Raw genomic sequence first — 267,321 nt, forward strand, 5'->3', positions numbered from 1 at the left:
AAGCGTAACGCACATCAATTTCTGTACCATTCATCACAAAACTTCCTTTTATGCCGTCACAATTTGGGACACAATTATTGTACAAAATAACACTTAGAACATCACATTACATACAAAAATCTTGAGAAATTGCTCAAAATTATCCGATATGGTAGCTGACAGCGGTGCCATCCCCATGTTTATTTCTGCGTATGTTTTCTTTTTAGAGTGATTCACCTCTCTTGTTTCTCTCAGATGTAGGGTGAGCTGGAAGTGTGTTTGTCTCTCTGTAAGTGGTTGAGATACTTTGGAGTGCAAAAAGAAGCAGTGTTGTGTGTGCTACACGCACATACTGAAAAGGAAGTGCGCGGTGAATTTTTCCTACGCACTGACGAGAATGACAAGCATGCTTAGGTCTTTAAATTGTAGGAAATACAAAAAAAAAGTGGTTTTGACAAAAAAATGCGTTATCTTGCAACAAAGAGGGGGTCCCACAGAATGAGGATTATTTCAATCGACACCAAAATTGGGTGTGTATCTCTTCGATGCGCAAGTGTCAATTGGTCGTGTCCCGTCGGGATGCGGTATATTTTTCCAAATCAGTATCATATTTCCAGTTCGCTTATTTTTCGCTCTCTTTACTTCACATACTGTCTGCTTAATGAACTTTCCTTTCACTTCGCTTCGTTAGTGTGCGTCGCAGTAGGCTCTCGTTCGTAAATGTCGCACACGCACAAAGAACACCGTCGCTCTTCGCACAAAGAACAGACGGTCAATTGGTCGGCGTGCGACCAGACCGAACCAAGCGCCAAAAACATTATTTCGAGTAATCGGCGATAAAAGTTTAACCACCCCGTATGTTTCCTGCAAGCTGCTGTAGAGAAATTATGTTATAATACCATTATAAACTGTTCAAATCATTCTTTTTTTTCATGAAAGATAGATTATCAATTTTAACAGCCACTGATGTTAAAAACTCATTTTTTGAGAAAATGGCGCTTGGCTCGGTCTGGTCGCACGCCGACCAATTGACCGTCTGTTCTTTGTGCGAGGAGCGACGGTCGTTCTACATTTACGAACGAGAGCCTACTGCGACGCACACTAACGAAGCGAAGTGAAAGGAAAGTTCATTAAGCATACAGTATGTGAAGTAAAGAGAGCGAAAAATAAGCGAACTGGAAATATGATACTGATTTGGAAAAATATACCGCATCCCGACGGGACATGAACCAGCAATCTCCCTGTCTCCGGCATGGTGTGTGACCAATTAAACTACGGGGGGCGGTGGTACTGTTTCACAATCTATTTCGTATCACATTCCACTGCCGACTTATTCTATTGCTCATCCCTAACTACACACACTGCTGTGCAAGCGTTATTTATAGACTGAACTGTCTCATCACACACAGAAGAGTCAGCTGATGCTGATAACTTTTATAGACCTGTGTGATCGAGACCAAAGTCAGTCTGCGTCTTGCTTGCAAGTGCGACACAACTACGGAAGGTGCTCCGTAAGGTTAAATTTTTCGAACTAAATTTCTATTTTTAACAACGGCTTTTTCCCGTTAACACGCAGGTTCATTAAGCAAATTCCCGTCGGGATGCGGTATATTTTTCCAAATCTGTATCATATTTCCAGTTCGCTTATTTTTCGCTCTCTTTACTTCACATACTGTCTGCTTAATGAACTTGCGTGTCAACGGGAAAAAGCCGTTGTTAAAAATAAAAATTTAGTTTGAAAGGAAAGTGTTGACGGGACTCAGCTTTGCTTGCAGACATAATATAGACCCAGCACCTCCTATCCATACCTTCTTGTAATACCAGCCGGGACACGAGTTACCAAGCGAAAATCATGGCAACCTACCTATGGCGAGCCTTTCGGTCGAATGCTGACAAGGAAGAGGAGAGGAGCTGAACTCCTTAGATGAAAGCCCAACCTTTCTGGGCGTCTGCTCCCCAGGTTAGGGGCGGCTCACAACTGCGTCTAATCCGGAGCAGGCTCCTTCCTTTCCTCAAGGCTCATGATGCTCCGACATTCTTCTGGCCGGATTTGGCATCCTGCCACTACTCGTAGGAGTTGGTAGAGTTGTACTAGGCGAACGGAATCGGTTTTATGCAGAAAGAGCTGAACCCCCCAAACACTCAGAAACAGTGCTCGATTGAGAAGTACTGGCACACCTCCCAAATGAAGAAATTTCTCCAGTTATTTCTCCGTTATTCTTTCAAAAAAATGTCTGCAGATCTTAGTAACGTAACATAACATCATACAACAATTAAAATCACTACGCAAATACGAAAAATCATCCAACAATGCAAGTGTTTTTATTTTTTTCTCTATGACTGTATATGCCCCATCTAAAAAGGTGATTGATTAAAATGCAGCAACTACCGTGGCATAACGTTGATCAACGTCGCCTACAAAGTCCTCTACCAGATTCTGCTCCGCTGTAGGGTAGTATCGAGCGGGCCTAATACAAGCACGCGACAGATCCTTCAGAAATGCTGGGAGTTCAACGTACGTACCCACTCATCACATCTACGTCGACTTCAAGGCAGCGTATGATACAGTTTATTGTGACCACACCTCCCAAATGACCTAAAGTTGTGAAGAATGTCGAAGAAACGAAGAGGGCATGGGTTAATGCACTGAAAACGGTAGGGTTAAGGCTAAGGTTTGAGCATATGGAGCATACAGGTGAAATGAAATAAATGAATGATGCCAAAACAAGCTCCCATTGTTTCTTTATACTCCCTGAAGGTTAGGTGGCAATCGGATGAAATCTCGAATATTGAGATTGAATTTTGTCTGTGCAGATTTGAAGTGAAACACCCTTTACAATACTACACACGCGACAAAACCGTCATTCCCGCAGGGTGCCGATCGCTCAGCGCGCTTACTTGACGAGGCATTACCTTCCACGGAGGAACTATGTGCCTCGACTCTCGACGATGGATGGTGAGGTAACATCGAACCGACAAAATGACTGGTTTGACGGAGATTACCAATAAGATATGGAGAAGGTTTCTAAGTATCGCCACAAGAGAGAACGCGGCCAAATATCGACGAGCTTGAAACCAGTTGCTCACGATTCTGAGGAGAAAGAAACGCCAACATTTCGGGTCAATGACACGCGCAAGTTTTACGAGATGGTAAACCAATCCCGATTTTCGATGAGCACAACAATAGCGGAGCAACGGAAAGAGGCGAAAGGGAAGTCAAGGGAGTGCCTACAACTGATAACAGTGTCCTTGTTTCCAATGTTCTGGAGATTAACTGGGAAATTGGGTCACTAAAGAACAATCGAGCCGCAGGCAAGGACAGACTACCAGCAGAGCTCTATAAAACGGTATTCCACTATGTAATTTCAAAGATCTGTAAGGAAGAGAGACTACCGGAGGAATGGATGGAGGGAGTTACAGTCATGGAGAAAATAATAAATACACTTGTTGTGTTGGATAATTTTTCGTATTTGCGCACTGAAATTAATTGTTGTATGATGTTATGTTATGTCATTATGATCCGCAGACACTCTTTTCAAAAGAGGCACGGAGAAATGAGTGGAGAAGTTTCTTCGTAGGTGATTCCGAAAAAATTTTGCGTGAGTTAGTGTTTTTAAAGTGGCGACAAAAATAAATACACTATTGAAATCATTTTTAGCTTTATTTCTCTACATATTGTTAGCAAAGTGATTTTTTACGTTACAAAACTCACTTTAAAAATGTTGTGGCCCGTTTTTTGTTTCGTAAAGCCATATTCAATCTTCGTGGAATGTTTACCCCCAGGTTTTCACGAGTAGAAGCTGAACTAGTATTTCACGCTGCCTGTCCGACGTTTTTATAAGTCTGTTTTATTCTTTGGATGATGCTTTGCAACCCATACTTTTCCAATCTTCCATAGAATTTCTAAAGGATTTAAATTTAAAGTCGCTGCGCTGGTCAAACTAATAATTTTATATTTTCGTTTAAAAATCATCTTCGTGTTTCCAATGCTGTATGATTGGGATTGTTACTCTCCAACGAAGAAGCATGTTTTCTTTGGTATACGGAAGCATTGCGCTACGTAAAATAACTACACAGTCGTTAGTATTCATAGTCTATGTTTAAAATCAATGGGTTCCATACCAGCATCAGAAAACAGTTTTACACCGTTTTGTGGTAACTTCCAAATTTTACTACTTTCGTGGTTAATTGTGCGTTGAAGGCAGTATTCACCGGTCTTTTCACCAGCTGCTGACCGTTTGAAACAAAAAGGTTAAATTTCGACTCATCCGACCAAAACACGATGTGCCATTTAGTTGAATCCTAGTCTTAAAACTTTTTAGAAAATTCAGTTCTTGCCAAAATGTGTCGCTTTTGAAGTAAAATAAAGTTTCCCGTGTACCTAGGTGGTCGATTTTGCTTCCATATGCCGAAGAAAACATGCCACTTTGTTGGATCTCTATGCAGTATATCGATCCTAAACATATAGAATTATTAGTTTGACCAGCACAGACTCCTAGTTTAAATCCTTTAGAAATTCTATGGAAGATTGGAAAAGTATGGGTTGCAAAGCATCATCCAAACAATAAAACAGACTTATAAAAACGTCGGACAGGCAGCGTGAAATGCTAGTTCAGCTTCTACTCGTGAAAACCTGGGGGTAAACATTCCACGAAGATTGAATATGGCTTTACGAAACAAAAAACGGGCCACAAAATTTTTAAAGTGAGTTTTGTAACGTAAAAAATCACTTTGCTAACAATATGTAGAGAAATAAAGTTGATTTGGATTGTTTTGAATATATATTTCAATGGTGTATTTATTTTTGTCGCCACTTTAAAAACATTAACTCACGCAAATAATTTTCGGCATCACCGACAAAGAAATTTCTCCAGTTATTTCTCCGTTATTCTTTCAAAAAAATGTCTGCAGATCTTAGTAACGTAACATAACATTATACAACAATTAAAATCACTACGCAAATACGAAAAATCATCCAACAATGCAAGTGTTTTTATTTTTTTCTCTATGACTGTATATGCCCCATCTAAAAAGGTGATTGATTAAAATGCAGCAACTACCGTGGCATAACGTTGATCAACGTCGCCTACAAAGTCCTCTACCAGATTCTGCTCCGCTGTAGGGTAGTATCGAGCGGGCCTAATACAAGCACGCGACAGATCCTTCAGAAATGCTGGGAGTTCAACGTACGTACCCACTCATCACATCTACGTCGACTTCAAGGCAGCGTATGATACAGTTTATTGTGACCACCTATGACCAATAATGCACGACTACGGTTTTTCGAATAAACTGACACAACTTATCAAAGCTACCTTGGAACTTGTGCGTATCGGGAACACTCTCGAATCCCTTCGCAGTACGCAGAAGGTTGCGACAAAGAGCTGGAGTACTCTGCCCGTTGTTCAACATTGCTCTTGAGGGTGTGATTCTCATAGGTTTTATAGACGGCCTCGACGTTATAACGAGAAGTTTTGCGACGACGAGGACAACCTGTGTCAGATTAAAAATTGAGGCTTGGGAAGTTGGACTAGAAATAAATGCATCAAAAACCAAATATATGAGAGGAAAAGGCTCGAGAGAAACCAACATTTACCACCCACAGACGGTGATCATGGATGGCGATGAACTCGAAGTGGTAGATGAATTTGTATACTTGGGATCTCTGGCATCCACCGACAATAACACAAGTAAGGAGATTCAACCACGTATTCAAGCTGTAAATTGGGGCGAGCATGAAACTGATGATGTACAAAATCCTAATTAGACCAGGAGTTCTCTACCCAAGTAACAAAATTGGTTTTATCAAAGTTTGTTTCTAGGGTACGGACTTGAAATCAATGGCATCAGAAACAGAGGGGGGCAACGTGCTAGGAGACGCCTAGGAAATTAACGACGAGTAGCCCAGGACCGAGGAGAGTGAAGGAAAATTATTGACACAACACGAGCTTCCACGACTCTAGACTGCTTAAGTAAGTAAGCAAGTAAAGTTACTAAATTAGAAATGGTTCGCTAACCCGTATTCAGCCCTCCAAAGAATTTTTGAATTTATGCTTTACGCTTCACGCTTTACGTATACCCCGCCTAAAAAAACTTCGGTGTACCTTGATTTAATCACATTTCGCTGCCGAAACTTGGCCTCTCCGTTTGTTGGACACAGATTTTCGAGTCGAACCGAGTTTTAATGAAATTTCAAACATGTTCCAGTCCAAGTTACATTCCACTATAAATTTAATTTTGAGTTCCTGTCTAGTTTTAATTTAGTTCCAGTAATTTGATAGAACTCTGTGGATAGGCATTGTATACTATCAATGTGCTGTTTGAAAATTGGTTTTTATCGTAAACTAGTTCCAGGTACTAAACCCTGTTACATCACGTTAGAATAACCCCATTCATCTTGATAACGTTATAGTTTGGCTTGAGTAAAGAAGCTCTAGGCTAATGAGGAAAAATTATCACTTAAGTTTTAGAAGGATTAAAAGAAATTTCCCACTTTTGTAAAAAGGAAGAGAAAATATCTAATCTTTTCTGCAATCGACTGCAAATGACACGATTTTTTTTCTTTTACATATAAATCAATGGCTTTAAATCATGTATAACATTCCGCATTCTAACCCCTTTTGTTCGCGTTGTAATACACTAATTTCAATTCCTCTCCTATTTTCTCCCTTGGCTACATGCCTGTTGATGGCAAACAAATGTGAAATTGTCAACAAGTGTTTCTGCTGGCCTTCACTGGTGGCAAATTTACAGCAGAAAACGCGTTGACAGCAAAGTGCGAAAAGATTAATTCAACTAGTGAGATACCAAATCAACCTATAATTCGGAACCATCTTTATAACAACTGATTACTCTGCAATCGACCAGAGTTACACGAACTTTGAGACCAATATCACTAAAATCTGATGGTGATTAAAGCGGGCTTGAGCTTTTAAACATAACATTCTCGTTACTTGAGAAAACCTCTTCGGTTGATCGATTTCTCTCAAAATTAATTTCTTTCTTATCGAACCGACAGGTTCGATTTAACCAAGCAGAAAAACGGAAGCGATCACTCCAAGCAATCATCGTTTGGTACACCGCCCTACATCGGGGAAGGTGCCCGTTGCCTTGTGCACGAATAAAAACGGAAGCCACCACAGACAACTGGACCTTTACGTATTACAGATGGCTTTCGCGCTCATTCAGCTAACGCGTTTGAAGCGAGAAAGAAAGATAGACGATCATTGTTACATAATTTCCATACCGGCTGTGATGTGGGTGCTGAAAACTGAAAGTAGGAAGGATTGTCCTCTCGTTCGACTTCGGTTTCTTGCGGCGGAGTGCAACCTAAACTGGATTTAAGATCGACGGATGCTGATTTAACGGGAGAGTTGTTGAACAATCATATAATAACAGGGTTGTGAGTATTCGGCTTCTTATTTTTTCTCCAGTTACTAACGTAATCACTGCGCAACGATGGTGAATGATGTGCGGCTGTTCACAATACAGCACCAATTGAGTTAGTAGTACCGAATCGACCCGACCACCCGACCGACGACGACGGATGCATCGGTAGGTGGAAGTGTGTGTAAGTGGGAGGATCGCCACTTCCATTAAGTCCCCGCAGGCTATAGGCTATTGGAAGCCTATTGACGGGCACTTCGACATCGAATGGTAGGGCATTGTGGATCGCGGTGAGTCGGGTAACTTTTTTCCAATTATTTTTTTCATTTGTTGACTCTGCTGTTCAAAGAGATAAAGTGAAATAATGTTCCGATGTGGGTTCGTATAAGTTGACGCTGCCGCGGTTGCAGCAGTGAGCTCAAGTGAGTCAACACGAGGAAGTCGATGGTCCGTTCCGTTCCGCGTCGGGTTCCGTCCGAAAACTTCTGAAGAAAGAAATTTGTTTACAGTGCGCCCAAGAGTCGGCGGCAGTGGTGAATCCGGTAGTGAGTTGCGACCTCAGCGGATCGCATCTGATCGGATGCACATCCGAGCTGAAGGCTGTGTGTGACTGAAAGAACCGAACGAAATGAGGATATTCGTGTTTGTTGTGTGCAGCCTGCCAGTCCTGATGTGCTGCAGGGCAGAACATGTGAATGAACGACGATTGGAGAGATTGAAAAACTTGAACCGAATTTACGGATTGCAGAGTGACCGGGATGAGTACAACAAGATCAACTATGAAGTTTACGTAACACCAGTGATGTCACAGTACGCGAAGTTGCGGGCCCGAAACCCGCTGCTGTCCTGGCTGGCAAACGTGCTGACGTTCGGCGGCCAAGCGGAGACGCAGGACACAACGAAACCGAGCGCCAATTGTCCAAAGTGCAGTAAATATACGAATCTTTAGGCTAGTGATGTTCGGTCGGACATTATGACTAACAAATGCCAGTGAGAGTGCTTGCTTTAACAAAGTTTCAAGCTGCCTTCTGTAAATACCGGAGTGGAAAAGTGTAACTGGTAGATTAGAAGTTCTGCTTTTGACAGTGGGGCAGGTTTCTTGGTCTGAGGTCCGGGTCATTTATCTTTCTGTTGTGATAATTCAAAATGCAGAGGAAACAACTGCTGAAACAATAGGCATAAACTGCCCAACGAATATAAGGATGAGCGTTAATAATAAAACAAAGAGAGGAGAAAACTACAGTTGAAGGAACTAAAGAAAGTTTAACTAGATATGTGAATGCACAGTATGCAAATTTAGATTATCAGAGCAATTATTTCATACAGCCAAAAAATGCCTTATTTTTCTAAAAAAATTTTGACTTCCTGATTAGTTTAGCATTTCCTTACAGTTCCAGATTCTGTAGGTTTTTCAAGCCATAGACACACAATATTGTTCACGATTAAATCGTATATCGAAGGAAGTTGGATATTTTTATTCCATTTTTTTATTCTGTATTCTCAACCGGCTTAACAGAACCTGAATTTTATTTTCTTTCCTGTAACGTTAAAGTTTTACCGTTCCCGTGGATGGAATGAATATTACAAGTTATTAATTTCAATTTTTTCGGAGAATGTGGTACTTAATGCCTGAGAATTCCGCTTGCACTTCGAATGATAGCGTAATGTTTCCTAGAACTTTTCACAGATGAATTTGAATCCCCGCTTGACTTTTTGTAGCTTTCTTTACTAACGCTAAAAAAGGGAGCAAGAGTCCTGAAAATCAATTCGGCGAGATGCCGCTGTTAAGTAAAATGAATTAGAGGCGTACTAACTAAAAATCTGAAACCCGCTTCATTATGGCTTAAAACACTTTTGTCAGTGCTATGGTGAGGTGAAAACTATTTTGCTTTCTATTGTGGTGAATTTGAATTCTGGAGAGAGCACAGAAAGCACAACTCAGATAGAAAGGCAAATAAAGCAAAAGTGTAAGCGAGATAAGATAAATGACTCTTATCAAAAAAAAAGCTAGAAATAGATTAATTAGGAATAAATTTTCCATTTACCTACATGGTAAAAAGAAATTAGAAAGTGTGAAAGCAGATACTTACGAACAATTTTTGCATTGAAACAACAACAATCTTATCTGGTAACAATACCTAGAACCCATCATTTTGTCAGGGCAACAACACTTTTTTCATTCGCTGATTTTCACCCGGTGATAAGATCCCGAAAAATTTTAAACATCCGTTAAAGTTTTATCTGATATGTCCGCATGCAATGGTAATGATAGGTGATCGACATTTTATTCTTTTCAATCAATTTCAATTTTTTTTTCGTTTATTTCGTTTCGTCTCGTGAACCATTCATTATTATGCTGCTTACCTATGGCAATGGTAAAACATCAAACAACAAACCATTGCTTTTAATGAAAAACATTCTAGATTGAGGTTCAAAATTAACATTGAGAAAAAAAGGAATATCTTTAATGAAAATTTGTATGCAAGTTACGATGTTCGTAGCTTGCATTCAAATGAATGTTTAAAAATAACACTTTATCATTGTTTATAATAGTTTGGCTTGACTTTTGACGACACTCTCACTGTTTCTAAACTTATTTGTTCCTAAATTGAGCATATAAGATGTCGAAAAATATTAAAAAAAACGGTTTGAACTTTTTTTTCCCCTTCCAACTTTCCACCTTTTTGAAGAGGTCATAAAATGAAAATAGTATTTATAGTGGCCTTATTACCTTTAATCATTTAATTACTCTTCTCTTGAACCTCTTCGGACATCCTTTCCATAAATTGATGTTGCTGACCTGAAACATCGATTTGGTCTAACCTGATTTTTTTCTTGGTGGCTTCATACTGTGTTTTGAACCCAGATTTTCGCCAGCGCTTGAAACCCAATCGATAAGAATTATAAATCGTGCACTTAAAACAAATAATTCAAATTATCTTCATTTACGTTTAATGTCCGCATCTTTTCAATGTTGTTAAACTCTGATTTTGTAGTTTCACAAGCATAACAGTGTTGAGCAGAAGTTAGATTTGTTAAGAAATTGACGCATTTCCCTCAACCATTGTAAGAAATAATAAGAATGAAACAATGAAACAATGACAACACGTATTACTTTTCAATGCTAAATTTTGTCATTTTTGCCCATATTTACATTTTGTCCTTTAACAGATTAATGCCGACATCGCAAATCAATGGAGTATTATGGTTTTGATTAAATCAAATCCTAGATAGAAATTCAAGTTTAGAAAAATATATATAGACTGTTCCGGAAATTATAAATACATCTTCTTTCTTGAATAAAACAAAAAATACAGGATTTTTCGGGAATATTGGGAAATATAGATAATAAGTGTTTTCTTTCCAGTTTCAATTCAAGTTTGGAATTTTTTTTTCGTAGGATACGCGAGTTCTCTAACTTTTCTCTTAACACTACTCATAAGCTTTTGCACAGTGTGTTCTCCGACCATTTTTACCACTTTAAGTCAATTTTTTTTGAATTTTTCAACATTGTCCGCTGGTTTGACATATTTCCACAGCTTTGCCTTGGTCAAAGCCCAAAAAGTTTCAATAGGGCGAATTTCAGGGCAGTTTGGAGGATTCATCTCCTTTGGGACACATGTGACATTATTTGTTTTATACCACCCTAGTGCATCCTTAGAGTAATGGATCGGGCCAAAAGATTGGAGGATTGTTACGCTGCTTAACCATGGGTAACAACCTTTTCTGCAAACACTCTTTCACGTAAATTTTACCATTCATTGTGTCATTCGTAATGAATGGACGAGATATTTTCCCACATTCACAAATGGCCTGCCAAACCATTACCTTCTTGCCGAATTTTTCGGTGTAAATGGCTTTCACTGGGCAAATTGCGGTCCTGGCAGAGTCTTATAGTCAAGTTTTATGTAGGTTTCGGTAACACACCCCACTTTTTGGTCAGAAGTTTGTCATAAAGCTTCCGAGCTCTCGGTTTCACAGATTCAGTTTGTTTTGGATTTCGTTTTGGCTGCTTCTGCTTCCGACGGGTCTGCAGACCCATTCTTCCCTTGGCACGCATAACGTTACTCGCCGAGGTTCCAAGCTCTCTCGCCACATCTCGTACTGATACTGAAAGATGCCGCTTGTAATATTCCTTAACCTTTTGTTCCATTGTGGGATCAACAGGCCCGGGTTTTCTACCACGTCTTGGGGCATCAGTAAATGTGCACTTTTCACAATACTTCCGCAATGCGGTTTGAACTGCTCCGACACTTATTCCTTCTTCTCTGGCTAATTTTCTTATAGAAAGACCACTCACGGTGCCCCATTTGTGCACAATTCGCTTTCTTTGCTCGGGAGAAAGGCCACGCATTTTCAAAATTTCGCACTAAATGTTAGATAAAATGACAGCATCTGTTTCTTTTGGATGTAAACAACAGGACGCAGCCAACGTTTGGTTGAATACTGCACGTTATTTGAAATGACGGTTGATCGTAAGTGTATTTATAATTATCGGAACGGTCTATAATAAAAAAATCTGTTATTGCATTTCTCTCTGAAGCGACAATTTTACAATTTTTAGTTTTACGCTACAGCGGACAGTATGCAATTGAAAGCTTTTGTTTTTGCCTATATTTTGGATGTAGTCACAACCGTGGCAAACTGCGACAACAAGACTTTTAAGCTGCTTTTTTATTAATTTTTCTAGTGCCAGGCCTACTATGACCAAATTTCACAATATCTAACGAAAGAGACTTATTTTGCATGGCATTTGGACAACTTTGCCTCTGACGCCAAAAAAATCCCAAGCAACCATTAAAGCTGCAGAACGTTTCGAAGTACCGTGGAATGGGGTGAAACTGATCAGTGGGGTGAAATTGATCACCTGAAAACTCGTGATAAAAGATACTGATCTTACAACACTAGGCAATGTTTACGTGTCCTAAAATGCAACTTTTGAATGATTCACATGCCTGTCAAAGGTAACCCTTGCATGTCCGGTGCATTTTTACATATTTTCCAAAAATTCTTCTAACTCAGTCACAACTCAATCAAATTTGATCCAACAAGTTTCTAAGTAACAAAAAAAAAAGTATTGAATTTACTTAAAGTAATCTTAATTGAGGGTTTATTATGTCAAATTTGAAGAAATGAGTAAAGTTTGATAAAAGTTCAACAATGATTATTCCATACCATCAAAGTAATACTGATGAATTCGCATGAAACCACAAGGATTTTAATCGCAGAGCTAGTTTTTGAGCTTTTGCAACAAACCGAATTAAAATCGATCTAACGATGATCAAATGAGAGCAAGTTTAGCAAAGTGCAGCTCGCGAACCAAAATGAATAAATTTTAACCTGAAATATTGTTATTTTTGTTACCAAACTAGCTGTGAATGATATTTTTCAGTTCAGAATTCATCATTCATTATGAACATATCGAGAAAAAACACATTTCCAATAGAATGTATGGATTTTAAGCGTGATCAATTTCACCCCGATTCATCTCATAGTACCTTATAGAATTCTCAATTTTATTTCATGAAGTAGACGATAGAAATTTTGCCAACAGCCATAGAGGTTTTCTAGAGCATATACCAGTATGTACTTGTTTAGTATATACTTTTCCGGGACAAATGTACATGAAGCTAGTTAATTGGAATATATTATTAAAATCGATCAATTTCACCCCGTTCCATGGTAATGTACTTTTTTCAAAAATTTTTCAAAAAACTTCAGCTTTGTAAAGTTATAAAAAAATCAGATTCCATGATATTGCAACAAAATTTTGGATTTAAGCACTAGAAAATTGTAGGAAAAATATTCTGAAACAGCTGACGCCAAAAATTGGGCTAATGGCTTGCGATTTCCAACTGTGCGATCCAGCGTTAGAGTTCCACTGATCGATTTGGGGAATGTGAGGCACTTTGTAATTTTTGCATCGGACCATGTTGGATTTTCAACGTGAGTGTGCAAAATTTTCTCACGTTTTTCATGGTACATCGTCAAAAACTTTTGATCTACTGACTAGAGGTTGATGAAACTTTTATCATCATGTAAATAAACCTTTTTCATCACTGCGCTGTCATCGTTTCCTTGTAGCCGGCACTAGATGCGCAACAGTAAATAGAAAGCTGCGACAAAATATTAAGTGGATCAAGCTTTATTTTCACAGTTTGTGAAGAAAAACCATCATAAGTGCTTATGGGGACTGCTGAAGAGCATACCTGAGCAACCCCCATTTATATGTATGTAGGTAGACCATCCTGACACCCTTGGAAGGGTTTTCGTTTTACCTTCCTGACATCCTTGTTTTTGTTCTACGTCTCAGTATTTCCACCAAATCCCGTATCAACATCGGTCGGTGCCATTTGATGACCTTGACTACTTTCAGGTCCAGATTGCGGCCAGGTCTTGGTTCTCTGCCTCTTTCTGGCAAATTATCGATCGTATAATGTTCCCCGAACTTGTGGATGATGGATTTCACGCTCGCCGGATGAATACCGAAACGTTTCGCCACTTTATTCTTTGAGAACATTTTCTTTGTTAAAGTCATTTTAATTTTGACATTTTTCAATTGAGAATTATTAAGTTCTTTTTTTGCTCAAAATATTCAATTATGTGCAACTGCAACTGTTCTTGACATCATCTTGATCAGATCTGTGGTTTTCAAGTCTTAAAAAGGCAAAGCCTTGGTGGTACATTCCGATTCGGAACTCGACCTTCTGCTTATTATACACAGACTTCGCAGCCAACTGTTAGTGTAACGATTGCGGTAAAAATGGGCTTTTTTCAGATGGTGATTAAAAAGGGATAAATTTCCCGTTAATGGTAATTACTTACTTTACTTTATTTTTACGTCAATGTCCCTCGGTCTTGGGCTGCTATCCTCCAATCTCCCCTGACACCTATTTCGCGGTCATTCTCGTCGACGGCAAACAGCCAACGAGTGGGGGGCCTACCTCGAAGTCGACGTCCTGTATCGGGATTTCTGTTGAACATAGTCTTCACTGGTCGTTCTTCCGGCATTCTAGCTACATGCCCAGCCCACTGCAACCTGCCGTGTTTTATTCGCTTAACTATATCTAGCCGATTTGTAGACCTGGTATTCTTCATGGTTCATGCGTCTACGCCAAATATCATTTTCTAGTTTGCCGCCAATGATTGAACGCAAAACCCTGCGCTCAAAAACAACAAGAGCTCGCCGATCGGCCTCTTTCAACTTTGCTTTGCCTTACTAGGGCTGCGATACCTAGTCTCGCGACGGGGCTGCCGTCTTTGATATAGCTGGCGAGACACCGCGTTTCATGATTCAGCCGCCCGCTCCGGATCATACGCTGTTGTACACCGCCCCTAACATGGGGATACAGCCGCGTACGATCCCCCTTCCAGGTCAGCATACGAGCATAGTTTCCACCGGGGGTTGGTTACCCATTCTCCACTAAGGTTACTCGTATCCCGGTCGGCACCATTAATGGTAATTATATTATCTTATTTGCAAAAATGCGAGCGGCCTTCCGGCAGTTCAACGGAATATTCGCCATGGCGGACGAAAACATGCGTGTAGGCATGTTTTTAAGCTCTTTCTTTGTTTTTTTTATTGATTCCTCCTCCGTTTTCACAACAAAATTGTTGGAATAGATCTTGCGCTTCAAGTTTGCCCAGAAATTCTCGATGGGACGCAGCTGGGGGACGTTGTGCGGATTCGGCCACTCCATCTCCTCCAACGATCGCTTCGAGTAGTGGGCCGACGCCAAATCTGGCCAGAACACCGTGTCTTCGCCCTCATGGTATTTCTTAAAGAACGACGCAACTTCTGGCAGCATCCTTTGAAGTTTCTTGTCGCTCAGGGTCGTTGGCCGTCGGGAACCGGGCTTCCTTTCAATGCTCTGCTCGTTGTCCAATAGTGTCAAGATGTTGTAGATGCCGGAACGGGCATACCCGGGGTCCACAAAGTGCCGCACGATGTCCGCTTTTGACGCGCCGAGGTACCGTTCTTTGATCGCGCACACTTCTGAACGGAGTAGTTTCACTTTTTTCGCCATCACTGTTAGTGTTTGACTCATAGAGCTGTCTAATTTTTATTTGCTCACTCATGGGTTACTATGATTTATGACGCATGATTGGTTTCGTCAGTGCGATTTAAGGTAAATCCATAAAAAATCGGCAATTTGTCCATTTTGTCCATTTTTTCATTGCAAACGTTACAGGACAACTGAGACCAACAGTCTCTCCCGAGCCGAGACTTGAACCTACGACAACTGACTTGTTAGGCCAGCATCGTACCAGCTGGGAGGATTGGTTTTCAAGTCATATATTTTTCAATTATCAATTACTCAAACAATGAACAAAAGGTTAAAGGCTATATGAGACAAGAAAAACAATCACATTTTCAGTTCAGATGTAGTGTACATCCTAACAGTGATTTTTTTTATTGAAATTTTTAGTATTACATTTTGTTTTCATTCTTTGTTATGGGGTGATAAATTCCAGAAAGTACAAATATACACTTTCTCGTTCTTTCCCAACCGAAGTTTGAGTCATTTTTATCTGCAGCTGAAAATAACCTTTTTGCGCTTTTATCGGTAAAAACGAAATTTGAAATTGCTAGGGATATCACCTCGACCAATGCCCTCATAGAACATTTGTCAGGGAAGTTACCCATATTCCGCCTTCACTTACGTTTCATTAACCAGATATCTCTATATTTGTTCAAGAAGTTGTAGAAAAAATTTTTTTCTTTTAGTTTACTTGTTAACTTCACCCCCCCATTATTGTTATTGTATTATGTAAGTCTAAGATTGGTGGAAATCATTCCAAACTTACTGCAGTGATGGCATACTTACATATACACGTTCACTTTTATATCTAGATAGTATTGAGAAAATTTGTTTCTAACACATTTCATGACTAAACAAAAACCCATCATTTCTCATTTGCAGCATGCGGTGTCTCGCTGGTGACGTCCCGCATAGTCGGTGGTATCAAGGCAGACATCAACGAGTTTCCCTGGATGGCCATGCTGCTGTACCGGGGTACCTTCTACTGTGGAGGATCGCTGATCAGCGATCGGTACGTGCTGACTGCGGCCCACTGTGTGCTGAATTTCAAAGCAAACCAAATCACCGTCAAACTGTACGACCCGAAGAACTCGTTGATGGTCCCGAAGGCGGTGGAAAAGCTGTACGGAAATGATCGCTTCAGCATCGATACGTTCAACAACGATATCGCACTGGTGAAGCTCCAGAGCAGCCTGAACGTTCAGGATCATTTTATAACGGTTTGTTTACCGACTCCGGGTAAAAGCTTCGCCGGTATGGAAGGCACAGTGACCGGATGGGGGAAACTATCCAACGGAAGCTTGTCGCAAGCACTGCAGCGGGTTAATGTTCCTATTATGACAAACCAACAATGCAAGAAGAGTGCATACCGACCGTCGAGAATTACCGACAACATGATGTGCGCTGGTTATTCCGAAGGTGGACGTGACGCTTGTCAGGTAAGAAGCGGACCGACTGGAAGTAAACATCATTGATTGACAATTCAAATTTTTTTAGGGTGACAGCGGAGGACCTTTGCAGATTGGTGACGCAACCGACCGGCAAATCGTCGGAATCGTATCCTGGGGAGAGGGATGCGCTAAACCAAACTATCCGGGAGTGTACACTCGGGTGAACCGGTACCTGCAGTGGATTAAGAACAACGCGAAAGACGGCTGCCTGTGCGAACCGCCGGCGTAGTGCGCAACGGGGGGTGATTGCGAATTTTATTGCCATCTAGAAAGTTCCATTGTTGAGCAATGTTACATTATTCAGAACGAACAATACGCTGGAATGTTAATAAAAAACTACGATTGTAGAGACCCGGGCGTTTGTCTGGCACGTGCTGGGAATTGTACTGTCATTTGTCCGAACAAGGTCACACTAATAATTGCTGAATGTATCTAATTATTTTTATCGACCACACAAGTTTAGTATGTGCTAATATACTGCATCCAATGAGAGGAGTTCGCATGAGAAAGTTATTTCTATATAGTTAGTTATTTCTATATTAATTAATTCTATATAGCTATTAGTTATTTCTATATAGAATTATAGAATAATTCAAAAGTGTTCGAAAAAAATTATTTTAAGTAGGATTATATTGGAATTTTCGGTGAATGAACTAATACATATGGATTAAGTTTCAACATTATTACTCTATTCAATTACCTTTCCATCGTTGGAAGCCCGCACGTTTCCCTTGAGACATCTTATTAAAATTTGGGAAATGGTGGAGCCGACCGTTTTGGTCTCTTTCATCCATTCTTTCTTCTATTCCAATTCGTGCTTAAACACCTTGGTCGATTTACGAACTTTGGCCTCCATTATGGCCCAAAATCTTTTTACATTCCCGGTCTTCATAGGATCTTCGATTTTCTTCCACTTCCACTCCGCCGCTCAGGAAAAGATAAAATTGAAAATGATCCTAAATTAAGCTCAGAATCACCGAAAATTGTTTCCCAAGGCAAGAAAAGGCCTAAATAGAACACGATCCAAAATTGAGCTCACAATAGACGAAAAGTGCTTCCTAAAATGATTTCAAATTAAGCTAAGAATCGCCGAAAAGTGCCTCTTGAGGCAAAAAAAAAATGCTCAAATAGAAAAAGACCCCAAATTGAGCTCAGAATCGCCGAAAAGAGATTTTTAAGATTCATTGATTCATACACGAGCTGTTGGCAGAACCTACACACTTTTACACTACACTTTTATTTCACTTCACTTTTTAATTCTATCACTTTTTACTTTTCACTTATCACTTGCAAATGCGCATTTTAACGCTTACATAGCGCCTTCTCCAGTGCTAAGATTGGCTGCAAATAGGCCAGAATAGAAAATGATCCCAAATTGAGCTCAGAATCGCCAAATAGCGCTTCTTAAGGCCAGAAAAAGCCGAAAAACAAAATGATCCCAAATTGAGCTCGGAATCACCGCCAGAAAAGGCCAAAATAGAAAATGATACCAAATTTAGCTAAGAGTGCCTTTTAAGGCCAGAAAATAATTCCATTTGGAGCTCAGAATCGCCAAAAAGTGCTTCCTAAGTAGGGTTTGCAATCCCGGGAACGATTTTCCGGGAAATAGCTTTTCCAGGGATTCCCGGATCCCGGGAACAGAAATATTGATTCCCGGGATTCCAGAGTTTCACGAAAAATTTTGTATGATTCACTATAGTTTTATTGGCATTATTGCAATAAAATTAAAGACGTCCAACTGGGGCTACTTGAAATAAATCATTTAATAAAACTCAAAGTCAGTATAGTTTTTCAACGTAAACATCATCTTTGCATGTTAATCAGTGAGCCTTCAAATGCTTTGAGACTGACTTATTCTGAGTCGTATTGAACTGATTATTGAGTATTTTATCGTTTCCTTCCGGTTTGTCTCGGTCACAGAAAACCACCGAACAGCGAAATAACGAAATAACGTAGTTAATTGACCAAAAATCTTCCTTGGAATCTTACGTACTAATCAATAATGATATAAACTCCAAAAGGGTTTGAAATGTTGTTTTGTCAATGAAAACTTGATTTGAGACGCAGTTTATTTAAAATAAGTCACCGCTCAAGTAAATTTTTAAGCTTAACGGAAAATTGTCAGCGGATCTGAAGCGATTGTTTAACGACATGAATACCCTTAATTCTCCTCTTCTGCAAATATATGCTACAAAAATCTATCACGAATTTTTTATGTTAACGTGAAAATGTTTTGTATTTCATTGTTTTTTTTATTTGTTTTTCATTGGGAATGAAATTTTAAACAATTTTTTGTTACATTTTACTGATGGACTTCTTTTAAAATATCACTTTGCTAAAGAATTTGTCAGTTCCCGGTTCCCGGAAATCCCGGGAATTGCGATTTTTCATTCCCGTTTCCCGGGAAATCGATTCCCGGGAAATCGATTCCCGGGAATATTGCAAACCCTATTCCGAAGGCCAGAAAAGGCCCAAATTGAGCTCAGAATCGCCTAAAAGTCCTTCTAAAGACCAGAGAAGGCCAGAATAGAAAATGATCCCAAACTGAGCATAAAATCGACAAAAAGGCTTTTCTAAGGCCAGAAAAAAACCAAAATATTAAATGATTCTAAATTGAGCTCAAAGTCGTCGAAAAGTCCTTTCTATGGCCAGAAAAGGCCATAATAGAAAATGATCCAAAATTGAGTTCAAAACCGCCGAAAAGTGCTTCCTAAGGCCAAAAAGGCCAAAATAGAAAATGATCCCAAACTGAGCTCAGAATCGCTGAAAAGTGCTTCCTAAGGCCAAAAAAGGCCGCAATAGAGAATGATCCCAAATTGAGCTCAGAATATAAAAATAAAAAAAAATAGAAAATGATCCCAAATTGAGCTCAGGATCGTCGGAAAGTTCTTTTTAAGGCCAGAAGAGGCCAAAAACAGAAAATAATCCAAAATTGAGCTCAGAACCGCCGAAAAGTGCTTCCTAAAACCGGAAAAGGCCAAAATAGAAACTGATCCCAAATTGAGCACAGAATCACCGAAAAGTGCCTCCTAAGGCCAGAAAAGGCCAAAAAACAAAATGATCCCAAATTGAGCTCAGAATCGTCGAAAAGTCCTTTCTAAAGCTGGAAAAAGCCAGAATAGAAAATGATCCCAAACTGAACTCAAAATCGTCGAAAAGGCTTTTATAAGGCCAGATAAGGCCAAAATAGAAAATGATCTTAAATGAAGCTCAGAATCGACGGAAAGTTCTTTTTAAGGCCAGAAAAGACCAAAAAAAGAAAATAATTCCAGATTGAGCTCAGAACCGCTGCAAGGTGCTTCCTAAAGCCAAAAAGGTAAAAAAAGAAGATCCCAAATCAAACTCAGAATCACCGAAAAGTGCTTTCTAAAGCCAGAAGAGGCCGAAATAGAAAATGATCCCAAATTGAGCTCAGAACGCCGAAAAGTGCTTTCTAAGGCCAGAAAAGGCCAAAATAGAAAATGATCCCAAATTGAGCTCAGAATCACCGAAAAGTACTTCCTAAGGCCAAAAAAGAAAATGATTCCAAATTGAGCTCAAAGTCACCGAAAAGTGCTTTTCCTAAGGCCAAAATTGAAAATGATCCAAATTGAGCTCAGAGTCACCGAAAAGTGCTTTCTCGGGTCAAAAAAGGACAAAATAGGAAATAATTCCAAATTGGATTGCACCCTCGGACAAAAATATTACACACGGATAAAAATAGTGCATTTTTTCGAGTACAGGCCTTAATGGCGTCAATGCCTAACCTTTCAAAGTCGAAATTGCTCAGTACACTATTTATAGGGTAGGGAACATATTCTAAGCAGCTTTAGGAGCCGCCTGTGTATTCAGACGAAATACTCGAAATGTGTTGGGTGAAACTCAAACAGTAGTATATCAATCTGTTCTCTATCTTTTGCTCTGTCAGAGCTCGTTTTCAAAATGTAAAACTAAGTTAGCAAACTATAACAATCATCAATCAAAGTTACCAATCGAGGGACACTATTCCAATCACCCCGAACCTATTTTAAGCAGTTTCCATCTGTTTTGCAGGCGTTTTTTAGCACCCGAAGTGGCTCCTCAATGGCTGCAATATAGGTCGATTTGTTTCAATTGCAATTGTTCACAGATTTCTTTGTAATTAACGGTATTTCTTATATTCGTAATACAGCTAGGCAATCAAAGTTTTCGTTTTCATCATTGAAATTGTCGATATTGATCAAAATGCAGTAGTTTGAGGCCTGTTTTCTTCGACTGATTAAAATAGGCGCTACTGCTCAAGCCGTTCCCTACCCTACCATTCGTTCACGAAAGCTAACAAACAACGATTGCAAATCGTAGACATTTATAATTAAAATTGGTGCTCTGAGGAAAATTTACGTTATGGCTATTTTATGATCGTTTAAACGGATCTTGTACGATTATTATAACACGTGTGATCTCCAAAACAGAAAATGGAACAAAATTGAGCTCAGACCCGCCGAAAGTGTTTCTAAAAGCTCGAGAAGCTACAATGGAAAACGATCTAAAATTAGCTTAGAAACGCATAAAACTGCTTCTAATGTTAAAAGATAAAAAAATACAAAAAAAAAAAACATCGTCGATTCTAATGAAGATTTGGTATACATCACACAGATATCTTACTCAACTTTTCTTACGAAAACTCCTGAAAAGCACCTTTGAGAAATAGAATAAGGAATACATTTGTGATAATTCCTGGATCGTTTTGCAAAATACTTGCACGCAAAAGTTCAAGTTTCGATCATTGATTGTAAATATGTGTATTATAATATTGCTGTTACAGTTACAGCGTTTTTTTTTTTCACGAGTTTTTGGGTAGAATTTTGAATAAACGCACGGTGTCAAAATTTCGATTATTATCGAATTTTCATGTACCTCTGATTTTTTTTCGCAAAAATGTTGCCAACTGGATAAGAATCAAGGATCGGGAAGTTAAAAAATATTTCATCGGCGATTTTTTGAAAAATTTGGATTTTAATTTTTTTTTGCGCAAATCTACAAAAAAAATCCCTCTAACTTCACTAATGTCAGTCATATTAACATAGTCAGCAACCAGTGCATTTGAGGGTAGTGCAGTGTCATTTAGTTTCAAAAATTTAACAACTAAGCCAGTCATTTTACCACAGACAAACAGACGTACCACTCCATACAAAATTCTAAAAAAATTTGCTTCCGATTATTTTGTTCGACACGTACTGGACATATTCTGCGAATGATAATCTTTCAGCCTTTCTGCTGTTTCTGGCAGCACAGCACGCGACTGTCTATTGAGTTCAAAGGTAAAAGGGCTGATGTGCACCACCGCTGCGGTGGGAATATATTTGTATTGACCGTTATTTTGATGAAAATAAATTTCGATTGTTAACGAATTTTCATACCTTACCTTATCAATCAGCTCCAGGCCGAAGTGTCCCTTGCTGTTCGAAGAAGTCGTCTCCATTCAACTCGGTCCATGGCTGCAGCTCGCCAGCCATGTCGTCTGCGGAGGCCCCGCAGGTCGTCTTCCACTTGATCGAGCCACCTTGCTCGTTGCGCGCCCCGTCGCCTTGTTCCAGTCGGGTTGTTATCAAGAACCATTTTCACCGGGTTGTCGTCCGACATCCTAACGACATGCCCAGCCCACCGTAGTCTCCCGATTTTCGCCGTTTGAACGATGAGTGGTTCTCCCAGCAGCTGATGCAACTCGTGGTTCATCCGCCTCCGCCATGATCCATCTTCCATCTGCACTCCACCACAGATGGTACGCAACACCTTTCGTTCGAAAACCCCAAGTTGGTCCTCCACGAGCATAGTCCAGGTTTCATGGCCGTAGAGGACTACCGGTCTGATCAGTGTTTTGTAGATGGTTAACTTCGTGCGGCGGCGGATTTTATTCGAGCGGAGCGTCCTCCGGAGTCCAAAGTAGGCACGATTTCCTGCCACAAGGCGTCGACGAATTTCTCTGCTGGTGTCGTTGTCAGCAGTCACCAGTGAGCCCAGGTACATGAACTCGTCTACCACCTCGATTTCATCACCGCTAATATGAATTCGTGGCGGGAGGTTAACACTGTCTTCTCTGGAACCTCTTCCTCTCATGCACTTGGTCTTCGAAGCGTTTATGGCCAGTCCAATTCGTCCAGCTTCAGCCTTCAGTCTGATGTACGTCTCCGTCATCTTTGCAAGGGTTCGTGCTACAATATCAATGTCATCGGCGAAGCCAAAGAGCTGAACAGACCTTCTAAAAATCGTGCCACTCGTGTCGATACCAGCCCCACGTATCACACCTTCCAAAGCGATGTTGAATAGCAGTTAGGTTTTCGTAGAGAAAATATCCTTAATGTTCTATCTTTGTCGGATTAGGTAAATAAATTCATTGAAAAACAATTTTCCTTTGAAAAATTCAAAGTTATTTATATTTAAGTATCTTTATTGGAATCGTGGACGTGCATATCTCGATGTTCAGACCTTGTTCGAAAAGGTGCGTCAGCAATAAGTAATTTGACAATAATTAGATCACATTCGACTTAACTTTGGACTTTCAGTACACCCCCAGATAACAACTTCCGCACAAAACTCTAGGATACTTTTTATCATTTTCGTTATACATAGGCAGAAAGTGAGAAAAGAGCATTTTCTTCCACTGCTCGTCTATTCTCTTCGTAGATTTAGTTTTTTTGAAGCACAAGGCGCAAACCCAATTTCTACACTTCTCGTGGTCTAGCTTCATGGTTTATTTGCAAAATTTTCGAAATAAAGTGACATTGCACTATCCTCAAATGCATTGGTTGCTGTGATTTCCTATGCTTAAATCACAGACAAACAGAGGTACCTTGAAATTTATATTCATGGATCAAAATAACGGTCAATTCAAATGAGTTTCAATTACGCGGAATATTACCGCCGCAGCGGTGGTGCACATCAGCCCTTTTACCTTTGAACTCAGTAGACAGTCGCGTGCTGTGCTGCCAGAAACAGCAGAAAGGCTGAAAGTTTATCATTTGCGGAATATGCCCAGTACGTGTCGCACAAAATAATCGGAACCACAGTTTTTTAGAATTTTGTATGGAGTGGTACGTCTGTTTGTCTGTGGTAAAATGACTGGCTTAGTTGTTAAATTTTTGAAATTAAATGACACTGCATTACCCTCAAATGCACTGGTTGCTGACTATGTTAATATGACTGACATTAGTGAAGTTAGAGGGAATTTTTTTTTGTAGATTTGCGCTAAAAAAATTAAAATCCATGTTTTTCAAAAAATCGCCGATGAAATATTTTTTAACTTCCCGATCCTTGATTCTTATCCAGTTGGCAACATTTTTGCGAAAAAAAATCAGAGGTACATGAAAATTCGATAATAATCGAAATTTTCACACCGTGAAACGTATTTTGTTTTCGCGGAATTTCGAATCAACGTGATTTTTTACGCGATATCGCGTTAATTTAACAAAGTTCACGCATATTTTCAAACTAACTCGGGTTGGGAACCAAAACCGTCTAATAGAAATTAATTGATACTAAAAATTTGAATATTGAGAATAGGTTATGTTTCCATTTAATTCTACTACAAAAAATCGAATACCCTTTTAATCGAATACCGTCCGCAGATACGTATTTCGGTTGCTACATACAACCATCATCAGTGTTTATGTGGACTGTGGACAGTCCACATTCTACCATTCTACTAAGACGCTCAAAAAGAAATTTCTTTGAATAAAAATTCAATGAGTCAAAAAAAAAACTTTCGCTCTTCGAAGGATCCGGAATGACCGTAAAAGAGGATAATTTTAAATACGGGTGTAAAAGCGTTTCGAGCGTTTTTTCTTAAATTCATTTTTGGTGGCTTATTTTACTTACTTTATGTGAATTTTTCATTACCGCGGTTTTTCTTCGCGAATATCTGTGTTAACGCGGTTTCTCTACGTGGGTTTTCAAATGAACGCGGTTCTTTAAAAAGGTACGTTTCCCCCGCGTAAAAAATCTAATATTGCTATAGCTATGGTTATATATTTAAAATTTGCTTAAGCATAACGTAATTGAGCAACAGCTTATTACGCCTTAGTGTAGTCGAAATATTACCGCAATAGGCTGTAAATTTTTGGGATGTTTGACAGTTTAACGAAAAACAAAAGAAGTTATTTCTATTACAATTCACATTGATACTGTTTCGGGAAATAATGCACATGAATATGACTTCTCATGACACGCAAAACCGCTTTTTGTCCAGCATCACTGATGATTACCGTAAACTGGGGTGACTTTGATCACTTTTTTTATTGAATCTCAAATATTTTCAGAATATACTGAAAACAATATTATTCGATATTTTAATAATAAGTACTGACATGCATTGAAAAAGATTCAGTCACTATTTCAAATGTTTAGCAACATTTTTGCTGTTTTTGAATATGCTCTAAAAATTTTACACCAATCATCATTCCGGGGTGACTTCGATCACTTCATTATTTTGATGGATTTGGTGTAATACTTTGCTACTTTCACTAAATTGAGCAGCCTAAAACGGCTTAAACGAGTTTATAAATATGGAAAGCAATTTGGGGGCCATTCACATTCTACGTGAACAGTTTATAATGGCGAATGTACAAGATTCATACAAAATTTTTTAGAATATATATGAATTGTTATCCACTGAGAGAGAAGGTGGTCTAAAATCATCAAAAACTAGTCCACGAGGAATATGACTTATGAAATTGGCCAAATTTGCATGTTACTTGACGTCTTGGGTTTTTGTTAAGAAGAAATATGTAATACGCTGTGGAGAATATTGGGACTCAACATTGCCTTTGAGGAAAAACTTGCAAAAATAACAATAAAATGTATTGTTAAAATATTTGTTCATCTTAAGAACAAATCTGGGAACAAAATAAAAAAAACATTACGTATTGCAACTTGTTGTTTTGAATCTGCTTGAACCGATTGTTTGTATGCAACAAAAATCGCCAAAAATGCACTTTATTTTTAATTAATATTTTAGCATGAAAAACACTCTTTAAATAGCAAAAAATGCATGAGTAGTAGCAATGCGAACATATATCCACGCATTCAGTGAAGATTACGACAAGTCCCAAGCACTACGAGCGCTTTTTTACCACATTTTCAAAAAAGAGGTACAGTGATCAAAGTCACCCCGGTGATCAAAGTCACCCCAGTTTACGGTACCGGTATTGATAACTACCATTTATAGCTTGAAATGCAAAAACAAAACATCTTTCTTATCTTGATTTAACGATTTAAAAACTCATAATTACAAATCTATTAAAATTACTTCAAAGAGAATGTTGTTGAAAATAAAAAGTGTGTATTTAAAATAAACTCAACCAAATAAAAATTCATAAAAAGGTTTTTATCTCAGGCAAAAGCACCTATACAGCTTATTTTTTTTTTGTTTTGCGAAAGCTTTATTATGGTATGTCATAAAAGGGAAAGGATTTTTGGCAACTTTTAGGCCAAAAAAAAATTACCTTGAAGATACTGTGTGATTTTGTTAAAAGCTCTATAAGTATACGCCAATCTCAAGTTCAAGAAATAAATTTAAAATGCGGATGTGGTAACGTTTAATACAAAAAAGCACCCCGTTTTTCTTTGCAGACTTGAAACTTGTAACTTGTAACTTTGTACACAAAAAGAGTGAACACTTTTTCTCGATTAGCTTCCCTTTATTATTTCATTCGTTCTCTTTGCGCATGTTGGACTCGCAACCCAAGCCCATGAGGCATGATATGTGCATATTTTGGGGGAAATTAACTGAATGCACCCTTTTATAGCGGATCATGTATGATTATCGACAATGACAACAGCATCAGCTGGGCTCTGATACGAAGAGCGTCAACCAAACCAGAGCTTCGAGCTTCACGGGTCCAGTCCGAAACGATCAGTCCAAGCTCACCAGTTGTGTGCTTCGAATGGCGTCCGTTGGTTGTCGTGACTTGCTGCTACTTTCGCTCCTGCTAACGAGTAGTGGCGTTATCTGCTGGCAAGCGTTATTTCCGGTTGTCTCGGGCCAGGTCGGTCAATTTGGAGCACGAGAAAACGTAACTATATTTGAGAAGTTTTTTTTTGCACTCGCCGCTTAGGTGCTAACTGACTAACAAACGGTCGCCGATAAATAACGGTTTTTCATTATGTTTGATTTTGTCATTCCAGAATGGTACACTGGAACAGGTTGGTAACGCTCTGGTGGTACCCTCGGATGAACCAATTGTTTGGAAGGCACCATCTTCGAATCGCGGATTGTGGACTTGGATAACCGCCGTTTTTGGTTTACCGATCGTGAGCGTGTTCGCCTATCGGGCAGAAGCCCGCAACTGTGAAGCTTGCAGTTTGTTGACCAATCAAACATCAACAGCTGTTTGTATTGCCTAATCAAAACTATATTTTTAGCATGCGGTATAAGTTCGAATTCATCCCGGGTCATCGGGGGACAGGAAACGGAAGAATACGAGTTCCCGTGGATGGTTGCCCTGTACTATAGGAATAAATTCATTTGCGGTGGATCGCTCATCAATGAACTTTACGTGCTGACGGCAGCCCACTGTGTCTTTAACACCGATCGGAGTTTGTTTTCGGTGAAATTTCTCCTTCACGATCGTCGGCATCCGGGTCCGGAATCATTCGAGCGACGTGTTTCATATATTATGACCAACTGGTTTGTGAACGCTTTGGTTTTTATCACGAATGACGTTGCCTTGCTGAAGCTGAACGCAACGGTGCCGTTTGGCGATCTGCTCTATCCAGTTTGTTTGCCTCCGGAGGGTCCAACCTATGCGGGTTACGATGTGAGTACTTTTTGAGGGTTTTAAAACGATGAAATTGGAATGAAACGTTTCTTCTCTTGTAGGGCATCGTAACTGGTTGGGGTAAATTGGCCGATGGGACGTTTCCGAGTCAGTTGCAGAAACTGAGCGTACCGATTCTGTCGTACGAGGACTGTAAGAACCAAAGTGGCTACTACGGCTTTCAGATAAACGATCATATGCTATGCGCCGGAGTTCCCGAGGGAGGAAAAGATTCCTGTCAGGGTGATAGTGGAGGTCCTCTACATGTGAGAGATCCAAAGACTAACAAATTTATCGTGGCCGGTGTGGTGTCATATGGGTACGGCTGTGCAAGACCACGGTATCCGGGTATCTATGCTCGTGTTAATAGGTTTCTTGCTTGGATCAAATTCAATACGCGTGATGCCTGTCCGTGTAGCTGACAATCGGTTGCGGAACAATAAATTTAAATAAAAATTTTACCCAACCAAAGATGGGTCAAACTGAGTTCAAGCTCGGTGCAGCGCAGCAATTGTGCAAAAGGGTGAAAACTTTTGCACTGTACATACACAAATGGAAATAAAATCAATGCCTTGACGGGGTACATGTTCTTGTCAATGCTTAACTGTTATTCGTGTGATGTGCTGTAGATAAAATCCAACACTGGAATTCAGTGTTTAGTTGTGATCATTGTATATTAATAGTAAATTTTGAGACCCGTCGTACCATTTCGTGAAATAATGGAAATAAATTTGATTTAAATATAAATAAATTTATGTAATTTTGTATTTACGTATACGCATATTGACTCTGATCTCATCCAGACACCGAAGAAGGGAACTCTAAAAATTCACCAGCTTGTGAAAACATAAACAAAATTTTTCAATTGTATTTCTGAATCTGAGCCCGATCTCCATAAATACGCCGTAGTGTCTGTCTGGAAAATTTTCTGATTTTGACTCTGGGCTTTTTCTTGATTTTGACTTGAGATATGCCAATAATGAAACTGATTAGTAGGAATTAAGGGTGTAGAGCAAATTGTGTCCAAATATTTTTAATTGGATTGAAGTGTTTATGCAAATCTATCGCAAGAAATAAAAAAGTTCGGTGGATTAACTTTATTGTTTATTACGTCTATCATGTGTGGACCGGTTACATTTTAATTTTAAACTATACATAAATTTTGAACAAATTAATTTTGTGTCCTCAGCTTCAGGGACTTGAAATACTGTTTCAGTTAATACCGGGCCATCGCAAAGTCAATGGCTTCGCAGTGTTGATTTTAACAATTCTTAAATCTATTTGTAAGTTCATTTTCTGCATATTCCGAATTGGTACATGAAAATTTAATTTGAAAAGTAGTACTGCTGAGTCAACGTGCTGCGGAACGATATCGTTTACAAATCAAGCCATCGCGTACTCTCGCCGTTCTTTTAATGTTTGAATGTCAATCAACATGCAGCGAGCTTTATATGACGGAAGACGATGTGAGTTCCAGCCTAGCTTACGGAGAGCATACAGTAGAAATTACTTTTGTACTGGGTCTACTCTTTCTTCATGTACGCCAGGACGACGAAACCACAAAATGTTACAATATTCTAGTATTGACCTAACATAAGCATTATACAAAGTTTTAATAGTGTAGCAGAAGCGTTATTTGCCTTGTGTATGATAGTGTTGGAGTGGTCCAAAACCCTAACTCCCTAACTTCTTCACATTTCCCTACATTCTGATTTCCTAATGCAATTACAATCAAATTGGGTATTGTCAGTGGTGGGCACCATTCCGCTAATTCGCTAATTCGCTAATTAGCGACGATAAAGTTCAGTTAGCGATTCAGCGATTTCGCTAATTTTTGAGCTGGTTAGCGAAACTGTTAGCGTCGCTAAAATTTTGGCCTTCAAAACGCTAATCGCTAATTCGCAAAATTTTGTAGAGAAGCGACAATAGAAATATTTAGAAAAACTGTGAATTGGCTTCTTCTTCTTCTTAGGGTGGGTTGTCTAGCTGGTCGCCGTAAGCGAAGTACTTCTACACTAGGCCCAGGTTATAATGTCAAAACCTCCAGGAGCAATTCATGACGCAACGGTCACTGGCGACCAATAGAGCACATGTGAGCGAGTTTACTCTGAACTGAAGGGTTCAACGGCAATTATGTGTTGTAAATGGGGTACGTACCTGTTGTTACCGGTTCATATCATCTTACTCACCACAGAGTTGACTATACCTTTGTTGTTCCAAGGCCGCATTGCATCGATATAAATGCCGGCAGTCTTACTTGTGGTCGTTGCGTCTGTTGCTCTCGTTCATGCCGTGTTCTCATCCTCGGTCGCACCTTTCGACATATCCCATGCAAGTCCGTCCGCGTTACTGCTATGCTTGCCATGGTTCTTTCGGTTGTTCTGGTGATCTATTAAACATTTTGTCTCGCAACCGCAAAAAAAAGAAAAAAAAAGAATGGGAGTGGTTAATGGCAAAGCCGAAAAGTACTGTCACATACATCCACATTCAGACCATCAACATATACCACCACCTAATGAAATTCATTCTACTAAAAACGTATGACTGATAGCGAATTCATCCACTCCACTGGGTCAGTGCCAACACCTAGAATTATAAAACGATACTGCGACTCACGACGTAATCTAAAGAGATGCTTGGCAGTTGTCTACATTCAAAGCTCATGTATTGGTGCGCCAAAACTAGCTCAACATTCGCTGCGCAACTATCCATTCCAGGGTGCCAACTGCACAATAATGGGTCGAATCAAATCGAATTAGAATCGTTCTGACAGCAGTTAAAGCGAATTTTTATTCCACAGGGTCAGTGCAAGTCTACCCAAGAATAAAGAAATGGTATCACGATTTAGAACGCAAGTAAGAAAGAGATGCCAGATAATTGTTTATGAACTAAGCACGTGCGACGGTGAATTGAAACTGACAAATTGGCGGTGCGCTTAGGGCAACACGCCGGGTCGATACTGGGTCCAAATCAAGCGAAAGTGGGTGAGCTGGGGTGGAATAATGAAATTGCCATTAGATCGCAACTGGGATTGACACTGGTAACAAATAAATTCGCGCAGTTAAAACAGCTGAATGAGAGAAAAAAATAATAATTATAATAAAACATACGGGTGAAAAGTCATACATATGCATACACACATGTGTATAAATATAGAAAAATAATAATAATGAGAGTAATAGTAGTAGTAGTTGTCAGAGAAGTGGGAAGGGTTAGTGATGCTACATTATATGAGTGCAATGGGTGGTCGTTAGTCACGAGGTTATGTTAGTGGTTTTAGGGTTAGTATAAACCTTGATTAAGCCCTACAGACCCCGCCAGTATTTAGTTTTGTTAGGTCATGCGAAACTAAAACCGGCGGTGTGATAAGTCAAGCGTAATCAAAATGAAAAGCGAATTGCAATTATTGTGTTGATCTCAATAAATTGTTACTATCATGTTATTATTATAATGCTATTTATATTGTAATTTTCAATTGAGCTTTGTGTTTGGAAATACGCTTGACGAATCACCGTCAAGTCCTCCACCCATGTGTAGGGTGAAAAACTGTGGATTGCTGATGGCGTACGTAAATTGCTTCGAAAAATAAACATACTTTAATGCGAAAGTTACTTTTGTCAGTTTTTTACCCTAGAATGGAGTTCCAGTTATCGTAAAAGCCACAGAAGCATTTTGAAAAGCAGGCACAAGGTCTAGATTGAATTTTCAGCACATTAAGAACTTTGGTAAATGCAATGCGCTTGAAATTATGACAACTTTGGCCCTACTTTTTCGATTCAGATAATAATTGAATTTTTATGAAAACATTCCTAAGAGTATCTATTTTCAAGGCAAGCTAAATAACTTTTGTTGTTCTTGTTTTTGCAAAATCAAATATGAATACCGTTTCGTGAACCTCTTATTGTAAATAGCTTTAAAAAGTAATTGTTTTCGTTTGTTTAACCAAAAAAGATCAAAGTGGTCCAAAACACGAGCAATAAATATAGCGATATGACTATTTACATATTAAAAAGTTAGCGATTAGCGAAAGTTCCGCTCAAGTGGGTTTAGCGCTTAGCGTTTAGCGATTATCGAGCTCAATTTTCCGGTTAGCGACTTTGCGATTAGCTGGGTATTGTTCATTTTCTGCTAAGAGATATAACATTCTTTTTATTTACATTTAATATACTTTCCTTACACCAGTTGTAAAATGTATGGATTTCATCCTGAAATATACTGAAGATATTGAAGTTATTTCCTATTTTTTCCTTTTCTGGCTCTTTTCGGTGATTGTGAGCTCAATTTGGGATTTTTTTTTTAATTCTGGTTTTTTTGTGGCCTTAAAAATCACTATTCGGTGATTCTGAATTCAAATTGGGATAATTTTTTATTTTGGCATTTTCCGGCCTTTTCAGCGATTCTAAGCTCAATTTGGAATCATTTTCTATGTTGGCCTTTTCTGGCTCTTGGAAGCCCTTTTAGACGATTTTGAGCCATTTTCGGGTCATTTTCTATTTTGGCCTAAGGAAGCACCTTCCGACGATTCTGAGCTCAATTTGGGATCATTTTCTATTTTGGCCTTTTCTGGCCTTAGAAAGCACTTTTCGACGATTCTGAGCTCAATTTAGGATCATTTTCTATTTTTGGCCTTTTCTGGCCTTAGAAAGCACTTTTCGGCGATTCGTAGCTCAATTTGGAATCATTTTCTATTTTGGCCTTTTCTGGCCTTAGAGAGCACTTTTCGACGATTCGTAGCTCAATTTGGAATCATTTTCTATTTTGGCCTTTTCTGGCCTTAGAAAGCACTTTTCGACGATTCTGAGCTCAATTTGGGATCATTCTCTATTTTTGGCCTTTTCTGGCCTTAGAAAGCACTTTTCGGCGATTCGTAGCTCAATTTGGAATCATTTTCTATTATGGCCTTTTCTGGCCTTAGAAAGAACTTTTCGACGATTCTGAGCTCAATTTGGGATCATTTTATATTTTTGGCCTTAGAAAGCACTTTTCGGCGGTTCGTAGCTCAATTTGGAATCATTTTCTATTTTGGCCTTTTCTGGCCTTAGAAAGCACTTTTCGACGATTCTGAGCTCAATTTGGGATCATTTTCTATTTTTGGCCTTTTCTGGCCTTAGAAAGCACTTTTCGGCGATTCTGAGCTCAATTTGGGATCATTTTCTATTTTGGCCTTTTCTGGCCTTAGAAAGAACTTTTCGACGATTCTGAGCTCAATTTGGGATCATTTTCTATTTTGGCCTTTTCTGGCCTTAGGAAGCACTTTTCGGCAATTCTGAGCTCAATTTGGGATCATTTTCTATTTTTGGCCTTTTCTGGCCTTAGAAAGCACTTTTCGGCGATTCGTAGCTCAATTTGGAATCATTTTCTATTTTGGCCTTTTCTGGCCTTAGGAAGAACTTTTCGACGATTCTGAGCTCAATTTGGAATCATTTTCTATTTTTGGCCTTTTCTGGCCTTAGAAAGCACTTTTCGGCGATTCGTAGCTCAATTTGGAATCATTCTCTATTTTGGCCTTTTCTGGCCTTAGAAAGCACTTTTCGACGATTCTGAGCTCAATTTGGGATCATTTTCTATTTAAGCCTTTTCTGGCCTTAGGAAGCACTTTTCGACAATTCTGAGCTCGATTTGGGATCATTTTCTATTTTGGCCTTTTCTGGCCTTAGAAAGCACTTTTCGACGATTCTGAGCTCAATTTGGGATCATTTTCTATTTTTGGCCTTTTCTGGCCTCAGAAAGCACTTTTCGGCGATTCGTAGCTCAATTTGGAATCATTTTCTATTTTGGCCTTTTCTGGCCTTAGAAAGCACTTTTCGACGATTCTGAGCTCAATTTGGGATCATTTTCTATTTTGGCCTTTTCTGGCCTTAGGAAGCACTTTTCGACAATTCTGAGCTCAATTTGGGATCATTTTCTATTTTGGCCTTTTCTGGCCTTAGGAAGCACTTTTCGGCGATTCTGAGCTCAATTTGGGATCATTTTCTATTTTAACCTTTTCTTGCCTTAGGAGGCACTTTTCGGCGATTCGTAGCTCAATTTGGAATCATTTTCTATTTTGACCTTTTCTGGCCTTAGAAAGCACTTTTCGTCGATTCTGAGCTCAATTTGGGATCATTTTCTACTTTGGCCTTTTCTGGCCTTAGAAAGCACTTTTCGACGATTCTGAGCTCAATTTGGGATCATTTTCTATTTTGGCCTTTTCTGGCCTTAGGAAGCACTTTTCGGCGATTCTGAGCTCAATTTGGGATCATTTTCTATTTTAACCTTTTCTGGCCTTAGGAGGCACTTTTCGGCGATTCGTAGCTCAATTTGGGATCGTTTTCTATTTTGGCCTTTTCTGGCCTTAGAAAGCACTTTTCGGCGATTCGTAGCTCAATTTGGAATCATTTTCTATTTTGGCCTTTTCTGGCCTTAGAAAGCACTTTTCGACGATTCTGAGCTCAATTTGGGATCGTTTTCTATTTTGGCCTTTTCTGGCCTTAGAAAGCACTTTTCGACGATTCTGAGCTCAATTTGGGATCATTTTCAATTTTGGCCTTTTCTGGCCTTAGAAAGCACTATTCGACGATTCTGAGCTCAATTTGGGATCATTTTCTATTTTAGCCTTTTCTGGCCTTAGGAAGCACTTTTCGGCGATTCTGAGCTCAATTTGGGATCATTTTCTATTTTAACCTTTTCTTGCCTTAGGAGGCACTTTTCGGCGATTCGTAGCTCAATTTGGAATCATTTTCTATTTTGGCCTTTTCTGGCCTTAGAAAGCATTTTTCGACGATTCTGAGCTCAATTTGGGATCGTTTTCTATTTTGGCCTTTTCTGGCCATAGAAAGCATTTTTCGACGATTCTGAGCCCAATTTGGGATCGTTTTCTATTTTGGCCTTTTCTGGCCTTAGAAAGCACTTTTCGGCGATTCTGAGCTCAATTTGGAATCATTTTCTATTTTGGCCTTTTCTGGCCTTAGAAAGCACTTTTCGGCGATTCTGAGCTCAATTTGGGATCGTTTTCTATTTTGGCCTTTTCTGGCCTTAGAAAGCACTTTTCGACGATTCTGAGCTCAGTTTGGGATCATTTTCTATTTTGGCCTTTTCTGGCCTTAGAAAGCACTTTTCGACGATTCTGAGCTCAATTTGGGATCATTTTCTATTTTTGGCCTTTTCTGGCCTTAGGAAGCACTTTTCGGCGATTCTGAGCTCAATTTGGGATCATTTTCTATTTTAACCTTTTCTTGCCTTAGGAGGCACTTTTCGGCGATTCGTAGCTCAATTTGGAATCATTTTCTATTTTGACCTTTTCTGGCCTTAGAAAGCACTTTTCGTCGATTCTGAGCTCAATTTGGGATCATTTTCTACTTTGGCCTTTTCTGGCCTTAGAAAGCACTTTTCGACGATTCTGAGCTCAATTTGGGATCATTTTCTATTTTGGCCTTTTTTGGCCTTAGGAAGCACTTTTCGGCGATTCTGAGCTCAATTTGGGATCATTTTCTATTTTAACCTTTTCTGGCCTTAGGAGGCACTTTTCGGCGATTCGTAGCTCAATTTGGAATCATTTTCTATTTTGGCCTTTTCTGGCCTTAGAAAGCATTTTTCGACGATTCTGAGCTCAATTTGGGATCGTTTTCAATTTTGGCCTTTTCTGGCCTTAGGAGGCACTTTTCGGCGATTCGTAGCTCAATTTGGGATTATTTTCTATTATGGCCTTTTCTGGCCTTAGAAAGCACTTTTCGGCGATTCGTAGCTCAATTTGGGATCATTTTCTATTTTGGCCTTTTCTGGCCTTAGGAAGCACTTTTCGGCGATTCTGAGCTCAATTTGGGATCATTTTCTATTTTAACCTTTTCTGGCCTTAGGAGGCACTTTTCGGCGATTCGTAGCTCAATTTGGAATCATTTTCTATTTTGACCTTTTCTGGCCTTAGAAAGCACTTTTCGTCGATTCTGAGCTCAATTTGGGATCATTTTCTATTTTGGCCTTTTCTGGCCTTAGAAAGCACTTTTCGACGATTCTGAGCTCAATTTGGGATCGTTTTCTATTTTGGCCTTTTCTGGCCTTAGAAAGCACTTTTCGACGATTCTGAGCATAATTTGGAATCATTTTCTACTATGGCCTTTCCCAGCCTTGGAAAGCACTTCTGAGCTCATTTTGGGATCATTTTTTATTCTGGCCTTTAGAAGCACAGAGACTTAAAATTAAAACCAAAAGAAACTGAGATGACCGATTTTACTTTTTGTTTTTAAAATGAATCAGTGTAAGATCTCCAATACAATTTTGTCATAATTTTTCCATAAAATTTCAGGCGCATTTCAAGTCATTCCTTGCCACCTTTTTTCCTTTACTTGTCAATATCAATTCATGGAAAACAATATTAATTTTTTTTTAAATGTTGTTATGTATTAGCACACCCACAATGTTACGTTGATATTTTGAGAGGAGCCCTTCAGCTAAGTTGGTGCGAAATCTTTCTTTTTGAGATGCCTGAGTGGTTTTGGTGTAAATGTTCAAATATGTTGATTTCAAGCCTAATGAAAACAGAGGTTTGTAAGCGAAAAAATGCAGTATTTTTCTATATGGAAACTGTTTAAATTTGATCAAACCTGTATTTCGTTCCCGCGAAGTGAAACAACCTGTTGCAGCAGTCAACTGGGCCTTCTACGGACTACGTTAGGACGCTGGTTGCCCTTTACGGGCATTAAACGTGGACACTGAAAGAAGCTGATCGACGAGTGCTCGGGGTTTCTAAGCGTAAAGTTTTGCTATCAAAATTTGGTGGAAAATTAAAAGATGGAGTGTGACTTAGACGCATGAATCACGACTTATACCAGGCATACAGACGTGCTGATATAGTGTTCTGAGGGCCGGATATGTAGCCAGAATGCCTGACGAGAGAGCCGCCAAAACTATATTCAGCAGAGAACCAGGAAGTGGATAACTGCTCCAATATTTAACTTTTTTCCACAGAAGTTTAGTGTTATGGAATAAATTCTCAATCAATCTGGTTTTTCAAATTGTTAATACAAAATCTCATAAAATCCAAAGTTGGAACTATCTTGCAGAATAGTTAATAACCATTGAAGGTTTGTTAGCTAAAAAACGGGAATAAAATAAGTTTGATTCTTAGTCCAATCTATTATGTCTTCACTTTGATTGTATCAAATTTGCGTACGCTGGCCACCATATTTTTTAAGACAATCGTGATCTTTACGAATTTAGAACAAATCTTGCTTGGATGACCAACTGAGTCAGGAGTTTCGTCCTGCTTGGCCCTTTCTTTACTCACGATTTGTATACTCCACATGACCTAAATCCCTACTTTTGAAACAGCAGAACCTAGACTCTGATCCCCTGCATACTCATTCACTTGTTTACCTCTTCTGGTCAACTTATCTATTCCCTTTCTTGCTATGTGATAAATGGATGCGAGGGAGGACAAAAGCTTCTGCTATTGATAATCACCCAACAGACAGTTGTCTCTGCTGTTGTACGTTTATTACCGATAATAGAATAGATACAAAAAAATTAACTCAATTTTAATCAGATATGTTTTTTTTTTCCAACAAAATGAAAAAAAAAATATATTGACAAATTTCATATTTATTTGTTTGTTTTATGAACCTACTTTTCATCACTGTGTGGTACGTCGTAATTGGCTTTCTGACCTTGCTGTTTAGTTGTTTTTTTTTTCTTTTCGCAGATTATGAAGCAATATCGGGGAAGTTTTTGCTACCTTTCTCTGACTTGTAACTTTTGCTTTCACTTCAATCACTTTAATATTCTCGAACAAAAACGACTGGTAGATCTTTTGGACAACTATTTAAGGGATTGACTGCATAAGAACTTCACAGTTTGGCACTGATTCGAGTCTGATGGCGTCGTACAAGGAAAAGGCCCTTATGGGATCGCTTTTGTTGGCATTCTTCTTTTGGACGGTGACTTACGCATCAATCGCTAGCCGTTCGGATGACTTAATCAACAATGTGAGTATGAAATTGTATTTTTTTCACACCAATCAATACCTTGAAACATGTTAAAAATTACAAGCAAGCGAAAGTGGATGGTATTGCTAAGAGCCCCGTAGGTGGACCGTTTACCTGGTTATCGACCATTTCGGGACTTCCGATCGTCAGCCTGTTTGCCTTCCGGACTGAGCCAAAAAACTGTCCAGCTTGCAGTAAGTAAACTAACCTGGTGTTTTACAACACTCTCTAATAGAATTACTCCTAACACAGCCTGTGGCACTAATAGTTCGACAGCGTCGAATGATGATCTGAGTGACGTAAGCGACTTACGAATCTACGGAGGTACAAACGCCACCGAAGGGATGTACCCTTGGATGGTGGCATTGTACTACGACAACAGGTTTATTTGCGGAGGTTCGCTCATCAACAATTTGTACATTCTGACGGCTGCTAGTTGCGTTTTCAATACTGATCGCAGCTTGTTCTCGGTGAAATTTCTGATGTATGATCGAGGAAATCCCGATTCGAACGTTTTTGAACGACGCGTAACATATATCATGACCAACTGGTATTGGGACACGGGCGCAATTTCAATGAACGATTTGGCCCTACTAAAACTGAACGAGACCGTTCCCTTGGGGAGCGAGTTGTCCCCAGTTTGCCTACCTCCAGAGGGTCCCACTTATGCTGGATATAATGTAAGTTTTTCGAGTTTTCTTTTTTTTTCGTTTTAATACCTTTTTCTTCTAGGCAACCGTTACAGGATGGGGTGAAACGGAGAACTATACCTACTCGAGGGTGTTGCAGCAAGCGACCGTACCTATCTTGACATACGACGACTGCATGAAACAGAGCAACTACCATTTCTACCAAATTGATGACAGCAAGATATGCGCCGGAGCCGCTGACGGTGGAATCGATGCCTGCCAGGGAGACAGCGGGGATCCGCTGCATATCACCGATCTGCAGACAGGCAGATACGTGATAGCCGGAGTGGTCCCCGTTAGGAAGGAATGTGCCGAGCCGAAGTATCCGGGAATCTATACCCGAGTGAGCAAGTTTAGACAGTGGATCAAGTTTAATACGCGAGATGCTTGCTACTGTAGTTAATAGGCTTGAACACTTCTAACTTTTTTAAATCACCGAAATAAGTAAAAAAACAAGCTGTGCAACGTTAAGTAGTTGCATGAGAAGGTGACGCGTTTGCATGCAAAGTATTGTCAAATAATTAGAAAGATATTGCAATCATAAAATCATGACATCTTGATTTTTTAAATTTCATTCATAGTTCTGTCTTCTCCAAAAAAATATCCCCATGCAAACTTTGGGCGATATTGGGCGTCGGTAACCTGTTGAATCGCAGGGTGGTCAGAGTTTCATTTTTTGTCTAAAATATCGTTTTCAAAAAAAAAAATCCAAAAATGTTGACTTGTACAGTGCTTTTTCAATTTCATCACGATCAAAAGAACATCTTCCCGTGAATCGAACAGAACTGTGGACTTGGTGAAATGATAAAAATCAGTATTTTTTGTTAGATTTCAATGCCATTCAACAAAAACTACAGACCTCTATCATTTCCTCGAAACCACAGTTTCGCTAGATTCACCAAAAAGTGTTATTTTGATCGTGATGAAATCGAAAAAGCACTCGATATTTATGAGCTGGAAGAGAGAATTGAATTTGAAATTAAGAAATTGGTTCCTATATCAGTTTTATATATCATTTGAAAAAGATGTGTTTTCTGTGCAAAACGTGATTCTAACAAAAATGTTTATCGTTATCCTTCGATTTTTAAACGGACGGCGTGCGACCAGACTGAACTGAGCGCCATTTTTTATGGCGTTGAGTTTTTAACTCCAGTGGATTTCATTTGAATCATTTGAAGAGTTCATAATGGTTATATAACGAATATTTTTTGTAGCAGCTTGCAGAAAACTTACGGGGTGATTTAACTTTGAACGACGATTACTCGAAATAATGTTGTGAGTGCCTGGGTCGGTCTGGTCGCGAGCCGACCAAATGAGAAATGAATAAAAAAGCTGCTCGAAATGTGTTAAATGACAGTTCACTCATGTACTGTCAATAAACACGATTCGAGTAGTTTAAAAAGCAAGTTTTGCTCTGAGAACTAAAAATCTGAAAACTGTGTAAAACTTTAGAACCCAATAGAATGCAATGGCGAAGATATTTGTGATAATAGTATCGAAACATATCCATAATCAGAGACAGTACATTTTTCAGTTAGTTAAAAACACTAAACACTGTAAAAGTCTTGAAAATTAGATCAGACTTTATTTAACAAGAAAAAATTAATACTTATAGAGCAATAAGATTCACCTCCAGTCAAAGCACAACACACACAATCGTCTCCAGCTACTCTGATCGCAATGTACTACGATTTCAATTCCAATCGGTATACAGAGGGACGAACTAAGGAACAAAACTCCGGTATTTTTAATTGGACATTGGCTGGGACGCTACGAAAGAGACTCTACATAGGTAATTAGTAATGTGAACTGAGATTAACGTAAACGTTGCATTAATACTAATTCAGTAACACACTAACACATACATTGTTTAGTTAGTGACTTTTATCTAATGCGCAGTCATAGGACCCAGAAGGTAATAAAATGTTGCTTAATAGCAATGAAATCTTCTACATTTGTTTTAAGGGCTCAAATAAAATATATTAAAAGGGGAAGTTTAGTTGTGTCGTATTAGTCTGGATGGATGTTTACCAACGCACAGTGACGGGTCTCCGAACAAAAGTCGGACAAAACCCAAAATGTTCATTTAAAAAGCAGAAAAATCCATAATAGGTTGATTCTTTTATGAAAAATTCAATTTTGGTATCAAAAATTCAAAAATCCTACTGAAGTTGTTATGCTATGTTTACCTACAATTGAAAGCTTATCATATAAGCTTCATAAAACTGAAAGAGTAATTGATTTTAACCCTTCAGAGTCTACCGCAGGCCACGTAGAAAATATGCGAAATCTTCATAATTTTGACCTTCGAAAACATTAAATGTAAGCACGTGTAAGCACAGTTCTGAAAGCCCTGCTTGTGCTCTTCTAAAATCAATGTTAAAAGTTTGCGGAAAAGTTTTTCACTTTTTATGAAAATTTTGAATTTAAGGGTGATTTATCGAATAAATACATCGTTTATCGTACCATTTTGGTCTAAAACACATCGAGAAAACGTAAAATTAGTAAAATTATTCGTTTGTATACACTGACGATATTTATTATTATTTCGAAAAAAAAAAAGATTTGCCTCAAATCACGTGCTTTAAGGACTACTTCTTGTCAATACAACATTTTTCTCAAATGACGTAATCATCTACAGTAGAAAACTAACAATTTGACACCAAAAAATTAATTTTAACCAAAAATCTCGATTTTTCGACCATTGTGCTTTGGCAGGAAAAGCTTATTATTCATCATAACAGGCACAATCAACAAGGAAATTGACCCGAAGGAGTGTCGAAAAAAACTATTGCTGCCATTCTTGAAGAGCCATGATGTTAATCCTTTTTTTTTTCAACTTGATTTGGCATCATGTCACTATGCCGTTATGGAGTGGTACAAAGCCAGTAATGTCAATATTGTACTAAACTGAGCTCCGGTGAAGTGGACGCAGGATGTCGAAGATGACAAACTTTTTCATCAAATCTGGACTAGAGCTGCCAGCAAGATAACCGAGAAACAATGCTTAGTGAGTGTTTCATTAACTTTTTTTTGTGTCCGGATTATTGCGAATATATGCCTCATTTGGATGTTTTCAGCACGGAGAGTTGCATTTTTGGTTTTTAAAACAGCGTTGAATGTTGGATTTTGGCCTGTGAGCAGCACCCAGATTTGAAAATAGTTACATTGGACGGCATTTGGTCATTTAAAGTTGCTTTTCAGAAAGTGCAAGTCACCATTTTGTTGAATTCGGCGAGTGTAGTTAATTACCGGTTTCTGACCAACATCTCATTTCTGGAAACACGGATTTCGGGAATACTAAAAATATTATATGACATTCTTAGAGAGTTTCCCAGAAACCGGAAGTCATCATTTTGCAACTTCAAATAGCATCTAGTGTCGATTGCTGGCCAATTTCCAAATATATGGCACATGAACATTCTACGATCGAATACACCTCAGAAACGAAACGAACAATATGCAATTCCATACAACATAGGGTAACTTTTTCTAATCGACCATTTTGGCCAATCTGGCTGCCACTGTGAATAAAAATCTTCTAAAAGCGTACTACCAAAATTTGCGAGGCTTACAAACCAAGGCGAAAAATTTTAAGCTGATACTCTCTAGTTATGAGCACAATATTTTGGTGTTCACTGAAACCTGGCTCTGACCTGACATAAGGGATTCAGAGCTGACGTCTGGATATCAGAGTAGGCAGTGTGACTTTGCACTCGTATCCAAGTGAGTTTCCAAACTTGCTTGCACATTTATTTTCGGTTTGCACGTAAACCCTACTAACAGTGCATTACACTTGAGCTAGATTTGAGTTTGGATCCTGCATAACAACAATTGCATAAAAATCGAATTGCGATGAAATTTGCGCCGCGTCTGCTGCAACAGTTGTTGCATTGTCCTTTGAAAGCATAAATTCGATCTAAAAACAAAACTCATCGCGTCACATCATCGCCTGCATCGTTGGATACATCGTGCACTGCATGCATTGCACGCATTTAAACTCAATCAATCAGAGTGTGCGGTGCAAAAAAACTCAAACTATCGAGAGGAAGCAGATTCAAGTTGGATTCAAATCTGGAAAAGTGTTACTCAATTCAACTTTGCACGAGTTCATGCCATCACTGCTGGATATTGTCTGTTTCGATGTGATCACAGTAAGCTAGTGAGCAGTGAGTCTCGATACCAGATAGCGATCATCTTGAGCAAATGGTTGTTTGGTTCGATTTTCGTACACGCTCACTATATCTGTGCTCCGTTTACTTGGCTCCATATTTTGCCATTGATCTGTACAAGGCTCACTGTGCGGCAATCCTTGACTGAACGTCTCAAAGGCGCTGATGTTCTATAACTCCCTCCCCGCAAAAGGGGGAGGATCATGTAAACACAAATTGTTATTGTATCTTTGAGTATCGCTTACACTCTTAATATAACATTAAACAGATTTCAAATAAGCTATCGTCGATATAAACCTATTTTAGTATTGTAGGGGAATTGGGGCAAAATTGACATGTTGCTGTTATTTTACGAGGATCAGACACCTACCAATCGATTCCTGAGACTTTTTTACTCAATATAAGACATAACTGACCACCACTCTTAGATATTCTCGCATTACCATTAATGCTCAGACATACTCGATATTATTTCGCTTTGTGAAATATACTGAAACCATGCCAAAACCGTTTTCGTAGAATCACCGTTTTGAGCTCAGTTTTTGTTCGATTTAAGATCTGTTTTTTTTTAAGATGCGTAAGAAGATGCTAGTATGTAGACAAACTCTTAGAATTTTGATATTTGGCTTCAAAACAAAATGGCGTCGAAAAAACATCGAAAATTTCCGATTTCTCAAAAATTTAAAATGGCGCCATTGTTGCCCCTTAAGTTGAAATATTGTCAAACCCGGGGAGATTAGGTTTAGGGAGGGGAGATTAGGGAGAGGATCAAAATACACAAAACAATTATATATAGAAACCAAGGCAGAAAAAAAGTCAATTTTTGTTGGACTGTGTTATCAATACCTTCTTTACCCAAGCTTTTATCAAAAATAAGTCGTGATTAAAAAAAAATGCTAATAACGTAAAACGATATCATCAGAAGCACGTATGAAATATTTCAACCAAATCAAAAAATGATAATTTGAGGAAAATTTTAAATTTGGCAGATTTTTCATGGAATTGCTCAATATAAATAATGTCAACGGCGTTCTAGAGTGTGACCTTTGTATTTAAGCCTTTATCGAAATATATTTCCTTTATACTAAATGTTTACATAAGTTTCGTTTGTTAAAGGTGAATAGAAAACAACAAAAACAAATGCAATATAGCTATTTTGAATATGACAATCCCTGCAATTTAACGTGAACCATGGTAAAATGCTTAAATCGGTGAAAATTTGGCATCTAAAACCAAGTACAAAAACTAGATTTTGACTCATGGCTTTAACTTTGCCTTTGAACGATTATAATTGTCATAATCTAGAAACAAGAATCTAGTTCCTCCTGCTTGACGTCAGCAGCAAAACAGTGAGAAATGTTGTTTATGGTGTATTTTTGTACCACATGTTTTCAACACATTAGATTAATAATCCTTTTACTCATTTCGAGATTTTATTATTATCTTCAAGCACATGAACCCTGACCCTGATTGAATAATTTGTTATCGTGATGACAAATACTTAGTATGGAATCATAAAGCAACAAAAAATATACAAAAACAGGTAGAATACTTTTCATCATACTTCGAGTTTTGGCTTTCTAAAAGGATTTTCAGAAGATGCTCCCCTATAATTACTATAATTAGAGAATTTTTCAATGACCCGTGTTACCTTAACCTTAAACCTTAAACGGTATTCCATAACCGGGAAACGGTTCACGGTACGATCGAACAGTGATCTTCCCCAGTAATGCTATCACCTATTGATTGCAAACATCTCTGCGCGAACTGCTGCACTTACTTATCCCTTCCGCGGAGGTAAAATGGAATGCCGCATAAACAAAGCCGGCAAAGTTCTCCCCCAAGGTGTCACTCGAAAAGCGGCGTCAATGGGTTTGCTCAAGTACGTACGCATCACGACGAACCGGCATCTAACGAGGAACAGCCGCGGGATGTTTGAACCGTTTCAAGTTCAACCTGTGTGTGCGACAATGTCTGTGCTCTCATGAACTTGGCATTCAAACTGATTATACAGATGAAAAGCACCAAAAAATGTTGTCCTACAGGGTGCGTTAACGCCGCCGCACTGAGTGAACGTGAATGACTTCGTCTTATCAACAAGGCGTGATATCTCGTGTTCGGGCTATGCAAGGTCGCGTATTGCAACATCAGATCAAGTGAACTTGGCTAGTATCGCGGAGAGTGGATTAATATATTTCAGTTAATGTTGACATTGTTGACATAGTTAGTACTGACATTTATGGAACTTTTCCTGCGGGCCGAGGATGTGACTGCTAGGAAGTATTGCTACTGCACTCTGACATACAGCTGAAAGCTATTTTTGTGCTAGACTTCCAGTATGTAAACAACAATACGTAAAAAAACTATCTTCTTATCTAGCTGTGGAAAGGTTACTGCAATCATCCGGATGTATACCCTCTAGCGGGTGTGTGCGTAGAACGGTTGTGCTGTCTCATATAGCGGGTGTTATTGTTTATTTTTGACGACCCGCAGGAAATGTGTACTGTCTGCCATTCATCAAACAAGAAAAAATAACTGCATGATGAGGCTTTTCAGGGCCTAGGGCATGTAAACAAACCCTTGGGTGCATCTGGCGACAGATAAAATCGACGCTGCAGTACGGAATTATGAATCGCTTCCAAAATAAACTAATAGTTGTTGCCTTGTCACACTTTTTCACAATAAAGGTCTCTGGAAAGGTAACGTCAATCTGTATTACTCGCAGCTAATTCAACCTCTGAATGATTAGCGAGTTCTTGTTCTCAGTTTAGAAAGATTCTGTCGGGACAGAGATGGAATGAGCTGGTACGTAAACGCCTAAACCGGCAAAGATGATTCCTTGAAACGTTGACACAAATACATTACTAATTAGTACAACTGGTAAAGGTGAGTATAGAATGTCATAAAGCAGTTGCAATCAGTTGATTGCTTGTACTAGATAACAAAGCGCACATTGAGAAAAGGCCCTCTAGATATGCTACTTCCGACAAAGCTTAGCAAACTAGAACTAGCTCAAACTGCTTTGCAAACAACGAGAAACAAACATCCCCGACGTAGCCCCTATCTTCTATTTTCTCTCCGCTTGTAGCTTCTTTTTTAGTGTTTCGAAATAGAGAGCAGTCCGTGAAGAGTGAATCATGTTATGGATGCCATTAACCCCAAATGGCCACCACTTGGGGTGAAATAATAAAAAATAAATAACTCGTTTTCGTAGACGAATGCAACCAACCGTATGCTAGTTTATGATACCCCTCGGTGGGTAACCATGGTTGGTTGGGATGTGTGTTAGCAGAGCCAAGGACATCACCCATACCGCGCCCGTCATCAGTGATCCTCTCCAGTACTACTAGGTGCAACACAACACCCGGCATTATTGTCACTCTTTCTCCCATTCTCTGAGTCCCTGCAAAGCTCACGGATCCTCTCTTCGTCGATCGTCGCGTACGTGGACGCAGAAGGCGGAAGCCGTTACCGTTGTCTTTCGAATGAAAGCTATGCGATTGGAAGCAATGCAAAAACGTACTGGATTTTCATTTACCTTGTGATAAATTCTACTGTTGAAAGAGAAGTATTTTGGTGATTGTGATCTCAATTTAGGATAAATTCTTTCTGCATTTCTTGGTCTTTACAACGTTCCTCGACAACTCCAATTTCAACTTGGGATCATTCTTTTCGTTCACATTTTTTAGTCTCAAAAGTGTGTTTCGGGAGATCAATTTTTGCCATTTCTTCTCACTTTTATTTCTGGTTGATTTGACGTAGAATTACGTTTGACGCTAACATTATAGTAGTGAAAATTCAAACCGAATTGAAACCCGAAAATATCGATCAGAGCTGAAAACAAGGGTAAGTTTCAGTCGAAACTAAACTAAACAATAAATCACTGCCTTTTACCACTATTTTCATTCCTTAGACGGTATTATACGGACGGTTACGTTTGGTCGCCGCGAAAAAGGGATAGGTAAAATCGCATTCATCTCAGGCTTGGGATCCAATGCCCCCGGTAGGCCGAATTGATCGCCTGCAGCGCAAAGGAAATTGCGTTGGTGCTGGAGCACCCGTTTATCTCTTGTCTATATTGCTCTGGAATATTTAGCAGGTGCAAAAGTCCTGAAAATTCTGCCATGATAACAAGAGAACAAGAATGGTCTTTCGTCATATACAAATGGCAATCTGCAGTGACGAGAAATTGAACAAACTTGCAGGATGTCACTATTGTGACACACCAATGGCACTTTTCAGCGCCTCAAAATGATTAAACAAAAGTAGTTTTTTTCTGCCACTCGTCAAAACGTTGCTAAAAGTGATACAAACTACGCAAAAAGTGTACCGTCTGCCGGGTGAAATTGTGACAAAAAAAGATCCTGTTTTGTTCCTTAACTTGTAACGCATACATTTAAGCAATGAATTTAATCCAAAAGTAGTGTTTCTACGAATAATTCCCATGAATAACATTAAAAAATAGTAAATTTAGGTTCGACCATAAACAATGTGGACTATTAGGGGCTTGAGGGGATTGACCAGAAACTACGTTTCATACTAATTATGAAAAAATGTATGACCGGATCAATTCGATACCTGAAATAACCAGTAATTATAACGTGGTTTTTAGACTGCCACTATACACATAGTTGCGTCTCCAGGTTGCTTAGAAAGGAACAACGTTAGGACATAAAGCTTCAGCAGACTTTTCTTTTCAATTATTATTTGTCGTTGCCTACTGTATATTCCATTGGAAATCTCAAAGCCGCTGGACACGTACCCACAACCCTACTTCCTCGCTTTGAAAGTGATCAGCTTATATAGAGTAGGTATACAAAATTTTGTAACATTCAATAAGTAATATTAATCATTGTAATTTTCCATCTAACAGTTGTTAGCGTACAGTTCTCAAGTTTTTAGTCATTTTTTAAAATAAACCCATAGCTACAAAACATACCTTATGTAAACAATGCAAGTGATAAGGTGTATACTGATATAATTTTGTCGTGAATGTGAACTCCACACACTGCACCGTTCATTATAGCTTGGCACAAAGTCACCCCAGAGTAGCTCGAAAAGTGTACAGTTTGGATAAACATTTTTTTACCGGGTTGTTGTCCGGCATCCATGCGACGTGTCTGGCCAATCGAAATCTGTTCTGAAATCTAACCAGATGTGCAACGAGGGTCTCTCTTAGCAGCGCGTGCAACTCATGGTTCATGCGTCTACGCCATTCTCCGTCTTCAGTCTGCTCTCCACCGTAGATGGGTCACAGCACCTTCCGCTCGAAAACCTCAAGGGCGCTTTGAGCGCAGTGTTGTTGTCTCTAACCCACAAATAGATTTTTGTACAGTTTCAGCTTTGTACGGCGGTGCACTGGATTATGAAGTGCAAAGTAGGCGCGATTTCCCGTTGTTGTCAGCGGTCACCAGCGATCCTAAGTACTCGAATTCGTCTACTACCTCAAGCTCACCACCGACTACGATGATCCGGGGTGGGAGACTAACATTGTTCTCCTTGAAGGCTTTTCCCTTCATTGGTATGCATTGATCAGCAGTCCAATACGCTTAGGTTCCGCTTTTAGTTTGGTGTAAGTTTCCTCCACCGCACCGTCGCAAAGTTTCGTGCTATGATGTCGAAGTCATCAGCGCAGCTTTCAAGCTGAACTCACTTCGTGAAAATCGTCCCACTCGTGTCGATGCCCGCCCTTCACCATTGAGGGCGACGCTAAAAAGCAAACAGAAAAGTTCATCACCTTGTCTCAATCCTCGGCATGACTAAAAAGGACCCAAGAGTATCTACGAAACACGCACGTAACCCTTAACACGATTCATGGTAGTCTTGATAAGTCGCGTCAGTTTATCCGGGAAAATGTGCTCGTTCTCGTGCATGATCTGCCATTGGTGGGTGACACCCGTAAAGATAATTTTCATACGTGCCACCTTCAAAAAGGTGACATCCGTAAGATTAGTTATCAATTAGGCTGAGGTCTTTGTGAAACTCTCGAAAATTATATAAATTTGCTTCTAAGAGTATAATCTCAACCAATTTTTAAAAAATGGGTAGATTTAGTGCAATTGAAAACGAACGTTCTAACTCTCACAGTTATCTATAACAAAATATTTTCACTGCAACCTGGAAGGGGTGACACCCAGGGGGAAAGGGGTGTCACCCGGCACGCTACGTCACTGGGCAGACGACTCCCTCTATACACTCTTCCGGCAGTCCTCTCCCCAGATTTTGGAAATGATCCAATGCAGTTCTCTAGCAAGCGTTGTTTCATCATGCTTGTAGAGCTCACCCGGTAAGCCGTCTTTGTCGATGGTTTTGTTGTTCTTCAGCCTCCTAATCTCCCGCTGAATTTCGTGGAGGTCGGGGGCTGATAAGTTGGCCATCTACTGCAACCAGTCCCAGGTCCGCTCCAATTCCGCTTTTTTTGTAGCATCGCCAGTCAAATGTTTATCGAAGTGCTCCCACCTAGCTATCGTTCGTAATGAGATTACCTTCCACATCCTTGCATAAGTCAGCTCAGCGCCACACAGCCTTTACGGGATAGGTTAATCTTTTCGTAGTACTTTCGCATATCATTAGTAGTGAATAGTTTTTCTAGCTCCTCATGATCACGATCCTCCTGCTGGCGCTTTTTACGTCTCAGGATCGTGATCATGTCGTTCCTTGCCCGTCTGTACTAGGGGTGGGCGAAACGGCTCTTTTGCACTGAATCGCTTTTTTTCTGAACCGCTCACTCACCGTTCCGATCCGACTCATATGAACGGCTCATGGTTCACAATATTTCGCGAGCATTGACAGTTCGTGTTTTCTCGGTAAATTTCGGGTTCGCGCGAACCCATCAGTTCTGGTGCGCTCAAAGAACCGTGACTCTTTTTCGTGAGCCGTTCGTTCTTTCGCTCTTTTCTAAGAACCGGTTCATATGAACGGCTCGTGAGCCGTTCGCCCATCCCTAGTCTGTACTTGACCTAGGTCCGGCTTTTCTCTGTCACCGCTACCTCGCATTCCTCATCATACCAGTCGTTTCTGCCACTCGGCGTCTCTGTTTCTAGTGTCGTCGTCACGGATTCGCTGATGGCCGTGCGGATCATCCAGTCATGCTCGAGAGAAGCTGCGCCGAACTCCTCTACCGTGGAGGGTGCCGCTTCAAGCTTTTGCGCGTAGCTTTCGGCCACTAAGTAGTGGTCCGAGTCAATGTCCGCACCTCGGTAGGTGCGTACATATGTTGGTGATGTCCGAGAAAAACTGTCTTTCGATGAGCACATGGTCAATTTAATTTGTTATTCGTTGTTTAGGTGATTTCCAAGTGGATATGTGGATGTCATTGCGGAGGAAGAATGTACTTCGATCTACCAATCCTCGGGAAGCTGCAATGTTTATGCATCTTTGGCCGTTTGTGTCCGTCTCGGTGTGCAGACTTTCGTATCCGATCACCGGTTCATACAGGTCTTTTCTTCCGATTTGAGCGTTAATATTTCCGATGACGATCTTGATGCCCCGCTGCGAGCAGCCATCGTAGACGTCCTCCAGCTGTGCGTAGAAGGCTTCCTTTTCAACATCGGGTTTTCTTTCATGCGGGCAGTGCACATTGATGATGGAGTAATTATAGAACCGGCCTGTAATTTTCAATACACACATCCTGTCGCTGATCGCCTGCTACTTGATCACACGACTTTATATCCTGCTCAATAGCTTGATATGCTGCTGGTACCCGCTCATTCGTTGTGCTGCCGCTCTACGCATCTCACGGCCCTAATTAACTCCTCTGCTTGTTCTGCTTGTTCATCAGATTCGCACCTAACCTCTATACCTGGAGGTTGCTATCCATAACCTGGGACCCATCCGATTCCTTGCAACTAGGCTGTGCGTGTTAGTGCTCACATTCAAGATGTGAGAAGCGTGTTGAGCCCTGTGAGGATCACTAGGACACTCGGAACAGATGATTTTTACGACCATTGGATGACCAATGGCAGAGGACCATTGTGCAGCACAGTTCAGAATCCCAGGCTGGCACCAGGACGTTGATCTGCCGACCCTAACATGGAGAACAGACGCTGTTTTGAACTGCACATCTTGGTGAATAGACGCTCGGGTTGGCGAAGCATTTCCTCTATCGCCGAAATACGGTTAACGAGCCAATGGTCGCGTCGCATCCCCTCACTTAGCTGCTGCCGTGTTGAAAACATTGCCCAATGCCCAGGCTGCGCCATCCAGTTGTATCCATGTTTCAGCTGGCGGTCTTTGTAATCATATGCGTGAGCATGAAGGAACTTGTGAGGGCAGGAACTAAGTTTGACGTGCCTTCCAGGTTTTCAACTCATCTCTTGGAACCAATAGCTAATAATTTTATTCATTTACTAGCTGACCCGGCAAACTTGTCCCCGTACATTTTTGTCTTTATTTAAGTAGTTTTGAACATTCTAAGTTGATTGATTCCTTGCGACTTGTTTATAGTCTTCAAATGCGCGACGAATGCGCGACGTTGGATACGATCACAGTCAAAAGGCAAATTGTATGAAATGATTGGTTTTATGGGAATGACAACATCCCCGCCATTTGGCTTCTGTATATCAACTTGATTCTGGAAATATCCATCTTGGGTGGTATTCGGTCATTTTCAGCTGTTTTTCTGGCATCTGAGTTTCAATTTGTAATGACGCGCTCGTTGCAAAAGATGAAAAAAATTATGGTTTTGAAATTGAAGTTGTCAACTTTATTTATTTGCGTAAAATCATACACTATTACTACTTTGTTTACTTACTTTAGCAATTACTAAACTAGCCTGGAACTCGAAGATTTTCACAATTTCAGCAAAATATTTCGATGGAATTTAGTAGAAGATTAAGATTCGTTAACTCGACAACCTTAAAATCCTCGTTGATATTCTCAGAATAATTGCCGAAAACTTCAATAATAAATTTAAATCAGATGCATAGGACTTGAAATCAAATTGTCCAAATTTGTGGCAGTTTTTTTTTACGCGTGGGATATATACCTCATAAAAAACCGCGTTAATGGAAAAATGCGCGTTAAATAAACCACCATGAGAGCTTTTGAAAAAACATGAGACGCTCTACGGCCAGTATTTCAAATTGTCCTCTTTGACGGTTATTCCGGATTCTTCGGAGGGCGAAGGTTTTTTTTTTTAATCAATGGACAACTCGACGTTTTTAGTTCCAAACCTGCGTTTATTAGAAATTTTTTGAATTAACGTGATATCGCGTAAAAAACCGCGTTAGTTAAAAAATTCGCGTAAAAAACTGCGTAAGAACCTGACTGTATGTCGTTCTCAAAGCGAGTTGAAAATAATTTCGCTGGTTGACACTTCTATTTGGACACCCGGAAACTACGGTCTGGGACGTAGAGGAAATTCGCGTTCCCCCGGAGTCCCGAAAATCACCTCCCAGACACGGAAACTTGGCAACCCTAGCTATCCTACAATTCAAAATGGTGTTTGAGGTCGATTTTTAGCTTCTGTGCAACATTCTGGTTCCGGAGATGCTCATATTGAGTTGTATTTGGTCACTTTTTTCCAGAAACCGAAAGTTGTCATTTTGGATTTGAAAATGGCATGTGAAATCAATTTCTGGTCTCTGGGCGTCATTCTGGTTCCGGAAACACCAATAGTGGGTGTAATATGCTCATGTGTGGATGTTTCCCACAAACCGGAAGTTTCCATCATAAATTTAAAAATGGCGCCTGGAGTCATTTTAGGCTGTTTTCCGAAAAAAACATATTTGCTTAACCCTTAAATGCTCACGACGTTAAAAAATCATCTAAAACATAAAATCTTTGTTTAACAGGTTTACTGCTCTAAAACTTACCAATATGCGTAAAAAAATTAAAAGATTTACTTTACAATGTGAAAATATTACCATATTGTTTTAAAACAACAGTGCGACTTTATCGCAGAATAAAGTCGAAACAATTACTTTTGTTAACAGTAACTTTGAAATTGATCTTTTTTCAGTATAATTTCTGATAATTCAGACATTTTCACTTACCACTAACCTTATTTTAAAATTTATTTTTAGAGACAGTCAGCACCAGTCGGAAATCTCACAATGTTTTTTTTCGTTTCCGAGATTTTGACAGCGGAAATAAAAACAAAACTTTCAAATACAGTACTTCCAGCTATTAAGTTCTCTTCGTTAGAGCCTAGAGAGCTGTTCTAATGAATTATATTTCTAAAAAAAACTAAAATACATATATTTTAAAACGTTTTTAAATATGTTGTTTTAAAACAACATTGCGCATTTAAGGGTTAATTTGTATGGAAGCCCTCCCCCCTTTCAGAGTACGATGGAGTGTCAAACCACCATAGAAATTTGTGTTTGATATGTATAAGAGCCCTCCTATTCAGAAGAGGGAAGGGAGTCGAATCACCATGAAAATATTCTTTGCTCCCGAAAAATTCAACATGCCAAATTTGGTTCCATTTTCTTTTAATAGTTTTCAAGTTGTGAAGAAATTTGAGTCTCTCCATTCACTTGATTTTTTCTTGAGTTGTACGAAAATTGGGATTCATTTGTATAGGATTCCTCCCTTTCAGAAGAGGGAGGGGTGTCGAACCATTATGGACATAATTGTTACCCCTAGAAACGTTCATATGTCAAATTTGGTTCCATTTACTTGATTAGTTTTCGAGATGTGCGAATATAGGGTTTCATTTGTATAGGCCTCTTCCCCTCCAGAAGAAGGAGGAGTGTCGAACCATTATGAACTTTTTTGTATCCCTAAAAACATTCATATGCCGTATTTGGTTCAATTTGCTTGGTTAGTTCTCGAGATATGCAGAAATTTTTGTTTCATTTGTGCGGGACCCCTCCCACGCAGGAGTCATGAACTATCTTAGTCACCTTTCACGACCCTTAAAACCCTTAAATGGAAAATTTCACGCCGATCAGTTCAGTAATTTCCATGTCTATATTGATCAGAAAGACAGACAGACAGAGCTGCTTTTTCATATGTTTAGATTCAATAAACATTTTTGTAACTTGCGCTTCGATATTGTAGAGAAAACAAATAGCTACAACTTCGTCTGAGGGCGGGCTTAGATGGTAACATCTCCGCCAACCACGCTGGAGACCTGGGTTCGAATCCCAACGCCGACATAGGTGTCGATGGTTGTGGGGTGGCGTGATCCACTCACAACCAACCCAACTGGTCCAGATTTAGTCCTAGCCGACACCGGGAGATTTTCTGTGACGAAAAATATCTGGGATCACGCCTAACATCGCATGAGAAAGTGGAGCCGTTGGCGCCGGTCCGTTAATCAACGGGTCGTAAGTTAAGGTTCTGGGTGGAGCCAACTCCCCGGGCGTCGGTGATTGGTACAACAATAGTGGGGGAACTAGACCGACGGAAAATAAACGAGAATAAAAAAAAAACTTGGTCTGATATTTTTCCTGATAAAATATAAGACTATCGTAGTTTTTCGTTAACCATACGTTCGTACCTTGGATACCACCATCCTACTATTAACGTTGAATAAATTGCAATGGTTTAACATTCATTTCAATTTTCGTCTACTTTCCTGCGTTTCCTGATTTTTTTTTAATATATTCGTGATGTTGTACTTTCGATGTGATTTTCTTTTTGCACATTTTCTAGCCTGTCGTAGCGTATTCCAGCGATTCTGGACTTGGTTTCAGATCTTTTTCTTTATTCGTGTAGTTAGACCTTTCTGGAACGTTTTTTGGTGATTCCGGGTTTCGTTTGAGATCTTCCCCGTATGCGTGTGTTTTAACCTTCAAAGCATTGTGGTCTGTTCATTGTTAACTCAACCAACCATTCGAACAGGAATAAAAGCGGAAATCATGGGTAGTTTCTTTGATATCTAAAAAGGTTATGTTTTCAAGCAGTTTTACCTGTCCCTGCAATACCCACAGTATTGAAATATTGAAAAAAAAAACATAAGTACAAAAAATGAGTCTTAAGCAGGTATTACACGAAGCAAATATTTGCTATTTTTGGTACAGATTTTACTTTGTGCAAAGAAAATTCGTACCAAAACTAACAAATATTCGCTTCGTTTAATACCAGCTTTACTCGACATCAACAATGTTTCAGTTAGGGCTTACTACCCGTGAAAAAGAATCAGTTTTTAACTCGACAAATGACAAATGACAACTCTAATTGCTCATCAACTATAGACTGTTCCGAAAATTATAAATACATCTTCTTTCTTGAATAAAACAAAAAATAGAGGATTTTTCGGGTCATTTTATTCTGAAATATAGATAATAAGTGCCTTCATTCCAGTTCTGATTCAAGTTAGGATTATTTTTCGTAGGATACGCGAGTTCTCTAACTTTTCTCTTAACACTACTCATAAGCTTTCGCACAGTGTGTTCTCCGACCATTTTTACCACTTTAAGCCGATCTTTTTAAATTTTTCAACATTGTCCGCTGGTTTGACATATTTCCTCAGCTTTGCCTTGGTCAAAGCCCAAAAAGTTTCAATAGGGCGAATTTCAGGGCAGTTTGGAGGATTCATCTCCTTTGGGACACATGTGACATCATTTGTTTTATACCACCCTAGTGCATCCTTAGAGTAATGGCAGGAAGCAAGATCGGGCCAAAAGATTGGAGGACTGTTATGCTGCTTAACCATGGGTAACAACCTTTTCTGCAAACACTCTTTCACGTAAATTTTACCATTCATTGTGTCATTCGTAATGAATGGACGAGATATTTTCCCACATTCACAAATGGCCTGCCAAACCATTACCTTCTTGCCGAATTTTTCGGTGTAAATGGCTTTCACTGGTCCAGGGACATCCTTTCCCTTCGGTGATGTATAAAATTGCGGTCCTAGCAGAGTCTTATAGTCCAGTTTTATGTAGGTTTCGTCATCGATGATAACACACCCCATTTTTTTGGTCAGAAGTTTGTCATAAAGCTTCCGAGCTCTCGGTTTCACAGATTCAGTTTGTTTTGGCCCTTGGCACGCATAACGTTACTCGCCGAGGTTCCAAGCTTTCTCGCCACATCTCGTACTGATACTGAAGGATGCCGCTTGTAGTATTCCTTAATCTTTTTGTCCATTGTGGGATCAACAGGCCCGGGTTTTCTACCATGTCTTGGGGCATCAGTAAATGTGCACTTTTCACAATACTTCCGCAATGCGGTTTGAACTGCTACGACACTTATACCTTCTTCTCTGGCTAATTTTCTTATAGAAAGACCACTCACGGTGCCCCATTTGTGCACAATTCGCTTTCTTTGCTCGGGAGAAAGGCCACGCATTTTCAAAATTTCGCACTAAATGTTAGAAAAAATGACAGCATCTGTTTCTTTTGAATGTAAACAACAGGCCCAGCCAACGTTTGGTTGAATACTGCACGTCGTTTGAAATGACGGTTGATCGTAAGTGTATTCATAATTATCGGAACGGTCTATATAATATACGGTAGTCAAAGATTATTCAGTATAAAAAATCATGGCTTTTTGTCTTTCTTTAATTTTCCAAGAAAATAATCTTAGTTTCAAAAATACTCAAATGTACTAGGGTTATATACACAGGGTAAACGAAACCCTTTTTTCGAAGGCAGAAAGTAAAAAACCACTATGAAGGAAGTGACGATGAATATGCACGCAACTTTGAAAAGACAACCCGCGCCGCTAAGTGGATGCGCGCTGCTCGCTTCGAGAGTGAGAGTGCCAGTTGGTCCTACACTCGCGACCTTTACGATGGCAACCACCCGACTTCCGCCCCCTTGGCAACGATCGACGGGGTGTGCGTTGCACTCCATGTGTGTACATAGTTTCCCACCCTCTTCGGTGGGCAGAGGGGTTGCGACGACGGCGGGGAGGGTGATTCTCTCGTTTCGTTCAGTTTGGGCAACAGGACAAGGGAAAACCGTGTGGCGGTTGGCGATATGTCCTCGAAGGTGTCGTACCCTAAGCCCACGAGCGAACAATGTGCATCGGCGCGACACGCTCCTCGTACTCACGCGTATGGCGACAAATTAACTTATCCATATGTATAAAAGACGATCGGTTTAAATTCCACAGCCACAGAACAATACCGACACACTCAAGTTGTCTCGTCTGCCCCGGGCGGGACCAAAATTTTGGTTGATCGTTTGTTGTTCGTTTTAGGCAGTGTGTGCTTTCGCTGCAAAGAGGCAGTATTCTAGCGATCAGAGCTCGAGCTTCGTACATTTCGGTGCAACACACAGTGTTCTACACACGCGACAGGATGCAATTACCGTTGGCGATTAGTTTAGTGTGGTTAGCCAGGATGTCACTAGCAGTGCCGATCAACGGCAGCAGTACGTGCAATTGCGGTAGGTGATAGTGTTGGTGCTTCGAGTCGCATTCGTCCTTTGCCTATCAGTGTATGGAAATAGAAACTATACAATCTCGTGTGACGGTGGGTGTCAATGTGGAATGCACTCCACGGCAGCTGCTTTGTGCAAGAAGGATTGAAAGTGAAAGGTTACCAGTGTAAACAATCGGAACGGCTCCGCGTCTGTAACAAATGACAACACTGGCAACCGCGGTAATAACAACCAATAATGTGTGTCGTATAGCAAGCAATTATGTAATAAACGCAAGCAATGACAAAGTAGTGCCACACAATGGCGCACACCATCGCAACTCAGACTCCCAATCCCGGCCAAGAGCAGTGCGACCGTCACCGGAATGGGGGCGGGGGTGTCAGCAAATCACACTGACAATCAACAAGCACGTGCTAGTTTTTACTATGATTGGGTCCGATGATGGTCAGAGAAAAACGAGAGACAGGGAGAGAGAAGAAGAAAGAGAGCGACAGTGTATGGGACCATAAACAAAACCTGCCGTTTGTTTTGGTTACACTTCACGCGGGCTTTGCGAGTTCCTGAGGCAATGCGTTGGTGGCGCCATGCGGGTAACAGGTGGTTACAAGTTTCGTCGTTTCTGTTGCGGTGTTGCAAATTTATTGTGGCCTCAGGCTTAAACACCCAACAACCAGCAGCTGCTGGAACTATCACTGCTTGGTACGACTTGAATTTGGTTAATGCCCCCCAGGGCTGCAGTTTTTAAAGTGGTTGTTTATTTACGCTGGTATTTTTGGAGCATTCCGATCGCTTTTGTCGAGACTAAATTAACTTTTTTGGTACCCTGGTGCCTGCATTACATCCGTATTGATACTCTGCCAGTCGAACGGTGCTTCGAAAGTGTGGCTTTGAAGGTTATCGTATTCGACAACTTCACGTCGTCTGTGGTTGACACTTGCGGTATCCCCCGTGCTTGTCAGTTTGGTGGCATATTATAATTTCAATAAATCGTTCGAAATTGGAAAGTTCGTTTGCCAGCTGAACGTAATTTTTATTCTCAATTCTAGTGTGTGGAGTGAACGGTCGCGCGAACCGCATTGTCGGAGGTGTCGAAGCTGAAGCGCACGAGTTTCCTTGGCTCGCAGGTCTATTCCGGCAGGGGAAGTTGTACTGTGGAGCATCTGTACTAACCAAAAACTACCTGATTACTGCGGCCCACTGCGTCAACTCGTTTGAACCCAATGAAATTAGAGTGTATCTCGGTGGTCATAACATTGCCAGAGACTACACCGAACTACGAAGGGTGAAACGTATTATTGACCATCAAAACTTCGATATCTTCACCTTCAACAACGACATCGCCTTACTGGAGCTGGACAAACCACTGCGATTTGGGCCAACCATACAACCCGCCTGTCTACCGGATGGAAGTAGGATTGATAGCCACATTTTTCGCACAAATGAGTTATTCCACTTTTTTCCTCATTTCAGCCGAACAAGACCTAAGCGGAAAACTGGGAATCGTTGCCGGCTGGGGACGAATCGGGGAAAAACTTCCTCCTTCGAAAACCCTACGGTCGGTGGTGGTGCCTATCTGGACACAGCAGCAGTGCTTGGAGGCCGGATATGGCAGTAAAAAGATTTCCGATAACATGATGTGCGCTGGCTATCACGACGGCAAAAAGGATGCTTGTCAGGTGAGTTGCAGTTTTATGTGTTATAAATAGTCTTGTTACGTAAATAGATCAAGTGAATAACACGAACGCTGAAAGTAAATATTTTTCGGTCACGGGCAAAGCAAACCCCCGGTACTACATTTCGTTTCGGAATTTGACCTTCTGTTTTTGTTCGATACAGGCTTCGCAGCCAGCCGTTATTTTGTAAAAAAAAGAATTTTGAGTTTCTTTAAAAAGAAGATATCTCAGCATCACTCACCGATTTTTAGGATCTAATGTAAATGAAATGAAATTTTAAACATTGCAACTTTGAATTGCTTTCAATAATTATACTGGAATCAGTGCAGTATTGTTAGGGCCCCTAAATCCATTTTCGGACCGCAAGAATATGGTGATAAGTGATTTATTTTGACGCATGAATGCGTTTTTCTTAAGTAGGGTGAAAGGCTGCAAAAGTGCAACGAAAATAGGAGTTTTTCAATATCCATCCTTGCCATTTCGGTGTTTCCTTCCTTGCTCTGAACGGATTCCAAACACAAAAGTGTTCGTCAACCTTGTAACCTGATAAATGACATGTTTTTTCAAAGGGAAACTAACAAATTTGTGTTAATTACACCTGCTCATTATACAAACTGCCCATAAATGCATAGGAGTCACACTACCAAAAACATAGGGAAATTGTTCCATTATTCATCTCAGCCCATAAATTTATCTCATACATCATCGAAACTCAATTGGAAACTAAAAAAACGCGTATTCTCTAACAAAATCAATCTTCTCATCTTTGAAATGAATTCTTCTAAGTCTACTTTAGATTTCTCATAAAGTAGAATTCTCAAAAACTTTCTTAAAATCTCTAAATTTGATATTATAGTCGGGCATCTACACTCAAAAATTCATTTATTTTAAACACCTACCTCACAAAACAAACTCCACGCATTGCTCTATACGGCTACAACGGGATCCGGCAGCCACCCAAAGTTTTTTATGATCATTAGACCACCTTTCATATTATTCACACAACAATATCACTCACTGCACTAAGAATACTTTGATCTTTAAAATGTTCACCTCAAATTTCCGAAAAGAAGCTTCAAATAGCAGAAATATATGAGATAAATTTTCTCAAGTCTTAAATTTGAATAGTATGTATTTCAATCTGTTTTCGCTGCGTTGAAGATAATCAAAAGTTGCCAAATTAGTTTCTGTTAATATGAAAAAGTGGTTACCTAGTTTACCAATTTCGCGCCTAAACAACTACAGCGGATACCTAGGTAACCTACTACGACGGTATGCGGCTACGCTGATTCATGAAAGTTAATCATAGTGTGATGAATACGGGGACGTCGTTAGATGAATAATTTAGTTTTGAGATGAATATGAAAGCTTTGTTAAAAATAGTTTGTTTTACAAAAATCAGGATTTATCTAGCTAAGTTTACTCAATATTATTCACTGGGCGATTCCATATTTTGTTTACCACTTAATGATTTCGTGAAAATTTGATGTTTAATCCGTGCATTCTTCGTGAACGTCGGCCTAATGAGATGAATAATGGAACAAATAGGCTAGTTTTTTTAACTGAGTAAAACGCAGTAGACGATGGTAAATCACTGTTTTTTCCTTCCTACTGATTCGATCAAAACACAAAAATTTAAAACATGCAATCGTTTAACGTAAATGGCATAGCAAAATACTTTATATGCAATGAAGTTATTGTTGTTTAATTGATTTTTTTTTAATTTATCTCTGAGCCTGTTTTGCGTATATTTGTAACTTAGGACTGACCAAAATTAATATATTGCTCATCATTTTAGCAACAAACATAGCTTTTTCTTGTGATTTTTTGAGAGCGCACGAAATGTAAAAAATTTCTGCAGTTTCAAAGTCATAAGTGATAAACATTCACATGGGACTATTATGCCTGTTCTGATGAACTTCTACAATTTTTTACAATGAGCACACTATTATGAAACGTTGCGTTCTCAGAATGATCCTATGTCATGACATCGTTTTTCAGGAACAACTCTTCTGTTGTAGTTGTTTTCACCCCAAATGCTGTTGCTTGTTATTGATTCATTGACTATTGCAAAATTTAATATACTTTTGGGATTATGTACTGATGAGCTTAAATTGATCATCACTTCAAATAAATAGGGCTTATGATTATCTCACTCAATGCATTCTCATTGCAAGCAAGTCGATCTGTGCGGTTTGCATACAAGGTTGAGGATACAAGTTAGTATCTTACTCTTCGGGCTTGTACGCAATCAGCTACGGAGTGTTTTCATCAAGCGTCACCTTTTGAGTCTTCATATGTGCACCAATGTGCGTAACGTAGCTTTTTCTCGAATCCACATACTCAAAATTTTGCTTGCATACTGCCTTATTTCTGTATAAGAATAGAGTAACAATGGACACAGCGCTGAGAAAAGTGAGCAAATTATTATTTTCAATAATCAACCACTGTGCCATTGTTGAACGGACTATCTACTTTCAAAGCTAGTAAACAGACATTGGTAAAAAAAATTGATAAAAACACACTTATGCTTTCAAACATACAAAACAGGCGGTCAATTGAATCGTACGCTGTCTTGGAGTTCCAAAATGAACAAACCAACTATGGATGCACTAGGTAGTCGGGCAGTCGAACGATTTTCCTTCGGCTGGCTGAGAACTAGTTGGAGTTTTGTATCGAGCATATTTGTGTAATTTTCCTAGCGACGCACAGTGAGAAAAACTGAAACTGTGTCTGTCAGTTTTTGTACGAAAACTAAAACTATACAATGATCAAAAAGTATTTGTCATAATGCTTATCCAGGCCCGTAGCTACCATATGGGCTAGGGGGGGCTTAGCCCCCCACGCGTTTGCATTGCCCCTAGCGAATTTTTTCTAATTCGTATAAATAAAGCGAATACTTTACCTGTTCACATATTCTAGATTAGCTTTTGTATATTTGAGCTAAATGTATTGCTTTTGAATTACTTCTTTAACAAAAAAAAACGTCAGTGAAATTTCTGTGCCCCACCACGCAAAACGGAGTAGCTACGGCTCTGTGCTTATCGTACCTTGAATATTTCTATCTACGCTTTTACTGAATTTCTTCTTATTCCCCTGAAATTTAATTTTAGTCATTATCGACCAAATAACAATCCTAAAGATACCAAAGTGTTTGCCTTTGCATTGGCTCCAGTCGATCTAAATCATTTAAAATTTTTTCTGTTACCCAAAAAATATACACTAGCGCCACGAAATGATAGAGTTCCTTAACAGACATATCATCATCCTATAGTACTCAATCACTTGGACAACTCTGCTGAAGAAATGAATGTTCTATGTCCTGAGATTAGCGAACTATAACGCATCCTTCATGCTCAGACTGGACATGTACCGTCTTTTGAAACCTCTCCAGCAATGATTTAGTGCAGTTATGTTGGAAAAAAAATGGTGAAAATAATTTACTGTTCAGGTGTTTTCGTTTATCGCGTCTCCCGAAAAATGTACTTAATGGCACATGTATCACGTTTGCTCTCAACGGCCCAAATATAAAACTAACATATTTTTAAATAATTCTCCATAGATAGAGTCACAAGTGCCCCAAGTGATATTTTTTGTGTTTGCCCCAAAAGACATGACAACAGATGAAAAACGCATATTTCTTAATGAAAAACATTAATAACTTTGAGTATAACTAAGATATTCATGATGTCAGCATTGCATTTTTTTCTCTTAAAATGCCCTGAAAGTCGTTAAAAAGTAATTTTAAGGTGAAAATTTGAATGAAAAAGTTAGAGCGCAAAATGTGTTTTTTCAATCCAAATTTTATATTTTATATACTTGATTTTATCGAAGATTTGTGTCACTCTCTGGTAGGAAAAGCATCTGACGCCCCTCCGCATCGTATTCTTCCACGAGGAAACTCAAGTTGTCTCTATTGTATTATCTCAACAGTGCTCAGCAGTGATTCACTTCCATGGGCTGTAGTAGTGTAGAAGCAATTTATTTCTATGAGCGGCAGAAGCACAGCACAAAGCAATCAGGGAATGTCAGGAAATTTTTTTTCGATCAGGAAAATCAGGGAATATCAGGGAAAACTAAAAAATATTCAGGGAAAAAATTTACCCAACAGGTGATTCTTTTTTAAACGGCACTCTAGCGAAAAAACTGGTTTTTGTAGCATAAAAGGCTAATCCGGGTTCACTAAGGTTCGGTTTCACACCCAATCGAATACTTTTTTCACCTGGATTTCAGAGTTGCGTTAATTTACCTTGCCCTTTTTTGTGCCGGATGTTTAAAAATATCAGGGTAATTAATGTTATATTTCAGGGAATATCAGGGAAAATCAAAGAACTTGATTTAGAAAACTTTTTCGCCACCCTGGTTACGGTCTTCAGCAAATTTGTTCAGAATGTCTAGGGCTTCTGATTGATGAACAGGATTGCAGAATGCAGAATTCTGTCGCTACGACATTAATGTGAACGCAATTCTTCATATTTTGACCTTAACTCATCCCGTGGTTGCTTAAAATGTCAAGTGCTTTTGGGTGATTGAAAGTTAAGTATGGAGTTCCACCACTATGTGGTGCTAGTGTGCACGCAAATCTTCGTATTTTGATTCCGTCCTCCTAGAAAGCTGTGGTCTTCAGCAAAGTTTCCCACATGACCTGCTGAACAAGTTTCCCAAAGACCGCAACAGATAAGTGATGTTCAAAATTTTCGAAGCTCCATGTATACTAGCGCCGCGTTGCGGTCAAATTCAAAAGCAAACTGTGTATCAAATAAAAATTTTTGAGCCTCTGAACAACTTTGCTGAAGACGATAACTTTCTTAATGGTCGGATTCACAAGGTGAATAAGGTTCAAAATACCTAAATCTTCATGCACAATCAAATTTCGAACAAACTGTGCACCAAATAAAAACCTCCACAAATTCCTGAGCAACTTTTCTGAGGACCACAGCTCTGTGGGTTGTCAGTATCCGAGATAGAGTTAAATAAATTGGTCCATTTTAGGTGATGATAAACCTTTAAGGGTGCTGTTATATTCAAACTGGGTGTTGCAATACTCAGTGAAGCGATTCCAAACTTGTGACCGGTAGTGTATATATTACACTGTACTACAAATGAAAAAAAAAAAATGCAAGAACTTTTGAAGTGACCTAGTGTAGGTTGTAGATCTTGTTCAGTGTAACATTCGCTCATATTAGAAATTTTCCGAACAACCCCAAAATTTGAAGCAATGGTAAAAATACGGTTTTGTGCACACCAGCGCATACAATTTTTTTAACTCAGTCATTTCTCAACCGACTTTCAATATTTTAGCAGTTTTGGAAAGGAGAAAAATAGAGCTAGCAAAATATAATCAGTTTTGTACTGAAATCACTAAACCATATTGAGCTTTTGGTGTTTGAATCTAGTTTTTTTATACTTTTTCACGCAATTTTCAACTTAGCTTGTAATTTGCCACCTTTTTTGTAAGAAAAGTACTACAAGTAGAATTTTGAAAGTATTTTTTAAAGACGAATCAAATAGAAGTGGTTTTGTGAAAATCGGTTGATATTTGGCTGAGTTATATATATTTTTTTAAAGAAAAACAGAATTCTTGGTTTCTATGGCACAATTGTTTCACGGTGTGGCACCAACTTTGAAAGCCTGTCTTTTGAACTAAAAATAACACCAACTGGAAATTTACAGGAAAGTTCCGAAATTTAGTCAAAAATACATTTGATTTTTTTTTTTAATTTTTCTGTGCTCAGAACATAATTTTTCAACATTTTGTATCAAATAGCTACTATTGAAGGAAAAATTCTCCAAAAAAATATTTCAAGAAACTACAACTGCAAAATGTGAAAATCATCAAATTCGATGTAATATTTTGAAAGATGTCTATTTAAAAAGAAGATTGACCTAAAAAATCAACTTACCGAAGCAAACTCTTGAAGTTTTTGATACTCATTTGAAAAAATTAGACATCGCGATTCTTAGTGAGCCGTTTCACGAATTCTGACTCAAGTGTGAATCGTTTTCCCTTGAGCCACGCGAGCTACCTTGTATTGATCTCAATACATATAATCCTAATTATGACTCGATTAGTTAGAATTATAGATATTTACTAACTCAATAGCTTTAACATCACTAGTTTTTCCTAAAAAAACCCTGGAAGCATATCAATTACTAAAAAATATTCAAAACTACTGACTTAACCGTCTCCCGCTCACAAGGTTTATCATTGAAATTTATAGCTTCACGAGAAAATTCAAGCTGGACACTTTGTAGATTAACTAAAATTACTGTCAACTGTAGTATTTTGAAGAAAATGCCCAACGATGCTCTGAGGCAGCATATAAAAGTTTATGGAACAATCGTAAGCACAACAAACTATTTTATGTCAAGATATGATGATTATAATTCTTGGTGCTTTAGAGTCACCATGAGCGGGAAAGGGTTAACTACTACCTAACTATTACGTAACAATGCTTTAATTCACTACCTTAACGCGTTGTGTAAAGAATCCTGCATTTTCAACGATGAAATCTTGGATAGAATAGAATTATGTAAGAAAGAATACTTAGCCTTATTTATGAACCAGATTTGCGCCGTTCCGGGTTCTATTACGAACATCAATTCGAAATAGTTCTTTACCACAATCATGTGGTTTCCATTCACTCACTTACACGTTTAACAGTTCACTGGCTTATTTCCACAACACATTTTGACACTTGAAAGTAGTGGTAGGTATATATAGATGAATAAATTTATGTTTATACATTTGTTAATTAGTCGGTCTGAAAGGTACACAGAGTTTATAATTTTCCTGTAGAAAAGTGGACGCGAATAATAGAAGACGGCTACTCGTGTTGCACGCCTGCTTCGATCTTTTCTTGATATTTTCGCGTTTTGCGCTAGAATTAAAAGTTAAGTGTTATTTTATGCTGCATGCATTCTGACGGTTGTCACTTGTTTGCACTGTATAATGTTTGTTTTATTTCTGTTTAGTGATGTCGTATTTATATGTGCAAATTGCTGTGATTTTTCTCCACGGTGTATATTATTATACAAGGCATTAATATTTCCCTACAACTCATTCTCAGACAGTTTTCCATACAACGATTTCTGAGATAAAATACTTCGAATTAAACTTATGTCAAAAATTTCTCCATCTACAAAAAATACTCAGTTGGCTAAACCAAATACATGCTAAAGCCTAAAGATTGACAATAAAATTCATTTCATCACAGCTTGAGTGTTCGTAATTTGATGGATACGAAAATTGATGGAATTTATAAATATATATAAGATGCACTCATGTTATATTTTTAACAATGCTACTCTTAATCTCTTGGGATCCTCTTAAACTCTTAGGATGCTAAAAATAATTCATAGGTGACATTTCCTGTTCGTCTGTCCAAAGTAGAATAACTTTTTTTCGATATTTTTTGATATTCGACGTTTCTTCGTGAAGTTTACCATATGGTCTGATAAGAGTAAAATCCACCGCCAGATGCTTGTTTTGTAACTAATGAAAATGGATTGAAGTATTGACATAAGCAAACATCAATCTAAACCTAAACTGCACGCCATGATCAACTTCCGATAATCTGAATACGCTCCAATTATGTCTTTTCACAGGGTGACAGCGGTGGTCCAATGCACAAGATGGGCAATGCCGGTAGCATGGAAGTTGTCGGCGTCGTGTCCTGGGGCCGGGGCTGTGCCCGACCGAATCTGCCCGGAATCTACACCCGCATCGTCCACTACCTGCCGTGGATTCACGAAAGGCTGTCAGGCGAGTGCCTGTGCGTGCCGAAGGACACCGCTGCCGGGGCCAGTTAACCGACGGAAACTAGAGTTAGCTAAAATGACACATGCCACGAGGAAGTTATTTATTTATTTATTCTAGTCAGCCAATTTAAAGGCAAAGGTTCACGGTGAGCTGAAGCTAGTGTTATTGCCAAATTTATCCATTACATACAAGCATACAGAACAGGGACGTGAGAATAGAAGATGCTAAATGCCATCATCAAGAGTCACTTCTTCTGCATCCGAACTGTTGAAGCCGATATGTTAATTGATTGAACTTTCCCTACCCCATGACTCGATTTGAATGCGTACTAATGAATATGTAAATCAGTTTGCTTAGGATGGCTCGAAATACCGACCGACGGTTTTCCTTTGTAGGCTGGAGCCAGTGCTGCAACGAAAACCGATCAAGGGCATTCATCGAAGGTAACATGATCGGTTTGACCGGTCGAGATGAATTTCGTTTAACGGATGCTTCATGCGCTTTTCGTTTTCGGAGTAGGGTGGCACGAAGTGCCACACAACGAGACAGCTACTCTGAGTGTATGGTCAAAAAATACTCGAACACACGAACACCAGAGTTCATCTGACCGGCTTGTCTAGCCGCTCGCGGTCTGGCGTCCGTCAAATCGGTTGCCAGCCGAAGATGGCCGAATGAAAGCGAAAGTGCCGCCCACCGGCACCGGACGGACCCCGATGACGACACTCATGGGGTTCATGATTATTGTGGCGAAAAATGAAAGTGTTGCCGCTAACGGATGAACGAAGCCAGGCACTGTCGGATCGGAAGAAAGTGTCCGATCCAAGGGCTGTGCCACGATCAGTTAAACCATCGTACTCACATTGTCAAGGTCTAGTCCAACGGCGGCGGTCACAGAGTGGCTCGCGTGTGTCCGTAGTTCCGAGAGTAGGGAAGAGATTACCCAATATCCGAAGATAGTGCATTTTATAATTAATGAGCTTTTTTAGTGATCTGCCAAAATAATACAACATTTCAATGAAGTAGGCAAACTCTTAATATGGTTAGTCACGCAATAACAGTGCAAATGGTGAACTCGTGACCACCGAAGGTGGTTATGCTACTTACGGTTGGTATCGCTGCGACCGCTTGCGGTGTGTCGCGAGTGTTGCGTTTTTTTTTTGTTTTCGATTTGCATAATTATTGGGCGCGTCGAGTTTTCGCAACCAAACCAAAAGCGTCGGGTGGATAAAAATTTCACCCTTAAATCAAGTGAAGCGAGAAGAAATGAAACGAATGGCGCGAGTGTCGGAGACCATTTCAAACCACGATCAGCGGACTTAATCGCGGAATTTTGGTGTAGTTTGATGGAAATTTCACGCAGTGTCACCCACAGATGAATTGGTAAACCGTTGACGCGGCCTGCGGTGTTGGACTCCCACCTTCCCTGCAGGGACGGACAAGAACCGGTGTGGCTTGCGTTGCGTTCGACATCTGGCAGTAACAGTCGGGCCGCGGTTTGCAACGGAAGCTGCCGTAGAAGGCGTAAATGCGTATAGACAACACTGACGCGATAACAAACAGTCTGGGAAGTTATAAACACAGAATGTGGTGAAGACAGTGACCGTTTGGAGGGTACGCATTTTGTTGCATCGGTGAAATGGCTTTGTTTCGGTTCGGATACTCTCACTGGCAGTTTAAACTGGTTTAGAGTGGATTTGAGTGAAGTGAAATGGAAGAATGTAAATAGTGTTCCGATGCGTGAAAGTGAAAACATTATGTTTTACCCCTTTGTGAAGGTTGATGCAAGATACATTATTTTACAAAAATTTTACGTGGAAAAATCTTTTCTTTACGCTTCTGGAAATAGTGTAATGTAACGCAAAACTTCAATACTGGTTTTTGGGAATCCTCACCCTGAAATAGTGAGAAGAGTGTAAAATGTTTATCACTACTGCACAACCGAGCGAAAAATGTCCAACTAAGAGTGATTTTTGCCAAATTTACTTTTTCGAACATATGAATTTAAATATCACCGATACTCCGCCAGTTGACTAGTTAAATTTCACATTTCACACTATAATAAGAGCAATCGCAGTCACATTTTATGGTATTTCGATTTTATATTTTGATGCTAAATAGTAAAATAGTTAAACACGACTCATCTCATAGGTCATTTTCCGATGAAATTTCATCGATATAATAATTACCGAGTTTATTGAATTTTTTGGGCATTTTTATATCTGATAGTAACAAACCGGATTTTCACAACATTCAACAATATTTATCAATGAGATAATGAACGACCGAATCCAATGAAAAGGTATACATACTAGCCATACTTGGATGAGGACATGGAAAATGCCTAATATACAATACTGAGTCAGTATTTGACCATTCTGTGTTATTTATTTGTCAGTATTACTGACAAATAAATAACACAGAATGGTCAAATAAGCAACACATCAAAGTGAAATAAAATAATTTTAGAACTTCTAATCAACAACACTACTACCGTCAGCCGGGGTGAGATTGTGTCAGTGGGGTGAGATTGGGACATCCAACCTGTGACTTGTCAGCCATTCATTCTGGATCAGAAGACTAGTCTTCCTTGGTTAAGTAATTTAAAAAATTCAAAATTTCCTTGAAGAAATCTCAGTGCCTATCGAACGAAATGTAATTGAACTGCTTCAATCCTTGGTGTCCAGACGTCAGTATGTGCTGCTACACCACAGATTTGCTCCTACACCACAGTAGCATACTCCAATACAGATCTGCCAAGCGAGTAGTAGTGCGCACGAAGACAATAAGGGTCCTAAATTCTTTGCTATTACAGCGTAAAAGAGCTCCCTAAAGGAAAGTACCACAAGGCGCATTCTAAGATCTTTGATCACAGACACTCTCTAAATGTTCGCTTGCAATTTTGTAGTTCCGTGAATGAGTTTACAGAACGTTTGTTCTCACTGATAACCAACTAGTTGATTTCACACCATTCAGTGAAAATGACAAAAAAATTTGGAAGTTCTCGTTAGTCGTCGAGCGATTTAAGCGATGTGATGAATTTTCAAATCACCTGCATACAGAAATCTCTAACCTCGTATAAAAACTGTTCACACGTCATCGAGAAATAAGGAGAAAAGCAGTGGGCCAAGGTTGTTGCCCTGTGGAACACCAGAATGATTGGTAAAATAGCTAGACTCAGCAACTCTAATCTTCAAAGACGATTGGCGATCTAACAAGTATCATTTGCCGCAGCTAACGAAATTAGGTGATCAACGGGATCGAACGCTGCTCTCAAACCTGTGTGTATGATGGCTATTTGAGCCGCGTTCTCCGTATTTCTTCAGAATGATGTAAATTCACTGAGGTTCTTCCAGCGAAGAATCCATGTCGGTCGCACGTAATGTAACTTTTAGCTTCATAAAATAAAACTTTGTAGAGAAGAGTTTCTAGCAACTTAGAACTTGAGTGTTTGCAAAGTGCAGTTGCACACCTCTTGAGTACCGTACTGCATCAAATTTCGAACACTTAAGTTATGATTAAGGACAGTGGTAAATCGCGATTTCGCGGAAGCCGCGAATTCCGCGAAATCTAGTTTCGATAAAATAAAATATTAAAAAACAGCAACATTCTATGACAATCATGAAACATTTCGATTTGCAACCTACGATATTCATGAATACCAGCAACAAGGACAGAGCTAAAGATTAATGGGCACCTAGATGGCAATGGAAGATCGTTTTCTACGCAATCAATAACATGAAACAGTACTACAACCGCTCTCTTACAACGCGATTTTGACAGTCCTAATTGAATTTCGCGATTGGTGACGTGCATGATAGAATTCCTGAGTGTGCAGCCATGAAATCCAAGTTGTAAGATGAATGAGGGAGGCCTACAAGCCAGCATCTTTTTTTAAAATGATCGACAGTGAGATTGGTATTAAAATTTAGGCAGGTATTCGAATCGCGGACGTTTTCCCGGTTGGCAATTGAATATTTATCGATTTCCGGAAACTCGGTAGATACGGAACGCAGCGTGAGCCAGTTAAACATGAATAATACGTGTCTAACGACACCACAATGTAAAACAACACCACACCACAATATAAAAATCACGTTATTCAGTATTTTCTGAAGATAAAGGGTGCCGCGAAATTAGATTATTTTATATTATGCCACCCGCAACTTTTTTGCCGCGAATTACCACTGTCTATAGCTATGATGTAACTTCTTGCACTAAAAAATCAACGAAAAATGAATTTTCTCATCGATCTGAAAGGTTTAGCATGTTGGTTATTTTGTTTTGATCGCAAAGAGATAGATAAGCAAACCATCTGAATATTGACGGTCACGATTTTCAAAGCCTGCCGATTTTGCGTAAATGGTACTACAGTAAAGAGTTATACATCACTGGGTGCAGGACATTCCAAGGAACAAAATGGTATATGATCATTCTTTTTATTACACTGAATCGCGCTAATCACAGCAACCGCAGAAGTGGAACGTTTTTATACATTTCATTTAAAAAAAAAGAAAAAAAGAGTTAAAATGCGCAAATTTAATAACGAATAAAATAGTGTCGTAACAGTAGAAAAAATCACTTCAATCGGGATTGAATCTTCAAAAATGTATTGAATATCTTGACCACAGCGTCAACGCTCAACGCTCTTTCAACAACACTAAATCGATATTGAGGAGAGCTAGGTTTGGTAATCGGTGAACCGGGGGGAACATGGTTGTATGCTGACAGGGAAGGAGTAGTTGTTCTTCTTGGAGAGCAGCTAGTTTGAGCGTCTGTTCCCCAGGATACGAGCGGCTTTAACAGCAACTAATCCGCAGCGGACTGTGGAACTATTAGCGAATTTCTTTATTCCACCAGCTCACCTCGTTTTGACCTGGAAGCAACCTAACTGCTGTCAAAACTCTTCTTTATTCGCTCGATATTGACCCAGTATTCACCTGGCGTGCTGCCCGAAGCGCACTGTAAAATTTGTCAGCTTCAACCCGCCACCGCACGTGCTCAATTCGTAAACAATTATCTGGCATCTCTTTCTCATATGTGTCGTAAATTGCGATGTCGTTTCTTTATTACTCGGCAGATTTTCCCGAACACAATGGAATAAACAAATTCGCTATTCGCTGAGAAATGAAGAAATTTGCTAGGAAATGTGGTGTCTAGCCAGCTACACCAATACGGCAGCCTTGTCAAGAGACTAGGCATCGCAGCCCTAGTAAAGCAGCATGCTAAAATTGAGTCTAGTGCGACGAAGCAAAATGTTGACGATGTACCTGATACGACCGGTAGTTTTCTACGGAATCAATATAACGACGCTTCTGGTAGAGAGCCTTATCTAGTTTCTTTCTGCGCCCATAGTTTTTCTTCCAAAACAAATTGGATTTTGAATGTCATCATTGATTTTTATTCGTTATTGCCAGATTTATTGCCAGCATGAACGTGTGTGATTGGTTCATTGTTCGTGTAAATTTTAAGGTAACTTTTTATCAATTTTCACCGTTGAGCAGTGAAATAATAATGATGACTAGCGTATTGTAAAATTGTTACACGTTTTATCTATCCAACAATATATTGGTTATTGATATCCACCATGTGGTTATGCTGTTATTATCGTTTGAAATCTGACGTAACGTTTGCAAGTTTCGTTCCCAATTTTACAGAATGCATCCCAGTATAGAAAACGAATACGTAGTCCCACGTCAAAAAACAAGAAAAAAAAACCAAAAGTATTATCATAAATTAAATATGTCAATCCACTTTCTGATTTTTTTCTACAAAAATTACTACGGCTGAATTAATTTGATTTATGTGTCAACCCAAAGTTCTTTGTGCTGGTGAGTATCTCAATTTGAGAGCATTTCCTTAGCCGAGTGCCTATGAATGTTCGATCGGTATAGTGTCTTCGGCACAGTTGTAAATAATCATTTTGTCTATCAGAACAAAAAAAGTACACTGTACAAAACTTGAAAAACTATTTTTCTCGAAAATTATACCTCTTAAATTTTTTTCCAAAGTTTGAAAAGTGAATTTTTCGATATGTATACTTAATTTTAGTGATATTTTTGTGTTTTCTTTAAAATATTGGAAAGAAAAAATACTGTCTATAACTTTACCATAGCATACACAGGAACGCAATAAAGTGGACTCAAGCTATGTTAGTACCTAAATGCTAAGCTCGGAGGCACGTCCCTAACAAGAAAGTGGGATACTATCACCCCAAAAAGGCTTCGAAGTGATTGGTTTTGCAGACGACGTAGTGATTTTAGTTGGGGAGAAGCACAACTGCGTTATTTCTAATAGAATGCAAACTGCATTAAATCTTACAACTCAATGGTGTAGGCGAAAGAGGTTGAGTGTCAATCCCTCCAAAACAACCATTGTTCCTTTTACTCGAAAAAGGAAATATACTATTCCTAAACTGCGACTGGAAGGCACCTTTATAAAGCTTTTACCTGTAGCCAAATATTTGGGGAACTACTTGACATTGGATATATATAAAACATTAATCATACCAAGAATAACCTACGCCTCATTAGTTTGGTGCCCGAAACCACTGAAACTCAAGCTAAACTAGGAAATATCCATAGATTGGCCTGTGTATCCATTTGAGAAGCAATGAGAAGCACTCCATCAGAAGCCTTAGATGCAATACTTCATTTTCTTCGACTTCATCAGGTGGTTCAACAAAAAACGGAAAAAGTGCTCTAAGGTTAAATCGACAGTCTAATCTAAAAGAAAGCGATCTAACAGGACATCTGAGAATACTGAAAGGTTTCCAAATAAATATTCTAATAAAAAGTAATGAGGATTGGGTGGAAATTAAAAACCAAACTTCGAAATTTCCTACAGAATAATAGAGATAGAACGAAATAGTTTGCAACAAGGTGGACCCACAATTCAGGATGGCTTCCTTTGCTTCTACACAGATGGTTCTAAAATGAATGGTTCCACCGGTGCGGGATTCATAAGGCCAGGAATTATTAAATTTTTTCCCATGGGACATTGGTCAACAGTATTCCAGGCGCAAATATACGCGATAACGGAGTGCGAGAATATGTGTCTGAAAAAAAATTACCGACACGCAAATATTTGCATTTTCTGTGAGACTCAGGCAGCACCTTAAGTCCTGAATTCTCCTTTTTGCCACTCTAAACTAGTGTGGAAATGCATTCTAACGCTCCGACAGTTGGCTATGAAAAACCATGTAAACTTATACTGGATTCCTGGTAACTTTGGAATCGAAGAAAATGAGCTGACCTACTGAAAGCTGAACTCGGTGAATGGGAGAAAGCGACCATCAAAGCAAACTGGGATGCCATAAGCGGATTACTACAATACTACAATGATTCATACAGCTAAATCGCGAGAAGAGCCTCGTGTTTCGCTAGCTAAATAAAAGAGACCTGAGGACATTTACACGTCTGATTACAGGGCACTGTCCGAGTAAGTATCACCTCAAGAAGCTAGGCAAACTTGATAATGATAAATGTCGCCTTTGTGGCATTTTAATACAACGTAGATTGCGTATCTTCGGTAAGGGACACATAGAACCTACCGATATTTGGAGGGAAAGTGTATCACTGTTTAGCTAAGTTTCAGTAACTATCATAAAAAAAAGATTTGAAAAAAATGCGTTTTTTGAGTTGATTAATTATTTGCTTCTTGAAAACATATTTTTTTCGAGGTGTATTTTTTGGAAAAACAAAATTACCATCTACGACTTTTCCGAAAAAGTCACATTGATTGAACAAACTGTTCTGGTTCTAAATCATTTGTAATTATTGAAAACATTTCTACATAAACTGTTCTCAAGATTTTTTTTTGTTTAGACCTCACTGTGACCAGTAATTTATAATTGCCCGAACATCTTTCAGTATCACTATTGAGAAGTTACCTTCTACGTATTATAGTGCTTGTATTCTACCCAGACTTATCATCGCCTCGAGCATTTTACCAAAGCGTATAACAGGCTATGGGTGGTAGAAGTTTCCGAAAGTTCAGATACAAGCTTTTCCGTCTAAACAGAAGTTTTTGTGTGGAGGAGCCTGAGAATGAACCCATGCTTGAAACATCGAAAAGCCTGATTCTACTAGGATTCGAACCAATAGCCACCCGCTTGTCAAAATGGACTTTGTAACCTTGCTACTACGAAGCCTCTATCAAAAATTACACGTCACTAATAAAATACTAATAGCACAACATGACATCTTAGCCCATAGGAACATCTTAGAAAAATATTAAAATTGGGTCCTTATTATGGAATTGCTCACAAATCTCTGTTTCTTTCTCTTTTTGGTTAACTGTTATGTTCTCGGTAAGGTACCCGGATACCTTTCTAAGCTTTATTACTATAAAAAAAACAAGGTTAACCTCAACTCAGTTTGCTAAAACTCAACGAATGCTCCCAACTAGTGGGAATGAACTATTTTCTATCATCAGACTGTTTATATTAGCAAGGAGGGAGGCTGGAGGAAAGAGCTTTGATTTTTAGCCCATAACTGCTCGACTTGGTACCCGGATACCTGTCCAAGTAAAATGCTGCTAACTTTTTCAATTATTGACCGATTTTGAATCTTGGCCCGTCAAAAGATTGGAAAATTCGTATATTTGTAGCATCCGGGACTGACAGGAACCTCTGGTTCTTCGGGACAATGGTCTGGCGAGACAAATTAGTACAATTGTCAATATAACCGAACAACATCGGTATCAAATATCATGAAATCACTCCAGGAGCTAATTTTCATTTTCTTTCGGCCTACATTGTTGAAATTTATAATGAAACCACTACAAACTGTAGCACATCATTTATAGCCCTTTAAGCAAACAAAATGTTGGCTGCTGGCTTGATTTGGGTCATCATTTTGATTCTATCATAAAACTACGTTTTCGACTATGTTCACACGATTTCAGCGTTTGAAGGCTGAAAAATAAACTCATATTAGCAGTATACAATTGCTTATACGTATAGTTGCTACGGATCTATTAAATCACAATCAATTGAGTCGTAATAAGTAATGAATTATGGAAGTAGGTACGTAACGTTGTAGAAAAAAATCGGTTTTATAATTTCAACATTTGGCTAAAACCTATTTTTGTATCAAAATTCGAAAAGAAAACTCAAGGGACAGAAACTATTTCGTACCCCATATTTTTTCGAGGAAGAGTCACTAATAATATTGTTCTCAAGATCCACAATTGTACCAATATGTTGTTTGTTGTGAATTCTTCGTTTAGTCTGGATATGACAGCATTTAGTGCAAAAACTGAGCAAACCAAACTAAATGCAAACCTTGGAACGATCTTCAGACCATCCGATGTTGACCACCTTGACTCGAATATGCACCAAAATCCGCCCACCGATCCAACAGGTGAGGAACGTGTGATATCATCACTGGCTCCAGCAACGCTTCAGCCGTTGTCAATAAAACTACATTCACTTTACGGCAGCTTACTTCTTGAAGGCTCAAATGGTAAATTAAAAAAGTTATGGAAAACCTCCCCAGGCGTCAATCTCCACCGATTGTTAGATTTAGACGTGTTACGTAACCCACGAGCAATTCCACTTCAGTCATAAACCAAACCTAGAGGAAACGAGTTTTCCTGGTACGAATTCCCAATTTAAATATTTCCGCTCGACGCGCGGGGGGGGGGGGGTGTGATCAATCGTTTCCTAGGAAGCAGTGGCTCTCTATTCACTGTCAATCAAATCGCAATCGGTTCGGTGTTCGTGCCTCGGCACGATGGCGACAGTGTTGTTCCCCTGCGGTCACGCCAATGTAAGAAAGCCATTTTTCATCTGTCATGTCAAAGCAGAAAGCCCTTCGGATTGCTTTCTTTGTGCACTCAACCGTATTGTCAAATTCAGATTTATGTTATGCGAGTGATTTCATTTCTAGTGAAATGTTCCTTTCAGGGAAAGGAAACTAAATTAGTTTGCTAATGTTCTTACGTTCGTTATGAGTGTGGGCAGAGGAATCTAGAGGAATGTTTGCAATTGTCTATATTACCGTTCTACCCTTGCCTAAGCAAACTTCATAGAAACTGGGAGGAATGTAAGAAAAAGACTAAAAAGCTTAGAGATATGCAGGATCTCAATTCGCTTAATCTAAATACTATTTTCGGTGATTGGTAGTTTTCAAACTAGTTCAGTATTTATTTATGACTGCGAAATATTTCTGTGTCATGTTTGCTCCTAATATTTTTTTCATTCATTTTTGTTTCTGTGTATCTTCCTTTTTTATTGTCGTTGCCTTCTTGTGTATCTATGCGTTGTTTAATTGTTCTCATTATCATTACGGCTATTATCCAATATCCGCTTCATTTCATTTCAACCCGTTTGGAAATTATAAATCAGCTTTTATACAATTTAATGCTATAATGATATTTCACGATTCAATTCCTCCACGGGATTGAAACCGAATGATCAACTTCAATAGCTTGTACCTAAATTAATTTCATGTCATCTATTGGTTTACTGCCGAAAGCATCAAAGTCGGAAATGCTCGCTTCCGTCCATTAAACATACTGACAGCAGTCGACGACATTATATCACTCCCATCCCAACAAGACGCAACCGTATAAGTAAGACAACTCCGGCGATGCTACTGGAATTTTTCTAGTCTTTTGCTATGTGTCAGACAACGACGGAGCATTTCTCGTGAGACACATATCAATGAAAGGAAGAAATGCTATACAACAAGCCTTGTTGCTGATGGGTATGTCGAATCAAAACACCGCTCCATTCCATCATTTCACCTCGCGAAACCTTGGCAGTTGTGGCGGCGGCGGATAAACCGCTGAAAACGAAAGTGAAAGAGTTTCCGAACAAGTAAACAAAACACGATGAGCCGCGCAATCGTTGCGTTACGTTATGCGTTTGTGCACTGTCGTGAAGATGTTGGGAAGGGGAAGGTAGAGGTGCAAAGCCGCTAACGTGACTAACGACGTTGACGACGGCGGTGGCGACCTGAGGCGACTAACGTTAAATAATGTCGACTTAGGCTCCGATCCGAACCGAAGGCCGGCAGCTAGGGAGAAAAAAGTGAAATGAAGAGATTATGAGTAATAGAGCAATAGAAACATCATACACGAAGAAAAAGAAGAGGAGAAAAAAACCGTGAAACACAAAACAGGCAATAAACCGCAAACAACTTTGCGCCATTAGGTGGGAAGCTTGTTGCACTTGGAATTGAAGTTCAACGCAATCTCATTACAGGAACGTGGAAGTGAAGAGACGCGACTGCAAAACGCATAGTAATAATTGAAACAAACAAGAAAGACTAGACGACGGAGAGTGCGAACACGAAAAAAGAAGAAACATAAATTAAGCAAGAGAAAAAAATGCAGTTCAAATCAACTGTGATAGTGACCGCACTGGCGGTTATGCTGTCCGGAGCGGTAAGAAGGTGCAGCGGAGCAGCAGCAGCGAATAATCAGAGTGATCTGGATTACCGAAGCGGGCGATTCCTGTTCGATGCACTGTTCGGCCTGGAAGGAGCGGCATTTTCACTGGATGACGATGGACCCGATTTGACCGGCAACCAGGTCAAAAGTTGCGATTGCGGTAAGTTGTTTATGTTTTGGCAAATGGGATAACGGGGTAATTGGATTGATTGTTTCTAGCGAGCGGATTGATCTGAAAGAAGTTTCACATCGTTCGTTTTTGAGAGAGATCGATCACAGCAAAATGCTCTACTTTAATTAATTTTTTTATACAGAAATTTTATATAGAATAAATTGCAGTGATATTGCTGCAAAGTTTTTAGTAGAATTTCTGACACAGGTTTATTTAGAGAGGTTTCACATAAGTTAGAGGACTCCATTAACTGCGCTAAGACCCAACGAATGCTCAATTTTAACTACATCAATTTTTTTTTCTCTGTACCTCTCTGTTTCTCTCTGTTATTTCTCTCTCTCTCTCTTTCACTCCTTCTGTCGCGTTCTTTCCTACAGTATCTTCGTTTTTCTTTCCATTTCTCTTTCTCTTTAAAAACTACTTTAAAAACTACAAGAATATTTTGGTGTCACTAGCCACTAACTTTTTTAAGAGACTCAAATGAGTTTTCTCGTAAACATAACGTTGAAGTGATGAACCCGGCGAGCAATAGCTATGCGAACTCTCACGTAAGTTGACGCGTTTTGGTAATGGCTAGGGGCACCAAAATTCATAGGAATGATTGAAAAGCTACAATCTTTCATTTCTTTCTGTTTTAAGCATCTGGAGTGCACTTTTTTGCAATTTGTCGACCAATGTTATTTACCCAGCAAACCAGAAGTCGTATAGGGATCTTAATTCTAGGTCGCGCAAATGTGCATATCAGGTTGAAATTACATAAGATGCAACATTAACTTTGTTTATATCGTATACTGTTTAAATTCTATAAAACGCAATATTAGGGTATTTATGAAGCAATTTAACGTGTCATATCAAATAGAAAAAATGCGTAATTCTTCTAAGTCGCATAGAAAGCAATTTAAAGTTTCAAATAAGGCCATCTAAGATAGCCTGCGAAGTTATACAGAATTGTAACAATTTTTTTAACCATGTACGTATATGGCTTCCAGATTTGTACACATAGGCGCATTTCATGCATCTTATATGGTCATTTTGTACCAAATAAAGGTTTGCTTAACAGAGTTAAGCGCGAGTTATATGAACCCATTTGTTTGCCGGGTAGTGCTAGATTGTACGGAAACATAATTTGATTATCCGGAGTAATTTATTTTCATTTCGCTTTTCCTCGGGGGATGCGTTCCAAATTTGTTTGGAAACTTTTTTCAACCTAATGATTCTGTATCTGATCCTGTGGAGAATGATCTTGGAGTTGCACAGGGAAGTGTATTAGGGCCCCTTTTATTTATTATGTATACATATGACATGCGACGATTTTTACGTTTCTGTGATATGAATCTTTTTGCCGATGACACCGTATTATTCATTGCAGGTAAAAATGTAAAAGAAGCCGTTTCACACTTGAATGAAGATTTACGTTCTCTAAGCAGATGGTTGAAGTAAAAGCAATTGAAATTGAATAGTGATAAAACTAAATATATGATTTTCTCGCGCACCGTTGTGAATGACGATATCTCTGTTATTATAAATGATGAGGCAATCAGATTAAATATTATGGCGTGATTATTGATGACAACCTAAAGTTCAACGCTCACATTGACAATGTCATCAAGAAAATTGCCATGAAGTATGGAATTTTATGCCGTTTGGAAAACGACTTAACAATTAGTAGTAAAATACAGCTCAATCATCTCACCCCATTTGGACTTTGGCCCTTCATTTTTGTATTTGGCCAATAACACACAATTTTTGAGGTCACAGTGTTTGCGGAAGAGAATAATACGTTTGATCATAATTGTGATAAATTTACTTCCCCTGCTGTTATGTTGGACGCTTTGCAATGATTATCTGAGAAGCTTTTTTTTATTTATTTGTAATTGTTGTTATTTGTAATTGTTTATTTGTCTATGGTTTTAATTTTTAAAATAATGAATGGTTTGCTACCTCAGTATTTGTGTGATTGAATTGAAAGAGGATAAGATTTTCATAGATATATCACTAGAAACGCGAATGAAATAAGAACACCTTTCTTTCTAACCAGAGCTTCACAGAATTCATTATTTTATAAAGGTATAATATTTTTTAACTCGATACCAACAAATGTTAAACGTGCATCAACACTTGCGGAGCAGGGATGCCATAGATACAGATTTTTATGTATTATACAGATTTTTCGACTGAAAAGCAATGCGCCAGATTCTGTATAACAGAATTACAGAATGTTGCCAAAATTACAAATTATGCAATTTTTGCCTTTCTCCTAGAAAGGTATAGCAATCACTTGCACAACCGAAGATATAAAAGTGCTCCAAAGGGCCGAATGGCATATATCACTCAACTCTGCTCGACGAGCTGAGCATTTTCTGTATGTGTGTGTGTGTGTATGTGTGTGTATGTGTGTGTGTATGTGCAGATTGTTATTCTCACTAATTTTTCTCAGAAATGGCTGGACCGATTTTCATGAAATTAATTGCAAATGGAAGGTCTTATTGTCCCATAAGACCCTATTAAATTTTATTGTAATCGGATTTTTAGTTAAGAGGTTATGTATCAAAATGTAAAAATCATGGAACATCATTATCTCTAAAACCACACAACCGATTTGAACAAAATTGATTTCAAATGAACGGGCTACGTGTAAAACCCTTAACTTTTGAATTTTATAAAGATTGGACTTGTGGTTCAAAAGTTATGAACAGAAACGTGTTCTGGAGACTGTTTAATCTCACTCATGTTTCTCAGAGATGGCTGTACCGATTTTCATAAAATCAGTGTCAAATGGAAGGGCTAGTTGCCCCATAAGACCCTATTAATTTGTTTTGCAATCAGATGTACTTTGCCTATTATGTTTAAAAGTGTGAAATCCAGCTATGAAAAGGAACATATTCCGAAGACTACTTGGACTCACTCACTTTTCTCAGAGATGGCTGACCCGACTTCTACAAAATTAGTGTCAAATAATAAGTCTAGCTGCCTCATAACACCCTATTGAATTTTACTGTAATCGGACTGTAATTTCGTCTGTAATGTACCGAAATGTGAAAATCACGAAACTTCATTATCTCTGAAACTACACAACCGATTTTATAAATATTATTATCAGATGAGCGTACTAGTTAAGAGTTAACTGATGAATTATGACTGAACAAGTGGTTTCAAAAAATTTTGGCTGCCCTGTACATTTCTATTTCATTTGAATATAATCGAAATTAAGCAACCGTTATGTATTAAATTATTTATAAAACAACGAAAGTCTATTATCTCCAAGATTACATGACTTATTTGAACATAACTAGTGTCATACGAACGAGTCATCTCTCAAACTTACAAATAACAAACTTCATGACAATTTGTTATGTGGCTCAAAAGTTATGGAAAGAAAATAAATTCCAAGACTATTGAAAACTACACCTGCTTTGATCGATATAAAGGCCTCAACATAATTTAAATGTGGCATCATACTATTTGAACGTTCCAAATTTATTGATTCTTTGCGTGTTTAAAATCTGCAAATGCACGACGAATCGACCATAGGATATGATCAAAGACAAATAACAAATCTATTAAAATGATTGGTTTTATCGAAATGACAACATCCTCGACTTTCGGCTCCTGTACATCGTTTTAATTCTGAATATATTCATATTGGGTGGTATTCGGTCATTTTCTGCAGATTTGCTGGCATCAATCTAACACCGGAAATACCCATATTGGGAGGTATTGAGTTATTTTGGTTGTTTTCCAGAAACTAAAAGTGGTCGTCTTTACACTAGTAAGTAAGAGCAATAAGTGTTGTTGCCTGGTCCCGTTTACGTGTCCGTTCTATCAGTGTTGTATGGTCGTCTTTAAGTTCAAAATGGTGTCCAGGGTCAATGTTTGGTTTCTATGCATCATCTCGATTACGTAAATATCCATATTGAGTATTATTCGGTTATTTTAAACTGTTTCCTAAAAGTTTCCATTTAGCAATTTAAAATGGCGCCTGAAGTCAATTGTTAGCTCCTTGCATCATTCTGGTTCCAGAGATACTTATATTGGATAGTATTTGTTTATTTTAGGCTGTTTTGACGTTGACTAACGTCTATATCGAAGTTAGGCCCCTGAATTTGAAAATCTAGTAATCCAACCAGGGAAAACCAGGGAAAAGTGGTCAGGTTTTGAGCGCTTATTTTGCAGTCATCTATAATCAGGTTTTCGAGGTTTTGGCATCAATCGATCAGAAATTCTTTTACGGTTAAATTTATTTAATTAATTTAATTAATTAATAAATAATTTAATTAATTTAACAAAAACAAACTATTTTTTGAGATACACTATTGAAAAATTGGTAATCAATATCGATTGTCTAAATCATACAGCGCAGCCAATCACTACCTCTCTTCCCAAGCACAGTCGACACTAACGGATACAATCGATCTGACTTTGTTGTTATTGTTGTTGTCACTTTCTGTTTCCGATGTTTATGCTGCTGCTAGCGGAAAAAACCTTGCAAATATGCATCTTTTTGTTGGTGTTAATTTTACGACAGCGGCCGGCGCCTCACCATCTTAATTCCAAAACCGCACCAGTGACATGCGGACGCTAGGTGATAGCAGCTGAAAGGAGGAAAGACAAAAGAGTACCGGTCATCTCGTGCCGGTTTCACCCGTAATGCTGGTGGCTTTTAGTAGTAAATGGCTACTGCAAAACACTTAAATGGCTGGAATTCTGGACGGATTAACCAGAAAACAACAATGTAATCGGCAACTGGCACCTTTTGGTGCCTCGAAATTTAGTTACAGAAGCGGCTAATTGAATTTTCTGTTTTACCAAATGCTGCTGCTAGCGAAAAAAACTTTGCAAATATGCATGTTTGTGTTGGTGTTAATATTACGACAGCGGCCGGCGCAGCTTGCAAGAAACATTTGTATCTACCATTCCATCATGTATGTAGCCCATCCTTTTTTCTAATTATCTAACGAAGCCTTGGTATAAAACGTATCGTTCGAACATTTCACCCCATCAGTTTCATTACTAAACCGTACCGGTTACATACGGACGCTATCTTGAGAGAATGCTGGACGGACTAACCAAAAACAAGGATATAATCGGCAACTGGCACCTTTTGGTGCCTCGAAATTGTGTAATAGAAGCGGCTAATTGAATTTTCTGTTTTACAAAATGCTGTTGCTGGCGGATAAAACCTTGCAAAAATGCATGTTTGTGTTGGTGTTAATATTACGACAGCGGCCGGCGCAGCTTTCAAGAAACATTTGTCTCTACCATTCTATCATCTATGTAGCCCCTCCTTCTTTCTAATTATCTAACGAAGCCTTGGTATAAAACGTATCGTTCGAACATTTCACCCCATCAGTTTCATTACTAAACCGTACCAGTGACATACGGAGATACGGATTTTTGTAATAAAGGTTTACAGCTATAGTTAGGGACGTTGCGATACCATTAAACATCGATACTTAGGATCGATACCTGTATCGAGAGCTAGTACTGATATTCCGATAGTATCGAGGCTAACGTATCGATAACGTAAGTCATAATTCTTTTTTATTATTTGTTCCTCAAGATAAAACTTTTAATTCAATTAAACCATTTATATAGACCATTTTAAGAGACGTTTCTGAACTCAATCTATGAATGAAATTTGGACAGAAAGCTCGGAACCGCTGATATAACGCACGTAAAAGCAACATCATCAACAGCAGAATACGTGACACCTGTCAGTTCGTAAAATGGTCTGCAAAGCAAAAACTTAGTCGAAAGTCGAAGACGCTTTTCCTTAATAATTGATCCCGTTTTCGAAAATAGCCGCTTGCATGGCTATGTAGATTTTACTTTCGGATCTGCATGACCGTAGAAAAGGATCGTTCCCGTAGGGTAATCTACAGAAATTTCTGTTAAATTGGCATTGCCAATGAGATGGCATGTATGCATACGATGCATCAAAATGGCACAGGAAACAGCAAATTTTCTGCTTCGTTCGTTCTTCTTTACAGGGTTGTTTTGAGTCTTCTCGATACTGAGAGGTGTGTATCGATATTGATGAAGTATCGCTGGTAAAACATCGATACCAAATATCCGAGTATCGGAAGTAGAAGGATCGATTCTGTATTAGTATCGGTGGTATCGCAACGTCCCTAGCTATAGTAATTTGCTAGCAGTTTCGTCTAGTGCTAAAACGAATATATTGAGAATCTTCGCAATATCTCGACACATGAACATGATCTATAAGCGCAATTCTCGGAATACAGCGAATTTTTTTTTTTTTTTTTTTTTTTTTAAGGGGGGATTTGTTAGTAGCTTAAGTATTTATGATAAATATTAGTAAATAATGAGTATGTGTGTCCAATCACAAATGGTGACCTCTCAACACTGTTAGAAATTTGTAATTTTAATTGTTAGGATTTGTTTGCTTTCGCAATTAGGACTTGTCATTCGTAGGGATTTAAACCTACTTGTCAGAAAAGGGGAAGTAAACTTACAACTAACTTAATTGCTAACTTATTGGCTATAAAGAGAGCTTATCGTAGCAATTGAGGATTGCAACGATTTTTGTCGAAAATTGTTAATAATTTTATTTGACATAGCTTCTAATGGTTCAACACCAGTAAGTCTACGTAATTCGAGTGTACCAAACCAAGGAGGACGCTTCAAAATCATTTTCAGAATTTTATTCTGAATCCTTTGGAGCGTTTTCTTCCTTGTTGAACAGCAACTTGACCAGATCGGTACAGCATAAAGCATTGCTGGTCTAAAAATTTGTTTGTAAATCAAAAGTTTGTTCTTTAAACAAAGTTTAGAGTTCCTGTTAATAAGAGGATATAAACATCTCGTATGTTTGATGCACTAGGCTTGTATACTTTAAATGTGCTCTTTGAAAATAAGTTTTTTATCATAAATTAGTCCCAAGTACTTAACCTTGTCGGACCAACTTAAAATAACCCCATTCATCTTGACAACGTGATTATTGTTTGGCTTGAGGAAAGAAGCCCTAGGCTTATGAGGAAAAATTATTATTTGAGTTTTAGAAGCATTGGGAGAGATTTTCCACTTTTGCAAGTAGGAAGAAAAAATATCTAAACTTTTCTGCAATCGACTGCATAAGACACGAAGACTTTTTCCTTTTACGGAAATGCTTGTGTCATCGCAGAACAATGACTTTGTGCATCCTGGAGGCAAATCAGGAAGATCTGAAGTGAATATGTTGTACAGGACTGGACCCAAGACTGAACCTTGAGGTACACCTGCTCTGACAGGAAATCTATCAGATTTTGAATTCTGATAGACAACCTGCAGAGTTCGATCAGTAAGATAATTTTTTAAAATTTTGTTTAGGAAAATTGGAAAATTAAAAGTTTGCAATTTCGCAATCAAACCTTTATGCCAAACACTGTCGAATGCTTTTTCTATGCCTAAAAAAGCAGCTCCAGTGGAATAACCTTCAGATTTGTTAGCTCGTATCATATTAGTAACTCTGAGCAATTGATGAGTTGTGGAATGCCCATGGCGAAATCCAAACTGTTCATTTGCAAAAATTGAATTTTCGTTGATGTGTGACATCATTCTGTTAAGAATAACTCTCTCAAACAGTTTACTTATTGAAGAAAGCAAACTGATTGGTCGATAACTTGAAACTTCAGCTGGGTTCTTATCCGGTTTTAAAATGGGAGTAATTTTTGCATTTCTCCATAATTTGGGAAAATATGCAGTTTTGAAGCAGCAATTGAAAATTTTCACTAAAAATTCCATTGTGCTCTCAGGGAGATGTTTGATTAGTATATTAAAGATTCCATCGTCACCAGGTGCTTTCATATTTTTAAAATTTTTAATAATTGATTTAATCTCATTCAAGTTAGTTTCAATTATTTCTGCAGGTAAAAAAATCTGGGAAGAAATTAAATCAAATTGACGTGTGACTTCATTTTCAATTGGACTCACAAAATTCAAATTTGAGTTATGAACACTCTCAAACTGCTGAGCAAGTCTTTGAGCCTTTTGTTCATTGGATACAAGAAAACGTTCACCATCTTTTAAAACTGGAATAGGCTTTGAAGGTTTCTTAAGAATCTTCGACAGCTTCCAAAATGGTTTTGAATATGGTTTCAATTTTTCAACTTTAGTCTCGAAATTTTGATTTCTCAGAAGAGTAAATCTATGTTTAATCTCTTTCTGTAAATCTTTATAAATAGTTTTAAAAACAGGGTCACGAGAACGTTGATATTGACGTCTGCGGACATTTTTCAAACGAATTAGAAGTTGAAGATTTTCGTCAATTATTGATGAATCAAATTTCACTTGAGCCTTTGGAACAGAATAATTCCTGGCATCAACAATTGCACATTTTAATGCTTCCAAAGCGGAATCAATATTCACTTCGTTTTGCAAATCAAGCTCATTATTGAAATTTCTCTCAATATGAGTTTTGTATCTTTCCCAATTAGCCTTGTTATAATTAAAAACAGAGCTCATAGGGTTTAAAACTGATTCATGTGATAAAGAAAAAGTTATTGGAAGATGGTCAGAATCAAAGTCAGCATGTGTGATCAAATCACTACATACATGACTTTGATCTGTCAGCACCAAATCAATTGTTGAAGGGTTTCTTACAGAAGAAAAGCATGTAGGACTATTCGGAGACAAAATAGAATAGTATCCTGAAGAACAATCGTTGAATAAAATTTTGCCATTGGAATTACTTTGAGAATTATTCCATGAACGATGTTTAGCGTTAAAATCGCCGATTATGAAAAATTTCGAACGATTTCTGGTGAGTTTTTGTAAATCACCTTTAAAATAATTTTTGAGCTCGCGTGTGCATTGAAATGGTAAATATGCTGCGGCAATAAATAAAATCCCAAGTTCAGTTTGAACTTCAATTCCCAAAGTTTCAATAACTTTCGTTTCAAGATGGGGAAGAGCACGATGTTTGATTCGGCGATGAATAACAATTGCAACTCCACCGCCGGAACCCCGAATCCTATCATATCTATGAACCACGTAATTGGGATCATATTTTAATTTTATGATAGGTTTCAAAAATGTTTCAGTAATAATTGCAATATGCACATTATTTACTGTTAAAAAATTAAAAAGCTCATTCTCATTGGCCTTCAATGAGCGAGCATTCCAATTTAATATTTTAATTGTCTTATTTAAAATCATTGCTAAATTTTAAATTAGAAACAATTTTAATAGTAAAATTTGTGCCTATTTGAATGGCTTCAAACATTGATTTTGCCTGCAACATGGCGTTCATAAGATCGAACATTGCCTGTTGCAAAAAAGAAAGTTTACCTGCCGTAATAGGCCCCAGGCAGTTGACATTAGAAAAAATATTTTCGGTAGCAATATTAGCTGGAGTGATAGGTGTACAATTATTTTCTAGCGTGTTTTGCTTACCCATATTAACGGTCATTTTCGAACTACCAACACTAGGCGGTATAATGTTCGAACTACCTGTAACCTGTGCATAAGTTAAACGGGTATGCAAAGGAGTAGGTAAACTATGCGTCACTGGTACGCTTGGAGAATTTTGTTTTGAAGTTGGTTTTAATTGAGAAATTGTATTTTGTTTACCTTGCCTTGCCTTAACAATTGCTAAACGGACTGGGCATTGATAAAAATTTGACCTATGGTTGCCGTTACAATTCGCACAGCGAAAATTTTTACTCTCTTTCACAGGACATGTGTCCTTTTTGTGAGAAGAGTCTCCACAATTAAGACATTTTTGGTCCATGTTACAGAATTTGGAACCATGGCCATAACGTTGGCAAGTACGGCATTGGGTGATATGCTTTTCACCTCCGCCATACTTCCTATAAATTTCCCACTTTACACGCACATTATACAATGCCTGTGCTTTTTCAAAAAATTTTAAGTTGTTAACCTCATTGCGGTTAAAATGAATTAAATAATTAACAAGGGAAATTCCAGTTCTCTGACTGTTTTCGCCTCGTGATTTTTGTTTCATTAGGATTACTTGGGTAGGGGCTATGCCAAGTAATTCTGTTAAAGTAAGTTTAATCTCATCAACGGTTTGATCGTTGGTGAGACCTTTCAAGACAACCTTGAACGGCTTGGCGTTCTTGGTGTCATATGTAAAAAATTTGTACATCTTGTCAGTTAAATACTGAACAAGACGATCACGACCCTTTACTGAGTCGGCTAATAAGCGGCATTCACCTCTACGGCTAATTTGATAGGTAACTTTAACGTCAGAAACAAACGTTGAAAGTTCCTTTTTGAATATATTAAATTCAGAAGAAATAGTTACCACAATAGGTGGAACTTTCTCCTTTTTTAAAGATTTTATATTTTGTATAGTTTCATTATTGGTAACTTCCATTTCACCAGCTTCTTGCTCAGGCAAAATATCAAAAGGATTGTCACTACAGACACTCGATGTGTCAGAAAGAGATGCCTCTCTTTTCCTCCCCGCAGCGATGCGAGGTTTCTTTTCCGTCCAGCCATTTCAGGTGATACGAAAAAAGTTAAAACAAATGTTAAATTTAAAGTAGGTAGTCTTGAGAAAGACTGATGGGAAATAACTTTCAGGTAGTCTTTAAAAGACACACTGACAAAACACAAACTTTGAAGCTATAGGCAGTCAAAGACCAGTCCACAAGCAACCGAAAAAACGTCTGATCTGTAGGACAGTTCAAGACGCACTGACAGCGAATTTGTTAATTCTAATGTTTGTCTTGTCATTTCAAGCTACGAACAAATGCTTTTCTAATTCGAATAACTGGGAAGCGGGGATGCCAATATAAATAAGGTTTCATCCATATATGTCATTTATATTATTAATTATTTATTGTTCAAAGCGCTCTAATGTCCGCAAATAAGAAAGCACTGTTAGATGAAAAATATAAAGTCCTACGTCCGTTAATGGAATATAAGAATACGGTAGTCAACGTCATGCGGTCGTGTCTTGAATATCACCCTCCTACTATTTTTTCACAAACCGGTAGTCGCCATCTTGGATTTCAAAATGGTTTTTAAGATAATTTCTGGCCTCTGAGCGTCATTCGGGTTGAAGAAACACCCATATTGGGTGTAATTCGATTATTTTCGGCTGTTTCCCAGAAACCTGAAGTCGCCGACCTAGAATCCAAAATGGGGTCTGTGGTCGATTTCAGCTGCTGTGTATCATTCTAGATCCGGAGGGAGATACTCATGTTAGACGGAAATCGGCCATTTTTGGCTGTTTTCCAGAAACCAGAAGTTGCCATCCTGCAATTCATAATGGTGTCTGAGGTCAATTTTTAGCTTCTTGCAACATTCTGGCTCCGGAGATACTCATATTGGGTGGTATTTGGTCACTTTGGGCTGTTTTTCAGAAACCGAAAGTTGTCATTTTGGACTTTAAAATTGCCTGTGAAATCAATTTCTGTCATCTGGGCGTAATTCTGGTTCCGAAAACATTCATATTGAATGGTATTTGGTCATTTCCGGCTGTTTGCCAGACACCGGAGGTCAAAAAATTCAAGATTGTGTCTGTGATCAAATTTTAGCTTCTGTCCATCTTTAATGGGAATCGTCCATTTCAGGCCGTTTTCCAGAAACCGGAAGTTGCCATCTTACAATTAAAAATGTTATCTTAAGTCGATTTGTGGCTCCAGTGCATCATTACGGTTCCGGAAATACCCATATTGGGTGGTATCTGGTCGTTTGCCGCTGTTTTTCGGAAACCGGAAGTTTGGATTTCATGATTTTGACTCCATTTTGGATTTCATGATGGCATTTGAAGACAATTTCGATCGATTTTAGCTCCTGTGTATAATTTTAGATCCGGATATTATTATATTGGGTGGAAATGGGCCATTTTTGGCTGTTTCCCTAAAACCGGAAGTCGCCATCTTACAATCCAAAATGTTGCCTGAGGTCGATTATGGAACAAATTTATTACCACTTAAAACATTCACCTGCCAAATATGGTTCCATTTAGTTGGTTAGCTCTCGAGATGTGCAGAAATTTGTGTTTCATTTCCTCTTCCAGAAAAAGGAGGGGCGTCCAACTATTATGGACATATTTGTTACCCCTTAAAACATCCACATGCCAAATTCGGTTTCATTTTCTTAGTTTGTTCTTGAGTTGTGCTGAAATTTATGTATGGGCTGCCTTCCAGGAGTGGGAGGGGTCTCAAACTATCATTGGAACCTTTATCGGCATTAAAAACCCCTACATACAAATTTTCACGTCGATCGGTTCGGTAGTTTTTGAGCCTATATGGATCAGACAGACAGACAGACCGGACTGCATTTTTATATGTATAGATTACAACATCCATTTTTTAGAACCTAAAGAGTGAATATACATTTATTGGATGGAAGCGTTCATGTAAATCTATTTTCACAAATAATAAGATTGAATGAGAAAGGCTGGGTCTGAATTCTATTAACCGTTATGTACTCGGCAATTTTAACACACGTAAGTACTCGGCAGGGTACCCGGGTACCCACCAAAATGAAATGCTTCTTACTTCTTTAATTCTTGACCGATTTTCAATCTTGACCCGTCAAAAGATTGGAAAATTTGTCTATTTTTAGTATACGGGACCTAAAGAGCCATTGGTCCCCATATGGTTCCTGCAAATCTGGATCTCCGGGGCCAGGTTCAAGATGCGAGACAAATTTGTACAATTGGCAATAAAACCAAACAATATTGGTATCGGAATCCATGAAATCACTCCAGAAGTTGACTTTTATAAATTCTGAGTCCATTTTCCGAGTTATCCTCGAAATGACCACTCTTGAGCAGATTTCCATGGGGCCCTAAATGGCCACCAACATGAGTGAATAGAAACCCTAGCAATATGTATATCAAAATCCCTGAAATCACTCCAGGAATCTTTTTTGAGTTTATCTGTCAATTTGTCTCCAGAAGGCTATTTCAAAAACTTATTCGAAGCTTTTTCAGTTCAGAATGTAATGATAAAGGCTTTATATTTTTATTTAGAGTTTTACTGGCCCATTGCAAATCGTTTATTATTTCAAGTTTTTGCACGAATAACAAGTCGTTTTAAGTCTGAAACATAACAAATATAAAAACAACTTAGTAATATGAATAAAAAAAAATAACAAATAACAAAATTAGCAATCGTTTTTTTTTTATTCTCGCTTATTTTCCGTCGGTCTAGTTCCACCACTGTTGTGGCCAATCACCGACGCCCAGGGAGGCGACTCCACACCTAGGACCCTAACTCACGACCCGTTTATTAACGGACCGGCGCCAACGGCTTTACTTCCTCATGCGATGGAAAATTAGCAATCGTTGCAAATGTCCTTGCTGTGCTCGTTGCATATTGGACTCTCCCAGTTGAGTCTCGTTTGACCGAGGTAGATGTATCAGCTGCAGTTGTTGATCCGAGTTCTTTGCCAATAACTTGCTCATATGCATATTGCTAGGGTTTCTATCCAATCATGTTGGTGGCCATATAGGGCCTCACGGGAATCAGCTCCGGTAAGACCATTTCGAGGACAACTCACCAGTTGGACTCGAAATGGATGTAGATTGATTCCTGAAGTGATTTCAAGAATTTTGATAACAATGTTGTTCGGTTTTATTGACAATTGTACTAATTTGTCTCACCGTAACATGCTCCCGTAGATCCGGATTTACAGGAACCAGATATGGTTACAGGTTCATGTCGATCATGACCAGATTCTGAAAATAGACAGATTTTCCTATCTTTTGATAGGCCAAGGTCGAAAATCGGTCAAGAAATGAATAAGCAAGAAGCATTTCATTTTGTGGGTACCCGGGTACCCTGCCGAGTACTTACGTGGTAAAAAATTTCGATGCCCCCCCCCCCTTCGACCCCCCTTGTTTGTAGAAACAGACTTATGATGGAAAATGGTTTATTTCCACTAGTTAGGAGCATTCCATAAGTTTCAGCTGTCTAAGTTGACGTTATCCTTGGTTTTTAAAGCAATAAAGTCTGAAAAGGTACCCGGGTACCCTGCCGAGTACATAACGGTTGAAAAAATTTCAAACCTTCGGCAACCATCGACAGCAAAGAGGAAATTAGGAATAAATCGCGATAAGTGTTCTAGTTCTAGCGAAGACCCGAAAGTCCGTAGAGGTACCTGGCCGCCCTGTAAGGATTTCGCAGGGCAAATTTTTCGTGTATACAGGGTGACCCCCTGAAAGCTATGTTGCAGAGCAAGGAAGCGCTACTAATATTAAATTAACGATAACTAAGATAAATTTAAAATTTTGATTACCGTAAACTTGGGTGACTTTGATCACTTTTTTGAATATATCTTAAATGTTTTGAGAATGTACTGAAACCAAATTGTTTGACATTTTTAAAATGAGTACTGGCACGCATTGAGCAAGATTCAGTCACTACCTCAAAAGTTTAGCAACAGATCTGCTGTTTTTAAAGCTGCTCTAAAATTTTTACATCGATCATCATTCCGGGGTGACTTTGATCACTTCATTGTTTTGATGAATCCGAAGTGAAACTTTACTGCTTTTCCAAATTTGAACAATTCAAAACGACTTGAATGAGTTTATTAATATGAAAAAGCAATTCAGGGGATATTCACATTCCACGTCAACAGTCTATCAGGCGAATGTCCAAGAATTATACAAAATTTTAGGATATACATGAACGACTGTCCACGGAGAGAAAAGGGGGTCAAAAATCTGCAAAAACTAGTCCACGTGGAATATGGCTTACCCAATAGTCCAAAAATTCATGTTACGTGACGTCTTGGGTTGTCATGAGAAAAACTATTGAGATTATTAGGACTCAACATTACCTTTGAGGAAAAAAATAGAAAAACAATGATGAAAATCGTAGTATTAATATATTTTTGGCTTAAGAACTAGTCTGGGCACAAAATAAACAAACTTCACGTATCGCAGCTTATTGTTTTGTATCTGCTTGAACCGATTGTTTGTATGCAATAAAAATCACTCAAAATCCACTTTATTTCAAAATTTATATTCTAGCATGAAAAACACTCTTTTAATAACTGGAAATGCATGGATAATAGCAATGTAGACATATCTAAAACATAATTAGTGAAGATTACGACAACTATCAAGCTCCTCGAAAGCTTTTTATCAAAAATTCATTAAAGGGGTAGAGTGATCAAAGTCACCCCAGTTTAAGGTATCGCTTAAAACGAAGAAAAGGTATCGTTTAAAACAAAGAAAATTAAAGCTAGAGCAAAAAACGATGATTTCTTTCAATATATTTTGCCACGAACAGTTTTTCCATCCAATATTCTTAGGTTGCTCGATACAGATATTTTGGCCCGTGATACAGTCATACCAGTATTATGGGCCAGCTAAGTATTATTGAGTTTTTAAATAACGATGAAGAATCAAAAAAATAAGATTAAACCTTCGCTTTTTTATTAACTTGTGCTAAATACATTGAAGTTTGATGTTGAAAATATATCTTACACAACTTATTTAATCAAAATTTCACAAAATGTTATGCTCTTCCAATTCCCACTATTATGGGTCACTTTCTGACTCTTCCAGTATTATGGGCCAATGCTCCCAGTATTAACAGCCAGACGAATGTATTTTTGTTTTGAATCTAGAAGCAGGTTAGACTATCAGGAAGACATTGAATCAATTTCAATAACTTATTATTGTAATATTTTGCTCAGCCTTTTTCAAAGTTTGTTTTTTTATTTTAAGTAGAATACTTCTCTCAGGAAGTTCGGCTACATAGGGATGTGAAATGAAAATCTAAAACCGAAAAAAGTGAAAAATATGTCCAATTTCAAATGCTTTGGTTAGTATTCGATGGATTTCCTTCGTTGTTGCAGCAATAGCTTGGAAAATCTTCTAAGATTCTTCCCAAATGCAGTTAATTGTAAATTTATTTTTCAAACTATTGTACTATTGAAAATAGTCAAGCCTTGTCAAAACGAAAACTTCGGCCTCTGATTGGTCGTTATATGATTGCTTCCTAAGCACGGTCGACAGAATCATAGACCTTGCCATTTGAAATGTGTTATTTGGCTTATATAAGAGCCTGTTTCACCCGAAGCCGCTCTTTATAATTCTAGACTGCAACAACAGCAGTCCTCCCTTAGCAGCAGTAGTGGCAATCCAGCGGATAACGGCCACAGCTGTGGTATGGCAACGGATAGCGGAGCGCGTCTCAGCACCGATAGCAGGACCAGGTGATGCAGGGCAGCGGATACCAATGACAACGGAAGCATCCACTACTGTGGCAACGGGTATAGCGCAGCATCAATATAAGCAGGGCCAGCTGATGCAGTGCAGCATTTTAGTGAAATGCTGTCTCTGAACGATAGAACACATAGGCACACTAGCAAATGCATCCAATGAAAAGAACGTTCTGGAAAGCTTCTCAGTGTTTATTTTCCCCCAAGGAATACCTTATTCGCACTGCCAGTGATAACGCAAAGAAGTGATCGGCATCTTATCAGACATTGAATTAAACAACAAATTGTCCTTTTCAGGATGAAATAAAAACCTAATTGAAGAGTTAATATTTTCTCCTAAATCAATTTACACTTTCAAGAAATTTGGAACAGATATATATTTGGCTTCATCTTCGTGTCTCAGAACGTACTGAATTATCTTTTCCTTCAGTCATGAGCACAACATCCAAAAAGCTTTCATTATCAGCATAAAAAATAATTTTTCGCATAATTGAAATTCAAAAATTATCAAGTCCAAATCATGACAAGCAACTAAATTATTGAGAATGGTCAATCCTTGTTGAAGCGCAAAATTCGACTGATCTGATTAGTCGTTAATATGATTGCTTCCTAAGCACGGTCGACAGATTCATAGACCATGCCATTTTAAATTTGCTATTTGTCTGTATAAGAGTAAGGATGGGAATTATCGACTGAAATGGCTATCGATAGTTATCGATGATTTCCTACTACTATCGATAGGTTTTTTATCCTTATATAAGGGCCTGTTTCAGTCGAAGCCGCTCATAATGATTCTAGACAGCGACAACAGCAGTCTTCCCTTAGCAGCAGCAGTAGCAGTGCAGTGGATACCAGGCGGATAGCGGCCACAGCTGTGGCATAGCAATGGATAGTGCACTAGTTTCAGCGGATCTCAGCTTCGATAGCAGCTGGGCCAGCTGATGCAGGGACAGCGGATACCAATAGCAGCGTATAGCGGCTAAAACATTGGCATGGCTACGGATGGCGCAGCAGTTGCAGCGGGTTGAGCATCGATAGCAGCTGATGCAGTGAGGTACTTTAGTGAAATGCAGTCTCTGTGCGATAGCGGGCACTAGTAAATGCATTCAATTGAAAATGTTGACTCATTTTGACAACACATAAGCCGTCTAATTTTGAGAGTTAAATCAGATTTTCACTGTTTATTTTATCACAAGGAATACTTTATTCGCACTGTCAGTAATAACGCTAAGATGCGATCGGTATCTTATCCAATATTGAATTGAACAAATTAAAAAATGACTGACACGCAAGCAGCTGGGTTTTCTTTCTTGTAAAAGTATTCTACTTCATCCTTGCGGTCGTGGCTTTGCACACAACCCTCCTGTGATTTTTTCAGTTTTGACAATATCTCTCAGACAGTCTCGAGGTACGACGCTGGCCTAAGAAGCCAGTCGTCGTGAGTTCGAGTCTCGGCTGGGGAAAGACTGTAAGTGTCAGTAGGATCGTAGCGCACTATCCTCGCAATTGTTCTGTTCACTAAAACAGTTAGCTGCGAAGTTTGTGTATAAATAAATCAGATCGAGTTCCGAAGCACCAAGGTTTTGCTTGGCTTTTCTATGTTTTGACAATAGGGGTCTTATAACTCCGTCGGAAAGAGCACAGCAATCTAAACTGGAAGGCAGGAGTTCGATTACCGATACAGTCACCTGTCACATGAAATTCGCACGGCTGCCTTAAAGCATAAGCATAATTGATAACTGTGAAAATGTGGGCTGAACGATCAGTGAGTGCTTATGAAACCAATAAGAAGCCTAAATTTCCAAACTGAGTACAATAACCAAAGTTAAGAAATCACTGTTTTGCAGGGTTGATATTGACTTTAAAACAGGATCATGAAAATTCAGGATAAACGAACGTTAGTACCAGTTTCTTCACTAATTAAAATGCCGATAAATATATTTTAAAGTTATGCTCAGTAGTGCACTAAACTTCAATTTGACTACCAAAAGTCATTAATATGCGTTAAAAATTAATACAAAATATAGCTTAGCCGTACTGGGTGGCTCATAATACTGGGAAAACCAAATTTTGTGACCAGTATTATGGGCCAATATTGAGCAGCGTATAAAAATAGTGAAAATGCGAAATCCAGATTCATAATTCGATAAATACATAGTAATTATTTATAGTTCCTTTCATTTTGATGAAAATAACGATGTTTTACACGAACTCTAGCCTTATTTCCACGACTGACTTTTTGCGACTGTGGTGAAAACAACAACAATATATCAGCTGATGAGAGTCTACCGACATTTATTTGAAAACTTAAGAGTTTAGCTCCTTAGTGCAGGGGTTTCGCTTAAAACGCGTGTAGATAAATGTTGTTCACGTCCATCAAACTTCAATTTGACTATTAAAAGTTATTGACATACGTTCAAAAGCAACACAAACGGCAGACTGGCCTATAACACTGGTTGACCCATAATACTGGGATGACTGTACAAATATACAGATATTTGCGGAAAACATACAGAAATAAATGTGGCAACACTGTACAGAACGAAATATAAATGTTTTTCAGAAATTGCGAGAGTTTATCTGACGAAGTGGTTAAACAACGGATTCATTTTGGATGAACTATTTATTTTGTAACTGACGAAGTTTTCTACGAACGGATCTGATTGTGTTGTAAAATATTACTCATATTTTATATTATTGGGTTGAGTCATAAGTAACTTCTGTTTTGAACAAAAGATTCTTACCCTTGTATTTTCAACCAATTGTCTTCACTCCAACCAAAGCAAAGCCTTGGTGCTACATTCCGATTCGGAACTCGACCTTCTGTTTATTATACACAGACTTCGCAGCCAACTGTTAAGTGTACAGGACTATTGCGAGGCTAGCGCTACGATCCTATTGACACAAACAGTCTCTCGCGAGCCGAGACTCGAATCTATGACGACTGGCTTGTTAGACCAGCATCGTACCTCGAGACCAGCTGGGAGGGTCTAACCATCTAACCTAAATACCATTCGATAGTAGACACTTCAATTGTCACAAAATACAAATAACTGAATCGGTTCAGTTGTGATCATACAACAGTGGCTGAAAGATGGAACAGAAAAGTGAGGAATATCGGTATGTTCTATTGTTCTATTACCGGAAAGGGAACAACGCAGTACAGGTACATAAAAAATTGTACGATGTGTACGGTGCAGACTGCTTAACTGAACGCCAATGTCAGAATTGGTTTGCCAAATTTCGTTCCGGTAATTTTAATGTCAAACATGTGCCACTTTCAGGAAGACCGGTTGTAGCTGAGGACGACAAAATAAAGGCAATAATCGAGGCAAACCGCCATTAGACGACGCGAGAGATGGCAAAAGGTCATCTACAAGAATGGACAACACATAACTGAATAAAATTATTTCCGTGAATATCATAGAAAAACCGAAATGACTTATGAGTCAACTCAATAGGTTTTTTTCTTAACGTGTAATAACAAAAACTACTGTGTTTGTCGCTGTGGTTGTAGCTTGAAAAAATTATAGAAAGTGACTACATGAGTTTGAACCTCATCAGCGCTCGAGCACAAGCTGCGCTTTTTAAATGGGAACCTATCAATGAAAGGATAATCGCGTGCAGATTTAAGACACGGGTACGAAACCTAACCATAATCCAAAGTAATGTGCTGACCAATGCTATCGAGCTGCAAGACGAGGAAAACGCCTTTAGTCAACTAAATGCCATCGTGAATAGTGTTTCAAAAGGTAACATCAAGTTCTGGCGATACTGGCGAGTTCGAAGATCGGCTCCGATAACCAGATAGGTGTCCTCCAAACACGCACTACGCTGAGTGATATATTTGAAACACGACACAGCGTGCACTGCAACTACCAATTGTGCAGAGATCGTTCGTAGGTGAACTGGAGACCAGATTAGAGGATATTCGGGCGGTGTTAAGCAGCAATGGACGGCCTTCAAGAACGCCTTCATCGAGACTAGCGAGAATAATCTGGATCATTTGCGCACCCGGAGGAAAGATAGGATACAGGAAAAGATTGACGTGTATTTCCGACGGCAGCAGGTAGGATTTCGTACCGGACGATCCTGTGTGGGCCATATTCTTACGCTTCGCATTATCCTGGAGCAGGTCAACGAACTCCAAGAGTCCCGAAAAAGCTCTTGGCCGACTCAACCACGAAAATCTGTGGGTTGTCTTGAGACGCAAAGAAGTTCCAGATATGATCGTCAACCACATCAAAGCGCAGTATAAGGCTTTCACATGCAGAGTCTTGCATAATGGATCTTTGTTCGATGCTATTCGGGTAATCGACGGTGTGATGCAAGGACGTATATTACCAGCAATGCTGTTCGTCATCGTCATCGAAGAGATCATGGCAAGTGCAATTGGCTGTGTTCCGAACCGTGGGTTGCTCTGGCAGCCCATCATCATGGAGCACCTCAACGACTTCGATCAGGCCGATAACGTTGCATTACTAGCACAACGGCGCTCCGATATGCTCAACGACCTAGCCATACGCTCCTCAACAACAAATCCGGAAACGAAATTTGCAAGCAAGCGCTGGACTGGAACCCACAGGCGCAGACCCAGGGACTCGTGCCGACGAAATATCTAATGAGTTACTTATGCCAAACGGTAGAAAGCCAAACTCTCGCTTGTAGATTTTCACTTTGAAAGTAAGAAATTCTCAATGATGAGCACCGCTAACGTTTCACTAAAAACCTGTACCGAAACAAAATGGACATAAATTGTAGATTTTTCATGGGTTTTTTATGGGTTCACACGCATTGACGTAACTACCCATGCAGCATCAATCATAGTAAGTCTAATAGTCGAGCTCTAATCGTGATGGCGAAAAAAGTTAAGCTACTCTGATCAGCAGTGTGTGCGTTCAAAGAATAGTACTCCGCCGCTTCGAAAACGGGTATCGTGTGGCATTTTGTGAACGCCGGTTACACCCGTTCCGGCATCTCTTGGCGCTATAGCGACTGAATAGGATGGTCAAGCCAATTTGCCAGTGGCGTCTCGTCCTATTGTGCACTACGTGCACTACACCAGGTGTTGTGGGTGGGGGCCGATTTCAAGAATATCAAACAAAAGTCAAAAGCTAAAAAAATCCATCAAACAGTATCAATGATCAACTAGTATTGCTCGCTGTGTACCATTTCTAGTGCACAAAATGAAAAAATACATGTGACCATGCTTTACTCACTCTACCTTAAGTTAACTCTGGAAATCAATGAGTGATGAGAACGTGAGACATAAAACAGACCCAAAATCTCTCTGCGCAGTGCACTTTTCAATGTACACAATATTGTTATGTATCTACATACCGAGCGTTTACGCGTGTGGCAAGTGGTTTTGGTTTCAAGACCGGTGTGTTAGTGTTGATTCCGTGCACTCCCGTCAGTGAACTTGAAGAGATGAGAGCAAACACGGAGAGCGTTGAAATTTGACAACGTTGTACACTCTCCGCAAGTATTGAATGCTGCTTCATCAGAGAAGGGATAGGTAGGAAACTGAGGCCTCTGTCATGCCGAGTGCGGCGCGGCGCGAACTACGGCAAAACAGTTCGGGATCTGCTCTGACGCGCGTGAGTCTTCATTGCTGATATTATTCCTCACCGTGAGAAGAGACGCAGCTCGCGCCGCGCCGCACTCGGCATGACAGAGGCCTGAGGGAGGCTCTCGCCATGCAGTATGCGGCAATACGCGACAAGTGTCTTTTCTCACGGTGAGGAATATTGTTGATTGCGACAAATTTCCTCGCGAAAAATTCTTGTAGAAATGCGCGGGTACGTCCAATCGCAGTAATATCTTCTACAAAAAGTGCGGAAATTGGATTTGCGCACTTTTTGTAGAAGACACCACATGATTGGTTATACCCGCACACTTCTACGGCGTTTTGCATGCATCTTGCGAGATAAATTCTCCTGCAATCGACAATAATATTAACAATGAAAATCCCGAACTGTTTCGACGCTATTCGCGTCTCGCCGCATTCTGCATGACAAGGGCCTAAGGCCGGTGTTAGTATTGGCTACTGAAAATACGCTCGGTGGCATTGTATATATGTAACACACACGCGATGTTGTATTGCCTGGGTGGTAGAATGAAATGATTTTCATTCAGTACTTTTTAAGAGGCAAGTGCAGTACGTTAAAATAAATATGGAGCTAGATCTTGTTGAAGACCTTCTAGTCAAGCCATTCGTAAGGCGATCTGTTGAAGAAAAGCTCTTGATCACAAAAATGCAAGTTCCTCGACCAAAGCTAGAAAATCTCAAGTCAACGTTTGTCAGAGGTGGAAAGACAATTACACGAAAATTTAACGTGAACGCTTATGATGCAACGTGGCTGTGCGGCTCACAGACACGTGGTAAACTATTTTGCTGGCCGTGTCTCTTGTTTCAAAATCCTAGTGATAAATGCGTGTGGATAAAGGATGGATATGGAGATTTGAACCATCTTTCCTCGGCCATGAAGGGGCATGCAGCGACTAAAGAGCATATTAACAACGCTATGGCACACCGCACGTTTGGAAGAACGAGGATTGATGAGGCGCTGGATCATGCACACGAAATTGCAAGGAAAAACCATAACGCTCAAGTGAAAAGAAATAGGGAAGGAATGACAACATTGATTGATTTAACATGTTTCCTTGGCTCGCATGGTCTAAGCTTTCGAGGTCATAACGAACAACACGATTCCGTCAATAAAGGCAACTATAAGGATCTCTGTGAATTCATAGCATCCAGAGACGTGGCCTTCGCTGATTTCGTCAACAACAATTCAGTGTTTTCGGAACATCCGCTTCCATTCAGAACGAGCTTATAGAAGTCATTGGATCTTTTATGATTGAAGAAATCTTCCGGGAAGTGCAAAATGCTGAATTTATTTCTGTGATGGTCGATGAAACCACTGATGTTGCGAGAAAATCTCAGTTGGCTACGACTTTTCGATATTGTTTGAAAGATGGTAAGTAAAATTAATAGTATTTTTTGTGTAATGAAAAGGATTGAGTTGAAATGCATTGTTATCTTTGTGAAACCCGTCTGTAGGTACGCCCGTTGAAAGATTCGTGGATTTGTGTTATGTAAGCAACGACAAAACCGCTGTAGCCCTTGCCAGAGAAGTAGTTTCGTTGTTGGAAAAATTCAGCGTGACCCCTGAAAAATTGGTAGCACAGACATACGATGGAGCTCATGTTATGTCGGGTGTTGCTGGCGGAACGCAAGCGATCGTCAAAAAATTATACCGTGATGCCGACTACATACATTGTAAGGCCCATGTTTTAAATCTTGTTTTGCTGCACGCTTGCAACTACCAAGATACAAGAAAGTTTCTCACTACACTGTCTACACTGGCTTCGTCTTTACTCAAAGTCCTAAAAGAGATTCAGAATTGAAAAACTACATCCAGCGTAAAATTCCAAACGTTTGTAAAGTGAAGTGGGCATATACATCCAGAATGGTTAATATTGTAGAAGCTCACTATTCTGAACTAACCACGTGTTTGGGCGAAATGTATCTCGGAAACGTTAAATGGGACGGCGAAAATTGTTCCCTAGCAAGGGGGTTACACAGTTTCATGCTTGAATTTGACACCATCTTTTATTTGAAAGTATTTTCGGCAGTATTTTCGTTCACTGATATTTTGTATCAAACTCTTCAAACGAAGGAACTTGACTACATTGAATGCGGCAAAAGCGTGAGAAAAAACATTAGTAATTTACAGACGGACAAGAAGTACAAAGCGATCTGGCAGGAATGCTTGGAAATTACTGGTGAAACATACGACGGAAATCGATACGACCAATACTTCAAGAAATATAACGCAGTGATCACACGTATAATTTCTGAATTTGACCAACGTTTTGCTGACTTAAACAAGCGGAGCTATTTGAGTTTGCTGGACTGTTCTAAGTTTAGCGGATATTGCGAGCAGTTCCCTAAGGATTTGGTTGATGCTATCTGTTCTCGGTACACTGGTTTTGACAAAGTGAAACTGGGAAACGAACTTAAAGTTTTCTACTCAAAAGAGGAATTTTCGGGAAAAAAGTACCGGAAATCATGCAGATCCTAATGGAAAAAAACCTTGAAGACATCTTCTCGGAGATTTCACGCCTTGTCCGATTGGTCTTGACGCTCCCTTCCACAACAGCATCAGTCGAAAGAAGCTTCTCAATCCTGAGAAGACTCAAATCATATCTACGATCAACGATGGGAGACAATAGGCTAAAATGGCTTATGCTGATGGCTGTTGAAAGTTCTTTGCTACACAAATTACAACATCAGAGTGGTTTCAGTGATGAAATAATTGATAGATTCGCCCGTAGAGCGGATCGTAGAATTCCGCTGCTGTACAAATGAATGCTTAATTAAGAATTTCTAAGAATAAATCTGGTGTTTGAAGACGATATTTTTATAAATAAATTTGATTCTTTTTATGACAGCTAATGATAGATTTTCAGAAAATATGAATACTAAATCAGATAAATGCAATGCATGTGTTTTATTATGTACATTTCTGGCGATGGCCACTGGGGAAGGAGGAGGGGAGGGGGTAGGTGTTTGTATGGGACAACCTTGAGTGCACAGTCAATATCCAAATCCACGAGACGCCACTGCAATTTGCCCGGTGAATTCCGACGTGGCGATGGTGATGGACGACGAGAATTTTCTCACCCTGGATGGCAACGACTGGCAGGGCACTTCGTTTTTAACTTCCCTCGCGAAAGAAGTGGAAAAGTTCATTTCAAACACCAAGTTCCCCAAGAAGGTGCTGCTGTGGCTGATAATCAGCGAGGAGGGGATGTCAAAGTCGCTCTTCTTTCGCTCAGGATTGGTCGTGAATGTGGAAATTTATGGTACAAAGTGCCTGCCGGAAGTTGCGTCGACGCTTTGTTCTGATCGGCCCATTATTCAAAGCGATCGTTGGAGTAGGTGGAGCGTCTAAATATGCGGTACCCAAGTCGGTGAACCCACCCGACGTCCCCCAGCTGCGTCCCATCGCGAAGCGTAAGATTTACTTCAACAATTTTTTCGCGAAAACTGAGGAGATGGACATGAAAAAGCTAAAATTGAAAATGCTTTTTTCGATTTGTTCAGGAGAGTTTTAGACGACTAAATTATTAATCTATGTATCGCATTTTAAAAAAATCTGTGAAGGTCGATTATTAAAATAACTTTTGGTTTTTAAACATGTTTTAGCGCAGGATCTTGAATTGATATTTGCCACTGCTTTTGAATTAAAGTTCAGGTAATTTTCCGAAGGTTGGTTGGAGATTTAGATTTTTAGCGCAACGTAATTCGTGAACGACTCCTAAAGCCCACACACCAACAATGTTTCATTGTATTCGGAGAGGGTGTTACGAGCCCCTCAGTCGAATTGGTGCGAAATGCGTCGAAGTTTCTTGTAAACTTTTTTAACTTCTTCCGTTTTTGTGTTGGTTTGCTCAACGTGTTCATTTTTTGAATAATTAACGATTTGTTACATCAATTACTGTGTGTTTGTATTGAAAAAGGAAGAAACTTTCGAAGTAGGTACTAGAAACGCGGTTGGAATAAAACATTTCCTTCTAAGTAGAGCTTCAGAAAACTCAATGTTTTATAAAGGTATAAATTTATTCAATTCGATGCCAAGACATGTTAAACGAACACTTATATGTACATTTCCTACGCACTTTCTTGGAAAAAGAAGTATGTTCTGTCAAAGTTAACAAAGGGAAGTTTCCAAAAAATGAATCCAATTTGCTTTACTTAGACTAACAGTCTGGTATTTTAATTACTCAGATGTACTTAGTTATGCGACACTGGTTTGATAAAGAATTATTGGCATGATAAAACTATTTGCATGACGATAATCGCTGGAGAGCGATTGCTCCATCCCGCCATTATAAGTTACACTATAAATTGCATACCCTTCAGGCGGACACTTATTTTTTTATAGCTAACCTGTTGCTTTCGTCTTTCTTTCACACAGAATGCGGCACCGCAAACCAAGAGACTCGCATCGTCGGTGGGCGGCCAACCGGTGTCAATCAATATCCGTGGCTGGCTCGGCTGGTATACGACGGGCAGTTCCACTGTGGAGCCTCCCTGATCACCCGGGATTATGTTCTTACGGCAGCGCATTGCGTGCGCAGGTAAGCTTAACAACTTTAAAAAATTAATAAAACTGACATCTCTCCTGGCTTACAGACTAAAGCGCAACAAAATACGAGTGATCCTCGGTGATCACGATCAGTTCTTGACAACGGAAACGCAGGCAATACAGCGAGCTGTAACGGCCATCATCCGGCACCGAAGCTTCGACCAAAACTCCTACAATCACGACATAGCGCTACTCAAGCTGCGAAAACCGGTCGATTTTACGAAAACCATTAAACCGGTGTGTCTGCCGAAAGATCGCAGCGAATTTGCCGGTAAAACTGGAACCGTGGTCGGTTGGGGCAGAACGTCCGAGGGCGGAGCCCTGCCGGGTATCGTTCAACACGTGGATGTTCCAATTCTAACGCTAGAGCAGTGCCGCAGTATGAAGTACCGGGCATCACGAATCACATCCAATATGGTGAGCATTTTTTTTCATCCTATCTCTAACGTAACTAAAATCTTTTTAACCCGTAGTTATGCGCTGGCAAAGGCAAACAGGACTCGTGTCAGGGTGATTCGGGTGGTCCGCTTCTGGTTCGGCACGGGGACAAGCACGAGATCGCTGGAATTGTTTCCTGGGGCGTCGGCTGCGGTCGGGCAGGCTATCCAGGAGTTTACACAAGAATTGTGCGGTATTTGCCCTGGATACGAGCCAACATGGAGGAGACCTGTTTGTGTACAAAGTAGGTTGACCGAAGAGCGGGCTGCAACCGCGAAAAACGAGATACGCGCGAAGATGAAGGAGCAAATTAGGCAAAATTTACGATTGAATTGTGTAAATAAAATAATAAAGTAGCGACGAAAGTTTAAGGAGGCAAAAGAAATCCAATGCAAGCAATGTTCTATGGAGGAATTTGAGCGTTTATCGACGTTTGATTTCAATATTACATTACGTTACGGTTAGCAAAAAAGGCCACTGAAACGGACTTAAAACCTGTGTAAACCTGTGTTGAAGCTTGAATCGGTAGAATGCTTTCAACTGATTTGAATGAACAATAACACCGCAAAAAAATTGATGAAGATAATATCACATGCTACATGTTCTCGTTCGAACCCAGCAAAAAAATATACCGACAGTTGGCCTGCTTACAGCAAATTAAAATGATTCATTTCTGCTCTACCGATTTGTAACCGAACAGATGATCGTTATCTTGTTGCTGATGGGTTCAGTATAAAGAGTAAAGATGAAACAAAGAACGGTAACCCTTAAAGTACGAGCAAGAAGCGAATACATTTAGCAACGGTATATTTGTTTGCTGATGCAGTGCATTCCCGTACCAGTAATTAACCAAACTGGAACTGTCGTGTAAGCGCGCTAATGCGAAAATTGGCTGATTATTAGGTGCTGTGCCACTTAACGGGGTTTGATTATAAGGACTGAAGCGAAAGTTTGTCATCAATTGAATTAATAACTTTATCCCCGACAGGTGGTGCCATCAATTGACAATCAGAAAAAAAATCCCGTGTTGCAAGAAAACAGCGTTTACTTCCGTTTTCAGTGAACATCTTACACAATAAGCGAAGTATTTTTTTTATTCGCAAAAAACAATAAGTGACTTGAATTGTCTTAAAAGTGACGAACCTCTATCATGCAGTTTGGCCCATTTAGGCCAATCTCCTCTTCTATAACCACGTGGTTTATCACTATGCTAAAAATGGATTTCCATAACAGGTACATAAAATCCCCTTGTAATTGGTATTCATTAGTTGCCCATATTCTACAAAAAGTGGAAGCCACAGTTTTGACTAACGAACTGGCGCTAACGTCTTTACACTCTCATGCGATGGAAGGTGTGATCGCAGGGATTTTTTGGTCCCGAAACAAACCCAATCGGAGTCGGCTAGGATTCAACCAAGACCGGTTGGATTGGTTATGAGGGGATTTCTCTTCGGGTGTATACTCTTGAATTAATAATTTTAACTTAATTTTTTACTATCTCGAAAACGGTTACATACAACGGATTTATCGTTGTGTACTTTAACATCTAGAACAGTCGTTAAAATCACATTTAATTATTATTGAATTAAGCATTAAACTTGATTCTTTTGAAGGTTTTCACATTTTAGGCCGATTTTTTGGGGTGTTATGAAAATTCCAACCACAAATGTAAAATTAAGAAAAACTTTTCCTTAATGAAATATGAGTAAACACAAAACCAATCAACAAATGCAAGATTTTCGAAGAGTATTGAAATTGTACTTACGGTTTTAATTACGTCTTATGGCAACTTAGTGATACAAATTTAACAACAGAAAGAATCGAATTTACACGTTTGGTTTTACCGCGAAATCATTGAAACTTGAACTGCTTGCTATTTTTCCAATCACTCATTTTATCTCCCGATGTTGTTTATATTTTCGCGCCGGTATCTACTAGAATATTTTCCACGAATACCGGTACGTAAGAGTCGCGTAACCACTCCAACTAAGTATACTTTTCTCTTTACACTAAGAAACATCGCGATCGTAACTAATTTCCGCTAGAAATTCGTCTCGATGGGCTGAAACTTGCCTCTAAAGAGTCCCGGACGAACACATACGATTCGCATAGATTCCCTAGGATTCCTCGCATTGGAATCATGAGCGTCCGTGAAAAGGAATCCTGAAAAAAGAGACTAGGACTCTTGAATACGAATCCTGTAGTGAGAATTCATCGGATTCTACAGGATTCCAGATTGGAATCCGAAGATTTATCATGACAGGATTCTCATTCAAGAACTGTAGTCCCATATACAAGACATTCCTGAGGATTCTTTTTCCAGGATACCTTAAAGAGGACGCCCACGATTCTGATGTGAGGAATCCTAGGTAATCTATGCGAATCGTATGTGTTCGACCGGATGTATTTGAATTAATTCTATCCTGGACGTCAACCGGACGAACACACAGGTTTCGCATAGATTCCTTAGGATTCCTCACATTGGAATCGTGGGCGTCCGTGAAAAGGAATCCTGAAATAAGAATCATCAGGAATGCCCTGTCTATAGGACTAGGATTCTTGAATGAGTATCGTGTTATGATAATTCTTCGGCTACAAAATCTTCACTTTAACCATTATGTGCTCGACGGGGAAGCAGGGTACTCACAAATTAAAATTCTTGCATCTTTTGCAATTTATATCCGATTTCGATAGTTTGAACGCCAAAAAATTGAGTAAAATCGGTTTTCCGGGGATATGTTCCAAAACTGAGGAATTTTATGAAAATTTAAAAAGAATTTCACAATAGTTGGTTCAAATTTTCTAAAATAACTTTCACAGGTCATTTCTATTGTTTTGGGTGTTTTAATGATATGCCCTCGAGAAGGTCATTTCTGAACAAATGCTATACGCAAAAGTTGGATGGTGCGAAACCAGTATAAAATTGTGCGTTTTCAGCGCAATTGTTGATGTAATTTGGAACCAGTACAATGATTGCGTGTTGGGCATAACACAATTAATGCTCTAGCGTTTTCCAATGTATTTGGCAGCTCCAAACTACTACACCTAAACAGTTTCAACTGGTATCAAGCAGCATTGCAAAGCGAGCGAGAAGCAAAACCATTCTCCTCCTTTCTGCTTGAGGACGAGACATATGCTACGCTTTTCAAGTCTTTTGCACACACGCTTTCGAGATACTTTTTCTTCTTCATGCATTCCTCTGAATAACAGCAAGCACGCACCGACAGTATGAGTGAGACTAACAACACTGGTATCAAGTATGTACAGCAGGGTGTCTCGCTCATTTCGTTAAGCGACGAGACATCGTCTAGCGCGTCGCAACCCGAACCGAAAAAGAAGCGAAAGAGCAACCTGCAAATTATATGTGACGTATCTAGTCTCGTCGCACGTGCATGGAAAATCTACGAGCTAGAGAGAAAGAGCAGTCACTAATACACTCGATGTGAGGAATAAAGTGTCGGTTTATGATACATATTCTGATTTCAATCTATGTCAATGGGTTCACAGTACAACTGTTGCGTTATGCGTTTCACACATTTATTGTGCGATTTCTGTGCAACATTTGGGCGAATCGGGAAGACACAATGATTGTACAAGACTTCAACTTTTGCGTGTATTGGCGCTTCTGGTGAAAACAATTAAATTTAACGAGATCAAATACCACATAATATAGGTATTTTCGGAACCGGGATAACGTTCAAAGATCGAAAAACGATCCCTGACGTCAATTTGAGTTCCAAGATGGCGGCTTCCGGTTTGCATAAACAACCTAAAATGGCCGAATACCACGCAATGTAGAAATTTTCTCTTTTTGTTTTTGAAAAGGTTTTTTAGATATGTTGAAAACCTTTCAAAAATTTCGAACGAAATAAGATATAATCATTTGATTCTTGTTGACAGAGGTACTGTTAAGTTTTTAGGGTTTTAACTCTTCGAAGCATCTCCAACTAAGCTGTGAGCTAAAATTGAAATCAGTTTCGTTTTTAGTCTGGAATTACTTTTAGTTAAATTTGAAATTACTTTCCTGCTCTACCTTTTTCTATCATTTAGAAGCGTTTTTTCAACAATTGCGCTAAATTTTATCATTTTCGTTTTGGCCTTTTCTTCTGGTTTCAATTACTTTATTGATTTGAACTAAATTTAAAATAGTTTTCTTTGTTTTATTTTTTCTGAATTCCAGGAATGTTTTCAGATTTTAGTTAATTCTGAATGCAGACTTCGTTCACTCTGGGCTTCACGCCCGAATTTTTTTTTTTCATAAATTGTTTTCACTTTTCAAGTAACTTATGCAACCTAGGCACTAGATAATGCCACCAATGGACTACCTTTTGGATTAATTGTCGCAAAAGGTGTGGCTTGATTGGCGGCTGTTGAGCATTAGTTAGTTAGCGGAAAGACGAGGAAACTACGAAATATTATTAAACATAACCGTTCGTTCGCACATGTGCTAAAATCGAATAGTGTCGAAATCGAACTGGGTCTGTAGTTTGTTTCAGAGGATTTTTTACATGTATTTTTATGTTCTTCTGTTTTTTTTTTTGTACTTAAGAAGCATTTTTGTGCCCGGTTTGGCCGCATTATGATCATATTTTATTTTGACCTTTTCTTAGCGTTTTAAACTACCATTTCCATTGTTGGCTTTTTACAGCCTTCGTGCACGGTTTTCGATTATTTTGAGCTGAATTTGGAATTGATTTTGTTTTGTTATTTCAAGGCTTTCAAAGTGTTTCCAGAGTCGTTTTCTAATCTCTAAGCATCATTTTTCAGTCTCTGGATGTCATCCCGGTTCCGAAAATATACATATTGGATGGTGTTTGACCTTGTTTTATTTGATTGTTTTTATGTAATTGGAATCAATTCCGGAAGGTACATTTTGAGGGCATAGCATCAAAATATCCAAAATCATAAAAATAGCCTGTGGAAGTTATTGTACTTTGATCCAATAGTTATTAAATTTTGTTCAAATATTCATGAAATTCCTCATTTTTAGGAAAACCGGATTCCCGGGAATGTAAGACTGACGCTGATTTTAGAGTAGATAAATCACTGAATCTTCTGGTGCTAACTATCGAAATCTCATGGAAATTTCAAAAGATACAGAAATTCCAATTTTTGGGTCTCGGGTACCCCATCGTGCTCAAAACGGTTAAAGTGAGAGTTTTCGTTTCCGAAGAATTTTCATTACACGATTCTCATTCAAGAATCCAAGTCCCATAGACAGGGCTGGCTGTCTGGAGGATACCTTCTCGCGGACGCCCACGATTCCAATGTGAGGATTTCTAGGGATTCTATGCGAAACCTATCGGTGCTACGAACATATATATGAGTGTATTATAACCGGGACGTCAGTCAGGTCAATTAGTCTGTCCGTGCTAGCGTCAGTTGTTGAAATTTGTAATTCTGTTCAGAACACTCTGAGAAAAAGATATTCTAAATAAATTTGAAGTATTTATTTCCTCAATCAGATCCACCGTCTCCTCAGGAGCACAATTTGATCTTAAAATGGAAGCAATTTTACCATTCTATCTCTCGCGTAAAAAACTCGGTAATACAAAAATCCGTGTAAAAAAACGCCGTAATTCAAAATGCGCGTAAAAACATACTGCGTAATTCAAAAATCCGCGTTAAAAAACCGCGGTAATTCAAAATTATGCGTGAGCAACATGATTTATTCGAAAATCTGCGTAGAAAAATACGCGTTCAGTCAAAACACCGCGTAAAAAAACCCTGGCAAGCAAACCGCGTAAAAATATTCCGTCCTTATCGCAAAAACGAATCATCTCACGATTCTGTCTAAAAGAAACCTAAGGATTCCTACATTTAGATACTTAAAAATTCCTGCATTTAGATTTCATATGCGATTCGCACAGGTGCTGTTCGTATCGCAGAAATGATTTCTCGCACGATTCCGTCACCGAGTTATAGGTATCCTGGAAATTCCTACTCAGGATTCTCTGCGTATTAGTTAGGGTAGTGCTTCGAAAATACCGATTTTTGCTTTTTCTAGTTTCAAGTCAGCGGCATGTGTCAAATTGGGCGTCCGTGTTGTATGCGCTCTCAAATATATATTTCACGTTATTGTGACGTAAAAGTAAAATAACAAAAAATAAAACCAAAATATTGTTCCTCCAAGGCTACATGACTAACAAACCTTGATATTTCAATAACAAACCAATAATTTGCATTAAAAATCACGAAAATGATCAACTCAGATATTTTCGACTTATTGAACCTTGAATGCAAAACTGAATATATTATAAATGATAAATAACGAACAATTTTCACTTAAAAACTTACAATTTAATGAGATATTTTGAAATCAACTCAAATATCTTATTGAAGGCATAGCGAGATATCAAAATTTTATGACATTTTCATATGCATGTTTGAAACGTGAATATCTTTCAAATAACACGATAAGTCCTCATGGCTAAATATGTTATTGATGAGTTATTATTTTGTTATGCTCTCCTGCCCGGGTGTAATAGTTCATTTTCTGTAATTTTGCATGATTTATGTGACAAACATAACATCTACGTGAAAATCACATGCATACAATGTATTATCACGTACTATCTACGTGAACTTGATAACGTCAAACAAAATGTTCTAGAATAAGTATCGAGTGAATTTCCTGTGCGAAAATATCCAGAAATCAAAATGGCGAAGTCTGATTCAAGTTCAGAACATAAAACAGATGATATGTCAATAAATGAGTTTTTGGAGAACCATAATAATTTGATATCGTGTTTTGAGCTTACAGGTTTAACAGAGATTCAGTTCATAGGATAAGAAGTTACCTAGCCGATTTGTTATGCTCCATATTTTGATAATTTCTGAACACTATCTCCTGTATCCTAGAAATTAGAAAAATTATACGTTGTATAAAACATAAACTCATAAAATAAAATGCATGTGTCTATTAAATAAAATGCCCAGGATAATTATTCTAACCCGGTCATGATGAACTCATATGAAAATCAAGCAGAATTCGCGTAAAATCGACAGTGAAAATATTCATATAACTTTTCCGGTAACTAAAACGTGAAAAATATCATGAATGCATTGTTGCTCGATCAGTCTTGACGTAGTTCAACGAAACTACGTGCCAAGTACATTAAACACCCGACACCCTCTTGGTATGGAAGTTGGTATGAAAGTTTGGCTTTCCAAACTCTGCTGAATTGTTTGAGTTCATAGAATGCCTTGTTGAAGCGACATACAAGCGGGCATTCTTCGAGTTCCACAAAACAGGGTGATTGCTCTATAAAATTTCTCTCGTCCAGATCTCCCTGGAGAAACGCAGTAATCGCACCCATCTGATCCGCTGGCAAGTTGTATTTGACTGTTGAAAACCAACTTGCTTTTGATGGCAGCCCTACCCTTCGACAGTTCCGTCAACGTCCAGGTCGTATTCCTCTTGCATGGCCGTCTTCCAGCGTTCGGAGTCGTTTCGCGACAATGCTTCCTGATGCGTCACCGGATCATCCTCGCTCCTCCTGGCCACGGCTTGACTAGTGGATTCCGCAATACCTATGAATTGACCCCAGTTGTCAGTACTCGTGGTTGGTTCGCCATTATCTGGGTGGTCTCCATCGAATGGATTCTGTGGGGGATTGATATGCGGCAGGCCTTTGTTCGGTACATGGAAATGGATATACTTGCCAAGTAGTTTGTGCTCCCGACCGCTGCGCCTCAACACCCGTGAACCAGATCGAAATGAAAATTGTCGCGGTGGGAACACAGGAGTTATTTTACAGAATCATCGCAGGTATCTTTATTTGCATCAGTGGTCGCATAGTCCGTGGAAAATTCGTCTTCTTGTTTCAGAGATTCCAACTTGGGGTGGCTGGTGTTCTACTTCGGGTGACAGTGAAACGACGTTCTCGAAATTAAACTGGATCAGCGTACGACTTTGTTGGATTTCTTGCACTGCTTGAACCGGACTTGGACTCGATTCGTTGATAAAATTCACCTCCCGACTCTTGACAATGTACCTTGACTTTGGATCGTGCAGCCGGTAATGCCGCATCCATAGACGGTCCCTGCATTTCCTGTAGTAACTTTGTTTTGATGGCATCTCCAGTGGTTGGTGTATCTGAATTCTCCTGCACTATAATCATTACACGATGACAGCTTCGTCTTAATTCGTTTGTTGTGTCCGACTCGCCTTGTTGAGCCCTAGTCCTCAAATGCCTTTTCCAGCTTCGACCATACTTCTTGGGCTGTTTTCGCTTCCCGGACGTGGACGTAATTATTGGTATCAAGAAGTAGTATGATCTTCGCCCTTGCCTCTCGATCTTTGTCGGCATTCACGGTTTCGTTTGTTCCATCTTCCTTCAACTTCGACGACGCACCAGAGGTCCTCGAACTCCAGGAATTATTCAACGGCAAACTTCCAGGTGGCCCAATTTTCTCGTCCTGTGAGCCACTCAATTTCAGGAAGGCTTGATGTGGACACGCTTCTACCAGCAACACATAAATATCCGGCAGGACCTGTGGTCATCTTCTTGATCAAACTTTTTTTTTCTTCGAGTGAGAAAATTTTCAAAAAACTTCAAGAATCTCCTATTAGAACGTTTTCGCGGGGGTCGAATAACCTATTGAGAGTGTGGAATGAGAATGTCTAGTTCGGATGACAGTTGGAAGTATAATAAAAATTTATTTATTGCTTTTTTAATAATAGATTGCTATGATAGACACAGCTTACTGATTTCCAATATAAATCCAAACCGCAACCGTTGTACAATGAATACATTGACAGAAATTGAAATCAAAATATGTATCATTAGGGTCCCTTACTAACACACAGAGAATCCTGAGTAAGAATCCCCAGGATACCGATTAACACGGTGACGGAATCGTGAAAGGAATCGCAAACACGATCTGGAGGATTCCCACTCACGATTCTTATTCAAGAATCCTAGAGCTATATACAGGGCATCCCTGAGGATTCTTTTTTCAGGAATCCTTTTCAAGGACGCTCACGAATCCAATGTGAGGAATCCTAGAGAATCTATGCGAATCGTATGTGTTCGTCCGAGGTGGGAAATCGTTATATGGAAAAAAACGAAACTTGATAGCAGAAAGCCAGGACCAAGTTTTTTGTTCTTTTTGGGGCCCCAAACAATTCTAAATTTATCGGAAGTCGATTGGTTTGTCTCCGCTTGGCGCATTGCATTTCAAATTTGTATTGAAATTTGTATGGTAAAACCCATTTTTTGCATTTCCATTCTAAAAAGTTCAAAATAGTTCAAACCATAGGTTTCATGACTTAAAATTGTAGGTTTTTTGATGCCTAACAACTTGGTCGAAGACACTAAAGAGATAGGGTGTCCCAAAAAATACTGGAGGTGTTCAAAGTTGAGTATGTCGAAACTTATGTTGCAAATCATTTTTTCTGCCAACACTGCCAGTGTACCGGCGTCGGTCAGATTTCCATCAGAAGTAACTTCTGAAACACGTTGTAGATTCTACCTACGCCTAGAATATTGACCTTAATTTGTTTGCTTGGTCCAGCTGAGTGTATAAACTCGTTACGACAGGTTACTTCTGATGGGAATCCTACTGACGCCGGTACATTGGTAATGTTGACAGTAAACAAGACTTTTAAATTTAAAGTTGAAATCGACAAATTTAAATCGAAATACTCTTTTTTGAACAGCTAGAGCTCTTCTAAGGGACATTCTAGCTCTTCAGTGTCTAATGCAAAGTTTTTGGACATCTAAAATACTATACTTTAACATAATGTAGTGCATTATTAGAGCATTATTGAGCTCTCTAGAAAGGTAAATGCAAAAAAGTAGGTTTTCCCATATAAATTTTCATACAAATTTGAAATGCAAGCGCCAAGCGGAGACAAAACCAATCGACTTCAGGTAAGTTAAGGGTTGTTTGGGACCCCAAAAGGAACCAAAAAAACTTGGTTTTGGAAAATCGCCCTAATATATCATACACACAATAATCGTGATGTTTCGGTAGACTTCAGTTTCAGGCTAACAATCAGTTCTGGGACGCTCAGAAAACCGCTAGTTACTTTCGCGAGTCCGTGCGTATCAAAGGCTCGTGCATCCCTAATCACGGCGAAATTTCAATGACTCACGACACAAAAAAAATTGTATCACTTTAAAAAATAACTTAAATTTACACAAAACTGACACAATCCGTCTGTAAACTTTTTTTATTTGTATGGATTTTTGTACAGCATGTTCCTTTATTGAAATTTTGATAACTAGAAAGGGCCCCCACATGTTACTTGGCACCCGGCCCCCCACAAGTCCTAATCCGGCCCTTCGTGTAAACTGGGGTCGCTTTTTACGCGGTTGGTTGTGCTGCATTTTAAAGGTTAGACTAGATATACTTATACAGTCAGGTGTTTTTTACGCGGGGGATACTTACCTCGTAAAAAAAACCGCGTTAATTCGAAAATCCGCGTAAAAAAAACCGCGTTAATTCAAAAATCCGCGTAAAAAAACCGCGTTAATTCAAAAAACCGCGTAAAAAACCTCGTAAAAACTGCGTATAAAAAAACCGCGTAAAAAAACCTGACTGTACTAATTTTTTGATACCACGTACAAATAATCTTCCGAATCGAGTAAAAATAATCCGCGTTATTGTAGAAATACCCCGTTTGAAAAAACGCATAAAAACAACCCGCGTAAAACGCGACCTCAGTGAAGTACTATTCAAAAATGTAGAGCCTTGCTTAGTGCAAATTCCGACCAATCAGAGCCGAAGGCAAGTCCAAATATCAAGCGAAACACCGAGTTTCAGTCTGAATCAAAATAAAACAACAAATCACTACCTTTTTACCTCAGCACAGTCGACACTCAAGTATACAAACGATTCGTTGTTGTTGTTGTGCTCGCTCGAGTGCCCACCGGAAGTATAACTCTCAGTAATCACGTATGGAAGCAGGCATGCGGAAATTTAGTCTTCGTTGTATAATCGATTATTGCATCAAGAGACTCTTACTGAAAACTTACTCGATCCGTCCTGCAGCAAGCGACGGATTTCAAACCACATTGCACAGCATCGCTGAATATATCCGGACATGTTATTAATTCTGTCCAGATCTCTTGTGTTTACTTGCCCGTTTGCTTGCTTACAGTGTATGCGAAGAATTAACGAAAGAACTAGAATCGTCCCGTGTCATCGGCAAATGGCAATCCAAAATAACGATAAATTAAACAAACTTGTCAAGGCACTTTTTAGCGCCTCAAAAGTATTAAATTTAAGTAGTTAATATTTTTCTGCCGCTGCTAATAATTATTAAAAGAGTTTTGTGTTTAAACTTGTTATTCCTCTCTTAAGCATTTCTTTTAAGTTTGAAAATATTTTTTTAGTAGAGTTTAAAGGAGACTTATAATTCTTTTTTCTGATTCCTCATTTCCTTTAATTTAGTTATTAAATGTTGCGTTCAAAAATACTTTCTCAGAAAGCTTTCAATTTAAAGACTTCCTATTCTCATTATTATTAAATTTTAGGCCCATTGAACATTTTTGGGTCTACTTTGCCCATATTATGAGCATATGTACAAGTTGTAATCTTATTTTAATTTTTTTATGAAAAAATTCCAATTTGAGATGCGAAGGTACTTATATAATTTTGGATTTTTGTGAACTTCTAAACGGGTTTCATGGGACTTTGAACTTTACAGTATTTAGCATGGTTGCTTGATAAAAAAATGAGTTGTGTCAGTGTTGCATCTTTTTTCGGTACAAAGTTATAAAGTACGTTAATTAGAACTTACTTAAAAGTTAGTTTTTTGTACTTAACTTTTGTTAGTGGCATTTTACACGAAAGTGTTGTTCGGCGGAATTGTTTGGGCACACAAAACACATATGTTTCCACAGACCATATATCACCATGACTTTTCCTTACAAAATTATATCATATTTTAGCTTATTTTTTCGATAACTTCAAGAACGTTAAAAAGAGGCAAATGGAATCATGATGTCAATAGTTTTCTTTAAAGTTAAGTTGAAGTACTATAAACTCCTTTAGGTTTCATTAGTCCCAATCCACCCATATGAGAGTACGGCGAGCATGTTACAGTAGGTTTTCATATATCAATAATACTAACGTTTTTGTGTTAGAGAAACGGCTTATTAGGCAAAGTTTTAGAACGTGCAAAAATATTAAACTTTGTTGAAAAAACAAAATTCCTATCTTCATTGAGTGTTGAGAGTAGGCAGTGTGACTGTGCACTCGCATCGAAGTGAGTTTTAAAACTTACTTGCACATGTATTTTCGGTTTGCGCGTAAACCCTACCAACAGTGCACACTTGAGTTAGATTTGAGTTTGAATCCTGCATAACAACAATTGCATAAAAATCGAATTGCGATGAAATTCGCACCGCGTCTGCTACAACAGTTTGTTGCATTGTCCTTTGAAAGCATAAATTCGATCTTAAAACAAAACTCTTCGCGTCACATCATCGCCTGCATCGTGCACTGCATGCATTGCACGCATTTAAACTCAATCGATCAGAGTGTGCGGTGCAAAAAAACTCAAACTATCGAGAGGAAGCAGATTCAAGCTGGATTCAAATCTGGAAAAGTGTTACACAGTTCAATTTTGCACGAGTTCATGCCATCACTGGTATTGAGTTACAGAGCATTTTCTATAAAAGTTACTTAAAAGTTAATTTTTTGTACTTAACTTTTGTTAGTTACATTTTACAAGAAAACATTGTTCTAAAGAAGCATTTGGCCATACAAAATACATGTTTTTGTTGAAGGCCACACATTTCCAGCACTTTTGCTCAGAAAGTTATAGCACATTTCAGCTCATTTTTTCGATAATTTAACAACTTATAGAATAAAGATTATGTGGATCGGGACAGATGAGACTTGCCCCTTTATACGTTCTTAAAATTCCCAGTTGGTTGAATTGATCGTATGTTGCTTAATGGTCACATTTGGTAGCCTAATTCGAAGGCATAACTTGATTATTTCCCAGCTTTGTTGAAACTAAAACCAACAGTAATTTTATGAACGACTATCTTCGATTGAAGCAGAAAAAATGAGTTTTTTTTCTTTAATTAAAATAAATGCATTATTTTTTTTGTGATGAGGAATAAACTTTCTGAGTCACAGTTTGTTACTCAAAACTGTCTCTTGTCTTACTCTACTAAACATTTCAAAAGCACAATCACGAACTAACACAGAAAAACGAACATGTACATTGGTCAGTCAGTATAAAGCTATTACCAATACTAGAGGTAATGTCAATGATCCTGGTTGGTTTGTTTCTTAAGATTCTCGTCATTGATGTTCTCGCCCTCTATTCAGAAGCTTTCGTTGAAATGCCCCATTAGAAGAGTCGAAATTGTAGAGGTGGTAGACTTCATTAAAGCTGGCGACCGTATTCCGTACGACGGGCATCGAGAGATAGAAAATCCCACTGCCGTAGGGTCCTTTAAGGTGCGTGAAAATTAAGTTGTGTCAGAATTTTCTCAGAATCAGCGTCTCCTTTTAGTATTTTCCGACGGAAGCAGCCAGAGCAACGAGTCTCCTGTGTTCTAGTGTGTCTAGACCCAGTAGGTTGCACCGGTATTCGTATGGTGGCAAACGTATGGATGGCAAACGTCGAAGAGCGTATTGGCACAGTACAATGATCGCATACAATGTGAAAAATTCGTTGCATATTTTAAACATAAATCCGAGACGCTGTTGGCTTTAGTGATTATGTTGTCATAGTGAAGGTGAAATGAGTTTTGTTATGTATAATTTGACATCATCCGCATAGAAGAGCCCCGACGGCAGTAGAATCGACAGCTCATTGATAAATATTGAGAACAGAGGTGGACCGAGGTTGCTTCCTTGTGGTTCGTCTGACATGTTGAAGAAGCTTTTAAATGATACGGATCCGATCTTGATATAAAGCCGTTTGTACCTGAACCAACTAATAAGATCATCGGGGATACCAAGTTTACTTAATTTTGGAAGCAATATAGCGTATGTATCAACTCTATCGATAGCAGCCTTGACTAAATACATTGAATTAATACATTGCGTCAACCTGAGAACCGGCATCAATATTACGCAGGCAGTATGAATTAGACTGAACCAGATTCGTGAAAACGGATCGTTTTGAGGTAAAAACCGTGTTGATCAGTTGATATATAGTTTTTACAGCTTGTGAGCTAAGTGAGTAGTGAAAGAATTATTACTGAAATTTACCTTGCGATCGATCTTATAAACAACCTTTTAACTATTTTTTTTTAAACTATTATTTTGTGATGAATCACAAAAGCGATTGACAAAATGGGCTGCATTGATTGTTATTATACAGCTAATGGAAAAAAGTTCACGCTTGCATCGCCCATTACTCTCTTTTTTCGCGCATCTTTTTCACTTTATTCTAGAATTGGCGCAATTATAAGCGGATTTTAAAGTTACGCAGCTTTTGTACGCAGTTCTACCAGAAAAGTTGGTTTTATGTAGTATCAATTTTAAACTTTTTTCGAATCTTTTATTCAAAATTTCTTTTTTAAAAATTTGCAAAGTCGAATCCCCGCATATTTTTGTAAGATTTGGACCACTGTGACCAATGTCTTTATCGTTTATGGTATGCCTCTTCATTAGTGTAGGTACTCGTGGCAGACATAATACTATTGTTAGAAGTAATCGTCACTGTCGTATCGCATCCTCATTTCCCGCATATTCATTTATTTTACCTAACTTTCTTTTTTTTCGTAAGCCACATTCATTCAAAGTAGAAGCTTTTCGATTTATGATTTGCAAAGGTTTCGGATTTTCGATTACAGCATTAAACTCGAAAGGTATTCGATACTTAATGTGCAAATCCTGATGATCACTGGTTTTGTAACTTTTCTTTCACAATCTATACTAACTTAGGTAATGCTTTATGTTCAAATTAAGTCAACCGCTAACCATAAACCGTAAATCATAAAACTTGCATCATAAATCGTAGATTGTGAACCGTCAATCGTAAGTCGATTTTTTTACACTTTTTTGCCGAATAAATTAAGCTTTAAATATTCAAAACTCCAAAATTGTGCCACCACCTAAGTTGACTATCGCAAAAACTTTCTCGAAAATGTGGAATTTATACTCTTATTCATATCTCAAAAAAAAAACAACCAAGTCACCAGCATTAATTTGCTAAAGCGCAGAACTCTAAGCGAGAGAAATATACAATCCCGCGCAAAAAAAAATAACATCTTATGCAAATTTCCATCCAGTAAATTGCGATTCGTGTGTCATAGCAGAGTAAAAAAACAACTTTCTTCCCCCAAAGAAGCGCTCATTTCTCTGCGCACCAATTTCCAATCAGCTGTTTCTCAGCCTCTCCTGCCTGTCGGGTCTACTGAGAACAATCTCGTTTCCAAATCACCATAAAATTTGTTCATTAGTCACGACACACAATGACCGAGGCGAACCTCATTCAGCAAGCTCTAAATTTCCCCACGACTAATGATATCTACACCGCCGTGGCGGTGTGGAGAGGTGCTTTAGAAGATAAAACATACGGAGAAGCGTCGATGATGATAGTGGAAAGCGACCCCGCCAAGAGCCATAACGAACATGATCGCTTTCCGCTGATGTGGGAGGAACAAAGAAAATTGCCATGCATTTTTAAAGTCACACTATTAGCTAGCTGGTAAGATTGAGTGCAAAGCCGCCGTTTGCATGTGAAAGGCAACCTGTTACCGCCGCGGCAATCGGTTGTGCTTTACTCGTATATTTTGATGATGGAATATCATCTTGCCAGTGGGTTGAGAGCAGCTAACCAGTTTCAAGTGACGACTGAAGGTATCCACCGGAAGATTTGTATCGATGGAAACAAAATTGAATGGCGACTCTGATAAATCTAGGGGGAAAATTTTCAAACAATTACTTTTCGGGTAGTAGAAAATTGAAAGCGAAAGTGAATTGTTGATGAAATCTTCAATTATCGCTCTACCTCACATGTTTTGAGAGTACATAAACAATAATGTGTTTGTTTACCTGCTTGTAACTCTTGTTTACAGTTTTTTTAAAGTCATTATCATAATCCGGTCACCTCTTCTAAAAGTACAATTAAAAATGGCAATCGGAAAATTTTTATTATAAAACTTTGATGGCCAGCAAAGAAAACTGTCCAATATCAATGGCCATTAAAGACCAATTCAAAAAACTAAGTTTCTGGAGGAAAAAACCTAAACTTCAGCAGGTGTGCGCGATCTCTGTTTACAAAGCGTGGCGGCCGCCCCGCCGCCAATGGACGTGACGAACGCTGGACGACGGGCATCACGATTCGCTCCCGGGAGTTGAGAGCCGACACGGCGGCGCGCGGTAGAAAGATTGTATGCGATCGCGAAAGTCGCAGTCCGCTCCCGCGCGGAGAGGGAAGAGATCCGATGAGAGCGAGTATCGCGTGGTTGAGCTTCAGCAGCAGCACAGGAAAAAGTCGGTACAGGAAGCCTTCGACGGTTGGGAGTAGAACGGTATTGGGCAGTTCCACCGTGAATCGTCGATCGATATAGACGTGCTTTTCTAGCTGCTCCCGGAATTGTGGTGCGCTCGAAGATTGTGCAGATTAGTGTCGAAAAAAAATAAAACATACAACGAAATTACAGAAAAGAAAAAAACGAGGAAACACACGTTAGGTGGATCGAGATCCAGTAACGGTCAAACTGCGATCAACGAGCAGAATAGTAAAGAAAGTGACACAAAATTGTGCTATGGTTAGATGCTGAATCCATCAGCAGTTGAAATTTGATATAGAATGTGCAATAACAGTGTTTCACGGTAGTAGGTTTTCTCCAGGCCCAGTGAGTTCGTAGCGAGAAACTGTTAATTACGGAAGAAACTACCGAGTGAGTGATTCTGGTCAAAGCGAACAGAAGCGTGCTCCCAGAAAAATGAAGTACCTGTGCCGGGATGGATTGACCCAAGCGCTGCTCGTACTGGTGGTGCCGGTCATCCTGGCCGTGGCCGTCGACGGTAAATTGGTAGCTCGCGGCAAGTACGAAATGATGGCCGCTTCAAACAAAAACACCGATGAGCGCAGCATAGCGGACAACGTGAAGACGATGTTCGGGGTCGGAAAGAGTAGAGCACCGGCTCACGATACGCCTTCAAGTGCCTGCAGCTGTCGTAAGTAGACAAAAAATGCATTTTAATAATGTACGCCTAGAATTGAATTGAACGTTTCAAACGTGTTTTTTTTTTTTTTTTGTTTTAACTTGTTGTACTTTTTTGCCGCAAAATTCATTTTCTTGTAGTTAACCTTTCTTCCTGACTGAGGCGACTAAAGACACCGAAAGTCACGAGAACTGTTAAGAAGTTATAATCTTGCTATTTTTCAGTTTGAGCTCTTGGGTAAAACCTGGGTAATATACATAAACTAGAAATCAGAGCACTGAGGTATAGAAACTTAAAATAAATATTTATACTCTAAAAATAATAAAAGCTATTCTAAATTTGAGTAAGTGAAATAAACGGCAATGCCAAGAGTCTAGCAGATAACATCTTTGATAAACCGTATCACGAAAGCTTTGATTTCTACCTAAATGTTGGCTATAGACGACTTGTAGATAATTGATTTTTTGACTTGAGAAAAGAAATCGTCATCAAACTTTGAACACTGTAGAATGAACAGTGAGTAATAAAAGTTAGTGTAATAAAATGTATGATTATTGTACACCGGTTTGTTAATTGGAATGTCCTTCATCCAGTGAAGTATAGGTTTTAACTTATAATAAATCAGTAGGCGTTGAAAAAAAAAACAGTATTCAGTCGTTCTCACCCTCTCTCTTAGTGAAATTGTTCAGAAATGTTCGGAATTCGATTCAAAGCTCAATTTTAAATCTTTCTTGCTATCATATACAAAACATGTTTAAATCCAAATGAATAGCACTTTATTGCAGCAGTAATTAAATTACTAAGATGCCAAAACTCTGAGACCAACTAGAAAATTCACTTTGCGTAGATTTTTTATTGCAAGAAATTAATCTAAGTGCGATGCAGTACAGCACACTGATAAAGTTTGGTACATTGGAAAACAAATCATTACGTTTTTTTGCAACGAGCCATATTGGAAATAGATATATTACAACATTCGAAGAGGAAACATGCATGACGGGCGGCTGGATTCAAATTCGAAATGCAAAGCAAACAATGCAATCTACTTTCCTACCTAGATGCTCCCTTCATTTGATATATGCTTAAAAGACATACAGTAAGCACTGCTTTACTAATGATGGATTTATAGGGCGTTTCATTATGTCTAAGTTCGACATGCCCCTGCTCAGTTCATATGATGTTTAGACAGTTATTCTCCACTGTGTGTTACTGTTAACAGTTCAACTTAGAATTCTGTGCATTGTGATTTCAATTACTGTCGTGACAATGCAAAGCATTTCCCCGGAAAAACGTGAAAGGATCGTGCACAAATGGTGTACTATCCCTGACGTTTTGCTGTGAAGATTGCAGCTTAGACGGAACTCCAGGCCGGTAAGTCTTGCGTGCTTACACCTGTAAGAAAAGTGGCTCAATCCGGGATGTGGCCGTAAAGTAGGGTCACATCTCAGTACCGTCTATCGTGCCAAGATTAGGTTTGAGAGCCAGTTCGCGGAGACCGCAACTAGGTCTTGTTTCGAGGTTCTCCGGTTGGACTGAAACTTTCAGGGTTTGTTTATCTATATAATAGAACAGTGTTCTGTATTAACTTAGATTTTTTGAAAAGGGGTAAGTGGGGTAAAAAAGTTCGCCAGAAATTGATGGCGAAAAACTGCTAAAACGTAAAATTGCTATAACTTTGAATAAACTGAACCGATTTTCGTGAATATTGGCATGTTTGTTCTACTCTATGCAGGGAACAAAATGCGGGTTATTGGAAGTTGCTGTCGAGAATATATGATGAGAAATTCGCATTTTTTTTTTTAAATTGTGATTTGTACAGCTTTTTCTCTCTTACCAACAGATCTAGGAGTGAAATCCAAACAATGCGTTTTGTAGTGCACCCTAAGAGCTCCAGATATGCGCCGTTATAAAGATGCGCGAGAAAATCCAATTATTCTATAACATGTTTGTGACCATCATTCGAACCCATTGTGCAAGAATCGTAGCTCCGTTTTGTGTCGATGTTCTTCCATTGGGCTGTAATTTTAAGCTTATGTTTATTCATGCAATAGTGGAATATATTGCAGAATTTGAGGATTTTGGAAAGGAGGTTAGTGGGGTGAACACTCCCTCCAAAGTCTTGTGTTCAAAATCATAAAATAATTACTCTAGCACTTTCCGATCAAGCACACATAATTGTGTGAGTAGAAGGTGACTGAAACAAAACCTTTTTTCTCGCTTTTCGAACGTCCAATTTATTGTTTTATCGCTCACAACGCTAGTTTCAATATCGCTGCTACTACGAAAAATGATGAACCGTAGCAAGCAGGTGTATGTATATAAGAATTATTTCGATTTTGGTTTTGTTCTCCGTCTTTTTTAACCTACACAATTGTGTGGGTTCGGTCGGAAAGGGCTAGGCTTATTCTTGAAGTTACACGATAAAATTAGAGATTATTTTTTGGAATTTGTTTTTGGTGTTTGTTGCTTGTTTTTGTTGAGCTTTTTTTTAAATATGTCCTTAATTTAATTACCAAGAAGTCGAATGTAGTTTGAAACCAAACAAACTTTATATTTCATCATCGCTGTTTAAATTCTGAATTATCATCATTTAGCCACTCATCGAACTTATAATTATTTGCTCTCAATGCATTTCTCGAGAATGCATTTTTTTCCTGTTGCTCTGATATAAGCAAAAAAAACGTTATAAAAATCAATGTTTGAGGATTGGTTGATTTATTATTACCAACTAATATTCATGATGTTCTTCAACGTTCATCAATGCTTTATCTCCACTAACTTGTATTAGCTGAAGCTTATTTTGTCTATACAACGTATAAAATCGATTTAATTTCGATTCGATTTAATTTGTTCTAACAATAAATACATTTTCGGTTCGAATTGTAATTCCTGTAATTCTGCTTTTGACCTAATTCCTTTTTGAGCATCTTACGGTGAAATTTTTTTGCCAGTTTTCTCCAGCATACTTGATAAAAAAAATAATAATGATGAAATATAGAGTTGATTTGGTTTTAAACTACATTCGACTCCTTGGTAATTAAATTTTTTAGAGGACACATTAAAAAAAAAAACAAAAAGTATTGCTTGGCTTTGTTGACATTCATTCATTCTATTGTTGGCTCCAAACATGACCTTCCATTCTATCATGTAACTTCGAGAGTAGGCCGAGAGTAATTATATTACGATTTGAGCAGTTTCTGGATACCAGATTTTGGAGAATCTGTTTACCCCACTAACCCTTTTTCCAAAAACCTCAAATTCTGCGAACTATTGCATTATTGCATAAACAAACATAACCTGAAAATTACAGCCCAATGGAAGAATATCGACACAAAACGTAGTTTCGCTGCTCGCATAATGGGTTCGAAAAGATGGGCTACAGCATATTATAGAAAAATTTGATTTTCTAGAATTGCTGATTTCCATGAAAGGTCTCATGTCGTCTGCGTAAATTAATATATTTATTTTTTAAATATGAGGGAAACGTCATTTACATACAAAATTAAAAGAACTGGGCCCAAATGCGAATCCTGGGGCACCCTAGAGGTGACTGACATGGGCTTTGGAGTTTGTTCTGAAAGCGTACTATTTGTTGACGATTTGTTAGATATGACTGGAGCCAACACAGAAGTTGAGACGCCAATCCAATTTTTTGCAGTTTGGAGAGCAATAATAGCATGTCGATCTGATCAAATGCTTTACTGGAGTTCTCGTGCCTACCATTATTAAAAGATTCGAGGTTGCTGCGCGACCTTCAAAAAAGCCATGCTGTTTGCTAATAATATGGCACGCTTAAAATTTTTGATGCCGGGTCTCGGTAGTTTTTGCCGAGAACGGCACGGTTAAACGGTTAAAAAAATGATGATAGCTGTCAATTTTTTTCGTAAACCTCGGTTCACCTAACTGAAATTTCGGCACAAAATATCAGTAATTTCGGTAGTGATAGCTCGGTAATACTTTATGCCAAAATTTCAGTCAGGTTAAACCGAGATTTATGAAAAAATGTACCGATTTCGGTAAAAATTACCAAGACCTAGCAAAAAATTTCAAGTGTTTGGTTTTTTACTTGCTGAAAATTTTTGTCATTTACAAGCGATTCAAAAAGTTTTGGAGTGCAAGAGATTATGGCAATTTCTCAATAGTTGCGGATATCTGATCTTGCACAAATGAGAACCTTTGCCAGTTTCAGGTAATTTTCCATCTCAGATAAATTAAAAAGGTGTTCTAAAGAAGATTCTTTAAGAATACACAGCGTTCTCCGGAGAATGTGGTGTAGACTTTTTGATGGAAAATTCGCAAAAAGATTACCAATTTCGGATGAGTTTTCATCTACACTTCTGTCAAAATGCATTCGTGTTGGGGTATTGGAACTTTTCAGATTCGTGCTCAAGCTAGAAAACATAGATAGTCAAGTTCTTATATTAACTTCGTCACAATAATTGAGCCTAATTCATTATATATTTTATTACGGCATGATCACAATACTGCAACTACAAAATTCTTCACACAATCGCTTTGGCAGTTCAAACTTTTTTTCGAAATCCACTTCGCCAGACTAGTCAAATATAGTGACTGTGCTAGGATTGTTTTAAATGTTTTTTTTTTTAGTTAAGAAAGCAGTTTTCTACATTGCATCCATATACAACATTTTAGTAGAAGTTAAAGTTCTTGAGATACAACCTTTCAAAGAATCCATGTACTAAAACTGATAAGCGCTTTTAAAAAATAAAGCTTAAGTCAAAAAGGCTTAAATACCTGTGGAAAAGTCGAATGGCGTCTGAAATTGATTTCAGTTCATCATCCTGACTTTAGCAATACTCATATTGGATAGTATTTGGCTCTTTACCCGTTATGCGCCCGATCAAAAAAAAAACCACGCTTCCATGCCCGATGGTGTACCCGGGTACTCACAAATTGATATTCTTGTAACTTTGACAACTTTCATCCAATTTCAATAGTTTCAGCACTAAAAGGATTCAGCAACTTATCAACTTTGAAATCAGTGTCAGTGGTGCCCCGAAAGAATTTTCTCACTCCCGGAAATCCGGTTTTCCAAGGATATGTCCCAAAACAGGCATTTCCCAAAATATGCATTATATTATTGGTACAATTGGGTTGTTTAACTATTCACGGATTTCCGAGATTTATATATCATCTGAAAGAGTGTAATTTTCTGATCAAAACGTAATTTTTTTTAAACTTTATATCATTATCCTTCGATTTTCAAATGAAGAAATAAAATTCGCTCCAAATCGCTACAATGACAGTTGGTATATGGACGAACTGTCATTTCAGCGATTTCGAGCAGTTTTAAATCTTGATTTAAAAAGCGAAGGACAACGATAGAAAAAAATTTTAAATCGCGTTTTACTCAGAAAATGCAGATCTTCCAGATGATATAAAAAACTGATATAGCTAAACAACCCAGTTATCATTGATACCTCGTATTATTACTTTCAAAATAAAGATGGCGTCCAGATACCTGAAAACCACCTTAGTGGCCATTTTTAAAATGAAATTGGCGACTTCCGGTTTCTGGGAAAGAAACAAAATTTGCCGAATACCATGAAACGGGATGAAATTGATCAATTTAAATAATATTTTCTAATTAACTAGCTTGATGAATATTTTTCCAGAAATAGTATATATATTCAAACAAGTACTGCTATGGGATATACTATGAGATAAATCATGATGAAATTGATCACCCTTGAAATCCATACATTCTATTGGAAATGTGCTTTTTTTCGATATGTTCATGATAAATGATGATTTCTGAACTGAAAAATATCAATCATAGCTAGTTTGGAAACGAAAATAACGATATTTCAGGTTAAAATTTATTCATTTTGGTTCACGAGCTGCAGTTTGCCAAATTTGGTCTCATTAGATTATCGTTCGATAGATTTCTATTCGGTTAGTTGCAAAAGCTGAAAAACTAGCTCTGAAATTAAAATCTTCGTGTTTTTCTGCGCATTTATCAGTATTACTTCAATAGTATTAAATAATCATTGTTGAAAATAATATTTTTTGAGCTTTTATCAAATTTTACCTACTGCTCCAAATTTATCGTAATTAACCCATAATTAAGATTACTTTAAGTAAATTCAAAACTTTTTTTTTGTTATTGGGAAACTTGTTTGATCAAATTTGGTAGTATGGTAGTCCGAAGTACCTTCTTCCCCCGCAAAGGTATCCACAAATCAACCTGGAGATCACCCGACCAACAGACAGAGAACCAAATCGACCACGTTTTAATCGACGGCAGGTTTTTCTCCGACATCATCAACGTTCGCACCTACCGCAGTGCGAATATAGATTCGGACCACTACCTAGTAGCTGTGTGCATGCGCTCAAAACTATCGACGGTGTATAACACCCGCCGAAGTCGAACGCCGCGACCAAATATTAAGCAACTGCGGGACGCCGAGGCTGCACAGGAATACGCGCAGCAGCTGGAGGCAGTGCTACCTACGGAAGAGCAGCTTGGCGCAGCTACCCTTGAAGATGGCTGGAAAAGCATCCGATCCGCCATAGGTAACACTGCAGTAGCGCTACTAGGTACAAGGGCCCCGAATCATAGAAATGACTGGTTTGACGGCGAATGCAAACGGTTAGTCGAGGAGAAGAATGCAGCACGGGCGAGAATGCTGCAACACCGTACGAGAGCGAACGTGGAACGATACCGACAGGCACGGAACAGCCAAAACTCAGTCCTCCGAAGGAAGAAGCGCCAGCAAGAGGACCGAGATCGCGTAGCGATGGAAGAGCTGTACCAAACTAACGACACTCGGAAGTTCTACGAGAAGCTGAACAGCTCCCGCAAAGGCTTCGTGCCGCAAGCCGATATTTGCAGGAGCTTGGACGGCAACCTCCTAACAGACGAGTGTGAGGTGATCGAAAGGTGGAGGCAGCACTTCGACGAGCATCTAAAAGGCGATGCAGTAGAGCGCGAGGACGGTACGGCAATTGATCTTGGTGCCCGAGCAGAAGACATCAGAATTCCAGCCCCCGATCTTCTGGAGGTGGAGGAGGAGATTGGTCGGCTGAAAAACAATAAAGCTGCTGGAGTGGACCAACTTCTCAGCGAGCTATTGAAATACGGTGGAGAAACACTGGCTAGAGCCGTGCACTGGGTCATAGTCAAGGTTTGGGAGGAAGAACGAGTACCGGAGGAGTGGATGGAGGGTATTTTGTGTCCCATCTACAAAAAGGGCGACAAACTGGAGTGCTGCAATTACCGGGCAATCACTCTGTTGAACGCCGCCTACAAGGTACTCTCCCAAATACTTTGCCGTCGACTATCACCATTTGCGAAGCAGTTCGTGGGGCACTACCAGGCGGAATTTATGGGTGCCCGCGCCACCACGGATCAGATATTCGCGGTTCGGCAGGTTATGCAGAAATGCCGCGAATATAACGCGCCCACACATCATTTGTTCATCGATTTTAAATCGGCGTACGATACAATCGATCGGGACAAGCTATGGAAAATTATGCATGACTACGGATTTCCGTACAAACTGACGCGGTTGGTCAAAGCGACGATGGATCGAGTGATGTGTGTAGTTCGAGTTTCGGGGGCACTCTCGAGCCCCTTCGAAACCCGTAGAGGTCTAAGGCAAGGAGATGGTCTCTCGTGCCTACTGTTTAACATTGCCCTGGAAGGTGTCATTAGAAGAGCGGGGATTAACACGAGTGGCACGAAATTCCAAAAGTCGGTTCAAATGTTTGGTTTCGCCGACGATATTGACATTGTGGCTCGGACCTTTGTGAAGATGGCAGATACGTACATCGGACTAAAGGCTGAAGCCAAACGGATTGGACTGGTCATCAATGCATCGAAGACGAAGTACATGAAAGGAAGGTGTTCACGAGAGGACTGTGCTAACCTCCCATCTCGAGTTCAAATTGATGGTAATGAAATCGAGGTGGTTGATGAGTACGTGTATCTGGGCTCACTGGTAACTGCCGACAACGATACCAGCAGAGAAATTCAACGGCGCATAATGGCAGGAAATCGTGCATACTTTGGTCTCCGGAGGACGCTCCGATCGAGTAGAATTCGTCGCCGCACCAAGTTAACCATCTACAAGACGCTGATCAGACCGGTAGTCCTCTACGGGCTTAAGACATGGACTATGCTTGTGGATGACCAACGCGCCCTTGCGGTCTTCGAGCGGAAGGTGTTGCGTACCATCTTCGGTGGACTGCAGATGGAAAACGGAGTGTGGAGAAGGCGAATGAACCACGAACTGCAGGAGCTGCTTGGGGAGCCATCTATCGTTCACACCGCTAAGATAGGCAGGTTGTGGTGGGCTGGGCATGTTGTAAGGATGTCAGACGACAGCCCGGTAAAGATGGTTCTAGAAACCAATCCGTCAGGGATGAGACGGAGAGGTGCACAGCGGACAAGGTGGATCGAACAGGTGGAAGACGACCTGCGGACCCTACCCAAGCAGCAAAATTTGTTTCGTTAATGAATTTTGTGCATCACAGCAACAAATTCTTATGCGAAATTAAGTTGCAGTTACATCTCAGTTTCATATACAATGACAAAAAAAGCGCAGGAGGTGGAGCCAATTGCAACATTTTCGTTGTTTCAACACAAGTTTCAAGAATGAAACCGCAATGTGTATGAACTTTTGCATGGAATTTGATAACAACATGGTAAATGCTGCATTGCAAGTTCATGGCTCAGTTTTGAATATTGCTTCCCTTATCATGCCAATGCAATGGTCATTACCAGTTTTTAATTTTGCTTCTTCAATCCATCAGTACCTTAGCGTGATAATGAAATTCAAAGCAATTTATCATATCGTTTAGAGACCCACACTTTTTGGACGATTTCTAGTCCAAGCACCCAAGAGTTACAACGCAGTGAATAACCTCATCTCAAAAACAAATATATGGCGTACGATTGAGCAAAAGTTGCTGTTACATGGCTTCAGAACATGACAGCAACTTTTAGAAGTATTTTTGTGTGTTTGTTTTTTGTATCTCGCAAGCATCGTTGGCAACCTGTATGCTCCACCCACTAGATCTATTCAGTGAAGGTTAGGTTTTCAAATGCCGTTTATACGTTTCAACAACAAATCTAACCTCGCGAATTACGTTGTTGGTGTGAAGATTTTTGAAGCAGCGATGCAACTTTAGTTGTTGCTTGTTTCTTTACAATTTCATCGTAGTAACAAAAAATGTTTCTTAAAACCTCGGAATTTCATTAGTGCAACAAATGATCACAATTTATTTTTTTATTATGTTCCAATTGTTGCTTGGGTACGCAGACTGCAGAGCTGGCGGACTGCAGCCATGGACCGAGTGGAATGGAGACGACTCTTACGTACAGCAAAGGCCACAACACGGCTTGGGACTGTTTGGTGATTGATCAAATTTGATTGAGTTTTGACTGAGTTAGAAGATTTTTTCGAAAATATGTAAAATAGCACCGGGCATGCAAGGGTTAACTTTGACAGGATTGTGAATCTTGCAAAAGTTGCATTTTGAGACACGTAAACGTAAAGTGTTGTAAGATCTTTCGGAATCAGGATGATGCCCAGAGACCGGAAATCAACTCCAGGTGCCATTTTGAAATTTAAGATGCTGACTTCCGGTTTCCGGAAAACAGCTGAAATTGATCAAACGCCACCTCAATTTGTGGGTACCCGGATACCCCATCGAGCACATAACGGTTAAGGCTGCTTTCTCAAAACCGGAAATCGCCATTTTGGATTGCAGAATGGCGCCTGAAGTGGGGTTTTTCTAGGCATCACCACCAGTACCCATATTGGATGGTGTTTGGGCATTTTAGGTTGTGTTCCATAGTTCGGAAGTCGCCATCTTGGATTTTTAAATGGCATCCGATGTCGAATTCCGGTCCCTGGGCGTCGTTCTGGATACGAAAACACCTAAATTGGGCGATATTAGGTCCCTGATAGTTGTTACTTACATAAAATTTTCCAAGGAACACGATGAATTTATCAAATTTAGAATAAAAATGGCTGTATTTGCTGAAAAGCATAAATTTAGCTTTGAAATATAAAAACAATCTATCTGGCAACACTTTCGGTCAAAAATTATATTTTTTTCTGAATTCCTTTGTTTATTTTCTTGAAAAATCATCTATCAGTACTTTTCCGACGTCTTATGTTCGCATTTTGCTGTGCTCATTGTCAAGACATTCTGTTCTATCAGTACTTTTCCGATATCTTATGTCGTGTAAGAAGGATATCCCACAGAGCGGAGGGTATTCAAATTGTGGTTTTTTTAAAGTAAACCTAGATTAACAATGCCATCAACTTCGAGGCAAATCCGTAGTGATCGATGCCAAGTTTAAGCTTTTTCGTGACCACTTGGAATAACCCATAAAAGATGAGGAAAAATGTTGTCTCCTAGTTTAGTCATGTTAGCCGTATAATTCGGATCTTAATTGGTGTAATTAGAATAGAAAGATTCTGCTAAACAACTTTTGAACGCAATCAAATTTTTATAGCGAAGCGTGTTAACTTCTTTTAGATCTTTGTACAATGCTCCCAAATTAAAACGTATTCTGTGAAACAAAATTAGATAAAATAGAATCAATTAGATGAAATAGAATAAGGAGCTTAATTACTTTCACTAATCAGTAGAATTGGTTCTGATTAGAACGTGAATAGATTTTAGGTTGTGATCAATAAACAATTCCGATTTATTAAGATTGCTGTTTAATCGGATTCTCAGTGGGTGCTGACTTTTAACGGCAAGCGATTAGCCGTGCTAAATGTTGTTAACATATTTTGTTTTCATTTCAGTTCTGGAAAACACACGATTTGTAGGTCTCTGAGGGCTATTAAAATAATAAACGAGATTTAAATATTGTTTTCTTCTAATGTAAATGCAATCTCGCTTCATATGCCCTACAAGCAAGCATCCTATTATCGTTCCCCTTTCGGCGAATCGTTTCCAATTATTCGGCATTCCATTGCGCTGCTTCCATTTATTTCAGAAAACAAAAGATTGAGGGGCCTGGCAAGCAAAATAACAAAAAACAAAATACCGAACATCAAAAGTAACAAACGGCTGACCTGCGCGCGAGACCTGGCGTGTTTAATTGCATAATTGCGCCTAGGCGAAAAAATATAAAACAAAAACCGGCAAACCGGTACATTCACCGACCGAACCAAGCCAGCAAATTGCAGCTGTGCCGAAGCTGTCCCATTTTGCTAGCACTCTGGAGGAGCCCCACAGCAGGCAAAAACGGTTGCAAAATGTGCAGATATTTGTTGTCATGTTACTACAACAAAAAAGCTCGTTTTTTCGTTAAACAGAATTTATTCTGAAAGCAATCTGTTTCTGACAGTATTTCAGGCTATTTTTTCTCATGCACTTCTCTGTAAAAGGTAGCTTCTAGTTTATTTTCCCTCACTTAACTTTTACTTTACCAAACAGAACTGGAAGAGAAGCAAAAACCGTACCGCAAAGTCGACCGATGAAGAGGACCTCGATTTACTTAAAATTTGCACTGCATTTCTATTACGGAATCAATTTTGCGAAACTTTCACTATACGCTTTTCTCCTTTCAAACGTTTAATTCCACCGGAAGGGCAAAAGATATCAGCTTTCGTTGATAAATTGCCGACTCGTATACTTTGTCGTTTCGTTACCCTAACATCCTCCATATAGGAATATTTAAATTTAGCACCCCGGTTTGGGTAGCAGTAGCCACACATTCGCGGCCTTGAAATCGGAACACACTAAAGGTTACCTGTTCACATTTGGCGGTAAGCGGCAAATATACCAGCTCGTTAATTAACGCGAAAAGCTCATCCGGCTCGGGGTATTTGTTTGGCTCCGCGTGTGCTTACAGGAAGCCGTACTCCAGGCTCTTCACTCCAGGCGACGCGACTGAACGATAAATATTTGTCTTGCTCAGATTACTGCCTAATATAATGACCACCATCATGCTGAAAACATATTTGTCTAGTATAATATTGACGCGACGACATCTCATACGTCATGTACCTAATTGCTTTTCTCCCCGACGGTAGTGCGTTTACGGTAAACCTGACGGTCAACGGTAAACCTGACTAAAATCCTTGAAAAGAGATCTAAAGTATCATCTTCAATTCATTGGTTAATGAACTTTATTCTGAACTTCGAGCATAGAGCATCTGATTTAAATTACCTTTTGAAATTTCCGAAAAACGCATGTTATTGTTACGTTGTTTCATAACAACATACCCAGTTTTCAGTGTGCTATCTTCCTGTTTAAAAATTTTTAAATTAAAATAGCATTTAGTTTCTCCGTTAAAAAAGGTGTCTAGCGAAGCGCAAACAAACGATTCTTTTTAGAGCTTTTATGGTATTTTTATTTAAATAATTCGAAATTAACTTCCAATAATTTTTCGAAAAAGATGAATAAAAAAGAAAATAAAAAAATATGCAAAGCGCTGTTCAGTTTTCAGTAAGGCACCCATGATAAATAAGGTGATAACTTGGTTAGGCACACAATCAGCAAAACAAGAAATTTCGCAGAAACTTTATTCTTTTTGGATTCTCACTTCAATGAAGGCGGAGCCTGCCTCTAATCATAAACAAATCCATAACGACAGATTGACTAAATAAAAAAATTTTCAAGGTTGCAAAATAAACGATCCCAAAAATAGCACCCACAACTTCTCGGGACTGTCCTCCTGACACGGCTCGATGACACCCCTCTTTGTGTCTCGGAGAAGGTGGAATTTTAATGACCAGTGAACCTGCTCTCCAGTTAACCAACCGGTAGGCTGTCGTGCAAGCTGGAACATTACCTAAAAGACAGGAACAAGACGAAAAGCGACGTGAAAGTATTAAAGCGTGATGTTTTGATTTTATTTTTGTGTTAAAAGAATGCGGACCATATCGCGGGTAGCTCTATTTATTTTCCCTTTCAATTTCCTTTCACTCGAAACGGTCAGTTCAACTGGAATCGAAGGTTTAAATATTTGAGCGCGGCGGCACGTGGTTCATGATGCTGCTTTTTTGGTCTTGTTTTCCTTTCCTCGAACTTGTCAAATCACCCTAAATAAACAGAATACCTGTTTTATTACTTAAGCTCATTTATTTGAGCTTACGGTTTTTGGTGAGAGCAACATGGTAAGGTTTTTAGGATATTGAAAAAGTGAGGCATGACGAATGAGTTTAGTTATGAATTAAATCTTCAAATTAATTCTTCATTAATCAATTTGCTACGAAGGCCGTACACATTTGAACGAGTCTGCAAGATGTCACAGACTGGCTAAATTTGCATGATACGAAACTGTATTATGATTTTGGTTTACGCACCGTACAGATGGTGTAAATTAACTCTTCAGTACAAAGTATACACTTTAGCAAATTGAGTTTACTGCGAAAATCGTACAAATCACATGGAAAATCAATGGGGACATTTAAATTTAGCCTGGTTTGGTAAAATTCAAGTAAACATTCTATTATTCGATCAAAACATTGACGTTCAAAATCAGCTGGCTGGTGGAAATGTAAAGTAAGGCACTTGCCTTTGAAAAAATTCTCTACCATATTGTAAAAAAAAAACCTAAATTAATCCACCTAGCGGTCAGACCCAGCCTTTCTCATTCAATTTTTTATTTGTAAAAATAGATTTACGTGAACGCTTCAATCCAATGTATATTCACTCTTTAGGTTCTAAAAAATTGATGTTGTAATCTATACATATAAAAATGCAGTCCGGTCTGTCTGTCTGTCTGATTCATATAGGCTCGAAAACTACCGAACCGATCGACGTGAAAATTTGTATGTAAGGGTTTTTGGTGCCGATAAAGGTTCCTATGATAGTTTGAGACCCCTCCCTCTTCTGGAAGGGAGGGGTCCCATACAAGTGAAACATACATTTCTGCACAACTCAAGAACAAACCAAGCAAATGAAACCGAATTTGGCATGTGGATGTTTTAAGGGGTAACTAATATGTCCAAAATAGTTGGATGAAACACAAATTTGTGCACATCTCGAGAACTAATCAACCAAATGGAACAAAATTTGGCAGGTGAATGTTTTTAGTGGTAACAAATGTGTTCCATAATCGACCTCAGACAACATTTTGGATTGTAAGATGGCAACTTCCGGTTTCTGGTAAACAGCCGAAAATGGCCGATTTTCACCCAATATAATAATATTCGGATCTAGAATAATACACAGGAGCTAAAATCGACCACAGATAGCATTTTAAATTCTAATATGGCGACTTCCGGTTTCTGAAAACAGCAGAAAATGACCAAATACCACCCAATATGAGTTTTTCTTCAACCAGTATGCCGTTCAAAATCCAGAAATTGTCTCCAAATGCCATTATGAAATCCAAAATGGCGACTTCCGGTGTCGGAAAAACAGCGGCAAATGACCAAATACCACCCAATATGGGTATTTCCGGAACCGTAATGATGCACTGGAGCCACAAATCGACTTCTGACAACATTTTGAATTGTAAGATGGCAACTTCCGGTTTCTGGAAAACAACCTGAAATGGACGATTCCCATTAAATATTAGTATTTCTAAAACCAGAAAGATGCACAGAAGCTAAAAATTGATCACAGACACAGTCTTGAATTTCAAGATGGTGACTTCCGGTGTCTGGCAAACAGCCGAAAATGACCAAATACCATTCAATATGAATGTTTTCGGAACCAGAATTACGCCCAGATGACAGAAATTGATTTCACAGGCAATTTTCAAGTCCAAAATGACGACTTTCGGCTTCTGAAAAACAGTCCAAAGTGACCAAATATCACCCAATATGAGTTTTTCTTTAACCAGTATCCTAAATAAAATTTTGAAATCCAAGATGGCGACTACCGGTTTGTGAAAAACCGCCTAAAATAAACAAATACTATCCAATATGAGTATCTCTGGAACCAGAATGATGCAAGGAGCTAACAATTGACCTCAGGCACCATTTTGAATTGCTAAATGGCAACTTATAGGCAACAGTCGGAAATGACCGAATAATGCTCAATATGGATATTTCCGTAAACGTGATGATGCATAGAAACCAAACATTGACCCTGGACACTATTTTGAATTTGAAGACGACCACTTTCAGTTTCTGTAAAACAATCAAAAATACCTCCCAATATGGGTATTTCCGGTGTCAGATTGATGCCAGAAAGTCTGCTGATAATGACAGAATATATTCAGAATTAAGGCGATATACAGAAGCCAAAAGACGAGGATGTTGTCATTTCGATAAAACCAATCATTTCAAACGATTTGTTATTTGACTTTGATCATATCCTATGGCCGATTCGTCGTGCATTTGCAGACTTCAAACAAACGGCAAGGAATCAATGAACTTGGAACGTTCAAATAGTACGACACCACATTTAAATTATGTTGAGGCCACATATATCGATCAAAGCAGGTATAGTTTTAAATAGTCTTTGAATTTCTCTTCTTTCCATAACTTTTGAGCCACATATAAAATTGTTATGAAGTTTGTTATTTGTAAGTTTAAGAGATGACTCGTTCGTATGACACTAGTTATGTTCAAATAAGTCATGTAATCTTTGAGATAATAGACTTTCGTTGTTTTATTAACAATTTAATACATAACGGTTGCTTAAGTTCGATTATAATCAAATGAAATGGGAACGTGTAGGGCAGCCAAACTTTGAAACCACGTGTTCAATCATAATTCATCAGTTAACCCTTAACTAGCCCGCTCATCTGATAATAATAATCAAATCGGTTGTGTACTTTCTGAGATAATGAAGTTTCGTGATTTTCACAAGTCGGCACGTTACAAATGAAGTTACAGTTCGATTACAGTAAAATTCAATAGGGTCTTCTGAGGCAGCTAGACCATTCATTTGACACTAATTTTGTGGAAATCGGGTCGGCCATCACTGAGAAAAGTGAGTGAGTCCAAGTAGTCTTCGGAATATGTTCCTTTGCATAGCTGGATTTCACATTTTTAAACATAACAGGCAAAGTAATAGTCCGATTGCAAAACAAATTAATAGGGTCTTATGGGGCAACTAGCCCTTCCATTTGACACTGATTTTATGAAAATCGGTACAGCCATCTCTGAGAAACATGAGTGAGATTAAACAGTCTTCAGAACACGTTTCTTTTCATAATTTTTGAACCACAAGTTTAATCTTTATGAAATTCAAAACTTAAGGGTTTTCTAGGTAGCTCGTTCTTTTGAGACCAATTTTGTTCAAATCGGTTGAGTAGTTTCTGAGATATTGATGTTTCATGATTTTTACATTTTTAAACATAACCTCTAAACTAAAAATCCGATTACAATAAAATTCAATAGGATCTTATAGGGCAACAAGACCTTTCATTTGCAATTATTTCATTAAAATCGGTCCAGCCATCTCTGAGAAAAGTGAGTGAGAATAAATATCTGCACATACACACACACACACACACACACACACACACACACACACACACACACACACATACACACACACACATACAGAAAATGCTCAGCTCGTCGAGCTGAGTCGAGTGATATATGCCATTCGGCCCTTTGGAGCACTTTTATATTTCGGTTTTGCAAGTGATTGCTATACCTTTCTCGGAGAAAGGCAAAAACAAGAATTTGCTTCTCAAGTAGAAAAACTATGACAAGACTGTATTTTTCTGGCATTCACTTGGAAGCTGTGCTTCCTTAAGTTTACCAGTCCTTTTTATACAGTAGAATGTTTAGCAAACAAAAAATGGGAAGACTATGATAATTTCACAAAAAAAGTCGGAAACAAAAACAAATACAGTTTAACCTTGCCACCGCAACAATATAAATGCCATATTCAAACAGTGATAGGTTAATCACATACAGTTATGGGTTCATTGTAACCAAACATTAAGCGATACGCTCTGGATTATAGCAATCCAGTGGATCTAGTGAGCGTTGCGGAACGCGAAAATTCACTCGATAAGTCAATTTTACCATTCAATACCTTAACCAAATATCCGGCTTGCTGGATTCTCCTGCGTCGTTCGAGCGTGTCAAGGTCAATAAGGCGACACCGCTCGGAATACGTTTATAGGTTAGCGGGATCACGCCAGGGAAGATTTCTCAATGCTAAACGGATAAATCTTTTTTGTACTCATTCAATCCTTTAGAGTCCAAGTAAGCTGATAAGAAGACCTTATCAAACACGCATTTTCCAATATTTGTCTCACAAGTAAACAGTATAAAACCTTTAAACTGTATGGATCATCAAAATCAATGGACCGCACAGCCAAATATAGTTTCAGATCATCAGCATACACCAGCTAACATCCAGCACTCAATGGCAATGTCTCATCGTTGAAATAAAGTAACAAAAGAAGCGGCCCCATATTACTGCCTTGTGGTATTCCAGAAGTATTAGAGAACGTGGAGGATAAGCAGTAGCTCAGCATCACGCGTAGTGACACTACCCAGCAAAAACTCAGGATTGCTTCATAGAATATTGTAACACTCAGTTCGAATATTGCAGCATCCCAAACAGTTTAGCCGCTCCTAAAATGGGCAGATTTATGTAACTGTATATCCTGATTCCGATCCTAGAGAATTTTAGTCTTCAGTAATGTTGCATAGGATGTCAAGGGCTTATAATTAATGCCTACAACTTTGCTGGAGACACTTTGCCAATCAAACAAATCAAATTGTTACCCTATTTAAGCGTAGAATACGGCAACATATGGTTGGCAAATGGCTGGATACGTGTAAATAAGTACGGCAACATATACAGGAATCCAATTTCGAAAACCGAAAACATCGAGAGCGACACGAAAATTGTCCACTTTAAAACTCAGTCAGTCTCCAAACCTTTCCTCCATTTTACAGCAATTGATAAGAAAATCATCCGCCCAAACGCAGAGAATTTCAATTTGATTATTCAAACTATTATACTATTGAAAATTGTCAAGCCTTGTCGAAACGTAGATTAGTCGCTTAATGCTTGCTTACCCTAACACGGTCGACAGCATATACCTACTTAATCGGAAATGCACTCTTTGTGCTATAAGTTCATTTCGAGACTGTACCGGTACCATACGGACGTATTTATAGCAGCTCTCCTTGGTACTTAAGCACCCGCTTATCTGGCGGTTGTTATAGAGTTTTTGGTAGCTGCAGAATTGCTGATAATATCATGAAATTCTGCTAGACAAAACGAGAATCATCGGCAAATGGCAATCCGATATGACGATGAATTGAACAAACTTGCCGGTGTTGTTACTATTGTGAAAAAGAATGGTACCTTCTGATGCCCCAAAATAATATAATTGAAGTAGTTGATATTTTTCTACCACTCGCTTAACGATTGCTGAAAGTGGTAAAAAATTGGCAACAAACGTAAAATGTCATTCTTGCTTTTCGTGAACTACAATGACTCCTTTTGGCGCCTCAATATTATGTGATTTTAGTTGTTAAGATTTTTAATTACTAGGAATTAACACGAAATTGAAATGTGTTGCAACGTAAGAAAAAGTTCAGTATTGCTTCGAGAACGTGATTGTGGCCCTGAGTAGGGCTGATTTGCACTTGTTGTGTCTTGAAGAAAGACGATTTTCGCAGTGATTTCCATAGCTTGGCAGACGGAAGCGATCCGTACATGGCAGTTTACGAAGAGCCAATCTCAAAAAGCGCCGTTGAACTGATTCTATTCTTTCCACGCCACTGCACAGTGGTCCAATAAGGCAAACAGTGGAACTTAATTTCATAGCGCCTTTCACTTTCATCCTAGCTTGAAAGTGTCTTCGGAACAATTGTTTGTATGAATGACCCGCATAATCGCAAATTATCAAAAACTATGAAAAAGTTACTATACTAAAAATAAAAAAAATAACTTTTTTGTGTGAGAGATAGAAGAACAGTTTATTCAGCAAAGTTGTGGAAAATTCAGAAATATGAAACTTATGGAAATCCTATCTATTTACGGTGCAAAGTTATGAAGTATATTACATGGAACTTACTTAAAAGTTAGTTTTTTGTACTTAACTTTCGTTAGTTGCATTTTACACGAAAGTATTGTTCGGAGGAATTGTTAGAACACACAAAACACACATTTGGTCTTTGGCAAAGACCATAAATCTCCAGGACTTTTCCTAACAAAGTTATATTATATTTTAGCTTATTTTTTCGATAACTTCAACAACGTAAAGGTTAAAAAGGGCAAGTGGAATCATGATGTCAATACTTTTCCTTGAAGCTAAGCTGAAGTACTATAAATTCCTTTAGGTTCCATTTGTCCCAATTCACCCATATTAGAGTACGGCGAGCATATGTTACAGTAGGTTTTCATATATCAAAAATACTAACTTTTTTGTGTTAAAAGATAGAGGAATGGTTTATTCTGCAAAGTTTTAGAACGTGAAAAAATATGAAACTTTGCTGAACAAACGATAATCCTATCTTTTTTCGGTACAGAGTTACAGAGTATTTTCTGTGAAAGTTACTTAAAAGTTAATTTTTTGCATTTAACTTTTGTTAGTTACATTTTACAAAAAAACGTTATTCTAGAGAAGCATTTGGACATACAAAACAACCGTTTTTGTTGAAGGCCACACATCTCCAGGACTTTTCCTTACAAAGTTATAGCATGTTTTAACTTATTTTTTCGATAACTTTAAGAACGTATAAAGTACAAAGGGGCAAGCAGAATCATGATGTCAATACTTTTTCTCGAAGTTTAGCTCGAGTGCTCAAAACTGTTATAAGTTCCATCCGTCCCAATCCACCTAATCATTATTCTATACCGTTAAATGCAATAGAGGAGAGTATCCCACCTGCATGCCGTTGTTGATTAACGAACGTTAGACTTGAGCTTCTTCTGTAAATCTTGTTGATATCGGAAAAAGCATCGTTTCGCAACACTGCGGTTGATTCTTGCATAATGACGATTTAGGGGCAGTGTAAGGTGCTTAGTAATTTTTTTTCAAGGCAGCTTTCTTCTCAGATTTAAAATGCCTAAGTTCTCTCGTTTGCCATGGCTGTCGAGGCGCAGGATGCTGACTCTTCTGTGGGCCGTATCGGTCGTTGGCATAGGCCAGTTTGAGCAGCGTCTTCGACATTGAAGGAGTCTAAATAGAGTTCCAGTCGAGCTCAGAGATAATCTCAGCGATACTCTGGTGGTCGGCATTTTGAAAGTCGCAAGATATGATAGCAGATGCAGTTTTATTCGGCATTTATTGTTACAAAAAAGGTGGGTGGTAAGGGACTATTTTTACTCATGGAGCAGGGGCCTCGCACAAATATATGACCTTGTTCTAAGCGCTTACAAAGCAGAGGTCTGAATTGCGGTCGTTTTGGTTGGTAATCTCGTTGATTTGAGTGATTGTGGCTGAGCTATAACAATCCAGAAGTATTGCAGCGGTAGGCTAGAAACTCGAATGATCCAAGTCCGGAAAGAAATACTACAAGGTATACAGCCCTAAACACTGTAATTTGGGGGTTTTTTGTTCTAAAATACACAGATTCCGCAAACAGAATCGATGTGTTTGCTCGGTGACTCACGTACTTTTATTTTTAGCTTTCCCTGGAAATCTATTCTTAGAAATATGTTCAACAACACTCGATAAAATATCATTTATAATTGGCGATATTATACCTGTAGAATTTTTTTGTGCAAACAACATGTATTTGACAAAGCACAAGCTTATCGTTCTTGTAAAAGAAGCACAAAGAATTTCTCGTAATGCGTCAAAGTCGGAATTAACTCTATATCCCATAAAAACCAAATTCAATAATGCTTAAGCAGGTATTAGACGAAGCAAATATTTGCTATTTTTCAATACAGATTTTATTTTGTGCAAATAAAAATCGTACCAAAAATATCAAATATTTGCGTCGTCTAATACCTGCTTTACGTTATCATTTTTTTACGTTATCATAATTAATGGTTTTGTCTTATTTAACTGTGATTAAATCAAATTTATAATATGGATCTTGCTTTCAAAATAATATGGGAGCCCTTACGAAAGTTCATTAATTGGCAAACATAATAAGATATGTTAAACAAAATCATGGGCGCAACTAAGGAAAATTTCTAGGGGGGGCTAGTTTTCATGAATGTCATTTCAAAAAAGAGAAAAAAGAGTTTGTATATGCTTATTTAATAACGCTTAAAATAGTACCGTAAAAGCAGAAACAAATCACTTAGGGATAGAATCTCCGAAGATGTACTGAATATCTTGAACACACCGTCAACGGCAAGCTCTTTCAGCAACACTGATTCGTTATTGAGGAGAGCCAGATTTGGTAAACGGCTGGGCAGTGTTTTTTAACAGTTCACCCGTACTAGTTAGATTAAAATAGAGCCCAGTGTGGTTCAAGGCATAATGCCCTATTCCTACCTCCACGTGGTACCGACTGGGATACGAGCAACCAAGGAAAAACCGGTGAACCGGTGGAAACTTGGTCGTATGCTGACAGGAAGGGGTAGTTGTTCTCCTTAGAGAGCAGCTTGTCTGCGCGTCTACCCCACAGGTTAGGGGCGGCTCAAACAGCGACTGATCCGGACCGGACAGTTGAACTATGAAATGCGGTGTCTCGCCAGCTACATCTATGGCGACAGCTCCGTCGCGAGACTAGGCATCGCAGCCCTAGTAAGGCAGCATACTAAAATCAACATACTACGGAGAATCAAGAATTCAAAACCCAGCCGACGAAATAAAGCAGGCATTAGACGAAGCAAATATTTGCTATTTTTTAATACAGAATTTATTTTGTGCAAATAAAAATCGTACCAAAAATAGCAAATATTTGCGTCGTCTAATACCTGCTTAAGGACGACGATTAGAAGCTCAGTACATGTAACAGTAAATCGCTCAACGACCCGGATCCCGGATCGTTGCGCTCCAGGAGCTTTGACGGAAAGGAGAGAAGGTACGGTGGATTTGTGGCCGCAAGGCACGATAGCTGCTCGCGTAGAGACATCAAGATCGTCGTTGGGGACATGAACGGAAGGAAAGACTTATATAAGCCGGTTATCGGCCCGCACAGCCTGCTATGCACCAACTTCGCAGCTTCCCGCGGATTAGCAGTCCAAAGTCCTTTCTTTCCTCGACCAACGTGCAGCAAAACAAATTGACCACGTTCTCAACGACGGCCCGTTCTTCTCAGACATTAAGAACGTACGCACCTATCACGGTGATGATCGGACATGACCACTTCGATACAAAAAACTACAAAACCCTGATATAACCGGTAGTCCTCTACGGAAGTCCTTTTGGTGTTTTCGAACCGAAGGTGCCTATCGGCGAACACAAGGTGACTATCTACGGTGGAGCACAAGCGGACGACGGAAAATGGCGACAGCGCATGAACCATGAGCTACAAGCGCTGCTTGGAGAGAACCCCATTGCACACCTGGCGAAAGACAACAGGTTGCGGTGGGCCGGTCACATCGTAAGCATGCCGGACGACAACCCTGTGAAACCACTTCTCTTCAGCAACCCTACCGGCACAAGAAATTAAAGGGCGCAGCGTGCATGATGGCTCGACCAGATCGAAAGAGACTTGCGAGTGATGAGACGTCTGGGGAACGGGTGAAACACAGCCCAAATCCAAGTAAAATGGCGACTTCTTGATACATCACGAGTTATTACAGCTCTCGTCTGACTGGTAAGGTGAGTAAGAGAGCAAGGGTTGAGAATCGATTCTGGGTGCAGAACTAGTTCTTAGCCAATGAATGACGACATCTCAATTTGTGTTGATTTTGATGCTCTGATAAGTAATATGCAATGTAGATATATTGAATACAATCATTCTCTGGAAAATTCTAGGGGGGGCTGAACACTTTCTAGGGGGGGCTTCAGCCCCCCCTAGCCCCCCCGTAGTTGCGCCCATGAACAAAATTATCAACAAGTTTCAGCAAAAAACTCGTAGCAATCAACAATTCCATTGTTGTTTTTTGCTTGACATTTTTTTTCATTCGCCTACAATTACATTCGCTGTATTACGAAGACAGGTAATAAACGTTTATTTTGGAAAAAGTTTAAGCAATAAAATATCATCTAACTATTTTGAAATGTAAGAAGGAAATCGCAATGAATCTTAATAAATTGACCAAAAATTCACAAGCATTCACCGGCTCTTACTCTTCTATAAATTTGTATAGAATGGAATTCAATCTTTCGATACTATCCGGTCACGATTATTTAGTGAATATCGAATATAATATACAATAAACATAACTTATAATTGATGCAAAAATTTACAATTCTTGTTGAGTGACAACAGGTTTAGGAAATGTTCATTAATGGGGATTGTTTCTAACTTTTTGGAAAACTTTTACCTTCGAGACATCATATTAGTCTAAGCTCATGGAAGCAAAAATAAATTGACCTATTGGGACGGGGAGACTCTGTTAATTTTTTTTCGATATTGATACAGAGAATATCACAGGGAACGGTTGGTGTCCATTCACGTCGTCTGTGCTAGGAATGCTCGCATGTAATAGGTTCATTATTCGCGTAAATTTGTTATTGAAACTTTTTATCAGTTTCATCGCTTAGCAATGAAATTAGAGTGATAACTAGCATATTACAAAATTGTTATACATTTTATCAATCCAACAACATATTGGTTATTGTTATCCATCATGTGGTTATGCTGTTATTAACGTTTGAAATCTGACGCAACATTTGCCAGTTTCATTTCCAGTTTTACAGAATGCATCTCAGTGTAGTAAACAAAGACGTAGTTCCATGTCAAAACCCGTTTCAATATTCTCTCCATGAAACCCGGGGAAGATTGAAATCGCCGGACACCATAGATTCGTCTGTTGCTTATGCGGTTTCCAGCACTGAGAAGACTGATTGGCAATGAGCAACAATCAATTCACGCTAATTTACCTGATCCGGAGGTATGTACAGAGCGCAGAGAAACAACTTCTAACGTTTTGGCTTCGAACTTAGAATTGACAACCAGCCCCACCAGTAGATTTGCGACTATTGTCGGTGCTCTTATTGCAACGGTAAACCTCGTAGTTATTTCTGCGCCTGGGCAGAGGAATTTGGGGTTTCCCTATTGCTTCCCACAGTGCGTTCCGGTTGCAGCTGCATTCAATTGAAGGGCACGCTGAAATTTAGAATAGTGTGTCGGGAATCAAAATGCAATCGAAACACGCCAGAGTCGAATACTTGCCTGGAAGACCTCCTCTGCTTCTCTGAACTCAGAACCGGGACGGCTCTGTTGGCGGAAACTTTGATGAAGAACGAAGAGATTATCAATACAGGTCAGAGGGGACTTCCATTGAACCTTGTTGCGTGCATCCCGGTATAGCCAAATAAGTCACTAAGTGGACATCGACGATGATGGATCGGTCTCTGTGGCATCTACGGGTTGGATAGGTGAATTTAGTGGCTCCGGGCGTAATCTGGTGGTTCAGTGGACGTAATCTAGTGATGTCTCAATCAGTTGTGCAATTGTGAGGGACTATTGTGAGGAAAGGGCTTAGTTCAGACCCTTCAATAACTCCACTATACAACAGAGATAGAATCTTTTACTTTAGCCAAAGAACACGATCGTTCCAAGGAGGGGACATCAAGCAGTCAACACAAAAACGTTTCAACTGTAGGTATAAATGTCACCGGAAGACTTTTTAAACGATAACTTATGTTGAAATTTTCAAAAACTCAGTTCATAATATCCGAAAATATCACCAGTGCAGATACTGGCTGAAAGTTGGATTCAACAGAAGGAACAGTTGTTTTTTTTATCTTCCTGAAAGTGCTGGAAACTCCTTGCGTGAACGCAATTTATCCAATACTGGAGGAATTTGCTTCAGTTTTGTTATAAAGTATCTGTCATTTCAGATGATGAGGATTTCCTTTGTCCTATCCTAGGGAGTTTAAGGAGGCGAGGTTTTTTGCTCTTCTTGGTTTTTCCAAGTTCAACAAAAAAGAGTTTCCCAACTGAATCATCAGAATCCGACTCATAAGAACTTCAACACAGTTAGGGTGATACTGTACAATTATTATGAAAAGGCATTCTCGCTATACCTGTACCGGAGAGAACGAAGAACTCTCTCGACGAAAGAGCGGCGAGACGTCGCACAGTCTTTTTGCTTCTTTGTTTTGTATGAGGATAAGAGAGACCGAAATAGTTCTTCACCACGAGCAGATATGAATGGTAAAGTTCAATAAAATTTTGAGTGTAAAATGCGTTCTCTCTACCGATTTATGTCGATACTTAAAATAAAGAGATTTGGTCTCATTTTTGGTTCCTAAGTTGCATATTTGTTCTGTGCCCTTAGCCAGCTCGAAAGTGCGTGAAGTCTTCAGAGACTTGAATGTAGTTTTCCCGTAAGCAAACGAAAAAGCGACGAACCAGGCTAGGAATGACTCTGTAGCCTTATTATGTACTTCTATCTTTGGTAGGGGCACAGAAATTCACAGGAATGGTCAAAAACCTGTAATCTTTCAACCTGTGTTGACCAGTGTAATAATTCTTGATGTTACGTCACTGCTTGCTTCATTGCTTATTATTTCACACATACACCCACACACACACACACACACACACACACACACACACACACACACACACACACACACACACACACACACACACACACACACACACACACACAAGTAAGCGGTCCCTTTGGGTACACCTTTTATCGATTTTGAAGACTTGATTAAGGGCTTTTCCGAAGCAAAATGCAGGCGACAGTGCTTCAATAGTTTTAAAATATAAGAATTTCTTCTACTTGGATGTATGACAATAAACGGGCCACTCAAGACTTAAATCCGGTCCTGATTCTTTCTTTTACTCTCATCTAAATCTAGACGGGCTTCTGGCGCTTCGTTCGACCCCACGCATAAGATGATTATTGGAGCATTGAGAGCATAAATATCGAGGCAGTGGCAGTGCATGTTGTCTCAAAGGTTTCTCAATGTTGTTTTCGTTTGCATTGATGAACAATAAATTTAACCTTTCACAAATCTTTTCTCGAATTGCAACGTTCCAAAGAATTATTTTACAAATACTCAGTAGAACGAATAAATCAGGTCTGAAGTGCGTTAAAAATTGTTAATTACCACTTGATCTTGAACTCTAGCTTCAGGTTTATGCTGCACATTCCAGTGATGCAAGCCATAGCAGAGAGTGGAACTCTTCTAGAAAACCTCACCCATTAAACCTACCTATACCATTAATAAATCGTTCCCCTCTAGCTGTTGATTCTTCAAGTTCCCTACTTTGCAACAGCAACAACCACTTGCACCCAGGTTGAAAAACAAAACAATACACCAACCTTTTTCGCTTCAACTAGCGCACTACCTAGAAGAAAAATAAAACTACTGTTTCTCTTCTATTGAATTTCAGCTGCTTTCAATTATGACATACAGACATCAACTAACTGTACTTAGGTTCCACTTGGCAATCACTTTCTTCGCCGCTCTTTCGCACTTCACAATCGACTCGAAACGTCTGGGTTAGCATTCTCACCACCGGTTTTTCGAATATCAATCTAATCAGTCACACGATTGAGATTTATCTTCTTAAAGTACTCTCTGTTTGTGTTTGAGAAATTCCATCCCAAAAGATGGATCCAGATACGTTCATACAGGTCTTTTTTTTTACTTTAATCTTAATATATTGTAAATAATTGATAGGCAATTACATAATTACATCAATCATCGTACGTGATAGCTCAATTATGTTTTGTTTTCCTGCGCCAGAACGTTTATCGTCACACCATTTTTCATTTTTGTTTTTTTTTCTCTCTCTCTCTCTTCTTTATTGCAGGCTGCGGGGAACGGAACGACGCGTCCCGTATTGTCGGTGGGCAGCCAACCGGTATCAACGAGTTCCCCTGGATGGCGCGGTTAAGCTACTTCAACCGGTTCTACTGTGGCGGCATGCTGATCAACGATCGTTACGTCCTAACGGCGGCCCATTGTGTAAAAGGGTAACACCAGTTTCTTTTTTGTCTTTCAACATACCGAACCAAACCAAACCAAAACCCCTTCTCCTTCCCGCACAGTTTCATGTGGTTCCTGATTAAGGTCACCTTCGGCGAGCACAACCGGTGCGACGATTCGGTGCGGCCGGAAACCCGCTTCGTACTGCGAGCAATCGCTCAGAAATTCAGCTTTCTCAACTTCGACAACGACATCGCGCTGCTGCGGCTTAACGATCGCGTCCCGATAACCGATTTCATCCGGCCAATTTGCCTGCCAACTGATCCAGGTGAGTTCCCAATTTTCGCCATCCAAATACAATATGTTCGCGATTAGGCAAAAAAAAAAACAAAATAAATCAATTTCTCCAATTGTGCGTCGCCCCCACGCTCACAGGAAGAAAGCCAAAAAACACACTTTGCACTGTTAAAGAAGAGCAAACGAAAGCTTGAGGCATTGATTTATGGCGGGGTGCTACAAACACGGTCACCTCCTTGGAAAGTGACTTGTTGCGTGAGTCACTTTCGAATCGGAACAGCCGACGACCGACTGCCGGTCTGCGGTTGACTAATACATCCTACTTTCTTGGTGCTAACATAGTAGATCTACAAGACTGCGAACTGTTGCTCCAGAGTGGTGCGTATAGAAAATTTGATAGCGGGATATGCTAAATTCTTTTGCAAACGGTACGTTACGGCCTTGGCAGAAAATTTTAGAAACATTAGCAGTGTTGAATCTGCTAATCATTGCAAATTAATATAACTTTCGTTAGACCGGCACTTTTCATTAAGCGCTTTTTTCGTTTACTGTAAAAGAGTAATTACGGAAGTAATTGTGCCTACAAATGCAACAAACTGCTTTCTATGAATGTCTTACTGGAAGCAACATGTCTTTGCCGTTAGAATCGTCTATTCCTTTACTCATTCTTGAAAAATGGTAGAACGCTGAACTGAGAAAAACGGTTTATATATGCAAATTGTGAAAGTCTGAAATATTCGCAAAATTTAAAACTCCTAAATCGAATAAATATTATTAAATTTGCAAAATCTGTAAAAAATGTGTTGATTCTTGAAAATCTTCAAAATCTAATACAAATAAAATGTCTGAAAATCTAACTTTTTTATAAAATCTATGAAATGTGTAAAATGTGGAATCAATAAAAAGTATAAACCGTAAAGGTCAACACTAATCTTAACAAATAATTGTTCCAGTAGAACCCATTAAACCTACTTTGTGAATATGTTGAAAATTTTATTAACATGATGAACTGGACACAAATCAATTTATTTCCCTTCGTTTCATTTGCAGAGCAAACCTACGTGGGTCGGAACGCTACCATAACAGGGTGGGGTACCCTGAAGGAGGACGGCAAACCGTCGTGCATCCTGCAGGAAGCGGACGTCCCGGTTATTTCCAACGACGTGTGCAGCAGCGAAACCAACTACACCTCGTCGATGATTACCGCTAACATGATGTGCGCCGGTTACCTCGGTGTCGGAGGTCGGGACTCCTGCCAGGGCGATTCCGGTGGTCCACTGGTAGCGGAACGGCCGGACAAAAGGTACGAACTGATCGGAGTGGTCTCGTGGGGCAACGGCTGTGCGCGACCCTACTATCCGGGTGTTTACACCAGAGTGACCCAGTACCTGGTTTGGATAAAAGAAAACTCCAAAGATGGCTGTTTTTGCAATGAATGAGGTAACAAAAAAAAAGTAGTATGCAGAAGAGTGCGATTCTACGGCAAACAGGCAAATTGACTACTCGCCTATTCCAACATTTCCAAATTGCTAGGTCTAGTTTGGATACGTAGACAGTAAATGATGAGTACAACTGTGGAACTTTATTAGTCTCCGTCTGGCGTAAACCGCTGCTTCCTGAAGACGCCGCTAACTGAAACCGATATTACGACTTGAAAAAGCAAAAGAAACAAGCGAGAGAAAAAATGTGAGAAACATAAAAAGACTAAACAACAGTGCTAGATTTAAGCAATAAGTAACCGAATTAATTTATAGAACCAATGGGTAACCGAATAAAAAATACTCAAACTTGTAGACACAGTTATCGCCTCATTTCTTCGAACTCTCCGCCACCTACGCCAGCTGGCATGACGTTGCTGCACCAAACGTAAACATTACCGTTAACGACATCCACGGCGAGACCGGAATAAATTGTGCCCGGAAATCGAGAATGAGCAAAACAAGGCGATATCATTTTGTTATCTCGATTCCCATCCCAGACCACTGTGCCGCTGTGCGTGACTCGACGAGGGCGGTTTTACCGGGCGACAATGTCTTCATCGCAACCGAATGCTTGAATACTTGAGCAAACAGATTGGCAATTTTCCACGGCTAAGTAGGGGCACTGTGCGATGGTGACTCGTAGTCGTGTGTGTGTTTATGGAAGTATCTGCTTTTTCGCTTGTTTGTTTAAACCGGCAGCGATGAGAACGGGGGTGACTGGTGAAACTGACCGGGAAAGTATTTGATATGATTCCTTTAATTGTGGTGTGATTTGTCGGATTTATCTTACCTTTGGAAAATAATTGCATTAGTTTTGAAATAATTATTTCAACATACGAAAACATTACAAAACATTACAAAACATGCGAAAAAGTTATTATGCATTGCTTGGTAGTTGTTATTTATAATTTTCGTTGCAATAATTTTGAAATCTTTTATGTATAATGTACGCGACAAAATTTTTTTGCGATGGAGAATGAATAAAAACTTTTTGAAGCAAATGATACATTCTCAGCGATAGTACACTAACAAACCTCTTTTTGAAATTCATATCCCACTTATATGAACATTTGTCCTAGATTATATAGTATTTGATCTCTCGAAAAACGTATAAGTGAAATTTCTAGTGGTCAAGCAACTAGTAAAGTAAACTAATTGCCAAGTTTAGGTAAAATCAACAAAAAATTGATACAGGTGCTTATTACGGGAGTCACTTCACGGTGAAATATATTTCACTTTCACGCTCACTTCACTTTTCGAGACCTATTCCCGATTCCACCTCAAGTGAGGTGACAAAAATCACCTCCGTGAAGTGAGATTGACAGTGGAGTGAAATAGAGAATAGGACAAGTGAAATGAGCGAGTTTCCCAGCACAAAAATTTCAAGTCCTGGAAAGTCGATTGAGCTGAAATTTTGTATGAGGACATTTTTCGACAAGGGGAAACTTTTGAGCCCTACCACTAAACGAAATTTGAAAGTTAGTTTCTTCCCTTACGTTCCACCGGCCAAAGTTCAAAAATTTGTAAGTCCCAGAAAGTAGTTTTTTCAAGGAAAAAAAAAGAGATTAGCCTTGTTACTGGAAAATAAATCCCATACATATTATCACAAGAATACAAATCAATCGATTTTTAAACTTTCCCATCTTCGTGAAATCATTTCACCGTTCAAAATGGTCGTGAAATAATTCCACGCGAAACGTCGCTTTTTCCGTTTCCACTTCACTCATATGACACTCATAATAACCCAGATTTCACGGCAGATGTCACCTTGCGACGTTTTTCTCACTTACGTGAGTCCCGTAATAGGACTTCATTCACTTCACTCTGATTTCACCGTGAAGTGACTCCCGTAATAAGCACCACAGTCAGGTTTTTTTACTCAAATTGTTTTACGAGGTTTTTTACGCGGATTTCTGAATAACGGCGTTACTTTCTACGCACTACCGCGCTAATTCAAACATTTTCTCGAGGATTTTTGAGTTAACGCTGGTTGGGAACCAAAAACGTCTAAGTTTTTATTGAGATCCGCAATGACTGACAAAGAGAACAATTTGGAATACTGGTCGTAGAATTTTTTTTTCTTTTAAATGAAAAAAAAGTTTATTTGAAACAAATATAACATTGTAGGTATATGCAAGTCTTATACTACTTGTTTTTTTTCGCGGGTATCTGTAAGTGGCTTTTTAGTTTATATTGCAATAACCCATGAATTAAGCTAAGCTCAGCTTAGTTCTATCTGTAATATCAATGATTGCTACTCCGCGATGGGTCCGTGCCACTCAAGATGCACAATGAATCAACTGAAAGAACGACTGTGAGTGGTAATTCCTTCTCACTGTGCACCATTCAATGACCCAATTTTTACAGACCAATAATAATAATGGTTTCGTGCAACACCGGCACAATTTTTTTTATTTTGATGTCAAAATTTGTTTCATTTCACAAAGATTTGTTTCAAAATTCACAAAAAAAACCTGAGTTATAAGCTGATATGTCTATGGAATTTAAATCAAAAACATGTTCCTGAAATGGTAAAAAAAACAGATTTTAACTTGCTCATAGTTTTCGTGGATGTGATAAAGGTAATTTTTAACACCAACCTTTCAATCCCGTTTCTCTTAAAACTATGAATTTGAGCTGTGTCAGTGTCGCAAGAAACCTACAATAGGGAAGGAATGTTAGATTGCAGTTTTTGTTTTGTCAAAGACCAAGTATACCTCTGCATCCCTACAATGATCACGAAGGGGAGTTTTTATATAAAAAAATGTTTATTTATATGATCATGCACATATGATGTGAGATTATTAAAAATGAATTTTAAAATATAGAAAATCTGGGTTGACTTCCTTCCTTAGCTGAAATTTTCTCATTTTAAACGCAGAAAATGAAAAAAAATAATAAAAAACGGATTCGGAAAACATATGGAAAGTGTCCGTTAAATTGTGTTCTCGAAAAAAGATTAACTTTTTCGAGACTAATTCATGACATATCAATAATGGTTGTTGTGCTCTTTTCTGCGGCTGAAATCATAAATTGAAATAAATTATTACTATACATTGTAGCGCTTGCCAGTGCTGATAAAAGTCATTTTCCCCAGCAAAATTTTTCGAAAATTACAGCCAATCATTTTCAATTTTCACTTCCAATGATCGCAGCACTCTTTCAGATACACTAGATTTTCGTTTTAGTAACGTGTTGTTATACTTAGATGAAATAGATCGCGCGCATCGTTCATGGTTACGGAATAAAATTTGAAGACAAATCCAACCAAATGATCTTCACTTCAAAGCGAAAAAGAAAAACAAATAGTCCACTCAACCAAAATGAACCCTACCGAAACACTTTTTCACTGACACTGACCGATGCCTTGACAATCTTCGTTAACTGATAAACTGATTTTGTTGTCTTACTTCCATCGCATGAAATATAATTAGGTGTTTTGACAGTTCACTTCCATGCAAAAAGCGGGAAGGGAGAATACTGAAAGGATTGTAAAAAAAATAACGTTTATGGATGCTTTTTTTCACTTTCACTCAAGAGTGTCAACAAATATCAACCCTGGCGCTTGCACAGACGTGTCGCTCTTTTCTACAACCGGTCACCGCATAAAGTCATCCAAACAGATCAACCACACGTTCATGCATCTACCACAAACACGAACGTTATTGACAAAAAGTGGAAAAATCGGAGTACGATTCGCAGGTCGAACGAAACAGAAACGACCCTACACGGCTATAGAACATTTTACGAGACGTTTCAGAACCCATTTTATGAGTAAAATTTCAACAGAAAACATGGAACTGCTGGCATAACGCACGTAAAAGTTTTCATAAATTTTGCTGGAAGTCAATTTTCTCTGGCTCTTTGGCTCGATTATATGTCAAAAGGCTGTCAGTGCTCTCGAAAAAGCCGAGTGAGCTCCGCCCTTTCGATCAGCTGTTGTTGCAAGTGGTGTGTAGAAATGCCAAAATGTTTTGTTTTGTACGTTCTCTGGATGTTGTGCAGGACATATTTGGTTGCGTCTAGACATGTTTCAACACGTTCTGGATCATAAATTTAATTTTCATATTCATATAAGTTACGATCTCGGGTTGTTCGATACGTTTATTAATTAAAAAGCTACATGTTGGTGAGCTGACCAAAACTGAATTGATTTATTATGTGGTTCGATATGATCAACAGTAAGGTTTTTAACGCGCTTTCTGTCAACTCGGCAGATTCAGTGCTACTGCATCGATGAGCAAAGTAAACAGAATATCATATGTCGATATAATTGAATGTTATTTATTTGCGTTCTTAACTTATATATTCACTAGCTAACCCGGCAAACTTCGTCCCGCCTTTTTTAGTGTTTAATTTAATAACTTTAAACATTTTCCAATACATTGATTCCTTGCGATTTGCTTATATCGTTTGAAATGACCGGTTTTATCGGAATGACAACATCCTCAACTTTCGGCTTCTGTACATCACCTCTATTCCGGAAATATATTGGATGCATTTCAGTTATTTCCGTTGTTTTCCAGAAACTGAAAGTGGTCATCTTCGAATTCCAAATGGTATCCACGGTTATTGCTTGGCTTCTTTACAGCATTTCGATTATGGACATATTCATATACATATACATATATACATATATACATATATAGTATTCGGTTATTTTCGGATGTTTCCCAGAAGTTGCCATTTTTCAACTCAAACTGTTGTCTAAGGTCTATCTATAGCTCCTTGCATCATTCTGGATCCGGTGATACTCTTATTGGGTGGTATTTGGTCTTTTCAGGCTATTTTTCAGAAACCGTAAGTCGCCATCTTGGATTTTAAAATGGCATTTGGAGACAATTTCTGGCCCTTGAGCGTCACCCATATTGGGTGACGGTCATTTTCGGCTGTTTTTCAGAAACCGGTTGTCACCATCTTCGACCTCAAAATGGTGTCTGTGGTCCTCTGTATCATTCTGGTTCCGAAGATACTCATATTGTATGGAAATCGGCCAAATTTGGCCGTTTTTTAGAAACCGAAAGTTGCCATCTTACAATGCATAATAGTGTCTGAGAGGCCCGTAGCTACCGGGGGGGCTAGGGGGGGCTTAGCCCCCCCACGCGTTTTCATTGCCCCACCAAGCAATTTTCTCATATATTTGATTGATACTAGGTGAAAAAAACCAAATGAAAAATCTGAAATATGACCAATAAGCATTATTGAATAGTCTCCAGTAGTAGTTCATTAAATCTCAAAAAAAAAACAAGTTTAAATCCGAACAATCAAAACGGTCGAGCTCATATGACAAAAAGGTTAAATTACTCAATCTTTTGGTGAGCCCGCTCGATTCACGGCGAAGTTGAAACTGACGATCCGCATACTTCCGTTTCGGATGTCCGAACCAGCGTCTGGGAGTGAAAATGTCAGTTTTTTTAAATGTGTCATTTTAATGAGAGAACCAATCACAGTTTTATATGTTTGATTATATAAGAACAATACAAAACAAGTTTTGCTGCAAAATTTGACCAGCTTTCCAGAAGTTATTATTGTTCACTTTTTGATTTCTTGGATTGAAAAAATCGTGGGCAAAAAATGACACACAAGACTAGTTTTTTCAAATATTCAATATTCAGACAGTATCTAAACTTCCTGCAGTGTGCTTCTTGTGATTCATGTTTATGTTCAGTTCAATTTATTTTGGCCTAACCCAGCCCGTTACCTAGCCCGGACAACTATGTTACAGTTCGGTCTAAAATAAAACCAGACATAAACATTGATCAAATCGCTCCATTCTTTCTTCGCGAATAGAATCTCTCAGTATCGTCAATTTTGAATAAGGCGACCCTCGAAGATGGGTTTCTAACGCTGTAATTCCTTCTATGCATTTATTGTTTCAGATTATAACTTTTTAGAACTCTGTTCTGTTTTTAGTTTTTCGAACGTTGTGTAAATGGCTCTAATAAGTGTCATAGAATCGTTGTATTCCATAACTCGTTCGTGCATTGCTTCTCTTGCTGGTTTGATCATTTATTTAATGAATATTGAATTGGTCGAATAGCGGGTTCGTCACTGTAAGGCAGATATTATAAGGTTTTTATCCCTGCTTTTTTTTTCAACGATACGCACATTTGCAGCTTGGTTTTTTTTCGGAATATATACTTGGAAAACCAGATTTTCGGAAATAAGAAAATTCTTACGGGACACCACTAACGCTTATTTGAAAATATATAGATGACCTTCTGAATCTTTTGGTGCTAAAACTAGCGACATAGGAGGAAAGCTGCAAAACTTATAAGAATTTTAATTTGTGAGTACCTGGGTACTCCGTTGGACGTGTAAAGGTACTTTTTTGTCGAGTACATAACGGTTTTGAACGGCTTTCCCTCCAAAAAAACGTTTAATTAAAAAAATTCTCTGCCCCTCCACGAAAAACGGAGTACCTACGGCTCTGGTGTCTGAGGTCAATTTTTAGCTCCTTGCATCATTCTGGTTCCGGAGATACTCATACCGGGTGGTATTTGGTCACTTTAGGCTGTTTTCCGGATACCGGAGGTCGCCAAATTACAATTCAAAATGTTGTCTGAGGTCGATTTGTGGCTGCAGTGCATCATAACAATTCCGGAAATACACATATTGGGTGGTATCTGGTCATTTGCCGCTGTTTTTCGGAAACCGGAAGTCGACATCTTGGATTTCAAAATGGCATTTGGAGACAATTTCTGGCCCCTGTGCGTCATTCTGGTTCAAGAAACACCCATATTGGGTGTTATTCGGTCATTTCCGGCTGTTTTCCAGACACCGGAAGTCGCCATCTTACAATTCGACATGTTGTCTGAGGTCGATTTGTGGCTTCAGTGCATCATAACAATTTCGGAAATTCGCATGTTGGATGGTATTTGGTCGTTTGCCGCTGTTTTTCTGAAACCGGAAGTCGCCATCTTGGATTTGGTATTTGGAGACATGCCAAAAGAAGGAAGGGTGTCGAAACATTATGGACATGTTTGTTACATCTAAAAACATTCACTTGCCAAATTTGATTATATTTGCTTGATTGGTTCTCGAGCTGTGCGAAATTTGAGTTTCATTTGAATGAGACCCCCCCCCCCTTGTAAAAGAGGGAGGGGTGTCAAACCATTATGAATATATTTGTTACCCCTAAAAACATTCACCTGCTAAATTTGGTTCCATTTAGTTGGTTAGTTGTCGAGATAAACAGAAATTTGTGTTTCATTTGTTTGGAACCCTTCCCTCACAGAAGAGGGTGGGGAGTCGAACCATTATGGACATATTTGTTACCTCTAAAAACATTCACATACCGAATTTGGTTGTATTTGATTGATTGGTTCTCGAGCTGTGCGAAATTCGTGTTTCATTTGTATGGGACCCCTCCCTTGTAGAAGAGGGAGAGGTGTCAAACCATTATGGATATATTTATTACCCCTTAAAACATCCACTCACCAAATTTGGTTCTTTTTACTTGGTTAGTTCTCGAGATGTGCGGAAATTTGTGTTTCATTTGTATGGGGGCCCTCCTTTCCAGAAGGAACCATCATAGGAACATTTCTTGGCCCCTAAAACCCCAACATACAAATTTTCACGTCGATCGGTTCGGTAGTTTCCGAGCCGATATGGATCAAACAGACAGACAGACAGACAGACAGGCAGACAGACTGAACTGCATTTTTATAGGTTTAGATAGATAAACTCGAACGTCAACACATAACAAAATCGAAACAATATTTTGTACCTATATTACTGAGTCCCCCTGGTTCTGTGGTTAGCGATGTCGGTCGGCTAGCTCTCCCACACGGTTGTGATATCGGGTTCGATTCCCGATCAGGTCGAGGAACTTTTCGAGCTGGAAATATTCTCGACTCAGCACTGGGGCACGGTGTATCGTTGTACTTATCCTACAACATGCAAAATGTGCCGAAAACAATATCGAAAACGAATTCTCTCAACTAATCTAGTTGAACGAGACCGCATTAGCCCCCAGGCTAGCGTGCGATATTGTTTGTTTATTGTTTATTACTGAGTCCATCTGAGTCCATTGTTGCATATTCGAGCGTTTCTACAGTCTGCAGGAACCACTCACACCAAATACACTAGTTTCAGTAAATTTATTAAAAAAACTGCTAAAAAACACTTGCTACATAGACATATTTATTACCACTAAGAATAACCATATGCCAAATTTGGTTCTATATGCTTGATTGGTTTTCAAGTCTTACGGAATAGGAAGGGTTGTTCAACCAGTACGCACATATTTGTTACCATGAAAAACACCACTAGCCAAATTTGGTTCCATTTTCTCGGTTGGTTTTCGAGTTTTGCTGAAGTTTGTGTTTCTTGTATATTGGACCCTTTTCATCCAGAACAGGGAGGGGTCTCGAACTATCTTAGCCACCTTTCCCGGCCCTTAAAACCCCTCTATACAAAATGTCACGCCGATCGGTTTAGTAGTTTACAAGTCTATATGGGTCAAACAGACAGACAGACAGAGCTGATTTTTATATGTTTAGATAATAGACCCAAACAGGTTTAATAAAAATAGTAAGTCTCAAAGCTGTAAGTTTTCACGGAAATAAAGAAAGAAATTTTGACGCAAATTTTATTTTTTTTTCTTGAAACTATGAATTTTGAGTTGTACCAGTATTGAATTCAATTCACGATATATTTTGATGCCAATATTCCAGAACGTTAGTGTATTGTCAAATAAGGCAATTTTTCTTTGAATGTATCTACTACTGATATCGATGACTATCGATATTGATACATGCTGCAACCACTGCTGCTGTTATTCGCCGCCACTGCCGCTGCTAAGTAAGAACTGCTGTAGTCGCTGTCTAGAACTAATATGAGCACTTTCGGGTGAAACAGGCTTATATACAGGCCAAATAGTACATTCCAAATTAGCAGGTCTATAATTCTGAGCTTGGAAAAGCAATTATATAACGACCAGTCAGAGGTCGAATTTTGCGTTTTGAAAAGGCTTGACAATATTCAATAATACAATAGTTCAAATTAGGGTTTGCAATATTCCCGAGAATCGATTTCCCGGGAACCGGGAATTAAAAATGTGCGCCCTTTTTGTACAAAATATTTCTTAGAGATAAAATATATCGTCGGTTTCGTGCAACTTGCAACTTTTTGAATTCTTGATGACAAACGATGCAAAATACTGTAAATTTTTCTCCCACGAAACCCCGTTTCAAAACTCACAAAAAATCAACAGTTATGAGCAGGCACTTCTTGTAATATAAATCTTGTACAACGTGCTCATAAAATGTGCATAATAGACCTAAAACACTGAATGAGGATTGGAAATATTGAACTTTAAAGTTTGCTTGAAAATCAAAAACTAAATTTTCGACGCTAACTAACAATCGCGTTTTCTCGAAACTGTGATTTTTCAGTTGTGCCAGTGTTGCATGAAACTGACGATATGCTATCCTATTACACCATAGTAAATATATACCCAGGATTCCGTGTTAGAATTTGGATTGATTAACTGGAACGATAGACCGCCATTTGCCGGTTTTCTGTGAAAGACTGAGACAAACCGGAAGAAAACAATAGAATACTGAATATTCAGTTCAATACGACTCAAAAAGGGTCAGTTTGCTTTACCTAATTTGGCATTCGCCTCTGTTTATTGGTATAATTTTGGGACTTATTTACAAATTTTATATTTGATTGTACATATCAATATTTTTAAGAAATTTTAAATTTTTTTCTTTCATTTTTTTGTTGTCACTTAGCATACTTGTAACGTTATTAGGTAGTCCAATTCTCTTCCTTTCCTTCTCATATTTAGAGCAATCGAGTAGTAAGTGGTTAACCGTTGTTGGTTCGTTGCAGGTATCACACATATTAGGGGTTTTCTTCTCAAAAAGATGTTTTTGACTAAACCGAGTGTGCCCCAGGCGTAGTCTAGTAAGGACAATCTGCTCTCGCCTTGTTTTTCTGTCATTCCATTTTTTGATGGTTTTCTTGACGAGACTTATGCCTCTCGCTTCTGTGGTATTCCAGGTATTTTGATGTTTTCTTCGCAATATTCTTTTGCACCAGCTAACCGCGTCTTGTGCAGGGACCGAGTGACGTATCAACTCCGCATTTTGTCCTTCTCGAGCAATACTGTGCACCTCTTCGTTTCCAGTGATTCCCTGGTGACCAGGAACCCAGCATAGTGAGATTTCCTTATTCTTCAACTCTTTTTCGATTTTTTGAACGTAAGATTGACGTGACTTTCCTTTTTCTAGGTCCTGTAAGCAACTTGCTGAGTCTGTAAAGATTAATTTAAAAATTAAAGATCAATTAAAAAATTCAACGGCATTAGATAAACCAAATAATGGGCTGATTATTCGTTTACTGATTTTTGACAAATAATTGAAGCAAATTATTTGTAATTACAAGGCGAACAAATACTGACCGTAATTTCAAGCAAATACTTGCTTTGTGTAATGCCCACTTTAGAGCTGCTATACAGTTTGACGACGTGTTTGATAGGGCATGTAGTTTTATTGCACTGTTGCATAGAAAAATAGAATCTTGCGGAATTTTTCAAGCAACTCGGGAATCCCGGGATCCCGGGAATCAATATTTCGGTTCCCGGGATCCGGGAATCCCGGGAAAAGGTATTTCCCAGGAAATTGTTCCCGGGATTGCTAACCCTAGTTCAAGTAATAAAATTACAATTTTCTGCATTTGGGAGAATGCATAGATTTTCCAATCTATTGCTGAAGGAACGAAGGAAATCCATCGAAAACTAACCGATTTATTAGCATTTGAAATTGAAATCTTCACACAATTATTATTATTAATCACTTGACTTGTCATTCAACGACACTCCAACCGTCACTTGCGTTTTGCGTTTTTATACTAATTATAAAATCGAGCATATATCGGAAAACAGTAATAATAGACTTGAATTTTATTTTTCTCCATCTCTTTCCAACTTTTTTGAAGGAGATGGTAACAAAACTGAAAACAAATATTATTGAACTATTGAAAGTTATTAAAATCACTTATTTGTTTTCAGAATGAGTACGTGTGAAATTGTAATTTACCGAACCAGCGCGAGAGAGAGTAGTTTGAAATTTCTTCAATTAGTTTGCATTTTTCCCTTGCGTATCACCACAGATAATTACTATAATTTTAGAAAAAATAACAAGAAGCAGCGTTTGTTTGGGCCCACTAGGCCAATTGCATTGAAACCATATGTCAAAACTATCTTTCGTTCCATTTTGTTGCATTGCATTGCCTATTTTTCACTGCAAGAAGACAACGAATAATGATAAACCACGGTGACTTCTAGCGAAAGTTTTTAAACCATCTTTGGGTGTCCCAATGTTTCGCGAGAGGAAAAGTTGGAAAACGACAAAAATGGAAATGAGCCTTTTCCACGGCCTTGCTTACTGTTTGCATGCGAATTTCCGCCCGGTGACAGCCTCAAGAAAGATGGCAATGGTTTGTTGCGTCTATTTACGAGATCGGGATCATACTTTTCCCAACAGCAGCACTGAGCAGAAAACGGAAAGGAGGAAAAAAAACTAGAGCTTAGCGCTCTTTTCATTTTATCATCGTGTAATTGCCTGATGAGATGTTCACCCATTTCAAATGGTGCGCAATTCAGGGCGATAATTTTAATGACATCAAATTATAAGCACCGGAAAAGTCGTTGGCTGATGGCAAACACACTCATGCTTGAACAGGTCTTAGTCACTCTAATTTGCCGACAGAGGATGATCAAACATTCGATTATCACGGCGGCGTGAACTATCGTTTTAAATTTCACTTTCAATGCAATTTAGTTATTCGCCACTAGAAAGTATAACTGTACTTGTTATGCGATCTGAAACTTGCTTTTTAGTCTACTATCATTATAACTTTCCTTAGTTGAATGTAGGTATTTCGCACTGCTGCAATCCTCCCAGTAACGACCTATCATAAACATTCAAATGCGGCTGTATTTATCATGTTTCTTTGCCTTCTAGCTAGCACAACAGCATTCCAATGCTGTAAATTGTTCTGACAGTAAATAGGTACACGATAACATCGTCTGTTGTACATCGGACAAAAACAAACGAAAGCAACAATTATCTTGTTCAAATGCAGCAAGAATCTGATTTCAGTTTTCCCCTGAACTCGTCGTTGGATGAAAAGAAAAACATTTGTCAGTCACCCGTTATAGCGCGGGAATGTTGCTACCGGCGGTGGTGAGTCTTCTGGAAAATCTGCTGACGCTAACAAGATTGTATCACTCGCTGTCAGGTGCCTTTTCCCCCCACTGGACTCTGGAGCTTGTCATAGCCACTGACCAGCGTGACGTCGACCTGGAGTTCCGCTCGCGGTACGAGCCCATCCATCATTAGTCCCAGCTACAACGGACCGCTTCTACGCGAAGCTAATTATAATCCAAACTGAGCAGAAATAATTACTCTCTTTACCCTTTCCCCAGTCGTATGCCGGGAGAAATGCGAATGCTAGTTGTAAGCATGGTCCCCGCGGTTGTGGATGATTCGGCAGCAAAGGTTGGGACTAGAAGGAAATCAGAACAGGGAAAAGGGATTACTTGAGCATCATAAACTTGCTGAACCAGAGTGATTGGTTCGTGGGATATTACATCACATGCCGTTGTCAGGAAAGTTGAAGGGTGTAGGGTGTGTAATTATAATTCTTTAGGTACGGTTGGCCAAAAAAAATAAAACAGCAATAGTAATCCTGTCACTGCCATGAGGCGATCTGAGTGATTGAGTGGGCTGAAAAACTAGCTGCCGCTCGTTAAAACCTGGGAAAGGAAAAACGACCTTTGCCTGGGTATAGCAGATGAATGCTTGGATTAGACTTTCAATAGTTTACTAATTTACTAAACGAATTATAGTTTTTGAACATTAAAATTTTTACAGCTAAAAACTGTATTCAGTATACACTAGCAATGTTCAGAGGAAGAGATATGCGGAGAGAAATGCTGTGAGCAAAACAAACTGTCAAAACCTGAGCCAAACAAACAAGAAAGGTAACACATTGAGAAGTACTGCATTCAGGTTCAACAATAAACGTGCTTATTTTCATATGTTTTTCTTGTTCTATTGCTAAACAATGAAAGAGGAATGATCCAAAGTTGCATTATCACATTGGTTCTTAACCGGAGGTTCACAACCCTTTTGTATGGTTAACAAAATAATAACCAATTTTGGCGTAAGTGTATAAAATTAGACATAAACAAACAATCGACAACACCTTCACTGCCGTAATCTCGCAGACTGACGTAAGCGCCAAAGTGGCCGATTGTGTTTTTGTGATTCAACGATAGAAGACACCATTTCGGACCTATAGGCACCAAAATTTGATCAAACGTGTAAAAAATAGCCTCATTAATTCACGAAAACGAAACGACGTAACCGCCATTTCTACTCAACGTGACGTAAATACACTGTTAATCAAGGAAATTGAATCAAATTTGGCATGTAAAAGTTTTTGGGAGCAGGAAATATTTGTATGATGGTACAACCACTCTCCCTTCTCTGCAAGAGAAAGGTTCCGAATAAATGAAACACATATTTGAAACAATTTTTCCGGAAAACAGCCTTAAATGATCGAAATGATGCCTAGGAGCCTAAAATTGGCCCCAGAGATTATTCTGAATTCTAAGATGGTAATTTCTGATTTCTGAATAACAGATCAAAATGGCCAAATACCACCCAATATGACAATTTCCGGAACCAGAATGATACCAAATCCAAGTTAACGACTTCTGCTCTCCCAAAATTATCGAATACCACTCAATATGAATATTTCCGTAAACGTGATGATGCACAGAAGCCTACAATCGACCCTAGAAAAGACCGTGTTAATCTCCTACCACGGATTCAGCTTAGCGGTGATGAAATCGAGGTAGCTGAAAAGTGAGTATACCTAGGCTAACTGGTGATGACCGAGACAGACATCAGCAGAGAAAGTCGTCGAGGTTCTATGGCAGGAAATCGTACCCTTTTTTATTGACTCTAAAGGACGCTCTGACGTATAATCGAATCGCTACTGTTTGACTGGTTATGAAAAAAGAATCTTTGTTAGTGACTTGTCGCATACTACGATGGACGTACGTCAATCGGTTGTAGAAACAGGGAAAATAAAATCGTTGTTTCTACAACAAAATAACGTTGGTAACATAACTTCAGTTAATAAACCTTTTTCCACAAATCATACGTTCGACAATGTTTTGTGATTATATTTATGCATTATGTACAGATTAGATTGTTGAAATTCGTCCTAACACTTATTATACAAACATTTTTGGAAAAAGCTTCGTACTGAAAATTTTACTCGCTGTCGCATACATCAGTCTGCGAGATTACGGCAGATCACGGAGTCGAATGAAAAAGTTGGTCAGCATTGCACTTTGAGAAGAGATCTGGCTCCTCTGACATGGGAAACCCAGTTGCCAGATTGGCGGTTTTTTTTCATCGCCTATCTCTCTCTCTCTCTCTCTCTTTCTGAGTACCTCTATTATACACCAACTTAATTGATCAAATCTCGCGTAATTTTTCAAAGCGACCTATCTAACATTGAGAGATTCTCTTTGTTTACTTTCTCTCTCTGATCTGATCAATAATTATGTTATTTTTTCCGTATTTCATAACACTCAATGCATAGTAAGCAAGACAGTATTACTATCTCTCGATTAAGGGGAAGAAAGCTTAAAAAATATATATATAATGACGACGTAATTAACGAAACAAAATGAGAGAGGAGAGAATCTGTCATTGTTACTTAGGTCTTAATGAGTGTGTATCAATAGGATCGTAGCGTTTAATAATCGCCCAAAAATTGCGGTGCTCCCACATACCCCACATTATTATAAAATTTTGATTCGTTATGACGTATTGAATCTCTGGTCAAAATTTCAAAATCGTCGTACGGTACATTTTTGAGTAGTGTAGTTCGGAATAATTTGGACCCCCTAAGCAAAACTCCTGTTATTTCGTAACCTGTTTTTTCTATCCCATAAACGTAATGTACTATAGTAATATTGATCTGTTTTCAATGTTTCTGCACGAAAAAAACATGATATTGAGGTCAAAAAAACAAAAAAATAACGAAACTAAAAATAATGATTTTCGGACTTAAAAAAATCGTTTGGGGTGAAAATGGACAGCTGTTGGGATAATATGGACAGTGTTTGGGATGATGTAGACAGGGTAAAAAATGTGAATTTTATAATAGCAATAGTTGCTCAATACCGACACCCAGCTGGTCTCGAGGTACGATGCTGGCCTAACAAGCCAGTCGTCGTAGGTTCGAGTCCCGGCTCGGGAGAGACTGTTAGTGTCAGTAGGATCGTAGCGCTAGCCCCGCAATTGTCCTGTACACTTAACAGTTGGCTGCGAAGTGCCTGAGAGTTGTGAGTGCGTATCGTACGGTGTCATACGATGCAATCTGTGTCTTGTCAGGCATGATGCCTATCAGCATCGCCATCAAGGAGGACAGAGAGTGCTTCGACCACCGTGACACAAGGGGCATACGAGGCACCAGAAGGTCATTCTCGATGCTTCGTTGGCAGAGGGAATGGTCTAATTCCACAAAGGGCAGATGGACGCACCGACTTATACCGGAGATATCCGGCTGGGTCGGGAGGCGACATGGCGAGGTGAACTTCCACCTGACACAGATCCTGTCAGGCCACGGTTGCTTCAGGCAATATCTGCACAGGTTCGGGCACGCGGGGTTACCCATGTGTCCCGAGTGCGTGGAAGAGGAGGAGACTGCAGAGCATGTCTTCTTCGTATGCCCCCGTTTCGTAAGAGCGAGGAGCAACATAATGGCTGTGAGCGGGCCTGGCATTACTCCGGACAATCTTGTCCGGAGGATGTGCGACGACCCGGACATCTGGAACGCGGCCTGTGCGGCCGCCTCCCAGATTGTCCTGGAGCTACAACGTGTGTGGCGGGTCAATCACCAACACGCCAGTAGTAGCTAACTACCAGTCTCCAGGTAGTTGGCTAGGAGGTTATAAGAGTAAAGAGGGTGCATCACGCACAAAAGCCACTTCCCGACGTAATACTTAACCGTCGTTCCGGGAAGACCAGGGCTGGAGACTGGAGGGGTTTTAGTGGGTCGGGACAGGGATCAGTAGGGGTCTGGGGGAGTGTAACTACCCCAGCATCTCTCACCTAGTCTCATCCCCACACCCTGAGTACTCTTCTCAGGTGTCTGTTTGCAGATTTCCCCGCCAGAAAATGCTCAGCTCGTTGAGCTGAGTCTAGTGATATATGCTATTCGGCCCTTTGGAGCACTTTTATACTTTCGGTTTTGCAAGTGATTGCTATACCTTTCTAGGAGAAAGGCAAAAAAGAAAGGTTTAACCTCATTTTAGGTAAATAAGCACCCCAAAATTCGCATTAGACGTCATTTTCAATCTTTTTAGAATTTTTTTAGGTTTTTCCAACTTTTGTCAAGAAACCCGCCACTGTGCAAGGTATTGAAAACACTTTTCGTACAGATAAATCATACAATTTATGTACCATGAAAATAATCTCGATTGCTCCGATCATGATAAATTAGTACCTACATTACCTTACATCGCTAACAAACAGAAAAACGAACGAAAACGAACGTGGTTGATATTGCCGATGGCAGACATGAGTATGAAGGTCGAAGTTCTCCTATCTAGTCTAGTCTAGTCTAGTCTACACCAACACAGCCAGTACTTGAAAGGATCCTGGAAAATGATATCCACCATTTGAAAAAAATGGTTTCCATCAGGGGCCTGAACACAAATGATTTTACCGTAACACAATATGGCGTCGTTTGTTTACATTAATTAGGGGAGATTGACCCTCTATTGTGATGTTGGAAATTCTAGAATATTATTAAATTAACTTTAAATTAAGATTTGGATATGGTAATAAAAAAATTATTACCTGTATTCGAACCGGTGATGTCTTTGTCGTCGAGCACATCCAACTGGGTGATGCCTGCAATCATCAAACTCGGAACTGCACTCGGCAATAACTTACGCTTGCCGTTCACTAAATAAAAATCTTGTTCGCAGAAGAGGCAAGAACAAATCCTCGCGCTTGTTTTGCTCCCAGCACCAGGCAGATTTGACAGTCCGGAAATGGAGAGAATTCGACACCAACGACGATTTAGTATTAAATTAAGAAGTATTAAATGTAAATCTATTAGTAAGGCTTACATGGATACAAGCTGTACTATTCACCTGTGTTTCGAAACTCCGCCTTTACTCCATGCAAAATGCATGTTACTATCACAGGACGGAATAATGCATTTCATTTTTCACAACATCACACGATAAGCGTTACAATTACGGTATATTCGATAAAAAACCGCAACAAAATTAGTAAAAGAACCCGAAACATAAATAAACAAACTCAGAAATATGAAAATGTAATCACGGTTACCAGTCTCCCCTATTCGTGATTGAGCATGAAAAAAAACGTCAAGGAACCATTGGTTGGTTCAGTATGACGGCGGTTCTTGTTACGCTCGCTTTATATGTAATCTGACAGCCAATTCTAGCCCCTGGTTTCCATACATTTTTCTTGACAACGGCCATGCCTACTGTGTAGCGCAATATATTACAATATAATCTAAGAACGGGGACAACCCGTATCAACCGATCCGTATGCAAGAAGTAGCATAATACGTTCGGAGTGACAAAGCTAAGAAATTACACTCTTTTGTTGACCATGGGATGGAACATGGTATTTCTTCCTTATGTTCGGGTTTCAAAACCAAGGATATAGCGCCTTTACTCGCTTCAACTGTTACGGTTGGAACTTGAGTACTAACTCTAGTCCTAGCATTTTTGGCTTATGGTTATAGCGCCATTAAAAAAGAAAAGTCTTGGTGCTACATTCCGATTCGGAACTTGACCTTCTGTTTTTAATACACAGACTTCGCAGCCAACTGTCTAGTGTACAGGACAATCGCGGCGCTAGCGCTATGATCCTACTGACACTAACAGTCTCTCCCGAGCCGAGACTCGAACCCACGACAACTGGCTTGTTAGGACAGCATCGTACCTCGAGACCATCTGGGAGATTATAGCGCCATTACTAGCTCTCTAAAAGAAATATGTATTAGGAAATAAATTTGTGTTCAATATATGCTAAGAGTGTGTGTATATCCCCTGTTTCTTAAGCAAATTTTATGGTGAACGATCACATGGAACGAACTCACCATCCAAGATTCCGTTCTTGTCGACGTTCGCCCTCGACGAATCCAAACTGCCACTGAAATCGAAACTAAAAATGCTTTGATCTTGAACACCCGCAGCGACAGCGACGAAATAATGTTGGTCATCCTTTTTGATTTCCAAATTTTTTACTGTTGTCACTGTCACTTATCCTGGGACGGCTTTTGTTCCAAAACAACTCGATTTTGATCTAGAAATACTACCAAATGTGGGGCTCTGATGTTACCACGAACGCCTGTTTTTACTATTTCGCTGAAGGTTATTATGCCAGATCGATCTGAGATGGCATTTTTTTTTTATTCCTGAATCACTGTAATGACGGCAATGACGGCACGTAACAATAAAACACCATTGCACTAGTGGTGATTAAGAAAATGTACTACGAAGAACATAATTTGCGAATTTTTATAGTAAAATTAAAACTACGTCAAAAATGTCATCTATTCGCGCTCTTGGTTTACTGCAATCCGTATTAAGGTCGAAGTTCTCCAGCGATGTCAAACTATAACCGTCTTCTTTAAGACGTTACATCCTTGTTACTGAATTGTTGCAAATTTTCTAAAACGAACTCAACATTGTGAGCAGAACGTGCCGAATTTTTCTGTTTGAAATTAGATTTGTTTGGTGCTCTCGAATGTTATCGAAAAACTACCTTCAAACCTTCAAATCCTGAAATCTAATGAAGAATCGAGAAAAATCAGCAACAAAGTTATAACAAAACGTATATAAGCTTTCGTTTCACTAACGTAAACAAATCTACATTGACACAAAGTGCAAATGTTGATAGCTTTCGACCAGTTACCATAACAACAAATATCCCAACAGTATAAAAAATCATCCAAAACGTAATGTGTTTATAATACTTTATTGACAGCGTACCAATTTATTTCTGATATAGGTGTGCTATTCTGGTACGGAATAACATCCAGACGATTAAATGCGCACACTATATTTGCCCTCAGCTCATCTTCAATTTGTTTCAGCAGAGCTACAACCAGCGTTGCCAGGTCATTTCTTTAAAAATCTGGAAAAGGCAAAATAAAAATCTGGAAAAAATCTGGCAGTCATTTCGTGGGGTGAAAGGTTAATTTTTCGGATAAAAGTCTTGGGGTACGCAAAATTTGAGGTGACAAAATTGCAAAATTTCGCGCCAAAATTTAAGTGATGACCTTTTTGCGGAACAGAGAAAATAAAATCTGGATAAAATCTGGATCATCCATGAAAAATCTGGATAATTGGACATCAAAGCTGTCTACCTGGATATATGTTCAAAAATCTGGATAATCCAGCTAAATCTGGATACCTGGCAACGCTGGCTACAACGTCAAACCTGATAAGAAAGACTGCCATTGACGCCGGAACGAGGCAGTCACAAGGTGTAGGTATTCGAGACAGCAAATCACTTTTTTATTGCCAGAGGACATAACCATTTTTGCTTGTGCCGTCATCTCGCTGTCACAGCTAAATGACTTTCAATATACAGTAAATGTTTAACCGTGAATGATTTCATTGCTTTTCTACGTTTCATCGCTCTGTTGCTACCGCGTATTGCCCACCGCTAAGAGATGTGGTCTTCAAGGAGAGATGACGACGCTCTCCAGTACCTCCTCATCAACGCCCATGTCCTTTCCTGTTAACAACCGCAACCCATCGGCATTTGCGTGAATGACTTCGGCAGTCAATGCAGCGTGACAAAACATTGACAATTCTCGTTCGGTGCATCATGGGGCTTCTTCCATTCCTCTCCCACTCGCGCTTCTTCTTGAGTTTAAAGTACATTGGATCTAGATTATAATGCAGAGAGCTACTTAGAAATGTCAAAGGTAATATGTAAAATATGTCAAAAATACTACTGATTTCATAAATGTTCGAATTGTTTTTAATATTGATCCGTAATCATTTTTTATTTATTACCAATATGACGAAGTTGGGATTGTAGACACACGAATTAAACATATCACAACAAAACAAACATCACATATTATTGCTCATCACTATGGCGAATACAATTATTTTAATACGATTCCATCGAATGTAAAATATATTTTAAATTAAATCTCATGTCGAAATTAACTGTACTCATATTAGGAGATTCAGACAACCTAAAAAACACGAATCTTAGTGAAGACCCCATAAACTCAACTTAGTTACCATCTGAGCAGCAAAGTAAAGAATCATCTGACGCAACGCCTCAAGCGTTTGATTTTTGTTTTACGTTACGGGTATAATTTCTCCGGCACGACGACGTGTACCGTTGGCTTGCAGTTGGTGTCGGCACCGGGAAAAAAGCATGAAAGGAAAGGTAGCAAGTAGTCAAAAATGCGAACGAAACCCAACAGTATTTGCATCGCGTTTTGCTAGCGTCCCAGCGAGATTGTGCAATTGTGTTTGACGACGGAATCTCCGCCGCCGCTGGCACCGCGCACGTTCCGTCACTTGTCACATCACGTTCTCCACCACACACGTCAGCGACGTTTACTTGGTTCGCATAAGGTGGGCCGAAATTTGGGTCACTCCACGGGAACACGGAGTCTGAATACCAAAGAGGCAGCTGTTACACACGACAACCGTTTCGATGTCTCTGCAGGTACCACCAGCAGCAGCAGAGCGCAGACGGAGGTGAAATAGGCCGGATAATGCGTGAGAATCTCCACACTTCACTAGAGTTCTCCACGCCACTGCTGGATGCTCGCGGTCGTCGCGGTTGCCGGAGGTAGAAATTAGAAGCGGAGACCAGTCCCATTAAGCGGTTCGCTTCTACACCACAGTGTGATGCACTACTACCGCTGGGAGGCGACAAAACTAACCGATCGACCTTCTCTGCCGTGGAGCAGAATATACCGTTCACTGCCATGGCCGTTGAAATCTCTAACGCAATAGTTGCACAGCTTTCTGGGTCAGCCGGTTATTTTGCCACGAGCTGCCCCCACAGCCTGGTAAGTCACGCAGCATTCTGCTTGTGTAAGCAGGGTTAAGGCAAGAAAATGGGGTGCATCATCGCACAAACATAAGCACAAACATAAGGGTTTCGTTTCATTAATAGTTAATCTTTATCTCTGGTTATATTATGGAATCTTGACACTCAAATAGAAATTAGAAAAAAAAATTATATTTTAAGTAAACCAGTCTAGAAATTCAAGAAACGGATTCCTCTTAGTCTACTCCAAGTTTTTCATGAAGTAGGAACTTTAAACTCTAACCTCTAATTTTGATAATCTCATAATTTTGTATTTTTATCTCTTTTTGTTGCGACAAACGAAATCAAAGATTGCCAAATCAGTTTTCGTTATCATAAAAAAATCATGCGAAATAATTCAGTTTCGGCATTCTTGCCACAAATCGAAATGTTGTAAAACGTATAATTTTTTTATTCCTATAAATAATTTAGGTTAGTTTTTCTAATTTCTAAACACAATTTACCAAACCGTATCTTAGTCGGGGCCGGATTTAGACGCTATGGGGCCCGGGGAAAATTTGTTTGTGAGGCCCTCTTTTCTTAAAACATTTAGAGGTAACGTTCTGGAAGGTGACGAGCCGGGGTGTTTGTGTACAGCAAAAAAAATTAATGCTCATTAAATGCTCTTGGAAAAAAATATATTGATTACCAGTTAGTTATTTTTGTTGAATATATTTAATTTTTGAAATATTGTTTTGCCGGCTTCAGTAAAAAGTCAAACATAGCATTTTTGAATGGTATTAAAATGTAAGTAAATTTCACAGTTGTATGATATTAGAACTCATTATCTTATAATTATGCTTATTTGCAGTGGTGGCCACCGCTAACGAAAAATTTAGCGACGCTAATTGCTAATCCGCTAACTGGAAAGTTTAGCTCGATAATCGCTAAACGCTTAACCCACATTAGTGGAACTTTCGCTAATCGCTAATCGTTAACTTATTAATATGTAGATTGTTATATGGTTATGTTTTTTTGCTCATGAAAACAAACCAAAATAATTACTTTTGAGTGCTATTTACAATAAGAGGTTCAAAATCCACATAATGGTCATACTTGAGAATTTTGTGAAAACAAGAAGCAATAATAGTGATTCTGCTTGAACGTTAAATAAATACTTTTAGGAATGTTTTCAACACTTGCGTACCTGTCTTCTCCAGAGCCGAAAAAATGAAAACCTGCCATTTTACCTGCCATTCCACAAGATCTAAACCGAATTTAGTCGAACCTTTTTCAAAAGATCACAAATTTATCATAGTTTTTGAGACAGTAGGGGCCATTTCGAAATTTTCCGTTGTTCTGGATTCATCGAGGGGAACCGTGGGGTAAGTACCCTTTAAGAGATACACGCTAGATTGAAAACGGTGGCGAAACCTTGCTTGCGACATATCAAACTTCAATTTTTTGCAAAAAAACACTTTTGGCGATCGGTATTTGGCCTCTTGGACGTGTTTTGGCCACTACTGACCAAACCGGAAAAAATAAAACCGAAGTTGCTGTAATTTCTAGCGGATTGCAATATGCAAGAATCTTCGGTGTTCCAAAAATCTAATCTAGATCACCTTGAGCTTATTCTCCAGAAAGCTTCAGTGTCTCATACGATAACTGGAACCTCATTTTGGAGTAAAAGACTGACTTGTACTTGTGTCGTAAAGAGAGGAATTTTAGACAATTAAGAAACATATGTTCCAAAAGTCACCTTCGCTGTAAGGTATGTTCATCATTCTAAGCAATTTATGTACGTCATCGGCGATTTACAGTTTTCGAAAATATTTTTTTTTTTCACTTGTCTACAAAGTTAGCTTCTTCTTCTTCTTAATTCTTTTTGAGCCGTCTCGTGACAGCTCTATTGGGAGGGCCAGTCGCATCGACAAAGTTAGCGAATTAGCGATTAGCGTTTCGAAGGCCAAAAATTTAGCGACGCTAACAGTCCGCTCAAAAATTAGTGAAATCGCTAAACCGCTAACTGAATATTAGCGTCACTAATTAGCGGTTAGCGAATTAGCGGAATGGTGCCCACCACTGCTTATTTGGTATAGTCAGGTTTTTCTGTCTCTGCATTATTCACTTAATTTAGCTTCGTAACAAATTCACTTTTGCGTTTTTAGTTAATTTGACGCTGCGTAACTTCAAGTTCGGGAACATCCACATACCACGTGGACAGCTTGGGGGGGAGGGGGATTGTGGAATGTCCACGGTCCTTACAAAAAAAAAAAAGAATTTATATGGGCATTTGACCACGGGGGAGGGGGGGTAATAATCGTTAAAGATCTGTCCTCGTGGTATGTGAATGGCCCCTTCAGGTTTAGACAAATTTTTGACGTTGAACTACCGTATTTGAGATAATTTAGGAATCATTTCTTTTATGGCCTCTTCGTTCGTCCTAAGGTTCTGCAGACATGTTGAAAACCTTATACCTAAATAAGGTATATTTCCTTATATTTTATGTTTTTTCATTGACAGAGTTAAATTATATTTTTTTAATCATTTTTCAAAAACTTTGCATTGACTTTTATGAAGTACGTCCAGCTAAGCTGGAGCTAAATTTGGTCAATTTTGTCTTTATTCTCATCCGTCTATGGAACCACTTTTAGCTAAATTTGGAATCGATTTCTGTTTTGCCCTTGAAAATGGGTCGCTAAAAGAGCATATCAGGAGCTGATACATCGTGTGAAGCTGTACCTACAAGGCTCGGCAGGACCGTCGGATGTGTTCTTTCGGCTCAAATAGAATAGAAAGCCTAAAAAACAAGGTGATGTGGGCAGAATCCGCGTGCGGTTTCCGCAAACAGCGCTGATTTTTACAATCTTCTTATAACAGGGTTCGCCGGCGAGTTACGCATATCCAATTTCAAAAGGGCCAATATAAAATGAAAAATTTGGCACAGAAAAGAAAATTTTCATAGTGTGAATATTTTTTCTATAACCGCAATTTTATTACCTACAACTTTGCTGGAGACTCCATTTCAATCAAACAAGTCGTTTTTCTGATACAGACATTTTTATCTATTAGTCACCATTTTGAATAGGTCCTTTTAAAGCAGCAGTCGCGAGTCCACACGAAGAACTGATATCAAAAAATGACTTCTTTATCAAAAAGGAACAACTGTGAAAAGTAACAGCGAAATCGGAAATGGTCGATCAGGATCGATGTGTGAAGTAGCCTGGAATGACTCCTTTTTCTTCCATTCTAAAGCGTTATTCAACTATTCGACTGAATTTGAATCATTCTCTCTGTGGCCTGTTCCTCTCTTTAGAATTGTTTCAATAATTTGAACCAAATTTAAGATCGTTTTCCTTAGTTTTTTTACTGGATTCCGGAAGCGTGAACCTAGTTTGCTCAGTTTTTTTTTTCAGAGAAATGTTTTATTTGTATTGACGTGGGACTATCTTTTTGTTTTCTATACTGAGATGCATTCTGTAAAATTTGGAAGGAACCTAACAAATGTACTGTCTGATTTCAAACGATAATAACAGCATAACCATATCATGGATAGCAATAACCAATATGTTGTTCAATTGATAAAATGTGAGACAATTTTGTAATACGCTAGTTATCATTATTATTTCATTGCTAAACGGTCAAAGTGATAAAAAGTTTCAAGGACAAATTCACGCGAACAATGGACCGAGCGAGCTTTCCTAGCACTGACGACGTGAATGGACACCAACCATTCTCTGTAATAATCTTTGTATCAATATCGAAAAAATGTCAGAGTTTCCCCGTCCCTATAGGTCAATTTATGTTTGCTTTCATGAATTTAGACTAATTTGATGTCTCGAAGGTAAAGCGAAAAGTTTGAAACAACCCTTTCCGTTAAAACAATTTCTAAACCTGCTTCAAGTTCAAGTTCGTTAAGCCGACAATGTGTGCAGCATTAGATTTTGGATCATATTTATTTTCAACCTTTTATGTCCAGTTGTAAGTTTTAAACCGTCACTTCCACTGTTGGCTTTTTCTAGTCTTCAGAGCCGCTTTTTGAACCATTTGAAGCTGAATCCGGATTTTTTTTTCATTTTTCAAGCTTTTCTAAGTGGTTTTGTTTTTTTAAACTAAATTTACGAGAGTTTAAATGCATTGGCATTTTTTCTGGTTTATGATTGCTTTTTAAAATTTTCAAATACTAATTTGAGATCATTCTTCAGCTGTTTTTCTGAATTTAGAGACATTTATCAGCTTCTTCGAACGGCTACGTTTTCCAGGAATTTTGGCTGATTTTGACCAAGTAACTTTTTAGTCGTTCTGTTTTTGGAAGTTGAAGATATGTCTGAGATAATTTTATCACAAGCTTAAGCCCTATTATTTTTTGATTTGTTTTACTAACCTGTTAAAGTATTTCCAGTTATTTTAGGCTTCATTTTTGATCATTTTGCAGCTGGTTTTTTTAAGTAAAATTTTATATTTTCTCTGGTTCGTTTAAATGCAATAAAAAATTTTCAGACTTACTGGAAAAGAAATTTTTAGCTTTTATCGCTATTTTTTGGTTATTTCTGTTTTTGAAATCACTTTCAGCTAGATTGAGCCCATTCTTTAATCAGCAATATTCTCTAGGTATTTTAGGTTGAATTCTGACCGTTTTGTTTGTTCTGTTCTTTTGGACGCTTTTGGTCTTTTACAGATAAATTTGAACTTATATTTTCCGTAAATAGGTACTTCAAAGGGGCTCCAACTGAATTCTGAGTCATTTTGGTTTTTGAGTTAAAGGTTGAGATGTGTGTGGTAATATGCATGAAAATTTTGAAAATGAAAATCGACTTCCTTCTGTAAATTATATATAAATTTTATGACCTTGTTATTATTTTTGTTTTTGATCTCAACTGTCTTTTAAATCAAATATACGTTTTGATAAAAAAAACTGTCTTTCAAAGGAAACTTTGATTTTTTAGACTAAATTTGAATCTTGTTAAAACAACTGTATAATAAATCAAATTTTTGTCTTATCCATTTCTGTATTTCAAAAAAGTATACCACGTGGACAAAAAGAAGAGTTTGGTCAATGTCCAAGGTTGTCCACGATAGGTCTTTTTCGGTTTTTCTGTCCATATAATATATATGATCGAATTCAACCTGTACTTGTTGTTGTTTTTCTTCATTTTTTCCGAAATTGGGACTTAATGTCGTTTTTACACTCAACATTCGGAAATTTTTATCTAAAAAGATCGACTTTTTTAAAATTTGTTGGAATTTAATAATACCTAAAATAGCCCTTTTATTGAGATCGAAGTAAACCACGAACGCGAACGGACGTGATTTTTCTCCTGCGTCACAGTTTTCTCGCTGGATATATTTTCTTTATTGATTTTGGTAAAGGTGTTTAAGTGTTACAATGCAGGTCGGTTCATGAAGATGAGGCTAGGACTGAAGTGGTGTCTCTTGAAACTGAGGAAGAAAACACCAAAAATTCTGCAGATCTTCTAGAAAGATCTCGAAGCCGCCATAAGGAGAGATTCTCGCAACAGGAGCCAAGGATACTGAATGTCCAACGATTTTTTTCTGCAACTTCATCCAGGCTGAATGATACTCGACAGATGGGCATCAATGAATAGGATGTGGATCGATTTTAAATGGTGGGAGCGTTCTTTTTTAGCTTAGCATTTTGCTATGATTGTGTTTAATATTGGTGCAGTACGACAGTTGAATTTCTGCATCCTCTTGTGAATAAATATAACATGCTATTAAATACGAGTCAATTTTTTTGATACAAAGTCTAAAAATAATAATAAAATCTGCAAGATTCTAATATTATTTTGAGGCGGGGCTTACCGATTGGAAAATTACTCCGGAATGTACTGCAAGTACTCAGTCATTCTGTAAAGGGTCTTTGGAAGGTCGGTAGAGCTAACACCTTCTAGATCCCGGAACCAAGATAGCTGCAGAAATGAAAGATAATTGCAACTGTCTTTTTTTCACTACATCACTGCCAGACAGTGGGATCTAGAAAGGTTTCATACACACACACACACACACCTAAAATAGCCCTTTTATTGAGATTTCTGAATGTTACAGTGTTACTTTCATATATAGAAATTATGTATAGACTGAGTTTAAACTCATAAAAATTACTGAAATCAACGAAATTAAAAGAATAAATATCTGTGATATTTTTATTACACAGTTACATATTTTTCTTGACAAACGATAGAAATTATTTAAAATTTAAAACCGATAACAAGAATTGATCCGAAAAGCTCAACATCAGCATCAAGTTATGTCGGCTTGCTTTGCTATAAACCAGAAGCTTTGAGAAAGATAGCTTTATAGCTTCAACGTTGCGAGGTGAGAAAACAGTTGCACGAATCTAACGCTGAAAAGCTACGTATATTCGAACACCAGCTGCCTGTGTATTACCAGCAATGCCAGATGTGAAAACATATCTCCATTTGAAAAGGATTTGAGCTCATGGGAAGATGTTAAAACCCAATAGTTGATAAGCTGCGTCTGTTTTAACGTACTTACTGGGATTATTTGAAACTGCCAAAATGGTTTATACATTTTTGACGTGTAAAGTCATTTATTCCATAAGAAGATCATGCGCTGAGGTCGATTTGATGGGTAACCCAAAACAAATGTGTGTTGTTTTAAGTTTTAAGGAAGCGTACCTAGCAACCTATCAGAGCGGAGTCGGGGCGCACTGATTCCAAAGCTGAAAAACGTGATCGAAACATGATTCAACCCAAAAAAAATATTTTAGAGCTGTAGTGTCTTCTGCAAAGTTCTCTCATTAATGATTCTTCGATTTTTAGAAATTTCGATTTTGCGATTAATCCACATAAAAGTGAGAAACGAATCTTACTTTGCTCATATCTTCATATAAAAGTTCTGCTTTGTTCGGTGAAGTTGAGGCACATTTTAAAATAAACAACTTTGCTGAAGACTCTATACTTTTATCTGCCTATTTGAATGAATGTTTGAAGGTTTTTCTACATTCTGTACAGTTTCACAATGTTGTTTACTATACAAGACATACAATTTCACCGACGAGAGTGTATTTTTATCTCTTATGTTTCTTTAGTTAGGCTGATACAAATTTAGAGTTCTTTTTATATCCAAGGTAATCAAAGTTAGCCCATATGGGGGGGGGGGGAGAGTTGACGAAAAAAAATAACACCGGGAAGAAATAAAACGAATGCCTTGAATGAAAATTTGCATGCAAGTTACAACGTTTGTAACCTGCATTCAAATGAATGTTGAAAATCAATACTTCATCATTAATCTTAAGTATTTGGCTTGCACTGTCACTGGACTTTTTTGTTTTTAAATTGACGCTGTCGAAAAACCAAAAATATTAATAAAATGTTTTGATTTTTTTTCTTCCCTTTCCAATTTCCAACATTTTTGAAGGGGGGTGGTGGGTGACATAAAATGAAAATGAAATTTGTATTGACCTTATTTTAAAAGTATCAGTCAGACAACATTTAATTTTAACACCTATGGGCAAAAAGTCTTTTTTTTCTGTATGGACCCCACTGCGACCAGTAGTTTTTGATCTTTTGTGACATTGTTGGACTTTTTTGCTTTTGTTGGACTTTTTTGCTGTTTTTACCCTTTTGCAGTGTTAACTATTGAGAAGTACCCTGCTCCGTGTGATAGTGCTTTTGTCTTCTCTTTCAGACTTAGTCACCTATTACCTTCCTTATCAACCTTACCATATCCTCCTGCAAGCTATCACTCTAACAGCGTATAACTTGCTATGATATTATTGAAACTTTAGAACCGGGGATTATTAGGTCTAGAGGGAAGATTTGTGTGGAAGAGCCTGAGAATAAACTCATACTTGAGTCCTTTTTTTGCCATCGAATGGCTTGGTTCTACTCAGATTCGAACCTATCACCACTCGCTTGTCAAAACGGACTCTGTACATAAACTTGCAGCTATGAAGCACTACTAAAGTCTTTGATTCCCAATAAGAAAGCCTGAGCTTCGGAAACAAAAATTATTAAAAATAGGCAGCGTAGGATTATGAATAATGAAAAGCAGTCAAATTCGACATTATTATTAGCGAATTTTTCTATTTTACTGGGTCAGTGCAAACCTACCCAGGAATAATAAGAAAAGTCATCACAATTTACGACGCAAGTAAGAAAGAGATGCTAGATAATTGTTTACGGACTAAGCACGTGCGGTGGTGAAGAAATTGAGTGTTGATTATAAATTTTGATGATTGACTAAAAATTAAGCAACCTGAAGGTCAAAAATGGTTAAAATTTTTCATAATGCTGTTCATTAAATTCATTCGACACAGACTTCGCAGCCAACGATTGGTGTTTGAAACGGTTATTGGGTAGCCACAATCGATTCTTTTTTGAAGTAGTATATTAAGTAAATTATGATTAGAGTCCAAAAGACTGTACTGTTGATACGCTTAGCTCATCAAACCGATCCAATGATTATTTAACATTTTTAAACATTCCTCCAAGCTAAGCTAAATAGGCCACAATAGGCTATATCCTATCAACGAAGAGCTCCCAGAGAAAAAAGCGACGAACGTTTTCATTTGAATTCTCAACTGGATAAAATTGTATCAACACGAACGCCATCGACTAAAAAGCTTGCGTAGGACATTCAGCCTAATATTTACTGGCAAACAGTCTTAACCTCAACCGCAGGCGGCTAAACGGCTTCCGTAAATTGACAGAACCGATCTGCTCTCCTTTTTAACTTTTTTCCATTTCACAGAGCATGAGGCAAGCAATTCATACCGGAAGGTGCGTCTTCTGCTTACTGATGATGCCCACCACACCACCTGTCCGAAGCATCAACATTGGACCGTAAGTGGCCCCCAATAATTAAGTGTAAATTTTGGCTATGATTCATCCAACATACATTCAATGCCACCTCTTGACAATGAATTTGCTTTGTCCATCCGCTTTGCGGCAGTATGTACGAAGCGCGCTGAAACCTGACGCGTGCCGGCCGAAACGAGCATAGAAATCAAACGGCACTGCCATCTGAAAGACCTCGAGCGCAGTGCGGTACCTTATTTACCACCTTAGCTCGGACAGGTGCCAATGAGGTACGTTGAAAGTACGGATCCAAAATTACGTGTACTTAGCGGCTGCTGACGGAACGAAAAATCGACTGAGGATTTGTGCCTTGACTTAGGAGAGAGTTGTCTCGTAGAATGCAATATTCTATGGAGGTTGAAGCAGTTTTCTGTTATACAACCACCTCCGTTTTTGTGGCCTAACGTACTAACGTACTAACGTTACATACTAACGTAAGCTAATGACTCAAGCAAAACCCGTATAACCATCAATTAAATGTTGTCAATCTCCAAAACAAAGGCAATTCTTTCTTCGATCGCTTGCAACACGCAGCTTACTGACCCTGTGGGGACTACTGCAGAACTCAAGCCAAATTCAGCTGACTAAAACTGAAAACCGCTTGTTACCTCATTCCCAAAACGTTAGTTGCGCTTTAGTATACACCCAGCGTAGCAGCTTCGTGTTAGATGACGGCTCCGACAGCATTCAGATTGAATACCGATTCAAGGTCCTCCCAGACACCGAACGATCAACTTCATCAAAAATCCGCTCACCCAGCCGCTGGCCACTACTACGCAGTGTTTCGATTATTTCATTTGCCTTTAGTTCGCTTTTTAGTTAGACCCCAAACAAAAAAACAATCAATCTCGCTCGGAGACCCCTAGTGGTGTGTCAGCAGCGGCAGGTGTCACTAATCTCCTAAAAATTGAAGCCAGACAGCAGCGAGCGGTGAGCAACGAAACTGGTCGTAGACCAGGCGGGTACAATCATAATACGAATATATAAGTCTCGCGTTACTGGCTGATGCTAAAATTTTGGTAAGAGATAAACGGTCACAGCCTGCTAGAGTCACATTCGACGTAACGTTGAAGCAATACTTTATCTTAGAATAGTGTAACTCTATCTTAGATATTCATATAACGATCGAGCAGTTTTAGGATACAACATTGACATCAAATTTTCAACAAAAAAAAACGACTAACAAGCACGGGTCGTTGCCAAAAATCCGAGAGTAAACTTTTGATTGATTTTTTTCCCTAATACACGTAGGCTTCTGAGGTCGACCTTTTGGCTATGAAAGTACAGTTTCTTGAGGTGACCACCCAGTGGACTGCTGAGTTCAGCTCAGCTTAGTGGAGGGTCACATAACAAGAGCAAACATCGTCAGCTTCCAATTTCTCACACATCCAAGCAAAACCCGTGTGATTGTGATCTTAATGTTATACTTGGCGATTGATGACCTAAACACCAGACGTAATGGTTGGTCACATGGAACGGTTTCGTTGCTTGTTGTTTTTTTCTTTTGCCGCTGGTACAAACGGCTATTTCTTCCGTGACTGTTTAAAGCCCTGTTAATCCTATTATTGAGCTAGTTTTTGTTTCAGCTAGGGTTTTTTTCATGCCTGATTATTCAATTTCAATGGGTATAAAATTAATATACTGGGAAGGGTGGAACATTTAATAGATATTTTTATTAGATTCAATCTCCGCATACAAATAATCGATACGGTGTGTGCTGACTAATAATTCGTTTTCTTACATGTAATTTCCTTTCTGCTGAGCTATTCCGAATATTTTTTTAATTGTTTTTTTTTTTTAATTTTGATGAAACTGAGCACAGCTGTTACTATTGGTTATATATGTCATTTTTGTGCTTTTAGTATTTTTTTTATCACGACTAATTATTGATAAGGACTTGTGTGAGAATAATATTGATGACTAAAAACATTTTGAAAGTTAGAATTATTTCGATTGATATGATTCTTAAGCAAAGTTATAGTTAGTATTTTTGTACTTTCAGAAAAAAATATATTGAGGTAGGGCAAAATCAATAATTACCGTGGTAGACAATGCAATCAAATATTACAACTTCAACTCCGGCCTATGTATAGATATACAAATGAAACGGAATATTCGAAGTTATCAGGAACCACAAAATATGTATGAGATTGCATGACAGCGCCCCATACGGTGTTGTCGTGCGCTGATTCGTTTATTCGATTGGAAATGTGAAATGATTGCTTTTCGTGGCGATGGAGCTAGGTTCTAGTATTACGTCTGTTAGTTTGTGCCAAAACTATCAAAGCGGTGTTATTTTGTTCAAAGAAATAATACTTATGTCAAAATAAGACACATTTGCAAATCGTAATTGATAAATCTAACAAAACAATGAATGATATCGCAGAGAATAGACATTCATGTTTTTATTAAATAAGAAAATCGTGAGTAAAAATTTGAATCAAAATACGTTGAAACACTAACGATATCTGTCTTACAGTGACCCAGTTGAATCACGTAAATGTTGCGTATGTATCGATGTCAGAACTTGGTTTGTCAGTGACGCGAGCGCTGCGTAGCATGAGCATTACCACTTACGTATAGAATGACAGTTTCAAATTTTACACATCCTTTGATGGCAGAGCTGCATGCCACCGTAGGTTGACTGTGGCGATCGTCGAGAGCACACAATCCTTGTGTCCACTGACCACTGACAGTACCTAACAGTCCCGAACCAGCAGCGCTAAAACCACAAGTACCCGTAAGCAAATGCACAAACCTGTGGGGACTGATGCCAGTAAGGTCCCAATTATGGCAACTGGTAGCCAGGGCCGGTGTCACACTGTTTTCCCGAGTGGATAGTAAGAAATAGGGAAGGTTCATGGGTGGTCTTCTGGCTGTTAACCGGAACAATCGACATGGCGGTTCTTGAGTTCTTTCTTCGTTATATTTATCAATTTGTCCTCAGTTTTCGCGACAAAATTTTTGGAGTAGATCTTACGCTTCAGTTTTGCCCAGAAACTCTCGATGGGGCGCTGCTAGGGGACGCTCCATCTCCTCCAACGATTGCTTCGAGTAGTGGACCGATGGCAGATCTAGCCAGTACACCGCGTTTTCACCCTTATGGTAGTTCTTGACGAACGACGCAACTTCCGGCAGGCACTTCGTACTATAAATTCCCCCGTTTGCGGCCAGTCCGGAGCGAAAGAAAAGCGGCTTTGACTTTGACATCAAGTAAAATACGAAGCGCCCCGTCAGTCGTTGTCATCCATGTTCACCAGCAAATTTTTACAGTTTGACCGGTGGCACCAACCTTCCGACCAGGCGCGCGCAGCGATGTAGCCACTTTTTCCTCGTTTTCCTTCTTCAGCATCCTTTGAAGCTTCTTATCGCTCAGGATCGTCGGGCTTTCTGTCGATGCTTCGATTGTTGTCCAATAGTGCCAAGATATTGTAGATGCCGAAACAGGCGTATCTCCGACGTCCACGATATCCGTTTTTGACATGGCGGTGTACCGTTCTTTGAACGGACACACTGCTGAATAAAGTAGTTTCACTGTTTTCACTATCACGGTTAGAGCTCGAGTTAAATTTTAATGCAAACGTTAAGGCTCAACAGTTTTGTCAACAAGTCGCCATCCAAAATATAAACTTAAACTACCATTATTCTATTATTTTTACTATCATTTTTGTTTTTTGGTTTTGTCCAATAATTCCGTATGAGTAAGTACCCAAGTAACACACGTTGATATAGAACAGTTGGGATAACTCCTCTAATACAACCTTCAGTTATAGATTTCAGTTGACATTACCTTTTCCATGACATCGCTATCACCAGAAAAGCGCAAAATTGGAGACTACTTTAACAAGTACTGGTGCTATATGAAGTATTATATAACTTCATTAAAGCAAGTCAACTTGTTAGACTGCAGCTGCAAAATGCATCTCGAGTATCAATGCGGTAAGAAAACGTTCAAAATAAATTGTTTTCAAGTTGTAATTGCTAACTAATCAAAACATCGTTGACGCAAGCATAAAACTTCAAAATAAAAAGATTGCAGAACGGCGCTGATTTATATTAGGAACAATAAAAAAATAGTGATTGTGGCGTTTCGAATAATCACCGAAAAATAAAAAAATAATATTAGATCAACTTTTCGATGCTTGTTTTCTTGGGTAGATCTGCACTGACCCAGTGCAATAAAGAAATTCGCGCATTCGTGGGTCTGAATTTGCCATAACAAAGCGAATGCGCAAGGCGCGTTGCTATAACAACATTCACCAAGCGCAACTGCAGTGCAACTGGATCGACAATCGTCTCGTCCGTGGCACTTTAATTAATTATAAATTGATTTCAAAAAGCAATGTACAACCTTCCAGATGGATTGTTTCTGTAGCTTGAATATTCAAGTTGTTTTCGCATAGTTTAAACGTTATCTAGACTTCAAATATAACAAAGCTAGAAAACATTGTTAGATATACGGTGACATAAAATGAAATGATGTTGGTTGCACTGCAAGCGTTTTGTTTATATTTTCATGGCACATTTTGACCCACCTCGAATAGTTTTATTGAAATCGTTCAAATAATTTTAATAACAAATTGGATCAAGTAATTTAGCGTTGGCTGCTAAATACTAAGACCAACCATAAGGAAAGCACTTTGAAGGTACGTAGTATTGTTATGAGGCGTGTAATATTGAACTGGTGCGGCTGCCCCGGCTGGGCATTTCATACACAGTTTTTCTAATAGAGTAAACATCTGGAAGACAACTTGAAAACAAGTGCCATTCATGTAATAGTTATTGTTCGCTTAACCCATGCTATTGAAAAACATCTCCAAAACCAGAAAAAACCGAGCTTGTTTTCGAAATGTGGTTGAATCACTGATTAAAAACAATAAAAAAAACAATATCGCACGCTTAGCCTTGGGGCTAATAGCGGTCTCGATCAACTAGATTAGTTGAGAGAATTCGTTATCGATATTGTTTTTGGCACATTTTGTATGTGTAGGATAAGTATAACGATACACCGTGCCCCAGTGCTGAGTCGAGAAAATTTCCAGCTCGAAAAGATCCTCGAACCTGGTGGGAGAGCTAGCCGACCGACATCGCTAACCACAGAGCCACGGGGACCACATTAAACAACTTCTCGCAAATGATGTTCTTTAAGTTGTTTTCTGTGCATAGCGAGTGGGTACTAATACCCATACTACCCACATCAGCTGCCGGCCCTGCTGGTAGCGTAGTAAATGGATATGAGTTTGATTTCGTCCTGGCCCTGAAGGAAGGTAAATTCCACGTCCTCGGGCTGGCACCTGCATCGAGCTTCCTTAGTAAAGTCGTGTGACAACGGCTTGAAAAGGCGAGGTGGTATCCGGTGCATGGGTCTTTCAGTACGTTCCGAGTCCATTGCCTGGTGGTAGGGTTGTTCCTGACTTGCGCCGGTCGGGGGAGTCATAGTTGCTTACAAGGCGCTATAGCTGCCTACCCTAGCCATGACCTTACTGCTTCGGCATAGATCACCATGGGACCACACAGGCGACTACTCTACCATGGACAAGGATAGCGGATGGAAAGGGGACCCAATTTACAAAAGATGAATCCTACTAAAAACCAATGACGGATGCAGAGAGACTACCAAATCTCATCGCGCGAGGTGGCATCCAGCGGTCACCGCAGAAGCAGGCAGAGACGGATGTGGGATGAAGTCTGGAGGTGGAAAAACGGCGAATACGTCCGTAGCCACATCGGTCATGGCGGTAGACGGTTCCTTGCTAGTCAAGGCCGTTGGAAAGTGTATAGACACGCGGCCGAGAGTGGTGGCGCTGTCCGAACAAGTCGACGCCATAATCGAGTTCTTGGCGAATAGGCGGAATATCGCTGGTGACTAGAAGCAGAGCATTCTCCTGCTTTGAAGACGCGCAAGACGGATGAAGCAGCGATCGCGAACAAACGAACAGAGTATTAAGCGTGCGATTGAGGCAAACAAGAGGGTCTGCTTCGATAGGCTATACGCGAGTGCCAATACGAACCCGTGGGGTGACGCCTACAGGATCGTAATGGCCAAAACGAAAGGCGCGCTGGCGCCTGCAGAGCGATCACCAGCGATGCTGGAGCGTATCATCGGGGGACTCTCACCACGCCACGAGCCTAGTCCTTGGCCTCCAACAGTCGAGTCTCACGTCCGACGTTCCAGTTTCTCGGACAAAGATTAGAGATGGTCGGCCAACCTGCCGGACATCCAATCCGTGAACGACGACAGCCGTGTCGAGATCAAGAGAGGTTAAGGTTACGAATGAGGAACTTATCGTGTTCGCCAACTCCCTAAAGGTGAGCAAGGCACCGGGACCGGATGGAATCCCTAACCTGACAATCAGTCTGGCGATTAAACGGCCCCGGGCTGTTTCGGGTAGTCATGCAGAGGTGCCAGGATGACTACCTCTTCCCGGACAGGTGGAAGCGACAGAGTTTGATCTTACTGCCGAAAGCTGGGAAACAGGTCTACTTGTCTGCTGGACACTGCGGGCAAGGTGCTTGAGAGGATTGTCCTCAACAGACTGGTGAGGTACACGGAGGGTGTAAACGGTCTAGCAAGTAACCAGTTCGGTTTCCAGAAGGGCAGATCCACGCTGAATGCTATCCTCTCCATCACCAAGACGGCGGAGGTAGCACTCTAGCACAAGAGAAGGGGCACACGCTTTTGCGCAATCGTCACGCTTGACGTGAAGAATGCGTTCAAAAGCGTCAGTTGGGACTCCATAGCGCTTGCGCTCAGGAGCATCCATGTACCGGTGTCGCTGTACAAATTTCTGGAAAATTACTTCCAGAACCGAGCACTTGTTTACATCACGGAGGAGGGTCAGAAGTGCGTTTCAATTACCGCAGGAGTTCCGCAAGGTTCTATCTTGGGACCGGTGTTGTGAAATTTCATGTATGACGGTGTGTAGAAACTTAAGTTCCCTTTAGTAGTTGTGATCGCCGGCTTTGCAGACGACACAACGCTACAGGTTTACGGCGAATCGATCGAGGAGGTCGAGTTGTCGGCCGCGTACTGTATACGCAAGGTCGAAGACTGGATGCGCTCCAGGAAACTGAAGTTAGCGCACAATAAGACGGATGTCAATGTTGTGAATAACCGCAAATCAGAGCAACAGGCGGTGGCCAGAGTCGGAGACTGCCCATCACCTCAAAGCGGTCTTTGAAGCTCTTGGGAGTTAAGCTCACATTTAAGAGTCACGTCAACTATGCTTGCAAGAGGGCTTCAACGACTATTGCAGCACTCACTGTCTTGAATGATGTCGAATAGCCCAGTGGTGAATGGCAGCAAGCGCAAACTTCTTGCCAACGAGGTTTCGGTACTTAGGGCACAGTGTGGTCCAATCCGCTAGGTACTAACAGTTATTGAGGTAAACTGGAAAGTACCTACAGACTCATGTGCCTGTGGGTTGCGAGTGCTTTTCGTACAGTGTCATACGACGCAATCTGCGTGCTGTCCGGCATGCCCTTAGGGAGGACGTAGAATGCTTCCACCAACGTGACACAAGGGGCATACGAGATACCAGAAGATCATTATCGATGATCAAATGACAGCAGGAACGGTCCAATTTCACTACTCAGGACAACCTAGTTCAGAGGATGTGCGAGAACCCGAGCATCTGACGGGCGGTTTGTGCAGCTGCCTCTTAAATAATCCTAGATTTGCAAACAGGCGACAGGTTGACCACCGACACGCCAGTGTTAGCTAACTGCCAGTCTCCAGGTTAAATAACTAATTAGCTAGGAGACTTGATAAAACCATGAGGTGACACAACGCATAAAAGCCGCTCCCCGAAGCAATATCTAGCGGTCGTTCCGGAGGGTATTATGTGCTGGATACTGGAAGGTTCTTAGAGGGACAAACCCCACACTACCAGATGTTGATCTCTCAGGTGTTTGGCAGCTACTAAAATTAAAAAAAAAAACACTGTAGCACAGTGTAATTGTGCCCAGTATGACTATCTCAATACGATAGCTTGAACATCCACTGACCACGCGATGCAAAAGTGGGATGTTCAAATGCATGGAGGGTTTGTGCTTAGAGATTTTCTCCGGGTGATTTTCACATCTCCAGTTTTACCAGCGCAAAATAAGCCGTCATAGTACGGAAAAAAATGGCGTATTATAATTTTTTGTTTCCGGTACAATCGCAAATTATTCGCCTTCCCAAACATTCCTAAAACTCCTGCCTCAATTGATCTACATTAGGCGCTAGCGGGATTACATTGCTAAGATTGATTTGATACTTAATTTTGGCTGTTTTTTTGCAAACCCAACAAAACTGATTCTATCAAAATTTTATAGTGCTTTTTGGCTGTATTTGGCGCTATAAAACTATGATAAAACTAATATTGTTACTAGGGAAGTCACTGAAAGTATTTCTTATTTACTGTCGACATTTCGGAATTCAACAGGTTATGCTGCTGAAATTTCTCACCCAACAAAGCTTTTTCATAATTGGATGTAAATGCTACGCCTGCTAATGGCACTGAAGAGCCCCGAGGATTCGGCTACAGATTCTTCTAATTGACCGACGGAGCGCCGTATCGCATCCCCCAACTTTCCCGAAATATATTCAATTAATTCCAATGCATTTGAAGTTCAAGCTTACGTTGAAAAAATTGAATTTGAAGATAATGAGTAAACCAACTCCATACGACACGGGGTGATACAAATAAACCACTTTACCGCCGAACAGTGCGTTAGAAAAACAAGATCAGCTTTATCAAGTTGAACTCGCAACATTTCGGTAACCCATTGACATCGAAAAGCGTGACAAAACATCTTCCATACAAAAACTTCCACGTCAATGTAACTGTCAGGATAAGCATTCTTTTAATTCCACTGACGTCAATCATGGAACGAAAGTGTTAACTATTATTTCCTCATGATACTAATTCCATGGGTCACCCATAAACACCTATTAATAGTCAGGGGTAGATACTAAATCCACCAGCTCTTGTTTAGCTCAGGTGAATAAGCGATGAAATTGCGCGATCTCTCACTTGGGTAAAACAATACATCCAAAGGAATAATTACCGGTGAATGCTAGGCATGAATTTGCGGATGAAATATTGTTCGAGTTGGTGGGATATTTTTATAGGGACGTCAACAGATTTATTACCCCACAGTTTCTAACACACTTTAATTTCTTTGTTCAACAATTGTAACTAGTAAACACATCTATCCTGGTTGTCAACGCAGGCTATAGATGTTTTTTTATTTATTTACTATCTTAGATATCAACTGGTAAATGTAGATATTGTAATTCAAACCTTAATTAGATTTGTTACTTTTAACCAGAATATTATCGCAACCGATAGAATCATGAACAACAGCGCAGCTGTTAGTACCAACAAAGTTCATAATCAGCTCAACTAGTTTCGTTTCACGTCCCAGTATGTGACCTGCAGAAGTGACCACTTGTAACACAGACATTCGTTATACGCATCTCAGACATCGGCAGACCTTCGCTTCCGACCACCGGCCGGTCATAGATTTTTCGAACCGGTACGCACGAATCAACTTTTTCTGCACTTGATCTTAAACTTGATGGTACTGCTGATGACGGCCGTACCGCTCTATACCTTGGAAGCAACCGAGGTTCCCCCTCAGTGGTGAGCTATTTTCGTATAGTTTTACCTGGTCACTTTAATTCGTGCAGCAACAAAAATGGGAATTATTTATCGACCTACGGCTAAGCACCGTCGGCATTGGAGTCTATTGTTTGTAAGTACAGTGTATATTCAGAGTATACATGAATTACGATCGCAAACCGCAACAACTGAACGCGAGCAGGTTTGCCGAACTAACTCAAGCTAACACCGCGCCACCCAGCCCCGGTAACGCGGATGGAGGATGTGCTGACGAATGGCGATGTAACAACTCGCAGTAAGAACAAATTTCCTAATGAACTCTACCTTTACGCGACGGCTCAAGGAGAATCGGTCCTCGTCGGCGCTGAAGAGAGCGCGTCGGAAAAGAGAAAATGACAAACGGCACCATCGCCTTAGCAACAGTTACAAAAACAGCGACAGCAGTTAAAATCATCTGCTCCGAAGGTCTAAGATTAGCATTTCGGGTGTAACCGATCTGCAGCTAATCGTAAATACGAGAAACCAACCTGCCACAGACCGTAAAAAAATCAAAGCCAAACAGCTGAATTTACATAACGCAGCATAGTGAGAGCTGCTAAAGTTCGACAACAGTCCAAAACGGCGTTTTCGGCGACTAATGTGGCTGGGAAACCGCAGCGCACTGACCTCGCTGTCAAACCGCTGTCGCCAAGGCAGATGAAGTTTCGGGCCGTTTCCACTTGGCTGCACTGGACATTTGGACAATGAGCAACGCCTTGAAGAAGAACCGGGTCAACACCAAAACAGACATGAATTAAAATACGTTAGTAGGACGATATTATACAATGCGGCTGCCAACAAATGATTAAATTAAATTATTTAAGTTGATGCAGACAATTTTTGCATTACAACTAGAATTTGTTACAAATCGTAGACGGACAAGGTGGTGAACATCAAGGTCAGTCACACAATAATCACATTTGTTTCTTTGGCGCAAATTGCTGGCTCATCGGAGTTTCTAACCAAGTCAGAAACAGAAAAACTCACTCAGAATGAGCTGAATGGCATCGACCAAATCAACAGACGATGATCTGCAAATCCAAAGAAGGCCACACGCTCTAATATTGACTCCACGCAAAGCGCTTTTCGCCACAGAGCGTCAATGGAAATTAATTTCCAGAATCAACATTTGCTCAGTCCAGTTCAAACGTAAACTAGCACAGTGTATTATGTACAGTAAATATAGTTCTTGTTTGACCTGGGACTTCTAGGCGGTCATTTTTGTCCTCCTCCGATCGTTCAGGTAATGATCGTCACACAAACCATGAGTCTGCACCTTCACAGTAAACACAGATTAAGGGATCTGCAAATGAACTAAAGAATCGTTAGCAAAATAAAATCCCCGCAGCATGGTGCATACTGGATTTTATAGTTATTTACTAATCGATTGCCACATGGGCGTAGCCAGAATTTCAAATAGGGGGGGGGGGGGCAAGCTCTTCAAAATTTTAGAAGTATAAAAATGGTACACTAAGGTCGCTTTTTACGCATTTTTTAACGCGGCTTTTTTACGCGGATTTCGAAATTTACGCGTTTTTTTACGCGGATTCCGGAATTTACGCGTTTTTTACGCGGCACGTATCCCCCGCGTAAAAAGCGACTTTAGTGTGTTTTGAAAAATAGAAATAAATACTAGTCTTTAGTGATTGTTACATTAAAGCAACCAGTGAAAAGTTGTCAGAATGATAATCAGAGTGAAAATTTTGATTATTCTTTGTCCAACCTCGAATATAAATAGATGTTCTTTACTACAAACTCTTAAGTTCAGTTAAACCTTTGAACATATTATTTTGGCGACGAGGATCTCACGCAAAAGTTGGAGTGTGCGTAACCAGATCATTTATGAGCGAAATTAGCGCATTTACTGATTAAAATTGAAACCAGTATAACGCATGTGCGTTGGGCATAACGCATTTGATGCTCTAGCGTATTTTGAATGTATTGCGCAGCTCCAAACCACTACACTTATAAAGCATCAGCCGATGTTCAGAAGGTTGGCATCGTTAAAACAGTGCAACAAGCAATCAATACTGATAGATTGGGTACTGACTCCATTGAAGAAATTATTGCCTGATCGATTCACTTTCATGAATCAGGTCATTTGAAAACATCATTCAATCATTAACAATAAACAAAAACATGAGATTAGTCCAAAACATTTTGCATTTCTTTATGACTCTGGTTTCATTCACATGCATTCGGTTCTGCGTTACTGGCACCAGCGTCAATAACTTTCGCGGCAACAAGGCTCGCTATTGGCTGTTTCGGTTGCTGACGATTTTTAGGGGTGCACGAGCCGTTGATACGCACCGGCTCGCGAAAGTAAAGAACGGTTTTTTGAGCGCCTCGAAACTGATCGTTTGCCCGAAGCCGAAGTTTACCGAGACATTACGATTTTTGTGTAAATGATACATATTCTGATTTAGATCTCGGTCAATGTATTCCTTGTACAACTTTTGCGTTATGCGTATCACGCATTGGTTGTGCGAAGTCAGAGCAAATTCTGTGCGAATTGAAAGGACACATTGGATGATTACAGCTCGAACTTTTGCGTGAAGAATCCACGAACATGGCAGAAGATAGAGTTGATCAGCAGCTGCAACCGGGAATTCAAGATATGATTCACAAGATGGCCCAAATTTTACAGCGGATAGCGGTCCAGCAGCAGCAGCGTCAGTATCCCCCGGAGCAGATTTTGAAGTCCCTCTCTACGAACATCATCGAGTTTGTCTTCGACGAAGAAAACGGAGTAATGTTCGGACGTTGTTGTTTAACCGCTACCAGGACCTCTTCGAGTACGATGCAGGCCAGCTGAATGATGCGGCGAAGGTACGTTTACTTCTCCGGAAGCTGGACACCCATTCGCACAGCCGCTATCTCAACTATATCCTGTCAAAGCTTTCCAAGGGCGTGAAGATTGAAGACACAGTCAAGATTCTTAATAAAATTTTCGGGCATCAAACGTCAAACGTTCCGGAAGCGGTTTATGTGTCTTTTCACAATTGTTGTTGACCATCTGCCGATGAACACTCAGCAAGCAGAGAGCACTCAACCGCTGTTCAAATATTGTTGACCTCAGCCAGGTTTTCACCCCACGTAATGTGCTGAACGAGCGTTCAATCGTGTGTGTTTCCATGGTGGAGCAAGTGCAATTTTAACTGCTTTCTCAGTCGCAGGGAAGAAAGAACGGGCTTTAGCCAGCAGGTCTATAAGATCCAACTCTTCCAAGTTCTTACGGTCTGCTCTCATACTGCTGCATGTTAATACAAAACTTCCATCTCTCCAACAAAATTGTCAACTTCATAATAAGTTACGAAAATTTCGGTTTTGCGCTTGAACTCTTCCAATGTCATGCGTATTACGTTAGCGGGATGCAGCAAGGACAACGTGTAGGCAGGTGCACTATATTCATCGAACCGTGTTTCCAGTGAGGTTGTAAGAGAATCAAGGTAAGGAATTGTCACAGCTCGGTTCCAATACTCCAAGCTAGTTGATGCAGGCGGAAATGCCCGGTACTTTTGCCGCTGCAATATCCTTGGTGGATCAACTGAAAAACCTGTGCAATAGCGCAACATAGCGTAAGCATTTCAATCAATTATTTTTGATCTGGCTGTCACTTTACACAGATGTTTCTATGGGCTAAAGATGTCGTTCTGTGCTATTGGAATTATTGAAAACAAAATTCTGCACCAATGTCAACATTTAGGAGGGGGCAACCGCCCTCCCCTGCCCCCCTCTGGCTACGCCTATGGATTGACATAATGAACTTACAAAACGATTGATTCTGGCTTTGGGAGAAAAGAGTTTATATCACGAAGACGTGCTCCAAAAACACAGTCATTTGGCTTGTTCAAAGTTACCTTCAAAGTAAACAACTTTTTGTCCGAAAAAAAAACCTTGTAACCTGCGTGCGTCTTCAGCAGCAACCGAGATCCAGCATCCCTGTCGGCCATATTTTTACGAGTTAGTCCGTGAAATTTCTGCTTCCTCAAAGCTGAATATCCAAGGTCCTTCTTGATAACATTTTGCATGCAAGTGTGGCTCATGTTCATTTCACACGCTATTTTTTTTTTTTTGTCGAACGGGCTGGATTTCACCGGAAACGTTCCTTCGCTGCTTCGATGACCACTTGATGACCGCTATTTATGTATCACATCTATGTTGCCACCCAGTACATTGAGTAAGGAATGTTAGATTGCAGTCTTTGCTTTGTTAGAGACCGAGTATACTTCTGCATCTTTACGAAGACCACGGAAGGGCGTTTTATATCAGGATTCACTTTGATAAGTGATATGACCATGATTTAATTGAATTAATGTAACAATATAGATATGATCATGTACATATAATGTGAGATTAATAAAAATTAATTATAAAATACAATAAAAAGTATCAGAGAATGTAAAGAAGATATCGGTTGACTGGCGTCCAAAATGAACAGTGTTCGTTATATTGTGAACTAATTCATGCCATACCGATAGTTATTGTTGTTCTCCTTCCTGCGGCTGATAACATGAATTGGAATAAGTTATTACAACGACATTGCAGCGCTTGCACAGACGTGTCGCTCCTTTCTGCAACCATTCACCGCATAAAGTCATCCAACCAGATCATCCACACATTCACGCATCTACCACAACTACGAACGTCATCGGCAAAAAGCGGAAAATCGGAGCACCGAAATGCGACGATTCAAAGGTTTCGCGAAACAAAAACTACCCTACATGGTTATAGACCATTTTACAAGACGTTTTTAGGACTCAATTCATGAATAAAATTACAACAGAAAAGATGGAACAGCAAATACCATGTATCCTTCCCTACCAGTTCGTGAAAAGGTTTGCTAGAGTTTGTATGGAAAACGTCACTTATCTTCATAAGCAAACGCATAACGTATGATGGACCGAAAAAAAAGAGCAGGAAAAACCGATATTGCAATCCACACAGGCGAATTTTTTATTGCGTATGAGCTCGAATATCAACGCATAACAAAAGCGAAACAACAATTTGTACTTATCATGCAGAGAATTCACACGTGCTAACGATAGCCGTGCTGCCAGAGCCGCCTTTTGAAACTTGTCGCAAGATAATGCAAAAAATATTTTTCATTTTTTTAAACTTATTTCCTTATTTATCTTTATCTTGTTGATGTTGGAAATTAGTGTGGGGGAATATCTTTCACTGCAGAAATAATTGCAAAGCGACACACTTGCTTGAAGAGAATAGCGAATCGTGTGTGTCTGAAGACCATGCAAAATAATATCGCGGTGGAGTCTGAAATATTTCTCCAGAGAGATAATGATCTAGTGTGAGCTTTCTCACACGAAGGAACATTACGCTCAATAACTATACAACAGCGCTCACTGCAGTACTTTAACTGTTTGTCTCTCAAGCATATTTCAAATGAGGGGAGCATTTAGGTAGGAAAGTAGATTGCGTTGTTTGCTTTGCACCTCGAAACTGAAAAATAATCTAGTCTCCGTTCTTCGAATACTACCGAATTTATCTCAGCAGAGAGCGTCACGGGTTACTTCTGTGTATTCTCACTTGAGTAATTCACCACTCTTGATGTCCACCATTGAAATATGAGTGAGAGCAGAGCAGCCTTTGGTGCTACATTCCGATTTGGAACTCGACCTTCTGTTTATTATACACAGGCTCCGCAGCCAATTGTTAAGTGTACAGGACAATTGCGAGGCTAGCGCTGCGATCCTACTGACACCAACAGTCTCTCCCGAGCCTGAACTCGAACCTACGACGACCGGCTTATTGGGCCAGCATCGTACCTCAAGACCAGCTGGAAGGTTGAAATATGAATATTCTTAAGAATTTTGGAATTGAAAAAATACTCTGAAACTAACTTGATTTTCTTTACTCCATTCTGGACAAAAATTTTACTATAGTTTCAAGTTTCTTTGAAAACAAAATTAAGAAAAAATTCAACCCTTATTGTAATCTTCTGTCATATGAAAATTGAGTGTCTATTAAAAAAATTTTGAATTACATTTTTTCCCGTTCTCTATAATTCATTCTCAGGCAATTTGTCGTGTATTGAATACTGTAATTGAAGAATTTTAAGCTCCAATGCTTTGCATGAAGCAAGTGCGAAAATACATGCGACCTTCAAGAAAATTACTTGAAAATGAATTAATATTTAAAAATGTGCTCACCCGCGAAAAATGCTCAGTTTACTGGACAAACTTGTGTGCAAAGTTTCAGTTAAATCAATATAAGTCGATTGAATTTTTGCGTGTTTTCAGATCATTTGGCGTGATTTTACTCCTCTATTAAAAAAAAGTAAATCAATATATTAGCATATTAGTAAGCCTCTAGTCAGGAGGGTTGAAAATTCCTGTTGAAAAGTTATATGTTATCTAATAGGAAACAACGTTTCATAAGAATCAAATGGAACCCTATATAACATGTATATTTTATATATAGGAACCCTTCTTGTACGAAACATTTGCCTTTAAGTTGAAATTTTTGGCGGAATGCGGAGCCTGTGTTTAATATGACTTCTTCAACGAAATAAGATAATTTCTGCAACAGTTTCAGATGGCAACAAAACGTTACTTAAAAAAATAAGACCATGTGGTCTTTCACGGTCACTTGAAAAACTTCTACATCCTTCACTCAAAGAACAAACTTAGAAACTAACCCACAGACACAGTCAAACTTAAACATTTAAATCACTTCTTGTAGCAAGAGCTTTGACAGGGTGCAAATTTAATTAAGCACTCAATAATTAAAACCATTTGTAGCACACATTAATGTCTCTGCACTAGTGATGGCACGCGATCAGGGGCAACCAAGCGTGCAAAATTAATTCCATTGCGACGAGTTCATCCGTTCACTCATAACTGGGCAGGCGTCACGACGTAAGCGACGTCAACGGAACAACCGTATTATCGCTGTCTCTTTAGCCAAGTGCTTACTTGCTCGGATTTTTGGTGACCCCTCCGACCCAAGGAGGGACGAACACGCAAATCGCTACCTCGCAGCCACTGGCACCGCCACTACCAACGACGACGACGACGCCACCAACAACGAAAGTATTCATCATCTGGCAGCGGCAGGGTTCGTCGCGTGTGCATTGTTTCGCTGCGTACTGCTGTCTCTTTGGAAGCGACTTCAATCTAACAGGTCGACTGTTCCTTTAGTAATATTTCAGCTGCGTAGCAGCACGGCAGCATTTGCAGAGATTCGGAGCGGAGATTTTCGTAGCGGTCATCAGTCAGCGGGAGTCCTTTTCGGTGTTTTGATTTTTTATATTACGTCAAAAAAAAAAAAGTTCAAACTTAAGGTGCTGAAACAAAAGTGAAAAATAACCTCAAGAGAAGAGATGCTGACAAGTTTCTACTGAGCTGTTATTAGAAGGATTTTTTTGCAAGTGAAAATAGTTATCGAAATTAGAAACAGTCACTTTCCGGAATCAAATCGCAATAAAGTGAGTAAAGTTTTTAAATCTATATTACTGGGAATAATACTGACTGTTTATTAAGTGCACATGGATAAAAAAGTGAATGTGAATCAAAAATGGTGATCATGAGCGAACATTAGTTAAAAGATACCTATGTGTTTTTAAAAACGAAAAGAACGCACAAGCGTCATGTGCATTTTGAAGGAGCAGCGTGGTTGTTTGATTTAACAGAATCAGACACTCAGAGTTTGAACCCGTTTCGTAGCATAAATTTCCACTGGTGAACTACCGGCTGGCTCCAGGACTCTTGAATTCGAAGGCGAAACTCGAAAAGTGCAGTGAAATATCGCTCGTTAGCTAAAAATGAAGTGACATTTGCAACATGCAACGTAATACGGTTGTGTCAACTGTCTCATACATACGCTGAATCCATCGTTCAAAAGGTCGTGTGTACTGTTGCGGATAAACATCAGAGAAAAAAAACCTCATCAAAACAATAGCTTCATTCAGGGTGAAGCGACGACTAGGCGTTGAAATTTAGTCAACCTTGCGATTGCTTAATTTTGTTTGTTCAAGAGAAAATTTCACTTTTTTGAATAACTATTTCTAAAGATTGTATGGGAAGGAAATATTTCTGTTGTAGAAAAAAAAATAAACACCCGTACAAAATGATCTGTCGCATTATCGTGAGCTTTCAATATACCAAGAATTAGAAGTAAACCTTTCCTTAATATGAAATAATTCACTCTCTTCATTTTTTTCTTAGCCGTTGCTTCAATCTTAGCCTTTCCACTTTATTCCACATAATTAAAAAAGATTAAAAATGTTTGAATAACCATAATTTGACGTATCGGCAGTTGATGAATATTTGTAGGTCATCTAATGAGAAACAAATGTAGTCACATGTAGTCCTCATACGGTCTATTACTTTTTATGAGAATAAGTTTACTAAGCATGCCTGTCTTCTTGGGAAATTACACCGCTATTCGTTTGAACACTTTAAAAATCTTTTTTTGAAGTTAAAAACTACATAATTTTCACTATCAACTGTCAAAGTTTTATTTAAATATTTTCATGGTATGTTAACAATAATTTCATTCCTCAGGCTTAGCCCTCCTTGTTTCTTCTTTCAGTTGGTTTTGATCTGATGACTAATAAAAATGAGTTGAAATAATCTAATAGCGTTGATTTAATTATCAAACAATTTTTCCACTCTATAAAGCTCTCGGTATTGCTTTTGAAATCAGTTGTTATCGTTGCTTGATTATCTTTGATTAGCCCGTTGGAATGAAATAGTTTAAAAAAATACCATTTACACGTTGTTTTCGATGAAACTGTAAAGAAATTCGATCGAAAATAATAATAATGCAATTTTACTGATTCGGATCAACCACGGAGTGCAACCATTGATATGCGCAGTCAGTCATTCTAAGCTAGAATAAACTGTAAAGGAATTCGATCGAGGGAAATCAAAGGTTGTGGATCACATTTATTTTGCCTTGGGTTTACTTTCATTCATTCATGAAAGTGAAAAAAGCAGCAACTAGCGTAAAGTCAACTTTTCTGTTTGGTTATATTCTGGCATTTCTGATCAATTTTCACGTGATTCGGGGTATCAACTCGTGGATTTCGCTTGACATAAACTTTAAACTACATGTTGATGAATTTCACACAATCAGTATTAGTTGTTGTTTTTTTATTTTGACGTAATGCTAAGTTTGACTGATTTGACGATAGCCATTCTAGAATAAGAAAAAAATTTGGCCAGGATATCTGCTTTCGGTATAGGTCAAAGAAATGCTCGTTTCATTTTTCACGAAAATAAAAAAAACTCACAAGTTATGTGGAAACAATTTACTGTTGGATACAATGTAATTCAAAAAAACTGGAGATCTAGTTCTAACAGATAAGGAATTTTGTAAATTTTATGCCGTGCGACAAAATGAAGTTTGTGAACTTAGTCACAGAAGCACAGAGTGCACTAAATTTAACTGCATGCAATCCTTATAATCTAGTGGAGAATTTGATTAGAATCTAGACACAAAACATTTAGTACACTAAGGTCGCTTTTTACGTGGTGGTTTTTACGCGGTTTTTTTTACGCGGATTCCGGAATTCAAGCCGTTTTTTACGCGTTTTTTTTACGCGGCACGTATCCCCCCGCGTAAAAAGCGACTTTAGTGTATTTAACTTTCAGTCCCATACATAGCATTTTTGGTTACAAAGCTGCTTTTCCTGCCTTTCCCTTTTCAAGTCGTACACGGAGAAAGAAAAAAACCCAAATTTGGGTGTTTTCCACGCAAATCAGTACTTCCGTGCGGGAACCCAAATTTAGGTAAACCCTGTTTACTTACTTTTGAGTATCAGCGATAAAGTCATCGGTGAGTATATTTCACTGAACCGTAAGAAAATTCATTTTGCATTGAAACTACCCAAAGGAAAAAAATATACGCAGGGATTCATGCACTTTAATCGTTTGCTGGAAAGTATGGAAAAATGGGATTTCAAAACGATATTTTCAAAAAAATAGACGAACAGTGTAACAGATATTTATTATCATAAGATCTTAAAATTAAGCGACCAGTCCATATACGTATTTATAGCTGTCTCAGTTCAAATTTATTAAACACGTGTTTCTGATCGCAACTTAGATATTTAAAGGTAAACATTTAGGCAAACATTTTTAATTTAAACTCAACAAATGGGTAGGAGTTTCACTAGGACTTTCATCTAATTCACGAAACCTGGAGCACAGAGCCGCGACGGTATTACTTCTACAAACAATAGAAATCTTATAAACGTAAATAGAAACAATGTCATAAAATTTTTTTAGAAGTGGCGGTACGTTGATTCCGAAAACCGCAAACAGTTTCAGCAACACGTCAATCGCTCGGATAGAGTCATTCCCGCACGGCAGAATGTTTTTTTTAAATACGATGAACAAATTTCCCTTGGTGAAAACAGTTGACACACAGATGATACGTGGTTCGGGATGTGTAATTTGATTTAATTGATGCTCCACGGTCTCAAAATCTGTTTTGTTGTTTAGCGGCTGGAAAGAAAGTTTAAAAAAAACGTATTTACTCCACTTTCTGTTTTATCAAATCAAGATTCAAAAAGATGGCATGATTTATGTCACTGGTTAAATCATTATACAGCGAAAATTTAAAGCACAACACATCGCGGATACGGATTTGGCTAAGTTACGGAAACTCGACCGGTAATCCAAGGAAATCCGCTAAATAACCACAGTGCATTCAAATCCATACCCATTATGTTTGGACCTTTACATTTATCATCGACAGAATGCTTTTGTTAGTCATATAAAAACATTCTATCGCGTTTACTCTTGTATGTTTGTATCCCGATCAGAACGAAAAAACATCTTATGCACATCAAGTTTTTTGTAACAAAGTCTCCTTGTCGTTTTGTTATAATGTAGGTCTCATTATGTGTTAATATCACAAATCATATCAAAATCTTCATTAAACATTTCACGAATATATCAAAATCTATCATAAATATATTTAGTTTATTTCTACATTAGTTCCAAAACCCCCAGTATCCACAATGAATTACAATGTGTTACAACTATGCAACATTTTTGTTAGGTCGTTCTAATCGGGAAATTTGCAACAAAAAGTTATTTACTTTTATCCATTGAATAAGTGGTGCTGCGGTTATTTCTGCCAAAGATAAATTTGAATTGCAGATGGTACGCCGAATTCCACGGTTAGTGAGTTTCTTCATCACTCTTAAAGCTCCTCGAACGTGTTCTGTAGAGTAGATAAATGAGAGTCATGAGTAAATTAATAATGCATACTTATTTCCAATACGTACTGTCTTCCACTTCTATCCAATCTGTTTCTAGCATTAATCCCAGAGAAAGGAATTTACCGAGGTTGGCCTGTTGATTGTACTGCGGGTGGATACGTTCAAAGGCTTGCTGCACCTGAAATTACCATCAAATAATATTGCAATCTAAACATATCTGGCAGTGAGGGTCATAGACGGAATCAGTCCTACTACTAACCAGCGTTCCTTCAAACTGTAAAAAATGAGGGAATGTTCTCATGATGATATCAGTTTTCTCTGTGGTCTTTTTCTGTAAAATGAATTTGTGGATTTCGAAGCAAGCAGCCATGCCATTTGAAATAGCTCTGCCGTTCTGAGGTACAGGAGTGAGCATCGCAATGCACGCGGCATTTTCGTACATGGATTCCATTGGTATCACGTTTGTTGGAGTTTTTTTTCGTCTGAAAAGTCGGTTTTCGGGAGCAACATCTTTTCGCATATTGCTTATTCTTGTTTCGATTATACCAGTATGGTATCCAGACTCTTTTCCACCCGATTTCCAAAAAAAGTACGACTAAAAAAAAAGATGTTCAATCAAATAGGACTAACAAACACACAAAACGTACTTCTTTTGGAGCTTCTGGAGTCATTCGTGTTTTTTCCAGGTGAGGAAAAGCTTCGAGAATTTTGATCGCTAAGTCCTGTTTCTCTTGCACTGTTGGATACCTGTAATTAAAAATTAAAGAGTGTTACTAAGATCAGAATAGAACCATTTCCTCATGTGAGATTGACTGACAACAGCTTAGAAGAGGGAAGAACAATGCATCCGAGGAAAATGTGCTTGATAATTCCGATCGAAACACGACTAGAATTTCTATAGAAGTAAACAGAGTCTTTCTGATGATGCTGTTATCATAGCAGCATAAGGGTTACCTACTACTGACAGGCCGTTCAGTCGGAGGATTGGAGTCCTTAATTAAAGTTTAATTTAATAGTAAGAAGCAAAACGATCCAAACAGGAACAGAATCATATAGGGAGCTGCGGTTAGCTAACACACTGACACATGAGGAGGTTGAAAAGATTGTCACCCATTATTATTGAAAACACGGAGTAATGTATTTTCGATGGAATCAAATTCGATCGCGTCAATCACCTGTTCGATTTTGTTGGCAAGAAAACACAAACTCGCCAAATAATCGGGCTATTGACGGTATCAGTTGAAACATTTAGTTTTTACTCACCTTTTCTCGTTAAATATTTGATTTCCAAAGAAATGGTTTGTTAGTATGCGGTTCATATGTTTCATTTCAGTGGCTGTTGGTACAATCTGCAAGTAAAGCTTCCCTGTTAGCACTTTTTGAAAGCTACTTCTGTCGTTTTCCAAGATAGAATGAATCGACTGAAATTATGAAAAGTTTGTTAAGCTTGCTGAGAATAGGACTACCGTAAACGCGGCAAACTTTGATAGTGCGGGTAACATTGATAGCGCGTGATATCCTGTGCATAACTACCTATTACCTATAAGACATTATATTTGCAATAGTTGTTCTACTACTATTTCATAGTTGAGGTGTTACTGTTTGAATACAGTTTGGATTTTGTGTTGTTTGCGTGATACATTTTGCAATAAACTGAAAAAAAAACTGACTCTAGAAACTTTATTCAAATATTGCTTCTTGGGACAGTTATATAAGAAATATATGATTGTTTGAGCACCTTATAAGATAGTTCTAAATCAGGAAAACTGTTTTTTTCAGTTTATTGCAAAATGTATCACGCAAACAACACAAAATCCAAACTGTATACAAACAGTCACACCTCAACTATGAAATAGTAGTAGAACAACTATTGTAAATATAATGTCTCATAGGTAATAGGTAGTTATGCACAGGATATCACGCGCTATCAATGTTACCCGCACTATCAAAGTTTGCCGCGTTTACGGTACTCGTTTTTTGAATCTTACCGGTTTATGTTGGTTATCAGAAATGTTTTCATTTGACATTTGATTTTGAGGAACGAAGCTCATCGTGATCCGTCCATTTGTTTGCCCGACTTCTAAATCCAAAACTTCATTGTACCGAACCGTGGCACTACTACGATTACTATTGGCTTAAAAAAAAATTACACTGGTATTTATTTTAATTGGGGGATTGCTTGTATTTGTAGTTACTGTAATTATTTATTAGTTATTTGGGTTTTTTTTACGTTAGAATTATACCAAAATTAAGTAAAATTATGGCCAGAGCTTAGAAAATTTTAAATTAACAGGAAAAAAAATTAAAAAACAGGGGAAAAAATTAACAGGCAAAGATAGTTTGAGCTGCTTTTCCCAGGCGATCTCTTTTGCTGCTGCACGCACAGAAAGCGGGACGAATGCACAAACAGAATGTGCGTTCGAATATTTTGACCAGCACCAACAAACATACATTTTTGACAAACATTAAACTGAAAGACTTCACTAGTGGTTCTCACGAGGTTCGATATGGGTTTCGTAGTGATACTCTCAAGGCTCAATATGTCGCTCATGCTAATGCGCAGCCTAGCTGCGAAGAATCTGTCGGGTTGCTGGTTGAAGATAAAGAAAGGCCTGTAGATATAGAGGTTAGAAGAGTAAAAAACCCCTGACAAGCAGCAGGAGTTAGTAAGGGTCGATGCGTAGCGGGCTTCACAAATGACAAAAAAAAGAAAGAGAAAGAGAGAGATAAAGAAAGAGAGAGAAAAAAAAGAGAGCGAACGAGAGAGACAGATGGAAACAGAGCGAAAGAAAGAGAGCAAAAAAAAGAGAAAAGGAAAGAAAGAGAGAGGAGGAAAAAACGAGAGAAGGAAAGAAAAAGAGAGAGAAGGGAAGAATGAGAAAGAGAGAGAGTGGTAAGAGAGTGAGAAAGAGAGAAGAAAAGAGAGAGAGAGAGAAATAAGGAGAGAAAGAGAGAGAGAGAGAAGGAAAGGAAGATAATGAAGAAAAAAGAAAGAGAAAGAAGGAAACAGGAAGAAAGAGAAAAAAAGAAAGAGAGAAGAAAAGAAAGAGAGAGTAGGAAAGAATGAGAAAGAGAGAAGAAAAGAAAGAGAGAGAGAGAAAGAAGGAGAGAGAGAGAAGGAAAGGAAGATAATGAAGAAAAAAGAAAGAGAAAGAAGGAAACAGGAAGAAAGAGAAAAAAAGAAAGAGAGAAGAAAAGAAAGAGAGAGTAGGAAAGAATGAGAAAGAGAGAAGAAAAGAAAGAGAGAGAGAGAAAGAAGGAGAGAGAGAGAAGGAAAGGAAGATAATGAAGAAAAAAGAAAGAGAAAGAAGGAAACAGGAAGAAAGAGAAAAAAAGAAAGAGAGAAGAAAAGAAAGAGAGAGTAGGAAAGAATGAGAAAGAGAGAAGAAAAGAGAGAGAGAGAGAGAGAGAGAGAAAGAAGGAGAGAAAGAGAGAAGAAAAGAGAGAGAGAGAGAGAGAGAGAGAGAGAAGGAAAGGAAGATAATGAAGAAAAAAGGAAAAAAAGAAGGAAACAGGAAGAAAGAGAAAAAAAGAAAGAGAGAAGTAAAGAAAGAGAGAGAGAGAAAGAGAGAGAGAGAGAGAAAGAGAGAGAGAGAGAGAAAGAGAGAGAGAAGGAAAGAAAGAGAGAAGGAAAAAGAAAGAAAGAAAGAGAGAAAGAAGGAAAGAAAGAGAAAAATGGAAAAAAGAGAGAGAAGGAAAGAGTAAAAGAAAAGGAGAGAAGGAAAGAAAAATAGAGCGAACAAGAGAGAGAGAGATAGAGAGAGAGAGATATATAGGGAGAGAGAGAAAGAGAGAGAGAGAGAGGGAGAGAGAGAGAGAGAGAGAGAGAGAGAGAGAGAGAGAGAGAAAGAAAAAAGAGAAGCGAATGGGAGAGCAAACGAGAGAGAAAAGGAAAGAAAGAGAAATAAAGCGAGAAAAGAAGAGAGGAAGAGAGAAAAATAAAGCGAACAAGAGAGAGAGGGGAGAAGAGATAGAGAGAGAAAAAAGAAAGAGAGAGAGAGAAAGAAAGAAAGAGAGAGAGAGAAAGGGAAAAGGGAGAGAGAAAGAAAAAGCGAATTAGAGAGAGGGAAAGAAAGACAGAGAAAAAAAAGAGAACGAAAGAAATGGAGAGAGGAGAGAAAAGTAAGTTGACCTTCTGGAATCATGCAGTGCCGCTATTTCTTTTGACCACCCCAGGAAAACCTAAAGTTAGCAACACGGACAAACTTGTATTTAAACTGCCATTGGTTTCTTTTTACATGTACTGTGTATATATTTCACATGCACGTTTTCATATAAGTTTACATATTGTTACACGTTTTCATATAAGTTTACATATCGAGCACGACATTATTCGTCGTTATACTTTAAACTAATGTAGAAAAATTCATCAGGTTCGTTTTTGTTTTGCCATAGACTATAACACTTTTTGGAATGTAATTTGTCGTGCTTTATTCGCACTAATCTTTGCGTTACAAGAACCTTGAAAGAAAATTTCGAACGACTAAATTCAACTACATCTAATTCTTGAATTACATAGAAAACGATTGTTTCACATTTAATTCCTGCCAAAAGAATGCCATAATAATTTGCATTCAATTTATTATATTTCAACACATATCCAGGTTTAAAATCAGTGCCGTTTATTCTAAAATGATTCAACGTTTGGACACTATCAGGTACATCAAAGAGAAGTGAAGCAAAATCAAGTTTATTTTTCTCTTCAACTGATGTGGATATAATGGTAACTTCATCTATCGTAAAGCTATGATGAATAATGGAATTGGCTTGTTTTAGACTGAGGCGCTTAGTTAGACTATACGAAAGGTTTATAAAATTGTTACATGTTTTACCTTGCGCTTTCGATTCCTTAAATTTACTTTCGAACATCATGCAGCTACTATGAGCTATTGGTCCAATGTTTAGGCAAACTTGAGGGTAATGCGAAATGTGGTGGATTTTGTTAATGGCTTTAAAATTTGGGAAACATTGATTGATTAAAATGTAAAAATGAGATATCGCTGCTTTGAGGTCATTAATATGATCTACTCGAAGTTTGTTCGAAAAACAGATAAAACTAATTTCTAGCATACAAGCAATGATTTCCGAGAACAAAGGTTTCACTGATAACATTTCACTAAAAACGAAAGGAAATGAACGCAACAGCAACCAACACTGAGACGCAGACTGGCTGATCGCGTTACTGTTTGACTTAAGCTGCACACTTGAAAAATTGGCCGAAGGTTTTTCAGAAACCTCAGTTTGCCCGTAATCAAAGCAGTCTATCAGGTTATTCACTTCTTCATCGGTCAGTAGTTTGCAATCATTGACAGTAACATCCAAAATTTTTTTTATTATCATCGGGAACACTCCCTCAAGGAGATCGTGCATTGGGTCGAAGCAATAATTTTTCGGCCAACGAAAATATTCCAGCTGGTGCAGTGCACAAACTGCTTTCAGTCCGCATTGTGACGGTAAAATTTGTCTGCACTGTATAGAAGTCAATTCATTTTCAACGGATTCTGCAGTTCTGTGTACAAAAATATCCCCGAACTTTCCATCCAACAAGTTGCCTCTCGTAATTTTGCACATACGACAAAAATAGTTAGCTGCAGGACCTAACATTCCAAAAATATCATGGACAGCTAGAGTGTCACCCAGCAAACTAATCAGCACTGCTCGCATAATCCAAAACCCGGACTCTGTTTTTACCCTGACACCCTCATTTGATTCCAATAACAACAAATCTTTAATCAACGGCTGCAAAATGCGCTTGTATCCATATCGCTTTAGAACGCTTGACTTGACCATTAATGCAATATAAATTCTGTCCAGTGAAGAATTGATGCGAGGATTGAAGTTTTGCACCTTGAAACAAATGTTAGTAAGTTTATTCTTCCCTTTTCTGGAACCCAAAGGATTGAGGTATTCGCCTTCGTCAATGTGGAACGAGAGTCGCAAGGCCTGTGGGTATTTAATCAAAAAAGAATGCTGTGCAAACTGTGTGCCATCCTTGAATGATTGAAGAGTACCTTCCGGACTTATTTCTTCATTTTCTATCATCTTTCGAGCTGCTGGGTTAGACATCAGTAACCTTAATGTTTCTAACACTGAAATATAGTGAAACGTGTCTTTCTGGATTCTAGTTTCGAAAAACAAGCTGTTGTTTTTAGCTATTTGTTGATATTTTCGACCACGCGCTCGACTTGTTATTGAACGCTTTATTATTTTTCGTTGGCCCACAACTGTCTCAACTGCTTCTGGAACTGGACAGCCTGCCTTGAAGCTCAGAAATGAAGCATTAGCTTCTGGTGTCAGTACATCCGAAAAAATATTGGGAATGTACAAAGAGTTGATGAGTTGGATGAAATCCAGTGTTTCGTTTTCATCGAATAAGTTTCGCTTGTTTTGAAAGTATTCCTTCACTAATGACATGATGAATTTCTGACTCCAATTTAATCCGGATATTAACATACCAATAATCATTTGAATTTTTTTCTCTGGGAGGGCCACATCACATCGGAGCTCAGTAATTAACCGTATTATAGCATTTGACATGTCACCAAACGACACCGGCTCCTGATAGAAAAAAGGATTTTTTATACCACAATCCTCAGGTAAAATGTTGGGTGAGCTTATTTGAACAGATGGACAAGAAACAACATTCTCAATGTCCGACTCAGAATCAATATGTGGATTGCTCATTTTCTCAAATGGATGATGTCTTAAAATATGTTTCTTTAGATCATGGAAGTAGCTGTATATCACTCCACATACACTGCATTTATATGGAATTGCACATTTTTTGCTTGTGGGTAAATGATGAATCATTCTCAAATGCTCCTTCAATTCATCGACGTAACCGTTTATACTTTGATGACATCCATCCATATGGCATTGTAAACCTATAAAATTTTTTAAATAAACACTTTTTGTAAAATTTCTAATCATTCAATAATAACGAAGTCATTGAAAGAAAAGTATGAAATGTAACGAAAAATTACAACGTTGTCAATAATGAAACTCGCTTTGATACCGCATGAAATGACGAGCTACTCTGTGCATTTTTGTTGAAGTTTTGTTATCCAGAATATATTCCAAAATATTGAATACATAATATGTTTATGGTTTAAAATTAGTTTATTTGACACGGCACGATACATTTTCTGTTTTACTGAGCCAAGTACAATTCGTATTAATTCTACGTTAGCAGGGAAAAGAGGGAGGCCTTTTTTTTATTCTCGCGGCCGACTACGAGCTAGTGGGGATTTAAGGTAAGATGAGGGGAGATACAATTCTTGCTTGTTATCGCGCAACACAAGAACTAATCGACAAAAAAACACCCGTACGATAACTCGTGTATTGTTATTTTGCTAACTCAAACGGAGATAAACAATTTGCGTCTAATCGAGACGAAAGCAAAACAACCGAATACATAATATGTACCGTTCTAAAATTATTTGTGGTATCTAACAAGATGCAACTAAACAACATGTAAAAAAGTATTCCGTTTCCGATCGAATGATAATGGTATTTTTAACTACGCCAACAGTGTCGAGAAGGTGGCTAAATCGCCCAAACAGTGTTGAGAATCGTTCAAAACAATGATACGAAATTTTCAATAATAAGGGGGTCTGTGCACCGCTCTATCTATTTTAAATTCACTCGAGCTAGTTCGCATTCGAAAAAAGTTATGGTTCTATCCAGTTATTCAATATAGTTATACCGCTCTATTTTGATATGGTGGAATTAGATTCCTTCGCACAGTTCAACGACAAATTCAGTTACGATCTGGTTTATGATGTTTAACACCTAGATTACCGTTAACTTCCAATTAAAGATAAACAGACAACCATCAATTTTATTGAAAGAAATGCTAGCTTTGAAAAGATATGCAACAGTAATAGGTACTGCGTTATACTACTAACAGTTTTTGGTTATTCTTCTGCGACTGACGTGCCCAAATCTTAGCAAATTAAGTTGACCTGGTATCTGGTGGACATCACTCGTTCGCCCAGATTGAGCGAAATTTGAACGTTATCACTTTATATATTGGCAGGGAGCAGGATTGTAGTTTTCTTTTTTATGATTTGCTAGTATTTTTTTTGATGATTTGCCATTATGGGTTTTCAATTTAAATATTCAATCCAATACAATTCGCCTTACTTACCCGTAAAACTGTCTGTGCCTTCCATGACCTGAAAAAGTGAAACAAACTGTCTTTGTAAACTGTAATTCTTGAAAATATAAAAATTATACATACCTGCATGTGCAAATTAACTGCTGGGCAATTGAAATTATGTTGCAATTCTCAGGTTGCAATAAACCGTGGAGCGTGCTCTGAATAATCTAACTCAACAACTAGGCGCTTACCGTAAAAACTGATGAAAAGAAGTCCACACTTGTAAATTTTAGTTTTTTTCGCATTAGCTTTGACGCTTGCGTTGCTTACTTGGACGATGAAAAAACTTCAATGACAATTACTCATAACTTTTTCACCCATATTTGAGTAAAAATCACTTGAAGCGCTGCTGTAGTATTTGGGTGAAAATGAACTAGCTTCCAATGCGCAGGTTACTGAGTCATTGCGTTATTTTTACTTAACTTTCATGGATAATAATTACCCAACCAACATAAACATTGGGTTTTACCTAAATTTAGGTGATTTCGACGCATTCGGTGGGTACTATTCTGGGAGAGTGTACTGATGGGATTGCTATTTATGCCAAGCATCCGGTCAAATTCTATGCTCGATTAAATGAATGTATTAAAACAATGAAGTTTCTGGGAATATCAGTATAAAAAAGCCTGGAGAGAAATTTTAGAAGTATATAAAATAATGTATCATGATCGGAACAATTTTTATATGAGCAATTTCTCCATTATTTATTTCAAATATATATCAAACAATGAGTAAAAACATCGAACAACTTCTCCTGATGCTGTTCAAAAAGGACCATTAAGATTGTTAAAGTATTGCTATTTTATTATTAGTTTCAAAAAATGATCCATTTTCGAACAAAATTTTCCCTTACAATTGCTAACGTGCCTGTTTGCAAGCACTGATAGAGAAATAAATATTAGAAAATCGCACTATATTTTTCCTTGAGATGCTTCTATAACATTCAAGTTTTAGGTAGAAACACTTTTTGTACAAAACATTTGCTTATGATATGCGAAGGCCTGTTTTATATCATATTCGGAACTGCTTACTTCTGAGACGTCACCGTATCACTTTACCTGTGCTCGATATTATGATGGATTTTAAGTAAGTACAATTTATGGAAAAGTTTTTGTTGAAAACCTTCTTTTTCGTCAGAGTGCCCAGTTTGGAATAATAGGAATAGTTGTAGACAATTAATATGTCTACCTAAACGAATACTTTAAATTAAATGAATCTGATATCAGTCTCGCTTGTCGCTTCATCTAAGCTGCACGTACAAAAGTCAGTCTCCATAAAAAAGTGCTTTGCGCCGCGCAGCCGTTCTGTTGTTCAGTTCTTCTACATTTGTTACCGTCGCGAAAACAATAGTGGTGTTCTTTCTGCTTGTTGGAAGAAATGGAAGGCAATAATACTATTGCAGCACAGCTGCGAAAGGCAAACTCTGAAGGTGGACCTTGTGTGATGCGTGTTAACACTGCCGTGGTTGATTTGGCATCCTGTGTTCCGCGTCCCTCGCTTCGTGAAGTCGAAAAAATAATGAAAAGCGAGATGAAAATCAATGTCGATGAGGTCGAAGATGAAGTCGAATTCAAATGCATCATGTTCGTAATTGTGTGTTGATCACATTCAAGCTACTCGATGCAGCTGAAAAATTTATAACCGAAAACAACATGAAACATCGTATTCGGAATGAGCAATCAAATTATTTGATTCCGGTGTACATGGAAGACAATGCCATTGATGTACGCATCCATGACCTTCCAAGGGCGTTTAGTCCGAAGTCAATAGGACGTATAATAGGCGAGTATGGAGAAGTTTTGTCTATTAGACACGATACATGGAAAAATTTCTTCCCGGGAGTTCACAACGGCGTCCGTATCGTGCGTATGCGTTTAACAAAACCTATACCAAGTTTTGTCACTTTTGCCGGTCGAACCTACTCCGAACAAAGCTTGGTTACTTACAAAAATCAACGTCCAACTTGCCAATGGTGTGGCCTAGAGGCTCATCCTGGAAAACCCTGCAATGAAGCAGTAAAACACAGTTCGTAATCCTCGAAACCCAGCGACGAAAAAACAAATAAACAACCATCGACAAAGCCGTCATCATCATCGGAAGCAACAAAGACAACAACACAAAATCCAAATGCGAAGCAGCCAACAGTCAAAACAGCAACGGAAAAAACATCAGCTCAAGACACACCAGCGCAAACTGAGGACACCTCATCCGATACCGATACTAACGACTTTAAAACCGTGGACCGAGAGACAAAACGAAGACTCCGAAAGAACAATGCCTCGATTGGAAGCGACAGCGAGATCTCAGCCAGCGAAAACGACACTATTGGGCCTGAACCGGCGGCAGAAAAGAGTGTTTGTTCCCCTCCCCGCAAAAAGATCACAACGCGTAGTACCAGCCAAAATGCTCCCACAACAGGAAAAAGAAACGCACCGAATAAAATGAATCTGATATGAAAAGGCTTTTCCGATTATGATGCATAGTTTGTTCCGATCATGTCACAAATTCTCTGATTAGATAAAATGATACATTTAAATGAGTTCACGTTGAATTGACCATAATTTAATGTTTCTGTAGAGTAGACAGAGAGATTGTTTCGATTGTTCGTGATTTATTGTGATATTAATTGGGAAAATGTGACAAGAAAATATGTGCACCATGAAAACAGTCTAAATTGTTCCGATCACGGTACATAACCTTACTACTCCGCTAGTTCAAGTGACAAGCGTTATTCAAACCTTTTATTGCTACTAAAAGGAAACTTTTGCAAAACCATCTTTGGTACACACTTAAAATTTTTTGCCGAGTCTCGGTAACTTATTGCCGAGAACGGCACCACTGAGTGCTCGGCTAAAAAAGTAATGACAGCTGTCATATTTTTTCGAAAATCTCGGTTCACCCAACTGAAATTTCGGCACAAAATATCCGAAATCTCGGTAGTAATATTTTGTGCCGAAATTTCAGTTAGATTGAACCGAGATATACGATAAAATGTGACAGCTGTCATTATTTTTTTAACCGAACACTCAGTGGTGCAGTTCTCGGCAATAAGTTACCGAGACCCGGCAGAAAATTTTAAGTGTGTACTTGCTACATTTGATTGCCACTCGCTCTAATGTTTTCTTTCGAAAGTGCTCAAAATTGCGAAAGATATGGCAGCACGAAAGTATGTCTCTTTCTTATTATCTCTAACAATAAACTAAGAGGACGATAATTTGTATTCCAGAAATGGAATGGAAATGTTTCCCCTCCATACACGTACTTATATGCCTTGAAGAATGCGGGACCGCTAAAAATAAAACTTAAGCATTTGCGATCAAAAAATATCAACAACTGCCTGCAATCCTGTGACTACCATCTTTTTTCCGGAGATTATAATCAGCCTGGCCTTATCTGGTCAACCGCTTGTTCAGGATTCTTGTATGCTGATCCCAATTACTCTAGCTTCTCTCAAACTGCTGCCTTTTTGATGGATATGCCGTACTTGACATTCATCAGATAAACTACGTCAAAAACTGCCGTGATCGCATCCTAGACCTTGTGTTATTCAATGCCAACGCCACCTCAAAGTGCACAGTCTTTCCCGTAGACGATCCTTTAATCGATCTGTACTCAAATCGCCCTGCCCTTTCCGAATCAGTAGCATGTAACAAACCTTTGCGGTGTGAAGCAGCCGGCTTCATCAATGGTTTTGACTTCAACAGGGCAGACTTTTGAAACACTCAATTATGTCCACCAAACTGATTGGAGTTCTCTTCCGAACGTTCAAAATAGGGTTTGCAATCCCGGGAACGATTTCCCGGGAATTGACTGTTCCCGGAATTTCCAGATCCCGGGAACAGAAATATTGATTCCCGGGATCCCGGGATTCCCGAGTTCATCGCAACATTTTGCAAGATTTAATATAGTCGTCAGAGTGCAAAGCACCTTTGAAGTAGGCATTATAGGGAGTAAATATTTGTTTGAAATAACGGTCAATTTTTGCTGGCCGTGTTATATATTATTATTTGCTTCAATTATTTGTCAAAAACATTTACTGTCTTATTCAGTCGACAAGAAATTGAACAAATAAATCCAAAGGGTTCGAAATGTTGTTATGCCAATTAAAACTAAATAACAATTAAAACAATAAAAACTATATTGTTACACAGATTATTTTACAAAAAAGCATCGCATCGTATGATGGTATAGCAAATACATTAGGTAAAATATGAGCGAATGGGCGCATATATCAAGATGGCTTGACAAAAAAAATTTTTTTTAATTCTTTTATCACCAATATTTAGTGGTTCATTTGTGAGTTCGAAATCCAATTTGTGGTAATTTGTGGTTAAGTGGTTTCCGAGAAATTTAAAAAAAACTGAGTCAAGCCATCTTGAAACATGATTTTTCTTCAAAGGAATCGGACAACGATGATATATACATCAATCGAAAGCTCTTAATTTGTGGTTCACGAAAATGTGATGCTAGGGTCATAATTACTAGTATTTGCACAGAAATTTGTGTTTTGTTGTTCACGTAGTTCTACGTTTTGTTCATTTGTTGTTGACGCTGCTGGCCGCTAGTGGCGTTGGCTGTTTTCGGTGTTTGTCACTGCTATACTGAGCGTGCGTGTGGGGAATATGGTAAATATCATTATTGTTCGGAGAAAAATTTTTACATTGGTATAGATTTAGGGTTTACTGACTAGTATGTATAACAAAGGTTTCTGCACCATTAGGTGGATTAATTCTGGTTTTTGATTTAAATTGAAATTTAGTTTAATTTTCAATTTCTTTGAGTCATATTTTTTTTTCTTGACGGTGTATATTTTTCACAAGGCATTAGTGATTCTCTAGTACACTTAAATCGCTTTTTACGCGGGGATACGTGCTACGTAAAAAGAAACCGCCTCAATTCCGGGATCCGCGTGAAAAAAAAACACGTAAATTCTGCAACCCGAGTGAAGAATAACCGTAATCCGCGTATGAAAAAAATACCGCGTGAACTCCGGAATCCGTGTAACAGAACCGCGTGAATTCCGGAATCCGCGTAGAAAAAACAACCCGTAAACTCCAAAATCCGCGTGAAAAAAACCCGCGTAGAAAGCGACCTTAGTGTACTGCAGTTTTTCTGTACATACAACGGTTTCCTAGCTAAGATGCTTAAAAGCAAAGCAATGCCCTTGGGGCTGCATTCCATTTCGAAACTCGGCCTTCTGTTTTTTATTATACACAGACTTTGCAGCCAACTGTTAAGTGTACAGGACAACAATTGCGGGGCTAGCGCTACGATCCTACTGACACTAACAGTCTCTCCCGAGCCGAGACTTAAACCTACGACAACTAGCTTGTTAGGCCAGCATCATCCCTCGAGACCATCTGGGAGAGCTTACTTTTTTTTATTCTCGTTTATTTTCCGTCGGTCTAGTTCCGCCACTGTTGTGGCCAATCACCGACGCCCAGGGAGGCGACTCCACACCCAGGACCCTAACTCACGACCCGTTTATTAACGGACCGGCGCCAACGGCTTTACTTCCTCATGCGATGGAAGGCGTGATCCCAGAGATTTTTCGCCTCAGAAAATCTCCCGGTGTCGGCTAGGATTGAATCTAGACCAGTTGGGTTGGTTGTGAGTGGATCACGCCACCTCACAACCATCGACACCTATGTCGGCGGTGGGATTCGAACCCAGGCGTCGAGCGTGGTTGACGGAGACGTTACCAACCACACTAGGCCCCCGCTCCTAAGAGAGCTTACTTATTCATTAAAATTTGATAAAATTTGTAGTTTTCTAATATCTCCATTTCAATCAATTCGTTTTCATTTTTTTGACGTTGACTAACGTCTATATCGAAGTTAGGCCCCTGAATTTAAAAATCTAGTAATTCAACCAGGGAAAACCAGAGAAAAGTGGTCAGGTTTTGAGCGCTTATTTTGCAGTCATCTATAATTTTATATATTATTTAATTATTATTTAATTATTTAATTTTATACTTTCCTATCTATTAACGCCCAGCTGAATTTTTAGAATTTCCTTAGTTGAATGTTTCGCTTCTGCTGTTGATGTTAATGATCTGACTTTTTTAATTACTCTTAATGGACAGTATATTTTAGATTTCTGACAAACATTTGATAATTTCTAAAATGTGTAAATATTATTTTCAACGCCTAAGATTTATTCTTACTTTCTGTACTGTGTTTAATATTTGTTTAATACTTGTTTAAGCATATTCTTATTGATTTCAGTGCTTTGAATCAATTTTTTTTTCTGAATAAACCAAATCAATTTTAAAAACATCCATTCGGATTCAATGCATGTTGATTTTATTCAGTTCTTTTTTTTTTTTAATGATTCAAGTTGCTTTACAAACGGCACGTTTTTCTCGACGGTGCCACTAGTAGGTTAACAGACCCGCGGACAGCAGACATCTTCTTTATTACTTTGCTCATAAGTTAGCACACATGCATGGAAAAATAATAGAGCAACATTAAGTTGGATCCCGGCAGCTTATTTGAATATTTGTTCCAATATTTCCGAAACATTTCTCAGAATCTAGGTTGAAAAAGGGATAGTTATTGTTTGCAATACCTACTGGTTCTGAAAAATAGTCCGTCGAATTTGGATTGCTTTCCTTTAAAAGTACATTTTCGTTACCGGTATCCTTTTTACCAAAAAATGCACACATTCATTTTACGCCTGGTTGGCGTAGACGTAGAACTACGTGAACAATAAAACACAAATTTCGGTGCAAATACTAGTAATTATGAACTTAAAATTACATTTTCGTAAACCACAAATTAAGAGCTTTCGATTGATGTATATATCATCGTTGTCCGATTCATTTGAAGCAAAATCATGTTTCAAGATGGCTTGACTCAGTTTTTTGGAAATTTCTCGGAAACCGCTTAACCACAAATTACCACAAATCGGGTTTCGAACTCACAAATTAACCACTGAATATTGGTGATAAAAGAGTTAAAAAAAATTATTTTGTCAAGCCATCTTAATATATGCCGAATGGGCTTTGCTATTGTTTGAGCAAACTGAGTTTTGAGCAAATATTGATTATAGTGCAATGCATATAAAATAGCCCGAAGAAATATTTTACTCAAAAAATGGAGTACCAAATATAACAAATATATGTCTTGTTCTTTGCCTGCTTAACACTCAGCTTACTTTTCAACAAACTGAAAGTATTGGAAACTCTAATAGATGGAGCAAGAGATGGAATCGGTGATTTAAAAGTATTATAGAAATCAAACGCCAGCGATGATTCAGTGGACTTAAGCAAAATTTTACAGGAGGAAATTACATTATTTGGGTTTAACGGAAAATTGTCAGTGGATCTGAAACGTTCGTTTAACGACGTAAAAACCCTGAAAGCTACTCTTCTGCAATTGCTGATGTTAGCTTGAATAAGTTTTGTTTTTCAATTCGTTTTTCATGCGAATTGACAACAAAATTGTAAACTTTATTTGAAATCTCATTTTTGCTAAAATTTTTTTTTCAATTCTGGTTCCCGGGAATTCCCGGGAAATGAGATTTTTCATGCCCGTCTCCCGGGAAACCAATTTCCGGGAATATTGCAAACCCTAGCGCAAAACGTCGACAGCGCTGTTGAATTGCTCGTCAGTATACTTATTTCGATGAGAATTTACAATACAAATAACGAAGAGGCCAATACAAGTGAAGGAATGTGCAACTTATTCGCGAAGCATTTTGCCAATGGAGACTGCTTTAGCAGACGTCCTGCGTTATATTTTGGACATTGATGGCAATCGAAAAAGTGAAACGCTCAAGTGCTGTTGGTTCAGATGGCATTCCGTCTCTAGGTTTATTAAAATGCGTCGAATTGCTCAATTTCCCACTCACCGTTATCTGCAATTGTTTGATAAGAGAATCTACATTTCCTACACGGTGGAAAGGGTCGTTCATGTTCCATGGTCAATTACTGGGTAATTGCATTGCTTTGCGCAGGTTACGTCATATTGCCTGAAGAACATTGGAAATGGTGACGTCGACACTGTAATTACGGGTTTAAAGGCCCCCCTCGACCGTGTTGACCATCGACTACTGATTGCAAAACTGCACCGTTTAGGAGCCCCATCATTTCTCACACCGGTGCACACCTCATGAAATGGAAATACTTTGCAGCAGGGAATATTCGCGGCGAAATTGTTACTAGGTGTTGTTGACGCACCTATAATACTGAACCAATTAAATATTTATGTGCCACCGATTCCATCACGTCGGAGAGACCTGCTGAGATTGAAGTTCCGGAGATCGGAATACAGACGAAATGAACCAATAATTTAGATATGTCGGCAATTAAACGAAGTCCACGAGCTATTTGATTACACTATGTCAGTAAAAGAAAAGCAAAGCCTCGAACTAGACCTTGTCATGTGAGGCTGAAGGAAATAAACAATAAACAACAAACAATTTGTGGCAACTTTTTGCAATTAAAAGTATAGCTTTTTCAGTCTCAGGGGGGTATCAAAACGCTACTAGGTTTTATGTCCGACGTTTTGGCCTTTGAACTTGGCCTTCCTCAGGGGATATAAAGTTGTGCCGTTTTTCGTTCAGCGTACAAAGCTTTACGATAGCCTATCACTTTATGCGTACAACTTTATATCCCCTGAGGAAGACCAAGTTCAAAGGCCGAAACGTCGGACATAAAACCTAGTAGCGTTTTGAAACACCCCTAAGACTGAAAAAGCCGTATTTCCCTTGAAACTTCATGTTCAAGCCGTCTTTAAATTTGATTAAAAGTATACACTTTTGATTCTTCATAACTTTGTTTCGAAGCAATAAATGACTACAACAGTAGAAAAATGGGATGAAAATTAATATAACTAACTCCAAATACTATCCAAAGGAGGGCGGAATATAAAAATATAATGAGGTACTTTGATCGACAAAAAAGAAAAAAAAATTTGTCCTGGAGCTCGAACTGGAAAAATATGTAAGATTATAGCTTTTTTTACATTTGCGTACCCCTAGCGGGCTCGGAACTACGGCAAAAGACCGTCGAGTAATTGCTCGCCAGGTTCGTCACTTATACGAGCGAAATTCATTCACTATTTTTTTGATGTTTTTGAATTTGACACGCTCTTTTGAAACATTTTCCAGGTAAACCTTGGAGCACTATGGGTTCATGAGGACAGCATACAAATAGTTTAAATAATTTTGAGTCAAATATTTGTAACGCAAGGAAGTTTTTAAAGTCCATTTTGTTCATGATTTCTATAATTAACAAGAAAAGGATCCTTTGGCCAACACCAGACCAGACCTAAACGATTCAATCGATGGTGAAACAATTGATCACATGAAAGAACTTCCTGGATTGATAACATTTGTCAACAAAAGCGAAAAAAGTTGCCTCAAGTTCAAACAAGATTATAGCTTCTCAACCATTCTTGTGAATTTTGATGCCCCTAGTAAATGCGAAAGTGCGTCTAAAGGCCGCAGAGTAATTGCTCGCCGGGCTCGTCACTCCTTCATTTGCTTACGGTGAAACTCATTTAAGTCTCCGAAAAAGTTATCTTTGCTAAGGGCACCAAAACTTAGAAGCTATAATCTTTCAATTACTTCCCGTTTCAGCTCTAGTGCAAAACCTGTTATTGATGACCAACTCTATTTCATATTAATAACACTGAGACAAAATACAGTAATGCGACCATTTTTTTTTAAAGATTTGAATTGCCTCGAGAAACAAGGAGTTCACAAAACTCCCTCTTGTGTTTTTCAATTCGATGTCCAACCTTCCTATTAATCATAGCAAAGTAGCGAGCTCTTGGAAGCTGTATGTTTCGTTTATCTAAGATCTGTTTTTGTAGACAGATATTAAGGGCATTACATAAAAAATCAAATCATTATGTGCATTTATGCTGATGAATTTTTATTTCAACATAGTTGTAGAGTTACTAAATCTTCAAGCTCAATACGATGTTTGATGAGGGACCCTAATCAACAACCTTTTTTAAGCTCACAGACAAGTTTCGATAAACTGAAGTGCCTACCGTAACGAAAGTCCCGGACAAGTTCAACGTGTAATATCTTACGTGTTGTTTCGAACGAACAGGTTTCAACCTTATTAAGATTTTATTTTGTTTTATATTCCATAAAATTTGATGGTTTAGATATCTTACCCCAGCATTCAAATTTTTATAGCATCCTCGTTCGTCATTCGAAAACTCTAGCACAGTAAAACGAAGCAAAGCGCAGATGCCAACATTCCACTGTTGGAACTTGACCTTTTGTTTATTGAACATAGTCTTCACGGCCAACTTTTAGTGTTTAGGACAATTCCTACCTTAGCGCTACCAGCACAAGCTAACTTTTTTAGATCCTATCAAAAATTTGGCAGCGAAATAAATTTAGAAAAATCACTGGCCTGAAAGTTGATCTTCTTCATACTGTGTTAGACAACTGTATCAAACGCTATCACCTAACCTAAGTGCATAACACATGACCTCACCTCAACCTACAATAAATCTACGACATAGCAAACGTCCCGATACTAGCTATACGATAGATTAGCTCAAAGTCGAATGAACGAAGCAAATGAACTTTCGTTTGAAACCTAACCGACCCACATCTTCAGCGAGCGGTTCGTTGACGAAAAATCTTCGTGGCAACTTGCTCGAAATTCGAGCGGTTACGCTACCACCTAATAACACGCTGTACGTCCTGTGGGGGGGCACAACATTTCACGCACGGAAGCTTGCCTAGAGCAAAATTGCGGTGTGTCGTGTTTTTTGTCTGTCTATTGCCAAACGATTTTTTTTTTCGAAAAAGAAAAACAACACAACACACAAACTATCATCGTCAAGGCCAGTAGGGCGGCGACTTGTTAGGACCCACCACCGCACGGGTGGTGGAACAGTTTTCGGTCATTAGTCCGCTTGGTATGCTTAATTGGAAATTCAACACTGGATACGTAACAGCCATACTAATGATCCGGTTGTGATTTGTCTGAATCAAACTGAAATGAAGTTATGTCGCGATAGATGGCTTGGAAAATGTAAATTTATTATATGTGTTATCAGTTTGGTGTCGCTCTGCGAGCAATCTACCATCGATGTCAGAGCCTACGAACTCATTTGAAACATTTTTATGGTCATCAAACGAGAAAAAATTGAGTTAGGTATATGGAGGACTGAGAAGTTTGATGAGGAAATGAACCGGTTGATCGTGTTTCTTATTAACGGTCCAACCTCCAATTTGCCTGTTTAACAATGAATATTCGGGCGTTGTAAGTCTCGTAAAACGTTTTTCTTTTCACCCAATGTGAACGAACAATGTTTCATTGAACTAAACATTATAAATCTACTATAAAATTCGCTTCCTGGTTTCTCGAAAAGACGGTCCGAACGTAAAAAATAAATAAAAATAATCTTGGTGGAATATTTGCGTTCTTACGTTGAGTTGAATCAAACCCATAGTTTCGTGCGTTTTTTATGTGGCGTTTTTAACGCAGGACTATAAATCGTACATGCTACCACCGACTGGGTTTTACCCGCCAAAGCTTCAACTTCAATGTACATTTTTATTGTGCATCCCCCCGAGCCGTTGCCGAGTAAAATTATCGACCTGGGATTTGCCCGACGTCAGCCTTGACATAGGTATCATCGTCCATCAGAAGACTGCCGTCGCACTTGTCAGCACCTGGTTTTAGAGTTTCAGAGCACGGATTTTGGCCACACTATTCTTTTTTATGGTCTGGTTCACCTGTTTGGCTAACTTAATATGACCTGATTTTTTACCGGAGTCGAATTCTCCTCACGGTACTGTGGGCAGCACCGAGTTTTCTGGCCAAATCACGGTCTGACAGATTGGGAAGATCATTTTCAAAATCTGATGATTGGCTTGAGGCTTCCGAATCGTCGTCAATGTTTTCCTATACCGTGCCATATGCTATTTCTGGGAAAATTTCAGCTGTTGAGCTAGCCTAGATGCAGACCACAATGGATTTTACAAATAACTCAGCACATTTTTTCTCCTTTTTTGGCATCCATGATGATTGTTTACAAAATACAGTCGTTTTGCGGAATGTCAAAAATACATGGGTGAAGCTTACAAAATCCCGACCAAGTTTGTTTTAATTTTATTGAAGCAAAGCATTGCAACTTACTATCAGAAGCTGAGGTTGAAGATATTCAGCAAGTGTGCTGAAGTAAGCCCAAGACTCTCGGACTGCAACAGCCGTCTAACTCTAACATCACACAACTCTAGCCAAGGAGCGATCCGGAAAATCCGTATGCGAGAGGGTTATCGTAGTTTCCATGCCTGCAAGTAACCAAACAGGACGGTGACTAAAAAGTTTACCAGGAAGTTCTTGATTTGGTAAGGGATTTGCAACCGTGGACAATAAATAAAGGTTCTCGTCACAAACACGACAATGAACTAGAAAATGTATAGGGAATAGTGCCTGCAGAAGCGTCTTATTCGATTTATAAGGGGTTAAGTGTACTTCAAAAGTAGTAGTGGTGTCGATTACGCTGAAAAAGACTTCTAATTGCTTCAAATCAGGTTGTTTATGGGCCATCCACATACCACGTGGACAGATTTTTAACGATTTTGACCCCCCCCCCTTCCCCCTCCGTGGACAACTGTCCATATAAGTTCTAAAAAAAATGTATGGACCGTGGACATTAGCCAACCCCCCCCCCCAAACTGTCCACGTGGTATGTGGATGGCCCCTTAGCTATATCAGATTTTTATATCATCTGAAAAAGCTTCATTTTCTAAGCAAAACGTGATTTTCCAAAATTTTCTATCGTTGTCCTTCAAACCACGAATCAAAACTGCTTGAAATCTGCTCGAAATCGCTACAATGACAGTTCGCCCATGTATTAATTGTCATTCAAGCGATTTAGAGGGTTTTTATTCTACATTTGAAAATCGAAGAACAATGATATAAAATTTTGAAAAATCACGTTTTGCTTAGAAAATTACACTCTTTAAGCTGCTATATGAAAATCAGAAATCCGCGATTAGCCGAACAACTCAACTTTCATTAAGAGTATTCGAAGAGAAATGAGCAAAACCACACCAAATAATTGTTCACACTACACCGCATAATACCTGATATCAGGCGACTCGTGCTTTGCAGGCCATATCACCATCCATATCACCTTATATCCCATACAATCGAGCTGTCATCACATATCACCTCGGCTACATGATATCGCGGATATCATATTCGAATACCAATCAAAACCTGATTAGCAGCTGTTGGCAACATGGCCAACTTAAGCAAATGACATTCGACGCAACCCTTCAAATTTCGCAATTTCGCGTTCCGTTTCCAAACCAAATAAAGCAAATCTCAAACCATATCTTCTCAAACCCAAAGTGATATCCGATATCATCTAGCGATATCAGGTGATATGCGGCGTAGTCTGAAAAAGGCATAAAAATGAAACAAATTTCAATCGACAATTTTTTATTTTAATGAAACTTTGAACATGTATCAGACTCAGTAAACTAAGTATATTTTACGTGTGAAAAAGATTTTCAGACTCGAGTATTTTTCTGAAAGCGCCGTATGTATTTTGGTACTGGATTTATGTAACAAATTCGTATAATCGAATAAATAGTACATTTCGTTGAACTCTCTACAAATCGCTAAGACAGGTTCGTATTTCCCGTAATTAGTTCGTCTAAAGTTACATCGTGAACAATCCCTAGATCTTGAGGATATTATCGGCACATTCTGGTTGATTTGCTTCAGAAGGTTGAGAGCGTCAACGCTTTCCTAGCAGCAGTTTGGCGGCAAACAGTGCTCTAGCTGAGTTCCGCAAACACTACACTGTAGAGTTTCCATATTAAGTACACGGCATCTATCCTCGTAGGGTGGCAGATCTGTTGCATTACTCCAAGGAAGCAATCTTAGTGCAAATTTAATGAACCGCGATTGAATTTCTACGAATCTAGTGAGTTTGTGGGGGGGCTTCAAATGATTGAAGCGGTTTCCAATAGGCAGCGAACAAGGATCGCAAGTAGTAGGGTTCACGAAAAATTTTGACAGCTATTATGATGAATCCTAGATCTATTTGCTTTAGCAATAGTTTTTGAGTAATGGTTTCTAAACAAAAGCTGCGTGTCCAATAAAACTCCAAAGTCTCTATCTACTCCAACTCTGGCAACCGGACATCCGTCAATTTCTTCAACCCACTTTTACACGCTAATGACTAGTTAATTTTTCGAACATTTCAATTAGCCGTTGTAGTTCAATGCAGTCTTTTACTGATTTGATGATGATTGAGATTTCTAGATCATTAGCATACGCAAGCGTACTGTCAGAAGGTAGAAATAAACAGATATCGTTGAAAAAGATTGAGTACAGTGAAGGTCCCAAGCTGCTTCCCTGAGGCACTTCAGAACTGTTTGTGAAGCTGCAGGAAAGAATCGATTCGATTTACGGTGGATTTACGATTGACTAAATAGGATTCCAATCATCCACCGAAATGAGGAGGAGCACCTATGCGCTCAATTTTTTTTTATGATCAACACGATCGATGGCAGCCTCAAGAGCTGTGTAGATTGTGTCGATTTACTTTACACCCTATAGCCTTGATGCAGAGCGGAAGGAATTTAACAAGATTATTGTCAGTTGACCTTACTTTGGAGAAAACATGTTGAGCAGGTGAACTTATGATCTGACCAGAGCAAAATTCCGTCACCAAAAGTTGAGCTCGAAAATTGTATCAGCAGGTTATGACGAAGTACCAAGGATGCCTGCTCATCGACGATAAAACCTACGTCAAAATGAATTTCCAGGCCAAACATTGTACATGGCGACGGCAAGAGAAGATGTTCCTGCGACGTTTGAGTTCGCTTCTATGGACAAATTTGCCAAAAGAATGATGATTTGGCAAGGGATATGCAGCTGCGGAGCAAAGACCAAAGTGTTAGTGACGAATAAGACGATGGACTCGAAGTTGTACAAGGAAGAATGCCTCAAAAATCCCGTACTACCTTTCATTAAAGCCCATGAAGGTCCCGCGAAGTTTTGGTTAGATTTGACGAGTTGCCACTACAGCCGGGAAATCATCCAGTGGTACCACAATAATTACGTAAATCCACCCAGCTGCCCGTAGTTCCAGCCCATCGAGATTTTTTGGGCAATAACGAAGTGAAAGCTTAAGAAAAGTGGAAAAATGGCTTGGGACATGACCCAGATGATCAAAATGTGGAACAAATGTGCCAAGGAAGTTGACTCCGAAGGTGTCAGTCAGAGCAGCCTTTGATGTAAGAAATAAAGAAGAAAGTGCGAATTGTCATCAGAAAAGAAAAGAAATTATTTGTATTGATATTTTTTCCTTGAAGTACAGTGAATTACCTTTGTTTTGATGTATTAACCTTGTTTGTACGTCTATCCGTTACCAATACAGATGATTTGATTATTCCGGAATCTAAATGGGCATAGTTTTGATGTCATACTTTTTAATTAATAAAAATAATAGTTTTTGTTAATATTTTCAAAGAAACGAAGTTTTATTTATTTATTTATAAGTCTTCGAAAAAAAATGGTACAGACTGTTCTAATAACTGCTTATTCTAAGTTTAAAGGCAAATTCGGACAAGTTAAAATCATAATAGTTCGAAACATTATTGAAATTACGACAACAAACACTCTTCCGGAATATTCCAGTGAAAAAAAATATCAATCTTTTGAAAGATTGGCTTCTCTCTCATCGATGTGACAACTCTTGTAAAACTAAAATAAACAGTTACTTGAAGTTAACACGACTTTGCAAGGAATCCAATTATTTTTCATTTTGAGGGAAATGTTACCATCAAACAAAAGGAGCATCAATGGGAAATCCACTATCACTTTTCAACTTTTTATGACAAATTTTAAAAAAAAACTAAAAATAAGACTTCTTTTTTTCTCTGTGTGGACTTATCACTGTGACATTTGTTTTCTGTACTCCGCACTTCATATTATTGGCAGTATCACTATTGAAACAAGTGATACGTTTATCATTTATATCCGTGCTTGTGTTAGAGATTCACCCTTCCGTTTCAAGCTCACTGCTCTTCTTTACCGAGCCTCCTCCATCCTACCAATATCGTCTAGTTTCAGTTCCCTAGAGAGAGACTTCAACTAACGTTTCTCTTTGACCAGGTTCTAAAGGGTAAACACCACTTCATTCGAGTTCTCATTCGATTGTTACTAAATCTTCAGGGAGTATAGAGAAACAATAAGAGCTTGTTTTGGTATCATTCATTTATTTCATTTCACCTGTATAACCGAGTGCCTTAACCCCAGCCATGAGATTTTGCATGACATAAGAATCGAATATTTTCGGTGTATTAACCCATGCCCTCTTCAGCTCTTTCGGCACAAAATCGACTCCGTTCGCCTTGTACCACTCTTGGTGGGATGCCAAACCCGGCCAGAAGAGCGTCGAACCATCGTGAGCCTTGAGAAAACGAAGGAGCCGCTTCTGGGGGCACTCTTTCAGATAAACTTGCCCATTGCTATCGATGACGAACGGAGTGCTCCGCTTTCCGCAAGTGCAAATGGCTTGCCAGATCAGAAACTGCTTGGCGAATTTCGAGACCTTGTGCATCCTGAAGTCCTCGGGAACATCAAACCTATCTTTGGCCGTCACGTGTAGGTTTCCAGGAACTTGAAATCTGCCATGTTATACGTCTCATCATCCATCACGCAACAGTGTGGCTTGGTCATCTTTTGATCGTACAACTTCCACGCACGACTTTTGACGTTCGTATTTTGCTTCTCGTCTCGATTTAGAGCCCTCTGGACCATAAACGAACATGGTCTGGCTCCTTATGAAATGTTTAATCAACTGACAGCATGTAAACAATACACATAAAACTATTTGTACGCAATTAGTAAATTTTACCCAATTTATAAAAAGTTAGTGCAATGTCAGTGTGTGCAGATTTGAAGTGAAATACCCTTCAAAAGAACTAGTGTAGTTTTTTACTACTTCAACTGGGTTTTTTTACTACTTTAATTGGAAAAAATGTGGTCGTTCTTAAAAAGACGGTAGGTTTCAGTTTCCACAAAACTAGTAACATGCCTGCATGTCAACGGAAAATCCTAAATTTAGCGATGTGGGAGGTGCTGTTTACTCTGTTGGTGCGTCTGCTATGAAAGACAGCGAGATATTTGATATCACCACCTGCCACAACTCTGCTCACTGCTGGTTGATCCAGTTTCCAGTTATATCCGCTACTTAGAAAAGCTGCTACTAAGTTAGGTCTGTTCTTACTAACCACCCATTAATAAAATGATGGGTTTGAGCAGAAGCAGGCAGTTATACAAATAACCCGACAGCACATCACCAGTTAACTAAGTAAAATATTTTCTCGACCGTGTTGGGGAAAGCAAACATTAGGCCACCAATCAGATCAATCGAAATCATCATTTCACCAAGGCCTGCCAATTTGCATTGTACAATAGTTCGAATGATCAAATTACAATTTTCTGTATTCGGGAGGGCGCATAGATGATGTTCCAATCGATTGCTGTAAAAATGAAGAAAATCGGTTGAAAACTGACTGAGCTTTAAAAATTAAAAGTTTTTTAATTTTTTAATTTTTATGACGCAGTTGATGTTTTCGATATTTCATTTTGTATCCTTACATATGTTGCCGTAAAACGTAGATTTACTACGTCAAAATGCAAGAGTTTCGCTATTTCCTCACAGTCCACATAAGCACTGATGAAGGCACCAAGTAGACGCCGAAATACGTATGAGCACACCGTTTAAAGTGATAAGAGAAAGTGATAAAACTGCTACTAAGTTTGGACCGTCCTTACCATAACTCATAAGTAAAATGATTGATTTGAGCAGAAGCAGGCTCTTATATAGCCCAAAGGGAGAATTCCCGGTTAACTAAGTATAATACTCTATCGACCGTGTCAAGCGAATTAAATGATTAATCGGAGGTCGAAATCCACATTTTCTAAAATTACATTAGTTCGAAAAATCCAATTGTAATTCTCTGCATTTAGGCGATGATTTTACTATCGATTGCTGCAAGAGCTAAGGAAATCCGTTGTAAACCAACCGTCTTATGAGCATTCGAAATTACACATATTTTTTACATTTCTCGTTTTTGGAGTTTTATTTTACACCCAGAGACATAGTTCTACATAAAATTTGTCCTTAATCCGAACTAGGAAAAAATTAAAAGTTATGGGTTTTCAACCGTTCCTGTGAGTTTTTGGTGCCGCCAAGTCGGAAGTGCGCAAAGTCTCCAGTGACTTAAATGAAGGCAAACTTAGAAGCCACGAACCCGGCAAGCAATTGCTCTGCGGCCTTTTAACGCACGTTCGAGTTGGCTAGGGACATTCTCACAAGTCATATGAAGAAAAGACTTAAAATTCGGTAAGTGTTAAGGATTTTACTTTTCTCCATTTTAACTCAAAATACTACCCAACTTCAATTAGCTGTTTTACTGGGTATCCTAATTTTTTGGCTGGGTTACAAATAGTCACTCTACAGAACGAACGAATTCTAGAAGAAATTTCTGATTAGAAACAGCTTACTTTTAATAGTCACTTTCATTTCGACTACGTGTTTTGTGATTTTCCGGCAAATAACGACGTATCTTGAAACATTCGTAACAAACACCCTGTGTAGGCTATACTCACGTAACATAACTCAGCGATGGACGTCATCAAAAAAAACCACAAACTCCAATCAGGATTGGTGTAAACAATTTATCATCGTAATGCTTTGTTTTGTCATGGGCAAACGACAATCGAACAACAGTGTAGAATATTTGGAACAGAAAAACTCGTATGCGGCTTCGCCACAGACAATCGTGCGTCCCCATCTAGCTAGCTTGGGAAACTTTACCTTCCTTTGAGAAAGACAACATCGTAACAAACAACGCTCGCAAATTGTTGAGCCGCAAAACCCGGTCATAAACCGTTCGCTTGCTTCGCTTACGCTGCTGGTGACAATTGACAGAACAGCGGAGACGCGTCAAACAACGAAATCGATCAACCGGTTGCGCCATTTCGCACTCACATCCGACTGAAGCTAAGTTACTGGAAAATCTGTCATCTGCGGGTCGGGTACCGCAAGCAGTAAAAATGATTGAAGACCACTAACAGTGCAATAAAAACTGTCTGTATGGGTAATGCGCCTTCAAAACCGCGGTTAGTCTTGCAGTTTCATTTGAAAAAGATCACTTATTTCATTGGTGGTTGTGAAAAACATTATTCGTTTAAGCCCATTCGAGTGATCACGTGTCATTCACCGAGAAAGGTAACCGCTTACATTACCGTGCACATCAAAATATGACTGATGACACTTTGAGCAGTTGAAGAATTCTGTAATTCATTCACATTGTCGCTCAAAAAGGGTAATTATCGGTTCGGCGAATAGCGTCTTCATTTCGCGTCGTGGAAGAAACGAAAGAAAAAAGATCAAATCGGTCGGTGGAATATTGAGTTCACTCAAGGACCACGCCGTCGCCGTCAAGAAACAGGCGGCCCAGAGGTTCTTTTGTTGTCCCAGCCGAGTGAGCATAAATCACTCGGTTAATTCTCGCCCGGTGTGTCGGTCGCGTCCACCTTGAACGTCGTTGCCGGGCCGCGCATGCAGCTTCACTTGGCAATATTTGCACTTGCAGTCCGCAGCAAATAAAGCGTTGAAAGTGCAAGTAGCGCTGCGTAGCTGTACATTACACTATGACGGATACCTCTAGGTTAGGGCTGCAAAAGGTCCCGTATTTCAAGGGTTCGCGTTTTATTGGTTTGCACTGTTCGCGTGTATGCGGCGCTGAATGACACAGGCACAGACAATATCTGTAGTTTTTTGTGTCGATCTGCTTGATCTTGAGCCGTCATGCTTGGCGCTGTCCAACGCTTTGAGTGAACTCGATGGATTTAAGGATTCTTTTGATGGGAAAGAATATTGTGACCTAATACGGTGCAATGCAGGGGAAGGGGGTTTCCTGCACATAACTGCTGGTAATGCAAAACCATGGTTTTCAGATTCAGAAAAAGGCATACCTGCTAGCATTTTTTTTATTTCTTTGATTAGATTGAACATTATCCGATAAAAGATCATTCTACACCGTTTTGATGAGATAAACGCAAAAAACGATGATCTGGGTAAAAAAAACTGGAATAAAATCTGAACAGACACTAAAAAAGCATTTTTCACCCGAAGATAGCATTAAGTTTTACCTTCTGATTAGTTTTGGGTTATATATGGCAAAGAGTTGGCACTGACTGAACTACACAACGGTTTATTTGAACAGCACGTGCGCATAATAAATTGACATTAACCTTTAGATCCCATTTTTCGATTACTCTTTCCAGAACACGATGGGAGCCGATTTCCAGCAGAAGTTGCTTCCCTGCTCGAAAACAACCGAACTGATCGACGCGACGATGGCGGCGATGGCGGCGACCAAAAACAGCCCGCCATCATCGACCTGCAGCACTCTCCCCACGCTAAGCCAGCTCCACGACGAGCTCTCGAGCTCGGACTCTACGCTGGATGCAAAACAGTTCCAGAAAGCCCTCTCCAATTGTAGCGACCTGGCGCACGATGCGGAAGTGGACAAGAAGCTTAGGGAAATCGGTTCAAATACGCCCCTGCTGCCATCCGAAATTGGAACGGATTTTAACTTTAAGCGGGAAATCGTGTGGAAGAATGTGATAGGATTTGCGGCCCTGCATATATGCGGCTGGATCGGGTTACATTTGGCCTTCTGGCAGTACTGCGATTGGCGAACCACCCTCTACAGTAAGTAACTTTTCAAGTGAGAATCTAAACGTGCATCAACAATTCACCATTCTATTCCGCAGCTGCATGGTTGATGTACATGTCTGGTCAGGGAGTCACAATGGGAGCCCACAGGTTATGGGCCCACAAAGCATTCAAAGCGAAGCTTTGGCTAAGGATTCTACTTCTGTGGCTGCACACGCTAGCCGGTCAGAATTGCCTCTACGTGTGGGTTCGCGACCATCGTCAGCATCATAAGTTCTCCGACACGGACGCAGATCCCCACAACGCAAACCGTGGATTCTTTTTCTCCCACGTGGGTTGGCTGTTATCCCGTAAACACCCTAAGGTAAATTAAATAATTGGGCTCCAACGCTCTTGAGTCGTTCGTAACTGATCAAACTTTTTTCGATTCGCCTATTATCACTCGTACAGGTCATCGAGTATGGCAAAAAAATCGACATGTCCGACCTGGAAGCGGATCCGTGGATCGTCTTTCAAAAGGAGTAAGTAACAACCAGAAACAAAAAAAAAAAGAAACATCTAAGGAAATCATTTGTCGACCTCCATCTATTCTAATGTTCAAGTTCGAGAGCAAAGCCATTAGAGACGCGTTCACTTTCCGTGATGCTGTCCGGTGAAGTTCAAGCGCACTCCATCGAGCAGCAAAGCACTATGCGACGGCCTTGCAAAGTAGACACAAACGTTTGATCGTAATTCGGCGTTGCTTTTCCCCATACAATTTCGGCAATTGCTTCGCACTTGATCATTACCGCACAGACGGTGCGCGAGCAGCCGTATTTTGCGGTCCTCCTTTTGATTTTTAGGGTGGTTCAATTGAACACGACTCGATCGCTTATTATTATTATGATTTGGTTTGTTGTTTGTCATTTCGCATTTCACGTTGAACCCTCCTAAGCTAATTTTATCGAGTAACCGTTCAACATCATCAGCAGCGTTGTTGTACGCTCCGACACTTATGAATGGAGTGAGCATGAATAGTAAAGATATCAACAAAATAATGAAAAACCGGCAAGATTACTTGCACTGTAGCTGGCGCAGTAAAGTTGACATTGAAACCGGAATGACTGATGTCAATGGGCGGTCCGTGATGGCGCTTTAGCGCGCAGCTCTTAATATCTTAATACCACCAGAACATGTTTGATACTCTTTTTTCGGCTAGTTTCGTTCTGCACTAGCCAGATAAAATCAACCGTTTGACGGTCAGCAGCTTGTCGCGAATTAACATCAAGAACAGTTACTTTACTACACTCAAAATATTTTTCACGTTATTGTTACGTGAAAGTTCCTGTACTTATTCATTTTCTGTCAGTTTTCATGATTTATGTGACAAACATAACATCTACGTGAAAATCACATGCATACTATGTTTTATTACGTGGTATCTACGTGAACTTGGCAACGTCAAACAGAATGAACTCTCCGTGCGAAAATATACAAGAATCAAAATGGCGAAGCTGTTGTGTAATTCGGTCTCTGAACATAAAATTGATTTCACCGATGGCTTGCCAATGAGTGAGATTTAGAAAAACCATAATTCGACATGGAATCTTTAGCTTACAGATTTTGCACAGATTCAGTTCAAAGATCCAGGAGTTACCTGAACATAAACAGTAGCAGCTAACAGTAATTATCGACGGTGGATGTCTTAATATTTGCCAGTTTTTATGTCGTTCAACCCATTCTCGAATTGGAAATTTTGCATCCCCGTGCGATTTATCTAGCAACATATTTCAAAAAATTCTGTAATCTAATTTCTCTCTTAAGAATTTGGGAAACCACAATCGAAATTTATACGTTTTATAAAACGTAGTAGCTATCCGTTAATCAAATGCTTTTTACTTTACCGGTGGTTAAATTCTACGTGAAAATCACATGAAACGCATATGTCTACTGAATAATATTCACAGGATAAATCATCTCACTAGATCATGATGAACTCAAATGACAATCACGTAAAATGTACGTGAAAATGACAGTGAAAAATATTCGCATAACTTTTCCGGTAATCATAACGTGAAAATTATTTTGAGTGTATGGTCAAGTTGCCGGCCAATGCGAACAACAACAAATGGTTTAACTGAGCCACCTGTTTTATACTAACGCATTCTTTACAGACTTTTCGTTTTCTTTCTCCGAGATTATTGTCAGACGTTTTTATTTACATTTCGGCTTGCAACAACCAGGCTAGTTCTTTCGAGTGTAAACAGAAAAATCAATAACGTGTAATTATAGTAGGGTGCCAATGGCAATTGATTTTTTGAATTTCGTTTTGCGGTAGGTCTCAAAAATCTTGAAAAGTCAAAACAACTCATAATCAAGTCCTAGAAAGTCGTTTTGTTCCGATTTATTCGACAATCGCGCTATTCTTGAGTAGTCAAAAAAATGAAACTTTGACCGCTTTGACACACCACTTCCCGAAGCCCGATCGAGCTGAAATTTTGTATTGTCCTAAATCTGCGTCGAATACATACAATTTATAGCGCTTTTAAAAAAATCAAATTGCATCATTTTCAAATGGCTGTAACTGCTAACTATCGATTGTTTGCTAATGTAATTGGGGTGGAATTTGTTCAATGTGTATTGTTGATACTGTGTAAGTTGCACTCAGCTGTTAATGCAATCGTTGTGAAGATGGAGTCAGAAGAACAGAAGAGGCGTAAAAAGATTTGCGCACATACCTCGAAAATCCGAATCTTTCTCGTTGTGCAATCAGCAGAAAGCTGGAAATGGTTCAATCTACTCGCGTTTTATGTCAGTACAACGTGCGTTTGGGCATCGACCGGAAAGGAAAAGGTGGCCAAAATGGAGCTCCGTATAGTGTAAAGGATCACAAGCGAGTAGTTCAAGCTTCTAAGAGGAATCCGAACAGTTCAGTTAGAGATGTGGCTAAAAATCTACATTTGAGTAAAACTTTCGTTCAAAATGCAAAAAAACGTGAAGGATTACACGCGTACAAAGTTCAGAAGGCACCGAATCGCAATGAGCAGCAGAATACGGTAGCGAAAACACGTGCACGGAAGCTCTGCACCCAGATGTTGCCAGAATTGCCTCCAAAAGTGTTTACTTCCACTTCTGAGGTCACACAACGGTCCTACATCTCTCTGGCCGAATTTTTCCGCGTGTCATTACTCGAAAGATGTTCTGGAGTGATACGAGACTAAGGAAGTCGATTTCGTACCGAAGCATTTCAATCCCTTGAACGCACCTGAACTGCGGTCAATTGAGGAGTACTGGGCCATCATGAAGCAGGCACTTCGGAAATATCTTAAGGAAGTAAAATCGGAAAAGGACATGAAGAAAAAATTGATTTCCACATTAAAAACAGTGAATCCGAACGTTGTACAAGACCTTATGAGCAGTGCACAATGTACAATGCACAATGGTCCAGAAACCAAATTTAGGGGGAAATTTGGGTCTAGAGCTTTATAGCAATGTTTTAGAGAAAAACTTTCTTCTACGAAATCGTTACATATAACAAAGCGCCTATTGAAAAATTATCAAAATTAGAGTGACCAAAGTTTTCGATGGAATCAAGCATCTAACTTTTTTATCTTTGTAGATAGAAGAAAAATTTGTTCTACAATATTATAGCTCCAATAATTTTAAGTAACTTTGTAAAAAAAGTTTTTCTCTATCTTTGAAAACAACCGATTTATGAAAAAACACATTTTGCGCTCTAACTTCTTTATTTCAAGTTTCACCTTAGAACTGTCTTCAAACGACTTTTAGAGCTTTTCATGAGATTGTTCTCTGAGATTTGCAATGCTGATATTGTAAATATCTCAACTCTACTCTAAGTTATTATTGTTTTTCATCAAAAAACATGCGTTTTCAATTTGTTTGGCATTCTTTTTAAGGCAAACATAAAAAATATCTCTTGGTCTCATTTTGAAAGGCATACTTGACTCTATGAATGGAGGAATTTTGAAAAATATGTTATTTTTTAAATTTGAGTAAATTCAATTTAAAAACATGACAAAAATTTCAATAATTTCATATATTACGCCCAGAAAAGCACGCAGATTATTTTTCTTGGTATTTATTTTTACAACTAGAAGTAATCGCCATTAATTTGATTTAAAATTTGATTTAAAAAGTTCAAAAGTTATGATTTTTTTGAAATAGAATACATCGAATATAACCGTTTTTTTTCTATCTACAAAGATAAAAAAGTTGGATACTTTTTTTTTAAGGGGTGGATTTGTTAGTAGCTTAAGTATTTATGATAAATATTAGTAAATAATGAGTATGTGTGTCCAATCACAGATGGTGACTTCTCAACACTGTTAGAAATTTGTAATTTTAATTGTTGGGATTTGTTTGCTTTCGCAATTAGGGGTTATCATTCGTAGGGATTTAAACCTACTTGTCAGAAAAGGGGAAGTAAACGTACAACTAACTTAATTGCTAACTTATTGGCTATAAAGAGTGCTTATCGTAGCAATTGAGAATTGCAACGATTTTTGTCGAAAATTGTTAATAATTTTATTTGACATAGCTTCTAATGGTTCAACACCAGTAAGTCTATGTAATTCGAGTGTACCAAACCAAGGAGGACGCTTCAAAATCATTTTCAGAATTTTATTCTGAATTCTTTGGAGCGTTTTCTTCATTGTTGAACAGCAACTTGACCAGATCGGTACAGCATAAAGCATTGCTGGTCCAAAAATTTGTTTGTAAATCAAAAGTTTGTTCTTTAAACAAAGTTTAGAATTCCTGTTAATGAGAGGATATAAACATCTCGTATATTTGATGCACTTGGCTTGTATACTCTCAATGTGCTCTTTGAAAATAAGTTTTTTATCGTAAATTAGTCCCAAGTACTTAACCTTGTCAGACCAACTTAAAATAACCCCATTCATCTTGACAACGTGATTATTGTTTGGCTTGAGGAAAGAAGCCCTAGGCTTATGCGGAAAAATTATCATTTGAGTTTTAGAAGCATTGGGAGAGATTTTCCACTTTTGCAAGTAGGAAGAAAAAATATCTAAACTTTTCTGCAATCGACTGCATATGACACGAAGACTTTTTCCTTTTACGGAAATGCTTGTGTCATCGCAGAACAATGACTTTGTGCATCCTGGAGGCAAATCAGGAAGATCTGAAGTGAATATGTTGTACAGGACTGGACCCAAGACTGAACCTTGAGGTACACCTGCTCTGACAGGAAATCTATCAGATTTTGAATTCTGATAGACAACCTGCAGAGTTCGATCAGTAAGATAATTTTTTAAAATTTTGATTAGGAAAATTGGAAAATTAAAAGTTTGCAATTTCGCAATCAAACCTTTTTGCCAAACACTGTCGAATGCTTTTTCTATGTCTAAAAGAGCAGCTCCAGTGGAATAACCTTCAGATTTGTTAGCTCGTATCATATTAGTAACTCTGAGCAATTGATGAGTTGTGGAATGCCCATGGCGAAATCCAAACTGTTCATTTGCAAAAATTGAATTTTCGCTGATGTGTGACATCATTCTGTTAAGAATAATTCTCTCAAACAGTTTACATATTGAAGAATGCAAACTGATTGGTCGATAACTTGAAACTTCAGCTGGGTTCTTATCCGGTTTTAAAATTTCCATAATTTGGGAAAATATGCAATTTTGAAGCAGCAATTGAAAATTTTCACTAAAAATTCCATTGTGCTCTCAGGAAAGTTGGATACTTGATTGCATCGAAAATTTTGCTCACCCTAATTTGCGATAATTTTTCAATAAGCGCTTTATCATATGTAACAACTTTGTAGAAGAGAGCTTTTCTCTAAAACATTGTTAAAGAGCTCTAGACCCGAATTTCCCCCTAAATTTGGTTTCTGGACTATTGTGCAATAGTCGGAAAAGTAAGATTTACGGAAAGGATTTTTTTTTAAATTTTCTACTGTCGATGATTTTGTCATATACAAAAGTATTGTAGTGTCAAGGGGCTGTCCGTAAACCACGTGGGTTGAGGTTTTTTTTTTTCAGTTTTTATTTTCGAAACAATAGAAAAACTCGTCAGTGTATACAAACGAATGTATAATTATTCGCATTCTCAATGTGTTCTGGACCAAATAAGTGAGATATATGAAGAATTTCTTTGATGAATCACCCAAAAATTTATATTATACACAAAAAAAATTAATCATCTTTCTCTACAAAAAAACGCAAATTTTCCACAAATTTTTAACATTGTCTCTTAAAGAGCACGAACAGGGCTCTCAGGTACACTATCAGGAGCTGTGCTTACGCATGCTTACATTTGATGTTCTTGAAGGTCAAAATTGGAAAAATTTCCAATATTTTCTATGTGGCCTGCGGCAAACTCTGCAGGGTTGAAATCAAACACTCTCCCGGTTTTAGGGAGCTAATATAATTAGCTCCTAATTGCATGCAAACATACCATAACAGTTTTAGTAGGATTTTATATATTTCAAAATGTTCAGAAAAACTTTTTTCCTTCATTTTTGAAAGAGGTAACTTTGGAAGCGTAACTTGATCCGTTTTGTGTATCAAGATTTCATTGATAAATTATGAAAATATAGATCAGAAACTACAAAATCATGTGTTCAAAACTTCGTAAATGTGAAATTCGCATTTTGGTAATCTTGGCCACAACTTTATATGGAGACCGTCTTACATATGTGCAGTGTTAAGAGGAAAGTTCATCTACTTGGATATAGGAATGAAATTGAATGAAACGAACAGTGAAAAAATTAATAAAACACCTATTTCCTGTACGCACGATCATTCAACCATGCGGAACGCTTGATGAAACAAAATTAATTTTATTGAAATAATTCGACTCAATCCTACCCTAACAAAAGAATCGAGGAGAGACAATTCTCCTGTCCGATTCTTCTTTCTCGCTCATCATATTCGCGGCCAAACGCCGGTTATTTACTTATTCGTCGCTGTTTCTTTATAATGGGAAACAGAGTGTCAAAAATCTTCAACGTTCTCATGAAAAAAAAACACTAAAGTTGCCAGGTGCGTTAAAAGCACTGAATAAAGCCTACACGCGCGCAGCTACTGTTTCAGAAAATGGCTGTGAAAATGGAATTTAGCCATTTTCCTAATAATTTCTGGTTTCCATATTCTGGAAAGGCCTGTTCATCTCCTCCTACTCACGAGCCGTGAGTTCTCTACGAGAAATGACTTACGCCGGTTTGCTGCTGGTTTATAAATATAATAAAAATTTAAAAAAAGAATGATTTCACCATTTTTTTCCTGGTTTTTCAATTATATCGTTGCTTTCAGAGTCTCGTCGTCGAGTCAATGAATCGAGAGGGGGTTGCCAGTGGATGATTGTAGGATCTATATAATGCATGTTTATGACGTAGTTGATTCTAAAATACTTAATTTCAATGTTGTTTTTTTGATTCTTTTTATTTGTTTACCCTAATTTTTTCTTATTTTATATTTTATTTTGTTTCATCAATGAATAAGGGGAACGTACATTATTTACGCAATGAAAAAAATACTATTCTCGACATCCTCTCCTTTTGTATAGATCATCCAAAATTTTTCGTACGGATTACAACGCTTTGTCAGGTAGTCGCCCTTTTCTTTCTTCTCAAGCGTTACGTATTTTATGGACGTTCCCTTACGACTTTTGAGCTTTAGATGAGTCATTTGTAATGGAAAAAAAAATAATTCCATTATACATAATCGAGTCTAAAATTGTATAAAATAATATAATTGAGTCTATTTTGCGGGTTTGAATTGATTCTTTTCGGTGATACTATGCTATCAATTCAAACCCTCAAAATAAAACAAACGGTAATAAAAACAAGTTTCAAACATAATTGAGTCCATGATAATACTTCAAAAGATGCATCAAAACGTAAAAATGCAAAGCTTGCTATGTTTTTCGCAACAAAGATCTGCTATTGATCAACATGACACAACTGAACTTACGTTAAAGTTGTTTTGCAAGCAATTTTAACTGCCGTGTATGCAGAACACATGGACAATTCAATTGGTGGTAATATTGCCGTGGGATGAGTTGGGAAACGGCAGAAAAACGAAAATTACTTGTTAAAAGTAAATTTTTTGGCGGGAAAAATTGATAGAAACCTAATTATCATAAAATAAAGACTGCTGTAACATATAAAAAATAAAGATCTGATGTTGTTTCAAAAGTTCTGTGAGAATATCAGAGGTATACTGCCTATAATCGCTTACCAGTCCACAGTGGGGTGACTCCATACAAAGGCTGGCCAAGCAAAAAAAGTGTCGATAAATTTAACAAAAACTTGGTATTTACATAATTTTGCGGCGCTGAACACGAATTTGATATCAATTTTTTGTTTGGGACCGTCCATAAAGCACGAAATCCAATTTTTAATATTTTTTTGACACTTTTGTCCTTTTTTATAGAATTATATAATCTTTGACCACAAGTAGTGCCACCGGGCATCCTCCCCATTGAAAAAATGCGTAATTTATGGACGACCCCTCGAACTAAACAAATTTTGCCTAAATATATATATATATATATATATATATATATATATATATATATATATATATATATATATATATATATATATATATATATATATATATATATATATATATATATATATAAACTATATATTATAAACTAAAACAACATAAGTAATACAAACTAATTACAAATTGAATCAATCATCATCTTCCGCTGTGATCGCTTAAATCTCGTGTTGAATTGTTTCCAGAAAATTTGAAGTTCATTATACTTATCAGCAGGAAAAATGACTTTCGCTGCAATTTTCATTTCTTCTAGTAATTTTCGATGTTTCATTGTTTCATATATATGTTATCTTCCTAATCCGGTTTCTATGGTTGAAAGAGGACATTTAAATACATGTGTGACACCATGAATTGACAACTTACTAGACATTGAATTATGTGATGCCGCTGAAGTTGAAGGCTCCATAATAAAGTTCAACGAATTTATGAATTTGAAAACCAAGACACTGGAATGACACAACGTTGCAAATGAATACGAAAAGTTGTGGAGGGCGACGACTGTTCTTTGTTTTTTTTTCTCTTAAAGCAAAATGTGTGCTTTAATTTTGTATGCCAACGAGTGCGAAGCAAAAGCAATCTTCAAACGGGCTGAATTTCCTGCTACTATTTAACACTTCAATCAGTTTAGCGAATTTCATGATCATAAATTGAATAGGGCTGAATGTTTTTAATATTGTTTTAAATTTGCAGAAAGTGATAAAGTTTGTCATAATTAAAAGTTTCATAAAGATTTGTTTGCTGTTTTCTTATGTTATATGTTTTATTTATACGGATTGAGTTCGATATCATAAATTTCCATTAAATACCCCATTAAATACCCCATATGGTTATGATTAAAATTAATCCTGGATGAAATTTCAAACTCAAAAAAAAAATTAAAAAAAACTGCTATCGCTTTTTTCACTAAAGTGACAATTTGCGCAGTTTTGCGCAGCAGCGGACAGTATGCATTTGTAAGCTTACGTTATTACCTTAATTTTGAATGTAGTCACAACCGTGGCAAACTGCGGCAACTAAACTTTTAAGCTACTTTTTTACAAAAAATCACGTTTTTTTTTAATTTTTTCTAGTGTCAGGCCTATAATGACCAAATTTTACAATATCTAATGAGAAGGGTTTGTTTTGCACAATATTTACAACTTTTTCTTTGACGTCAAAAACATCCAAGCTATCATTGAAGCTACGGAGCGTTTCAAAGTAATTTACTTTTTTTCAAAAAAAAAAAGACAAAAAACGTCAGTTCGCCAAGCTTTGAAAAGTCATAAAAAATTAAGATTACATGATATTGCACCCAAATTTTGGATTTAGACACTTGAATGTTATAGCAATAAAGGAAAAATATTATGAAACAGGCAAAGAAAAAATTTTTTTTTGGCTGATGGCCAGCGATTCCCCACTGTGCAGTCCCACCCCATGTCTATCTCATTATATCATGTCGAAAATATGGGAATAAACCACACTTAGCAGCTGAAATAACATAAGCAAGAAAAATACCTTTACGCGCTGTTTCCTTAACTTGATGAAAATGAAGTATAGTAGTATAAAATATGAATTTTACCGGCGAAAACATTTTTTTAAAACATCATTGAACATAATCAGATAGCTCAGTGAGATTAAAAAATAGCTACCTAGTGTCTTCAGCACTTGTAGGGAAATTAATCACGGATCTGTTAACGTCCAAAAAAGGATCTTTTTTTACTCCAAAGTTTTCCCGAAGACAGTATTGCTCTAAAATGTAACGTTCACGAGAAAATGGCTTTGACCACCTTTTTTTCATTTCTGGACCACAATGCTACGGGAACTCTCATATGGGTCATTCCATACAAAGTGTACATGCCACTTGGACACGACCATCACAGATTTCGCCCAAAGTTGGGGGAATTATTAAAACTATTTTCGTAAAAATGTTATATCTCAAGATTGACTCATATTATCTCGAGGTGATAGGTGTTTCTTACGTAAAATATACCGAAAAATACGATGAAATTATCAAATTTGATATAAAAATGGCTACATTTCCCGAAAAATGCAAATTTATTTTTAAATACAAAAACAATCGATCTGGAAACACTTCCTATCAAAAATAATATTTATTTTTTATTCCTTGGGGATTATCCATCAATTATGTAAATGTTTAGGGGGAGAGGGGGTATCCAAATTTCTTATAAATGCGGAAAAAGTCTTACGTAATTTGTGGATGACGCCTTGCTTTGTTTTCTTCAAAAATCATCTATCAGTATTTTCGGACGTCTTACGTCTATAAATTGCAGGAAATAGAAAAAAGTGATTTTGACAAAAAAATGCGTTATTTTGCAACAAAGTGGGGGTTCCAAAGAGCGGGGTGTATTCCAATCGACACCAAAATGGCATTTTTCCAGAGTGACACTAGATGAATAATTCCCCCAATTTTGATGGTCGTGTTCAAGTTTGTACATTTTCGTGATCACTTTGTATAGAATTACCAATTTTTTTGGTAAGATTTGGACCACTGTGACCATTATTTTGCTCTTTTGTGGTATAGAATGACCAATATGTATTTGTCAAAATATGGAAGATAGCTAAAGCAATAATATTTCCTTCTTTCTTTTTCGCATGCAACGCAAATTGAGAAATTTATAGAGTTGCATCAAATGTCATTTGCATAAGTTGGCCGTATTGCTAACTGCTGCAAATTTGGTTTTTATTGGTTTTTAAACATGATATCCGCGATATCATGTTGCCGAGGTGATATCGTCGGCTTCGTGCAACACTGGCACAACTCAAAATTTTGCATTTTTGAGTTTTTGATGGCAAACTATGCGAAATATAGTTAAGTTTCATCCCACGAAACCCCGTTTCAAAATTCCCAAAAAGTCAAGAGTTATGAATAGAAGTGCCTTCGCTGCACAAATTGAAATTTCTCCATAAAGTTAGTAAAAATAAGGTTTTTCACTTGGACAACGTGCTCATAATATGTGCATAATAGACTTAAAAGTGTTAAACGAGGATTGGTAATCTTAACATTCAATGTTTTCTTGAAAATCGAAAAATAAATTTTCAAACGCGTTTTTCTCGAAACTACGATTTTTGAGTTGTGCCAGTGTTGCACGAAACCGACGATATGTGTTGGCAGCTCGAATGTATGGGGTATCAGCACAAATCGCCTGATATCAGGTAATATGCGGTGTAGTGTACTGTGGACTTGCTTGACGACTCTTTCACAGCACTTTATAGTGCATTCTACTCCAATTTTATTTTGATTGTTTTTCGGTAAAATTTTAAGAAAGTTAGTGAAATAAATTGGAATATTCATTGTTCAATGAATTTGAAAAAAGTGAGACTTAGAAGAACCACAATTTTTTGTATTATTTGCAGGTTAGTTAACCATAAGGGCCTATATAAAATTAATGAGTAATTATATGTTGGACAAAGCCACAGACAATTCTACAATTTTTCAATTATTTTAGTCTTTATGGTGCACTTTTTCATATGAAAACTGTAGGAAAGCTGGGTTTATATGAACAAAAAACCGAAGAAATTCATCATTTAAAGCCACATGTGTGAGTATTTTAAGGATTTAATAGCATGGGAAATCTAATCCCGCTGGTGCGTTCAGTACAGTTCTTCCTTACAGATTGCGTATTGCATTGAATATAATCATTTTGATACCTAAAAAGTATGAGACTTTAAAATTTTCAACATTCACATTTAATTTTGGTTTCTGCCCTAATTTTTATTTTGATATTAGCAAATTCACAGATCGGACTCGATTATCCGGAATTTTACTTTTTCGGTTTTTGTTTTGACGTGGGACACGTCTTTGTTTACTATACTGGGATGCATTCTGTAAAATTGGAAATGAAACGGGCAAATGTTGCGTCAGATTTCAAACGCTAATAACAGCATAACCACATGATGGATAACAATAACCAATATGTTGTTGGATAGATAAAATGTATAACAATTTTGTAATGTGTTAATTATCACTCTAATTTCATTGCTAAGCGGTAAAATTGATAATAATTTCAATAACAAATTTACGCGAATAATGAACCAATTACATGCGAGCATTCCTAGCACAGACGACGTGAATGGACACCATCCGTTCCCTGTGATATTCCCTGTATCAATTTCGAAATAAAAATTGACAGAGTCTCCCCGTCCCAATAGGTCAATTTATTTTTGCTTCCATGAGCTTAGACTAATATGATGTCTCGAAGGTAAAAGTTTTCCTAATAGTTTGAAACAATACCCATCCTTGAACAATCTCTAAACCTGCGTGTTAGGTACTGTAGAACCTAATAAAAACTGATGTCTTGAAAGAAAACATGCCAGTAAAAGCAACAGTACCAGTGGAGTATAGAACCGCAGGTCTCTCGTCGTCTAAGATTACATTGGTACTCTTCTATTCGTATTGCAGTGGTACACTTTTGTTCGTACATTTCTATTCGTATGCAATTGAGGAAAAACTACAATGCTGCTGTTGATGGTGATTGAAAGTTTATTTCATGAATATGATTGCCATGAATTACTCAACAAGAATTGTAAATTTTTGCAACGGATATTTTTTAAATTTTATCTTCGATATTCACTAAATAATCGTGACCGAATAGTATCGAAAGAGTAAATTCCTAAATATATACATTTATAGAAAAGTAAGAACCTGCGAATGCTTGTGATTTTTTAGTTTATTTAGTAAGATTCGTACAGAATCTCTTTTTATATTTCAAAATTGTTAGATGATATATTATTATTCTAAGCTTCACCATAATAAACGTATATTTCCTGTCTTCGTAATACAGCGAATGTAGTTGCAGGCAAATGAAAAAATTGTCAAGCAAAAAATAAAAATGTAATTGTGGATTTCTACGATTTATTGCTGGAACTTGTTAGGAATTTTGTTCAAAATATTTTCTTATGTTTTCCAATTGATGAACCTTTGTAAGGGCTTCCATATTATTTTGAAAGCAATATCCATACTATAGATTTGATTTAGTTAGAGTTAAATAAGACAAAACCATTCATTATGATAACGTGAGCATTATTGGATTTGGTTTTTGAGGATATAGAGATATTTCTGACTTTGACGTATTATGAGAAATTCTTGGTGCTTCTTCAACAAGCACGATATGCTTGTGCCTTGTTAAATACATATTTTTTTGCAAAAAAAAATACTAAAGGCATAATATCGCCAAATATAAATGATATTTCTTCGAGTGTTGTTGAATATATTCCAAAAATTGATTTCCAGGGGAGGCTGAAAATAAACACATTGATTCTGTCTGCAGACTCTGTATATTTTGTAACAAAAAATCCCCTAATTACACTGTTTAATCCCACGTCACCATTTCATACAACCCTAGGGCTGTATACCTTGTAGTATTTAATTTTTATTCGGAAATTTCACCTTTGCCATCCCTTCTGGCATATTTGTTACCATTTATGTTACTTCCGGAATGTTTGGGACTTGTTCAAATTAAGTGAATACAATCAATGTCCATTTTTTTGCAACTCAAGATTTTACCCCTTTTTTTCCTTAGAAATAATTTCTGGTTACGCAACTTCATCATACAAGTAAAATAAAAAAAAGAAATATGTATTTTATGTTCGATAATCGCAAATTTAATTTTTTTTTGTTATTCGATTATCCAAAAAAAACGAGATCTGTATAAAAAAAACTGTCAACCCAAATTCTTTGTAATATGGAATGCAATTTTGTCAATGTCAATCAATTTTACAAAACAAAACCCCAAGTTATAATTAGAAAACCGATGGAATTTCGACGACTCGATTCATGATGTCATACTGTGCGACGACCTACGGTCCAGCACAATTTTTCAATTCGACTCTGCAGCAATAACAAATACAAGTAATAATAACCAACAGCTAGTGCAACCCGCGCCTACTCCGCACTCCTCAACCTACATAGTACCCAGCCACCAGCTGTTAAAGTTTAAATCAGTACGATCTAAGATAATTACCGCAACGTGAATTATCTCGACGCAAGAGATCTTCCTCGAGATGGAAGGTGAAGAGCACTTCTCACTCTGCACAACCAACGTGCCTAGAATGATTCGGTGGATTTTCGAAGATAATCCTTCCCGGTGGCTGGCGGCCGGTTCGTTGGCAAATTGATCGGCTCGAATGACCACAACCATGACGGGGGTTATTTTAATTGAATTTAGTTTTTGTGTTTTCGGCTCATTGCTGCTGCTCTACGGGATTTGTCGGGGCTTTCCGGTGTGAAGAATTGTTGTTCGTCGCTTAAAGGCTTGATGCTGGCCCCGGTAGTATTATGGTTCACCGCCGGCACACATTAGGTGATGGCTGTGTTTTTTTTTTGCATCTTCCGACTGAGTAATGAGATGATTAATATGATTAGATTTCCTGACACATTATCTGGGCTGTAATTATGTCGTAGTTGCTGAGAGACTCTCGACAAGCAGTATTCTTTTATTTAAGCTACTTCACGATACTTTTTCGTCTAGAAAACAATGATTATTTCGAAGTCTGTCTAAAAGTAATTAAAGCTTAAACAATTTATTGGGCTTCCAATCTATCGAAGTTATCTTCCTCTTGACAGATCACCCCGATGACCGCCTTAGTTTGTGACCGTAAAACTAGTCGTAATATTAATGCAATGTTCGCATCACAAACCACAATCATCATGGTATGTTGCTGCATTGCAGGTCTCACGAAAAGTCTACAGAAAAGAAAAACGAAACATTAGCAGATCATAAAAACTGGTGGTGACTCCACTCTGTCAAACAACTCGCATGCCCTTATGTTCTGTAACCCCACAAACAGAAAACATGGCAATGCGCATGTAAGATTTGCGACAATGCGTCACGCTAATAGGTGGAAAATGACATTTGGTTCGCTATTGTGATGCACAGGTTGGGCTTTCACCCATACGCCGGCAATAATGGCAGAGGTGTGACTAAAAGCCTTACTAAAGCAACGATTTCACCGCCTAGATTAATACTGGTTTGAGAGATAGAAACGCAAGGTTCAGCGTGACGCTAGTGAATTAGGTGGTGTCACCTTGAATTCGGTGCACCTTGGCACCGTTTGCTCTAGCCAGTGAACCCGATCATTGGCAACCGACGCGATCGCATTCAGCTAATAGGATGTAGAAGTTGTGCAACGAAAGTCAAGTTTTGGTGATTGCATTAGCGGTCGTTTGGCTGCTAGCAGCCGAATAGTGACCCCTGTTGTAGCGGTGAGATAAAGTTAGCACGAGCGACTAAACTGCGTTACTACAATTGGTACTATTTTTTGTGACGTTTAGGCGGACCATTTGAGTGTTCCGTTTCCCGCTTTAAACCGTTTTTTATTTGTTTCAAGTTTCAATGTAAATTCAACATATGTTATAAGACGGAAAAAACTAATGAAACTTACTAGATTGGGCAACCAAGCATTCTGTTTATTTGTTTTAGAAAATTCATATTGACTTATATTTTAAAAGCTATGAAGTTTCGAAACCTTTTTCTATAAATCGATGTCTATTAACGAGTTGTAAGAAAATGATTTTTCAAATATGCAGAAAACGGTTGCACTCAGTATGATGTGTTAACTGAGAGATTTTTCAATTTAAAGGACATAAAAAATGCCATTTGCACTTAAAGTGTATATTTTACATACGCAAGGGGCACCAAAATTAACAGGAATAGTCTTTCATATTTTTCCAGTTGGAACACTAAGGCAAAACGTCGTTCGCCGTTTTGCTAGTAATTATAATTATGAAAGCTTTAGAATGGGCCGAAATTACACTCCCTTACCCTATATGAATGTTACACTCTATAACGCAGATGATCTTATTCATATTGTTTCCTTCGTTTTCGGGGTGGACTAGACTGTAAAATCGCCAAATAATAGCCAGTATGGATATTTTTGGAACAGACATTATGCTTAGAGGCCGGAAACCAACTCTAGATGCCGTTTTGGGTTCCAAGATGACGACTTACGGTGACTAGAAAACAGCCTAATATTGCCAAATACCATTCAAACTAGATATTTCAGAAACCGGGATGATGCCCACGTGCCACAAATCGACAGGCTTAATAAACAGGCTTGTAAATGGTCACGGTATAACGACTTTTCACTGCGATACTCGTTTTGTCAAACATTTCAAACGAGTACTGATGACTCACGACTTTTTTTCTCTAAACGTATTTTTGATATTTTTGCTAGAGATGAGAATTAAGCACGTTGTGTGCGGAGATTTCGAAAATTGCTTATGTTACATAAATTTTGTAATATTTCTCAGCCGAAATAGGATTGAGTAGATAGAAACAAAACAAAATAACTTCGCCAAACGAATGATAGCGTGCAAAGCGTGCATCTCTTCGATGCACGAATGTAAAATAACCACTTTTTTCATATGTGAGAGCCGAAGGTTGTTCTACAGGTCCGAATACATACACGGCGTGACAAAGCCTTCCTGACGAAAATTGTCAGTACATTCTTGAAACCTTCTAATGTGCCCTCTAGCATCTATCACCTTCCATTCGACTACTCAGAAGGCACAATCGCGCCGCCTCGAGCTCCGCCGTTTGCACACCTTCTTGTCGTCATGGCTTTCAATTTATGTTTATTTATGCTTGTTTGAGGAAAATATAGAACAACATACCTAGGACCTACTTCTCGATCAAAACTCGAATCACCAGTAGGCGGAAAATGATACAACACGGCATTGCCAGCGCCTTTGCTAATTGAAGGCGACAAAAAAATGCGTCTGCACGGAAGTACGCAGTAGAAGGCGGCATGCGACCACCTCTTTCGCCAGAAGTCGAGGCTTGAAGGCTTTGGTTAGAAAGCTTCCCAACGGAAGGCGCATACACGCCTTTTAATTCGCATGGAGAAGGCTTCCTTACGCCGTGTTTGTATTTGGGCCTCACATTTACGAGCGAAAGCCTACTGCGTAGCACACTCACGAAGCGAATCAAATGAAAGCAGAGTAGGCAGTGTGACTTTGCACTCGTATCCAAGTGAGTTTTAAAACTTGCTTGCACATTTATTTTCGGTTTGCACGTAAACCCTACTAACAGTGCATTATACTTGAGTTAGATTTGAGTTTGAATCCTGCATAACAACAATTGCATAAAAATCGAATTGCGATGAAATTCGCGCCGCGTCTGCTGCAATAGTTTGTTGTATTGTCCTTTGAAAGCATAAATTCGATCTAAAAACAAAACTCATCGTGTCACATCATCGCTTGCATCATTGGATACATCGTGCACTGCATGCATTGCACACATTTAAACTCAATCGAACAGAGTGTGCGGTGTAAAAAAAAATCAAACTATCGAGAGGAAGCAGATTCAAGTTGGATTCAAATCTGAAAAAGTGTTACTCAGTTCAACTTTGCACGAGTTCATGCCATCACTGAATGAAAGTGTTGACCGTCTACAAGCCTGACACTGAACGTAATTTCAAAAATAAAGATGGTTTCTGGAAACAGCTTAGAATGACCAAATGTCATCTATAATATGGGTATCTCGGGAATCTACTAGAAATTCCAAGATGGTAACTTCCGTTTCCCGAAGAACACCAGAGTGGCTATTTTTGGAACCGGGATGATGCCCAGAGGCCCGAAATCGACTCCCTTACTTAACTTACTAAATCGATACCTTACCAAACCTTTGCCTGTACGTAAGAGTCGTCTTCCACATGAGCGATCCACCTTGTTCGCTGTACATCTCTCCGTCTCGTCGCTGACGACTTGATTTCAAGAATTATCTTTATCGGGCTGTTGTCCGCCATCCTTACGGCATGCCTCACTCACCGCAACCTGCCAACCTCAGCGGTATGAACGATGGATGGCTCCACAGGCAACGCCTTCTCTAAGTTCCGTTCTGCATCTCTGCAGTTCACCGAAGATGGTATGCAACACCTTTCTCTCTAAGACCGCGAGGCGTGTCTTTTCATGTACTTCGACTTCGATGTATTTAGGACCAATGCAATCCGTTTGGCTTCGGCATTCAGTCCAATATTAACAAAGCCAATTGAACCGAGTTTTGGAATATCGTGCCACTCGTTTTCATCTCCGCTCTTCTAATCACACCTTTCTTTCAGAGTAATATTTAACAATAGGCACGAGAAACCATCACCACGCCCTAAACCTTTTCGGGTTTCGAAGGGACATCCGTCCATCGTTTCTTCGACCACTCGCATTAGTTTGTCCGGAAATTCGTGATTGTGCGTAATCTGACAGAGTTGGTCAGTAAATAGATTAATATTTTATGATTTACCTTACCGTAAATGCGAACATTTTTAATTTGCTACCTGCAGGTTTCTTAGCTTAACTAAAACAATTATCTTAGCTGCTTACACTAATTACAACAAGCCCCTCTTAAAAACAGTTTCAGAAGTTGGTCGTTTAACCCCAAAAGGTATCAAGTTGTAGTTTATCACAGCTCTAACGAACAGTGAATTGGAGTAGCAAGTCATGTGTTGGAAGGAAGCGATAGGTTCTGCAGTCGACGCTCTCGAAGTGGTAATAGCTTCTCAAACAGCCTGCAGTGATGGGGATTTCTTTCTTATCAGTTTGCGCATTAATAAACATGAATAAACAGGATTTTTTTTAAATTGGCTTACATGTCCGTAGCGGTTTAACCCGTAAACCAAGCGTATACAGTAATTTAGCGCAACTCTGGAACGGGACACGGGAAGTAATTCACCGAACCTTCTTTGGACTGTTGATCCCCACAAAATACAGTTTGAGCTCGTTCCGCCAGATATGACTCGATTTATTTAACAGCAGAAACGGCGAAGTTGAACAGAGTTTCCAGCTTCGAGTAAAGTTTTCGATGGAGGATTGTGTCGAAGGCTTTGGAGAAGTCCAACGGGAGCAGTATGGCTTTTTTGTCGAGCGTTTTTGTTGGATCATCGTGAACACGAACCGCTGTTGTTTGTATGTTTTACCTTTCACGAAAACCAACCTGATAATCTGATAGTAGGTTAGTTATTCCCCGTAATGAAGGATGGCATCTGCTGCTTCAGCAGTTTTTCGAATGCCTTCAACAGGGCTCTTAGGATGCTAATAGGTCTGAGATTTGACAGAGCATTCAAATGCGGTTACCGTGTGCATGCAGGTAAGATAATGTAACATGATCGGAACATTTTTCTATGCAAAATTTCTCCACTTTAAAAAAAAAAGATATATCAAGCATTCAGCAAAACATCAAGCCATTTCTCCTGATACGTCTACCAGTGATTCTGCCTTTCGTGCCCTTCGAAATTCTGCCTTTTGAAACATTCTGCCTTGTGTGTACGGTCATAGAGTTCTGCCTTTTATGATTCTGCCTTTCGTGCTTCTGCCTTTCGTGATTCTACCTTCTGTGGCGAACCCTAATTTACTCATGATTCAATGTAATATTAATGGTAAAAATGTGACCTGAAAATTGATGTACCACGAAAATAGTCCAAACTGTTCCGATCATGGTATTTTACCTTACTGGTTCGAATATAAATTTGCACTGGGGTTGGTGCGAGTGTTGATGACATCGGAGAAAAACCTGCCGTCGATCAGAACGTGGCGGGTGGTTTTTTATATATAGTCAATTATCATCGGTCGCCTCCCGTTTACCTTAGCATTCTTTGCCATAACCAAATATATAGTGGGTTTGGATGATGTATGATGTTACATGCATTTTAAGTGCTACGCAGACTAGTTGTACGCTTGAGCTTGACGACCGCACATTTCGTGATTGCTTCTCTGTAATCGATCTGCGATAACAGCGACGGCCACGTCCTTACGATCGTTAGGTTAGTGAAGGATGTTGTAAGGAAGGAGATGTATCAGTCGTTGTAGTTGCAAACCGAGTGCACGGCTGCATCTCCACGACTGCGAAGAAAAGGAAGGGTTATGTCACCGTGATAAGTGACTGTGTCGAACAGTGTTGCGCGCGAAGTTGACAAGTTGCGAAGACAAACGACATCCAAGTGGTGCAACGCGAATTTGATAGGTATACTCGCCATTATAGAAGCAGCAAGGATGATATTCCGCTAAACGGCCAGACCAAGTTTATCCCCGCAACTCTGCAACTGCGGTGGAAAGAACGGTTTGTGTTTACCGTGGAATCAGACAACGTTGGGTGCGAAGCTCACTTATTACGAAAACGAACGAGCGAGGAGTATCTTTTCTTGCCAAGCACCGCGTTCCTTTGCATACGTCGGGCACGAAAAAGCATCTGCCACTTGTAACATCCAACTATTTGTCTATTACCAATCCCGAGTACCTTCTTGAAAACAAACGCACTTCTACCGAGGCGCGGCTTAGGGAAGTAAACATCGCGTTTTCATAATTACGATATATATCAACCGAACGAGATCTTAGGCTAAATGGCCACAGAACAAATATTTGGGTATACGGCGCGAAATCACTACATTCCGGAGACATTTACATGAGCAAAACTTTCCCGGCCGCGTTTACATCGAAGCAATATGCACGACCGCTCTGTTCTCTCATACTCACGCAGACACTCGGGGACTCGACATTCATGCTTATTCTCTGTTAGTTGTTGGTGCAAGTGTTACCTACTAAATAGAAAAAATGGCAAAATTTAATGCATCCAAAGATTTAATAATTTTGAAAAAAACTACAGGGTACAGCCCTACTCGGAGCCTGACCGCGCACAACCGTGGTAATTAACGAGTACTAAGCGAGATCTATTCCGTGTGATGCGTTATCTTCACAATTTAAGTGTTACGCATACTAGTTATGATCTATTTATTACTCTGGTCAACACAGGTTTTGCCCCTAGGACTCAAACTGAAAAAAATATAAAAGAGTTTAATTTTTTAACCATTACTGTGATTTATCGTGCCTCTAGCCAGGTAGGAAGAGCATCAAAATCCGTTTCTGCCAAGTCATTGCTCGTCGCTTCTATGTTGTCTACGCTTATGGAAATACTTCATTTAGGTCTCTGAAGATTTTACGCACTTCCGACCTTGCTAGGAACACCAAATTTCACATTGTGAACCACATCTTGTGGTGTACACTCATAGCAAGAAATATTGTCTGTTTCTTTTTAAACGTGCCGAATTCTGGCGACGATTTCTGCGACGAATTAGGCGTGCTTTGTTTTAAAAGAAAAGGACAATATATTGTGAAGCAGGTATTAGACGAAGTAAATATTTGCTATTTTTCAATACAGATTTTATTTTGTGCAATAAAAATCGTACCAAAAATAGCAAATATTTGCTTCGTCTAATACCTGCTTAAGAATGAAGACGAAACGAGAGCATTAACACCGATACTTATTAATCGCGTACTGACGACGATGTCAACGCATCTTAGGCTTTGTTTATATGTATTAAAGTGTTATTTTTTCCATACCTGGACTGGTGTTATTATTTGCTTCCTTTCGATGATTATAATAGAGCTTTTATAAAATACACCTCATATGCAGAATCAATTACTTGGTAAAAACCATGTTATGTTTGTCTTAATAAAATCTGCATCGAACGCCACAGTTTTATTGTCTACTAAATAAACTGCTGGTATTTAGCATCAATATACCAATTTTGGTACATAAGACATTGAAATTTCTTATTATGAATTACTTAAATTGATAACATTTTGATAAGTTAATGACAGAGTCGAAAGCACTATTCCAAGCCAGTACTGATGCGCCTTTTTACTGTTAAGACATGTCAATCAATTGTCTCTGATCGCAGACTTCATAATTACTGATCGTAAAGCAGCCACCCAGGATGATAAATACCACTACTCTCAACCTAGTGGGGCAAGAGTGAAAATTCAGTTGAAATCAATAATGATAAGAATTCTTCTCGATAAGTAATCCTAATAGATAAAAAGTTGAGAGTAGAATTGAAATTTATTTGGAAAGCTTTTCAAAAGTCAGTTCGCATTTACCCTACGGGACTTAATTAATTGATGATAATCATTTCTTTTTAGCCAGCGGCGCGTAAATTGCACATTCGCCCGTGACATGTCCTAACCTTAGGGCCGCAAGCGGTCGGCAACTCAGTCTAGAGTGCAGGACGACAAGCTCCACCCTTGCGTCATATATATGGGAAATTTATCGACTGCAGCGATAAAGCGGTTAACCAGTGACGGTGCATCGTTCTACAATTAGGCTTTATCTTATATTATTAACATTGAGAAGAACCTCGACTGCATCTAGATTCGACTACGCGTTGCCACACTGCTGGAAAGCAAAAGTTTATTTTCACACAGTTCCATGTTAATTGAAGGAGATTTACGTCACATCGTTAACGTTTTCGATTGATTTTTTTGCACCTCGAAAGGCGTATTATTCTGATACTAATTATCGACATATCTTTCTTTTCCCAGTCACTACAAGGTACTCTACACCATCTTTGCCCTGTTCGGACCGACCGCCATTCCTGTGATTTTCTGGGGTGAAAATCCCTGGTACGCCCTGTTCGTGGCGTTCTTCCTACGCACTGTACTCAGCCTGAACGCCACCTGGTCTGTGAACAGTGCCGCCCACATGTTTGGAATTCGTTCTTACGACAAGTAAGTCATCAAATTACACACACGCACGATCATTTAATTGATCTATTCCACAGGACAATCTGGCCGGTGGAGAGCATGTTCGTATCGTTTATGACGGTTGGTGAAGGCTGGCACAATTATCATCATGCATTTCCCTGGGATTATCGCGCATCCGAGTACGGAACTCCACTGAACCTGACCGGAACACTGATCGATTTGCTGGCAAAGTACGGCCAGATCTGGGATCGCAAAACTGCCACAAAGAACATGGTGAGGAACTTTTCTTCTCAACCACCGAAATTTCAACTCACCAGTACTTTTGTAGGTCAAAAACCGTGTTCTTCGTACGGGAGACAGATCGCATCACACCTACGGAACTGATGAGGGACGTCTAGCATTCACAACTCTGTTCGGTATCTGGCGACATCCGCTCAATCCAACGTATAACTCGATACATACGCCGAAACCAAAGATCATCCAGAGCGATGGTTACGCTCTAGGCGAGGAGGAGCTGAAAAAGTCGGAGATGGATGACGAAGTTCTACAACGGGAAGCAGAGGAACTGCTACGCCGCCAGCAGGAGGAAGAACGCCAGAAGACTGAAGCGAACATGATCTACAACCGATTGTCCCAGTACATCAAGGAAGGATCGTCCAGTCAGGAGAACGGAGGCAAAAGCCAGCTCAACTTCGACGGCAATGAGAATGTGATAAAACAAAAGCTAAAGTAGAACAGAGAGGAGTAGAAGAATAATCAAGCATGTCATCGAAAGTCATATCTTCATCACCATCATCGTCATCGTAATTCAATTTTTCATCAGGAAATAACTACATTCCATTGGTTTTTCCAAGCACCATTACCTATTTATCGGGATTAGTGATTTTTGGTACCTCATGTTTTTTTTTTTTGCTCTAGATTAGACAAACATTGAACATTTGTATTACGATTGTAGAGTATTTAGTTTGTGCAAAATTTACTGCATAATACATTCCTCTTGTTAACATTTTCCAGCAAATTGATGTGACGAGTGCAGTTTCATGATTAAACTAGTATTGGCACAAGCATAAGCAACAACAAAATGTGGAGTCGGAACGGGATTCCTACGATCTTTTGGCATGTGCTAGAATATTCCAGAGATAGAAATAATTAGCTGAGTTGAGCTTGAACATTGGATGTAATTACCGAAGAAACAATGTTTTTTTCTGATAGACAAAGAAATAAAATGAATACGTTTACTTTTAACAAAATTTCACCTTTTTGTTAATCGTCCCCTTTATGAATACTAAATTAAATTTTACGATGAACAGCTTTTTCAAATCATGCAACTTAATTTAATGTTGTCAAAAATGTTATGAGCTCGTTTTTAAGGAATTTCGTAAATTTTCCACCCCAAATCCTTTATCCAGTGGCTTAACAGGTTTAACCCTTTCCCGGCGGAAAGAAATCAACCTTTATCACAAAAAATAAACTTCAAACTCTTATTTCTCATCAACTACATGCACTATTGACATAAACTGTATTGCAATTCAAAGATCAATCTCTTTGCAACCCATACTAAATAGTTTCATCGTGCAAATTCTCATGTCTAATTGATGAATTCAAATCAAAGCTCAAATGTCAGGTAATGCTATATGGCATCACCCGCCGGGAATGAGTTGATAAACTCGCATTTCAAGCATAGATTTTTCGAAAATTGAGAGAATATATTAATAATGATTTGAGAAAACGAATCAGCGTCGTCTAATCTTTTTAACATATAACAGAATGCCGATCTACAATCTTTTTATAACTATACCAACGATTCAATACTAGTCGGTGTGCTTGAAAATGAAACGAGATCAACTGTTTCTGGAAAACATCGCAATATTCGAAGTGAACGCTCCCCAAAAGCTCGTGCAAATTCGACGTTTTAAAAGCTTCACCGCGCGCTTCCATTGTTGGGTGAAGCTTTTTGCCAGTCCGCCTGTGGCAGCTCCGAACAACGAAAGCGTTCGGAAATGATTTCTTACAAATCATAAAAAAGTTAAACCTAAAAGAAAAAGTAACTAGAATCGGTTCTAAAGTTATAAACCCTAAAAAGTTAGTTACAGTCGATTCAAGGAGTTATTAAAAGCGGAATAGTGAAATTAATTTCATATCTGGTACTATGAAATTCCTTCCTTAACTTATATCCTCAACTCTTTCTACACACTATTCAAGAAAGAGCTGATCGAAGCTTTCGTAGGTAAGCGAGAAACCCAAAATAATCATACCTGTAAAAGCCTGAAGCAGGTCACAGCACAAGGCGTAGAATATGAAACTGCCACCTAGGAGAGACTAGCAAAAATTTATATAGTCAGATATATACGCGAAAACATTAAAACAAGAAGAATTTAATAAGCAAAATGTTGTAACACGATTTAGCAAAAAATAGGTGTCACTTTTAGGACGATTCGAGAAAAACCAATGTCTAAATGTTAGTAGCACAATACGCAAATAAGTTCATACGCAGCAACATCAAACATCAAGCATTTATAAGGTTCAAAATCAACACCACTACGCACAGTGTTTCATTTTGCTGATTTCGTGCCCTAAATTAATAGCGTCCGCACATTTGATTTTAGTGAATACTTTTTTTGGAAGACTTTATACATTTTATTGCGCTTTTTTTTAAAATAGATGATGTAGTGAAGGATTCACCTTCATTTTTGGAGACAGTTAGATGGGCAGCCAGTATCTTTGAAAAAGTTGTGACAGATGCTTTTGCCAGCCACTTTGTCGAAAATGGCAAATTTCTATCTCTTATAATTGGAAAAATTATCACAATTTTTAATCAACTTCTACAAAGTTATTAGCCATACAGAAATATATAATTTCGCTGAACATTTTAACTCGTTATCATTCAAAATAAAAAATTTATTCAGCCGTTATCGATTTTTCAAGGGCTAATGGAACTGTAAATTACTCATTAGTTGTGCAAAACTACGCAGATAACTATTGATATTATTAAAGCACGTCTATTTTACTTTCGAAAAAATATAAAATCATTAGTTAACTAGAGTTTTTTGATTATTTTAATAAAGAAAATTGTTTTGTATGAAAATTCGTACTTCCATATAAAACTTTTTATAACGTTTGCGATAAAAAAAATTACTTTTTTGGATGGTGGTAGAAAAGTTTGATAAATTTCGTATGGAATTATGTGAGCTTACTTGCAAAAAAAATTCTATGAATTTCTTCTCTGACACAGCAGCACCTTCTTAGGGGACATGGTTAGGGATACCATCCGTCCTGATATAGCAGAACATGTCCTAATTTTGAGACCCATTCGGAGCATCCTGATTTATTTTTCATATTTTAGCATTGATCCTGATTTTTCTGAATGATGTCGGATATTCAAAAAAGTAGCAAATTGTTCAGTATTTTCATCTTGACTACGGGAAGAAACGAACTCATTTTGAACGAATCTTTTCTTTGGTTGAATCTTGACGAGAGAAATTGTCTAGTTGTTGAAAACGTTTACCAGTTTTTACAATTGTTAAGTTTATTTCAAACAGTTTATTAGTGTTGTGTTTATACCTAAAAAACTAACGCCTAATACATCAAAGTAGCAAAATTGAATCGTTCGAGAAATTCATCAAATATAAGTCTTCTGGTATATTTTGAAATGCAAATATCAAATTACGTGTTTTGTTTATTGATGTCTCAAAAAAAAGAAAATAGCTTAGATTATATATTTTGCTGTAAAAAAAGTTGTCCTGATTTTTAACTCCGACCAAATGGTAACCCTAGACTTGGCGCCCCCAAGAAGAGTGGACTATGTGTTGAATTTCACCTCGATGCTCACTTTCTTCGTGGGGGAAATAAAATACGAAGTGGCCTGCCAGTCGTTGTCATCCAGGGTGAGACAGGTCTCGTCGTACATCACCACTGCCACGTCGCGATTTGCCGGGAAAATCGACTTGACCATCTTATTCAGGCGCTACCTCTGCGTTCTTGCCTGCAGCTCCGAGACCAGTGGACGGGACTACTGCTTCCTGACATGTATGCCCATGTTCGCCGGGTACTTTTTCATTGTTTGGCCAGTTGCACCGACCTCCCGGCCAAACGCACGCTCGGTATTGTCGCTCAGGGTCGTTTGCCGTCCGGAACCAGGCTTTCCTTCGATGCTCTGATTGTTGGAGATGTCGGAACAGGCGTACCCGGTGTCCACAAACTGCCGCACGATGTCAGATGCTGACGCGACATGATGTCGTTTTTTGAACACACACACTTCTTAACGGAGTAGCTTCACTTTTTTCGCCATCATTAATCAATAGATTATCCATTTCAAAAGACTGAACAGCACAACTCAAGTATATCACAAAAATCAAATGTGAGGAAGCTAGAGCACTAAATCAGCAAACACTGCACTATAGGACATTTTTACACAAGCAAGTGGGCAAAGATATTTTTGTACCTTTTTTTAACACTTTCGGTATTTGTTTCTACTTGTTACGATCACAAAAGCTGCTTGAGATCATTTGTGACTGCATTGCGGTCAAGTTTTGATAGAAGCGAGTATTTTTTGTATGAAAAGCGAGATACAACCTATTCGCTTGACACTTGTTTTCTTTGATCGTTATTGGGGACTTGGATGCCAAGGTAGGACGGGAGGCAATGTACAGACCGGTAATCGGACCAGATAGCCTGCATGCCGTGTCTAATGATAACGGCCATCGGTGCGTAAACTTTGCGGCCTCCCGTGGTATGGTAGTCCGAAGTACCTTCTTCCCCCGCAAAGGTATCCACAAATCCACCTGGAGATCACCCGACCAACAGACAGAGAACCAAATCGACCACGTTTTAATCGACGGCAGGTTTTTCTCCGACATCATCAACGTTCGCACCTACCGCAGTGCGAATATAGATTCGGACCACTACCTAGTAGCTGTGTGCATGCGCTCAAAACTATCGACGGTGTATAACACCCGCCGAAGTCGAACGCCGCGACCAATTATTGAGCAACTGCGGGACGCCGAGGCTGCACAGGAATACGCGCAGAAGCTGGAGGCAGTGCTACCTACGGAAGAGCAGCTTGGCGCAGCTACCCTTGAAGATGGCTGGAAAAGCATCCGATCCGCCATAGGTAACACTGCAGTAGCGCTACTAGGTACAAGGGCCCCGAATCAAAGGAAAGGACTGGTTTGACGGCGAATGCAAACGGTAAGTCGAGGAGAAGAATGCAGCACGGGCGAGAATGCTGCAACACCGTACGAGAGCGAACGTGGAACGATACCGACAGGCACGGAACAGCCAAAACTCAGTCCTCCGAAGGAAGAAGCGCCAGCTCGAGGACCGAGATCGCGTAGCGATTGAAGAGCTGTACCAAGCTAACGACACTCGGAAGTTCTACGAGAAGCTGAACAGCTCCCGCGAAGGCTTCGTGCCGCAAGCCGATATGTGCAGGAGCTTGGACGGCAACCTCCTAACAGACGAGTGTGAGGTGATCGAAAGGTTGAGGCAGCACTTCGACGAGCATCTAAACGGCGATGCAGTAGAGCGCGAGGACGGTACGGCAATTGATCTTGGTGCACGAGCAGAAGACATCAGAATTCCAGCCCCCGATCTTCTGGAGGTGGAGGAGGAGATTGGTCGGCTGAAAAACAATAAAGCTGCTGGAGTGGACCAACTTCCCAGCGAGCCATAGAAATACGGTGGAGAAACACTGGCTAGAGCCGTGCACTGGGTCATTGTCAAGGTTTGGGAGGAAGAACGAGTACCGGAGGAGTGGATGGAGGGTATTGTGTGTCCTATCTACAAAAAGGGCGACAAACTGCAGTGCTGCAATTACCGGGCAATCACTCTGTTGAACGCCGCCTACAAGGTACTCTCCCAAATACTTTGCCGTCGACTATCACCATTTGCGAAGCAGTTCGTGGGGCACTACCAGGCGGGATTTATGGGTGCCCGCGCCACCACGGATCAGATATTCGCGGTTCGGCAGGTTATGCAGAAATGCCGCGAATATAACGTGCCCACACATCATTTGTTCATCGATTTTAAATCGGCGTACGACACAATCGATCGGGACAAGCTATGGGAAATTATGCACGACTACGGACTTCCGGACAAACTGACGCGGTTGGTCTAAGCGACGATGGATGGAGTGATGTGTGTGGTTCGAGTTTCGGGGGCACTCTCGAGCCCCTTCGAAACCCGAAGAGGTCTAAGGCAAGGTGATGGTCTCTCGTGCCTACTGTTTAACATTGCCCTAGAAGGTGTCATTAGAAGAGCGAGGATTAACACGAGTGGCACGATATTCCAAAAGTCGGTTCAACTGTTTGGTTTCGCCGACGATATTGAAATTGTGGCTCGGACCTTTGTGAAGATGGCGGATACGTACATCGGACTAAAGGCTGAAGCCAAACGGATTGGACTGGTCATCAATGCATCGAAAACGAAGTACATGAAAGGAAGGGGCTCACGAGAGGACTGTGCTAACCTCCCACCTCGAGTTCAAATTGGTGGTGATGAAATCGAGGTGGTTGATGAGTTCGTGTATCTGGGCTCACTGGTAACTGCCGACAACGATACCAGCAGAGAAATTCAACGGCGCATAATGGCAGGAAATCGTGCATACTTTGGTCTCCGGAGAACGCTCCGATCGAGTAGAATTCGTCGCCGCACCAAGTTAACCATCTACAAGACGCTGATCAGACCGGTAGTCCTCTACGGGCTTAAGACATGGACTATGCTTGTGGATGACCAACGCGCCCTTGCGGTCTTCGAGCGGAAGGTGTTGCGTACCATCTTCGGTGGACTGCAGATGAAAAACGGAGTGTGGAGAAGGCGAACTGCAGGAGCTGCTTGGGGAGCCATCTATCGTTCACACCGCTAAGATAGGCAGGTTGCGGTGGGCTGGGCATGTTGTAAGGATGTCAGACGACAGCCCGGTAAAGATGGTTCTTGAAACCAATCCGTCAGGGACGAGACGGAGAGGTGCACAGCGGGCAAGGTGGATCGATCAGGTGGAAGACGACCTGCGGACCCTACGCAGACTGCAGAACTAGCGAACTGCAGCCATGGACCGAGTGGAATGGAGACGACTCTTACGTACAGCAAAGGCCACACAACGGCTTGGGACTGTTTGGTAAGGTATGGTAAGTTGTTTTCTTTAGATAAGTCGTGTAATCTTTGAGAGATTTTGACTTTGAGACTGTCAATATTTTTAAAATTTAACACATAATGGGTAAAATAAGGGGTGATTTCTAAGAATTTGGGTTTTATTAAAAAAAAAACGCATGCTGGAACCACATGTCAACAAGACCCAGCTCTTCCATTTCCAGCAAAAAAAAATCAGAAATCATCGCGAGATAGCGAACGCCATTAACCGTAACGTTGCGATTTTGATCATCTTTGAAGAAGTACGGACCAATGATGCCTCCAGCGTGTAAACTGCACCAAACCGTGCATTTTTCTGGGTGCATTAGCGATTCTTGTATTGCCTCTGATTGCTATTCGATCGAAATGCAGCAATTTTGCTTATTAACATACCAATTTAACCAGAAATGAGCTTCGTCACTGAACACAATTTTGCACGAAAAACATTTTTCACAGAGGACGAATTTTGGTAACAAAATACGATTATTTTTAAGCGTTGTTCAGGCGTAAGTCTGTTCATGGTGAAATGGCAAACCAAACTAAGTACATTAGACTTTGACAGCTGTCAGAAATCCCGCGAGAACTGTCAAATATGAATACACGAAAAACAAAATACCAAAAAAATCACCCTTTAAATTAAAATATTTTCAATCTCCCAGATGGTCTCGAGGTACGATGCTGGCCTAACAAGTCAGCCGTCGTTGGTTCGAGTCTCGTCTCGGGAGAGACTGTCCCAAGTAACACACAAAACATGTAAGAAAATAGATTACAACGAAAGTAGTCATATAAGTGTACTACAAGCGCAATTAAAAACTTGTGTTATTATATTGTGTTTGAAGTTGTTTTTCATCAGTAATACAACCGCATTTCGAAAACAAGCTCATTTTTTCTGGTTTTGGAGATGTTTTTTAATAACATGAGTTCAAGAATAGCAATCACTATCACTTGGTCTTTTCGTAAGACATTACACCATCTAATAACAACATTACGTACCTGTAAAATGCTTTTCCTTAGTACAACAGTCGTGGCATTCAACACTCAACTTAAATATACTTGATCAAATTAATATTTAAATTATATGAACGATTTCTATATTTATTCGAAGCGGGTTAAAACGTGCCATTAAAAGATAAACAAAACGCTTGCAGTGTAACCAATATCAATTTAGTTTTTTGTTATTGTATATCTAACAACGTTTTCTAGTTTTGTTAGGTTTTATATCCAGATAACGTTGAAACTATGCGAAAACAATTTTAATATTCAAGCAAAAGAAACAACTCATTTTGAAAGGTTGAAAATTATTTTTTGTCATCAATTTATAATCAATTAAAACTGCCACTGATAAAAGCTACAGTCGATCTAGTTGCACTGCGCCGACACAACACATTTGCGCATGCGCTGGTTAACAGTTGTCATAGCAACAGATTTGCGCATTGCCGTATTAGTACTCGAGATGTATTTTGCCACCTAATTCTATCAAGTTGGCTTGCCTTCATGCTGTTATCGGTACTTGTTCTATTAACCTTCATGTTTTGCGCTTTCCTGGTGTTAGAGATGTCATGGAATAGGTAACGTCAACTATTCTATACCAACGTGTGTTACTTGGGGTTAGTGTCAGTAGGATCGTAGCGCTAGCCCCACAATTGTCCTGTACACTAAATAGTCGGCTGCGAAGTATGTGTATAAATAAACAGAAAGTCAAGTGCCGAATCGGAATATAGCGCCAAGGCTTTGCTTGCTTTTGGTTTAAATAAAAATCCGATTACACTGGTCAACACAAGTGTGGCGCCGAAGGTCAAACTGAGAAAAAATTAAAAAATATAACTTTTTTTTCTTCCTAGGGCAACTATTGTGAAGTTAGAGCAGTATTTTTTTTTAAATTGTGTCAACCAGTGTTGTAATCATTTCATAACCTCAGAATTCCATGTTCAATCATCATAAAATTCGTTATTTAGGGGTTTTAAAGACAGTCCGTTCATTTGATACCTATTTTGTTCAAATCGGTTGTGTAGTTATTGAGATAATGGAGTTTCATAAATTTTACATTTAGATACATAACAGAAGAAGTTACAGTCCGATTATAATAAAATTCAATAGGGTCTCTTCAGGCAACTAGACCTTTCTGTTGCAGCTGATTTCCTGAAAATCGGTTCATCCATCTCTGAGGAAAGTGGGTGAGTTCAAGCAGCCTTAGAAACATGTTTCTTTTTATAGCCTGATTTCACATTATTATACATAATGGACAAAGTTTGAGTCCAATAACAATAAAATTCAATATGGTCTTATGGGACAACAAGACCTTCATGGAATACTAATTTTGTGAAAATCGGTCCAGCAATCTCTGAGAAAAGTGAGTGGATTTAAACAGTCTTTGGAACACGTTTCTTTGCATAACTTTTTAACCACATGTCCAATCATTATAAAATTATTTCACAAACGGTTTAAAAGACAAGCCCATTCCTTTGATATCAGTTTCGTTCAAATCGGTTGTGTAGTTTCTGAAATAATGAAGTTTTGTGATTTTCACGTTTTGATACATAACCTAGAAACTAAAAATCCGATTACAATAAAATCGGTCCAGCCATCTCTGAGAAAATCGAGTGAGATTGGGAGAGCGTTACATACATACACACACACATACAGAAAATGTTCAGCTCGTCGAACTAAGTCGATTGATATACGAGATTCGACCCTTGGGAGTACTTTTATTCCTTTGGTTTTTTCAGTGATTGCTATACCTTTCTAGGAGAAAGGCAAAATTAAATTTTACTCTTTCTGAAAAATATGCATTTTTTCCATTTTCTATCTTCATATCATTTATATTCTTTTCGAAAAAAATAGAAAAATAAATCGGTGACAGTCACTTTTCCTATTTCTGTCCACCTGGAAACTTCGAGTGAACTGTGCACGTATGTTGTTTCCTCGAAAACTTGAATAAGATTTTTTTGTGAAAATGGTACGAATTTACTGTATTGCATTGGCTTGACTATCTAACAATTATATTGATTTCATTAGATGATTACACTACCTAATTTCAATTCTATTTTTGGAAACATTTTTGGAAATACTGAAGTCGTAGTGATCGCCAACGCCGTTAAAGGCCTTCAGGCAAGCGTTAAGTGAATTGTTCTGGCCGTACGCAGTTCTATGTGTGGGAACAGCAAAAAGAACGCTGCCTTGTGGGACACCTAATGTGATTGGTAAAGAATACGAATACGTTGACAGTCTTCACGAAAGCTTATCGATAAAAACGGCTCCAATCGACGAACAAATCAGAAAGACCGACAACTCTTAGTTTGTCGGAGGCACGGAGGTATGGTACCGTGTCGAACGCTTTTGCAAAATCAATGTAGATGCAAATCTCCCGGAACAACGTAGTTGTGTAGCACATCAAGTTCGTGGTTTTGGTGCGTCCATCGTTTCGAAGGTTATACTGATGCAGCATAGAAGTGGAATCACTCGGTAATTATCGACATTATTACGGTTAGCGGACCTATGGATAGGTGTAATTCACTCTTTGTGCCACAGGAAGTGCGGTGCTTGCGTTGGGAATGGACTGGAAAAACTTAGCAAACAGATTTGTCACCTCAATGGGATAGTATGCCGTTGTATTATCTAGAGCTAGAGAAACCGTAGCAAGAATGCGTTTTCTGTGAACGCATGAATTTCCAGAACAACGGAGAGTTTGCTTGAGGTTGGACTGCGTTCTCTTAACATAATCTTTGAAGCTGGTTGGATTGAACGTAGAAAGCTTCGACTGTCCTCGGATTTGGATTTGCTCGGTTGATGCATTCGAAGACAGATATCCGTTGATATCCTCGTCAAAGTTCCATTGTAAATCGGATAAATTGTAATCGCCCAGTATCATGATGATGTCTTCGTTCGTAGATATCTCAACGATGCTCCAGAGATTCCAGATATGAACATAAAGCGACTCTTCAGCTTAATCTGGACAACACCCTGCTCTAGCAAGTCACAATCATACAACGTAATCAGGGTACTGTGGTGATGTGATTTGACTGCTATGAGTATACCACCTCCACTGGATATATGACTTATAGCCTCATTGCGGTCTGGTAGTACACAGTGAAAACTAAATCAGAAGAAAGTCCCACTTCACTGCTCTCCACCCGTACCGTTGTAGCCGTAAAGCGATTTCGTAATTCAACTTGCAGATTCAAGCAGATGTTGCTAGAAACGGGGGGCAGTCCGGAGCTCGAATGTGTACAGATGCAATGGTACTTGCCTGTCGAAGCACGAGGGGGTCTCGCCCTACCCGATCCCAACAGGGCCGGGACGGCTGTGTTGAAGCTGGCTGCAGGACACAACTGCGTTGGGTGGGTTGGGGTCCTCTGTAGTGCATTGGTTCGTGCGTCCCGGAAAATGCGATAACGTGTTTGTGAGAAAGGCCCTCGTCAGTTGGTGTTGAATTTACAGGAAGTTCACTGGCGATGAGTCTGCCTCCAAAGTACGCGACAAAAATGCGAAGAGTGGGGCGAAGGCGTGACCAGGATACGAAGGTTGGTGTTCGGTGTGCAAGATTCGGTACCCGAGTGAATTTAGTGTTTGCATCGTCGAACTCTCTGAACAATACACCCTTGGGCCAAGTAGGGCAACGTCTCGATATTCCACATTTATTGCGTTTTGAAAAAGATAAAATTCATGGCGCTCAACTCGGTACTCTTTTTTACCAGAGGAAACCCCTTGAGTGGATCCGAGCAATGTCAGTCTTTGATATGTCACTGCCTCAGACTTGACATTCGGATGAATTCGTGAGAAGTAGACCCAAAACAATTCCTTCGACGGGGGGACTGTCAGTACGGAACTGGCTGGCATCACATTCGTACCTCCTAAATGAGGTTTAGAAACCTTCGGGTATTCTTCACGACGACGTGTTTGTCCTGGTTGAGCTTCTTCGGACTTCGAGCTCACTGGAACAGATGTTATCACTTTTCTTGCGAGCATTTCCATCTGCCTACTGTTATCCGAGATGACTCACTTTAGTTCAGTCAATTCACCTTCATGGGTTTCTGTGATGCTGGAGATTTCGCCACCAATTGATGACATCGCCATTTTGAAACGAGCTAGATTCATAAAGTTCACGCATTGCCTGCACTTCCAGAACAAGTTACTATGCTCCTGTCTGTTCTCCACAAAGGGAGCGTTTAGTTTGGCCCATGGGTCGCTTGGTCTCAGAAACCCATACACGTAATGTGGTCATCCACGGTCTTTACTGCATCGACGCAGTGATCATATACACGACATTAATGGTCATGGCCGAATTGCGATGTCTTATTAACTTCAATCGCCTATCAATTTACTAAACTTTGTAACCGCCGTCAACTGAGAGATTCGAATATGGTTTTGCTGGTAGATTTTAAAATTTACTTTGTTATTTAACCTTACTAACACTTTTGCCATAAATATTTTAGATTTTATAGATTTTATAGATTTTATAGGTTTTATAGATCTTATAGATTTTATAGATTTTATAAATTTTATAGATTTTATAGATTTTATAGATTTTATAGATTTTATAGATTTCATAAATTTTATAAATTTTATATATTTTATAATTTTTATAGATTCTATAGATATTATAGATTTTATAGATTTTATGGATTTCATAGATTTTATAGATGTTCTAGATATTCTAGATTTTATAGATTTCAAAGATTTTTCACTATATATAATCGAATTTTATATGTACAATAAAGTCGCTTTTTACGCGGGGGATACGTGCCGCGCAAAAATAACCGCGTAAATTCCGGAATCCGCGTAAAAAAAAAACCATCGTTAATTTTGCATTCCGAGTGAAGGGAAACCGAAATCCGGGCAAAAAAAAAATACCGCGTAAATTCCGGAATCCGCGTAAAAAAAACAGCGTAAATTCCGGAATCCGCGTAAAAAACCGCGTAAATTCCGGAATCCGCATAAAAAAACCGCGTAAGTTCCTGAATCCGCGTAAAAAACCGCGTAAATTCCGGAATCCGCGTAAAAAAACCATCGTTAATTTTGCCTTCCGAGTGAAGGGAAACCGAAATCCGGGCAAAATAAAAATATCGTATAAATTCCTGAATCCGCGTAAAAAAAAACCGCGTAAATTCCGGAATCCGCGTAAAAAAACCGCGTAAAAAGCGACCTTAGTGTATTCGAATTAAAGAAAAACAAATTTTTTTTCTATTATAAGTTTGACATAAATGGTTTGTTGTTTTCGAATAAATAAGAAGAATTTTTTTTTGACTCATCCCCCTAGAAGTTAGACAACACATTTCTTACAAAAAAAATATAAACGGGTCGGACTCGATTATCCGGAACTTTATTAATTTTTTTTGTTGGTGTTCGTATAGAGTTTTTGTTCTGAAATTTTTCTGTTACCATCGCTTCTGGCACATTTGTTACCATTTATGTCGCTTACGGCATGTTTAATGTGTAATAATCAATGATCAATTTATTTTCTTTGCTTCTCAAGATTTTACCCCTTTTCGCTCCAGAAATAATTTCTGGTTACGCAAAATTTGAATATTTTTTCTTTGATTCGATTATCCGGAAAACTTGATTATCCGGAAAGATTTTCCTTTATGTTCCGGATAGTCGAGTCCAACCTGTGTCTTGTAGTTATTCCTGATGTAATTGCAGTCAAATGTAAAGAAAAAATTTTATCAGTGTATATTGATTTGCCATCTGGTTTGTATTTCGTTTTTGAAATTTTTAAAAATTTAATTTATTTTTAATTATTTATTTTTTATTTTTGAAATCATTTTTATTTGGGTGTTTTTATTTTTTCTAATTTTTTAATTTAAAAAAATAAATCAAAATTTTGACATTTTTTTTTATTTATTTCCCTATTTTCTCTTCCATCAAGCGTATTTCATGGATGTTCTTTTACAACATATAGCTATAGACAAGTCATATTTGAAATCAAAAAGAAAAATTTTGTTTTGTTACTTTGTATATATACAACTGAGTCTAAAATTATATATAATCGAATCATATAAAATCGAGTCAATAAATAATCGAGTCTCTACATAATCGAGTCCGACCTATATTTTACGTTTTACATTTTTATTTCTACATTTATCATTATATGAAAATCAATATCCTAAATTACTTATATTTTATAAATTTTGGTAATAAATTCTCTTTTTTCCAATCATTGTATGAGGTTCCATTGAATACTTTTACTGAAAAAAAAATCCCCACGCCGTTCGTTCCCACTATGCTAAGTATGCTGTTACCAGTATCTCGAATCATTAGACCAGACCAAGCAACAGCCCATCTGAAAAGAAAAGAAAAGTGGAAAATATGTAAACGCAAAACTTGTCGCCCGGCCGCACGAAAAAAAA

At 38.8% G+C, this 267,321-nt stretch overlaps 7 protein-coding genes across 16 annotated transcripts; 6 read left to right on the forward strand and 1 right to left on the reverse strand.

The window, feature by feature from the left end:
- The first annotated feature begins 7,674 nt into the window (after nt 1–7,674).
- LOC129717419 (transmembrane protease serine 9-like) lies at nt 7,675–28,347 on the forward strand. Its single transcript, XM_055667305.1, has 7 exons — nt 7,675–8,294; nt 16,290–16,846; nt 16,905–17,083; nt 26,694–26,886; nt 26,999–27,173; nt 27,236–27,630; nt 27,693–28,347. The coding sequence occupies exons 1-7, from the start codon at nt 7,994–7,996 to the stop codon at nt 28,050–28,052; spliced, it is 2,160 nt and encodes a 719-aa protein (XP_055523280.1). The 5' UTR covers nt 7,675–7,993; the 3' UTR covers nt 28,053–28,347.
- Nucleotides 28,348–37,469: 9,122 nt separating this feature from the next.
- Nucleotides 37,470–38,681, forward strand: LOC129718775 (proclotting enzyme-like). Its single transcript, XM_055669836.1, has 4 exons — nt 37,470–37,589; nt 37,654–37,783; nt 37,842–38,269; nt 38,322–38,681. The coding sequence occupies exons 1-4, from the start codon at nt 37,479–37,481 to the stop codon at nt 38,679–38,681; spliced, it is 1,029 nt and encodes a 342-aa protein (XP_055525811.1). The 5' UTR covers nt 37,470–37,478.
- Nucleotides 38,682–56,462: 17,781 nt separating this feature from the next.
- Nucleotides 56,463–66,398, forward strand: LOC129718780 (trypsin 3A1-like). 2 transcript variants are annotated; one of them, XM_055669851.1, is made up of 5 exons: nt 56,478–56,735; nt 57,776–58,138; nt 58,200–58,405; nt 66,011–66,229; nt 66,282–66,398. In XM_055669851.1, exons 1-4 carry the CDS (start codon nt 56,648–56,650, stop codon nt 66,212–66,214), a joined length of 861 nt encoding a protein of 286 aa, XP_055525826.1. In that variant the 5' UTR covers nt 56,478–56,647; the 3' UTR covers nt 66,215–66,229; nt 66,282–66,398. The 2 variants fall into 2 exon arrangements, with proteins under 2 accessions (XP_055525825.1, XP_055525826.1); XM_055669850.1 differs by having other exon boundaries at nt 56,463–56,735; nt 66,011–66,398.
- Nucleotides 66,399–66,864: 466 nt separating this feature from the next.
- On the forward strand, nt 66,865–105,436 carry LOC129718778 (serine proteinase stubble). Of its 9 annotated transcripts, XM_055669843.1 has the most exons (6): nt 66,865–67,203; nt 68,391–68,463; nt 77,374–77,721; nt 103,878–104,040; nt 104,096–104,465; nt 104,522–105,436. In XM_055669843.1, exons 3-6 carry the CDS (start codon nt 77,499–77,501, stop codon nt 104,732–104,734), a joined length of 969 nt encoding a protein of 322 aa, XP_055525818.1. In that variant the 5' UTR covers nt 66,865–67,203; nt 68,391–68,463; nt 77,374–77,498; the 3' UTR covers nt 104,735–105,436. The 9 variants fall into 9 exon arrangements, with proteins under 9 accessions (XP_055525818.1, XP_055525819.1, XP_055525822.1 ...); XM_055669844.1 differs by lacking the exon at nt 68,391–68,463 and having other exon boundaries at nt 66,865–67,183; XM_055669847.1 differs by lacking the exon at nt 68,391–68,463 and having other exon boundaries at nt 66,865–67,149.
- A 15,507-nt stretch (nt 105,437–120,943) lies between these two features.
- On the forward strand, nt 120,944–150,519 carry LOC129718776 (trypsin-7-like). The gene is made up of 4 exons (XM_055669837.1): nt 120,944–121,595; nt 148,314–148,476; nt 148,552–148,757; nt 149,777–150,519. The coding sequence occupies exons 1-4, from the start codon at nt 121,361–121,363 to the stop codon at nt 150,163–150,165; spliced, it is 993 nt and encodes a 330-aa protein (XP_055525812.1). The 5' UTR covers nt 120,944–121,360; the 3' UTR covers nt 150,166–150,519.
- Nucleotides 150,520–196,943: 46,424 nt separating this feature from the next.
- LOC129733939 (acyl-CoA Delta-9 desaturase-like) lies at nt 196,944–254,305 on the forward strand. Its single transcript, XM_055695564.1, has 7 exons — nt 196,944–197,245; nt 229,462–229,891; nt 229,954–230,219; nt 230,306–230,376; nt 252,689–252,874; nt 252,928–253,123; nt 253,179–254,305. The coding sequence occupies exons 2-7, from the start codon at nt 229,468–229,470 to the stop codon at nt 253,581–253,583; spliced, it is 1,548 nt and encodes a 515-aa protein (XP_055551539.1). The 5' UTR covers nt 196,944–197,245; nt 229,462–229,467; the 3' UTR covers nt 253,584–254,305.
- Nucleotides 199,808–203,144, reverse strand: LOC129733940 (uncharacterized). The gene is made up of 7 exons (XM_055695565.1): nt 202,981–203,144; nt 202,256–202,413; nt 201,640–201,739; nt 201,252–201,587; nt 201,059–201,170; nt 200,870–200,994; nt 199,808–200,270 (listed from the first exon to the last, which is right to left on the reverse strand). The coding sequence occupies exons 1-7, from the start codon at nt 203,041–203,043 to the stop codon at nt 199,902–199,904; spliced, it is 1,263 nt and encodes a 420-aa protein (XP_055551540.1). The 5' UTR covers nt 203,044–203,144; the 3' UTR covers nt 199,808–199,901.
- Nucleotides 254,306–267,321: the final 13,016 nt, after the last annotated feature.

This window comes from Wyeomyia smithii, chromosome 1 (assembly GCF_029784165.1).
Source record: "Wyeomyia smithii strain HCP4-BCI-WySm-NY-G18 chromosome 1, ASM2978416v1, whole genome shotgun sequence".
NCBI classification, from domain to species: domain Eukaryota; kingdom Metazoa; phylum Arthropoda; class Insecta; order Diptera; family Culicidae; genus Wyeomyia; species Wyeomyia smithii.

Bases quoted from the DNA above. Each gene is read 5' to 3' on its own strand.
- LOC129717419 (XM_055667305.1), top strand. From the start codon at position 7,994: ATGAGGATATTCGTGTTTGTTGTGTGCAGCCTGCCAGTCCTGATGTGC. The intron at 16,847-16,904 runs GTAAGAAGCGGA...AAATTTTTTTAG, and splicing joins GTGGACGTGACGCTTGTCAG to GGTGACAGCGGAGGACCTTT. The intron at 27,631-27,692 runs GTGAGTACTTTT...CTTCTCTTGTAG, and splicing joins CAACCTATGCGGGTTACGAT to GGCATCGTAACTGGTTGGGG.
- LOC129718775 (XM_055669836.1), top strand. From the start codon at position 37,479: ATGGCGTCGTACAAGGAAAAGGCCCTTATGGGATCGCTTTTGTTGGCA. The intron at 37,590-37,653 runs GTGAGTATGAAA...AAAAATTACAAG, and splicing joins CGGATGACTTAATCAACAAT to CAAGCGAAAGTGGATGGTAT. The intron at 38,270-38,321 runs GTAAGTTTTTCG...TTTTTCTTCTAG, and splicing joins CCACTTATGCTGGATATAAT to GCAACCGTTACAGGATGGGG.
- LOC129718780 (XM_055669850.1), top strand. From the start codon at position 56,648: ATGCAATTACCGTTGGCGATTAGTTTAGTGTGGTTAGCCAGGATGTCA. The intron at 58,139-58,199 runs GTAGGATTGATA...TCCTCATTTCAG, and splicing joins CGCCTGTCTACCGGATGGAA to CCGAACAAGACCTAAGCGGA. The intron at 58,406-66,010 runs GTGAGTTGCAGT...GTCTTTTCACAG, and splicing joins GCAAAAAGGATGCTTGTCAG to GGTGACAGCGGTGGTCCAAT.
- LOC129718778 (XM_055669843.1), top strand. From the start codon at position 77,499: ATGCAGTTCAAATCAACTGTGATAGTGACCGCACTGGCGGTTATGCTG. The intron at 77,722-103,877 runs GTAAGTTGTTTA...TCTTTCACACAG, and splicing joins GGTCAAAAGTTGCGATTGCG to AATGCGGCACCGCAAACCAA. The intron at 104,041-104,095 runs GTAAGCTTAACA...CCTGGCTTACAG, and splicing joins GCAGCGCATTGCGTGCGCAG to ACTAAAGCGCAACAAAATAC.
- LOC129718776 (XM_055669837.1), top strand. From the start codon at position 121,361: ATGAAGTACCTGTGCCGGGATGGATTGACCCAAGCGCTGCTCGTACTG. The intron at 121,596-148,313 runs GTAAGTAGACAA...TCTTTATTGCAG, and splicing joins TTCAAGTGCCTGCAGCTGTC to GCTGCGGGGAACGGAACGAC. The intron at 148,477-148,551 runs GTAACACCAGTT...CTTCCCGCACAG, and splicing joins GCGGCCCATTGTGTAAAAGG to TTTCATGTGGTTCCTGATTA.
- LOC129733940 (XM_055695565.1), bottom strand. From the start codon at position 203,043: ATGAGCTTCGTTCCTCAAAATCAAATGTCAAATGAAAACATTTCTGAT. The intron at 202,414-202,980 runs GTAAGATTCAAA...TCATAATTTCAG, and splicing joins CTGATAACCAACATAAACCG to TCGATTCATTCTATCTTGGA. The intron at 200,995-201,058 runs GTACGTATTGGA...TCTACTCTACAG, and splicing joins TTGGATAGAAGTGGAAGACA to AACACGTTCGAGGAGCTTTA.
- LOC129733939 (XM_055695564.1), top strand. From the start codon at position 229,468: ATGGGAGCCGATTTCCAGCAGAAGTTGCTTCCCTGCTCGAAAACAACC. The intron at 229,892-229,953 runs GTAAGTAACTTT...TCTATTCCGCAG, and splicing joins TTGGCGAACCACCCTCTACA to CTGCATGGTTGATGTACATG. The intron at 230,377-252,688 runs GTAAGTAACAAC...TTCTTTTCCCAG, and splicing joins TGGATCGTCTTTCAAAAGGA to TCACTACAAGGTACTCTACA.